The 254,704-nt window shown below is 42.7% G+C and overlaps 4 protein-coding genes across 23 annotated transcripts; all 4 read right to left on the bottom strand.

The window, feature by feature from the left end:
* Window positions 1-132: 132 nt before the first annotated feature.
* LOC146762668 (interleukin-1 receptor-like 2) lies at window positions 133-10,942 on the bottom strand. Its single transcript, XM_085533720.1, has 7 exons — window positions 10,809-10,942; window positions 10,626-10,712; window positions 7,542-8,630; window positions 6,224-6,404; window positions 5,693-5,830; window positions 4,281-4,347; window positions 133-607 (listed from the first exon to the last, which is right to left on the bottom strand). Exons 5-7 carry the CDS (start codon window positions 5,777-5,779, stop codon window positions 354-356), a joined length of 408 nt encoding a protein of 135 aa, XP_085389846.1. The 5' UTR covers window positions 5,780-5,830; window positions 6,224-6,404; window positions 7,542-8,630; window positions 10,626-10,712; window positions 10,809-10,942; the 3' UTR covers window positions 133-353.
* Window positions 10,943-10,962: 20 nt separating this feature from the next.
* On the bottom strand, window positions 10,963-32,167 carry LOC107306834 (interleukin-1 receptor type 1-like). Of its 11 annotated transcripts, none has more exons than XM_015850207.3 (14): window positions 31,876-32,167; window positions 31,685-31,767; window positions 30,786-30,860; window positions 28,344-28,427; window positions 27,053-27,119; window positions 25,222-25,453; window positions 23,085-23,274; window positions 21,994-22,168; window positions 20,928-20,993; window positions 17,830-17,950; window positions 16,854-16,999; window positions 15,840-15,983; window positions 14,922-15,086; window positions 10,963-14,020 (listed from the first exon to the last, which is right to left on the bottom strand). In XM_015850207.3, exons 4-14 carry the CDS (start codon window positions 28,344-28,346, stop codon window positions 13,662-13,664), a joined length of 1,668 nt encoding a protein of 555 aa, XP_015705693.2. In that variant the 5' UTR covers window positions 28,347-28,427; window positions 30,786-30,860; window positions 31,685-31,767; window positions 31,876-32,167; the 3' UTR covers window positions 10,963-13,661. The 11 variants fall into 11 exon arrangements, with proteins under 11 accessions (XP_015705693.2, XP_015705685.2, XP_085389804.1 ...); XM_015850199.3 differs by having other exon boundaries at window positions 32,090-32,167; XM_085533678.1 differs by lacking the exon at window positions 28,344-28,427.
* A 38,188-nt stretch (window positions 32,168-70,355) lies between these two features.
* Window positions 70,356-80,555, bottom strand: IL1R2 (interleukin 1 receptor type 2). The gene is made up of 9 exons (XM_015850259.3): window positions 80,406-80,555; window positions 79,211-79,338; window positions 78,853-79,111; window positions 77,326-77,500; window positions 76,452-76,626; window positions 75,783-75,848; window positions 74,309-74,444; window positions 73,131-73,276; window positions 70,356-71,851 (listed from the first exon to the last, which is right to left on the bottom strand). Exons 1-9 carry the CDS (start codon window positions 80,417-80,419, stop codon window positions 71,724-71,726), a joined length of 1,227 nt encoding a protein of 408 aa, XP_015705745.2. The 5' UTR covers window positions 80,420-80,555; the 3' UTR covers window positions 70,356-71,723.
* Window positions 80,556-97,717: 17,162 nt separating this feature from the next.
* On the bottom strand, window positions 97,718-235,186 carry MAP4K4 (mitogen-activated protein kinase kinase kinase kinase 4). 10 transcript variants are annotated; one of them, XM_032441812.2, is made up of 32 exons: window positions 234,978-235,186; window positions 234,531-234,596; window positions 179,252-179,308; window positions 155,179-155,304; window positions 154,291-154,401; window positions 151,524-151,614; window positions 149,872-150,002; window positions 147,550-147,604; window positions 145,232-145,310; window positions 142,842-143,017; window positions 142,084-142,156; window positions 141,395-141,605; window positions 134,310-134,471; window positions 132,135-132,221; window positions 131,253-131,480; window positions 128,016-128,177; window positions 125,792-126,022; window positions 124,780-124,886; window positions 123,713-123,864; window positions 122,943-123,040; window positions 121,452-121,627; window positions 120,816-120,936; window positions 119,473-119,664; window positions 116,986-117,103; window positions 116,547-116,717; window positions 112,009-112,152; window positions 107,068-107,202; window positions 103,957-104,057; window positions 103,058-103,207; window positions 102,302-102,461; window positions 100,201-100,340; window positions 97,718-99,579 (listed from the first exon to the last, which is right to left on the bottom strand). In XM_032441812.2, the coding sequence occupies exons 1-32, from the start codon at window positions 235,032-235,034 to the stop codon at window positions 99,496-99,498; spliced, it is 4,152 nt and encodes a 1,383-aa protein (XP_032297703.2). In that variant the 5' UTR covers window positions 235,035-235,186; the 3' UTR covers window positions 97,718-99,495. The 10 variants fall into 10 exon arrangements, with proteins under 10 accessions (XP_032297703.2, XP_085389742.1, XP_085389745.1 ...); XM_085533616.1 differs by having other exon boundaries at window positions 116,547-116,714; XM_085533619.1 differs by having other exon boundaries at window positions 125,792-126,016.
* Window positions 235,187-254,704: the final 19,518 nt, after the last annotated feature.

Genomic DNA, 254,704 nt, shown 5'->3' with positions numbered 1-254,704 from the left:
AAGGAGAAGGAGAAGGAGAAGGAGAAGGAGAAGGAGAAGAGAAGAGAGAGAGAAGAAGAGAAAAGAAAAGAAAAGAGAAAGGAGAGAAAAGAAAGGAAAAGAAAAGAAAAGAAAAGAAAAGAAAAGAAAAGAAAAGAAAAGAAAAGAAAAGAAAAGAAAAGAAAAGAAAAGAAAAGAAAAGAAAAGAAAAGAAAAGAAAAGAAAAGAAAAAAGACTTCCATTCCCCAGCATAAAGCTAGTTTTAGTGAACACGGTCTTTCAAACAGCATTTCTCTTGCCCCCAAATCCTACTTTCTTTCGAAAAGTTATTCTCTTTGCAACACATTTCTATAGCAATGTAATTTTTTTAACCTTCACCTTATGGCACATTCGTAATCTCCAGAGTCTTCTAATACTGCAGGAAGAAACCAAATTAAGCTCTTCTGTTGATGAACTCTAGAAAGTTTGTCTCTAGTCACAGCTGTTTGGTTACCAACTTTATACCACGTTAAGTTGCAGTCTCCACTTTTTAAACTAAAGCTTTTTTCCAGTGAACATTTAATAACAAGAGGCTGCCCATCAGGCACAAGACTGTGCTTGAACATCACATCATAGGCTCCACATTTCTCTAAAGGAAAGAGACAAACGTTAAAGACAATCTCAAACAGTGTGAAACAAAACACTCAACTTGCTTCTTGATTACACTTACAAAGTTCATTGAGTGTGCACCTTCATTCTTAGTTACCTAACACAACTGTTTCAATCTTGTGTCTTTGGAGTTCAAAGCATTATTCAATAATATACTGATATAGTTATGCCATTAAAATGAAATGCTGTTTTCTCAATACAGACTTTACGCTCATCATCTGTCTACTTTATTTCAAATGGAAGTTATTAGAGTACTTGTATTTCTCAAGGTTGTTCCAAGCACACACGCACGTGGATGCACAAATTTCACATTTAGTGTCTTTATTTATCACTTTCACTTCTCTATAGTCAAAGTAAATCCCGCAGTAGTCAGGTCTCCTAAGGGGACACAGAAAGTTAAAGTTCCAATTGAACAAATATTAAACTTCAAAAGAAAATTTCATCTCACCCCTTACTTCATGAGAAAGGAATTATTCATATGCTTAGCAATGAACTCATTTTATTTCCTTGAATCCAAGAAGATTCAGATGGGAAAAAGCAACACCAAAAGATTTTGTCAGAACAATGAAAACAGGCACAAACTCTGAATTTATCGGTCACATTCCAAAGTCAGTGCTCTATTTATTTAAAATAACTCATTTCATTACAATAAAAGAACAGCCACACACGGCCATCTAAGTTTTGTGCAGCCTAAAACTCTTACCTTGCAGTGTTTCTCCGGGAAACATGCATTTCTTATCATGAGAAATGGCAACGTAAACATTCCTTTATTTTCCTTCCCTACAGTACTCATTGTTTTTCAGACCTCTGTCAGATACTATACCTTTACCTCAAACGCCTCATTTATTTAATGACAACTCATGCTGAAGCCATCCACTTCAAAAAATATTGTCACTCATCTCTTTACTTTTTCTGACACAATCTTTCTGAGATGGAGGAAATCAGAATTGCAGAGTTTGATCGCTGCGCATTAATTATGGTGTTATACTGTAGCATAAAAAAGCTTCAATTTCTACTCTTTCTCAAGAATTCTGCTTTTCTGACCATCAGTAAAGAAGGAGCTAATGCTTCCAAAGGGTGTTCATACATATCAAAGTAGCATTTTCCTCAAGTACTTCTATCAGTACCTGAAGGGCTGGGGGGGGACTTTTTATAAGGTCATGTAGCAACAGGATGAAGGGAAATGGCTTTAAACTGGAAGAGGGTAGATTTACACTAGATATTAGGAAGGTATACTTTTCTGTGATGATGGTGAGAAGAAAAGAAGGCTATCAGGAAGAAAAGTAGGTTATCAGGAGTAGTCAGCATGAGTTCAGCAAGGGGAGGTCATGCTTGACCAACCTGGTAGCCTTCTATGACACTGTCACTGGCTGTGTGGATGGGGGGAGAACAGTGCATGTAGTCTACCTTGATTTCAACAAGGCATATGATACTGTCTCCCACTACATCCTTATAAAAAAGCTGAGGAAGCATGGGATAGATGAGTAGACAGTAAGATGGGTTGAGAACTGGTTGACTGGCAGAGCACAGAGGGTTGTTACTGGTGGTGCAGAGTCCAGTTGGAGACCTGTAACTAGCAGTGTTCCCCAGGGGTTAATGCTGGGTCTGGTCTTGTTCATCATCTTCATCAATGACCTTGACGAGGGGATAGTGGCCACCCTCAGCAAGTTTGCTGATGATACGAAGTTGGGGGGATTGGCTGACACACCTGAAGGCTGTGCTGCCATTCAGCGAGACCTGAGCAGGCTGGAGAGCTGGGCAATAAGAAACTGGATGAGGTTTAACAAAAGCAAGTGTAGAGTCTTGCACCTAGGGAGGAATAATTGCATGCACCAGTACAGGTTGGGGGAAGACCGGCTGGAGAGGAGCTCTGCAAAGAGGGATCTGGGTGTCCTGGTGGACAGGTTGGCCATGATCCAGAAGTGTGCCCTCGTGGCCAAAAAGGCCAATAGCATTCTGGGGTGCATTAAAAAGAGCGTGTCCAGCAGGTCGAGGGAGGTGTCCTCCGCGTCTACTCTGCCCTGGTGAGGCCTCATCTGGAGTACTGTGTCCAGTTCTGGGCTCCCCAGTACAGAAAGGACAGGGATCTCTTGGAAAGAGTCCAGCGGAGGGCCACAAAGATGGTGACGGGCCTGGAGCATCTCCCCTATGAAGAAAGGCTAAGCAAACTGGGTCTGTTTAGCCTTGGGAAAAGAAGACTGAGAGGGGACCTGATCCAGGTATGAGGTCCATATCTGAGTTGTGGTGGACAAAGTTTCGAGGCCAGGCTCTTTTCAGCAGTGTGTGGAGACAGGACAAGGGGAAACAGCCAGAAACTGGAGAATAGGAAGTTCCGCATGAATGTGCGCAAGAACTTTACGGTGAGGGTGACGGAGCACTGGAACAGGCTGCTCAGAGAGGTTGTGAAGTCTCCTTCTCTGGAAATATTCAAGACCCGCCTGGACATCTACCTGTGTGACCTGTTGTAGGGAACCTGCTTTGGCAGGGGGGTTGGACTCGATGATCTCTGGAGGTCCCTTCCAACCACTATGATTCTGTGATTCTGCGATCCTAAGACACTGAAACAGGTTGCCCAGTGAGGCTGTGGATGTCCCCTTCCTGGAAGCATTCAAAGTCAGGCTGGATGGGGCTGTGAGCAACCTGGCCTAGAGGGTGGTACCCCTGCCTATAGCAGGGGGTTAGAATTAGGTGATCTTAAAGGTCCCTCCCGATCCAAACCACTCTATGATTCTACAATTCCAAGAAAATTACAATTCCTTTAATCAGTTAATAATCAGAAGATTGTGTTGCCATTTAGAGGAATCTCAAAAGGTTGGAGAAATGGGCTAACAGGAACTTCATATAAGTTCAACAAAGGGAAATGTGAAGTCCTTCATATGGGGAGAAATCCCCCAGGAACCAGCACATACTGGAGGCTACCCAAGAAATCAGCTCTGCGAGGAAGGACCTTGGGGTCCTGGTGGGCAACATGCTGAGGGAGATGAATCTTACTTTATTCAGCACTGGTGAGACAAATCTGGGGTGGGACGTCCTAGTATAGCAGAGACATGGATTTACTGGAGCAAGTCCAGCTCAGGACCACCAAGATTATTAGGATAGTGGAAGTCTCTCACATGAAGGCAGGCTGAGAGAGCTGGGACTGGAGAAGATGAACAGTAGTGAGGCAGATCCTACCAGCGTGCAAATGTATACCACTGATGTGAGAGAATAAAGAAGAGGGAGCCAGATCCTTCACAGCAGTGCCCCCTGACAGGACAAGATACAAGGGGCCTACATTGTGAGATTCCATCTGAACACAAGAAAACTTTTTTTTTCCTCTATTTTTTCTTTTTTTTTTCCTTTTAACAGAGAAGTTGATCAAACACTACGGACAAACTGTTGTGGGTCACCATTGTTTGAGCAAGAAGGCTGAATTAAACGTTCTCAAGTGGTGTCTTCCAACTTAAGTGTTGCAGTCAGTACATAAAATGTCATATTTTATTTGTTTTATAGGTTTCTACTTTCAGAACTGTTTAAAAAACCTCATTAACATGCACATAAATTTGACTTTCACAGCCATTTGTACAAAAAAAAACAAAAAACCCACAACAATATTACTTGTGTGAAAAATTAAATTACAGAATAAGGCTTTCTATTGTCACCAATTAACTTACCTGCAATAATTAAAGAAAGAAAAGCTGTTGTGATCTTACAGGAAAATATTCTTGCTGTCATGTTTCCCTACAGAAAAGGAAATAAACCCTTAAATTAGTGGTTTCCAAGATAAACTTCTATAACTGAAAATCAACACGTGCATTGCAGTTTCTATTACCAATCTGGAGTCTTTTATAAGCTTTACTTTTCTTAAACAAGGTTTTCAACATGTGTTATATGCCTGTAGCATAGTAAAAGGAACTATCTGCCTTACAGGAAAACGAAACAACCTCCAGGACTAAAAAGTAATAATTACAGGGCCATCCCACAACAAAATGTATTTTCTTAGAACTGGAAGACTAACTTCTGACTGAACATAAAGGGGAAACATAGGTAAGAACGTCTGTGCCAACAAGATCAGAGGCCCCTCTTAAAGCAGTGTTTTGTTTCAAGTTGTGGCCAACAGCAGATGTCTTGAGAACAGAAGAACAAGGATATACAGACATCCTTATCAGTCTCCCTCACTTCATCAATTTATGACATTACAGTTAGTTTCTCAATAGCTGGTGGCCCTCAGTAGATTCCCTCACAGCACCCTCTGAACTCATAGAAACATCCTTTGGCAAAGAGCCCTTAAGTTCATATACTGACACAGAAAACACAGGAATTGCCTTCACTTATTCTGAGCATTTTACCTGCTCATCTCCCCTGACAGCCCCCATTTATTGTACTTGAGGAACAAAGCAAAAAAAAAAGAGTGAATATTTCCTATTGTGCACATCACGCACTTGGGATTTTGTACATCTCCAGTACACTCCTCTCCAGCTCTTGTTTCCCCAGGCTTATCAATTCTCTGTAACTGACCCTTAGATGGAATCAGATTTCACACTTGTGATCATCTTTAGCACTCTCTTCTGTATCTCCTTAGAGACCAGCAGAAGCCACCTGGATATGGGCCTAGACACCCTAATGTGGGCAGCCCTGATGAAGCAGAGTTTGGACGAGGTGCCCTCCAGAACTCCCTCCCCACCTCAACTATTTCCAGTTCTCCAGGTACGCCATGGCTTGTCTGAGAGGAAGAAGGGAGACCAAAATGACATCCAGTCATCAAAATATATGTGCACTACAGATCAGTAAAGTGAATACATGATGTATTCTATACTACTTCCTGATAATTTATCAACACTTTTGCTATTTCCATTTTCACAACAGTTTCTACACAGCTACCTGCTGCAGATACCTACTTTTTTACACAACTATAAAAGCAGAAATGCAGTCATTCACACTGAAGAACAATATGGATAATCCAATCCTGTTAAAAGTCTTTATCCTATCACCAGCTTATGCAAAAGCTAAAGATGACACTTCCAGCTGCCCTGTCTTTCTTCACCAAATTGACTTGGGAGCATGCCATGCATTGAGTCATACTCACTGCCTCTTGCAGTGCCTGCTTTCCTCCTTCCCCTTCTTTCCCTACCTCCTTGTTGCAAATTTCTGCTCTAATTACCAGGCACGTCATTTCTTGCACAGCTCATAAGGAGGAGTGTCTTCCCTCAAAAGAATGCTGAACCTAACAATAAACACATAGAGGTCCTAATCACTAGAGGGAGTTTATGTGTGTTTGTACAAAGGCTTCAACTTTCTTCATGAATTGCAATGAACAGACTAATTCTTAAGTTTTCTATACCTAAATTTTAAAGATGATGACAATACTTCAGTGGAAACAGCCGAAAGAGAAAACAGGACTGAATGAACTTTAGTAATGACCAGGTATTGTCTTAATAACTTTTGCATGATCAGCACTTCCTAAGCTCTGTTTATTACAGTGTTTCTTTATCATTTGTTCTCAAATTCTTTCCCAAGCAGTTTTTTGCCGCTACGAATAGATGAATACATGTCTTTGCATAACTCATGACGAAAAACTATGAATGACTGCAAACTCAAATGCAAATGTTTTGCTTACCACATTCTGCCATGACATAAATTTCTTCCTTTTCCCAGCCATTTTATCCACATCTTGATCTTGCAATTGAACTGCAGAGCTTTACCACTCAGGACCACAACCAGTTGGTGTTATCTTTGCCCATATTTTCTAGAGGGGAAAAAACTCCTTGTATCTGAGGCCATGTCCACAAAGTTTCAGCCTGGAAGAAAATAATCTCGTCAATTGAGGGAAAGAGAGGTAAACAAAGAGAGTGAAATAAAGGTTTTTGCTGATATGTGCAACTGAATTACAATGGCAGCATCCATGACAGCACATGTAAGGCAAAATTTTCATTAAAATCTGATCCTAAGTTAGTACAATCAGCTATTCCTCTGCTGTTTAGTCCTTTCAAAGTCGATTTGGTCAATTAAAAAGGGGGAAAAAATGAAACAAGACACCTAGCCTCGTCAGAACTTTGGCTCACAGGAATTACTGCACACCTAAGGTACTCTGACTGCCTTATTCAAACACAAGGATGGATTAAAATGCGCAACAGTCCACAGCCTCCCTGGGCAGCCTTTTCCAGTGCTCCATCACACTTACCACGAAGAAGTTCTTATGCACATTTGTGTGGAATTTGCCATGCTTCAGTTTGTGGTTGCTTCCCCTTTCCCTATCACCACACATGGCTGGAAAGAGTCTGGCCTCATCCCTTTGCTTCCCTCACCTTAGGTATTTATAGACATTGATCAGATCCCCACTGAGTCTTCTATTCTCAAGGCAGAATATACCCAGGTTACTTTCCTCACATGGGAGATGCTCTAGGCACTTTATCATCTTTGTGGCCCTCCACTGGACTCTCTCCAGGAGATCCGTGTCTTTTTTGTACTGGGGAGCCCAGAATTGGACACAGTACTCTACGTGAGGCCTGACCAGTAGAGAACTAACAGATATTTCTTTTACATAAATCATCCAATACATATACCTTAACCACTCCTACTGACTGCAAGGTATGCTATGAGTCATCATGAGAGCTTTATCAAGCCTCTCCTCTCTGATACAGGTAAAATGGTTGTGACAAACACTTGCGTTCCTTCCCCACTGTAGCACACACACACACACACACACGTACAAGAGCTGTGTCTGCACACATGTACGGGGCCACTTACAAAAGCGAGGGCCTCACCCCCATCTATTTTTAGCCGTTATTCTATGAACCACCGACTCCCCATTAGGACATGCGGGTCCCAGCTCAGGACGGCAGCCCCCTCCCTCCCAGTGCAGGGACGGACTCCCACCACAAAAAAGCCCTTGGCCACGGGCCGTCCTTGCCGGGGGAAGTCCCACCGCTGCCTACCTGTCGCTGGGCTCCCGGCCCGGCCGTGTAGGGCTGACGGAGGCGGAGAGGCTCCGTGTCGTGGCAGCAGTAATCGGCGAAGCTTCCCGCACCCAGCCTAAGCTGCTGAGGCGGCCTCACGTCAGCGCTGGGCTTCCCTCCCCTCCTCCCCTCCCAGCGTGTGGTTGCCTTAGCTGCAATCGCAACAGGCAGTCACTCGTTGGTTTGCTTTTCTTATTTATTTATTTATTTATTTATTTATTTCCCCCTTTTATTTATTTATTTCTTTATTCGGAGCTTAACTAAGCTTGTTGCTGCCCTGGTAGCACTGCACCAGTGTTCCTCGGTTCACTGCTTCACTCACATACCACTGCTGTGAACAGAATTACACAGGGTCATTCTAATGCCGTGTTGTTACTGACTGACTGACCCCAAAACACACAGCAAGGCATAGCAAAGATTCCTCCCAAAGCAAGCAGAAATCTGGGCTCTGTGGAACTGCCAAGACAGGTTCTCATCCTTGCTAAAAGTACAGTGTAAGCACGTTTGCTAAGCCAGCTACAAAGTTCTCTATGGAGAATAATCTTGTGCTGCCCCTCCCTCCCTGTTTTTCTGGTACTAAATTGCATTTACCAAATATAATCTAACCTGCCATCCTGCTCACCACATGATAACCACAGATAAGAGTTTACGCCCTGCTATGCCTGCACATGTCCTCCACCAAAGCAAGGGATGTGGTGATAGCTGGAGGCACACTGTGACATACACTGGATCAGTAGGCTGAAGCCAACTGTATTTTAACAGTGATAGAATGAGAAGGAATGGCCCCAAGTTGCTCAGAGTTCAGAGGAGGTTCAGGCTGGTTGTTAGGAGAATTTCCTTCTTAGAAAGAGCAGTGAGGCACTGGCACAGGTTGCCCAGGGAGGTAGTAGCATCACTGTCCCTTGAGATGCTCAAGAACGTGGCACTAAGAGACGTAGTTAGTGGGCACAATAGGAATGGGCTAATAGTTAGACAAGATGATCTGAGAGGCCTTTTCCAGCCTTAATGATTCTGTGATGCACATTAGAGGTTCTCCTGTATGAGGTACTCCTTTTTCTCATATCTTCACTGTAACACCAAGAATAGAAAAAATAAAATAAATAAATAAATAAATAAATTTGGTAAAAAAAGATGTTAATATTATCAGAATAATAGGTAAAATGAGAAATATTCAGTCATTCAACTTTTCAGGGACTGATATGAATCAGTATTCTGCTAAACTTCATTAGTAGTAAATCTGGAGGAACATCCATTCATGAGACAGCAAAGTCTGGGCATATGTTGTTCCTGAAATATAGAACACAGCTGATAAAAGATAAAAATGGCAGGGAATACCAGAGAAGTCCATTAGCTGACACTGACTGATGTACACATTGGTTGTAGTCACCAGGAGTACTTCCTAGCAGACCAAGAACAAGTATGGGTGGGAAGGAAGCTGCCTAACAATAACGTTGGGTGGACACCATGTCCTGAACACTAGCTGATTTACCCTGCAAAAATCAAGGTGATGCTTACTTGTATAGACCTAACCTAGGGTACTAGCACAAACCACTCTTGACCTGTGGGGCTTTTTTGGGTAGGGGAAGGTTTCTTTTACTTTGTTTTAGAACAAGTGGCACTGGCAAGCAAATGTAATTGCTACTTTTAAAAAGGAAATTATAGAATTCTATAGACTTGTGTGTTATCTGGTGCTGGTAAATGAAAAGAGACTGTAGTCACACAACGTCTCTGAGGCACCCAGAAGTGTTTTTAGCTACATAGTTTGTAGCCAATTGTAGTCAACTATCTCTTTCTCAAAAGAAAGTGAGCAGAGTAAATCTAAAGCTAGCATAATTTTAAAGCCCTTAATGTATATTTTTTCTGCAACTTTAACCTTTGCTAAAGACATTCAGAATATCCTTACACACATACTATACAACTTGCTGAGTCTACAGGAAAATACATCACAGAATGTTATTGCATGTAGTTATCTAGATACCATTAAAGCTAAAGGAAACAGGCTTTCTTAATATTGCTCATCCAAAGTCAGCTTACTAAGAATGTCAAGGCTGTCTAAATGTTCTTTCATTGCTGAGAATGTATAATTCTATTTTAATGAACAATTCCACTTTTGGTTTTAACAGTGAGCAACTGGTTTCAGCGTTTACATCCATTTTGTAGGAATATTTCTGAACCAACGGTGTGCTAATTTAAACATCTTGCAGTTACAAATTATTCACTAGTAGAGCATAGGAAGTCATCTGTACTTCTGTTAAGTACATATCTAGTTTCTAACAAAAGAGCTGGGGCTTTCTTTTATAGCCAAATCTGTCCTTTTCTTCCCCCTCACAGAAAGTGAGTTTCATCCTTTAACAAATTGTGAAGCTTGAAACTCACCTTGAGAAATCTGTTATGGCAACAAATATTTCAGAGTCAAGACTTGGAACTAACGAGACCCATTTTCAGGATCACAACCATGAGAAGTGACAAAAATAAGGCAGAGCTCAGATTCAAGGTAAATCAAAACATTGAATAAGACATTGTTTAGCTCTAAAAATGCCCAGTTAAATAGGTCTTCAGTGCAATCAGAATGAAAAAAGAATTACGTGTGGCCCCAAAGATCATTTCTACTGTTAAGTGACAGTGGGTCACTGTACTGTTAAGTGACCTGAGGGTGCTGCCTAAAGGTTTCTCCATTGCAATCAGTGTGGTAGGGTTATCCTGCTGCCATGAGATCCTTGTAGTACATCCAGCAGCTGAACAGTACAAGCAGCACAGCTCAGCCCTGTACCTACTCTCACCAGGTATTACGGGGATCACCAACTCCATCACACACACGTTTCTTAGCACCCTAACACCATTTAGGGTCTTAGCACACCTTCAGCTGAAATAACGTGTGCTGTCCCATCCAATATGATAACCACTTTGTGAAGACTTTTCACGGAGGAGGACTACTAGCGTACTAAGGAAAATGGAAAGTCTCAGCTAGCAATTAATATGTTAATGCTACATATTTCCAAGCTTCAAAATAAACAAATAATAATAAAATCAAATGAGATTCCCAAACAGGATGAGAAACTTAACTCTTTCATCAGGATGCAACATGTTAAATCACTGTGCTGCTCCCAGTATGTGATGCTACAGGCTTGGAGTTGATCGAGTCTCACTTCCCTGCAAGGAAAGCACAGGACATGGCAAAGCCAAGCTCTCAGCTCCTGGCTAACAAGACAGAGAGGTTGTTAGTTCTAATGTTGTACTGATGCTAACCAGATTATCCCAATGGTTACTGAGACTCTATCTCCCCGCATTCCTCATTGAATAAAATGAAAATTAAGCAGTCTTGTCCAAAACACTTCAAATTAAGACAGTTTGCTATTGTTCATTTTCAGCGTGGAGAAACAAGGAGAAAAATGCAATGCTGTAAGAAAAAATTAGGTAGTGTTTTATTGAATTAAAAACAACCTTTTTTCAAAGTGACTTTACATAACACACATGAAAACTTCAGTCTTACAAAAATATCAAAATAAACAAAACAAACAACTAAAAAATATAGTATTTTGGCTCAGTAAAATACCTTTCCACCAAAGGAAGGCATAACAAGTAGCAGTTTTTCATAAACAAGAAAATTCAAGAGGCCAGAGGTTGCTGGGACTCTGTTGGCTGGCTTGCAAACTGTCAAGGTGGAAACACAAAATCAATATTAGTCCTCCAAGTAAAAATAGGGTACTTCCAGTGTCTAGTCTTCACATTTGATATTGGGATCTTCTGACAAAAGACCAAACTGTACAGCTTCTGTCCCACTAAATTCTTTTTTCAATGTGAACCACACCAATTAGCACATTCACCTTGCCCAGATGAATTTCAGCAACTTGAGATGGATCTCAAGGCTGTTTTACCATGATGGACTATCACCAAACACTATACTGAGAAGCAGATTTAGTGCAACAGCTAAGTGAATGCGATGCCTCATGACCAGAAGTGTTTCTCCCAAGACAATTCTGTCTTGAATAAAACATAGAATGAGAACAGAAGATAAGCATGTGAATGTGTTTATACATACATGACATTCTTTGTTAAAACATTCCAGTACCAAAACAGTTGTAAATACCCTGACATTTCCCATTTCCTTCTTGTCCTGAAATAGAATCTCACTGCATTCTGGTCAGGTACACACTCAGCTCACAAAGCTCAGAAGGTAGAGTATCAAATTTCCAGCATACACCAAGGTAATCAAATAACTTAAGGTGGGAAGGGAAGCTGTTTCCATTGGCTTTGTCACCTGTGAGGCAGAACACAAAGGTCACACCATTATATGGCCACTGGGCAGTTCTGAGGAATGGCACCTCAGACCATCAGTTTCTTTTGGTCAAGGATGGAGGGAAGAAAAGAGCCATGACAGAAAACAAACAAACAAACAAAAAACAACACTACAGTGTCAAAATGAAGAAAGCCATTTTCAAAGAGCAGAAGGATTCTGAAGGATGCAGAACATAAGTTTTTCAGATGGAAAAAAAAAAAAAAAAAGTGGTATCAGAGATATCGAAGGTTCAATTCAAAGGAAAAAATTCTGCCTAATAAGGTATTAGTAGCAGTCTTTGAGAACAGCTTGGTAAGCAAAGGAATTTTACAAAGTAGTAAGCTGGTTGTTCAGCAGTATGCAATGAGATTTACCAAAATTTGAGTTAAGAAGCAAAAGGTTCTGCAAAACAGAAGTTAATGGGACGCAAACACAAATTCAGAATCACAAGCAGCAATTAAAGGCAGATCTGAAACTCATGTTGCAAATCAATCATCGCAGTCTGACCAGATGCCTTCTCTTGAAATTCGTTACCAGGACAATTATTAACACTAGAGCAAACAATCACAAAGGAGTTAGTGTACACAACTGCAGAGCTTGCTTTTTTTGCTTCCTTCACTCTCTCAACTCTCGCTCGATCTCTCTGCCTTATGTGTAACTACCTACCTATCTTGCATTGTTATGTAAGCCAGAACTTCACTTTATTAACCAGTCTTGTGCCTTTTCCCTACCCACACACCATTAGCAGAGCTGTCATACTTTTCCCTTGGAAACACAGGCAATTGGTCATCACACCTACATTTTAAAAAAGCACAAAACCAGGTCAATATTTATCTTCCCAAAACACTTTTTTCATTGTTTTTCAACAAGGAACTAATCAATCAAAAATCACCAGCAGCGAAAGCAAAACAGTGCTTGTGTACAACTTGAACCCATGGGGACAACCCAGTTTTGTAGTCTGTGCATTGAAGCACCTTTGGTTCTTGAGACGTCAGGGACAAAGCCAACAATTCTCAACTCTGCATGAGAGAATCTGTCATGAGCTCATAGCTCCGCATGGTAATAAAGGACAAATATAAGATAAAAATCCTCTAGACATTAAATCTTTTAAGACTAGGAACAGTACAACAATGATACTTTTAATGATGTCTGAACGGGATAAGGGGCCAAGAACCATGCAGTTCTTTAAATGCAAGATATATTAGGAAAGATACTCAACTCTTTGTCAAGTTGAATAGCATTCTGGGGAAGTTGGGATTGTTTCTTACCTTTTATCTTGGGTGATGCCACGCAGATGCACTAACAATGATGCAATTCTCTTTGAGCAAAATGAAGAAATAAACTTGTAACAAATAAGATTCATGTCATTTCATAAAACAATGAAAACAATCGCTGACCAGCATCAACCAAGTCCATTATATAACATCACAATTATAATTAATTTATACAGTTTCCTTCATACTCAAACTGCTAGAAAGTAGTTTTCTGGTGTTTTTGTTTGTTTGTTTGTTTTTTAATGTTTAAAAAAATTTAAAAACGTTCTAGAAAATCACAGTGCAATTCTTGGAAGAGTTTTTATGTACTTCCTAACCGTTTCCATGCCATCGCTGTGCTGTTGATGACATTCCAGGATGTTCTGCTTATGTAGTCAGAAGAAAATATGATTCACTTCTGTAGATAAAGTTGTAGTACCTTCAATCCAGAAAATATGGATGAGACTGTACAAAACATATCCATATGACCTTCGATCAATCCACCACTAATTACATAAAATTTGTCAGCCACTGTCATTTTTCTGTTGTTACTCAGGGAGGATTCAAGTCTTATGGTGACAAATGAAATCCCGATGAAGATCCTTGTTTTCTGGATGGCATGTGGTAACGAACTTTCTTCCAGAACCTCGTACTTGCTGAGTGTGACCTTTCTGAGAAGTCCCCTTTCCATCGGATAGCCCCATACTTCTGCTTAACATATTTGATGGATTCTGGCATGTTTGCATAATCTTCTATTTTTTCAAGTTCAATCAGAATTATTTTTATACCATCTTGGATAAGAGCATTATACACAGCAAGATGTTTTTCAGATGCATCTTCTAGAATACCATAGCATGATGGTTCTGGTACTAAGATAATTATTACTCTTCTACTTTGATGGATTTTTTCATCAGTAATACTGATCACGGCTGCAAAGAGAAAAAAAGTTGAGCAAAATGAATCATAGAATGGAACCATACAATCATAAAAAGGCCTGGGTTGCAAAGGACCACAATGAACATCCAGTTTCAACCCCCTGCTATGTGCAGGGTTGCCAACCACCAGACCAGGCTGCCCAGAGCCACATCCAGCCTGGCCTTGAATGCCTCCAGGGATGGGGCATCCACAGCCTCCTTGGGCAACCTGTTCCAGTGTGTCACCACCCTCTGAGTGAAAAACTTCCTCCTAATATCTAACACAAACTTCCCCCGCCTCAGTTTAAAACCCTTCCCCCTTGTCCTACCACTATCCATCCTCATAAACAGCCATTCCTCCTCCTGTTCATACACTCCTTCAAGTACTGGAAGGCCACAATGAGGTCTCCTCAGAGCCTTCTCTTTTTCAAGCTAAACAAGCCCAGTTCCCTCAACCTTTCCTCATAGTAGAGGTGCTCCAGCTATTAAGATGGCATGTTTTTATTTGCTGCTACCCATGCATTCCAACTGCTTTGTTTACTGTTTGATAACTTGAGACAACACACTTGAGCTCATAAACAGGGACAGGATAAGAGTGTGCAAGCAGTTACCACGTGTTAGCTGTCTAAGAGTAGATTTGGCCAATGCAACACAACCTGATCACATGAGAGCAGATGTTCAAAAGTGTGTTCTGCATAAAAAGAGCAACCAAAACCATAGACCAAGATAAAGCTATGACCTTTTCACATTAATAGCTTGTTCTGATATGCAAATTTTTGTTACATGCAAATAGAAGACAAAGCAAACAATGGTCCATGGAAAGACACTGAAAGAGACCTGTTCCTGAGTTATATTTGCAGCTTACTTCAGCCGCCTATAAGAAAACTTGAGTACTATTTGTTTTCAGACAGCTCACCTTCTCCTGCTAAATCATTCCTTCCAAATATAAAGAGTTTATATCCACATTGTCTTTCTAAGACTTCTGGTAGTATCTTCAGAGCAAAAATATCTGATGAGTACAAGCATCTCTCTCTGTTCTTTGGATATAGAACATAAGCATCATAGATCTTTCCATCTGAAACTAAAGAATGTGCAATGTAAGAATAATATACCTTAAAAATAGGATTCTAAAGAATTAAACAAAAAAGATATCGCTAAGTTCTGTTTCTTCTCCCACTCAAAACATTACTCTGGGTTCTAATCTTACTATTATCTAAGCATGAATAATTATACCAAGACTGATATATCATCAGAATTGAGACTCCAGAATTTACTGTGCTAGATCTGAATAGGCAAGAGATCTGTAAAATTAAATATATTTGAGTATTCTTATTCAACCCTAAATAAATAAAAAAAATACATTACCACTGAATTATCTAGAAAATAGCTGTTCCAGTAGGACAACTGAGTGCTTTAGAATTCCAGCAGCCATATAACTATTAGATCATTCTTGTAACCAAAACACACCACTTAGATACAAAAACAAAATACTTGGCAAACTTCGAGATCAGAAGGACATTAAGTAACATCAGAAAAAAAAAACTTCAGAAAGACCAGACATAAAAGACTTCACAGAAATCCCAATGAATATCAATACATCTAGTAGATATTTTCTGTTTCCCTACTGATGTGCCTTCTCTCAGATGTTTGGAAATGGCTTGTACTTCAGCATGCTACTCTTACAGACAGTACACCATTCAATGTTAGTCTGAATGCTAGGACATGACACAGAGAAAATGACATTCACAAAGACCAGTCACATTCCATGGAGACAATCTGCTCTGTGCAACACACAGCATTCTCAAAGTACGCTTGCACTGCTACATAAACATACCTTTTTCACCCAGCAAAGGATGGCAGGAGCTTCGATACCAAAGCACAATATCAATTTTAAAGACCTTGTAGATAATGAGTATAAGAAATAATAAAAATATCAAAGAAAATCCTCCTCCAATCAAGTAACCCTGAATGTTCTGAACTGCAGTAAAATGTGGAATAAAAGAAGAGAGAAAACAAACAAAAATAGAGTTATAAATGAGAAACAGAAAAAGTAAAGAGATGTTAAAACAATCTATCCTTTTTTTAAATGCTGTCTAGTCACTAAGGGATTAGAAAAAGTAGAAAATGGTTAACCGCTATCCTGACAATCTTAGTTTACAGTAAGCAAATAATTTGTTTATACTTCTGTAGCAAGCTAGAGCTCTGATTCACTTTCAGTCAGTCATTGTTTACAGTGTTGCCAGTTGGAAAATAACCTCTGCCAAAGGACTGGCTCACAGCTGGCAAAATCAGCTTTGTCACTCAGCAGACCAGAGAATCTTCCATAGCTAAACCAAAGAATAAAATAAGTGGTTGCTTTCTTAAATCTGGTGGTTTGCTTCTCTGTGTACCTGTTAACTACAAAGACTCAAATTCTTAAGTCTTGCATCTGTGGCTTCACAAGCTCATTTTACCTTTAGCGTAAGGTTTATATACTAAAAAGAAATATTTCAGACCAGCCAGAAGCAGATCAATCATATCCAGTCTCTGAGCCAAAGACAGGGCATGCAACATGCAGCTGGATGCTCCCAGTCAACATGCATGAGTCTATCTAGAAGGTGGTAACAAAGCACGTGCATCAGTAATCTTTCCAAACAAAAGAAAGCAAAGTACATTCCAAGTGATATTTCCTAAAAATTTATTGTGAAGAGGAATATGAGAAAAAGATGCCACAAAGGAAGATGCCCAATTGTACTGCCCACTTAGCTCAAAGGTACATTACAAAGTTTTAGCTTCAAGTAGCGTGGTGTCAAACTATTTGGGAAGTAATCATCAGTGAACTTAATTTTATCATGATGAAGCAGCTTACCTGGGTGTTCCAATTTGATGTATGATGTAAATTCTTGAGAATCATAAATGAAGTGACAGAAGAATTTATAAGCATAATCCTTTAATTTCACCTCGGAAATGTTAAATTTCGTTCCAGACACAGCAATCCCATGAGGCAGTCCCTCTCTTTCATTGGGAAAAAGAAAAAAGAAAAGAAGCATCAACAGAAACTGGAATCACAGAAAAGAAAAAAAAAAATCATCTTTAAAACAGTATCCAACATGACACTATCCAGTTTTCACACTGATGATGGAGGCAGCAATGCTTCTGCATGACTCTGAAACGGCCAGTTGAGAAATCCCCTCCATCCTTCTCTGCACTTAGTTTTAAGAATTATGGTTAGTGGCAGCGGTTGATGTGATGATAAAACAGATAGTATGCCCACAATTTGCTACGGTATAGATTAGTCACTCAGAAATACGATCCTTATCTTTTGGAAGAAATTACTACAACTTTCTGGTTTAATTTGCACTTACATTACTTAAATGATAAAATATATATAACCCTAAATATTATCCAACAAGAGCTTCTCCTCTGTGTACTTTGAAATCAATAGCCTACCAATTTAACAAATAAAAATAAACAGGGTGATTAATTTTTTTGGCCTTAAAACAATCTTTGCATCCCACATTAATGATAGAGGACAAGATGTAATCTATTAATAGAAGGGATGCATAAAAACAAATACATAAGTAAGCCTTACAAAATGATATATTTCATAACAACTTTCTAAAAGTCTGCATAAAGTTGCTTCTATCTATTTGTATCTTTAAGAAATTGCTTGTATTTTTTAAATCAAGCATGACGGATTTAATGTACCTGATGCAAACTTCTAATCCTTCTATGAATGACTCCGGCCATTAACCACTAGTCAACTGTACAGCAAATTCACTGCAAATTTCTACCAAATGCATCATGTAGAAACGTGCTTAAGTTCAATGTATAAGAACACTTACTCATAAAACTGTTCCCTGTAGGTGCTGTCAAAGCTATCAACATCTTCATCATTAACTTGCCAGTACGGAAGCAAGCCATACACACCACTTGATACATTGCATTCCATGACTACATGAGAGCCTACAAAGCAAAACAAAAAATTAAATACAGCAACTGAAAGAATTTGCAACAAAAACAGATTCAGGCATTATGGGGACAGCTAGAAAAAGAGGGGTAAGGAAAAACCCACTTACCTTACAAAAAGCAGAGTCCATAAAACTCATCCATTTCTACTCCACTGCTGGGTGTCTCCCATCTGGATGTGAATTCCACCCTAAACGTAGGTATCTGAATGTTCATGTCTACAGGTGAACTAAATGTCTAAGCTAGTAAAGGAGTTCACCTCCAATGGAATCTGCTACTGGAATGGATACGTGGGCCCTTTCATCTGAATGGCTCTTCAGACTCCTCTGACTAAAGATCTCCCAGGTTCAAATCAGTTGCCTGTACATAATACGGTAACATTTCAAAAACATCTGTATGGTGCAGGTAGATTCTCTAGATCTTCAGGAAACCTGCACAGCTAGTGTAGTCAGTTCATCCAAAACAGCACCAGACATCTATGTACAGGCAACTGAATTAAGCCCCTATTAATAAAGGCACAAGTTGAAGTCCTTATGTCACATGTAGGCACCCATGGGTAGGTACCTATGACCTAGAGCTGCATCCTATTCTCAGTGAAAGCACATCTACATCAGATCAGAGTCTTTTGGCCAACGTTGTCCACTGGAATGGTTTCTGATTACACTCACACTCTGCTTTCAGAACAAGTTCACCCATCTGTAAGATCCTTTGCCATCAAGAATCCAGATCTTACACTATGAGTATTATACAACATCATTAAGAAAGCAAGTCAAGTTGCAGAATGTATTTATCGACAGTGTACTTCAAACAGTTCCATTTACAATAATGGAAGCATCTTTCATGAAATCCTTTCCTTCTTAGTTTTACCAACAGAAGTTATGTAATGACCTCAAGGTTTCATTTCCTAGAAACACAGATCTAGATGCTTCCACCAAGGGATAGTCTCTATCCAAAGTATGCATGTGAACTAAAGGTTTATTCCAGAGTAATTACTAGAACAGAGTTTACACAGAAATCACAGATTCTCTTCAATCACCTCCTTCCACAATACAGTCTGCCTGAAGACGAGGTTTGGTCTATTGCATAGTTCTTCAAAAGGAAGAACATCCCACTAAGCAAAGGCCCTGCCTTTACATACATTTGTGAATGTACATTAAGTTTCTGCACAACCTTCTCATGTCATTCCTAATTCAAAAAGGATTTCACATTCTGCCCTGCAGCTAGGCATTTTAGCAGGAGCAATGATTTTCTTTTTCCAGTGTCCCATGAAATGTATTAGACAGAGAATATTACTTTTGAATAGCAATCTTAAAAACAAAACAAAACAAAAAACAAAAAAGGCAAAAAGAACACCCTTCCTTCTACCCAAGTACAGAGTGTTTTAGGTGACTGAAATAAAAAATTATTATTTAGCTGTATATCTTCAGAATGTCTGTATGTGCAAGAAGGAGGAATATTGACGCTGGAATTTTCACTCCTTTGTGAAGTACACCTTTTCTTTAGTCTTGAGAAAAGAAGGCTGAGAGGAGACTTGATCCAGGTTTATAAATACCTGAGGTGTGGGAGCCATAGTGGTGAGTCTGGTCTCTTTTCAGTAGTGTGTGGGGACAAGACTAGGGGTAATGGGATGAAACTACAGCATAGGAAGTTCCACACAAATGTGCGGAAGAACTTTACGGTGAGGGTGACGGAGCACTGGAACAGGCTGCCCAGGGAGGTGGTGGAGTCTCCTTCTCTGGAGATACTCAAGACCTGCCTGGATGCCTACCTGTGTGACGTGGTGTAGGGAGCCTGCTTTGGCAGAGGGGTTGGACTCGATCTCTAGAGGTCCCTTCCAACCCCTACAATTCTGTGATTCTGTATTTAAGAGCGATCCATAATTCTCTGGCCCTGGTTCCCATATGATTCTAGAGCCCCACCACAACCTTTCCTCTGGGCTTCTTTAATAAACTAACTGCTAGTAACTGCTTCCTCAAAACACTGCCAGACATCGTAGACCTCTCTGCACTAGGAAATTGAAACAGCCACTCACATTTCTCCAAGATCAGTTAAAGCCCTTTTTGTTTAAAGATTTTATTGGAAACAGTTCTACTTGGTACAAAATTATTTTAAAAAACAAACACAGTTCATGTAGTTTCAAAACTCATTTTTCTAGGCCAGATCAGTACAACACAATTAATACATATGGTGCAATCTAAACATGTATAGCTCTTCTTAGGAAAAGACTTGCATACTACACTCTTAGCTCACTGACTCACAGAATAACTGATGTTGGGCAAAACGTCAGTACGTTTCTAATCTTGTTTCCTGTTCAAAGCAGGACCAGCTATGAGAACAGCCAAGGCTACTTGAGAGCTTTATCCAGTCAGGTTTTGAAATCTCCAAGGACAGACAATGCACAGCTTCTTTGGGCAACTTCACTGCCTGGCTTCATTGGGAAAAAATTAGCCCTTTCATCCAGTCAGAATCAAAGTAACAGCACCTGGGATATCCATGAACTAAGATTTCAGTGCTTTACAAAAGATCAAAATCCAAAATCTTTTAATTCCCTAGAAGGGCATAAAATCCATTTTCAAGAGAGGGAAGAGAGATAGGAAACATACAGGAAGGGAAAAGCTACTGAAAATGGTAAATATCCTAACACGTCGCATACACATAAACATATTTCCAATGATTCTGAAGATATGCCAAGACACAGGCAGCAAGAAATGGTACAAAGGATAGATGGCCATCATCAAATATAGACCCATCCAACCTGACACTGCTGGTCAAGAGACTCCAATCTCAGGTGCACTCTGTTATTCTATCTGCAAACTATTTGCAGGAAATCATGTTCAGTCATCTACCTTCCTCAATGCACATCTACATACCAGTCTTGTAGAAATCAGCTGAACTGTTAATATGTTATTTCAGAAAGGTGGGGATTTTATCTGTTAACCAAATTTTAACAGTTTCTTACACAGTCACTACTTACCAAGTTCTACTTCAATTGTATTGTTGTTTGGATAAATAAATTCCGGTCTCATCTTCAGTGGACTTTCTGAAAGAAAATAAATAAGTAAGTAACACCTCTGGGCAATAGGAGTTTCTCAACTTACTTTAACTGAAAGTTTTGCAAAGCTTTTGTTTTACTGTATGATTCTATTGTAGCACCGTATCTACAGCCAGTTTCAAATTTCCAGTAGAAAATCTCTTAATGAGATTTGCTACACTCCAACTAAATTATTCTTTTAGCTTCCAAGACAGAATACTTCAGTTTACCTTAAAAACACTTTTTTTTTAGGTCTTAAATTCAGTAGAAATTTATATAGATATAATATAAAACCGCATAACAAAAACAAGATCAAAAATAATGCAGTGAACTTTGTCAGAGAGATAGATAAGGAAGAGAAAGAGGAATTATCACAATGACTCAATCTTCTAGGTTGGGCGAGTATCTATTCAAGTAAGAGTTAACACGCACACAAACTGGGCTAGAATTGTATCGCTTTGCACAATACAGAGACTCACTGATATTGTGCTACTGCTCCTGTATTGTCTATTTAATCTAAGAGTATTGACTCAGTCTAAGAAGATGGGACAATTCAGCTCTAGCCAGCTTTTCTCATAGGACTACTGTCATGGTAGAAATCAAAGTTACCTACAAAAACATATGGAACAACAGTGCCACCACAGGTTCTGCTGCTCTGATATCAATAAAAATTACTTGTTTAGTTTTGGTTTAATGGTTGTTAACATGTTTTTTGATTTTTTTTGTTTTGTTTTGTTGTTTTGGTTTGGTTTTTTTTGCAGAAACAAAACCACCACACCAGTAACCACTGCATCCTTCTATTCCTAACCCCAGATTTCTCATTTCCCTATTACAATTCTTTCTCAAAAGCCATGTTCAAGGGTAGCACTGTTGCATTCGATGAAAAAGTGATTTGTAGCTCTAATCCCACAGAGCTGAAAAGTGTCATACCCAATTGCTTATGCCTGTATACAAATAACTACAACAGAGCAAAAAAAAAAAAAGAAGAAGAAAACCTCTGTGTTCTTACCTTTAACCTCCAGATTCATGGTGCGTGAAACATTATATTGTTTTCCCATATATGTATATACCATACGACATGTGTAGTTTCCTTTGTCTTGTACAGTAACATTGAGGATCAAGATGGCATTTTCACCCTCTGCCAAAACAAGACGCTTGTCTTCAAGAAATCCAGACTTACACTCCTAAAAGTATCAAAAATGCTTGTGATGTAGGGGACTTATCATGTAAATAGACTAAAAGCCGTGACATCTGTAGCAGAAGTTAGAGAATAGGTGCCTATATTTCTAATTCACTGAGATGAAATTGAGCTTTTATAGCAATGACTTGTGATGTTGGGTGTACTATCACTTCTGTGGCAATGGTAAATGTAGTGAGAAATTCCTTTCTTTTCCCCAACCTACATGCAGTTTAGAATCACTTCATCTCAAAAGAACCATGATGCTGCACCTGTTCATCATATCTCATCTAGAACATACAGGCCCATACATATACTTGAAAGCCAGCATCAGAATTAAGAGTTGCTTTAGAATTTTACCTCAACATGAAAAAAGCCTCATACCTTTCCGAGCCTGCATAATCTACAGAATATTTTGCTAGATTCATAGCAAGAGGCATAAGGATAATATGCTATAATCAACATATTGGCAACCCTGCATATAGCAGGGGGGTTGAAACTAGATCATTTCTATGGTCCTTTTGAACCCAGGCCATTCTATGATTCTATGACATAGGACAAGCCTAATCTTCAGAGAAAGTGAAATAGCTTTGCAGAGCCTGGTATTTAAAGAAACACAAGTATTTAAAATCATCACCTCCACACTTTACCTACTGACTTATCACCCATGTCAACTGCATATTTCACGAATTAACAAACATAAGCAACACACATATAGGAAGGGCTCTGATAGAACTTACAACCTAGATGTTCACATATTGTCTCTTTAAATATGTATCTCCTGCTAACAGTGTGGCAAGATAGATGCCATGTTCAAACTGCAGCGTAAACATTTCCTTTAAAAAGCTTCAATTTACAGTTACTTCATAGCACACTTCAAAAAGAATATTTCCTTCTATATCTTAAATAGATACGCACAATACCTTATACCAGTGTATTTCAGGATTAATATTGTCTTCATCTTTAAAGTTTTCTAGATCAGGACATATAATCTTTCCAGAATTTGCACTCTTCACTATTTGGTCATACTTCATTTCTCCATTAAAACACGTATCATTATCATTCTTAAAAACTTTTAAATTTATTATTTTTTGTTTAGAGCGGTTCAGACTCCTGTAATGAGAAGAGCAAACAAATCAGGTCATTAACAACGCAGCCTCTGTTTCCAGCAAGTCAGGTAATTTATAGAGAAGATATATTAGGACTTAAAGGGACTTTAGCACCTTCACCAGCTGAGCCTGTATCATCATTGCTACAGTCTCTCTAGCTCTTAAACATCACCCTCAGTTCCTCCTTCATTTTCATCAAGAGAGATTGGAATAACCTCTCGTGTTGTGCTGTGAACGAAAGTGAAATCCGCTCTGGAAGTTCTACCAGAGGAGAATCCAGAACTTCTCACAGCTGACACTGTGGAGTCCAGAGCAGCAACCTTAGCCTTTTTGTTTTCAGCTCTATCTTTGCCCATATACATTAGTGCATGGTCACCCAAAGCATAACTGCACTCAAACGCTTTTGGTCTTAGCTAAACTCAAAGTAAACAGAAGTAGATGGGTTGACCTCACTGATGATAATCTTAGAAGGGACAATCGATAACTTCTAGCACGGAAGAACTTCTAACACAAGAGAGACAAAACATTTGAACATGACATACACCAAAGTACAATATCAACATGAAACCACTTCTGAGAGCTCACAGAACGCTGAGGAGAATTTGTGGTATCAAAGCTCTGCAGAAGATGTGCTACTACAAGACAGAAATCTAAGACAGAAATAAAGAAATAGCCATTATTAACTTCTGTTTGCTCTTCATTTCTTAATGGCATGCAAAGTGAGATGTTTTCAGAAGAGACAGGTACATATTTTCATGGACTTGGCTACAATTTATGTACGCTGCACCTTGGTAAGTTTTAAGATTAAATCTTAAATGCATGATGTGCAAAACATAGCCTACAGTAAAATTTACTACATGTTTTTTGGCATGCTGCTATTACACAAGCCAGACTTAGAAGGTATGATACCCAAGAAAACACAGAGCAAGTGTGACTAAGTGAAAACTATGTTTATTTTTTATCTACTTAGTTTTGAAATTGTTGCATTTCTTCCCTATTTCAATCTTAGATTCATTTCTGAATCTAAAGCAAGAAGCTGCAACAGCCTGTGACCTGTGCATACATTGAAACTTCTTCCTGGTCACTGTTACCACACTCACATCCCAAACCTCTTCAACAGAACTGGTGCACTGTATGTACAGCAGTACGTGTAATGATGCACTAGTAAAACAACACTTGGGTCACCTAAAAAGACTGCATTCGTTGTTCTTGTTGTGATGTGGCAAGACCACGACAAAATAAAACAACTTATTTCTGTGTGCCTTGCTGGCGTTAATTTCCTGCTCAGCACACAGTGTATTATTTCAGCACTGTAAGTAAGACTTGACTTGAAGTGGTCATTTCCAGTGCACTAATTGAAAGGAACCTATTTCTTCTCTTTCTTCTCCATGCACATAAATCTCTTTAACAATGCTGGGGACACAATATTCTCGCTATCCTTAAAGCTGTCTAGCACACCGCTTTGCTCCCCAAAATTGCAAAGCTATCCAGGAAGTCTGCATGCGTTGATAGGCTGTAACATACAGAGTTTGCTATTCATAGCTCCTTCTTCCATTCAACCACATTCAACGATGAAATTAAAGTATTATTCTGATCTGTCACTATCAAACAGCTATATGAACACAGAAAAAGCTGAAGGAATTAAGACTTTTTACAGTGACCTCACGCTTCATCCAAAACAAACAACGCAAACAAATAGAGAAATTAAAAACCCCACACCACTATCAATATTACTGCCCTTCAATGTAAGTTTCCCATACAAAACACTTCTGCAATGCCAAATTTAACACATTTGGAAGCAAAAAGGCAGCATGCCAAAAAGTGTGGTCAAGATATCGCTTTTAACTCATCTAAGATCACTTCCCCCCCAAAAAATCATCATCTGTACTTCGAATTCCCACAGACATTACTACACTGTAAGCATTAGTAATCCATTTGTTTCACTCCTTACCTTACTTCACATTCATAAAGTCCAGAATCTTCAAGTGTTGCAGGAATAAACCAAAGCAAGCCCTTTCTCTGATGGATCCTGGCACGTCTCTCTGTGGTTATCGGTGTGCTACTACCATTTTTATACCAAGTCAGATTGTAATCAGAGTGAAGCATTGGTAGTGTAATTATTGGGCAACTGATAGCTGTAGGTTCTCCAACAAGAACAAAGTAATTACAAATAACACATTCTTCTATTAAAAAAAAAAAGAGAGAGAGAGAAAGAAAACTTACTAATGCCTTTAATCTATACATACTATTAATATCCGTATACTCATTTCAATTTAAAATAATTACATTTTCCATAATTATTTACCATTACAACACTGTAGGACATCTGTTTTTATCTCTGTAGTACCTTCTGCCTGAGTAAACACATACTTTACAAAGCTTAGGTCAAAATTTCTCTCAGTTACCGTAGTCAGCAATAGTCACACAGCAAACCATGATATATGAGGATATGTGGGATTTGCCAGGCAATACAAACTTTACACCTTTTGTGTCCTTCCATTTCAGCATTATATCACTTATGCAGAATTATCAGACTCTTAGTAGACACTGTCTATCTACAAAAGACATGGACTCTATACACTACTCTGACCATTATGACTGTAGAGCCAAAAACAAATAAGAGGGGGAAAAGAAAAAAAGGAGAAAAAAAGAAGAAATAAATAAAAAGAGTCTGACCTGAAGCAGGTGACTATATGGAATTAGATCAAGATTTCCACATAAATAATATTAAATCTGTGAACCAACACATAATATAAACTAAACTTGAAGAGATGTGACTTTTAGATAAGGAAATCTTGACTACAACATTTTATTTCCTTGCTGTATTTGCCATTTCTCTCCTCTCTGTCTAAAGCAGCACCTTTATAATTATGCCTACGTAACAAGTTGACATTACACAATTGTGTGTCCTAATAAGGAGTTTCTAAACATCAGTTAAAAAAGAAATACAGGAGGAAAGAACGACAGATACTGCAAGAAGTCACAAAGAAGTCTATATGCTTAAATCGCTTAGAAAATACCCATTTCTCAGAGTCAGCCAGTTGGCCATGATGCACATTTTAAAAGCTTCCAAATATTTGCATATATATGCAATACTGAATTCTTAGGAAACTGAAAAGAAAAAAAAGAAGAAAAAGAAAAACTTGGCAATTAATTTTGCAAATCTTGCTGAATGAGGATGTAAATCCAAAGCTCATCTGATGAAGTCTTCAGTAATTTTCCTCCCTTAACAACATCTTGCCACCTAATTTAAGCATTTGAAATACTTTCCTACAGAGCTATTTCCCTTAATATTAGCCTGCTTATGCCAAGAACAGCAAGATAAACACCATTAAATTTATGTAGTCAAAACTCTACTGAGAACTTAGATCTACCATTAAAAATATTACTAATTAATTGCAAATTAATTAGTAATAGTAAACTACTAATTATTTGATCTCTACCAGTCTGTTTTCAGGACAAGAGATTCATCACACCTCATAAGGAAGGCATTTAAAAGCTAATGTTAATTCAAGGAGCTAGTCTTTTCACACTTTCTTTAAAGGAATTAGGGAGAGGCTACTCAAAGCCTCAGTACTCTAAATTTATGCCAGTGTGTCCTAACCACCCCCAGCACAATTTCAATCCAAGAAAAGGTATTTGGAATATTTTCAGTATGCTAAAGCAAAAACATACTAAATACAGTATTTTCTCTCAATAACTCCTCTCTACTACACATAGTCAACTTGTGTCTTTTAGGCTTTCTCTTTAAAAGAGTAATTTCAAAAACATGTCTAACTTACCAGCGCTGAACAAAGGCGTAAGTAGAATTAAATGACCAATAAGCAAAAATGTCGATGTCATCTTATGCTGTAAGGCAAAATTATTTTCCGTTAGTTTGGTGAAAGCATTCCAAGCTGCACCGTCATCTGCCCCCCACATTACTCCTTAAAAACTGAGGTCAAGCATTAGTCACCTTGGAGAGGGTAAAATGGGTTTGGCAGTTTAACCCCAGCCTTGGAAAATTTCAATGACAGGAATAGATGGTGCCTGCAAAGGCTGCTGAGTTTTCAGCTTTGCACTACAGCTTCCAATTTTTTACTGGAAAAACTCTTGTGTAGAAGTGCATTTTTCATTTGCTAGCAGGTTAAGGCCCCCCAAAAAACCTTTCACGCAAATGAATTTACACATGCATACAGCAATATAAGCTATTAATGTTTAATTTAGATAACAAGACAGACTAAGCTCTTCCTCTCTCCACACATTTACAAAAGACACAATTGCAGAGATACATAAAGTTTCAGTCTTCAAATTGAGCTTGTACAGTTGAGGCAGCACTACTTTTGACAGTAGGTGGATTTGCAGTTCTTTGCTGAAGAACAAACACACTGTAACTCCAAGGCAGGAACTTAAATTTATGTCTAAGAGTGACAGCATTACCAAATGTGTAAACCGTGGCTACCATGAATTGTTGTGGTCATTGAAAACAGCAAAACCTTCAAGGCATCTCAGGTCTCTGTTAGCTTCCCCTAACAAAGGCGTGACTGAATAGAAACCACAGCCCTTGTATCCCAGAACTGGCTTCCACGAAACCTTTATATCTTAACCAAGTTCCCTCTCTGATTTTTTCTTGGCAAGATGTCATCAGAGCCCTTCCCAAAACATCTACTCACAAACAGCTTGAAAACATTTAACCCCTTTCATTTACGACATAGTTTTTTGCAGGCTATATATTATAGCTGTTGTGTCTTTCCTACATGACTATCCTGCCAGATGGATAAATACATGTTTTCCCATGTAACAGGTATTACAACTTATAATGAACACAGATGCTGGTCTTCTACTCAGCTAGAACTGACTTGGAAGAAGAGAAGACATTCTCTGAAAAATAAACACTGCCCTAAATCACTTTTATACTCATTGTAGTTCATCATAAAAGCAAATAAGCCACACTAGCTACTTCTTTCAGAGCATTTCACATACAGATGCCCTGGGACAGTAGGATAGGTCATATGGAACAGAGGGCAGTGCTGGAATATAACCGCTCAAAGTATTTATTTGTTTCGGACAGCATGTCTGAAAAAGCACTCATACCATAGCCTTTATTTAGTTGCCTTGTATGTGGTTTTCTGGTAACTTGTCAAGGAGCTAATGGTAATTCTTGCAGCTTTAGTTTACCTGGTTAAAATGAGAAGGAAAAAAGAGGGATTGTATGAAACACATGATTTGGACAACAGTAAGCACATAAAGAGCCAGTCTTTTTCTACAGACATCCTAAATATAAAAGCAACTGCTTCACTGTGTCTGCACTGGAGACACAAAAGAGTGCCAACAAAACCAAAAGTAAAGACTGACCAATTGGAGAATACTGTTTTCTACCAAAAAATAAAGCATATGAGTCAACGTGAGCAACAAAGCCAGACATAACCAGCCACTATTTAAGTCTAATTTGACCACTAAAAGGAAATGATGCCTAAATTTGGGGTAAGAATAAACAAGTTACTATTACTTTATGCTAGAGATCAAGTCCTTAAGGTAGTTCTATTCTTTAGAAACACCCTCCCCACCAGTTCAAATGCTGCAAAAGTAAATCTTTGAAATTCTGAAAAGAAGCGAAGAAGACTACAGTTTATGCAGCTGAAATACCAAATTGTATACAGGGCTATTCTATTCTGACTAGCGCAGTTTCAAGTAACACACAAGGTTCTTAGAAACATTCCTTCTCAAGAATAACATACAGTGAAACATTGTCAAAAATCACTGATGTGAAATAGCGAACTTGATTTAAAAAAAAAACAGTTGTTTGTCCACATACCTATTGATTAACCCTGTACTGTCTTCTAACTCAGTCTCAGCAATAAGCGACGCTACTGTGGTAGGACTGCAGAGACTCCTACTCACGTAGAGAGAGCACCAGCTTTACCACCTACATACTTAGTTTGAAGTATTCCTTCAGTTCAAGACTTGCTGAGCTCAAAGGAAACATGTATGCATAGTCTTTAAGAAAAAAAGGGGGGAAAAAAACCACTCATCCACCAATCATGTTTGTGGTTTGATCTACTAAAAGAGATAAGTTTCGATTTCCGAGTTACTTTTCTATCTTCTCATAGATGACATACAACTTACTACTTCTCCTTCTATTTTCTAAAACTAGCATCTTGAAAACAGAAAATATGTGGACCTCATTTAGGATACTGACTTTCTGTTTTTATGGGACACCTCTCTTCACAGAGCCTACCATTTACTTAGGCACACTGCCAACTCTAAATGCAGTAAGAACAGCTTTTAAAGATATATTGAGCTCTTAAGTCTGCATGTAGCAAGATTAGCAAAATTGTCCTGCAGGAAGCTTTTCAAAAGGCATAACTGTATCTTTATTTTCCAAAGTTTAAAAAGATTTTCTTCTGAAGGCCAATACAATGACAAAACATTCAAAACAGCTTAGGAAGCATCTAATTCCTACAATTATTAGTGCGTTGCTATTAATTTAAGTGGCTTTCAATTCTGATCACTACCTGCAAGGACTTGTTACTGCCAGGGGGACCAAGAGTCTCTCAATCTATAAGTCATGAAGAAAAAAGGCAGAAATTGTGACTTAAGGCAACCAATCAGCATATCTGCAAACACTGCCTGAAGGCATAAAATGCCTCAATTTTGCAGCATATTTAAGGGAGTGAGCCTTTTAAGTAAGGCTTTTATTGAAGTTCAATTGAAACAGTGATGAGAAGGGAAAAAACAAACATTAATCAAAAAAACCTACGTATTTGATCCAAAGTACAGCCACCAAGACAAGACCAAACGCAGTACAAAAATTCTTACAAATCACACATTACTCTTTGGCATGTTTTCTCCCATCAGCTGGGCTTCGCTAAGCAAAGCAAGACAGATACTCTAGCAGCCAGTACCTCGTTACCTGGCTACTCTACCTGAGGTCCCAACTCCTTTGTCTAAGATGTTATATATGTAGAATGTAGTTGATCATTTTACAGGGGTGTGCATGAATAGGCACGCAGAAAGATGCACAAGCACCCTCTGAAAGAGGACCTGGATGGTCACTGTGGTAGTCTGGCTCTTTATAGTGATGACCACAAATGTTAGCCCTTCACTGCTTCCTTTTCAGGCTACAGAAAAGCGATACCTGTAAGTGTAAAACCATTGCTCAGCAGATTTTGTTTAATTCAAATGAAGTCACCCCAGTCAAAGAATGCCCACAAAGTGGTTTGCAGTGGTTACATTCCTATAAGCAAACTTCCTGTTTAGCTCTGAGAAAAGCACTAGGTAATGTAGATTTATATTCTAAGGAAGATATTCATTGCAAGTACTGCCTCACCTTTCACCACAACATGGGGAGAGAGAATGAGGAAAAAAAGATGGCTATCTGTAGATGTACAGAACCAACCATCAGTGGATCTGAGCACAACCAAAAGCTGCCTGCACACAGACTTCCACTGCACATTAAGTTAGAGTCAGAGAGAGCAGCCAAATCACCTTGAAGGAACCGACTTTATCAGTATTCAAAGAAACTGAAAACAGTACCTCCATTCAGCACCAAGTAGAAGGTGCTCATTTTGCAGTCACAGCTTCTAAGAGTTTTCTGTATCATTTCAGCTCCTGTCGATATAAAGTAATGCGACAATATTCTTATTTAAATCCAGAGTAAATTACGACCTTTTCACTATCGCTTTCAGAGAACAGTAATGAGCTATTTAAATGGCCCAGAAGGGCTCGCAGAGGTAAAAATATAAAAGGGATGCAGAATAATATAAAATTTTAATTTAATTATTAAAAAATGAACTCCATATTTTCTCTTTTAGGGACTGACTTAGAATTATCTAAATTAGGAATGGTGCTACAAAACAATTTCTGTGCAAAGTCTTATGTCAATTTCGCAGTTTTTAGTGCATTCTGATTTCACAATTGCTATGAAAGAAGAGTGTTCACTTAGCAACTCTAAGTTGCTTTTGAGAGCTCTACCTAAGCACGTACATGCGGTCCAAGTCAAACAAGCCCGAAGTTACCACGCTCAGGAAGAACAAAGCCAACAAACAGCACTTTCCAGAAGTCCCTGATGAAATACCCCAAATTTAAGAGCTGCTTCTGGAAAGAACCATAAAGGTTTCTTCTACTCAAGAGCTGATAACTCACTATGGGGCTGAGGGCAGCTGTTCTCAGGCTCTGCTGCAGAGTCCTGCAGGCTGCTCTGCCAGGGCACCGCTTTCACCCAGCAAAGCATGAAGGAGGCAAGAAGCTCTCGATTTAACATCAATAACAAATTATAAAAGCCTTTGTTTGATCACAGTTGTGCAATAAGCGCACATTTTTGCAGCGTTTTACCACGCCAAGATTTGCACCAAGCTTTGTCCTGCTTCCTGCTCTAAGAACTTGTAAAAGAAGTGTGGCTGAGCTCTGCGATCCCACGCTTTTTCTCTACGTACCGCACTTTCTACACGCATTTGTACAATCCCATACATAGCGAAGAAGCCGGAGGAAAATAACTCCTAAGAAAGCGTCACAAAACCTGGAAAACCAAATGTTGTGGGACTGGTCAAACACAGCGCAGCCGAACCCGCAGCACCCCTGAAAGCAGCAGACAGCTCTTCTGGAGGGCGCTCAGCGTTCAGCCTACCTGCCGAGGAGCCGATCCCCCATCGGGACCAGCCAGCCCCGCCTCCAACCCACGCCGCACAACGCGGGGCACACGGGAGACCCTCGGGAAGGAAAGGCCTTCCCGGCCCACGCAGCGCAATGTGGCGGCACGGCAAGCGGCCGTAGCCCCAGGCAGCCCGCGGCAACGCGCTTCCCTTCCCCGCACACACACACACACCGCAGCTCTTCCTCACCTCCATCCGTGCCCCGAGCATCGGCGGCCACCCCGGCCCCTGCCACACCGCGAGCGGGCAGCAGCCCCCGCCCCGCCTGGCTGCGCACCGGAGCTTCGCTCCGCCCAGGGGCCGCCTCTCGGCCGGCGGAGCCCCGCGGCGGGTGCGGGACCGGCTGCCCGCGGGGATGAGTGGTATTGCCGGCTTGACACTACCAGGACTGGAGCGGTTGGCTTCACACACACAGAATCACAGAATGACCCGGGTTGGAAGGGACCTCAAGGATCATGTAGTTCCAACCCCCCTGCCTGGCAGGGCCACCAAACATACACATTTACTAGATCAGGTTGCCCAGGGCCCCGTCCAACCCGGTCCTGAACACCTCCAAGGACGGGACATCCACAACCTCCTTGGGCAGCCTGTTCCAGGGCCTAACCACTCTCCTAGTGAAGAACTTCCCCCTAACATCCAACCTAAATCTTCCCTCTTTTAACTTAAAACCATTTCCCCGTGTCCTGCTATTGTCAGCCCTTTCAAAGAGTTTACTCCCCTCCTGGGAGTAAGTTCCCTTCAGGTATTGAAAGGCTGCAATGAGGTCACCCCGCAACCTTCTCTTCTCCAGGCTGAACAAACCCAACTCCCTCAGCCTGTCCTCATAGGGGAGGTGCTCCAGCCCCCTGATCATCTTTGTGGCCCTCCTCTGGACCCTTCCCAAAATCTCCATGTCTTTCTTGTACTGAGGGCTCCACACCTGGACACAGTACTCCAGATGGGGCCTCACAAGAGCCAAGTAGAGAGGGACAATCACCTCCCTATCCCTGCTGACCACCCCTCTCCTGATGGAGCCCAGGATCCCATTTGCTTTCCAGGCTGCCAGAGCGCACTGCTGGCTCATGTTGAGTCTTTCATCCATCAGGACCCCCAGGTCCTTCTCTGCCGAGCTGCTCTCAAGGACCACTCCTCCCAGCCTGTACAGGTGCCTGGGGTTCTTCCAGCCCAAGTGCAAAATCTTGCACTTTGCCGTGTTGAATCCATGGAGTGTTTTCCCTTGGGATGTCCACGGGGCTCATGGCAAGCTGTAACTCTTGCTAAGGCTTCTGACCTGCTCCAGGCACCGGTCCAGCTGCCCAACTGCGTCCATGAGTCCATGGTGAATAGGACACAGAGCTCATGAGAGCACGGACTTTCTGTCCGGGAATGTCATGAACTGTGGTGACCTGACGCAGCTCAACTTTGCTATTCAGAACTTGGTTTGCTCTCCGTCTGATGTCATCTTATTTGACCACCTGTCTCTACCACTGTGTTGGGGTGTCAGCTTCTCCAGTTCAAACAGTAGTTTCTTCCTTCTGGATTTAGGTGGTAAATTAACACTGACCTCATTCGGTGGTTTGATGATGACATTAAGCATATTCAAACATTATTTTAAATGTTTTTTGTTTTGTATTTTCTTCCTTGCCCAAACTCTCCAATTCAGTGCCCTCTCCTCCCTGAATTTGCTTTTGCCTCCTTCATTTCGATTCCAACCCTTGGCCACTCCTCAAAGATATGTTTGGTAGGAACTCGAAGTGGTTGATTATCCCCACCTCTTCTTTTATTCAGAACCTTCTGAAGATCCATAGGCATTAACTACATTTACATTCCAAATGAAGTGAGCATACTTTTTAATATGAATTACAAACAGGCAATGTAAGATGTAGCATCCCTTTGGGGTTTGAACAGTTCCCAAACCAGTGTTGAAGGGACTGTCATCATCTTGTAAAGGGTTTGGAAAAATGTGGGAAGGAATGTTTTTGCTTATTAAACAGAAGAGCGAATCCTCTTTCCCAGACATAGAGACTATCATTACTATTTCCATAGGGGGAAGCTTGGTTGTTTTTTGGTAGAAGCGCTAGTTTGCTTCTCTCTTGGTTTCATTAACACTAATTAGACAAAAAGAAGGGATTCTCCTACCAGATTTCTTCCATGTTGACAGTATTAGGATGAAGAACTTCCTTGAGCCACAGAATTCACAGAGAGAAAAGCTGAGAATCCAACTTACTGGATGAGAAACCCTTGTAAGCTGGATTTTCTATTCCTGCTGCCCTGCGTGCTTCAAAGTCTTTGCAAACTCTATTTTATCTGTGCCAGCTGAATACTTCTAACTGTTTTTCCTTTCACAGCTTTTGAGTGAAGAGTTGTGTTAAGGTAACTGGCTAACACTGGAACTCTCAATTTCACCAGTCCTGAGAAGAAACTTTTTGGAGTGCTGTGAGTACTTATTTGCACAATAACCAAAGGAACTCTTCCTATTTTTGAGAGTTGATAACAGGTGGGGTTTCAGAGAAGGAAATCTATCCTAGTAGTTGGCAGTAAGAGGGAAATAGAAATAAGGAGTGTGCTATAAACACACCTTCTCAGAGAAGGATGACACCTACCTATCTGAAATATGCAATCCTCCATACAAGTCAAAGATAAAATACTAATTTACAGAATCTGGCACACATCACTCTTTCCATAACTGTGATATCTCGTATCTGCTGCAACCACACTTTTCAAGTAAGGACTCAGAGCAGTGTGACATTCATTTTAGAGAAACTAATCATGAGGAACCAAAAGTTTAAAAGGACACACGCAAGCAAAAGCACTGCCAAATTTGTGACTCAGCAGCAAAGTATGCATCATTCTCAGAGCAGAGAGAATGTTTCTTAGGGTTTCTTAAGAGTTTTTTTACATGGATTTATCATGAAACATCTAATAGAAATCCAGTTAAAGAAGAATCATTTTGCTCATGTCTGTTCTCATCCCACCATAGAACTGTTTGCCCTAATGAGCTGAGCAACCCAGTCTGTTACTCCAGTTATACACTCAACTGTGTGAATGTACCATTTAGGAAAAGCCTGTTGTTGCTTCCAACTGCAGGCCTCTGGGGCATGTTTCAGGGCTCAGACCTCTGAGCAGATGGCAGGTTGCTGCTAGTAAGGCTGTGTAATTCAGAAGTCAGTCTGCATCAAGAAACTAGCTGGAGATTTGTCTCCTTCAGTATGCTGGAGTAGATGAGCAAAGTGAACTTCAGAGCAACACAATAATGTTTCTGTTGATCCTGAAAGTTATGGCACTTGACACATCCATCACTGTCATGCATCTACAGATGAACACACCTGTTTCAGCATCGGAACTTGTGTCTACCAGGATGCTCAGTCCAAGAAGTTATAGAATCATTTAATTGCTTGGGTTGGAAGAGTCCTTAAAGACCACCCCACACCCTGATGTGGGCAGAAACACCTCCCCAGCAGACCTGGTTACCCAAAGTCCCACCCAATCTGGCTTTCGAAGGCCTCTGGGGACAGGGCATCCATAGCATCTCTGGGCAACCTGTTCCATCAGCATCATAGTAAATAATTCCTTCCTAACAGTTAATCTAAATCTTCTCTCTTTCAGTCAAAGCCATTGCCCCTCATCCTTTCACTACATGCTCTTGTAAAAAGTCCCTTCCCATCTTTCATGTAGGCCCTAGATACTGGAAGGCCACTGTAAGTTCTTCCCAGAGCCTTCTTTTCCCTAGGCTAAATAATCCCAACTTTCTCAGACTGTCTTTATAGGAAACAACCCTCTGAACATTATAGAATCAGAGAATCACCACGGTTAGAAAAGATCTCTAAGATCATCCAGTCCAACTGTCCAGTTACCACAAATATTTCTGTACTAAACCATACTCCTCAGTACAACATCTAAACGTTTCTTGAACACCTCCAGGGACAGTGACTCAGCCACCTCCCTGAACAACCCATTCCCCTCCTCTGGACCTACTCTAAACTATTCTCATTTTTCTTGTGCTGGAGCCCTAGAGCTGAATACAGAGCAGAGGGAGACAATCACCTCCATCACCCTGCTGGTCACATTTCCTTTGATGTAGCCCACGATACAGTTGGCTTTCTGGGCTGCAAGTGCACATTACTGGCTCATGTAGAGTTTCTCAACATCCAGCACCTCCAAGTCATTCTCCTCAGGGTTTTCCTCAGTATATTCTTTGCAGTAATTGGAAGCACGTTTTCATGTGTTCAGGTTTGTTCTGACCCATTGTCCATCATTTCCACAGAAAGGAAATAGTTTCTATTTGACCAGGTGTATCTGTCAGCACTCGGAGCAAATTTATACAGATTGGAGCAAAATATCTCAAACTGTCATTTTAATTGAAAATCCTGAACACACCAGCTATCTCAAAAGACAGCTTTTAGTATTTGATATCTTGTTTAAAATAAAAATACATTTTTTTTTTCTTTAAAGCTGGGAGATTTTTTGTCAGTTCTACGTGTTCCCATGTGCAACTGCAGCTTTATTTATAAAATAAATAAATAATGTTTCATTGGATTCAAAATATGGATCAAGCTCCATATTTTATGCAGCTTTAAAGTGGGGGAGGTTTCAGCAGTTGTGTGACTGCTATTGCAGCTCTTAAACAGGAATGCAAGCAGTGCTGGGAGTGCCTTTCTCCTTCCATCCACCCAGATAAATGCATATCACTGTGGATTTATTTACAGAGTGACAGGATGCTTCGGATCTATCTTTTCTATCACTTTTATTTGCTTCCTGAGGGAAATGCTGACATTTGCTGGGGATTTTTCATTTTTGCCTTCAGCATGCAGAAGTTCTAAAGCCTTGTTCATTCCCTAATGTACATCAGTGTATGCAGTTTACATTGCAGTGTTTAACCCACCACTACTAGGAAGTCCTCCAAAACTCTGCTTTTTTGACTTTACCAATTGCTACTTAAGTAAATCAGCAGTGCTTGTATTACTAAGAGTTGTTCTGGTATGGACTGAAGCAGTTCTGAAGTCAGATGCCAGAATGACTTGCAGAGTTATTATGGATATCCTTAGGATTTCTTTGAGGCAGAGACTGTATGCTGGCACAATAAATTAAATTAATTAATTAATTAATAAGCATCAAAGCCAAAGAAAGTGATGGCTTCACTAGGCAATAGATAAGCACTGGAATGAAAACCAGGTTTCACAAGTTTATATCTCTTGATTGACACACAGTCACCTCAGATAAGATGTTATCCTACTTTGTGGGTTAGAGCTCTCAGAGTCAGTAAAAGTACAGCTGAAATGGCTGTAAGTAATTTGCTATGAAGTATTTTAGATGGATGCAGCAATTTAACCTTCATATCCAGCTACTGTTTAAAATGTCTGCATCTACAGTGACTCCAATCTGCCTGCTGTTATGAAGTAGCCGTCTAATTTCACAAGATCACAGAATGGTTTGAGTTGGAAAGGAACCTCAAAGTCCAGCCATCCCAAACCCCTGCCATGGGCAGGGCTGCCCCCAACCAGCTCAGGCTGCCCAAGACCCCATCTGACCTGGCCTTTAGCACCACATACCAGGGATGGGGCACCACAGCTTCTCTGGGCAGCTGTGCCAGCACTTCACTGCCTTGTGAGTAAAGAATTTCTTCCTAACATCTAACCTAAAATTCTCCTCTTTAAAGTATCTCTATCAGACTGTGTAAAAAGTCACTTCTGCATTTGGAATTTCCTATTTACAATAAGCATTCAAAAACAGCTCTTAAAAACCATGCAGTAAAGGACCACATGTTGAAAAGGAACCTAGAATAGTGAGCAGAGAGATCCTCAATTTAGTCTTTTCACCCAGCTAGAAAGAGACAACATACAACAGAGTCAGCACTATGCAAAAAAAAGGCTTCATGTCCATAATCAGATTATTTAGTTCCTTGCTAGAATACCACTAAAATTATGTGAACAAAAGCAATAAGTGAATGAGAGTGAAAATTTTCTCTAAATTGCAAGGAGGATGTGAAAAAGATGCACACAATGATAACAGATTCTGAAATATGATATTTGAATCTCTGGAAGCAGTAACTTGCAGTGGGTTGAGTATTGAAAATAAACCTCTGTCCCAGTAGCCAGTAGTGGTCGGGCACTTGAATAGCCTGCCCAGGGAAGTGGTGGAGTCTCCATCCCTGGCAGTGTTCAAGAAGTGTCTGGATAGGGAGCTAGGAGGTATGGTTTAGGGGTTTCCTGTAGGTATGGTAAAGGGAGAACAGTTGGACTAGATGATCTTATAGGTCCTTTCCAACCTTGTGATTCTATGATTCTATGATTCTAGACACTAAAAATTGTTGGTAATTTCTAGGTAGATAAGAAAGATGGATGTGTTGCCTCAGAAGAAGGTAGAAATGACAGTACTGTCATTTTCTCCTACCACCTATGAAAGCTGTGGCCTTGTGGCAGCATGAGACACTGGAAAAGAAAACTGAGCTATTTTTGCCTGAACTATGACATTTCTTGCTGGAATAAATAAATAAATAAAAAAGAAAAAAAGAAAAACCAGAAAAACAAAATTGGAGCTGTGTGAAAGATAATGCTCATGAGAAAATAGGTGAAAAAGATACTGTACAGCAATTTATTTCTCATGACTGGAGAATGAACCCATTGCTTTAGGAGTATAATTTACTGTATTTCATAGAGCTGAATTCAAACTGGCTGAACATAAATCACTATGCTAAATGCAGCCTTGGATGCTTCCAGACAGCTCAGCAGAATACTTGCCTTCTTTCTTATTTTTTGCCAACAAGCCAATTTTCTGTCTTTTCTATGCATTTCCAGATGTTGTCTGATGGCGCTGTCATTGAGCTATTTCAAAATCTTCCGTTCTTTTGTTTTCTCACCTTGCCAGTTGTTGTGGTTTAACCCTAGTAGAGAGCTCAGCGCCATACAGCTGCTTATTAATGCGTGGAATAGGGGAGAGAATCAGAAAGGTGAAAATGTGAGAAATCATGAGCTGAGGTAAGGACAGTTTTACATGTAATGCCCAAGTTGCATGCACAAGCAGAACAAAGTTTTTAACTGATTAGTCTGTAGAAGCTTTATGTACAGACTGAGTAGGGACCTAATGCCAGCCTAATTGCAAGAAACCCTTAGGAAAAGACCAAATAATCTAGAGTGGTGAATGCAGCTGGAATTAAAACATACCCCTTCACTTAAAAATTTGGTACTTTCAGGCTGCCTGGAAGAACGGTTCAGAAATTATGCTTATTGTTGGATTTGTACTTCTATCCTAATAACGTCTATCCACAATTCTTTAATGATTATTCTGAAATCCAAAATATAATAATTGACATAGAGGTTTTTCTTTTTAGACTACACTGTCTACTACTCACCCTACCATAAACCCAGACTGCAAAAAGAGAAGCCAAAGGCAAAGATGAAGGACAAGAATCAGATAAGAAGTGAAATTGGATTTCACTCATTTAGTAATAGCAGTACACATGGAAAGAAATTAACATGAACACTTTTGTAGTATAAGACCACTATGGTTGTGTGGTGCCATAGCTTTTGCTCAGTGCCAGAATATTAGCTGTAATTAAAACTGTTTCACCACAAAAACAAATTTAAAACCTATGAGGCACAATTTAACTGTAGTTCCCACACATAAACAAAGCTTAACTATGTTAGGGCCCTCCCTGTGGCATCCCTGTCATTCACTGTAGCACATCAGACAGGACACACCCATTGCCAGTAGACTTTTAGTCATCAGCAGCATTCATAACACATAACACTACCAATTGGTTTTGCTTCTTTCCTTTTCCTTCCACATGTCTGCCAAATACAAACATTAGCTCAGACCTTGTAACCTTGCTATTCTCTCTCACCTTAGCACAAGGAAACCAACTCATTGAAGCACAACAGTTTCTCCTAAATCTTGTCTCTGTCTCACAACACTCAGCAGAAATTAAAAACAATTTTCTCACTATCGAGGTGTCAGTGTTCCACTACCACACCCTTCTAACTTTTTGTTTTTCCTTCTACTTATTTCCCAGCAGTACAGAGCATATTCTTTCTTATAACCTCCCTTTCACAGCAAGCTCCTCAGGACTTCTGATCCCTACATCCCTCAGCTTTTCACAATTCGTGATTTGAACACTAAGGAGAGAGCTCATCTCAGCACAGGCTCCAGCTCAGGGCACCAAGAGCCACTTGAAAATGAGACAAACTGCACTCCAGTCACTAGGCATGAAGCCAAGAGACTGGCTGAGCAATAGACATCTACTTGCGCCCTGGTGTCTACATTAGAGGAGGCAATTCCAGTCCTCGGACACATCTGAACAGCCTACAGCATCTATAATACATTTTTGTCCATTTTAAATTAATTTTATTGTTATTTCTGTTACTGGATCATGTTATAGAAGAGAAAGAAGACAATTTCTTCCATGTGTTGCACTTCATCTTGAGCTAGTAACTTCTTGCTTCCAGTAGTGCTTGCAGTAGTTTGTTCTCCACTAAAACTTAATATCGCATGGAGAGCTGGCATTCTCCTCAACCAAAAGAAAGTAATCATGTGGAATATACAAGTAGTTTATGACGTGGTTTTCTGTCAGTTAAATATTTTAAAATGAGTTGGCAAATGAAGATTGTGGTGTTAAGCATTCCCAGCTCCCACTAGCATTATGCTTTCGCCTTTGGAGACATTCATTATGTGCACATACAGATATAAAAATCAGCTGGGCTATAGCCATTCGTTGGCACTTTGGAAATGGAAGGGGGAAAGAAATGTTATTCTCAACAGTCATAGAGCCATGGAGAGCTCTTGTGCTGTATTTTAATTAAAATTTAATAATTTTTCTATACTCAAGGGCTACCTTGGTATAGGAGTAGAAATAGTCATAGTCATAGATGGCCTGGGTTGAAAAGAACCACAGTGATCATCTGGTTTCAACCATCTGGTGGTTGCCAACCACGAGACAAGGCTGCCCAGATCCACATCCAGCCTGGCCTTGAATGCCTCAGGGGTGTTCCAGTGCATCACCACCCTCTGTGTGAAAAACTTCCTCCTAACATCTAACCTAAACCTCCCCTGTCTCAGTTTAGAACCATTCCTCCTTGTCCTATCACTATCCACCCTCGTAAACAGACATACCCCCTCCTGTTTATATGCTCCTTTCAAATACTGGAAGGCCACAATGAGGTCTCCCCGGAGCATCCTCTTCTCAAAGCTGAATAGTGTCTGTCTTTCTGCCCAAGTAGTCAGCTCTGTTTCCATGGTCCTGGCTTTCTCGTGTTAGCAGCTGACTTGTGAAATACAAGAAACAGTAGAATGCTGCTGCTATGTTTATTGAATTATTGGGCTATGGTTTATATTTTTCCTGTGCTGTTGTAATCATAACTAACTATCCGCCCACAATAAATAAACAGCAGATGGCACAGTAAACTGCCATGCTCCAATAAAAATTTTGTTTGCTTTGACATACTTTGAAATCAGTTTCTTTCCTTCTGTGGATTTCCATGTGTTCCCATCTCCTCTGTCTTTTCTCAAGACTGCATGTGAGTTATCTGTGTCTACAGAGGTGAATGTGCAGCCCAACTCTCAGAAATTCCATTTTGCCGTGTGGGGAAGTAGAACAAGAATAGAAGCACAACAAATGTAAAAGATGCATAGTCTGCACTAGGGAGATGAAATCATTAAGACTATTCAAAATTAGATCAGGGAATTGAGTATATGTAAAACCACATCTTGTGGTTCCTGCCAGGTCCATTCTCCAAGCCAGCTTCTCATCCCATAGAAACCATAACTATGTTAAGTGTGGTATCTTGCATGGATGAAGGACATCATCAGATGTTGTCAGATCGTCAGATGTTGTTCCCAATAACATTTTTTCAGAGTGGGGGATCAAAGTTCAGCTTAAGAACATACTTGATACTAAGTACTTTCATCTTTCTCTATGGTATCAAGACAATTTACAAGCCACTGAGAAATCATATACCAAGTTCATATACTGTTCAAACTTCAGAAGTGAAAGGGGTCCCCTTAATTATACGGGTTGCTGATTCTCCTGCCCTTTGCCTTTTTAACAGGGCTTTACCTTAATACATATTTTTATGATGATAATTTTCATGATATTGCATCCTACTCTTGTCCCATAATGGAAAGTACTGGGGCAAGCAACTGCAATATGCACCTTTGCCCAGGAAAGATGGAAAGCATTTAAAATTGAAAGCTGTTAAAAAGGAATGTTTATATAGGAGCACATGGATAATAATAGCAATAAATAAGGATTCTCTGTATGATCTTTCAAGAGAGGCAACACAATCTGTTCCAAAAGAACAATGTTTTCTGTTCTGAGAGAACAATGTGTTTGTATTTCAATAATTTTATTTATATAATAAGTATACGCCTACCTGTGTGACATGGTGTAGGGAGCCTGCTTTGGCAGGGGGGTTGGACTCGATGATCTCTAGAGGTCCCTTCCAACCCCTCCAATTCTGTGATTCTGTGATTCTGTGAGATGGTTAGGGAGCATACATGCTGCAGAGATGAGCAGAAAGGGAAAAGAGGACATCTTGTGACAAGTGAACAGTTTTATCTTTCCCTCTGAATGGAAAGTATAAATGAAAAGACCTCTGGAGTATGTGGTTCTTCTTCTCTTCTGAGAGCCAGGTACCCAGAAATATCAACAGTCCATGCAACTGGAGAATTAACTTTTCAATTCCCAGTGCACTAAATGATATTATGATCTGGAATACCAATAACAAAAATCATAAAACCATGACACAAAGCTTAGTGGACAATACTGATGGTAGGTGGATGGTAGGACTATATGATCTTAGAGGTCTTATCCAACCTTAATGATTCTATGATTCTATGATCCTTATAGGTCCCTTCCAACTCAGGATATTCTACGGTTCTAACTATTGAAGAGCAGTTAAATATTCAGGGAGTTGAGTAGGAGCAAATATTGAGAAACTAGACTTTATTTACAGATTCCAAAGTGGCTTAAAGGGCATCAAATCAATGATGCAGATTTGTCTGGAGTGAATTTTGTATTTCTTTTTGCAAAGAAAGCTTGGATAAAATTGTAACCTGGTAGGCTACCAGACAGCAGGTTGCTTTCCTTCACTGAAAGCTATATTTTGCTTTTATTATGGAATGAAACTTTTACTGATTAATCCTTTTCTATAAGTAATGGCCTAAGAGCCACCTGTGGCAGCAGTCATGCCATGTCTCTAGCTTGAAGAAGCTGTAACAAGATGAGAAAGGTCCAATTTGTGACACCAAACAATATAGCACGTTTAGGAGAACAACCAAACAGAAGGCACAAGTGACTTCAATACTTTCTCCTTTGGAACATTTTCTAAACCTGATGCTAATTCACCATCAGAGTGGATATAATCGCAATGTGGATGACCAGAGTGTCTGACGCAAGAGGATATATAGAATCTTGAGTAGGCAGTATCATTTAACCGGTAGTTCCTACTGTCTGGCCACATCTCTGCCTATTTTTTGGAGAGATAGGAAGGTGATATCATGGGAGACATCAATTTATTCCCTCCCTGGATCAAGTGGGAGGAGGAGTTCTGAGTTCTGAATTCTCCCAGCCTTCCTTATGCTGCAAGCTGCTGAGTGAGTTTCACTTCCTTCTGATTTCATCTTCTAGCTTTTCTTAAGAAATCTGAATGAGGGAAGAAGAATCAAACCACAACAATGTGCCTCTTTTTTCTTTATATTTTTTTTTTCTTTTTTTTTCTTTTTATTTTTTTCCTTTTCTTAAAAGGGACACACTGAGGGTGGAAATTCACATTATAGATGTAAGTACTCCAGGCTACGTGATTCAACAATAAGTGCTGTCCTTACCTCCCCACCCTTCATTTGCGTGGTGTTTGTACCATGTTACTCAGAAGTATTGCAGCAAATGATTTGAGAATGACTGTTTACTGGGGAGAAGGAGACCGTAAGGCAAAGGACACAAAAGAGGGAAGGAGAAAGATTAGAACCAAAGAAAGATACCAAATCAATACCATAGCTGAGCCGTGTTGTATATATTCTTTCTGATCAGACTTTTCTCTGTTTTCAGAAAGTAAAGCAGACAGGTCCAGCGGGTTACACAGCTGCTATTTTCCCATGTCATTGCACTTGGTAGAAATTCCTCGGAGTTTGTTTTTTCTTTCTTTGAGAGCAGCCTAATGCACGCCAATTATAACAGCTTAAAAGAAAACTGGCCAAAACACACTTTGTTCATAAACTTCCCACAGTTCATTTTTCATTTATTTGACAGCAGCTTTTCAAGGACATCTTTTAATGTAGTGAAAACATGACAAATCTGATCCATACTTTTCTGTTAGCTTGATCATGTTACTGCTTATCAATGCATACACAAGTGGTGTGAAGGGGAAGGAGCTTCGTTTGCGTGCTGGGCACCACATGGAGGAGGCCTCATGCCCATCCAGGGGATTCCATGTTTGGCAAGTTCCTCATTTTGACCACAGTGGGAACTTTTCAGGACATGCTAACTCTAAAGATGTTGGCATTAGAAAGCCCAAGTAGAGAAAGGGCAACAGGGTAAAAAAAGTATAACCAAAGCAGAGTTGTCTAGTAGCCTCAGCAGTCTGGCCTGCAGGACCTACAGCTTAGGACAGATTTCAGATGCAAGAAATTAGCCAATGGCCCAAGATGGCCCTGGGCAAAGCAATCACAAGCTGCTTTCTCACCTTTGTTACATTGATATCTACAATGATGAGGACTTAGATTTTTCTAGGTTTTCTGAAAAGGAGCATCAATGACATATAGTGGGAATGTTGCAGAAACATAACACTGCCTTTTTTGTATCACAGATACTGATCATCTGGTGCATAGACAGAAAAAAAAAAGGGCATCCTAAAAGAAAATTATTCAAAGGCCCAATCTTGTAATATTTAGCAAATATGAACATGCATGAGATGAAATACGTAGCAATTTATAAAATGGCCAAATCTGCCTAGTGCTTCACAGAAATGATAATGACTGCTTTCCTATTCCTAGCAATAAAAGCAGTAGAAACAGCATTTTTCACAGCCTAATGCACACCACTTATAACAGCTTAAAAGAAAACTGGTCAGAACACACTGTTTACAAATCAGATGCATATGAAAGACAGATGTATTTTCTGCATGTTGTCATTGTGGTGGCTAGTGGGAAACATTATTGGGAAAGCCTGCACTGAAGTAAGCCAGACAGCAATTTGGTTGCTTGAAAAACGGTTGCTATATCTTGATAATGCAAGAAGTTCACGGAGCCTACAGGAAAGACAGCTCCTCATTGTATATAGAAAAAAAATATCGCAGGATCACTGTAACACTCTCTGAATTCTCTTTTCAGCTGCAAGCAAAGTTACACAAAGGTAATATTATTTACTACATCAGATACAGAACACAGCAACTATTACTGAAGCACTGCAGCAACTCAGACTCTTTCTGGAACATCACTCCAATGGTACCAGCCCATTCTGCTTACAGTTCTGTGGCTTTCCAGGCTTCCTGCCTGTAACGCTCAATAAAGGAAGAGCTGTAATAGTGACAGAATAAAAGTAATGTCAGCACATGGCAGACATTGCAATTTCTTCCATTGAAAAAAATATTTTTTTTAATGTTGAAAATTATCTTATAGTTTCTTCTTTTCCACATTTTCAGATGCCTGATAATATTTGTCAGCCTGGATCAAAGATGTTGCTAATGTCCTGACTTTCTACAGTAGAAGCATATTAGTGCATAACTATACTTTTCCCTGGGGCAAGCTTGAGTCCAGCACACATGCACAACACGAAGATGACTCGTGGATGGAGTAGCATCTAGGACCCATGGGCAGATGCTTCTTTTCATTCTCAAAGTCATATTTCTTGCACATTCCCCATTTCGGTGGCTATTGCTTTTTTCACTGATTTCAATGCATCTCAAACTTGCTCAGCCTTTCCTAGTTTTTATTGTGCAAAACTAGATAGAAACAAAACCAAAGATAAATACATGTAGAAACAGATATTTTCTGAGCTAGGTTTGAGTTGGAGACAAGAAATAAGGCATGAGGATGTTCCTTTAGTTACAACTAGAATGGAATGGAATGGAATGGAATGGAATGGAATGGAATGGAATGGAATAGGATAGGATAGGATAGGATAGGATAGGGTAGGATAGGATAGGATAGGATAGGATAGAATAGAATAGAATAGAATAGAATAGAATAGAATAGAATAGAATAGAATAGAATAGAATCAATTAGAAGGAATCTAAAAAGACCACTGAATTCAACCACTGAAATCAGTCTGACTACTTCTTCAGGGCTAATCAAAACTTACAAACATGTTATTGAGGGCATAGTCCAAATGACTCTTGAACACTGACAGGCACAAGGCACCAACAATAGAAAACCTGTTCCAATGTTTGACCACTTTCACAGTAAAGTTGTTCCTAATGGCCAGCCTGACCCTCCTCTGCCTCAGCTCTATACTGTTTCCATCCTGCCACCAGTTCCCAGGAGCAGAGCCTGGTACTTCTCTCTTCTTCCATCCCCCTCAGTGCACAGCAGGGAGCAATGAGGTTGCCTCTCGGCCTCCTCCAGACTGGGGAAACTGAGTGTCCTCAGGCTCTCTTATTAGGGCATGCCTTCTAGCCCTGTCATCAGCTTTGTTGTCATCTTCTGAAGTATTAAAGTTCCTTAACACCTTGTGGTTTTTTGGGTTTTTTTTGTACTGTCGAGTTCAGAACCACACACAATACCTGAGAATTAAATACATTTCCAATTGAACCACACCAAAATTAACATATGAAAGATGAAGGGGAAGGAAAAAAAAAGAAAAAAAAAAGAAAACAAAAAAAAGGAATTTTTTATTAATATAATAGAAAAAGGGAAATAATTAAGACAAGGCAAAGAAAAGCAGAATAGAAGGAAGGTGATGGCTGTAAAAGGTACATAAATTATTCTGGAGTGTTTTAAAGTATTTCTGTAAAGTACATGGGCTGTAACTTTCTGAGAAGCCACCAAATGACATCTCTGAAGAGGAAGTGCAACATCTGCCCTTGTGGTTAGCTGACCCAATTAGTGATGGAAGTCAACCTGATTTGGTAAGCAGGAGATATTCTTTTGTGTATCATAGCCTATCTCAGCATATCTTTTAATATTATAGCCATTGTAATGACATAACTGTGCCTTCTTTGATGCTTGATGTGCTTTCTATTGAAAATAGCTTATTGGGACATTTTTCTTCTACATTGTGCTAAGCAAGTTGATATATTTACATGAGCTCTTCCATCACACAATTTCTATTACAAATAAAAGACTACTTTCATTATGTGAAACTCATTGTGAGCTCATTTTATGGACTGCCATGCCTTGTTGAGTAGGTCACTGGTGAATCAACAGCTGAGTCAATTTCAATATTTTTTATATCTTAAATTGTATTATTATATTTTTATTATATTTTCTTACCTTAATTTTACAAGAGATGGTTGTGGAAAATGGCATTATTTAGTCTGAACCTGGGAGGAGAGCAAAAGTCCTCTCAAAAAGCTTCAAAAGCTCTTGCTTTTTATAGCGGGGAGCATAAGATCAAAGTTGCATAATTACAGTATAAACTGTGACTATGATTTCAATCTAGAAATTTCTTCCAACATTGCAGCAAGCCACATTAGACAATAGTTTTAGCAAATTAAATGAGATCATTTTTATCCAAGATAAAATGCAGCTGTTCAGCAGAGAGGGACTTTGTCCAGATTATAACAGGTACTACTGAAATCATTAAGCAATATTGTCAATATGTAGTTAGTTTTGCCTAAATCTTGAAACATGTATTTTCTTTCATCATCCTGTCTCCAGTGCATTCTATACCTTCCCCACCTTATCTTTTTCGTCTCTCAATCATACCTTAGAGTTTATTAACCCATGCATAACTGATTATTTAGAAATATAGATCCCCTAGAAGTTGGAAATGGCCTATATAGGTGTATCAAATTGTGAGCAGTAAAATTATTTTCAGTTTTCCCAAGATAGTGTTGGATCTAACTCTTCATCCTATGCTCCCTCATATCCAGCTAAGTGAGAAAAATATATAACTAGAAAGGGATGTGCTGAAATTTCCTGTCTTATCTCCTTAGTTCAAGTATGACATGGAGGAAAGAGAACATGCTGCCAAATCGTCTTCCTCTGTTTTCAAGCTGTGTATATTTTTACATCTAAACAATAGCTTTTGACTTGAGGGCAGTTCCCAAGGGCGCTGACAAATTGTCTGTGGGCTTAAGTGTTCCCCAGATCCTCACAACGTTCACACCCCTTGTAGACATTTCATTAGTCTTCTTACAGCTTCAGAATCAGGAATGTGGCTTAGAGCTCCATGTCACCTTGCGCCCATGGCTCTGTGTTGATTCAAGGGGCTTGCCCCAAAATTGCCATCTGAGTGTGCTCTCATCGTTCCTTCTTAGTTCAACAGCCTTCACATGGGCATCGCTTTACCCTTTGCCAGAACCTGCTTCAGACTTTTGAGAGAAATTGAGGTCACCTTTGAAATACCTGACCTAATTGATGAGAATATTTCCTCCTCTTAGCAAGTGTTTGTGTACACACCCAACGAAACTGAGCAAAAACCTCTGCTGTGCCTTCATAGCCCAATACTGGTCAAGTTTACCACACCCTTAATTAAGGTGTACCTTAACACAGTCATCATGTGACTGCCTTAATGGACTATTCCAACTGAACTATTCTATTAGAATAATATAGATAATCCTAACCTTTATTAATGCTACAAAAGATAAACGTGCTGTACATAAGAGTGATGCAGATTGCATTTTATGGTAATCCTGGTTGATACTGTTCTTATTAACAGTGTGCTGATTAGGGGGTGGTTCTGTTTTTTTTTGGTTTTAGGTTTGGGTTGTTTTTTTTGCATTCCTACTTTGACATTACAGTTCTGTCCAACCTAAGGAGAATCACAGAATCATGTTGTAGGATTAAAAGCTGCATTTCTCATTCTTTGCCATGTTCTTGCCCTGTCCCTTCATCTTTTCTGCTGTGAGACATTACAGCTTTCACAACAAAATTGAGAAGTGTTCTATATACCTCATCCCACATTATACCATCGCAAATAAATGAATGAGCCAGAGAACAAGCTGTTTGGAATCTCTTTATATGCAGATAAATTAATGTTTTGCCCTCAAGGATGTCCTCAACTTCACTTTTGAACAGGAAAAATCCCTAGACACAGCCTGTCCCTGTACTAGAGCCAAGTGTTCCCCAGAGGGCACTGGCTGACATGAGGCAGAAGTGTGCCATGCAGCATTCAGGAGGAGGAGACACTTATGGCCCCTATGAGCCCCTTTCCTTCACAAGCATGTTACATGTGTAGACTCCCTACCTCAAAAAAGATTTTTTAACACCATCAAATAGTCTTTTAAACAAGGCCTTTTGTCTTAAGTGCTTCCATACACAAGAGAATGAAGAAGAAAGAGCAATAGCTGTGCTCTGCATTTTCAAGAAGTTTCTGGTTTTCTTTTTGAAGTTTGTTTTGCTCACGTCTGAAGGATGTTTGTAGGCTGATCATCTGAAGCTATGGCCATACCCTTGTAGCTATGGACAGCAATTATCCTCCGTGTTGCTACACTGGAGAAAGTCACAAACAGGAAAACTCAGTGAGTAGCACAAATTAAAATAATAGGTCCGGTGTGTTTCTTGAAGGAGCCAGGAGTCAGGTCACTGGCTGTTAAGCTGCCTGTTTATAAGTGGAGCAGGAAGGGAGTTACTTGGATGAATACAAAAATGTTAGGAAGTGATAAAACTCTTGACTTCTTTCTCATCCTTTTCCAAGACCTTTCTATGTCTTAAACAAGCACATCAGAGCATGAAAGAGACTTCTTTGTCAGGAGACTTCTTTGTTCAGGAGCCCTTCAGTAAAAGGAGTTTACAGAAAAACAATTATAAATTCACTTCCGCTTAATACAACAGATAATACTTTTGCTCTGCATGTGATGTTCTATTTCCAAGTGAGCTGATGCCTTCTTCATGACAACTGTGAAACAAAGCAAAGCAAAACAAACAAATCCCTTTCCCAAATGAATGGAAGAAATCCAGTTACCCCATCTGCTCCCTTAGCAGATAGAACAGTAGGCTTTGTTATTTTCATGGATTTGAAGAAGATGCCATGTAGAAAGCGACATCTGAGATACCAAGATTTTATTTGGCATGTGCGTGCAGCAGAAATAACAAACCTGTAGCAGAGGTGTTTAAGATTCTGGATATCAAACTTGATTTCCCCTGCTAGAGCCCAAAATAGCTCTCTGAAATGAGTCACAGGATTAACCCGACTTACTGTTTGAGATCACTAAGATTAATGGAAATTGGACAACTGAATCATCTTAGCAAAGGAGCAGTTTGAAAACAGAGTCAGAAAGGATAGATGAATTATTATTCTCTCCTGTTTTTACTTCAGTGAGTAAAACATTGGCAGTAGTAAACTGAAGGCTGCACATTAATCAGGTGAGCCATGGGATTGGGTTGGTTTCAGCACCTCCTCATCTGAGGGAACAGTGTCTGCCAGTTATCACTGTTCCTGGCTGTGCATTTTAATTTTTTCTTTTTAGAACCAATTTACATTAAAAAGAAATTCATATTGATGTGGAGTTAATATAAATTACAACGGTATTACAAATGCCATGTGAGAAGGTTTGAAGTTACATCACTGATATTCCTGAGAGAAAAATCTCAGGCATGACCAGGCTCAAGCCTCCTAGAACAGAGTGTGTGATCTCTATCTGCTTTTATTTTAGATATAGGCTAAATAGGCTTGGAATCTTCCTTGCCTAGAAAAGCCAACCCTTTTGGAAAGCGTCTCCAGGTAGCCCCTATATAAATATTCAGCATTTCTAATCAGCCTGAACTCAGACTGAGTTCAAGGTGCTTACACAATGCAGAACAATGTCTCTGGCTCCTCCAAATTCAGCCTGTTCTCTGGAGACCTCAGCCAAGCACGGTGCTGTAAACCAAGTTACTGTCAACATGGCCAAGTAGTGATTCTCTGCAAGTCTCCATAGTCTGAGCCAGAAATGCAATCTTCCCAAGAAGTTAGCTATTCCAGCAACATTCAAAGACTGATTTCTAGACCATATGTTACTTTGAACACTGCAGAGCAAACTCTCTAATAGGCATTTTTAATGAAAACTTATTATAGTACAAGCAGAATTGTATAAATTATATCAATAATATTTTTATTACATAGCTTGAATACTGAACTATATATGTCTAAACATAACCTAAGACAAACAGAGAAGACATGTTTAACAGAAATGGGTCATTTTAAGCATGTTTTTGTTAAAACCTCCCCCATTTATTCTGGTTTCTGTCACACTATGTTTCATCATTATTTAAAAGTTTCCTTGCTAAAGGTTAAAAATAACTCAAGGTGATGACTGGACTCCTTTCCCTTACGCAGTTAAGAGGGAAGCTCTGAAAGCACACAGGTGGGCAGGCAGCCTGCTGGAAGTCAGGAGAAAGCCGTAATCAACGAACAGGAGGTACAGAATGTGCAGACAGTTTGAGAACAGGCAGACAGGTTTTTCATCTCTTCCCACACATCTGTGCATCTAGGTAGGCAAACTGAGGAGCTAGTGAAACCCCAGACCAAATCCCTACCTAAACCAAGGTTCTTCATTTTTCATTTTGCAACTCTCCATCGCATGTATTTCATTTTGTGCCCTACTTACATTTAATAATTCATCTGATCTCTTCTGACCCAGAGATGTAGGGTTTTTCTTCTGAACAAACTATTGCATCCTTCAGGAAAAAAAAAAAAAAAAAAAAAAGTCGCCCCATAGAAGAGGTTGCTGAAGAATTTTTACTGTGTTACATTCAGCTTCTTTTCCTTCTGGAGTTGACCTTTGTGCGCATTTTTTTCCTAGCCAAAAACCTCATGATTTTAGTCTTTCCCTTCCCGAGCTGAGATTTGGAGCTTCCTGTTAGACAGCAAATGCTTGAGGTTCTCTGATTATTCATTGTTGGAACTCTTCCATCCTCTTTCACAATCCTGAGCCTGCAGCATATTAGCTGCTTGTGAAAATATATTCACAGCCCACACAGAGGGAGCACTCAATGCTTCAGAGCCCATAAGAACTTGTGGGGCACAGGCTGCTAAAAAGCAATCCATGCATGTACCCAAGTGGACACAGCGTCTGTCTGGAAAGGAAAACAATCCAATTTAGAAGTGTTTGAAGTCTACAGGCCGCTACAAACAAACGGACTCAGTATCCCTACTCTCATCTAATAATAGGAGAAATTCAAGCATGTAATGCTCAGTTTTCTGCTTTATGTTAAAAAACTATATATTGTTAGATGACAAACCATGGATTTTTTCCTGCTTTTCTGCAACACGGAACTGTTGGGCAGTCTCATTTCATAGAATCATAGAACCATTAAGGTTGTAAAACATCTCCAAGGTCATCCAGTCCAACCATGTGCCCACTGCCAATATTGCCCACTAACCTGTCCCTAGGGAACACATCTCCATGTTTCTTGAACACATCCAAGGACAATGACTCCGTCCCCTCCCTGTACAGTTTATTCCAGTGCCCGACAACTCTTTGGGAGTTTTCCACAGGCTTGTAAAAAATATTTTCCTATGCTGATGATATTTTCTGTGTTTTCACTTACCAAAAAACATGGTCAGTAGTAATGTTCAATCTAAAACTCTTCTTTCCTGCAAACTTCTCAAACGAAGATCAAATTTCTGCTAATTTTTAAGACGTTACATATAGCAGATACACAACACATAATTAAAAGTATGATCACATCTTAATCTATAATTTAATAATAAATCTAACCAACAATACAATCAAACTCAATGAAAGAGGACATGGATCCATGAGTGAAAATACAGTTTCCTACGCAAAGCTTTTCGTGGTCAGGAAGTAAAACTTTATGTGAAAAACTTGAACAAATAGAAGTACATCAAAGATATCTGAGTCCATCATAAATTTGTCCTCCAGTTAGAGACAACCCACAGGATGCTGAACTTTGGTTAACCAAGTAGGTCAAAAAAGCAACAGAAGTGGGAGATAACACAGGTTATTTTTGGAGTTTCAAGAGATAAGTGATCTTGAGTCCCCAAAATTGAGATGGGAAATGGATCTGAAAACCCCATGAGGTGGCTCAGGCACTGCTCATGAGTCTGTGTTTCACATTTCCTTGAGGATGGTAGCATTTCTTTCAACACAAAGGTCTTATAAGGTATAATTTACTAAGGCAAAGATATCACAGTAATGGAACCACATAAACCGCAGGAAAAGGTTGTTGTAGAAACAACTTCTTTTGTGAGGCATGGCAACCAAGAATTCGTCACAGCTCAAAGCCTTTAAGTTTTCTTGAACAGTGCAGACTGAATCTTGTGGGGAAGACCACAATTTGTGAAATGATTTTAAACAAGCTTCCAACTACTTTTGTCTCCCCCTTCCCTTCCATAATCACTTTCCATTTGCTTCTGGGAAAAGAGACTGATCATTCAACTTGCCTCTTGTTCTGAGCTTGTCCCCAAGGTGTTTGGGCCCAGGAACTGCAGGCCCCAATCATGTTTTGAACTCATGCCAGGGAGACACCTCAGAACATGGCAGGACCCCAACTCTCTTTTCTGTGGAAAATAAACCTCATATTTGAGGGTTAAAACAGTATCCTTTAGATTCACCACATGAGTACCTAGAAATCCAGAACTGGAGGGAGGGAGTGACATGGCTCATGCTTTCTTTGAGTGTATAAAGAGACTGAAAGGATTAGTTAATTAAGAGTTCAAGTATTCTGTCCAAATTCTGGTTATTATGCTGCAAGAAATGTCACACTTGCACACATACAGTGGAGTAATTTGATGGGGACTGAGAACCAGAATGCGAAGTTTTAATTGCTTATGAGTTTGAACTCTTCCCAGCAGTATCATGGAGTTGTTCTTTGTGTTTCAATACCACAGCTACAAGGTTATGCTATAATGACAATTTACAAACATGTCTATAGTTAAAACTAGCAGTAAATCAGAGTTGGCAGTAGAGGCTATGTGAACTCAAGCAGCCTTAAAGATCTGAACTGTTCCATGTGTGACTTGGTTTTTAACATTGCACTTTCAACATTAAACCTTGTCCAATAAGGCAGTTTCATGTGTTATGCACATTATTTTAAGTCAATTAGCTGTACGGTCCCCTTATAATGCTAGCACGAATGAGAAATCTCTACAAAATATAAGTCCGGCTGTATGTTTATATTTACTGCTTGCAGATCTGATCCCAAATCTATGGTCTATGATTAGAGGAGAACTCTATTGCCTTCCAAAGGCTTTGGTTTAGGTCCTAATAAGAGAGAATCACTAGAAAGCTTTTCAGTTTAGAAACACTCACAAAATGGCAAATGTTTGACTAACATTACCCAAAGCAAAGATCTTTTTCTCAAAAGCAGAGCAGGATCTCTATCTTCTCTTCACTGTTTCTTTCTTGGGTGACAGGTCCAACTTCGAGCAAAGCATGCACAGCTGTGGTTGGTCCTTTAAAGTCAGTTCTTGACTGAATTAATGACTAGAGCCCCTTTGTCTGGTAAAGATTAGAAGGTGCTGTGTACAAACTTGTGCAGTGGCCAGTATTGAAGCACACAAGCAGCACACTGTCTGGCTTTTTTAACTGCTAAGACTTATTGCTGTGTTTGGGAAAGAGCCAAAGCGGACGAGAGAGCACTGTGTGGGTGATAACTCCTTCATTATGCTGCATCATGGACTGCTTGTATCCTTTAGGAAATCCAAACAGGAAACTGAGGCAGTCGTGTTTCTATGAAGCAGCAGAACTGTTTTGTTGTGTTACAATAACCAGGAAGTGGCAGATTAGGTTGTTTTAACCTCATTCTCTCACTCGGCTGTGAATAACTGAACATGAGTCTGGTTTCAAGGCTTTGGTATTTGAAGTACATTTGAAACCTTCTCATATCTTCTCTCTGCTGTGCTGCCTTCCCGCTTCATGTTGACATGCAAAAGTTGGACATTATTTGATCTCATGCTGGTTTTATATCTATTTTCAATGAAGCTAATCCTCATTTTTCTAGCAGCTGCTGCTTAAAGTGAGTAGCTTGTGAGTGAACAAACCAGAAATGTTTAAAACCATCAGTTGCTAGAGCCAGTGTGACAGAGAACAGAAATATAAAACCATCCAGCCCCCAAGAAAATCTCATGTTGATGACTTTGTCCAGCTGCAGATACTTGTAAAAACATTTGCTGTTGTAGTTTCCAGTAATAGCTTTTCAGGCATCCTCTCTGTCAAAGGTCATATCCTGACTGTCACATTCAGCAGTGACTAATTCACTTTCCCTCTATCGTTCTGTCTAGAACCTTTCTAAACTTTTTATCTTTTCTTGCTTCCACATCATTCAGTAGATATGACTTGGACATTAATCACTAAGTACTAAAGACATACTGTGATTAAAGAGGAACACTCAGCTACCCTTTCTTTATCTGTCCCCTCTATAATTCAGTTAGGCACCCTGTGCTCTGCTTATGTAAGAAAGAGCAAATACACCTTCTGCCACTCACTTTCTCCTGTACTTTTCATGACTCAAAGGCATCTCTCATCATTTCCAAGTGAAAGAGCCGTATAACAAAGTCCCTACCACCATCATCTGAGACATTCTCCTCAGTGCTATATTTTGTTGGTGATGGAGGAACACAATACATATGCTCTTTCCAAGACATTGGGGTGCCTGATTTGATGCAACCACCTAACATTATTCAATGAGAGGTTGGAATTTAAATCTCTCATTTCATCAGATGGTTTTGTGAGCATATTTAGTGAGATGCTCCCATAGCTCTCCCAGTGCATTTCGATGAGTTTGAATAGCCTAAGTAACTGTAGCAGGTGAATAGCCTGTCATTTCCCAGCTGGTTGTGTTTCTTTTTGGAGAGCAACCTGTCTCACTTTCACCTGGAAGTCAGCAATATCACTTCTCAGATCCTGAAGGAAGCTCTTGCTGGACAGACAAAAGAAAGAGGTGAGATGAAATATCAGATGCATCACAGAAATTGCATTTCCATGGCACCTCTGGAGATCTGTGGCAGTTAAGCCATGCTGGTGTGAATTGCATCCATGTGCTGAATGACAGCTGATATGCATATAAGTGCCAGGCATGTACGCGTTTCACACTGATACACACTAGCCTGTTCCTTGTCATTAGTACTCCAGATATTAAAAGCTTGGTTTGAAAAGGCCAAATGAATTGTGAAAATGTTGCTTTTCCTGAGTGTGTTATCAGCACAGATTGGGAGGAAATGTAAAATGATCTTTGGGAAGCCACACTTTCCTAGCAGTTCCTTGAACCTCGACATGAGCTGGAAGAGCAGATACCAGATAATTGTCTGAATGTCTACAAAAGGTTTGTGGAGCATCATTCCAAGTTCCAGAGAATTTACAAGGAAACAAAAAACTTCCTTTTGCAGAAGATATCAACGAGCTTTCTCATTGGTATTTCTTTTCTTCGTATGTTGTCTTAAAGATGAAAAATTCATGAGTTTTTCACCAAGAAGCCTGAAGAATGTGTTATCTCCTGAAGAAAAGCCAAGATTTCGGGAGTGGGAGGAATTCAGACTCGTGATTTATCTACTTTGGAAGGAACTTGGTGACCTTCTGGGCAAAGTTCTTTCTGGAAATTAATTTGGACAATATGAATTAATTTTTATAATAAGTTCAAGTTTTAATAAATTGACATTTTCTCACAACTAAAGTTTTAACCATGAAAACTCTTTTCCCATACACTGGCTTCTCCCATAGTGAAAAAAAACTTGCCTTTTTTTTTTTTTTTTTTTTTTTTTTTGTATGAAGTTGCCTACTTAAGAACTTCCTTTCTCTCAACCATTTATAAAACACATACTGTCAGGACAGCACTGATTTGAGGCTGGCTGTGCTAGTGCTTACTCACTGCGTTACAGAATAACAGAGTAGCAGCAGTCCACTTCATGTGCCTTTGCAGAGCCTGCTAAAACAAACAAAGCAAAGTCCTCACTGTATTTTTACCGTCTACCTATTTTGACAGGGGCAAACAGAAGAGAAAGAATGTACTGAGGGCTGATTTGCTGCTTCCATTACGAATTACCAAGACCTCAAATGGGCCACAAGCAAAGCAAAGTTCTGACCACAGTAACATGCAAACTATACACAAGTCTGTGCTGAGACAGACTACCTTGAAGCAGCAGCCACCTGTTCTTCAGGAAGAAATCTTTCATCCTCTTGCTTAGCTACACAAATGTAGTAGCAACTTAAGAGTTTAGTATTTCAAGGGCTGGTAAGGTAAAAATGGGAAGCTTCCAAACCCACATTGTGGAAGCAGAAGTCAAGTGAAATCTTGCTTTTCTGCAATTTCACTGTCACATATCTCTTTCATATATATATCTGCTAATGGTGCAAATCTTATTGTGCTTACATATGCAGAATAAGAACCTGAAGATGATGGCAACTTTACTTTTGTTTCAAGTGCACATGGGATTGCACCCTACTGTATGCCACAAGTATTGTTCTCCCTTAAAATCTGTGTGACCTATCCAGGTTCAGTGTGCCATCGGTTCATGTGCCATCCCAGGAAACAGGAACAAGACTTATAGAACCATAGAATCATAGAGTGGCTTGGGTTGGAAGGAACCTCAAGAATCATCAAGCTCCAACCCCCTGCCACAGGCAGGGACACCAACCTCCACATTTAATACTAGACCAGGCTGCCCAGAGCCTAATCCAGCCTGGCTTTGAATGCTGCCAGGGATGGGGCATCCACAGCCTCTCTGAGCAGCCTGTTCCAGCACCTCACCACCACTCTTGCAGTAAAGAAACTGCCCCTGACATCCAACCTAAATCTTCCCTCCTTCAACTTAAAACCATTTGCCCTTGTTCCGCTATTATCCATCCTTTCAAAGAGCTGACTCCCCTCCTGTTTATAGGCTCCCTTTAGGTACTGGAAGGCTGCAATTAGGTCACCCCACAGCGTTCTCCATGCTGAACAAGCCCAGCTCCCTCAGCCTGTCTTCGTAGGGGAGGTGCTCCAGCCCTCTGATCATCTCTGCAACCCTCCTCTGGACCCTCTCCAACAGCTCTTTGTCTTTCTTGTACTGTGGATCCCACACCTGGATGCGGTACTCCATCTGGGGCCTCATGAGGGCAGAGTAGAAAGGAACAATCACCTCCCTGTCCATGCTGGTCTGGCTCTCTTTTGTGTTGCAGACTGCACATACTAACTATTGAGATCAACCTTGAGACCCCTTGTATGCAAGAACTACATTGGCAAGCTGTTCACCAACATGAGTTGTGTTTGCCCTGAGCCTTTTGAGCAAGAGCTTTGGTCAGATGGGTTTACTGGAAAAGAGAGCTCTCATGATTCTCAGAAACAGCCATTCAAAGTAATAGCAGTCGCAGGTCACAGCCAAGTGCTCTTTAGGAAAATTCTTCCCAAAGCCTAATTTGCTTTTTTTTTTTTAATTCACTTTTGAAAGCCAGGCTCACATCTCATCTCCTCTTCACATTGGAAGATGCTGTATGCCCCAGTGAGGCATGCATGGCTTCCACACTGCTGCCTCTGCTTACAGAGCAGAGCTGCTTCTATCTGACAGCACTGGAAAGGTTCCTATCACCTGCAGAGAGGTGCTGACAGAAAACCAGAGGATAATTAATGTTGTAGATAGGTTTCAAGATCCAGAAGAATGCATATTTCCATAAAGGAAAATCATTTTCCTTTGCTTCATACTCTGTAAAGAACTGAGGGCAGCCCTGATCCTGCCTGCTGTATTCACAGAAATAATATTAAACTGTGAGACTGCTCACACTTACCAGCAATTACAGATACTATCTAATACTGCAATTACTTGCATATACAGATACTGTATACATCACAGCCCACAACAGGAATCCAGGATTCTCTTGAGAATCCCAGGCTCCTCTGGGAGCACATTTTGGTCAGCAGAAAACAACAGATGGGATGAATTGGGGAGGTGACTGTAAGCACTTAGGAATAGATGCAAGTTATTTCTCTCCAGAAATGAAGAGAGTGTTTCTCATCTCAGCATGTTTCAGGTTTAAGCCAATTAGCCTCAGGCCAAATTACCTCAACAGCCAGTGTTATGTCAAATTAATACTGAAGAATTTTTCTGCATGATATCTTAGGTAATGGGTGCATTACCTTTTCTAGGAGAAAAGCTGATGAAAAACTCCGGGATCCTTCCCAGCACATTCCACTGCCATCTGCATCACTGAGTCAAAAGCTGTGTCATGCTCCCACACCTTGGCTCCTTCCATTGGGGCTGGTGGGAAGAACACAGCAACAATCTTGGCTGCCCATCACCAGAAAATTCACCGAGCCTTTGACTAACCCTGAGGGTCATTTCAGCCATGTATGGGTGCTGAGTCAACTGCTGAATCCATGATATGCTCAGCAAGGATATGCAGGAAAAAAAGCGTGTGTGTGGTAGGAGGCTCCATCTCCTGTTTTCCTCCCATGGAGCACTTCCAGAAAAGCATCTTTTGGCCCTTCAGTCCAATGTGCTGGTTGTAGGCACAGCATTTCACGTGGCTTATTCCCGCTGCAGCTTTACAGCCACTGGCCAGCCTTTGCCACTTAACCCTCCAGGAACAGTGGTGGAAAGCAGAGGAAGATTTATTCTTTCTAATGACATCACAGTTGTGCTTGTCCCTAATGTATAACTCAAGTTTCTTCTAGCAAAATGAATTTTATTAAAGGATTTTGCATTAAAATTAGCTTTTATTAAGTAAAGTTCCTGCAGAGTTCTGATTAGCAAAGATATTACTTATGATTGCATGACCATTACTTTGTGGCCTTGTAGTTCTGAACTAAGAATTCCAGATTTTTGTTTTGTTTTTTTTTTTAAAGCTTTAAACTGTTTTTCCTTCTCATTTCTTGCAAACAATATAAAATATTGGGACATTTACAGTGCCTGTAACTGAAAATGCAAATGAGTTTCTGTGAAACCTCATACAAAGTTACAGTAGGGAAAACAGCCTCCAAGTTCAGTAGGGAATCCTTGAGCAAGTTTACAGGCTGCTTGACTGCAAAAGTGTGAATGTCAATACCCTAAATTGTTTGTTAACTTGTTGCTGACGTCCAAACTTCTGTAGCCAAAATATCCAAACAATGAAGGGAAGAAACAGCAATGTTTTCCTGGTTTAAAACAAACAAACAAACACCACACATGCAAAAAGTTGAATAGATTTGAGTTTTGCAACTGTAAAACCACCAAGTTGGTTATATAACTACATATATTTAACTATACTGATTTTTGATCTGTGAACCTGAACTAACACTGAGTTAAATATTTACACATAATGTGTATCTACGTCTACAGATTTTCAGAAGTCCCATGCAGAAAAGGCAGTAGTATTGATTTTGTACATTTGTATTTGCAGATGTCATTTGAAGGTTCCTGAAGAACTGGATTTTAAGTCATGCTGTGATCAAACATTCAGCAGCAAACTGCAGTCTTAGATTGCTGAAAATGAGCAAGAAGTTTCTGCATAGAGATTTAACATACATCTATCCCTCGCCAGAACAAATGGGAAAACTGAGGCTGTTGAAAGGTACACAGCTCTGCCTTGCAGTGTTAGAATCATTTTAGCTCACTTAAAATTTTCTGTTTAAGGAGTGTTTCCAGCTCAGTAGGCAAACTCAGGTGGATTCCTAGGATAACAGGATAACAAAGAATCAAAATTATCTCTGTTCAGGTGCACCCAGAGAAAAGGTTTGCTTTAAATAAACTAGAACAACTCTGATAAAGGTGTTGTACCTACAGAAAGAAGCCTGTCAAAGAAGGAGTTGGTGTGTTAAACTCATGCACAGGTACTCTGCTGCCATTTACTTTACAAACCCTGCACGGGAACTTGGATGAAAATGTTGGGGTAGGACTTCATGAGGTTGTGTAGTTGATGTGTTCATCCTAAAGCAAAGCCACTACATCTGTAGCATCTTAAGGGATATTGAACTTTTCATAATGATGTCATAGTTGATGCACCATAGGGTCTTTCTTCACATATCTGAAAAAGCCCCCCACCAAATATGCTTCAGGAATACCTTTTATCCCTAAATGTTTATTTTCTGATGCTAAACTGAAGAGACTAATGTCCTAACCCAGTGAACATGGAAAATAACTGTGTATTATCTTCCTGCCATTTTTGAAGCATGTTATCAAGTCATCAACTTGACTTCAGTGTTCTCTTACATAAACAAATTTGGTTGTTTAAATTCACTACCAGTAGATCTTACATTCCATAGCAATTCATGGATCTCTGTTTTGGATTGTCTTCCATTCACATGCAAATTTCTAAAAGCATGATTCCAAAACTGGATTAAATTTGAATGTCAGATGAAGTCTTCCCACTAAGAATAGAATGGAATACTTCTCATGTTATATTAAAAAGAACATTGTTAGTACCTGCTAGTACAGATTGTCTGAGTTGCAACAGTAATGCTTTGCATTTCTGACCCATTTAGACTTACTCAACTTACTACTGAACTTAGTTTTCCATATGTCTTGTAAAGTTGCTATTGCTTCATCAGTTTCCCAGATACCACAAAATTGTTTCTTGGACTTATCAGTCTTGTACCATTACCCCACATACCAGTCAGCATAATTTTTACATTTTCTGCTTGACATCAATGTGCTTGCACTCTATCTTACCTTATCTGGCACATAAATTCATTAAGCTATCCTCTAGTCCACAAAATAAGGCAAAATAAAACCATTTACAACATTGCTTTGAATTCTGGCAGAAGTTCTTTGGTGATGATTCCACAAAACAGTTTTCCAACTAGCTGAGCATCAGTCTTATGTTACTGTCATTTTATCCACGTTTCTCTAGTTTATTTATGACAATCCTCAAAACTTTTATTAAATACAAAATGCATCCCAGCTGCTGTTTCCTTTTTAACATGGAGCCACTTATTCTCAAAAAAAAAAAAGGAAACTGAATTGATATGACATGACCTTATTTTTAGTCAGATTTTATCTCTTACTTGTGTTCTTTTTCCTTAGATATTCCTTGGAAGTTCTTCCAAAGACATGCTACCTGTCTGTCTTGCATTGAGTCAAGGCTTCCTTCCTTTATTTATGATGCTATTGTTTTATGGCCTCCTATCATTCAGATTACTGTCCAACCTCAGCCTGAACTTCAAACAGATTTAACTACTTTCCATTATCTATTAACTTCCTCTGTTTCTACAATAAAAATTTGCCACTAACACATTCCCAGAACTTGCTGGATCACCCGTATTCTCATCTGTTTCTTTCTCAAGAGATATTTGAAATGTCAGACCTCCTCTGCCAGCAAATCCTTATCTCTGCTTTTACTGTGAGACTGAATCCATTGTTTTCCCTTTTCACTTTTCCCTGAAAACACTGGACAAGTCTCTCTTCCATCTCTTTCTGGACTTCAGGAAGATCACTGACAACCTGAATGTGCAGACGTCTCCTGCTCCTGTCTCGGCCTCCCCTGTATCTTCATATATCAGCAATCCAGTGTAATGTAGCAATGTTATTAAGTGGCCACTTACACTGAGATATTTCACAGTATGATATTAAAAAGAATAGAGAATGAATTGTAGGAAAATGGAGCATGATGTAACAAAGAACATAGGATAAAACTATAAGGGAAAAATCACATCTTACATACATAAATATATATATATATATATATATATATATATAACAGAATGTGTATATTAAGTATATGTGTAATTGAACAAATAGAATAAGTTAAGAAGTAATCTATTTAAAATAATAGAACAGCAAATATTAGTTCAAAATAATATATTAACTACTTGAGTTTCTTAATATTTATTTTGGAAGACCTTTGTAATGTGGAACATATTTATCTCTCTGACACAATCTGTGAACAGGAAATCAACTAACACAAAACATATTTCTCACATTTCTTCTATTATTTTTTTTTCTCCTGATGGTGTCTTTATATATCAGGAATGACATAAATCAGCCCTGCAAACTGAAGGAAATTGAGAAACCTTTTTATCTGAAGAAAGCGATCATCCTTGTATCTGGAAGGAAATCCATACTTTTTCTGGATTGTGGCTCCTGACTCAAGTCTGAAAGGAGAATGGCAGATAGCCTTTGTCTTAAGTTGTGGTTGGGAGGGTGCGTTTCAAAGCTAAGTGCAGTCTCTGCTCTCTGTACCCTGATTCATCAGAGATGTGACAGTATGCACTGTTGAAGGATGCGAAAGGAGACATAAAACACTTCAGTGTTTCTGCAAAACTGCTTGAGAACCAAATGGCCCTCAACAGTAGCTTATGCCCTAAACCAAAAGTACAGGTTTGTTCTCAGTCAAGGAAGAAAAAGTACCTCGTTATGGGAACCGGGGAGATATCTTCCAGCTTAAGCAGTCATCAACTGGCAGATATTTGTGGAAAAGTTTTCCTTCTCAATTGAATCCAAGAAAGCAGCGGAGAGATACTGAGTGAGGACATATGGCATGATTTCATATTTTACCTCCTTATAGCCAAACTGCGAGGGAAAAAACTAGCCCAGTAACAGGAAAGTGAAAAATGTCTGGGAAGAGACTGTGCCTGAGTGTAGCCAGAGGGGACTGAGCCAGGGAGTCACAAACAACAGGGGAGGAGCTGGGGGAATTAAGAAGTAGTAGTCACGCAAGTGGTAAGCAGTAGAAATAGCCATAAACCACAAACAGCAATTTTGAAAGGTGTTATCCTTCTGTGTCCACCCACAATAAATGGTTGTCATGGTTCTGTAATTTTTGCTATTGGTTATTGCACATCATAACATCATGTGGAGCACAGAGAAGAACTACACGTCCCAGAGGACCTCATGGTCAGAGAGGAAAATACGTCATGGAAGTGACACTCTCTCTCTCACTGCCTGGCAGCAGATGTGGGTGTGCTTCCAAGCTGTGGCGCCTTCAACTTCAAAGTAGACTTCTCAGTCTTTGTAAAACTCTGTCTCTCACTTATTTTACTTGATTTATTAGCCTCAGTTTCAATTAGATTGTATTATATTGTGTTATCTTGCATTCCAATATCATAGTAATTTAAGTTTACAAATAACTCCTATTCATTTATTATTATTCTTATCCCGTAAACATGTATGAAACTGTCGAATAGTAAGTTGTGAAAGTCTAAAATACGTCAGAGGGAAGCATACATCCCCTAGACTAATGGCTCGCCAAGGTGTAAGATACAAGCTCTCCATTAATGTTTGGTTTTAGTCTATTTCTGTGCATAAAAACAGCTGTAATCAAAGCCAACAGATTTTGAACATGAAGAGGTCAAAAGGTGAGCAAACAACTTACATCTAGCAAAAAAACAAATGTACCAACTCTAAAACTGTCTCTTTTTCCAACAAAAATATACACATAGTCCTGAACGTACAAGTTCAGACTGAGTTAAATGAACTGCAATTATATTAGTCACTTCTTGACAACACACTGTGTTTCATGACAAATTTGGGATTTAACTACATACACAACCATGGTGTTTAAAATGACATGAGAAGTGTAAAAGTTTGAGAATACAGTACTATCAACAACTGTGTTTAAAAAGCAACAACAACAACACTTTAAATACACCTCAGCTCACAGTGTTCTGTAGTCATCCACAAATAATTTGTGGTTTCTGACCACATGCATTAAAGCTGCACTCAACTCACATGGAAAGGTTGAATGACAGGATATGGCCACAGGCAGCTGTGATTCAGTGACATGTTATGTTTTGTGTTGGAAAATTGAACTATGTGCCAATTCCACATTAGATAAACAGCAAGTTGAAGGCTCCCATCTCAAAACCCAACATGCACCGTCTCAGACCTGAGAAACATACCAGACCCTAGTACAGGCAGAAGCCAAACTGATTGCGTCTAAATACATATGTGCACAGAGCAGCAGCCAGACTTGGCATCACCTGGGACTTCAACTAAATAGAAAGAAAAGAATAAACGGCCCAAAGCGGAGATTACACTGGTAGACAAGCTGCTGCTATAACAAGGCTTTCTCCTGTCTGACAAAAGGAAATATGAGAGGCAGGGTATGGAGGGCAGGAAGGCTAGGCAACCTGGCCACTATGATTAGAATTCCCATTTTAAGAGAATAGGAGCTGGAGGAGTTGCACTTCTCCCTAAATAAAAACCTGTTTGTTTATTTCAGGCTACAATTACGTTTTGATTCACTAAACCTATGAAAGCAGGCCACTCTTTTAATGCTTTTTCTCCCCTTCCAGTATTCCTTTCAGTGATGGAACATATTGCTTTCATTTGAAGGCAAGAGTGCCCAGAAGCTCTCGACTGCTATCAAGCAAAGCTGCCAAATTTGGGACTCCTAGGTCCTGTTCTGCTGCACACTAAACACCAAGACCTGGAATCTCCACTCAGGTTGTTCTGTTTGATTTTCCCACATCCAGAAGGACGTGATAAGATGTCTTGGGAAGAGGGAAAGGAGAAAAAAATACTCCTTACAGAAGAGCTGCTCCAGGACAGGCCTCTTTGCTCTTCTGCCCCTTCTCCATGAGAGAGCATAAGTCCTGTTTGCATCTGTTGGGTGCCCTGAATGACTTCTCTCCGCTGGAAGGTGGGTTAATAGGGGTAGCATCCACTCAGAGGGATCCCTACACCTGCTGAGCTCACCTGTAAGAGGCCTGCACACACCTCACCATGTAAGGGTGGCGTCAGAACTGCAAGCAAGGCTTGATGAGCCCAAAGGGGAGATACATGTATTTGTAACACTGATGACGGTATACAGCTGGAGAGAATGAGCCTATTTCCTCATGTGCTTGGTCTCCTCACATCTTCTTTGCTGAAATACATGCTACAAAAATAACAGATGAAAGGAAGATGAAAAAGCGCAAGCACTGAAACTGGACCAGTTCCCTAGAGAGACATGACATGAAGGATAATCTCCATAGATTATGTTTTGCCTGTACAAATAAACTGTAACATGCTCAGACTTCCTCGAAGTGTTGCATAATAGCAATTGGGTTTTAAGAATAACATGACTAAAGTCCCATGATACACATATAGAAGTCATTTTAGAAGTAGGATGTAATTTGCTTTCTCAAGCAGAAGGAAATAAAAAGAATGCAAGTGTTAAATATTTCAAGAACTATACCTAACCTGCAAAACTGATGAGTGGTATACACATCAAGTCTCAGGCTTCTTCTGGATAGCCAGTGTGCTCTGTACTGAGTAGACTGATGATTACAGATTTGACTTAAGTAAGGGCCAGTGTTACATCTGTATAAATGAACATTCTGTTTTGTGATTCAATTTAAAAATAATATCTAGGCATAGGCAATAATCCCTTCACCATTCTTGTCTTCACCATTCACAGTCTGGATAGGGCACAGTGACAAGAGCTGAGAAACCATCTCTGTTTGCTGACTCTCTCCTCTGGAGAGCACTTGAGTTGACTGAAAACCAGTCATGGTAAGTCCTAGTCCAAAGGAAAAGATTGGTAGCAATGTTTTGAGGATACTTGTAATGATGCTCTCTGTTTACTCAGTTCATCTCTATCCCCAGACTGAAAACCACAAATTAGTAGAGAATTAGAATTTTTCTAAGTAAACTAACATGGTATCAACTATTTCCAGTCATAGTCTGGCCTGCCTAGCACTTACGACAAAGCGTATTTAGGAGGCAAAACAAGGATGATTCATTTAGCCCGCAGCTAAGCAGATGGATGAATCCTCAGTAACCAAGGCAAAATAAGACTGTCCTCAAAGAAACCAGGTCTATTAGACTTAAGTGCACAGATGTTACAGAAGTAAAGTTCTCACCGTGCTATGCATCAGATGACCAAACAGTAAGAACAGAGAGAAAAATAGAATGGAAAGAGAGGATTTGCACTTTTTATCAGGACTGAGAGTAAGAGGGCCTGATAGCACATTGCAAAAGAGCTCGTTGCCTGAAGCTATAATCAGATTTTGAGATAATTTCAGTTTGTGTAAAGACCCAACACTGGGAGGAGGGACACACAATCAAATGAACCAAACTATACTTCGCCATTAAGGATTCAGTAATGAGTGAATGTCCCAAGTTTTGATCTCTGTAAGGTTTTGAAAGTGTCCCCACTGTTGTTAGGCTTTCAGCTCTACCTTGAGGAACTTCAAGAAGACAGCAGTGTGTCCCTCCTGAAAAGTGACTTGTGCTATCTTTGATCTGTGTTATTGAACAGCTTGACACCACATATACCAGTTAATGTGTAAACTGCCATGGAGAATAAGCCCTTGGGCTGCCTGCCATCACACAGCAGACCTTCCAGTCCCAAGGAGACTCTAATTCTGCCCCCCACACACTGTGGCTCTTTCTTTTCTTCCTGTAATAGCTATGGCTGCTTTCCAGGCCATGGACCACTGTCCATGAGCCGCAAATATTTTTCCATCAACCAGGCATTTTCAGCCTGTTTTTTTTTTTTTCTGTTGGGTACATCTCTCTGTGCCTGCCTTCCAATTTCTTGTAGTATTTTTCTTTGGCATGAGCTCACGTTCTTGCTCTGCACAGGGATCTGCCAGCATTAGAGTCATTTCCAAAGAAAGTCCATCACCTTTGACTGCACGAAAGGGTGCTTAGATCTACTGTTTCTTTCAATAACCAACGTTAGGAGAGGACAGGGAGTTCTCAGCTACGAAATTAATCCCTTATTTTGTTTTGCTCTCCTGGGTTTCTTGTTTTGCAAACTGGAAATAATAATGAAACACTGTCTAGTTACTCTAGTATTTAAAGTCTAATTACTGTCAATGGTGGTTCACATTTCTTGTGCTTTCTCTCACTTACATCCCCTCTCCAGCTTGTGAAATTAACATTTGTGAACTTCTGGTCCTGATCTGCCACAACTGGCTTTGTGCACAGGCCTGATTTTTATTTCCACTGGCTCCCACGTTCATTCAAGGGCCTTGCCTGAGAACCAGCAGACCTCTTCGGTGCTCTCCAAATTCTGTTCATGTTGTTTTAGTTGCTACTTAGATGAAACAGAAGTTATACTTTCTATTTAAATGAACAGCTGGCTTCAAGGTACGGTGAGTAACACAAGAAAATTATTGTTAATTAAACTCTCTTTTCCTGAAAATAACAGGAAAAATAATTAATAACAGGAAAATAAATTTCCATGGGGATTTATGCTATCCTGGAAACTAACTCATGCGAAGGCTGCAGGCTTTTTGCCTCTATAGAGGTTGCTTTGAAATTGTTGCAGACAGCAGAGCTCTACTGACAAATGCTGCAGACCCACACAGTTCCATGAATGAGGTGGCCTCTCCCTTCTTGTATCACTGACTTTTCTGAAAAGAAATGTTGTGCCCCAGGTCCTGGAACTGAAGTGACTATCTCTTACAGTGTGTTTCTTTTCAATCTTTATTATAAGCTGGTGCAACTAAGTCCTCAGACTCAGTCTGCCTTGAGACTCAAGATATTTTCTTCTCGAAATATAAAATATATCAGATTTCATTAGACCAGGCATGTCCAACCTGAGGCCCAAGGGCCCAGCAACAACCACACGCTGGTGCAGCTGGCAATGTCTGAACTGAGATCAAGATGTGGGGAAGGCACAGTGCAGTGCTAACTCAAGAGACAGCAAAGAATGTTATGGATTACAATACATTGTTCACACACAGACCTGTGAACAGCAAAAAATATGCAGCTGTTCTTTCCACTGTGTTAAAGGCATATGAGAATAAGTCTCAAGATTTCAAAAAAAAAAATCTTTTTTTTTGGTTTTTTTTTTTTGTATATTTGCAACTCCATTTTCAGCTGACATAAATATATTACTTAAAAATCTTCAAAAGGAGTGTATAGAATTGCAATCAGATACTCAACTCAAAAATCTGATTGTGCTTTTCTGTGTGACTCTCTTTTTAAAGTCCTCACTTATAGACAAAGAAAGACATCCCTCCCTTCACAGTCACGCATTATTTGTGTCATCATTTTTTGGCAGTACATAGGTTTGTGAACAACCATTTTCATGGATGGAGCACAGGAAGAGCAAAAATGTCATCAAAAATTCTCTGGTGGGCACCTAAGAATTGCAATCACAGCCATCCAAGCAAATGGATCTGGTGTCTGACATAGAAGCGTGAATGGAGCAAAGATGCGTCACTGAATTTCTTCATGCAGAGAAAATTCAAGGCACTACTGAGTTACCACACGTCCCCATATGTCCAAATCTTATCTCACATTCATGTTTCCTTCTCCAGTTTGGAGAGTAGTCTGAGATATTAACTTTCTCTGGCACCAGCACTCTATATACCAAGTTCTACTTCTTTCTCACTACTGAATGAAATCCAACCTCTCTCCCACATACAGATGTGTCATCAAGCTACTCATAGAGCATACAGATGGATGGGAAGAGCAAACTACATTTTGAAAGGTTACATTTATTTACAAACCTAATTTGTTCTCTTGTTAGAGAAGAGCAGCTACTGAAAAAAGAGCATTCCTGATGTACCTAAAACCTTCTCTTTTCTTATAATCCTTCCATCAACGTTCAGTATTTTTCTTCCTTCAAAGAACAGACATGCAAGAGAACTAACATTTTCCAACACACTCAGCCACCTTTCTCACATCTGCCCATAAATCATGTGTATTCTTTCTCATCATTTTTAATATTCTTGGAAACTATAAATCCTGTGGTCTTGTCTGGTTGTCACTGACTCAGACTGTCAGCATCCCAACTCCTGTATTATCGCAGAAAATATTTAGGATACTTAAAGAGAAATTTTGGCTTGAATCTCATAAGCTGTGACAATTCCTGCTAATAGACTTAAGGATTTCTTAATTCAAGCCACATCCTTCCTTTGAAATGCTTCAAATATTTTTGGGGTGCAAAGTCAGAGCCAGCTCTGAGTGGTGGTGGAAGGCAGTTTGATCATGGTCTCTCCCAGATGAACGGGAGTAGTTCATCTCTGTAGACTGTGGGACTCCATGCAGTTCCAGAATTCTTACTTTACAAATTTGCTTATTTGGAGCCAACATTTTCCTGATCATTATTTTTTTTTCCTTAAAGTTTGAAAAGTGCCTGGGATGAATTACCAAAATAAATCTTTTTCTTCAGTGTCCATGAGGGGTGTCATTTATAGATCTGTAATGATTTTAAAGTTGGATCTCTTCCCCTCCTACGCAGATGAAAATAATGCGTATGATGGATCTACTTATCCAGTTGTGTTACTGCCTAGAAGAAAAAACAACCAGGTTCTGCTACTCATTTTGATTCTCAAAGTGCAATGTGGTTACTAATTATCTATTGCTCCCTTCTGTTTTTTACCAAGACTTGAATCCAGTTGGACAAAACTAAACAGGCAGTATTTTGCATCATGACTACATACTTCAAAGTAAAGGACGCATGGCTCTCAAAACTGCATCACTGGTGCAGACCCATTGTTTACAGGAATCTATTAATGACTTCTACATTTGTATTAGAGAGGAGGAGCAGGCCAGCAACAGAAGTTGGAAGACTGAAGAACAAGAATGTCCATTATTACTGATAATTTGCTCAATCACTTCCAGGAATAAAACTTTATTTGTATCAGTCAAGTGACTTTCCAAACTCTAAAGCATCATCCTAATTCTTTTCTTGGCAAAGATAACAACATTACAGCTGCTTATGAATCTCTGGTTATGAGATGTTGGTAGATGCAAGAGAACTGAATTCTCCAGTGTACACTATTATTACTCCATTACATGGAGTTAGTTATCCCTGGGAGAGGGATATTCTGAGAAAACCTATTAATGTAAAGAACAAACTGAATGGTAAAAAAAATATATATTTTTTATTTTCTCTGGAAAAGTTCATAGATTTACAGTTGACATGACAACTGCATTAGGCTCTGGAAAAAAGGAAAGCCTGGCTTTTTAAAACAAACATAAAGTGAGTTTGGGTGCAGAAGGAAACTGCATTTTCACACTGGTGCAGAAAATCCTTCTTAAAGAAAACTTTCCTATTGTTTCATAGAATCACAGTCATAGAATTGCTTGGGCTGGAAAAGATCTTAAGATCATTGAGTCCTACCCATACTACCCTAATTCTAATAACCCTTCGCTAAATCATGTCCCTGAGCACCACATCCAAATGGTTTTTAAGCACATCCAGGGATGGTGACTCAACCACCTCCCTGGGGAGCCTATTGCAGTGTTTAATTACCCTTTCTGTAAAGAAGTGTTTCCTAATGTCCAATCTAAACTTACCCTGGTGCAACTTGAGGCCATTTCCCCTCACCCTGTCACCTGTCACCAGTGAGAAGAAACCAGCCCTGCTCTCACTGTAAGCATCTTTCAGGTATTGGAAGAGAGCAATAAGGTCTCCCCTCAGCCTCCTCTAGCCCAGACTAAACAGCCCCAGTTCCTTTGTTTGCTCTTTGTAGGGCACATTCTCTAAGCCCTTCACAAGCCTTGCTGCCCTTCTTTGGACCTGCTCCAGTACCTCGGTGTCCTTTCTGTACTGAGGTGCCCAAAACTGAAACTGAACTGAACTTGGTTTTTTGTATGATTTTTTTTTTTTAAGGTTCTCAGCTTTTTCTACACCCCTTTTTTTCCCCCCAAAGGATAAAACTATTGGAATTACAAAGCAGAAGATCATCTAACTTTCCTTACCTGTCTCATAACAAGGGCATGTACATGGGACACTGTATTTCAAAATGCTGTAAGTCACAGTTTAGATGCAAAACAATAGAAGTAGGTTCCCTGTTTCTAAGCAGCGTTTTATACAAACATATTTCTAAAATCAAATCATGGAAGACACGGAGAAGAAGAAAAAGCTGATATACATTCATTTGCTGGGAAAGAAGTGTGTCTGGTCCAAAATGTCTCTGTCTCACATGAAAGATGTGAGCATGAATTTTTCACTGTTGGCAGCAGAGAATAAAGTCAATCTTAAACCTTTGCTATTGTGTATCCTTTATCAGCTCTCTGCTTCCAGCGCTTTTGTACGCATATTCCCATCAGGATGATGCAAGCCAATGTGACTGGAATCGTTGCAATGTACCAGGGCAAGCCAACAGCTGGAAAAGTAAAGAAATTATGTATTATCAGAAAACATAGTTCTCTATGCTCAAGGAGGAAGAGGAGAAGCTACTTTAAAAAGGATGTCTGCAAATTAACCTTTCAGCAGGGCTCACTGCTTCTGAAAGGAAGAGGTCTATGGATTCAGTGCTCTGGGATATGTGTTTACCAGGGTGGGAGGAAAGTATTGGAAAACAATGGAGGATGAGAATTTACAGTCCAGAGATTTTGTGTACAAATGGCTCTCCCGTGCTCAGGGTGGTTGTGTACTTTTCATCTTAATTTGGTGAAAGCAGTGACGCTTCAAGCAGGAAACAAAGGCACTGCATGGAAAGAGAGTACATGATAGCCAGTCCACTCTCAACCTCTGTAAACAGTTTTCTCATGCAGGGCACTTGAAAAATTAACTATCGAGGAAAGACTGTGAGCTTCTCCCCAAAATACACCTAATGTCTTCAGCTTTGTATTATGCAGGCCTACACTGCTTCATGAGTTGCCTTCTCTGTAGCAAACAATACTTGTGTAGTTCATGGAAGACCTGGGCAGCGCATCGTATAGATAAGTGAATGCAAATCCCTCATCATAAGATGCTGGCGTGAGTCATGAGATATAACTCATAATGAAGACTGTAATTGTTCATGTATCTTTCTAACATGGTGTGAGCAAGCTTTGGTGATTCATCAGTGTTATGCAAAGAAACAATAAGCATTGCTTCACACTGTTTTTACAGCTGGTACTTAGCCAACAGTCACAATGTGAACTGCACTGAGTTTAGAGCTTCTCTTTCTATCTCTAGGAACCAAAATAACAACAGCCACCATTATTTATATTTCTTGTTATTTTGGCAGCAGTTTGTATGAGGAAATGGAACTCTTTGATCTTTTTTTTCTGCAATTGTCTTTTTTTTTCCCTACTTGTTGAGGAACTGGGTGAGATTTGGCCCTGTTGCACCCAGCGAGAGTTTGCCAGTTGTCTCAATGGAGCCATCATTTCACAGAATGTATCTGCATTTGAGCCTCATCCAGTGAATAGATACACTAGAACAGATTTTTATGCCTGCGGAAAATGCCAACAAGTGACCTACAGAAAGTGTTCTTTATGAGCAGGCTATTCCAAAACACTGTGCATTTTCAGTCTATATGCGAGGCAACCAATGTTTCCCAAGTGATTACCACTGTAAGACTAAGTCAGAAAGCATAAAATACTTCAATTGTAATTTAGATTTAGAATAACAATTGCAGCCCATTTCTCTCCTAGATAAGTAGTTAAACTAGTTACCTTCCTGTTTGACACGTGTTGGCAGTACTTGGGATCCATACGTGTTCTGGGCCAGACACTTAAAATCTGTGTAAAAATCCACTTCTTCCACAGATTTAAAAATCAGTGGCACTTCAATGAAGTTTTCACCATTTTCTGTCATTTCTCTGGAAGAAAAAGGCAAAATAAATGTGAGATCCTTTTATCTAGATGCAAACATTATCTCCGGATATCTTTTAGTCACTGCTGGAGAATTTATCCAGCTGTTCTGTAATGATTTGTTCATGGGTTTGCTATGCACCACGACAATGGATTTGCCTGTGCACACATCCTGGGTCAGTACCACGGGAAGGCAGCAACTTGGCTGTGGGTGCTTTGACACAGACCCCTGTGAAGAATGTTTGGTTTCTTTTCCAGTGGTATTTGATTTGTTTTGACATAATGCCTCTTTGGAGGCACCCAGAAGAACTGAGGCTGCTTTATGCCATGAGTTCTGTGTGATCCCTAGCTGGCGTAGCCTCCCTCCTCATACAATTATGTAGTAGTGTATAATAGTTGCAGAAGCAGCAGCAGTAGTAGCAATAATAAAGGTCTAAGTAAGAAAGCATATGTGTTGTTCTATTCTAAATCCTGTAGACACACCTGCTGTTCCACTGTGTATTTTAAGGCATCTCACCATGAATTCAAGGCTTTCTCATTTATCCATGTAAACAACACTGTAAATTAATGTACTCAGTCAAGCTGTGAGGAATATCAAAGCACATAAAGGCTCAGATCCCCAGCTGTCAGTGTTACGTCTGGTTGTACTGTGCAATAAACTCAACATGGCCAGGTTGTTACATAGCCCTGAGGCTGAAAACAGACCACATCCATAAATATTAAACACTCTTGCCCCTGAAAACAGGGATGCCATATCCCCAGAGCTTGTTGTCAATGCCTCTTGAATCATGCTAGGTTCTAATCCCTAGGCAGGAGAGGTTTGGGAAGATCATACCTGGTGAGAGAACTGGTTTAACTGTTAACTGCATGGGCAAAATGTCAAAAGTCCTGAGGTATGCAGCTACGAGGCAACTCAGAGAATGGCTCGAGATAGGGAGAGACAATGGTCCATGGCAAGAGGATGTTTTCCCTCCCACCAGCATCCAGCTGAAAGCCCCTGTAGCACCACAACCACAAGAAAACACTTTTGCTTGACTTACTGTCGTTCCCCCTCCATAACTCTGTTTTGCTTGTAAACCACATCGATCGTGGTATCATTCGCTAACCATTCCACATCAGTATAGACGTTGCTGTTTGGTCCAGCAAATACTTTACACGGGAGAGTCATCTTGGAGCCTGTTGGCAGAGGGAGATTAAAAAAACATTCAGTTGCATATTAAGATCTACTCTTTCTCCTGGTGAACAGAACATCTCTGATGGGAGACTGAGTTACCACACATGTTGAGCGCTACTACACTGAAAGCTGATGTTATGCCCCAGATTGCATTTGCTCCCCTGTTCTTTGGCAGCAAGACCATTCATTTTGGCAGTCCTTTCCACTACTAAGCAAATTACTTTTCCATTCCATCAGTGATCAGTCCTTGTACAATAGATATTTCTCAGGAGGCAAAGCTGTGTTCCTACGCTCCTTCTGCTGTTTTACAGCTCAAAGGGCATGGTTGCTCCAGGGCAATTGCTTGAATCCACAGTGATGCGGGCAAGCACATTCAGTTCTAAATGAGACCTCCAGGGACAACATGACCATGCAAAAATTCAGAAATATTGCTTTAATTATTGCAACTCTGAGCTAAAGATAAGGAGCTCTCACACTAGTGGATATTTGTCTTATATGGAAAACACATGGCTTAATTACCGTACAGTACTGCTGAAGAGAATACAGTATGCTCCATGGGGCAGACAGACACATACAAATAAAGACTATGATAATAATAATCTGTGATTCTGTGATACAAATAAAGACAATGCTACACTCACAGAAAGAAAAGTGGCAGTGAAAACTAAGGCTCACAGCACATAGCTGTGTGTATAATACCCAAGTTAGGAGAGCTCAGTGTCAAATCTACACGTCATTCTCTCAAATGGGGGAAAGCAACAGAAACGCATCGTCACAACATCCTTGAAGACAAATTGAGGTTCTCACAAGATACATTCTAGTTAGCGATAACTGTCTGGTTCAAACATTAAGGAGCAATGAAAAATGTCTCCTCTCAAAAGAGCTGGGTGGTTCACTCAAAGCCACCCAACAACCGAGGGCTGACTGGGGGAGTGTTGAAAAGGGCATGTTCTTTATAAGGAGGGAACTCTGAGCAGCTGATCTAAGGATGCTAATATACTTTTCATGCTTTGTTGTTAAAATCTACAGCTATTTTGCTTTGGTTTCTACAAGGATAAATGTTTAGTGAGCACAGTGGTGATGGGCTGATGACTGGACTACATGACTTTAGTGGTCTTTTCTGACCTTGCTTGTTCTGTGATGTAAAGAAAATAGCTTCTCATCATAGACAATAAGAAGGAAAAACTACCATGAAAAACTACTACAGCACCAATGTGGTGTTAATATAATTGAGACCAAAAGAACCATAATAGTTTACGCCAACAAATTAGGGTACAAATCAGCAAACCTGCTCTAACTTTCTCCTTATTAGATGCTTCCAAAACAGTGCTGGTACTTACCCAGAGCAGCTGATGTTGTCTTCTGAGTTGGATACACAATTATGGGAGTAATTCTCTTCTCTTGTTCTGCACAGAGAGAGAACAGAGTCAGCGCTACCATTACAGACATTACCCATCCAGAGACCTGTGTTAGCGGGGAGAGACGGGCCCAAGCCGGCATCGTGACCCCGGGGGATGGATGAGGAAGGCGGGGATGGCGATGGGACCTAAGTGATACCCATCCCGAGGCTGCCACAGCCTCCTTCCGCCCCCTGGTGCCCGCCGGGCGCCCCGCAGCAGCAGCCGGGCCAGCGGCTCAAGCCGTGGGAAACAGCGGTTTTCCCCCAGCCCGAGGGCCAATGTTCGGTGTTTTATTTCCTAAGCCCTCTGAAGTCATTCGTAGAGACCTTCCTCCCCTTGAGAAATTAATTACTCGGTTTTACAACCGCAGGCAGTTGCGACAGCCAGTTCTGCCTCCTGCAACTGCGCTGCTGAATGCCAGGGCAAGCTCTGAGGTTAAGGTTAGTCAAATAGCCCTGCCAGCCACGCTGATGGAAACCCCCTGCATCAAAAGCCAGCATGTCCACTCCCCTGCTTGGCAGCACTAAATCTGAGCTCCTCTCCCCGAATTCAGCAGCAAACCCTCTGATGCAAAAGCTGCTTTAAGTGTTCTCAGTGGGTAGTATTTACCAACAGTCTGCAGCTCAATTGTTCTGGTGATTTCATATGTGACACCTTCATAGGGAAATGCCATCTTGCAGGTGTAGTAGCCGGAGTCTGTTGGTAATACAGAAGTGAAGAACAGAGAAGACGACTCTTTCAGAAATACAAATTTTTCACTGTCATCTTCCAAAAGCTGAGCATCCTGGAGAAAGGACAACTGACGTTACAGCTCATACAGGTGTGGTTAAACCCTGTGTAACCTCCAGACAATACTTTTCATCTTTGCCTCTCTGTTACAGAAAGTTTGCTGATCACCGTTGAACCTGGGCAGCTTCACTTTCCCACCATAAAGCAAGTGCTACAAACATGTTTTCCTCACCAAAAGGTTCTGAGGCACTATGTGAAGTACGAAGAACTGCTGCTTTAACATATCTTTCCAGTAAGCCTCATATTTTAAGATGGAAAAAATATACTAAGTTACTTCCTGAGTCCTCTTATGAGCAATCACATAAGGCATTATTCTAAGAAAAAAATAAATTATAGTCATCATAAAGGTTTTCACATTATTGTTTTCCATACATGACCTCATAAGAGCAATATTCAGAGGTTCTCTTCTAAAACAAAAACATTTCAGCCATCATGGAATCACCCAGCCCCAACCCCTGCAATGGGCAGGGCTGCCCCCCACCAGCTCAGCTGCCCAGGGCCCCATCCAACCTGGCCTTGAGCACCTCCAGGGATGGGGCACCACAGCTTCTCTGGGCAGCTGTGTCAGCACCTCACCAACCTCTGAGTAAACAATTTTCCCCTAACATCCAATCTTAATCTGCCCTCTTTAGTTTAACACCGTTCCCCTTGTCCTATCACAATCTAAAAAAATTCTTTTGTAAAAAAATTCTACCTTGTACCACTGGAGCTCCACATTTGTCCTGTTTGTTGTAAACTCCCACAGGTTGGGGCAAATGATCTTTCCAGAGGTGAAAGTGAAGAGGACTTGGGGATAGGCAATGTCCCGAGCAGCTGCCTTCTGCACGACCGTGAGGTGGATGGACACCTCGGCACAGTAGGAGTTGTTCCTGCAGACAGTGGGTAGACGTGAGCACCCAACAGTGGTCAGGGAGGGCTCGAGTGACACCCTTCAAACCTACAGCAGATGAACTTGAAAGCTGACAGCTACGTGCTCAAGCAGATTTGCAATCAGTACTAAATCTTAGATTGTTGGATTCCCTTCTAAGCTTGTCTTTCCACGCCTGAGAAAACCACCTGGCCTCACTTCCACAGCCAGGCCTCCTGATACTCAGCCTCTGTGCTGTGTAGAGGGATCCTGGAAAATCAATGGAACAAGTTTGGGGCACAGCCTACACATGTTGCTGATATTTGTCTGCCTCAGAGCTCCAGGCTTTCTTCTCTTCTGTAAACTAAGGTTGCTGTGCCACCTTAGACTAAGTCATGACTTTGATTTTACAAGGAGGGACAACACATCCATCTAAATACCAGCCAATATGTCACAAACCCTCCACTCTTCTTTGGAAATGGTCTTGACTGTGAAAACCCCAGTGATCGCAATGTAAGGGAGAAATAAAAAGCTTAAAGCATGTATTAAAATATGCCTGCAGTTGCTACTGCGCAGACAGCAGCTATTTCCTTGAGGACATATTTTGCACAGGGAAGAAGGTTTCAAAGTAATACAGTACATCTCTTTTTCTCCTGGTCCCAAGTGGCAATTGTTTCCAGCCACAAGAAGGATCAATACACACAAGTCACTTGGGGGACACTGGTGCTTGAGCTGTGTCCCCTTCCACTGCAATCCTCATTTCACAGCATGCTGAAGAAATGTTCTACTTCGATGATATGAGATGGATATAGGGTTTGTTTCTATTCTATCAATAATGGTAGCAGTGAAGCAATGTACTTGGCCTCTGCATACCTTTTCCAAATAGGTTTCCCAACTTTTTAGTACATCTGGAATCTATGGATGCATATGAATACTTTTAAATGTGGAGTGAGGTTCCCACTGCCAGGTAGTAGGAAGGAGGAGCTAGTGGGGACAAGGACTCTGTATCATATGGTTTTCAAACCCCAGTAGCACTGGTGGTTTTTGCCTTCCTCACTCCACCATAAGCACAGGTACCCATTCCTCTCTCAAAACTGTACAGCTGTCGGATTGTAAACATGCAGAAAACAATGATCTGAAAAGAGCCTTGGCTCACACTGCAACCCCCTGTAGTATCACAGGCCTGATCCCAGCCCCATAAATGCACACTGGGTCTCATGTGAGATCTTCCAGCAAAGCCAAGGCAATCCAATTCTAATTAAAAATGTGAAGTAGAAGAAAAGTAAAGTTCGGGAAAAAGGAACAGGGAAGAAGAAAGAAGCTCAGAATGCTGCCTGAATTGTTAATGAATTGAAGTTCCATTTAAACACCTACCTTCTGGTACAGATATATACTCCTGAGTCTTCTTGCCTTGCTGGCAAAAACCAGAGCGCATCTCCTTTTGCCCAGATTCTTGGATCTTCATCTCTTCCTAATATCATGGTTTTTGAATCATTTTTGTACCACGTGATATTATGTGTCAAGGCAGAAAAATCCACATGTTTATATCTGGGAGAAGGGCATTTCAGAACCACAGGTTCTCCGTGCAGTTCATAGTAGTATTGGAAAAACATGGTGTGATCTGGGCAGTTCTCTATATGAATCAGAGACATTTTGTCATTACTGTTGGCCGGGAATATTACAGAGAAGGAAAGGGAGTCAGGAAATAAAACAACCAAACCCATGCTCTTACCTGTACTTTTCCCTTGCTGGAGCTTGAAAGCAGAGGCACACACTGTGCATGTAACCAGGGCAAAGAAGAACCCATGCATTCTTTCCCAGAGAAAATGGGAAGAAGAGTGAGGGAAAATGTCTTGAAATCTGCAGGCAAGTTATTATGAGACAGAAGATTCAAACAAAATACTCAACATTAACTAAATAGTTAACTATTCTTTTCCTAACTGCGGACTTGGTAAGCTTTGATTCTTCTTCACTCCCAGTTGAAGGAAGATGATAATTTGTGGAACAAGAGCATCTGGCTTAGTGCAAACGTTTCTTGTCTGTCATCTTCCTGTCAGTCTGGGAGATGCAAACAACACACCACAAGATGCTGCTGTCCCCACGGTACAAGGGTAGAAAAATACAGCTCTGTGTATTTTGCAATAAGCTGCTACTGAGGCACGGGCCAGACACTTCAGCTTAGCTGTAGCATAGCTTGTTTGGATAAGCACAGGAGAAAAGATGCAGTAGAATCTCTTCAAGTCTCTGCTAAGACTCTATGCCCTCATGAATCCTCTGCCACATTATCTTCTCCATTGTGGCTACCAAAGTAGGCCAAGCAGCACATATCTGCAGGCAAATATATAGCCAGAGCCAAGCTCTCAGTGTTTCCAACACATTTATCTCCTGGGACAACAGCTTTGACTCCCATGATATGCACACCCACCTTGCTGTTGGGACACATGAGTTTCCTTATGTGAACAGCATAACGGTCTGTGCAAACAAATGATGACAAAAACCTTGAACAACATGTCCCAGGTATCTGGCACAGTGACCTCAGGGGAAAACAAAACTATCTGCTGCAAGTCTTTCATTAGCTGTTGTAGGACATGGGCACAACAGCTAGCACAGAGTCAATCTCTTACTTAATAATACAGCATTATAACACTGAGTCACCTCCCATAGTACAAGGTCTTCACTCATTTCCAGCACAGTGGCATGGAGCTTTATCTCTTCTCAGGGCTACACCTGGGTCTGCAACAGTCCCCAAGGTATGCATGGAAAATACTGTAGGAGGAGATTTTCTCTCTTTTTAGATCCTTAGCTTAATCAAAATACTGGGTTATTTAGTTCAGTCCCTTCAGTTTAATATCAGTCTCCATAAGCCCTACACAAACAGGGGTTTCTAGGGATAGATTTATTCCTAGATTTCCATAAGATTCACTTACCTGTGTTTCTGCATCCTTTCAACCGTTAGTTTCTCATGAAAAGATGTGAGAGTGAAATTGCCAGAATGGACCTTATATAGAGTTCAGCTCAAGGCACAGCGGAAATTTGTCCCCCCATTGCCCAATCAGATCTGTGTCAAAACCAAGTGACATTTTAGGTCTATTTTACTTTCCTTCCGTAGAGCAAGGATGAGAGAAATACAGGCCAAGAGAAAGAAAATATGCGTTTGGATTTCCCAAAAAAGGGGAAATGACTGCTAAATATATGACTAAATTTCCCTTTTTCTGACGAATGGTAGTTTGCTTACACTCATGTCTTCACATGACTTTTTTTTATACTCGTCCTTAAATAAAATTTCTCGTGGGTAACAAAAGGTGTCCTTCAGCACAGTCAGCAGCAAAATAACTGCAGTATTCACACAGGGTGTTATGCAAGTTTTTGTGTGGACAATACGGCAGGTTTTTCCTCTTCTATGATTTCTCAGATAGCTTGTGAATCATGAACGGGTTGATTCCTCTTTCTTTCCATGACACCCGTCTCAGTGTCTTACTTTGTATGGAAGGCTGTCTTCACAGTAGAATATGAAGAACTGACAGATTCATGGTCATGGTCTCAGTGCTCATCATTGGAATGGTAAGATAAGGGCTACTAACTGTGGTAATGTTGACATCCACCTTTCTAGAAGAGGGCAGTCAAGTGAAAGACCTCAGTCAGCAACAGTACCACAGGTCACTTTTGCCTTGTCCACACATGTGATGCCTCCTGTGGAGATTCAGTATTTCTCTCAGTCTTTTGGTCCTTGGCGGACTGGCTGTCATGCACTGCGTCACTGCTGGCAGTGTGTGGTGTCTGGCTGACCTCCCAGAGCTAGAGCTGGCACACAGATCCCTGCCCACAGACCTCAGACAAACCTCAGCTGAGCAGACCTGGCCCGGAGCACCAGGATCCTAGCTTGACATTAAGGCTTCCTCATGCTCTCACTATCCAAATAATGACTCAAAAATGAAAATAAAATAACCACTTGAGATCATACTGCCATATTCTACAAGAAGTACTACACAGCTGATGGCATCTATCAACATGCTTCAGAGATATGTCATAAATTTGGGTTGCACATTTTCTTTTCTTCAGGCAGTATCCACAACATTACTCTAAATTCAGGAAGCAAACTACAGGAAAAAGAAAGACGAAACTTCATATTTCAATCTGGGATGGTCTTATAGTTTCTATATTGAACCAATGGTCTTAGAGTTTCCATATCTTCCTGATCTACCTGACTTTCCCTCCACAAGGTAAAAATTTGGGTCTCCAATCTGTACATGCCATTAGTGACCAGTTTTCCTCATACATGTATAAATCCAGGTGATTTGAATATGCAGTGCCTTGGAAAATACAGATGAATTGGGCAACAAGATTCAAAGCGCATTTCTAGTGAAACAACTTATGCTGTCCTGCTTCTGAAAACTAAACCAAAACCAAATATCTACTGAGTAGTAGTGCAGTTCTTAGGTAACGTGATGTCCTCAGATTCAAGGATTCAGTTTTAACAAGGATTAACAATTTCAATCAACATCCTTTAGAAAAGATCTTAGCTGCCTTTTATCTCAGAAGATTTGTCATCTCACACATCCACATCAGGTCTTTAAGTCAAAATGCTCCATCTGGAAGCATGAAAGTCTAATTTAAAGTAGTTTAGCAAAAAAAGCTGAAAGATATGATAAGCATTTTTTTAGGACCTGACTGCTGAGAAGACCATCTCACTTTGCGGTCAATTATTATTTATAAACAGAAAAATGCAAGTGTAGCAGATATATAGAGAGACACTTTTAGGGAAGCTGGTGTCATTCTGTGGTTCTGCTCTGCAGATGATTCATTTATACTGCTAGAGATGATGGAGCATAGCTGTGAAATTCCTGACTCAAAGACCAGGCTATTCCCTATATGTCTCACTCCTTGCTCATCTCACCAAATAACCATTTCCCACAACGTGCAGCTGCCTTGAGGCGTTTGGGTAGATTTTTCTCCATAGTAAATTAACCAAAATCTCAAATGATATTTAACATTCTAGCAGTTTCTTCCAACCTGTGTTTCAAAAGACCACCACAAGCAAGGCACACCTGATCATTATCTGTAGTTCATGGAAATTCAGGCATCATGGAGCAGCAATAAGACTATCTGTGGTAAGGAAAGCTAAAGGCACCAGGTTTTTCTGGTGTCTCCCAAGTCCTGCTGTCTTTGATAGAGGAATTTGTCCAACTGCTTTTGCGGCTGATGCTATTTGGCATCCAGGAATTGCACTCACATGGATATTGCTATTTATTCCTGTTACCCGGCTTGGCTGAGTCAGCTCTACATGATTAAAAATAGGAGTGAATTGCTCTGGTTCACATGAGAATAAGGTGGTGAGGTATTAAGAAATATTACATGCTGAAAGCTGACTGGCAAGACGACACAAAATAAACCACAGCTATTGCACCAACACATGTTCTTGGTCTCACTGATATGAGCAAACCTGGTTTTAATAATTTATAATGTCCTTGTGCATAGTTCCCAGATGGGCTCTTGGGGAGCATTGAAATGGAGATGGAAGAAAAGTTGTCCAACTCCAAGAAACACCAAATAGATGGGACAGAAAGAGTAAGACTGAGCAGAGGGACTAGCCTGGTTTGTATCAGACGCCGAGAATACAAAAATTTGCCAGAGAAATAAGTGCTTTCATACACTAATCTTAAATGGTACATGAGAGAAACTGGGAGATGCAGGCCAAGAAACATACACTGTCATGGAGGGGTGCTTGTTTTGCAAGAGCAGTGACAGCTTGGTTGCAGGCTGCCTCCCTGCTGTCCCATGGCTCCTGAGTTTTCAACAGCTTCTTTCACTGCAAATGCAACCTGGCAGCCTGAGAAGACAGATTACACTGCAAGAGTTGGAAAGAGAAGGGAGAAAGGGGAGGAGGAGAAGGAGGAGGAGACCCTCATTCTAGAACTTAACAAGCAACAAGGGATTAAGGGGCTGGAAAGGTCCAGAGCCAGCAGCAACAAGACAGAAGGACTTCAAACAACGGAAGGCTGTGTTTATCCTCTCCAGTGCCTCCTCTGCCCTCAGACCAAACAGAGTCAGAGCTAACACAGGAGGCCTAGCTGAGGCTTTCCCTGTTCTGGCCATCCTTATCACTGCACACATCATACCTGGGTTTGTGGTTTCCTTCTGGGAAATGGAGAGGTCTTCTCCTGCCCAGTGGTGCTGTACGCAGGCCGCTGGCCTGGTCAAATCATCTGTACAGACACACAGTCATAGAGTGAGAATGATGGAATAAAGAAAAGATTGTTTAAAAAGTGGGGTTTGCTGGCTTTGGATTTAAGGGCACTCTCTATGTAACATATGATGCAATGTGGGCAAGGAGTGAAGGGGGATTGCTGAAAAGCAGAGTCCTGAAACCTGAAGAGGTAAAGTGTCTCTGTGCACTGAAATGGAAGGGGTAATCCAAGTTGCTGAGTAGTGATAGTCTCACCATCACTGTATCTGAATGTCTCTCTGTTATCCAAACAAACCTCCCTATCACAACTTAAGGCTGTTGTCCCTCATTCTATTACTGATATCTGGGAGAAGAGGCCAACCTCCACCTTGCCACAACCTCCTTTCAAATTGTTGTAGAGAGTAACCTGCATTGCTGCAGATGATGGTTGACAAGGCAAGTGGGCCACAAGCAGCAGCTCAGCTTGAGCAGTTCACTCATCTACCAGTCACCCTGCTGTTCGGCTGGAATAAGCCAACAGCATATATCATCTACCATGCTTTTGAGCAAGGCTTTAAGCACAGCTGAGCACAACCATGGTCACTCAGTGCATTGGGGATGACTAGTGGAGCAAACGACGCCAAGGAAAACAGCAAACAGACGCTTCCCACCTTTGTGGCATCTTCTCAGACCGCAGGCATTCAGTCAGAAGGGGACACGTGCTGAAAGACAGCAAAGCAAACCTGAGATTGCTGAGTAACTTTATTTCCCTCTTCTCCCAGAACTGTAGTGGTGCTTGCAATCATGAACCGTTTTTGATATATGATGCAACACAGTGTGCACCGTGGGCTTGCATGTGAAGAGTATATGGGAATTTAAAACCACAACAGAGATTATGAAAAGCCCATGGCAACAGCAGACAGGGAAGGAACTGTGTCCACATAAGGAGCGTGAGTTATGTGAGCCAGAACAATAGGAATAATGTAAGATTTTTAAACCTGTTACAGTAGATGGCTTAAGTGGTCAATCCAGAAAACAGAGAATTTCAGAAGCTGAGCAAAACAAAAAACAGAATTGTTGTTCACAATCAGCTCTTTCATCAGCTGAACTTGAATTCAATTGGGAAAAGTGATTTCTTAGCTCTGAGAAACAGTGACAAATAATATCTGTCCTGTGAATGTTGAAGAACTGACCTGGTATTGATCACGGATTGCTATAGGTGCACTGGGAGGGCAGCACTGACCTTGCATTGTTTTTTAGATGCCCCTGAATGAAACTTTTGTTTCATCCAAAAGATGAAGATATTTATTTGACACAGGCAGTAATTTTCTCATTTGTCTTAGTTTTTAATATCCCTTTTATAGCACTGTTCAGTAACTTTCTTTAAGAAGCAGGAGCTGACATGAACAGAGTGTGGAGGATTCTGTTGTGTTCATGACGGTTAACCACATAAGAGGAACACAAACACACAAGGGGCAGGAAAGCTAATCTTACAGTGGTTCGTACTTTACATGCACTGTGCTAAGGCCTTCTCCGGCACATGATGTTCTGTCCCAGATGAAAAGCAAACCCTTCATTTCAGCAACTGCTTTTTAAAGACTGTGTGAAGATTTTGCACGTGATGGAAAAAGTGACTTAGAGTTGTATTTTGTGTTACTGTTGTTGTTGTTTGTTTTTCCTCCAAGACATCCCTGTATTCAGAGCTCCCCAGGTTGGTTGGACTGCGTGATCTTGGAGGTCTTTTCCAACCCTGGATATTCTCTCATTCTAAAATGGAGACCCAGTTGGCCCTTCTGGCTGTCACTTACAGCAGCTGATATATCAGGGGCAGTTACTTCACCAGGACCCAGCAGACCCTGCATTTTCTTTAAGGACAGCTCATCTAACCCGACCTTCTCAGAAACATTGAACTTCACAGAAAGCTGGAAAATGTCAGGACCTCCAGTCACCATTTTGACTAATGTACAAGTTCTCATAAACAGTCTTTCCAGGGAGAGTGGTTTCCAGCAGAGTGTATGAATAACTGATACAGATCTTGGCTTGATACCATAGTCACAGAAACAAAACCAAAATGGGGAACTGAATTTAACCTTGTAACGCTACAACGGTATGGCAGCTCTGTTTGGAAACTTTGATCATGGTGGGATCTCTGAAAGTTGCAACAAGCAGCTATGAACGGCAAGGGCACAGCACTCATGGATCAAGATATCTTGCTAGTAATTTTTAAGTTAAGAATCTCACTTTCTCTCTATACATAGATCAGAAGAATGTGAGAGAAAAAATACTTAGAGAAATATACCTATCTGTCCATGGATAAATATAGAGACTGCCACCAGCTGTGAGGAAAGAGTTGCATTCCTAGTAAAAAAAGTCCTCAAAAGAGTGAAAACCAAAGCCCTGTGTGGTTTCTGTTCAGGGTTGCTGTCTTTTTGTACTGCACCTTGCAAGGCAGAGCAGCTAAAGGATTATGGCTTCGCATAGCAGGGGACTTTGGACAAGTCTGACCAAAATTGTTTGTTGTGAACTAGCAGATGTTTAGGGAAATTCCCAACTATTTGACAACCAAACAGCAGCCAGGAGGTTACTTACTGCAACACAACAGCATTTTAGTAATGTTTACAAATATAGTGAGAACCTCAGGACTGTACTGAAACGTATTTGATTTGCATAGTTCTGCAACAGTAAAAAAATTCAAAGGAAAAAATAGAACATCTTGGGTTGGAAAGGCCTTAAAGACCATCTAGTTCCAATCCCCCTGCCACAAGTAGGAATAAATTTCACCAGCTCAGATTGCCCAGGGCTCCATCTAACCTGGCCTTGAGCACCTCCAGGGATGGGGCACCACAGCTTCTCTGGGCAGCTGTGCCAGCACCTCACCAACCTCTGAGTGGAGAATTTCCTCCTAACATCTAATCTAAACCTATCTCCTTTCAGTTTCAAGCCACTCCCCTCTGCCCAGTCACTATGTGTCCTGACAAAGAGTCCGTCCTGTTGCAAACACAATGCAGTGTTTGCAAACCCTGTAGTATTTGATGACCATTATCAATCCCATTTAAGAAACAGATTTTCATAGACAGGGGACAGTGTCCCTGAAGCAAAGCAGATGTGTGGTCGTCTGCACCCTAAGCCAAGATCTGCTGTACCGCTAATGAAGGCTCTTGTCTGTGTCTCAGCCTGCTGCCCTTCATAGCTCTCACCTTTCTGTGTAGACTTTCTGTTTTATTGTCTGCATGTTTAACAAGTAAATAGTTAATTCTTTTGGCTGTAAAAGGCATTTTAGACCTTCCAGACAGAAGACTTACACAAACAAATATGGAGAAAAGCTCATTAAAAAACAAGGTGTTGGGAGACACCTTCAGATCTCCTAAGATGATTGTGACTCTTCACAGACCATCCAATAGCCACAGATTAGGACTTGAAACAATACAGAGAAATATCCATGCCAGCTGGGGTGTCTGAAACCATAGAAATACACAGTCAGTCATTGTTCATACTGGAGTTCCATGTGAACCACAATCTGATCTTGTCAGTAATGTGTAGTAGAAGATTAAGACATAAGAACACAGTAGGTCGAGTGTGACCTTCACCCTTGTATCTTGTGGCAACGAGCAATTTATGTCTTTTGGAGTTTCAAAAAAGGGCTGATCTCAATGCTATCTGGACTCCATGAATTTACTGAGTCCAAGAATATTTCCAGCCTCTTACCACACCCTGTGGCAATGAGTTTCACAGCTCCCGATGGAAGGATATTACTGTTTTCTGTGCATGTTTAGCTTACTTTCTGATAATTTCAAGGGATGCCATTAGATGCTGTTAGGATCAGCAACCACCTGCTCACCTCTCCATACTACCCCAGGCTTTCATCCCTAATCATGCCTTCCAGCTGCTGACTCTTCCCTGTGCTATCAAGTATTTAACTTTGCCATGGAGAGATTCAACTTCAGATCCTCTGTCATTTCTACTGCCTATTTGTGCACACTTTGTAATTCTGTGCCTCCCTGGAGATTGGATAGCTACAGCCACACATCCTTGTGCCCTCAGTCCTATTCCTACTTTTCAAACCCGGCCCAGATTTCCATACATGCCAAGTCATTAACAACTTCCCATTTACCTCTTAGTCTTAATACTGGGTGAAGTCATTTTATCATGGCATTGTACATCCCCTTGTCTTATATCATAATTATCTACCAAGTAGAATAGCAAACAACTGACAGTAACCCTGCCAAGTGTGAAGTCTATGTGCAGGGGTCCTTATGCTGGCAGGCCATTGCAGCAAGCTGCTCGTACAGCCAAGAAGCATTTGATGTAATGGAAGTCTTTCCCTGCCACTCCATCTGTCTGGCCCTTGGCACTGCCCCCCAAGCGTGCTGCCTGGACTTACTGATGGTTGGTCCTTCTCCAGAAGTAGGACTTGTGAATTGATTGCTTACAACTTTTCCACTACCTTCAGATTCAGCTGCTCACCAGTTCTCTCTCTTTGTTTGCCTGGCTGCAAAGACCACAAAGAACATCAAGGCTTTCTCCATGCAACAAGGCAGAATGTTTAAAAGAGCAGGAGCAATGGAGTTATAGGACCCAAGATGACCTGTGCTTCTCAGGGCTCTGTGCAGTAGGTCTGCATGTTTCCTGAAAGTATCCAGGACAGTTCTGGAGCAATGCATCATGAAATATTTGACCAGAACTCACAGCATTTACCAGCAATGAACATTCATGTGAGGTATATGTCGTGAAATGAAACCTATGGACAAAGATTGCAGAACAGAATGTACTGTACGTGCTCTACTCATACAACCGTATGGAGCTGCAGCACAAATTTGCAGCTGAAAATGCAGATATGCACATAAGGCTAACTTCATGTTGAAAATAATTCAGCCCCAGCATCCATTTTGAGCAAAACATGATGCTATTCATTCTGAGTCGTAAAGCTGTAGGTCTCGGGTTTTCTAGGTGTGCAAAGTAACATGCTTGGAGTATACTGAACAAAAAGTATCCTATTACTGCTAAGCAATAGGAAGAAATGCTTGCGAAATCAGACCCCGTGACTGTGTTTACTTAGGCAACATCTCTGTGCAAGTGTTCATTGATCTGCCTGCCAGGGGGCTGTCCCAGATTGCGTATAGCCTGCCTTGTTCCGTAAGAATTGCCACACACTGAGAGACTCGAACTCGCTTCCTCTTTATGAATCTGACTGGTAAGTTTGCTGCTCAGTTGGCAATGAGAAGCTCTCCCTGTTGGCAAGGTTCCATTTTCAACCAGTGTGAGTGAAAAACACTGAAGAACGAGATGACACGAAAGCACCTGAGAACCATTAGAATTTCATTCTGTAAATATGCCCTAAAAGACACCAGGCCAAACGGCCATTATGACTCACGTCTTAAAGTTTAAAGTGTCCTGTTGACGTACATGCTCATATTTTTTTATTCACTCTCTAGGGTAAGGGAGTTTGGAAATCTTGGTTCAAACTACTAAATAATTACATCCTGCAGGACATCTTCCTATGACTAGCACTACCTGCATACCTTTTTCCCCTAGCAAATATGACAAGGAACTCGTTCCGTACTGTAGGATGCTTCCAATTTTGGTGGATTTTGGAACTGCTTCTTTTTGATGACTTTGGTCATCATGGTGATCTGCAGTCAAACATTATAATGTTTGCTAAAATTATTGTCTGAGTTTTCTGTATAACATTTCCTCCCAGCAGCTGGAGTTGAAGGAATTACTTGTTCTCTAATGACTCCATCTGCTAAGGTTAAGAATATTGAGTGGATGTCCACAAGCATCTCACCAGTGCAAACATAACTGCATTATGGACTCCAGTACAGCAGGGAAAGAAGCTGCAGAGGCAGTTACTCGGAGTCATTTCAATATTGAACTTACCTTCCCTCTCAGCCCTTTTCTTAATTTGTATGTATATATTTTTGTTATCTCTCCACTTTATCAAGTTTGAATGTGTGACACAAAACTAATAGACTCTAATGGCTGGTCTTGAGCTTTTCTTTGATCCACTGCCAGTTATCTTCTCTTGAAAGATGTGATCCAAATTTCAACAAAAATAAACCGTGCATTGGTTTTGTCCGGCTCCAAAAATAACAACTCCCTTCTCCATCTGTGATACACAATAAATATTCATTTTATCATGCATCCAGAGGCTTTCCAACAGCCCTAGAAAGTGGCAGCTTACAACTGGAAATGATTTTCCATTTGAATTATTATTCAATTAATATCATTCTTCTTAATTAACAAAGCAACAACATGTACACCTTAAAGCAAATGTGGTCCTGATTATTTCAGGGGAAAAAAAAAAAACCAACACAAAAACGTATAGGCTTCATGAGGCTTCCTTACAGATCTTCCTTTGTATTCTCAGTTAGCAGTTAAAGGAGCTTCTCCTTCCCCAGTTCATGCAGTATATCTTGGTTTCTACCAGAAAGACAGCTGGAACCCATCTGCCTCCACATAACGCCACTTACACTGCTGACTAGACTAGCTCCTTTTTTAGATCCTTGTTCGTTCTTTCTTCTCATCACACACTGTGCACTTCAAGGATACCGTGTTTTCTTTAAATACATCTCTTTTTAAAAATATTGCCCTACAGTGAACAAGTAACGCAGTCTGAGTCCACTTAGTTTGAGTTTCAATGCACGAGCACAGGCTGAATGCAGAAAAATAGTCTATTCACCTATCCACATACTCACCATTAGGCAAAAAGGCTAAATGGAGACAACCCAAATGGACCCATTGAGCCTAAACGACCTCAAATCTGAGGACAAAATCCAAACCTGATGCTGCTCCAGAAAGACAAGTCTCAGCACCAGTCAGTGGGGCAAGTCTTGAACAAACAAGGCCAAAGCTTCTCAAGTCCAGTTGTCACGTGGCAAGTGGGCAAGAGCCCAGGTGCTATATTATGTTCTGAACAACATAGTGAGCCAATAGATCAAGAGCTTGCCTGTTTTCCTTATCAGAATTAGACACTATGCATGACAACAATGGGTTCAGCTCACGCTCAAGTCATACTCAGCTGAAGAAGTCTGAATCTTTGATGTTTGGTGAAGCGAGAGTTTTAATCTCTCAACAAAGAGATCACAATGGGTTCAGAACACATTTATGTGATACCACCTAGACAAAAGCCTTATGTTTTTTAAGTGTGTATCATTTCTGTGAGGACAGAAATAAAAATCACCAAAACAGGTTGCCCAAGGAGGTTGTGGATGCCCCATCCCTGGAGGCATTCAAGGCCAGGCTGGATGTAGCTCTGGGCAGCCTGGTCTGGTGGTTGGTGACCCTGCACATAGCAGGGGGTTGGAACCAGATGATCATTGTGGTCCTTTTCAACCCAGACCTTTCTATGATTCTACGATTAATTCTATGAGAAATCTAAAGGATAAATGTAAAGCATGTCTACAGCCTTCCCCAGTGCCTCCTTCAGCCTTACCTGGGTACACACATCTTTAAAGATCTCAGACATGTAACAAGGATACCGATAGATTCCATCTAAGGGAGTTAAGACTTTACATTCAAAATCCACTGTTTGTTCTAATGAGAAATGGACCGCTCCCTGCTCTCTGCTTCCACGAGTCTGCCTAAACTAATAATATAAGTAGCAGTACAGCAGAAGCCTCAATGGTCTTTCCAGGAAAAGCTCCTCTACCAAGGGAAAACCAGAACTGAAATCACAAGCGCTGTGTGTGAAACTGCAACAAACTGGGTGTTTTATTTTAAATCTGAAATGTGATCCTGTTTAGTCTGTGGCTTGAAGTTGACAACCTTAATGTCTACTGCCATTGCATAAAGCTCCCACAAGATCACATCCTCCATGCCAGTGAGAACATCCTTGCTGAGGAACACCACCAGCTCAGCACATATTTTACTGGAAGGAAAATGGATGTGCTTCTCTGATGGTCACATCTTAATTAGAATAGTGCTTGCTGGAGTGAGATTAGAACTTGCAAAACAACCTTGCTTAACACCACCCTATTTCAAATCCAAAGGGAACTCAGAGGTCTTCTCGTTCAGTGTTTGAGAAACATTAGCACAGGCAATGCTTTCCAGAGTAAGTAGTGAAAAGGATTGTTACAAAACTTTGTTAGTCAAACTTTAGAGTTACCACAGCCAACTGGAAACCAAGTCATGTACATGAAGTTATAGCACGTTCTGCTGCATATCACACAGAATGGCCCAAGTTGGAAGGGACCTTAACGATCATCAAGCTCCAACCCCACCACCACAGGCAGGGCCACCAACCTCCTCATTTAATACTAGACCTGGTTGCCCAGGGCCCCATCCAACCTGGCCTTGAACACCTCCAGGGATGGGGCATCCACAACCTCTCTGGGCAGCCTGTTTCAGTACCTCACCACTCTCATAGCAAAGAACTTCCCCCTTGCATGTTTCATGCAGAGCAGAAACATAACCCCAGTATCACACAGGTGTGCAGTCCCTGGCATCTCTCCTCCCTTCCCCACAGTCACTGAGAGTGGAAATTGTGCTCTCGTGTACTTGTACATGCAAACATCTCCCGACCACTGGGAGATGCAGGCAGCACTATTACCACAGAGGAAAGGTAGGAAGGCCTGGTAGCCAACTGTTCCAGCAGTGGAAATGAGAGCATAGTGCTCTCCCCGTGACTAGAGATAAAACTGAAACCAAAAGGGCAGCCTATTTATGGAAGGGTGATAAAAAGAAGTCAACAACTTCACTTTGACTGTTGTCATGACCTCATTCTCCTCTTCCTACTCTCCACTGGTGAGTTGCAAGAGCGAATGGGCTCCCTGGGGCACTGAGAGGCAAGTGAGAACGGGCTCCCTCCATCCCAGGCCACCACAGAAGTCCCATGTACAGAGACAACTACAACCCTGAGCAGGCTAACACCTCTCACAAGGAGGGCCTGCTGGTGTTGTGCCATGCCTGGCCAGCCCCATCAGAAGGGCTCATCACCTACCCCCACCGGTAGAAGGTTGCTCTTCATTGCCTACAACCTCACAACTTACCTGAGTCAACTCTCCTTGTTTTGAGTTACCTTGGACGCGGTTGACTTTAATGAGGAACAGAGATTTACACGTTTCTCCCAGTTCATGCTCCATCCAAGTTTCTACAGAATCCAGATTCGCACATTTCATTTCCAGAGACAGCATTTCTGATTGGGAAATAAGCCTAAGCGAATGCTTTATCTGCTAGTCACTCTCCAGACTGTCTATTCTGACGGGTCTTTTAGGAAGAAAAATTCTGCTGCAATGAATCTTAGCTGCAAAATGAGCTCAGGGGAGCAATATCTTGGATCGATCTCAGCTGAGAAACACAATTGTGAGGCATTCTCTGTGAAAGTGTGAACAGCAGTGCTGAATAATGCTGTGTGATTTGTAGCCTTGTACACATGTGCAATAAGGAGCAGAGGGGATCTGTTTTTTATGCCCACACGTTGCAGCGCGGAGGCTCGTGTCTGTGTCATGAATGGTGCAATGAATCTCTCTCTGAAAGCCCTTGGGCAACAAGAATGAGGGATGCTGTGAGGGATGTGTGGATAAAAATGATTTCATGCTGCCTTTACAAATACAAGACCATGGTACGTGCCTGCTACTTTAGGGCAGAAGACGCACTTTAAAGGCTGTCAATAAATCACCTACCATTGACAAGCTTGAGAAACAGACACTAGAAATCAGGCACCCACTGAAGACACTGACTTTATAGCTTAGAACAGTCAGCTCTTTTTTCTTTTTCAGCCTAAACCTTTCTTTGTTCTACTGGAAACATGTTTTCACTTAGGTAACACCCAGTTTATCTCCCCTCTAACAGCCATCCATCTATCACAAGCTCTCCTCCCTCTCTGAGCCATAGATGTGCCTGGCTGAACGCAGAAGTCTTGTTCTCTCCTTGTGTTTAGCATACCTGGAGAAATCCAAATCTTGGTTGTTCCAACAGAAGACATCACTTCTAGGCACCTACTCAAAACACACACAGCTGGCTACAGCTTCACACACAGGCTTTGGAGCCATTCCCATCTCTTCAGAGGCAGAAATGCAGCCTCATGTAATACGTTTCCTCCAAAGATGAACTTTGTGAACCAAACCGTGAGAGAAGCGCTTTGAAAAAGCCCAGCATTTAGGGGCGGTGGATGTAGGAAACAATGTGAAAATACCTTTAATAAAAAAATAGTGAACAATGAAAACAAAAACCAATAAAAAGGTGCTCGTAATGTTAACCCTCTCCTACCTTAAACGAATGCAGAGTAGTTCGTTACTACTGGGAAACTGCATTAAGCTGATACATCGCATGACAAAACAAGCACTTTGGATGACGCCAATTGAGATACACATAAGGCTCCCAAACTAATTAACAAGGAAAAAGAGTTTTTGAATCTTTATCCCTCCCATGAGGGCCATCTGTTGTAGGCTGAATATGACACTTCAGGAAACGTCTACAAACGTAATTAAATTTGGAGCAGTAGTAAAGGGGTCTGCGTTAGGTTTATCTTTGGAACACGAAACCCCAGTGTCTTTCAATTTTCAGCACTAACAAATCCTTTTCCTACAGATCCGTGTCGCAGTATCCCCTGGTTATATTGTGCAGGGTGGCACACAAAAACAGATGGCAAGTCCTGCAACGAAGATTTTGATCTCATGGATGATGTCTTAAAACCTGGCGGCCTGCTGACTTCTGGGCCCATCATTTGTAAGTTACAGCCACCCTAGGTCTCTGGCTCCATCAGCAGCACAACTAGCCTCCAGGGCAGCAGCTTGTGAGCCAGCTGTTACCTGCCAAGGGGCCTTTCAAGGCTAATGGCCATCAATGCTTGTTGCAATGCTGTAAACTGAAGCTTTTCCCAGGCTGATTTCCAGGTTCAGCTACCTGAGCATTGTAGATCGAACTAAGGACACCGTTAGCCACTCTCAGCCATATTGTCCTTGCTCTCAGAGACTGGAATTGCCAATTTACCAGATCACTCCATGTTAAGCATGTGAAGAACCCAACTGAAGCTGGCTTCTGGCCTACACACCTGACAGTGCGCATGAGTTAATGCACTTCACTGAGCCTTAGTTTGAACGATGCCACTGAAGACCGTGTGATGTGAAACAAATCACTTCATAATGGGAACCCGGTGCTTTCATTAGCAAAAAACCTGAGATTCCTCCACTGGCACATCTTGAAAATGCTTTTATTGGAATGGCAGACAGTGAGTGAATGCATGCCTAACCTGCATGACTCCATTTGAGAAAAATTAGCTTTTAAAAAAACCTATCATAGCAGCATAGTAATGATAATTGCAGCTTAATTACCCATAACTGATTCTTTATGGCCTGAAATAACTTATTCTCCTTTTAAACTTGTCTCTGATAACCATTGGAGTCATTACAACTGTGAGTCTATAATTACATACTTTGCATTTTAATGCTCTTTGCCAGCTCATGCTCTCTTCTTCTCTTTCAGTTAATTTCATTACTGAAACATGGAGAAAATTTCCACGTGGATTTTCCAGAATTTCTTGTGATTTGATCTGGGGAGGTCCGGGACTTCATGAACTTTGCATTCTCTGTTCCTCACTTGGGCCTGTCTAACCGCTGCCACCTACCCAAGCCTCACAGAGATCAGCTGCTCAAACACCCTCACCCTTAATCTCCATCTTCCTGCTGCATACTCCTTCACAGGAGCATGAAAGCGTTGCATACTATGGCCTGTGTCACCGAAAACCTCTAGGGCTGCTGGATCCAGATGCACACTGTTTGCTTTTGTGCTTGACCATCCAAAAAGTGTTCTAACTCAGTGAAGTATTCAGCTGGTGAAGGACAATGAAGGAAAGCTGGCAGCTGCAAGAGCGGCTTGCTGGCCCTGACAGCTCTCTCAGCTCAGCTGCTCTCGGTATCTGCTGTGCGCAGAAGCGGAAAGCTCAAGGGTTGCAGATACCTTTGTCTGCAGGAAGCAAAGGAAACCCTGGGATGTTTTTCAGCTCGCAACACCCCCTTGCCTTCAAGAGATGAAAGTGGGTGGGAAGGCTGGAGGCCGGGAACGCAAGTTGCCCCCTCCTCCAGCACAGAGCAGCTTATGCAGAAGGAAACATCTGCTGCTTATCTCCACTGAGGAAAGCAGACATGGTCCACGGTGGAAAACATGCACAAAGGCTAACGGGAATTCTGCTGGCACACGCAGCAGCCTTGTATCAAACCTGTCCAGTACTCACGGCTCGGTGCTCAGAAAGCCTGGCTAATTTCTTGGACCTGTGCTTTTAGACCATTGGAGAACCTGGGCCGGGTCTCCAGCTCATGGCACTCCCTTAGCAGTCAGTATCCCATCCCAGCCACCAATGCTGCTGGCTGGAGGGAGGTGGGACGGCATGTTCACAGCGCTTCCAGGCTGTCCTTTAAGCAACCATACCAACATTTCTAAGCTGCTTCTTTTTTTTCTTTTTTTTTTTCTTTAAAGGAAAACTCTAATTCTCAAAAGAGCAATTGCACCACAAAAACAGGGCTTTCTGCAAAAATAATAATAATAAAAAACAATTTAAAAAGCCTTCAAAAGCCTAAGTTTGTTGTCAAAGTCTCCAGCAAATTAAAGAGCTTTAACAATAAGGCTTTTGTTTGTATACACGCAATTGGGCAACATGCAGCTTGATTTCTGCAGCCAGCAGACATTCAAAATACTTTCCACATACGACAGGTGTCAATTTGACTTTATTTAAGGAAAAACGGGGAAAAAACAGTAATTTCCATAATACACAGAAGACAAGTTAGATAGCACTGCAAAAAAAAAAAAAAAAAGGCTGAGTGTTTTACTTGTCACCAGTCTGCTTTGCAGCTCTACGATTAGTAATTTTAATGCAGTTTGTCATGTTGTAGTTATCGTTTAGCATCTTTTATCATCAGCAGAACCTGGGGTTATAAATCACAAAAAGTGTACTACTACTACTATGAAAAACTAAAAAAAAAAACAAAACAAAAACCCACCAAAATCACTTTCAAATAAACCATAAATATGTGATGCACATTAGTGTAACAAAACCATTTTTGTAAACATTTTCTCCAACATAACATGTGCATAAGATAAAAAATAAAAACACTGCAGTCATACAAGTTAGGGTTACTTTGACTTAAAGATACAGAAAATTATTACTTATTAAAGCTTAAAACTAAAACCTAGGAGCTTTTCTTTTCTTCTTTGCTTACAAAAGCACTGTTTAGAGTTCGATGTCTGTATACGGAGTGGTTTTCTAATACTGGGTTTACCTTGCCATGTCGCCGTCCTGGCACTTCTACAGAGGGAGCTTCCCCCCAGGAGCCTCCCAATGCCAACAGCAGGCATCCATGACCCGGGAATCCCTAACAGCACTGGAACATCTTCCTCCGGGAGAACAGCATCAGCTTTCAAGGACTACATTGATTTTGGAGCACAGAGCACTGGAAGAGTTAAATCACGCAGACTGACATTGGGTCAAATCAGCTGGGGTAAGCTACACTACAGGGCTGATGTGCGATTACACCCACGTTGCTTCTCTGAGTCCCCTTTAGTTCGTGAGAGTACAAAAGGTTCATCGTTCCTCTGGCTGACCGCGCCAGGCAAGAAAAGAACACATCCTTCACCTTCAACGCTATCCAAAAGTCACACGGTTAAAAAAAATATTTCTAGGTACTCCTCTGCCAGCAAATGTAAGGCTTTCTTGAGTTTGAATTCTTTTGGTGTGTGGGGTGTGCGGGTGTGTGTACATGCACTCGTGGTACGTGTTTACCACTCACTCTTACACTGTCTGTGACGTTCGAAGGAGCCTTCAGCAGAAACGCTGCTTGGGTTTGAAGGATTTACAGCAGTCGGATTGATATCAAAAGAAAGTTGGCTGAGTCTCAGCTCCGCACAGCTCGTGCTCGCGGCTGGGTGCCGGCTGGCTGGAGCACATGTGCTGGAAAAGCCCTACCTGCCATGCCAGGAGAGAAAGTTCAACGCAGCAGAAGACAAAGCCCACGGAACACTGAGAGCCTGTTCACTGAATGAACAGCTTAAGGCAGCTGTCAACAAAGTACCCCACCAAAGGAATAATAATAATAATATTAATTATAATAATAATTAAGAAAAAGAAAAACAAAACGCAAATAAAAATGGCTGTATCATGACACTGTGCATTATTACATCACCAACGGATTATTGTACACTCAAGATTTTCTCAAGTAATGAACATGTAGCCATTAAACAAATTATTACTCTCAAGACATTTATTACAAATGTCAGAACTTATTCATAAAATAAAACTGACTTAAAAAAAAACAAACAAAAAACAAAAAAAAAGAAACAAGCCAGAGCTGGGATCTTACATCTAAACACAAGTATACGTTGTTTTTATGAATAAGCAGTATTAACTACATTCTTAAAAGAGTTTTAGTGCATTGCATTCTTAAAAAAGAAAAACATCACCGCCCCAAAACGTTTCCTACAACATTTAACAGTTTATAGAACTAGCCTAGTTATTTACCTGCCTGTTGCTAAGCCCACGTGTTAGAAGAGTGAAACCTCCAGTTTTAGGCTAAATTCAGACTTCTATTAAGGATGAAACTGGTTTAGAAAAACGCTTGCTTTCCAAATTTAGTCAGCAAATTACAATAATCAGCATCTCACTGCCATAACGCTACCGCTATTGCCCCAACGGCCCACTCTCTCCTCCTGCTGAAACTTGCTACACGATAACAGTCAGAAACCTTCCAATCTGGTAGTTTTGGTATTAAGATTAAATTAGACATTAATGGTTTTTTCATCTAAAAATGTATAAACTAAACCACCTCTTTTCTTTTACGCATTAAAAACAATGAGGTAGGCACAAAAAAATAAACATATGTAGTTTGGATTTTCTTTTTTTTTTTTCTTTTTTTTTCTTTTTTTTCTTTTAGTTCTGCAAGTGCAGACTGTGGTAAAACTGTTGTTGCACTTCTAGGTTTAAACAAAAATTAAACCTTTAACTGAGGCAGTGCTAATACTGTGACATAACCAAGTTCTGGCCTAACACAGAATTGTTATAGAAAAGGAACTTTTTTTTCTCTTTTTTTTTTCTTTTTTCTGTTTTTTTTTTTTTTTTTTTTACTTTTTTTTCTTTTTTCCTTTTACCTTTTTTGAACCATCTGCACATGTTTCAGGCAATACCTGGTACACAGAAAAATGACTAAAGTTATTGGCCAGGTCAAAGGAAAACTGCAGAAACAACAACAAAAAGAAAAACAACAACCAACCAAACCAAGAATTCCACCCCGAGCCCTTCCCACCCTCCCTGTCCCCAAGAAGAAGTTCTCCATCCTAGTCACTGCGTCTTTCACATTTTATAAATATTAACTTCTTAAAACCTGCACCTTCCTCTCTGTCCACATATTGTCACATTACAAAAAAAAAAAAAAAAAAAAAAGGAAATGTCAATTAAATACATTGTTAACGTTACTAGATAAGACTAGATCTGCCCTTCTGTTTCAGCCTTCCTGTCTCTCTACACCACTTCTCACCTTCTCTTGCCTGCCTCCTTTCCACTCAACAGCGTGTCCATGGTAAATCCATTTTGTTTTCCTGTTTTTTTTCCCCCCCTCTGTTTTAACACTAACAAACAGAGTCCTTCAAAGCCTAGGAATCCTGGAGCTGAAGGCAAAAATAGACCTGTAGCTTTCAAGCGTGATCCCAAACCTCAAAGACACTGTAGCACCTGATGGCAATATCTTTACAGCACCAGCTGCCTCGCAGCCTCAGTTGAAAAACAAAAAGAAACCTAACACCAGTGATGCCTGCACACACATTTACACAGAATGCTGTGTTAGTGCAGGTCTGTACTCCAGTTGAAAATAATTCCAAGTTATGAAGATCTCAGACTCTGGATGTCAGCAATTCCTCGCCAAAGCCCACTGCTTCTACCAGCTCAGAAGAGAAGTCCTGCCAAGGGTCATGAAATAAACTTGACTGCTTCCACCCGACCGTACGGAGGCAAAGAAAACCTGTGAAGAAAAGAGAGAGACATTCAACAGGTAAGGAAGCAGAGACTTTCCTTAGTCTGCTGCCTGTGACATCTGCAGTGCCATTACAGCTTTGTACTGTGTCTGGCTGAGGTGGAGCTGACTTTGTGCATAGCATCCTATATGGTTCTGAGCTCTGCACGCATGGCTAGAACAGCACTGCTGACACACTCGTGTTTTTGCTGCTTACAAATGGTGCTTGCACAGCATCAATGCTTTCTTTTACCAGGCTCCTCACCCCCAAAGGCTGGGAGAGGACAACACCTGGATGGAGGACCCCAGCTGACCAAAGAGATAGCCCATACTGTATGCTTGGCAAGAAAAGGTGACAGAAGGGAGGAGGAATGAGGACATCACTGTGATGGGAAGAAGCTGATTAATTCCTTATTACACTTGGCTTGCACAGCCAAGATTCCTTATTGAATTCCTTATTAAGCTGTCTTTATCTCGATCCATAAGTTCTTTCACACTCCTTTTATTTTCTCCCCGTTCCACACGAGAAAGGAGTGTTTGGCTGCTGGCTGGGGCCAACTCACTGCAAGCAACTGCTTAAAATACACATTTATCATCTCGGCAAGAACCAGGGATGGGGGTGGATTATACCTTGTCATTGCGTTCACATAAGAACTTGAGTCTTTGTGCCCTTTTGTGCATGAACACACCATCCAAGTGTCCAGTTTCTACCGAGCGTATTTCGATTGCTTTTTCTCCCCAGCCCATAATCTGGTTGGATCGAATATATGCTGTGGAGAGAAAACACAGTACAACACAGCCCGTAAGGACAGGTAGAGGGCAACACAGAGCAGCTTTTTAGAAAAGCAGAGAAATATATTTAAACTCTGTAATTAACAATGACCTGCCTGTGCTTACTGTAAAAACACACACATGCTTAGAGTTCTATTTCAGTCTTCAGCTTTTTCACAATGCCCCCAAAATACCTTTTTTTTTTTTCCTTTTATTACCACATGAGCTGTCCATGTTAGTAATGTATTATGTGCCTTAGCACTTAGGACACAATAGAAGCTTTCCAACCTTCAATTAAATGGAAGGAACAATGAGTTTTACAAAGATTTTTCCTCACAAGTTTGGCAACGAGACAGGTTAATTAGGTGTTGACAAGGAGAAAACAGAACCCAAAGTTTAAACAGACAAAGCCTATCCGCTCCGGAACATCCCCAGCACCATTTTGGTGTCTTACAGTGTCACTTCCTTGCTTTGAAGGAGTTTGTTGGCAAAAGAAAATGACACAGAATGGGAAAATTAGGAGCAAAAAAAATACATCAAGTTAGCCGCCTTTAATAGGAATAATGCTTCCAAAATCTGCTTTCCTTCCCAAGAAAGCCAGCTGGCCTGACAAGTGCTCTGCATATTTTAAAAGAGGTTCATATTAAGCTCTCCAAGTGGAATTACTCTTATTTGTCCTTCTGCTTTCCTTCGCACACAAATAAATTGAAAACGAGCATTTATTCCTCAGGGTATCACTGGGGGAAACAGATTAGTACTGGCATGAGGAAAAAAATCTGTTCCTGCTAGCATTAAAAACTGAATGAAGGAGAAAGGCACCAGAAAAGGTATATTCAAAAAGCAATTTGATGGATGGTCTTAGGAATGCTGCCAGAAATAACATATGGGAACTTGGCGAAGAATAAGCTGTTGCCTCTGATTTGTATGCACACTGAACAGAAAAAAAATAAAAAGCAGCACAACACTTCTTAACCAGGAAAATTTAAGATTTAATTTCATAATACTTCCCCATTTATGTTATCTTTTTTCACACTAATTTTCAGTGAAATTAAACCAAACTATCTGCTACAGTACAACACACGTCTATACCAACACATATACCGTCATGTCAGAATATTTTCACATATGTCACTAGTGATAACTGAGCCAAATGTTTTATTAGAATTGTCAGATGAGATATTCTGACGGTATCAACTGCCTCAGTGCCATTTACTTCACAGCCACTTCAGTCCCCAGGGCTCTACAATTTGCCAGTTGATATAATCTGCTTGCTTTCAGATCTAGTCAAGAGTTAAATGCAGCAGAGTGAACATGCCATGCACTAAACTTTAAAATTTCCTTCTCCGTTATTGCTCACGTTGCTCTAAAAGCAGCAGCAACCTGAGCAGTAACCTAAGTATACATACATACATCCCAAAACATACAAACTCAATGTGTTTGCACAACAAAACGAAGGTGTAACCACAGCCCATGCCATGCTTAGCACTGAAATAAGGCAGCATAGGCAGCAAGAGCACCCATACCAACAGGCGATTACACTATCATGCAAAGATAGATAAGCAATCCGCAGATGAATTAAAATAAACCCGTCAAATCAGATACTGTTATCAGCCTGTAATAATATTTTGTGTGCCACCTTACATATCTTTATACTTAATGGTTTTCATAGTTTCGTTGTTCTCTAAGAAAAATTCTGTAATGGTCTGCAAAGATCATGTTGTACGATAAAGGAGTTTTTTATTCCTGAAGTCCACAAGACTTTTGCTTGGATCTTGTTCTAAAAAACAACATGAAATGGATTCATGCAAATCCTCTGAACTTTGCACAGCTGTTTTTCAGCAATATTACAGCTTCGCTGCTTCTGAATCTGAGGTAAAACCTGATGCATTTTTCTTCTGCCCACTCCCTGCACTCCCACTCTCTTACAGCACATTACATTTGATTCTGTCAGGACACTTACCAACTGAAGTTGGCATTTCTCCCCACTGTAGAACCACATCCTTGGTGATCCTTCCATATGTGTTTACATAAACTCCTTCATCCTCATAGCAGACCAGTAGCTCCATTCCATCCGTATTTGGGAGAATTATGATTGCGTGCGGTTGGATACTGCTCTGGATCTGAAGAGACAGAAGTGAGGACAAAGTCATTTTTTAATACTGAAGAGTCCATGCTGGGAGAAAGGCCTAAGTGAATGCCAATGTTTGTCTGATAGCCAATCAAGGATGCACACTAGAAGCGCTAGCTCTCCCTCCAACTTAGACACCCTACACAGCAGCAACAACAGAAAACTTTAGAGAATGAATTCTTTCATCTTAAGGCAGACATCTATAAGACAGGAAAGATTAGCTTCTCTGTAGGAGTGCCCACAGGGAGAGATGAAGCCACGTGAACTTTGCCAAGCCTGCTGAATATTATCAGAGGGCAGTCATATCATTCATACTGCCACTTTCCTGCAGCTGACCATTTGCTATGCACTCAGACATCTACCTATCACCCTCGAAACCCACATCTGAGCAGGCAGCTCCTAGGCAAGGAGATACACTGACCCCGAGGACAGGACAGAGGACAAGGCCCAAGGCTCTAAGCCACATCTGACCCCTTCCACCAGTTCTCTCTGTCCACAGGGACAGCCTGACACATCTTTCATCTGAGAAGAAGGAGGGAGGGGAAAACCAGAAGGAAAGAAACTCCCCACCCAAGGAAGAACTCTTACATGTGTTGGTAGATAAATATCGTAGACTGATCCTGAATCCACGTCAACAGCATGGAAGCCAGCACAGGAGCCATAAATGACTTTTAGTCTCTGACCCTCTTCTACAGTTAGATCCACCAGCAATGGCTTATGTACCAGTTCACCAAATGACTGCAAGAAAACAATCAGTGAGATTTACTTTACTGTTTAGAAACTCGACGGGTCATATAAAAGCATGATGTTAATGCAAGGCTGATGAGTCTACTCCTCCAGCAAGTCTTTGGCCTCCTTCTACCATAGCAGTTAGAGGTTAACATCTTCCACAGACAAGGAGAGATCGCTCAGCACCATGCTTGCATTTCAATCACGTAGTATTATACACTCTTTTCCCTGGGGTTTATTTTCATCGGTCTGTTTGTTTTCACTAAGAACTGCCCTCAACTTTTGGGAAAGCAATTTGATACTCCTGTAGCGTTTACTTCAATCTGCACAGCCAGCAGTAACTGATTGTCTGCAAATCAGTTTGGTAATTACACCAACGCAGCTAAAATCATTCTTGCTGAATTCGAAGTACAACAAAGCTGAACATAATCTAATGACATCTTCTGCTTACATGAAGATGCTCAGACTCAGCTCACTTCTCTTTGCTTCATGTTTTATTTATAGCAAGGGTACAAACTACTGATTTTGTGTTGTTTTGAACATTCATTTATGCTTGGTTGCAATTCAGTATTCTAGGTACAAAGCCTCTCAGATCCAACCCTCCTGCATCCATAAATGAAAATACAATAGGAAATTCATGGCAGATTTACCAAAGAACCTGTACCACAACCATGACAAAACCTCAGACCACTTTTGTACAAGGGGCAACTGTAACTCAATATGTGAAAACCCAACAGATGGCTGAAATATACTGTTACCTTAAAGGCCATAAATTTGTGGTATGGCTTTGGCGCCCATGCATAGACTTCCACAGAGCTCTTCAATGCAATTACCAAGAATTTGATTCTTTCATATTTTACTGAAATTAAACCAAAACAAAAAATTAATTCAGTAAACAGAAAGCGACGCTATTTCCCCATGCTTATGTATGTTTGAAGGTTTTTAGTAATGCTTCATTTTAGAATTGCTAATTCTAAGCAGCTCAGTATTTTGACACATTCGTACCACAAAAATTATTACTCTTGTCAGTAACTGAACCTGACATCACGCTTCTAATTATCCAGCCAGGACACACTTATTTACACTTTTCTTTCCACATTAGACTGTGCTAGCTCATCAAGAAAACAGCTTTCAGGCAGGGATGTTTCCAATAAAAGAAGCCAAGGACAGTGGTGCTGTATTGGCGGTCACAATCACAGCACTGACAGTGGTATTTTATGCTGGTGGAAAAATTCCCCAGAGAAAAGGAGGGGAAAAAGAGAACTGAAGTGAAAAGTGGAGAAACGAGACCATTTCAAAAACAAAAGGCAACTTTTTTGTTCTAGTTTATTGTCCAAAAGAAAAACTGTTACCAAAAAACTTCACAGAAAATGACTAAGTGGCTGCCAAAAAGCTCTTCCTTGGGTGATAGTTTAAAGGAAACAGGTAGCTGACCGAATGCAAACAAGCTGTACTACCTGAGCTGTCTCCAACTGACCTTACCTCTAATTCTCAAGTAAAAAATGAGCTCAAGTCACCTTACTGACAATTCTGGTGACAAATTTTACCTTCTGCCTGAGGAATGGAAAAGTTGTTAGCGGTGTTAAGGAGTCAGGAGTTTCTCAGGGACAGTTCAGAACCAACAACATTTTGCAATCTTTTTTTCTCATTTGACAGACAAATGCAACAATTGTAGCATTTCAGACACAAAATGCTTCAAGGAAGTGCTACTTTTGTAGGAGGGAACTGAACATTTAGAAACTGCCATTCAGTTAGCGGGGCTGGATCTGCATTCACAGCTGCCATCTTCATTTGTGTAGGAAGAGATTGTGGGGACGTTCAGAATACTGAGGTTTGTTAACCTGTTTCTGGTGCTCTCTTTGGAGAAGGAGAATAAAAAAGGCATTATTTGGATGACATGTATCTAAGGAGGCTTTATCTATCTCTTCAAGTATTAGAGGAGTAGAATGCTTTTTGAAAACAATGAGTAAATCCCTACATCTCCACCTGCCATTATTATCTCCTAACCAAAATTGATTTTGAAACAGGGCTGGAGTGAAGAATCTCAGACTTGTGAGAAGAACATTTCTTCAGTATATACTATTCTAACGTATTTCAGATATCCTACCCACGGTAAACGCCTGTTGTTGCTATCTCTTAGTAGGCAGTATGGAGACAAAGCTTATTATTTGCTCCCCCTTTTATTCTGCAGGGAAACAAGAATACTGAGCTTTAAGTGTTAGAAGACTTGACACTTCAGCAAACAAAAAAAGCCTCTCAACCTCCACAGCTGTACCGATGGAAAAACAGAGCTTTTGTTCAGTCTTGTCTGGCTTGTGAGACTTCTTGGAATATTTTCTTGGGGAAGAAAGGGATATTGAACAAAACCACCTTATCTGTGAAAGGGAACCTTTGATAACCCTCACTGTTTGCTCTGGGTGCTATCTGGGAATTCACCCAAATCTTAAGTTTCAAAAGAGCAATTTATCACTGAGAGGAGCCAAAAGTTGCCTGAAGCAACTGAGATCCATAAATACCACTTCAGCTTGACGTCTGAAACACCACTGCATCAAAGAGACAAGGAAGCGATCAGTGCCAGCTGCCTCACTGGCAACCTCCAGAACAACTATTCACAGGGCTCATCCTTCTTGGGAACTGAGGCACAGCTGTCAAAGGGGCCTCTCACTACCTGAAGAAGTCTACTGTATGTTTTTGGTTCAGAGGGAAGTCCAGTGCCAGGCTGCAACAAATCACCCTTCATCTGGAAAAGAATGCTCTTTGTTTCTCATGCTTCCCTACTGGAAAGCCTCCTTTCAATAGCTGTTAATGTATTGTTAACAGGCCACTTCATTATGCTGCTGACACCCTGGGGTATGATACCAGAGAAGTACATTATTAATTGTTTTTGGGGTCAAGCTCAAGGTTCAGCAGTCACTTACTGCGATGGTTATTGATTGCGCTCTTCTGCAAGAGCGTGTGCATGACAGAAAGAAACAGCTCAGTCTGACTGCTGCTGCTCTGCACTGACTGATGTGAGCTGACTTTTAGGAGAAAACAAAACCAAATGCAACACCCAGTGTCCATTAAGATGCATCATGACACTGAAGCATAAGAAAGAGCTCTTAGTTCGTATCTCCACCTGCAGGGCAGCAGGCTCACTGCACATGGCCAAAACGCGGCATGTCTTTGACTAGCTGTGGTGGAAGCTTCTACAGCCAAATCCATTCAAGCAACCTAAGGGCACTCAAAAGGCGCCTGCCTAGTGAAAACACACTTCATCCTCGTAATCCCATAACTGTACTGCAGTGGATCTGAGACAGCATTAGGAAAGTTCATGAGCTAAAGGGAGTCAATGAATCATCCTGAAGTTAAACATATGCTTCTGTTCCCAGATGCCTCCCCAAAGCTCGTGCACTAGCTGGGCTTACTTTTTCCTCCTACGCTCTTTTTTTTTTCCTATCCCTGCTAGTCTTAAAAATCTACATTAAAAATGAGATGTTTCTCACTCCTCTCCAGAATTTGACTTCAGCATGGTAAAATAACAGGGAAACCTGCTGGTAGAGATAGCAGAAGCTAGTTGACAAGTGTCCCTCTGTCATCCCCAGGGTTTAACAGAGCTGGAGAAATGCCACCAGCCCCTACTGTCCCTATCAGCCTGGAAGTTGTATACGAGACAGGAAGAATAGGGATGGAGGATCTGTGCCTGCACCAGTTCACAGCCCAGCACCTCATGTTTGGTTTATCTCAATAGCTTGCCATCTATTCTGACGCTTCAAATGAAAAGTCTGTCCTCAGCCATACGGAAAATAGTCAGAAACAGATCTTGAACTGTCGTTCTCATTCTCAGCTAGATCTTATCCAACAATTTGATAAATTCATTTGTAACTTACCAACTTTATAGTGCACACAGCCTTCCAAGTCACCCACCGTTGTCCAACCCTGTTTCTTTTCCACTTCGGGATCATTGTGAAGGATTTTATTCCTCAACCAGGACAAATAGTAAACTCGCAACTTGTTCTTCTTACCTAGACACAAAAGGAGAAATAATGGTTTATCTCCAGAGAAAGATAAGTGCTAAAAACCCCTGCTCCGACAAACACAAAGCCCCACGGAACAATCCAAAAGAACAAAGCAGGATAAAACTGCTGCAACCACTGAGATTTCCCACAGTATTTATGAGCATGCCAGCTTTACTCCAGATTCCACCCAAAGATACACTTTCCTGATAACCAGTGACAGAGGTGCATGGTAATACCACATCAATACCCAAAATGATGAATTCCTTAGCTGCCTGGTTCTTAGGACAAAGCTTCTACTTGGACACTGTTATTATCCCACAACAAAAACACCAGATTCCTGCACTGAAATAACAGATGAGCCTCAGTAGTTCTTATCTGTACAAAACATAAGGAGAACAGCAAGTGATAATTTGAGGCTCCGAATAATCTGCACAAGCAGAAGAGAGTATGATTGGTTTGAAAGGAGGAAGCAACAGGAAAGAAGAATACTGTGAGGGAACGTATGTTACACCTTCTGCACAGGTAGCAACCTGGACATTTCCATCACTTACACCATCCCCAAATGCAAAGTGATCAAGTTTTTACTAAGGCTGTTTATCATTCAACTGGTGTAAAAGTACACCAAGAACAATGCTAAACCATTCCAGCATTTAACCACTTTACAACAGTACTGAACAGTACTGCACACAGCCTGGAATGTAACTCACAATAAGAGAAGGCCTCAAATGCAGAGCAAGGCTCACATCTGACTTTATCAACAGTTCTTTTTGATTCTGGGGACACCTCACTGCAGCCTTTCAGTACTTAAAGGGAGCTCATAGGCAGGAGGGAGAGCAACTTTTTACATGGTCTGATGGTAATAGGGCAAGGAAGAATGGCTTTAAATTAAAAGAGGGGAATACTAGCTTAAGTGTTCAGAAATAATTATTTCCTCAGAGGGCAGTGAGGGACTGCCGAGAGAGGCCAGATCAGATCAGGCCCTGGGCAGCCTGATCTAGTGAGTGGCAATTCTGCCCATGGCAAGGGGTTGGAACTGGATGGTGTTTAATGTCCCTTCCAACCCAAACCATTCTATGGTTCTTTGATTCTTTAATAATGAATAGCCAATACAGCACAGGCTGAACTGACAAGAAGGTGGCTCTAGTACAAATATTCAAAGCTTGTCCCCCCTTCTTCCTCCTTCAGCTGCTTTGCTGTCCAAAGACAGATGAAACTGGAGGCAAGGAAGAGAGATCATCCCTGCTTTGATGGAGAACCACTATGGAAGGCTCCATGAAGTCTCTGTATGAGGAAAAAAAATAAGGAATGCTCACAGAGCCCCAGCTTGTCAGTGGAGTAGCTCCATGCCAGTGCTCCGGCAGCTGATAAGGATGAGCACGTGGCATCAGTGGACACAGGTTACAGCAGGACAAGAAGTCTGAGCATTGAGAGCATCCTGCTGTGCTTGGCTGGATCCCAGAGCTGGCACCAAGCCCTTGCCCTGATGGCAGAGGACCCCTGACACAGCCAGGCTCCACAGGAAAAGCAGCTGGGAAGGCTGGGGCAGCACATGCAGATGCACAGCTTGCAAACAGGCTGTGCCATTGACTCCAGTTTTTCCCTTATAAAAGACACAGTCTGAAAAGTCTTCTTTGGGATTGCTTTGATGGGGAAGGACATGGGGAAAAGAAGAGGCAGTTATAAAAAGGAAAATCTGTTCACTGAGCCTAAAGAGGGATTGAAGACCTGTTTCTTTCCAACTACTGGATCTGCTCTGCTCCTTAATTTTCAAAGCCTTAAAAGCCTCTCTTGGTTTGATGGCACCCAACAGAATGTGAAGCAGTATCATGCTGACATTTGTTTATCCCCACTGCAAACATGATGGCCCACTTGGCAGTAAGGGAACATATGATTTATTGTCTGACTTCATATTTATCGGATTTAACAAAGTCCCACTGTTGTCACAGCTCTTAAAGATCTGGAAACAGGACCAGAACATTACTCCTACAAGTTCCACTTAGGACCAAAGTAAGGTCCTCCCAAGAAAACGCTGCAAATGACAGCTAAGGAGGTCCTTTTAAAAAAATTGGAATGGAAAACAAGATCAGATTTGATTCTTGATTCACTGTGCTTCTGGGCAAGGAAGAGTTCACAGGACACAACTATTACTAGTTCCAGTTGATGGGGAGAATAAATCATCTCCCAGTTATTTCTATGACTTTAGCTTCCTCGTAGCTTAGTAAATCCTTAAGACTCAGACCAAACAGTGCACAAGGGAATTTCCCAGCACGTGGCTATTTTCTTTTTTTTTCCAGCTCACATGATGAGCAGCAGGGCATTTCTCTCCAGCTGGAAACATTTTTCAAAACAACAACAGAAAAATATCTGAAGTGAGTTCCCATTGTGTTTTAGCGTCTAGACCACAAGGAAAGTCACAGGACAGGAAATTCCTCAGCCTGCCAGCAGGCTGACATAAAAAGAGCACAATTGGTCAGCTAAATAAACATAGTTGTGCATGTGTTTAGAGTTACACTGATTTTAATATTTATATTGGAGAGGAGAATTAGATCCTTTTGCTTGTAAATCTGTAACACTCAATTTTAGCAGCTTTCAAATATCTGCTTCTTTTTCCCCTTGACTAACTGTTATGGCTATAAAATAAGAAAGAAAACTCTGATCCAACCATCGTATCAGCTGATTATTGACTCTGAAAACTCCCAGCTCTGGTTCTCCCACAGACATCATTTCGAATGCAAAGCCTCCTCTCCTATATTGAGGTTTTGTTTTTACTGTTGCGTGGTTTTTAATTACCAAGCATGCAGATTCCAACCAGCTGTTCTACACTGTCATCCTTCCCTACATTCCCAAGAGCCAGTTGTGCTTACAAACACTCAGGGAGCCACAAACAGAGCATGTTCTGTATGCAGATCACTATTCTCTTTCAACACTTCTATGACTCTCAGCACAGTATATTATCTGAGAATCCAAAACTATTTGTTTTGCCTCCCAACGGTATGAGCTAAAGAACTGTCCTTCTACCCTGCTTTGACCCACAGTTTTCTTGCACCAGCTCTAGTAGCTCAGTACCAAAAGTTTCCTTGTCAAGGTAAGTTTTGAATTTGAGAACTATATTGCAGGAACAATATTTCATGTTTTCAAATATTTCATGTTTTCAAACTCAAAAGAGTATATGCTAAAAGCAAATTTTAGGTGACAATCCCCTCAAAACCCTAGTGCACCTCAACTTCTTACAGTGCGGTGTCATATCTTGAGTATTGCCACCATAAATATACACTGATTCCTGAAAAAGAGGAGGGAACATATGGCTGGGAGAGACGTAGACTGAGCAGAAATGCCTCCTTCCTGCCTTGTACTTCACTATTCTCCCATAAAATGCAGGATATGGGGCGGAGACAAAGCCATAAAACAAAGATCAGCCGGTTTCTTAAGGGTTAATGTAGCGTGTCTCAACAGAGGAAGCAATAGTTCTGAAGGAAACAAAGGAAACGGATGTGTCAGGGTTCTCAGATTGTGACTGACGCAAACATAAATAAACCTGAAACAATTACACACAAGATTTAATCGCAGACACTTCTGTTTGTGTAGGGTACGCTTTGAATCTACACGTTTTGCACAAGTTGGATTACACAATAGTTTGGTTTATGAGGTCGACTATAGAATAAACTATCAAATAATGCTTTTCAAGTAGCTTATGTTTTTAACACACTGTGGACACACAACAGGTTGCTTTTTTAAAACCTCCTTGACTCATCTTTTCCTTTTAAATGCTTCATGACACTGCTGGAGCTGAGAACTAAGTGTGACAACACCAGCATGGGCATGGCCCTTTTCAGTTGTATTAATGTAATACATCTAACACACAGTCTAGGTGCGTGTCCTTTTGTACAAGAGTTTGAAGAGACTCCAGCAGGGTAAGATGAGCTCGGAAGCATCAACAAAATTTTTAGTGGCTGCAATGAATAACACGGATCACTGTGCAAAACGTCATTTAACATTCTCTCTCTCAACTGCACAGCATAGCAAAGACTCATTTCCCAAACAAACAAAATCAAAAATAAAGTAAATGGCTGAACACCACCTGTGAAGAAAGATTAACAGTGCACCACATCAAGTAACTTAATGGCAGAATAACCTTATGCAATAACTCTTTGGAGCCAAGGAGTCTGGAACCTCGAGCTTTATAAAACACATTTTCCATCAGTGCACACAAAACAAACACAGCAATCACCACCGCCCTTCATCTCTTGTTGCTGAGTCGTCTGCAGTTGCATCCAGTGAGAGGCAAGGCCAAAAGCTGCTTCAAGCTGCCTCCTCACAATAGCAATTTCCACATTGCGCAAATACTGCACTCCCCACACCCCGTTAGACACGCGCATTCTCTCTCTCTCTCGTCATTCTTATCTACCTTGCAAGAGCATTTATGATTATACATTTTTATACACAGAAGATGCCTTTAAATTCCAGAAGCAAATAATATTTTGGTTATAAAGAGGCCAGGCTGCAAGTAACTGCAGCAGAAGGGTAGAATGTCACTTCTACAAACTTCACAAAACATTAACGTACAGAAAGTTTCCTCCAAACCTATAAAAACATTAGAAGGAGGAAGGACAGGGGGCAAGCATGCACAGGGTACTATGGGGAAAATGATTCATTCTTAGAAACAAATTGCAGATTCAAGAGAGGCAAAATGATGGAAAATCTACTGTCTTCATTCAAGTCAAGACTTTCCCCCTCAACACACAGACTGCCAAAAAAAGCTCTTTGCCATGCCATACCAGATGGAGGAAAGATCACACAGAAAATTAACATTACCAGAAATTGTCACCAAGACATTCAGCCCTTCAAGTACATCCATTTGCTGGAATCTTCTTCGATTGATGAGCGGATAAACCTTCCCCTGACCACTTCTGTCTAGCAGCATCAGACCACTTTCTGTGCCCACTAACAGGTTCACTCCTAGATGAAACAAAAAGAGATCCAAGTTAGTAGACAGATTTTCTACATGCTCTGATGAAATTATGCCTTTCCATAGCAACTGCCTTGTCTCAAGCAAGTCTAATCAATCTGAATGATCTCGACTTGCTGTACGTTACCTGCACTCAGAGACTGCTGACACCAAATTACAGTGTACAAGAGCATGAGAGACTGGGAGACTATGGGGAACTTCCTGGAACATCAGTTTCCAAACAAGAAGTCACACCAATACTGGAGATGGAGGGGTGAGGCACGACAGAGTACCCAAGATTATATATTCTGAAGGATGTGTTAGCTGTTGATTAGGGGGGCTGGTAACAGGATGATGTAGATAAGGACAAAAAAAGCACTGGCAGGAGTTTGGGCTCTACTGGGAGGACTAGATTGTAGTGCAGCCCTCCTGGTAAAGAGACAGGCATGGGGCTGGTCCTCATCTTCCCAACAACCTTTGCCATCTGAATGTTAAATCTAGAGAAATTAAATTGTGTTTCCAACCATCTCTCCTACAGGTTAAGTGATTATAAATGAAGAAGGTTAGCTTCTTTTTACAAAGGTCCACACATCCACTGGAAACCTTATTATGAGTAGATGGAACCTTAGAGCTCAAAGCCAATTGCATTCTGTATGTGTATGTGTATATGTATACACATATATCATACCAAAAGGCTAAAAAATTTGTTAATATGTAATTACATTTGTGCTTCATAAACACTTTCAATAATTATTATAGTGTTTCAGTCCACAAATGATGACGAGGTAGGTCAAATACAGTACAGGGAACAGAAAGCAAACCACATGCATGGGATGGTTTCCACTACACTTCTCTGTTGCAATCTTGGTGTAAAACTTGTTATCCTTAAGCACAGTGAAATAATGAAACAATGAAAGAGAAACTCACAGAAGATAGTCTTAATTATATCGCTTATTGCTTTACTCTCTAGACCAACAGTCCGCTGACAAAGCTATACAGGTGCAAATGGCCATTCACTAACTGAATCCTTCTTAATACAGTGTGTGACCCATGGATGTCCGCTACTGAGTATAGTCTGTGTCTATAGCGATTATTTGCCTTCTCAAAGCATGGAAGAAGCACATTACTCATTAAACTGCCCACCTCTAAGGAATGTGGGAAAGCTACCTAAACATCATCCTTACTATCACATGTTGGAGGAGCTGCAAAAAGGAGGGAACATTCACCCTATCCTATGGTGCACCATTTCCTAAGGCGGATGAGGTGTTATGGGGGAACAGAGCCACAGCCAGAAGGTGATGATGGTGCTGGGGCGCTCTCAAAAGCCTCTGGATGGAAGAAAGAGAGGAGTGACACATATTAACCATCTCCATTTTCCTCTCTCTTGTCTCTTCCAAATGTATCCTGGGCCATATCAAAAGACATGAGGCCAGAAGGGAGCAGGAGGTAATTGTCCTATATTCTGCTCTTGTGAGGCCCCATCTGGAGCACTGCATCCAGGCCTGGGACCACCAAAACAAGGACAGTCAGAGGGCTGGAGCACCTCTTCTGTGAATAAAGGCTGAAGGAGCTGAGCTTGTTCATTCTGGAGAAGAGAAAGCTGTGGGAAGACCCACTGTAGCCTTTCAGTACTTAAAGGGAGCTTATAAACACAGAAGAAGACCAACTTTTTGCATAGACAGATGGTGACAGGACAAGAGGGAATGGTGTTAAAATAAAGAGAGGAGGTTGACATTGGGTGTTAGGGAGAAACTGCTTACTCAGAGGGCAGTGAGACACTGGCTCAGGTTGCCCAGAGAAGCTGTGGTGGCCCACCCCTGGAGGCGCTCAAGGCCAGGTTGGATGAGGCCCTGGGCAGACTGAGCTGGGGGAAGGCAGCCCTGCCCACAGCAGGAGGGATGGAACTAGGCAGTCTTAATGGTCCCTTCCATCCCAAGCCATTCTATGATTTTTCTAAGTAAACTTCAGAGGGCCCAGCAGTCCCCAGAAACAATAACCTCTCCATGCTCAAACATGCTGCTCTGCTGTTTCTCTGCCCCCCCACCCCCAAGGTAGGAGAGCCTATGGACACAAGCAGCACAGAGCCTATCTCCACACTCTCCTTTAGCTACTGATGCTTTCACTGTCTCCTTCTCGCCCTCCTATGTAGCCCCTATGCAGGTCTGAAATTGCTGGCTCCCACTGCACACCCCCATGTGTATTACAAATCTCCCATCTCTCACATTAGGCCACATCCTCAAAACAGTAAGTGGAGGAAGGATACAGGAAGAGTAAGGCACAGGGTGAAGGGACACCAAACTGGTTAAGGAAGAGCCCACCTCTCAGCCTCTTTCCTGAAGCTCTAGGTCTGTTGCTTTGATACATATTTTTAACTCTTATTCACTGTGGCTTATAGTTAAAACAAAACCACACACAAAGTGCTGGCTCTCAGACCCTTCCCCTCTTTGCATATCTGCCTCCACCCTCACCTCTTCCTCTGCAGCCTTTGCATCACGGTTGTTTCTGCTCTGAGTTGACACGTGCGCCCATCCCTCACTCCTTCCCCCTTAGCTATATCAAGATGAAACTAAGGAGGTACCACGCTGGTGGCAAACAGAGCCTGTATTTTAAAATGCAGACACTGTCTTTATTCACAGCCAGTTGAGCTCTTCTTCTACCTCCACTCTATGATTAAACAGTTCTGATTTCTCAGACATGAAAATGTTTCCTGAAAAGGCACAGGGTCTCTGCAGAGGTTGGGTGTAAAAATCCATGTTGCTGCATCTGTATAATTAACTTCCACCACTCAGTGCCATTAGAAATAGTGCCACAGAACTGACACAACCAGAAACCTACCAGACACTGCCATTAACACTGGAAAAGGAAAACAAAGCAAAGCAAATTTTTTCTTTTCAAATAAGAAACATCACTATAAAATGACTTCATTTGCTTAAGGGAAAAGGAAGCTAAAACTCATCAAGAAATGAGCATGTGCACCAAGCTTGGACCACCATCAGCTCAGCAATAAATGTTTAACAAGGAAGTGCTTTGTCACAGCTGTAAAACATCTCAGATTTTACACCTACATTTTAAATCACCATAACAATCAGATATATAGATCAAAGAAATATTAAACCATTAACACAAATTGCTATTGGCAAAACAAGCCAGATCAGAGAAACTATGAGTCATCTTTACTGATCCTATATGACTTCTTTCTGCCTCTTAGAGTCTGAAAGCTAACACTTGCACAAGTTTCCTTGTTTTACCAGAAAATTATTCATAGGAATACATGCAGAAGTAGCATGGGGGTAAAAATTCTTACCATTAAACTATGAAAATAAAGGAAAACTCAGATAGGAAGAGGATATGGTATTTAGAAAAGCTATTTAACTGACATGGCTTTGCTGGCAACAGGGAAAGGTCAATAAAGCTGTTCTGAAAAACAAGAAATGCTGGAAATAACCTCAAAAGATAAGTGAAACTTTGCAAAGAGCTGTGAAAATGTAAAGAAAAGTGCCTTGTCCTACCTATACACACACCAAGTGACTCTGGGGATTGGCCACATCTCTTCTTCATAGTCTTTAAAATTACATGTGTATATATTTATAGCTTTAAGAATGCTATATAAACATCTGCATAACATATACAAGCATCACTTCTCAATGCCTAGGTAAAGAAAAACCTCAGGTGACCCCACAGAGATGTTACCCAGCAGAGAAAAGCTTTCAGCCTGGCACTGTAGCAGCAGTTTCACATAGTAGCAGGCAAGAAACACTGCCCTAAGCCTTTCATCAGCATAGGATACTGACTAACTGTCTGAAACTTAAAAGTTAGCCCTTGTGACAAGAAGGTCAGACATACTTGGTCAGCTGATACCCCAACACCCAGCTTCTCCATGCCACTAACCACCTTATGAGAGACAAAGCTAAGTCTCATGCTGCAAAGTGTTCCTCCTACACTTCTTTTCCAACATAAACTGATGACAGAGGTGGACAGTCATCTTACGAAACACGTCTTCATCAAGTGCTGTGGTGTCAGCATCAAGATGGTTATTTTTGAAATGGAATATCCTATGTATACCAGGTGTAATATGCAAAGATCATCACAGGCTCCTCAAAGCTCCCCAAGAGAGAGTAAGAAATGCAGTAGAAGGGGTTAGAGAGAGCTGAGCGAAGTCTTAACTTCCTTCCCACCATTGGAAGCATTTATACAGAAGTAAGAAATTGTATCAAAGCTGAAGCAGCACATTGTAAAACTGTAATAAAAACAACCAGATCTTGCAGCAAAAGACATACACAAGCATTGAAAAAATGCAAAGAAATAGCTAAGGTTTGAGAGGGAGATTCTCAAAGACCATAAGATCATAATAGCATGTCTGCACTTCAGCACTGCGGGAGGTAAGCAAGGAAGAGGTTTTCCTTACCCCATAAGGCAGCACACAGTATCTCAGAATTGAATCTCTTCTTGTATTTGCGGATCTCTGGGGTATCACTCTGTGGTCGTGTGTTTGTAGGATTCACGTTGACAACAGAGCCTTTCCGTGTAGGGTCTTGCCTTATTGCCTCTGACCTCATTGCTTCACTAGAAAATCCTACTGAAAAGAAGAAAGGTAAAGTGCGTGTAGTATCCCTTAAGTGATGGATTCTAGCCATATATTCTTCACATCAAACAACCCAAATTGATAAATGAGACTACTGAGCAAGCAATTTCTTTTTGTAAGAAATGTAAATGGAAAAAGAAAGAAACTATGCAATCCACTGCAAATCAAATAACAAGCATGATGGTAACACTCGCAGTACTTTAAAGAGCCACTGAAGTAACTGAACCCCTTTTTAATTGTCGTCTTCAGCTATTTTACTTACCCACAGAAGTCACAGTTGTCCCACTAGATGGAGAAATCTGTAGTAATCTGGGGTCTATAAAAGGTGTAAAGGAGGAGGAAGATTTGTGTTTCTGGAGTGTGTTACTAGCGGACTGAGTCTGCAATGTAAATTTCAACTTTATTAATATCAACGACAATAAAAAGCAAGGACAACAACAACCAACATTTTAAAGTCACTACAGAGCCTCCCCAAGCTTTTACACTTCCTTTACAGATACATAATGCACTGCAGGCACCACACCTGAACATGTACACACCGCACATGTTACAGCAAAATGCGAGTAGCTAAGTCTTCATCTCTGTCACTTCAGCTGCTAGCAAAGATTTGAGCGGCCCCTATGATAAGGCACAGAGTGAGGGAATGCCTCCTTTTGAAAAACCTGCTTAAATATATGTCCACTACCTGATCTTCAAGCTATCCGCTATACTCAACTCCAGTATTGATGAGGAATCTCCTAAGATGAGCTAGTTATGAAATAAGTTCTGAAATTCGATCCCTTGGCTTGTGCAACAAAATCAGAACCATACGCAATCAAGCATTCACTTCTGTGATGGTTTATGTTTCACTGTCCATTGCAATTTCTCTCCCTATTTTGCTTAACCTGAGCCTCTTGCCAGAAAGCTGCAGCAGGTTCTTCCACCTTTATTTGACAAAAGCAAAATATTAAACCTGTATCGAACAAAGGGGCTCATTAGTGTGGAAGGTGTAGCAAAAGGTGATATGGAGCTATGAATGTGTAGTGAACAAAATCACTGGTGCTTGCTGAGTTATATGGTCTAAACATGAAAAATAAAATAAACATAAAGAAAGGAAGAAGACAAGTGAAACAATGAACTGTTAAAAGTGGAAATGGAACAACTTAAAGACTCTTGCCAGTTTAGTATTATAGTGACAACATTGCACACTGAAGCAGAATGGGACAAGTAAAAATATATATGTATTATATACATAAAAGGTGTACATGTGGGTGAGTTATACCAAGCAGTACTAAGGTTTTTGCTCAGTCTTATGCAAGTATAGTTATAGACTTTATCATCAACAACTAATCTTCAACCTCTGATCCTTCTAAGCTTCTACTCTACAAAAAAAAATAGCAGTGGGTCTTATGAGCACATCACTCCCCTGCACAGCTAAATACCAAGAGACTCCTTCACCACCAGCCACTGCCACCGCCTCCACCTACCAGGCTGAGTTAACGAAACCCTGCATAGTTATTGCTCAGATCAAAGGAAGGAACAAGCATATCTGTGCATCCATCGCCTGATCTCTGTAACCTACAAGAGTGTGCTTTTACATAGATCAAAGATGGATGAAGCACAGCTGAAAATGAAATACTGCCCTAACTGAATTTCCAGGAGGAATCCCCCCCCCCCCCCCCCCCCCTCCAGTCATGGGGTTCAAAAGAATTTTTGAGTCCATGGTAAAAATGTGCAATGCCAAGGGCCCACCCAACTCACTGCAATCCATTACTCCCATCCCAGTACTTCCACACCTACAGGGTAGGATGGCTCTAGACTTAGAAGCAGCTCCACAAGTTTCCCTCCCCTTGTGCCACCTTTGTTTGCACACAGAGATTCTCCCTGAACGCCAGGCTGGCCATCCAGTGGGAGCAGAGCAGCCACAAGTGGGCTGACTGACAGACTGCTGGACATATTAAGTGGGGAACAGTGCCCTTTGTTCACATACTTGCATCTCCCCTGCTGCAAGGGACCATACACATGTGAAGGGCTGGGCTTGTCTAGCAGCGCCTGGTGACTGAGGGAAGGCACTGCTCCTCTCAGTGCCCTGGGGCTAGCCCAGAAGACCAGGAGGGAGCTTCCCCAGTAGGAAAACCTTGGTTCTCCAACAGACACAAGCAGGGCTGGTAGATGGCGCGTTTACACAGCCGCGTTTCAGAGCACAAACATTTTCCTCATTCATTATTTCAAAGCAATAATATATATGGATTTTAAAGGCTCCTGGCTAACACCTGATGTGTTCACCCCAGCCCACGTGCTAAGTTTTAAAAGTCCTTCCACGGTGGTTTCCTCTCCCAAAGGGTGAGTTTCCACAAGCAGTTTTATACGTGTACCATTATTAGCCCGGCCTCTATTGACAAAGGCAAAATGAACTGCTAATTTTTAAGAGGCACACTGCTCGCCATTAGCCTCCTCCCAGAATAAAAGAGAATTAAAAAATAAAGGAGATTGTCTAGAAAATACAGCAGTCAAGTTTAGATTAAAACAAACGCCATGCAATTAATGACTCACTAAGAGGAAGCAAAAATAGTAAACTGGCAAGTTTGGCGTGGGACTGCTCTAGAGTTAAGGGCTTCTTACAGAGAACTGAAATTTGTTATTTTGGGGGTGGGAATAAAGGTGACAGAAAAAAAAGCAGGGGAGATTGGCTGGAGTTCCTTTGCAAACTAGCTACTAGGCAATGCTGCTACAGCCCTACGAAAGCAGCCAGCTGTGGTGTAAGACATACCTCATTAGTAGTTAGCTTGTCCTGGGGTGTCTGTGGGGACATGGTGGGTGTCGGCTGGCTGGAGGATGGGGAAGAGGAGGTGGAGGAAGTGGAGGAGGAATGGCTTTGCTGTAAGAGATCTGGCAAGAGGTGAATGCGACCGGCAAAGCCATTGCTCTCATGATGGCTGGCACGCTTTTTGTCAACTGTACTCTGTAGAGAAAACAGGCACACTTGTCTTGCTCAAGTGCTGCTTAAAGGTCTATATCTCTAACAACCTCTCTCCTCTCCCTCACTCTTTCCTACCTTTTTACATTTTCTTTCTAAATAAGCTGACAATCTATGCCTTGATGTCTGGATTGAAGGGGAAAATGGGCAGCATCACTTCAATTCTGTAAATTCCCACTTTTTCTGGCAGCAGAAGTTTAGTTCATGTGGTGAACTTGCACAGGCAGTTCTAGAAACTAATGTGAAATGAACTGTGCCGGTAAGAATTCCACCACAATGCAGACAAGCACATTTTGGGGGGTGAGGATTTCTTCCCTTACTGTTTTGTTTAAAACTAACTTCAATCCTACAGAGACATGAACATCGACTGTCTGTCGAATGCCTTCACCTAACTATTTAAAACAATAAGCATGAAACCTTCATTTTCAAACCAGAGAACTAAATGGAGAAATTGGCATTCAGTTGTGAAATTCAGATAATGTGATTATTGGAGAAACTCGCATAAGCTCACACGCTCATTAACATAAGCTCATTTAAAAGCAGGGAACTGTTATCTTTCACAGGCACACGAATGCAATATTTTCACAATTAAAGGCAACACCACAGCGCTCTAACTCTGTCCACGCTCTCTGCCTCACCATCTTCTTGCTTTGCCATTCCCCCACATGAATTTGTGTGTGTGAGAGTGAGTGTGCTATCTAGGTGGTCTGTATTGCCCTCAACTACAGAAGAATTTCTTTTACAGCCCTGTATACTTCCCCTCCAGCCTCCCTCCCAGCCCCACTCCTGAAAGTCACATTTGCTTCCATAGTAAAACTAAACTAAACTAGATTTCTTGCTCCAGGTACCAGCTCCACACACCTATGGCTTTTCTACCATTCTCTCCCACAGACTTTGAGGTACTCTGCATGGTGCTGCCACGGGTGTCACTGGAAAGCATGCAAAACAGTAGCAAAGGGTGAAGGACTACGCTCTTCTTTGCATGCATCGAACACCTTGCTCATCTGAAATTGACTAGAGCTGTGTCTTGATAATACGAACAACGAATATAATGTAGAAACAGCATGGGTGAATGAGCGAGTGGGTTAATGAGCACAGAAAAGGTGCAACACTGCACAGAGAAGGAAAAGCAATACCTGTCGGACAATTAAGGTGCCCTCCTTAGAAGGAGTCAAGGCAGGTTCACTCTCCACATCATCATGGACAATCATAGTTTTTACAGACTCTGTTTCACCATTGCTCAAGTTCAGTGTTGACCTATTTGCCAGACAAAAAAAAAATAATCAGGATGAGCTAAGAGTATTTGTGTCCTAACTTCTACTCTCCACACCAAGGTACAGTCCAAATTAATTTGAGATTGTGACCAGAGTGGAATATTTACATAACCTGCCTACAAAAGCCTCTCTTTAAAAAAGAAAGAAGTTAGAAATCTGTTAAATGCTACTAAAACTATAAATCCGAACAGAGAAGAGGGAAAAGATATGATTTATAGGTACAAGTGCTGTCCAGCCTACTTCACTGTGGGCCCAAGGCACTTTCTTGAGGAGCTGCGAAACTGATTACCCACTTAGAGAAATGACTTAATGAGACTTATCTGTTAACTTGGCTCCCAAATGCCCAGCTTGATTTTGAAAAGATTTTTGAAGTTTGAGTGCACAAGGCCGCTATGACTTGTTCACAGGTTGCTGCAAGTTGACAGAACTAATGCACAAGCCAAAATGCCCACTTTCAACCCCCTAAGAGGAAAAACAGAAGCAAAACACAGAACTAACACTGCTCGGACATCATCTGGTCCAGAAGTAGATTCATCTGCTCCTTCTTGTTCCATATCATCATCTTCTTCATCTGTCGTCCCTGACTCCTCACTTGAGGATGAATAGTCAGTCACTTTATGTGGAGGTCGCACATCCTCTACTGCTCGCAGCTCCTTTGCCAATGCAGTTAAATCCTGACGGGAAAAGCAGGAAGAAAACCGTGTTGTAGTCAACAGAGAAGAGTTTGCAAGGCAGTCCCAATGAATTAGTTGCCTGAGTTCACTCACTCGTGTGTTTCCACAGCAGCACTGTTTCCTTTGATTTATTAATTCCTAACAGTCATCAAAGTGTACTTTCTGATAAATTAAAGCACCTAAAGAGTCAACCTAAGAAGGCCTTACAATATTATTAAAAAAAAATAATCATCATATAATCTGAGTCCAGACTATCCTGATCGTGACTTCAGTTTATCCCATTATATCATATGAAAGACTTACATAAGCACCCAGATCTACTCTGACTCTGTGGTTGACTGCTACAGTTCATTTTGAACTTTGCAGGCTAATAGCATCCACCAAGATACTCTTGGCAGTGAGACAGCAGAAGGAGTTTAAGAGTTACTGAGCCACCCAAGGCACAGCGTATCTGGTCAGCTGTATTGAGTTGATCACCTTGAAACCTTTATAGTCGTGTCTAGGTTCATGGATCTACCCTAAGTTCACCTGAGCAGTCAGATTCTTTAGCACTGACTCCATCACACACAACTGTCAAACAGTACAGGACATAAGCATCTTTTCTGTCAGCAGTTCAGGGTGTGGGTAAAACAGGTTTGCAGTCAGTGCACACTGCTCTTAACTGTGTAGCTATGATTTATTTAGACAAATACGGTTGATGGCAAATAGTTCACACAACATGCACCAGAAGTGAAGGAACCACCTCTGTGTTTCTTTAAAAGAGCAGCTCTAACTGTAAGATTTGGGTGCTAGTGCAGAATCATGACAGCAAGTGAAAAAAGTTACAGGGAAAGCTGGAAGTACTGCAAAAACCTCCTGTGAACCCCAGCACACATAGAACAGTAATTAACCATAGCAGCGACCAGATGAAGAAAACATCAGAAATTTTTCAGAGGGAATAGCAACATTTTAAGGTCTTACCACTTCTCCCTGCACCATTCAGCACAGCATTGGTACATTCAGGTCAAATGCATTATCAGTGGTCCAGTCACAGCAAGGAAACACAGGATTGAAAGAAAGAGAATGTGAAGGTTAGGAAGGAAGCAGATGAGAGAGCAGAAATCAATTCCCAAGGGAGAACAAATTCTATTGTTTAAGAAACTGTGATGTATAGAGGTAATTGCATAGGCAAGAATGTACTGCCAGGCCCACAGACATACAAACTCCAGCTCAGGCTGAAGTTCACACCCAATGACACCATGAATGGAGTATCACACAGCGTTTTGGAGGACTACTTAAGTGTGAGGGAGGACAGGAGAAAGCAGATGCAACTTACAGCAGGCTTGATAGGTCTGAAGACCTCCTTTTTCTCTTCAGGCTTTTTAGGTGCACTTTCATGACGCTGCGATGGTGAACCCTCTGATTTGGATGATGCTGCATGTTCCAAGAAGGAAAACAAGACAAAACGGGGGTTTCAACAAGAAGGTAAAATATGTTTTCTTATCCCGCTTTGGAGTGAAGAAGAGAGGTGTGAAAGCTATCAAGGCAGTGTGTGACAGCGATACATCAGTTTCACTAGTTCATTATCACATTTTCTCTGAAGGACTGTATAAAAAATTCTTCCTAAACTCTGATCTCTACAGGTGCAGCTGATCTATGACTGTAAATTGTCGCACAACTGTGAATCAAAGTAGTTGCAGATACCATCTCATTTGCACTAAGAATTGGGTTTGCAGGTGACTGAAACTCCATAATTTGACCGAAGCCAACGTGCATCAGCATCCAATATGCCCCTATCTGAGACCCATCCCTAGAGGACTGCACCCGTTCAACAAACACCAAGGTGACAGACAATATGCATCAAGAGACATAGCAGTAAATGAACACGTTGTCATGAAGGTGATTCGTCATTCCCCAACACATTTGTGTTGTCCACCTTTCCCAAGCAGGCATGCATAGACAAGAGGTGGGTTGAAAGCTAAGCTATCATCAGCACTGTACGTTCAAAGGCCTTTCCCAGTGATAGCTACAATCCTTCATTACTGAGCATTACATGGCTCAGTGAGTTTAAAAACCCTATGTTCTGATGGGTGAGAAAGGACTTACATCTCATCCGGAACCGTTCTCCAGACCCACTCTGAGAGCCAGGGTGGGAACCAGGCTGTGAGCCAGAGTTGCTTGAACCTGAAGAACTGCCACTGCCTGGTCTTGGTACGAGCTTCTCCACCCTTTCCCACAGCAGACGAGGCTCTATATTGCTGTATCAGAGAAGTGAGAAAAGTCTTGGTCATGCAGTTCAGATTCCTGTTTCTAAATTCAAACTTCATTCTTCCACAGTGTTCTGCTAATAACTGATCTATAAGAACACATAACACTGAGCTGAGAAAATCAACGACAGTTCACAACACAAGCAATGGCTCACTCTGAAATACAGACAGCCTTATTTAAAATGGCCCAAACCAAAATGTTTAGGCAGTTATAAGCTATTCATTTTATTAGGAATTGGCCACCTGGCATTCTTACATATCTAACCCAAAGCAACCGGATCTCTCAGGCTGGATGCAGCAGGTTTTAAACTGGCTCAGAAAGGCCACCCAAGCACAAGCCAGAAAGCTGGAAATTCCTGTCCCTCCTGGAATACCCTCCCCCACTACCAGCAAGTAAGTTTTGCTTTACTGAGATTTAGAAGCAATCCCTTTCTTTTCCCTCCTGACCTCCAGCATTCTGTGTTACAGTTTATGGTTGCTTCTGTCTCTCTTCAAGTCTGATTCTGGCTGAGAGGTTGGAAAGTTTCTCAGATCTCTTCAATTTACATCTTACAAACACTACTGCTGCCAGAAGACCCCACTGTAACCCAAGATAACCTGTTGTTCCAGAAGGCACGATGTTCACCAATAGCCACATTTTTCAGTAATAGTAAGGATGCTTGGAAATAGGCATAGGGCAGGCAACTCAAAGGAGAGGCAAGAGGAAATTTAGCCAGTGTTCATTGGCACGTGTGGAGTACCGATGGAAATTAACATTAATCATTACTGAAAAGGTGAAAAATAAAAACCTCTCCTCTTTTCACATCCAACAGATATGCCAAAAACTCTCCAAAAAAGATCCCAGCTTCTCATAAAACCTTTTCTTTCCAACACAGGAAAGGCATGGACATAGACAAGCTGACAAACCTCGTGGAGTTTCTTTGACCTGCTTGGTTATTTTGCTGCCCACTGCCCTGCAGTGGAGAATCACGACGGGACAGGACTGGTGATCGGGATGTTGTTCTCACAGGTACCTTGGGAGAAAAAAGTCTGAGTTAAATCCATGAAAAGGAGAGAAAGAAAAGGAAGACTAGACCTCTCCTGCTCCAGAATATATTACGATTTTAACACCATTTAGACTATGTTCAAATCAGCATCAACAACCAAAAGCAAACACCCACAAAACCAAAAGCCTTAATTGGGATGCTGTTCAGATTTTGAAGAGAACTCCAAAGTTTAATCATAATCTTAAGTAATGTTTAACAGCTACCACACAAACACATACACACCTCCCTACCTTCCAACTACTGAGACATTTGAAAAGAATACAGCACTTTGACTGAAGCAGGGGAGGCACAAAGCAATTTGCTGGAACAGCATGAGAATTAGGAGAATAAGCTTAGGGGAACCAAACAAATGCCCAGGAATGGATCAGCAGAAGGCAAAGACTGGTGGGGGAGCAGGAATATACTTAGAAGAAGCAAATCCCAGTGGACGGAAGGGGCTTTTGGGGAGCGGAGGAGGAAATATTGAATGTTTCCTTTTTGTTCAGTTCCATCTCAATTTTAAATATGCCTGTGATTCATAGTTTGGGTTGCTACCAGATGAAGAAGAAAATTAGCTCTGAGCAATAACCTCAGGGACATTTTAAATCCTTTCTGGAAGATGGCAATGATTGGTTAACTTTGCATAATCAACTGTCTCTCTGAAATAGCTGCATTCTATAAATAATTATCGACTTTATATGCAGCTTCAAGATTGTACTTCAGGTTCATTATTGTTAGCCCAGTGAATGAACACCTACATGATGATCTGCTTTCTAAAATGCTGTTACCGTGGTTATGAGGGCGTGGTCTTCCCAGTGCCCAGCCTATGACATCCTTTAAAAAAAAATCATTATCATCAAGAAATAGCATACATCTGTCTTTCTACTCCTTACCCTTGGAGGCACCTCGTCACTGTCTGATCTAGCCCAAGCCTTTTGGGTGGGGTCGGGTACCTCCGACTTAGAGTCAGAACTCTGATTTAGCACTTCACTGCGTGAAGGTGGATATGGGTCCTGGGAACGAAGATGGTGATGAGCAAATTTGGGAGAAGGGTCACTGAAGGAATGGGATCGCGAGACAGGGGAAACATTGTTCTTGAGAGATGCCAGATGGGACCACTGTACCTTACAAGAAAACAAAACATAAAACATTCAATGCGCTCAGAATAACCGGCTGTCCAATTAACACAGAATAAAGGCAGGTGGGGTGGGCAGAGACAAATTGTTATGGCATTAGGTAAGCGTGGGGTGGAATCAATGCACTTAAAAGCAAGGCAAGCGCCCAGAGAACGCAACAGACTGAAAATACAGCACATATGCATTTTTGCGAGCTACGCTCTCCACATACACATACACTAGTGCCCAAAAGAAAAGGGGACCTAACATCTGCGCCATGAGCATGGGGTCAAAGGCCACACAAGACAGGAGCCACCTTCTGCTCCCCAGTCCTCAGTGGGCTTTGGCCAGATCTCATGGTGGCACCAATGGGTTGGGAAAATTGAAGTGGTTATCCAATTGAAGAAATGTGCAAAATTAAAGAAGGCCATAAAGTGTGCAAACCAACAGACATTTATGTTATCTAAAAAAATTTGGAAACTAGATACAGTTCCAAACTTTTGGAGAATGACCATAACACAAAAGCCTTTATTCCTTTAGAGTCGTTGCAATATATATACAGAAACATAATATATATTGTATTATTGTATATAGTATACATATGGGCAATGCATATTATACATATGCCATATATGTACCATATACTGTACATATACACATATTCATAAACAAACTAAACACACACGTACACATGCACATATTCAATTACAGATATTGAGAAGGCACAGCAGTGACTCCAGAGGTAAAAACCCTTGGGGATTTTCCTTGAAATCTATACTGATCCTCCATTCCAGCCTACTCCCTCCTTGTGCATAAGCACACATTTCAAAGTTAATTTCTGAAGCCAAGGAGGAGAAAAGATCAAAACTGAAGAACACACTGCATCTGCACCTAGTAATTAATCGAAACTTCACTTTCAATGTCATTATCAGTAGGTTGGCTGTACGTATTTTTATATGGTTATTATTTCCTCAATTTTTATACACACAGCTGTTGAAGAGTCTGATTATTCTTAATGTGAGTGGAAGGCCAGACTTTAAAAGTAACTGGCACAGAGAGCACAAAAATACAAGTGCAGTACTTTGAAATAATCATGGAGGTTTGAATAAAAGCCAGGAATTAATGAGTCAGAATGAAGTTCTGTCCTGATTTCTCCCACTCTCTCGTCTGCTCAAATTCTCCTGTCACCCAAACGAGCTGCAATGCCTAGTCACAATCAGGAACAGGTTTAGCTTGCGCTGTCATCAACTGACTTATTTGGGAGAAAGAAATTCTGCATGGAAACAGACAAACTTAATATAGAAGCACACTTTTAATGTAGCATATCTCAACTGCTTGGGTTATTTATAAGTTTTAGACTTCAGATTATTTTTTAAATTCATACTGTAAGTCCTATGAGATATAGTTACCAAGTTCTGGAGGTTTTCATTAGCAAACAACAGGATGACAGCAGTCACATAGCTCAGTGGTTCCAACCTCTTTTTGATTTTCCAGGGGTGGTAACAGAGCTTTATTTAGCAAGTATAAGCCCACTGACAACAAACTTGCTTTTCTTAGTCGTGTTTTGTGGATTTCTTTAAAGCAATGCTTATTCTGTTAAAAAACATGTTTGTTTGGTTTTTTTGTTCCCCAAACAGCTTAGAAGACTAAATCAGCTCACTTCTTTCCTCAACATTCTTTTTGATAGCAAATACTATGCACAGATCAAATTCTGAACTGTAGAAGTGTACTGCACCTATGACCAATATTTAGCTGACTATTCCACTCTTGCACAGATAATAACAGAACAACAGTTTTCTTTAAAAACAAAGCAGAAATCTACCCGTTTATCAAATCAGTAAGCAAAAACATACAAAGTTAATCTACTAAATAAGCTATTTTGAGTGAGAATGTTACTCTTTAAGTAAGACTTTCTCTGTGCCAAGATCTGAAAAAATGAAGGAAACATGTTAGGACTTCTTGCACTTCCTCCAGGCTCACCAATATTTCCCTGGGCACTTACTTGGGGCTCCATTGGCCTCTGCAGGGCAGGCTGAGCAGGTTCTGAGTTTCCATTGGAAAAGGACTCTGATCTTGAAGGCACTGGTGGCTCCAACACTTTGCCCATCTGCTTAGACTGTGCTTCAGGGGAGCCCTGATTAGTTTTTCTAAATCTCTCCTCCACCTAAGAAAAAAATACCAAAAAAAACCCAGGTTATATCTGGAGTCAATAAAACCAACAGCAGTAGAAGTAAGAAGGTGACTACCCTCTTCTTTTGCCATAAAGAAATGAAATATATTTGAGGCCTGGCAGTGGTTTCATCCCTGCAGGTTTCACCAGCAATTTAAACACAATGAACTGCATCAAAATGTCAAGCATGCCAACATGGGAAATACATACTAGGAAAGAGCTTACAGTGGCCAGTATGCTGTGAAGTAATAGGAAAGACCTATCAGGGAGCTTCCTGCTGTCTAGACTAGTTAGCACCCATCAGCAGACATAGACAACAAAAGGGATATGTGAAAGTAGAAACAACTTTACAATTTCAAAATACTTTTCCCATTGTTAGTCCTTGCTACAAGTAGAAGCCCCACTAACCTAAAGGGAAGTATGTTATTCAGTTATATGTTTTCCTCTGTGTGTCCCTTTGGCAATGTGAGAAGAGATAGATGCATATGCTTCTCTATCTGGTAATACTTGAGGCAGTTCGGCTTTAGGTATGAAGCCGTAGGACTACTCAAACTCTCTCTTATCAGATGGTCCTGAAACAACATCAAAAAGCTGCACTCTGACCTCAGACTGCAGAGAACAGCCCCTGCAACTTACTTCTGGTTCTCAGAGACACACAGAAGTGACTGTACGCTAACCCAGAGAGTTTTGCGAAGGGAAGACTTTATCAGAAAGTGCTGAGCCCTCAAAAGAATATCAAGCAAGCTTCCCATGCAGAAATGTCACCTCTTTAAAGCCTGTTGGCATGATGAAAATATTTCTATATCAATGTCAGAAGACAGATGTGAGTCTCCAGGACTCCTTAACAAGGCTGCTTTACAAGCCCAACCTGCCTCTGCTTTCCAAAATTAGAGGACAATAACAGTTTGCCAATGGGAGCAACCAGACAAGCTTCTGCCAAGTCCATACAAAATACACCATGTCTAGAGAAATAAAGCAATAATGAAGTCAAGTATCTTCACCATACAGTCATTTTCAATATCATGTCAGTCTCACAGGCCAAACTCCTCTTATCAGTCTCCTTCTTAGGAACAGAATAAGGAAAAGCCCCAAGCCTTTCTGTCTGAAGGAACAGGCTTTCATGTCCCTAGCTGTAAATGACAGGAGGTTTCCTCCACAAAGAACATAAACTGCACAAGCCACGTGTTCTCAAAGACTGGCAAGACATGGGAAAGAGACAGTTCATCCCTGGATAGAAATAATCCCTGTTGCAGTCATCTGACTGTCTGGACCAGAAAACAGTATTAACTTTCATTTCTTGCTCTAAGCTTCCTTCTGTTTCCTAGAGCCAATTTTAGAAATCATCTTCCTTATATACTCATTGGAGCTGGAATAAGGAAAAATAAAGCCCTGGTCATCATTAGACATAGCCAGAACTCGAAAGTTAGCTAATGCTGGATTATCATCTTGATGGTCAGCATCTCAGTGGATGAAGACTTCCTCTGAACTGAAATCTTTGTGGAAGTATGAGGCACAGAATACTTGCTCCAAGTCAGTAATTCATGTTAAAAATTACATCAGCTGATGCTTGCTTTTAAGACTAACTGGTGTCACTCCCACTGCCAGACAACAAGGTATTATGGCTATACTCCTACTGTACGTTTTAAAAGAGAATATTACATAGCAGTCTCCAAGAAAATCTGACTACTAACACATTTTTTCCTTTGCCTTCACTTTATTCTTTCTACCTAGCACGATCATAATAGGAAAAGATTACATTAAAAGAGCTGAGTCAGCAGTTCTGTTAAAGGACTTGGAATCTTTAGTTCTTCTTCTTTTCAACTCTGAAAGGAAAAAGGCAGAGGAAGAATGGAGATGGTTCTCTGCCCCTCCAAAACCCTCCCTCTGGTGGGACAGGAGTGCTGGACCGGCACTACGCTTTCACCAAGGCAGGCCAGAAATGAGCACGAGGAAAAGAGGGCGGGTTCCACACCTGCACCACAACATGCTGGACGAGTCTGAACCTCTTCCAGGAGAAATGCGCATACCAAATACTTCAGCCAAGAGCAGATGAGATAGCAGACTGTGGTTTATGAAGAACTTGGACAATAGTATCTCTAAGAAAATGAGGTTTTGCTCATCAAGTCCCAGCAGCAATACTTCAAAGGCAGTGAAACACTAGTGGACACAGGTGGACTGAAAGCTATTTTGTAATGTTCAACAACCACAACTATTTAATTTTTTTTTTTGTTCTTGTTCCAAAATGTATTTACCTAATACCCACACACTGGTGATGAATGCCATTAAGAGTTTTGACCAGCGCTGCCCAATCTAGCAGCTTACAGGCAGCATGATGTCCAAGGGAAACATAAGAAAAGGACTGCTGAAAAAGCCAAGTATGCATCAAAGAGACAGTTACTTGCTTAGTGACGTTGACCATGGACCAGTGAAGCCAGGGGACCATTCACTGAGACAAACAGTACTCTGATGATTTCAGATGGATTTGTGAGTGCCTGAAGTTAAAGATGGAAGCACCACAGAGTTTCATAAAAGCAAGCTGTGATCTCAGCAGGTAAAACTCATCAGAAATGAAACCAACTCACTTCAGGCTTGTACTTATCTGAAGCAAATTTTCAAGACCGTGGGCTAAAGCATCTACAGGTGTTGTGTGCATTCATCCCTTATGGGTCTCCATTTTCCAATTCCCTCCAAATTTCCCCTTTTCAGTACCTGCCAGCAACACAGCCTGACGACTGCATTAGTACTTCCTGTGAAGACACCTGATAAAGTCCAGATGAGATTACCTCCCTGACTGGATTCTTCCAGTATCAGGTCCCCCTCAGTCTGCAGCACTTCAGAAATTCCTTCAACCTTTTACGTCTAAAAACAGTCACTTACAATGACAGCAGAAGTAACCAGAAGCATTCCTTGGGTTGGGAAACCAGAAACCAACACTTGAAAACATCCTTTCCCTCAATCACGACACCTTGGTCTCCATACATAGTGCAGTAGAGCCACAGCTACCACGATGCCAACAGGTGCAGGGACGGGGGAGCAAGTAGCATATTCCTCTCCATGAGCAGGACTTACCTCACGCGCTCTTTCAGCAGGTTCATAGTGGGATTTTGGCTCAGGGGCATGATAGCTTTGTTTATTTCTTTCCTGCTGCTGTTGCTGCTGCTGTTGTTGCTGCTGCTGCTGCTGCTGCTGCCGCCTGTGATCATGCTGCAGTGACAGGAGGTAGGCTTGCTCCTGCTGCAACTGGCGTTGGAGCCGCTCTGCCTGTCGATGCTCCTCCATCTCCCGCCATCTGTATTCCTTTGAGAGAATGTGTGAGTAATTCAAGACATGGCATGGAATATATGGTAGACATGTTCCTATCCATCCCATTAAAACTGGACATTTCTGGTTGCTGTTGCTTTATTTTTTTGATTTATTTCATTTTTAAAGTGTAACCAAAAGCTAAGCTGGATCAATATGACATGCGTCTCATGTTGGGAAAGCTGAGAATATACTGCTACGCTTCACATGATTGGAGAATTATGTCAAAACTGATTTTTGTTAAAAGAAAAAAGAACAAAGTTACTTATACTAGATTCAGTGTAAGTTCATAAAACAATGATTTAGAACAACACTAGGCCATTGTATCCTGGGGTGGATTTACATATCATGTGTGCTTTTGATCTGCAACACAAGCACTCTAGTTCTTCAAGGTCTGTTCAGAAACTCGACCGCCAAACCAGAACTGTTCCACTTTAACATAAAGCCTCCTCTTACAGCCCAGAAAGCAGTGTGACCACACAGCACTTCTCATATGTGCCTGTCAGCCCACGACGCTAGCATAAATGGCCTTTTAATCAAGCTCCTTTGTTGTCATACTGTCAGTGCAGCTGTGCCCGACTGAGGGAAGCCCAGGACTGGCCAGATAAATGGATCCTATAGCTACTGAACAAAACAGATACAGTGCTTTACCAGTAACATGGCCTGCTCCTGGAGCAGCTGCTGCTGTAGAATTTCCAAGTGCCGCTGCTCCTCTTCTAGCTGTCGCCTGATATACTCCTGTCACATAGAAATTACCCAGCAATGAATTTATTCAAAAGGAATGCATCAGAACCCCCTGGGTGGCACACCGCACGCTACTTCCCCAGTTCAGCTTTAACGAGAAACGCACTTCAGGGTGGATTAGTGCCTGCAGAACAATTTAGGAAGCCCTGTCTCCTGAGCATCGTATTTTGGCCCCTTCCATTCCGAAATTTGGATTCCTGCAAATGTTGCCAGCATGAGCCAGAGCTCATTTACATATTTTGGAAGTGATTTCAAGAAGCAGCACAATGCACTTGAAGGTTTTGGTAAAGTTAAAACACAGCAAGTCTGACTCAACACAGCCAACACAAAGTCACATGCAAGTTGGATTAAACATTAGTTTGTTGCACCGGTGCGATGAACTGTTAGCAACAGCTAGAGCCAGGCTTAGTGCGGGCAGAGCTGGTGCAAGCTCCCCACAAAGGGGCTCTGCCAAATGCAGTTCAGCCCTGCCCTGCCTTCTCCCCTGCCGCCCTCACCAGAAGCTTCTCCTGAGCAGACGCTGCCAGCCTTGCTGAATTATGCGATGAGTTATGACACAAACAAACATCCACCAGGAAACAGATATTAGAACAAACTCGCTCGCTCTTGCGATCTAGCCGTCTGTTCACCTGCAGCCTTCACAGCTCAAGACATTTACCTGCAGCTTTGCCTGACCCCCCTACCACAACTCAAAGTCTGAAGCACCAAACCCAAGCTGGTAACATCCTATCATGCAATTAATGGAGATACGTAACACATGCATGCACGCACACACACAAGCACGCACGCACACAAGCACGCATATGTATACAGTGTATGCATAAAGAAATTAATGGTTCAGAGATACAGTGATGGGAGCTATAGAAAGTCTTGCGACAGACTGATGACGTCCACTATATGGTCATTACGCACACTGGCTGAGCCGTCATTTAGAGGAACAAAAATTCTAAGAGAGGACACGTCTTCTCTCTTTTAAATAAAAAATAATTTGTAGTCGTTTGACCGCATCAATTAACCATTTGTCATTATTGGCACTGTGCGTAATTAGCATTTCAACGGTTTCAAAAGCAGCTGGGGGAATACCCGGTGTCTGCCCAAAAGCAAATTGCTGTGCTGTAATTAAAGATTTTCCATATTAATTCCTATCGGTTAGTCTTCTTTTGACTTAAAAAATCTTTAAAACACACATAAACACAATAAAATTCCCCAGTAACGTGATCATCAATGATCTCAATGACTTTATGTAAGAAAAATTAGGTATGTCAGGCCAAAACCAACACTCCTGAAGGTAATGGGAAAGTTAAAGATCAGACTCCAGGAGAGCAATTTTGGCTTTTTATTTGAGATCACAGTAATGCAGAGTAATTATTACCTTGATTATCAACCCGATTAGAGTTGTAAAGTAATTTTTAAAACACCAAGATTCCATGCATAAATTCAGCAGCTCAATTTCATATGGTTTCAAAGGTTTCTCACCTGTACTTTCAATGCATTAAGAGCACGCTGACAACTTAAGATATATTTGCTGCCTGAATCGGCATAGATTATTATACTTGATTTTAAATAAAGTAAGATTGCATATTTAACTGTATGAATTTTAGAAAGGAAAATCGTCTGCAGCTCAAAGGTTCCATCACAAATTCATAGAATTCAAAACTTATGAAGAAACTCTGACCCACTCTGGGTGCCAGAAATTGACGGGCAACAGAGCTCTCAGAGGCCTCTTGAACATAGGGCACGTCCTGCAAGAACCACAGATACAGCAAGACGAATCTATAAATGGTTTTCAGTTGGTGATAATTTTACCAGTTCTGATGGTTTTTAGTCAAGTCCAGAGACATGAGCTGAATTTAGAGTAACAACCATAACAAAAGGTCTTTTTTGAGGGAATATCGAGGCTGCAACAATTTTTCATAAAGCCCTACAATCTGTGTTAGTGTCTTTGCTGTCAAAGACAACAAAGATGAAAATGCCAGCATATGGCTGTCTCTAGACTGTTTTAACCTTATCACTTTTTAGAAAATAAGATTAGAATCCAGAAGAAACCAAGCTATTACATATATATCTGTATCATGGACTCACCTGCTCTCTTTCTACCCTCCTCTTTTCCTCCTCTGCTCTTCTTCTCTCTTCCTCTTCCTTACGTCTCCTCTCCATTTCTTCCAGACGTCTTTTTTCTTCCTGTTCCCTCCGCCTTTGCTCACGCTCTTGTTGCCTGCGAGCTTCCCGTTCTCTTCTTTGTTGCTACAAAAAGGGAAAAGAAACCACAAAGTTTTACTTTTGTTGTTATCAAAGAAAGAGGTGGGGTTGTTTTCTGCTGGGAAGAGAGGGATTTACCAGGACTGGCAAGCTCTGCAACTGAGTGACAAAACATCTTATGCAAGTGCTCCATCAAGAAACTAACTTATACCTAGCACAAAACTACCTCTAAAAGCATCACTTACTCCCATAGGTTCCTTATATACAAAGTCACATACTTTATTCTTGACAGTTGTGGTGTGGAAGCTCACCCCTGCTCATCAAAACAGAGACTCACACTGAAATCTCAATCTTTGAGGAGCTGTTGAACTTGAGTATAAAGCAGAGGGACAGTTTTCTGGGCTTCAACACATTACCTATAGCTGTTTCTAGAAGGAAACGATCAGCGCTACTGAAAGTCAAGTGAGAACCATCTGAGCTTTTGGTAAGCAGCTTCTCTTTCAAAGACTAGCGCATGGTCTGCTAAGAATCTGGTGGTGTTGGGTCAACAATCAAACTCAATTTAATGTACTGCCCAAAACTTTGCTCAACAGAGAATGAAGGCTGACCAACAGCACCTCAGCCCCTCCCAGAACATCAAAAGCACCTATATGTTGAAGACATAAAAGAGCTGAGTTCAGCTTTTGTGCTTCCACAGATAAGCTTCCACACATGACCCAAATGCAAACTGGTGCCCATAAGTCTGCTCGAGTCTGAAAAGAATTTGGAAAACAGTTCTAAAAAGCATGAAACAAGTCATTTACATCCAGATACAACCACGTATGACATTCAGAGAAGACATTTTAAATGTCCATACAGTCGTGACCAACTCTTCCAGCGCTTCTGCAGAAGCATCCAGTTCATCCACCTACCTCAAAATCCCAGGCAGCCTCCCACAACTGCCTGAGTGTCAAAAGGACCCAGCTGTCTCCTGTTCAACTATTTCTCTACTTCTTTTATTAAAGATTTCTACAGTACGCTAAAAAGCAGAGAATTCATTTAAAGAAAAAAAACACACTCAAATTTAATCCCAAATCCAACAGTAAAACCCTAAACCCACTGATTATTGCTTTTTACATTCAGATTAATACAATAACCACTTTTTTTTCACTGACACAAAGCTGCCACAGATTGACCAGTTTAAAGCACTCCACGCAGTCTCGCAAGAGCACTCTGATTAAGACTTTTTGGGGTTTCATAAATCCATCGTTATAGGTGTGTTTTCCACTGAACACGCTTTGCTCACTGAATGAGCAAAGGCCAAACTACACTCTTTGGGTTACTTGATGGAGTTGGGATGTGCTCTTGCACATCCTCTCCTAACTAAACATACCTACCAGTCTTTCCTCTCTTGTTTAAGGAAGCTCTCTTCAATGAAAATAGATACAGAAATAGTTGGAGTGCTGCAAGGCAGCTGTCAAACACAGTGCATTTCATAGGTTTCACTGCTCTCTCTCCTTCATTTCAATGTATAAGAGATTAAACAGGCACTTTTATTTCTGAGTATACACATCTGTGTCAAACAATTTCTATATTTAAGTCAACATATTCAAGTGCCTCTTGGCTAATCAAGTCTGACAGGCTCTTTGTTTAAGAAAACTAAGATACGAAGTGCAATAATTCTGTTGCCCTGCGGATGTGAGAGACAACACACTGCTGGCTGCTTAATATGCACATTTATCAACTCAAACACTTCTTAAACATATGAAGCCTGCCTAACAACATTGTGCTGATGTTGTCTAGTGGATACACTGCACATCTTGTGATGGCATCATTCTTCTTACAAGGAAAATGGGCAGAGTTTAGGTCTTTCAGACAACACAAATTCATCGCTTCTTGAACCAACAAAGGAACAGTCAACAATAAATAAACTGAACTTAGTGATATAAAAACAAGTTACAAATTAGACTAAGAGACAGCTTAGTCTCATTCCCCACGGCATCATGAAAACAATATCAATTGTTAAACTGATAAAATTAAATAAGATTTTTAAGCCACTCTTGAACAATACTGCTAACTTGGCAGCTGAATATTTATTATCCAGCAAAATGTGTTTTTTTTTGTTTTTTTTTTTAAAGGCAGATTTTCTTCCACCAATGTGAAATTAAGTCAGCTCCCCAAAATACAAACACGTTATCGTCTAGACACCTAGAAGCGCAGGGAGATGGCATTTCAGTGCATTGCTTCTGCCTTCCCTTCAGAAATCCCTTCAACCCAGTGCCATGCAGGTGGAAAGCAAGGACCTGGCACCACATGCACATTCATAAATATCCTACACCATCTGTTTACTCTCAATCCCAACTGTAGGAGAAAAATTCCCCTTTCTTTGAGCACTGTCTTGAAACCTGAGCACTGGAACAGTGACTGCTAACAAAGCAGAACTGACCTAACAACCACAGGAGAAGGAAATCCATGGTGACAAGCAACTGTTGGATCAAACTCTACATTTTGTCAAAAGTAATGGAAAAAGTGGTTCGTTGCAAGCTGTTTTTGACCCAAGATGGCTTCAGGAGCAGACCTTTAGGTGACTTCCTACCATGTTTCTGTTGGCACAACACCTGACTGCCTTCAGTAATCCTTCCACAAATATAAAGCCCTGGCCACTGAGTTCCTTTAGCTTGCCCCGAGGAAAGAAAAACCACTAAAATCTGTGGCCTGAGTTAAAACTAGTGTCAGTTCTGTTTCCAGAACTTGGACTTCTGACTTTAGTAACTGTGGTTCTTAGATGCTGTAATTTTTATCATACGCTACAGAAGCACTACACTACAGCGTTTCTAGTGCAAAACACTGTTCTTCTCCATACTGAATAGGTAACAAGTAAATATCACGATTCACTGAAATTATGGATGCATATGTCTTCTGTAGATGGATGTGGTATTACTGACTTTCCTACCCACATCAGATGAAAATTTTAATTTCAAAAAAGTAATCATTACCCCCATAAGGTAAGTATAGGAACTATTTAAAGGAATACCAAAGATGATGAAACAGACTTTCTATAGAACACATGCAACCCCAAAGTTTGGCACTAGAAACATGCAGAGACATAAACAACATACAGAAAACATAGTGTAAATGCTCTGGCTCTTTAGCTGGCTTTAGGGTGCATTTAAGATGATCTCATAGCGGTACCCTACACCTCCATGCTGCAAGACCATGTAGTAGAGTATGATTTACCAGGAGGGGGCAATGCAACTACATACGCAGTTGGTATTTACCAACAGATCTAGGACCCAGTTCATACTATGAAATGCCTAAGGTGTATACAGACCTCCTAATTTAATATTCATAGAATATTATTACACTGCCTTATTCACAGGTAAGGCTGAGAAATATATATGCTAATAATTTATTCCACAGAGAATTGGGAAGGCTGGTATCAGCTTAGGAAAAGGCTTATTAAGATTGATAGAGGGACTTTCGCTTTGCTCACACAACAGATAAGCTAGATGTAGAACTTTTTACTCAGTATCAGTCCAAAGTGCAGGCAATTCAAATGAAGTAGATATGAATAATCTCCTCTTATGTAAAAGAAACAAAGCTACGGCAAAAATCACCTGCGGGTATAAGTACATTAGCATCTTAGTTCAAATCAGGAGTGCTCTTTTGAAGTGCATCATCCAATCGTCTCCTCTTAGTAGGTTTTGTTTCATATTTTAAAGAGGTCTCAGTGCCAACCACTCCTTTTGGATGAAATTAAAAGGGCAAATGTGCTCCAACCACAAATAGGCAGGCAGTCTAGACCTCAGCTAATCCAAAGCAATTCCTCTTGTCTTCAAACACTGGTAGCAAAGTCTTTGGGTCCTTAGCACTCTAATTACCAAGCTTCACAAATCTGTTTCTACTGGAGCTATATCCTAACACCCCAAGAACATCCATCTTAGGTTCTCATAAGCAGGAATACCGTTTAATCTGGTTATCTTTACCTGTAGAGGTCCACACAGAATGGGATTCAGAACGGCTAATTCTGAATTTATCAAACCAAACTCAGTTCTGCAAAGTACAAACTCCAGTGCCTTTCTGTGTGCATCACACTGAGCACTGGTATCTCCATATTGATGAACAGAAGCATAGACACCTGTTAGAACAGCCTAGTACAACTCAGGTTTCTTGTTTTAACCATCCACGTACTCATTTGTCATATAGCTGATATTTATGCAATGATGCTTCATGCACATTATAAAGTGGGGTGAGGAGGAAGAAGAGCAATCCTCTTCTCAAAATGTTTCAAGTAATTTCCGGCACTTTGACTATGTATAATTTCTTCCTCCTAATATATAAGTGATAAAGTCCCTGCAACAGTGACTTTAAGTCACATTTATGCCATTTACAAAGCAAATCTTTTTCTCTTACACTACTGAGAATTACAGTTTTTAGTAGGTGTCCTCAGCATCATTTCTGTTGCAGTCTTAGTCAAAACCATTTAGGCTCTGTGTCAGCATTGTAAGAACAAGCCGTGAGTTTTAATTTAGGAAGAGGGAGACAAGTAACTAGGCCAGGGAGATTATCTAATGCATAGAATTCCTTCCAAAGAATGTCAAACAGGTATACCCAAAACATTTGCAGTACGCAACCAAAAATTACAAGAAAGCGGTGCTTAGTAATAATATCCAAAAATTTATACAAATCCAGAGATTCAATAACCAATGTTAATCATAACTCACATTACCAAGCTTCTCATTGTTTACTGGCTTCATCAAACACTGGGTGAGTTAAGGACAAAGTGACAACATTTCAGTATTTTGGCCTTCAATTGTGTCACAACACTGATGTTTATCTAAATATGTGTCTGCTACCCTTCCCCCATCTTAAAGAGCTTGTTTTGGCTGATGCTTTGTTAAGAATCACTGGGGAACATGCATTTTTTCCAACAGATGATCCAACAAACTAAGTGAGCTGGTATTTTTTTTTTTCTTTTTCCTAAGTTCTGAACCCATTTTTAATTCACTTTAAGAACTCCCCCACCATCACATATAAAAAGAAACCTTTAGAGCTCACCACTCATATTAATGACTTTAAGGGAACCAGGCAGATGTTACAGTCTCAATAAAAGGTAATAGCTTTTTTCTTTCAAACTCTACGTGGTTTCCTGTATAACCTTATTCAGTAATACATCAACCTACATTACATGATGTCTTGTGGTTGCTTAAGTTGTTAGTTCTGCCTTGTATTTTAAGAAGCAGCAAGACTGTTTTAAACATAACTTTGAGGTAATTGCCTTTGCTTTCAGATGCTCAGTAACTTATGATTTCTGCAACCCCCCAAGTAACATTCAGCCCTGTGCAGCAAACAGGCATATTGCTTTGTTTCTGTTATTAGCAGCTGCATTTCCTTTACTTTAAAATGAAATTCCAGATTTTAAAGTCTGTACTGATTACTAAAGTTAAATGGCCTAGGTAATTTAATTGCAATACCCCTCCTCAGCAAAGAACTACTCCCCAGAGAACCTTAGACATTAAAGAGGCATTTAAAAGAACTTACTGACTCCCAAACTAAGCTCAAGCTTCGAGCAGAAGTGGTATCTCTCACCCACACCTGATAATACACATTTTTTAAAGAATATTTTCATGTTGTCCCCTTGTTTTCTTTTTATAGTGCCTTTTTGTTATCTGCTCCCCTGCAAAACTGCTACACAGCCAAAGTCTAAAAACAGCTGGATGAGCAAAGATGTTTATCTTGGCAGTCTCAGAAGGGTGGGGAAGAAAGAGAGAAGAAATGGAGTTTATGTCTCCCCCTTCTCCCTCCTCCTGGCTCTATGTGTGACTGAGCATTTGCTACCAGTTCCTTCTTATAAAAGCACTGAACTCACTGGCACACTAAAAAGGAGGGATAAGGAGCATAGCGTGACCTGGAAAGCCATTTGGAATTTTCTGTTATTTGTTACATAAATACATCACATGAAATTTGAAGTCGGGATGCAAATTAACATTTGGTACTGGTTGCCTCCTTGTTAAGCATTACCAGGGTTTGGAAAAACAGACTGGGTGTAGTTTTTTCACCATTGCTAAGTGAACAGTAGAAATAGTGACTCAAATAAGAGGTCATTTAAGGACAACTGGAGTTTGATCCTGCATTTCCTGCAGAGCCATATGATTGGTTTAACTGCAGCTCTCATGCCCAGATTTAACTGAAGAGCTGTTTTGAAATCTTTTACCTGCGAAGCTCATGTTGACTACTCCATCCGTGTAGATATAGACACACAGAAGATCTTATGAGACTAAAAGTACAATGCAGCAATACTTTACATGTTCATTTTTTTTCCCCTAATCTCCAGGTTGCATATGCAAACTGCATACTTAATACTTGCCATATTACAGAAGCGTGGTTGAAGTATTAATAACTTTCGTACAATCGTAAATTTAGCATTGATTTTTAAATCATACTTATTAATCTGTGTCACTTTTAGTCACTATGCTACTATGTGTGAGGGAACGGTATATGAAAAAATGGGTTTCTACCTAACATGAATGAGTGTCAAACGCAGCTGCTTGAGAAAGTTTTCCAGTGAAATTCTAAGCCATCACGGCCTCCCAAAAATCATTTTGATGCACTGCCCAGTTTAAAAAAATAAATCTGCATGGTAATGATGTCTCTTGTTCTCTGCAGCTACCCTAAGTCTAGACACGTTGCCTCTTCTTTGGAACAGAGACCAAGGCCCAGCCTTCCCCAGATACTTTCAAACAACTAGGACTTTGACTCCTTTTGCTTTCACTGGAGCTCCTGGAAATTCAATACCTTGGAGTACTGCTCACACTCATGTAAGCAGACTTAGGTTTAAATCTTCTGTTCTACATTTGCCAGTGGATTTGTACATTTTCTTTCCTGAGATGTTCTGAGGCTACAGAGAACTACTTCTATATGGGCATGGGTATGGGAAACACAAGTGGAAGAGGGGCTCTTGCCCCCAGGCTCCAGTCTCCTGTTTCTACCTCTTCCAGCCGTCTCCTTTGCTCCTTCTGCTGCTCAATGCGTTTCTGTCTCTCTGCCAGTAGCTGCCTCTTGTACTCCTCCTGCTCACGGAGCTGCTGCTCCTGCAGCAGCTGCTGTCTCCGAAGGGCTTCGGATCGTTCCTTGTTTTCCTGCTGCAGCCTCAGGAAATCACGTCGGAGGGTTGACTCTCCAGGCACATTGACAATGGAACTGCAACAAAAGGAAGTTGAGGCCTCTCATACAAAAAAAAAAAAAGAAAAATCTGATGGGCCATTAAATACCTATTCCAAAGCAGGGAAACATTAATAAAATATATAATGATGTTAAATTTTAATCTCATTTCTTTCAAAACGACACTGGATGCACATCAAATACACTCTCTCAGTGGAAGGCGTGAAATGAGGCCAAGCGAAATATGGACCAACTCTGACATACTGGAGCCCCTGACCAATCACATTTGCCATAAAACTCCTTCCATACAGAGCTCTCTGGCTCTAAGCCATACAACAGGGAGCTTTAAAACCTTCAGCAGTCACAGAAGAGGCATTCAAACCCTTTGGGCGGTTTGTGTGGCTTGTGCATGCATTTAATAGAATACAGAAATGTAGCATGCTCCTGATTTACAGTCACAGGCATTTAGACTTGCTTAGCATGGACTGCTCAGAACCCTCTAAAGAGCAATCATTACCTTGGCTCTCCTTCTTGTTCAGGCACTTCCTCCTCTTCTTCCTCACTTCCACTATATTCATACTCTGTCTCATCTAAAGGAAAGAAACAATGACCTTTATAGTGCTTATCTTTAATTTCAGGATAGTGCAGACTTGAAACAGTGCCTTACTGAACCAGTTCCTAACGCCTTAAGTGAGAAGGTCCATCTCAGACCCCAGGATTCATTTACATGCATATACAAGCCCACCTTCCCACACAGGTAGCAGCAACACAGTACTTTGCAGTAAACTTCTGGCATGAAGTGTCTGAATGACACCAAGTTCTGCACATAAGACTAAACAGCTGGGGAATCTTGGCACCACCAGAACAAAGAGAATAGGCTGCCTGAGACATTTGCTTCATATGTCTCAAGATGCATCACTTCTTGAGTTTGAGTTATGGCATCATTCCAGAAATGAATCTAACACAGAACAAAAAAGGGAAAAGCATATATGCCAATATCCTCCTGAATGTTTTTTAATGTAAGAGGCAGCAGTTCATAAGGGAGTAAATGCAACTTCTCTGAAAACGAGATGGTTGCACCTGGTATTTTCTCAGTGTAGTGACAGAAAAAAACTCAAGAACTTGCTGAGAGTCAAGACATGAATTAAAAAAGAACCTCTCATGGGTATGGGGCTTTTTTTGAGCTTTTCTAGCGGTGAAAATTTCGACCAAAAAGCAAGACAAAAATACCTATTCTTACTAATTTGCAAGACCGGACTTTTAGAAGCTGCATACCTTTCTCTCCTCTCTTCTTCCTGGTCCTGTCTATATGGTCCTTAAGCTGGATTCGGACTTGTCTTTCATTCGGTTGGTCACGTATAAATGGATGTTTCAGTAGTTGCTCTGTAGAAGGTCGCTGCATGTAATTCTTCACTAGACAACCTTCTATAAAGCTGAAAAACTTTTTCGACCTGAGAAAGCAGGAAGGAGAAAAAAAAGCAAAACAAAATGAGATTACAGCTGCAACTCAGCTCAAACATCTTTTCCCATTCTTCCCCAAGGCCTAACTCCTTTCCTCAAAGAGCATCACATCCAAGAAGATGGTAAAAATGCCATCTGAAAGTGTGCCTCCAAAACAGAGCCAAGCATGCTCCAGCTGAACACTGGGCTGGGCGGACACAGGGCAATGCCAACATACCTGCAGTGCTTTGGCACAGCCTTGCAGAAATGTGCCCTCTTTCACAGGCATAATTGCCCTGAAATGCAGGCTATATTAGTGAAAGCAAATCATGCAAACCCAGCTCTGCTACTTCTGGAGCTGAAGCTGGCTTGCATCCAGCTTGCTTGGAGCACAGGCAGGGCAACTCTGGTGTGTCTCCACCTGCCCATGCTATCTAAGGGCATGTCTACTTCAGACAAGCCATGAGGAAAGCCGCAAGAGTTGCTGCCAACACTGCACTAATGCAAGCAGCACCATGCATGCTGCTGCTTTTACAGGCACCTGGGCTCACTGAAATGGGTCTATAATAGCTCAAACTTATTTATTTTCTACCCGAAGACCCACACAAAGCAGTTCTCACAGAACAACATGTGATACTGAACAATGCTGTCCATTCAACATCAGCACTTGGGGGCAGATTCTCACTGGCACAATTTAAGGGATATAAACTGAACTGAGTTCCTCCTGCACACTGCGTGACATGACAGGGAATGGATGTCTGTCAAGCTGGGGCACTGCCATTCTCAATCTGCACTTAATCTGAACTCTCAAAAGAAGATCTCTCCAGACAGAAGTCACCAAACAAGCTGCTCTGCAAAATGCCAGCAAGGAAAATGTTCACAACTGTATTTTTCACCATTTGGCCTATTTTCTCATAACCTGATATTGACTGCAGTAAATAACAGCAGTTGAGTCACAGCAGCCCTGGATTTGGCCAGATTCACTTCTTGATCGCATGGTGCTCCTGTGCTTGGGTGGCAAATACTTCTATTAACTGTTTAAATGCAAAATCAACAATGGTTTCCATCCATTGCTTCACTTTCCTAGTGCCACGTAGGAGGCTGAATTCAAGGTAACTTCACTTTTCTCTGTTATTACTCACACTTAGAATGTTATGACTCTGAATAGAAAGGAATGAAAAGGTTCATGAAACATTCGTACAAATACTTTAACACTTGCAGAAACCAGATTTGAAAGAGGGAGTGGGATACCCTGACAGCATAAGTGCATAAATAAGTCAACCCAGGCAAAGACCAAGTTCAGCAAGCGAACCAAGCTCATATTATGTCGATTTTGAATAGGCAGGCAAATCACTATTTTGACAGGATCACAGCATCCTGCGATCACATTCAATCTATACAAAACCTCTTTCCAGGGAGTATTTTCATTTCATACATGCCAGTTATAACCAGTAACTGTGAGGAAATCCTCCGATACTAATGGATTCTTCTCAGCTGGCAAGAAGTGTGCACTCAATTTCAATCGTTTACAATAATTACAATAAAAGCCTTCATTACTTTTAATAGCTCCTTTCAACTTAGCAACTAGTACGCCATAGTGCTGCTCTGCTTCTGTGTTTTGATACATCGGAGAAAACATAGTGCTTATTAAGAGTGCTGCAGGAGTTTATTTGTTAAAATACAGTTCTATTTGTCACTTTAATACTGATGCTGCTCTGTCGAGAAAAAAAAAAAACAAAAACACTTCATTCTTATTTTCACAAAATTTGGTACCATATCTCTGGGACAAACAGTACTAAACAAACAACGCATACTTTTTATTGTACGTGTTGATTCAATGGCATGGGAGACAGCAACAGAGTGATTTTAGGTAATAAAGTGCCTTATGGTTCTATGGAAGTAGTAACAGAATGGTAAGCACTGAGACAAAATACCATGGCTACAACAGAATCATAGAATCATAGAATTACCCAGGTTGGAAAAGACCTTGAAGATCATCAAGTCCAACCACAGCCTAACCATAGTATCCTAACTCTAACAACCCTCTGCTAAATCATATCCCTGAGCACCACATCCAAACGGCTCTTAAACACATCCAGGGATGGAGATTCAACCACCTCCCTGGGGAGCCTATTCCAGTACTTGACTACCCTTTCTGTAAAAAAGTGCTTCCTAAAGATACAAACATAGATAGAAGATACAAACAAGAGGCAACATATACATACCATTTCTTGGATTTTAACCGTGGCGGAGGGTTTCTGGGTATCAGAAAGAGTGCCCTCATGGGATGCATGTCACAGAGTGCTGGAGGACAGGAAACAAAACCAAACACGAACATGTAGGCATCTGCTTAGCTGCTCTTTGTCAATACTGTGGCTTCAGCTCCCAAAGACATTCCCACAATCCCCACCACACATGCAGGAATTGCAGATAGCAACCCAGCCAGATGGAATTTGACCAAAATAACAATTCTGCAGCTCAACGTGCTAAGGGCAGCCCAAGAAATCAAGGCACAGATTAACCTTTAGAATAAACCACAATGGGAACATTTGTGCACAGCCCTCCTCCATTTCCAAGATATCTAACTTAAGTTTTGCTCAAGAGAATACTAAAAGACAATGATAACAGAAAGGAAGTAAAACAGTTACTATTACATATAAATTCTTCAACTGCCCTCCTCTCCCATTACACAAACAATTAAAGCAGGATGCCCCATTTTCCCTCTCCAGACTTGAAGCTTTCCTGTGTTCCCAGACCTGCAGATTTTGAAACATGGAAGTGTCAATATAGGGAAAAAAAGTAAATAAATAGAAAATATTCCCTTCAGAACTGCAATGTAAACCTGAACTCCCTTAATTCAGAGGGAATGGAATCGGAGTCTGGAATTTCTGCTGGACAATATTTCCTGCTGCTCTGGAGCAAAAGTGCCATGGCAGAGCTGACAGAGCAGGGAAGGAGGCTGCCCAAGAAAGGAAACTGAAAGCAAATCCTCCATTTTGATTATCTTCCAATGGTTGACCGCTTGCACCACGAATTCCAGCTCCACTGATCACTACAGGAAGAGGTAATGTCTTCCACGCATTAGAAATTCAGGACAAACAGACCGACATGATAGGAATCCAGGTTTCTGAGACAAGAGGCCACAGTGCTGGTGGAGAAGGCTCTTGGATGCCTGTGGATTTTACTAGATCACCAAGTTTAAGGGCAGACTTTTCAGCTGCCTCTCGAGGAGCAGGAGGCAGACCCCACATACCAGTGGACAGTCCAAAGCAAGAGCTACTTAGCATTAACACAGGATTTTTGCTTACTTTCCAAATGTCCCTTTTCCGATTTTACATGAAGAGGGGGCCAAGCTCTGCTTCAGTGTGAAGATGGAAAAATATTCCTGCCCAATTCCAGGCTTACAAAACCCACTGAAACAGCTATTAATTGAGAGCCTCCCAGGCAACTCAACGCTCTGAACAAAAAGGTAGTGCAAAAAGGAGGTCAAGTGGTAGCTCAAATGCTGTTAACACAGGGCTGGATGAGGTGTCCTGGGAGCAGCTCTCATATGGGCATTCATGCAAACTCACCATCAGAAAGGAAAAAACAAAACCCAAACCATCAGACCTCCTACAACGTGAATCCAAACAAGAATGTCATGCTTCATTTTATGAATTTTACATTAACAACAGCAATGATCTGGCAGAGGCTGCAAATGAAATGACTGCTTTTTTTTCTGCTAGGAAAATGTCAATACTTCATTTCAATGCAGTCATTTCAGGTTTCAAGCTGGGATCTTGTGTGGTGGTGGCGTTTGTTTACACTTAAAAGGAAATTAATATTGTAGTTTACTCTTAAGTACTTTAGCCGGCTGCGTTTTTTAAATCCAGAGCCAAAGCTGGGAGTGGGGGTAAGAATATTTTCCTCTACACTAAGGATTTTTTCCAGGTTTCTCTCTCAAAAATCAACATCAACTCATGAGTGCTCTCAAGAAGTAAGAATAAATAAAGTTCAGCATTATGTGCTGAAGATGGATTTACAGCTTAAGTCATGTCACTTCCAAGGAAGATCAACACCGCCCACTGATGAGTTGAAACAAAAGGAGAAGCAACATTCTCCTTACCCAGCCTTATAGAAAGGCAACACAGAAAAGATTGCTACAGGTGCTTTTTGCATTACGGTCAGATTTCTCAAGGCTCCACTGTACCTCTCTCTAGCTGAGGTTCCAGTATCCCAGGCCAGACCATACACAAGCTGGGACATCCTTCCAAAAGACAGTATACTACCCGTAGGAAGGAAGCCTGATGTTTGATTAGCTTCCAAAGATTCCTGCTATAGAAATTAAATTACTGCAGTCTGTTCTGCAGTGCTTAAACACTGTATCAAAAGTGTTGCTATTTAGGGGATTTTATATTTATAGGGCAGGCAAAACCAAAGAGAATAGAAATAACATGAGGACATTTTGAGAAACCCCAAAACTAGGTTTAGATTACAACAAGCATCTCTTAAGTATACATTTCAGCTTTATTCAGCCCACTGGAAAAGCACACATATCACTTACGGGGAGCTCCTTCTGCCATTTCTATGGCTGTAATGCCGCAGGACCAGAGGTCACTCTGCATAAAGAGAGACAGACACCATATGTTAGGAGGTGGATTTACTCATTCAGACAGTAAGAGTGCTACTTGCAGAGGCCCTGTAGGAGAGGCTGTAAGGAAATAACACGGTTGTTTAAGTAATAAGCTTCTTTTTTCTTTAACGGTATCACAAAATGTTCCTTGCCATATCATACACATTTATACACAAACACATCTGCATATTCACACAGAGCATGCAAATGATCCTTCCTAATAGCACATGAATATATTCGCATTAGGACAAACAAAAATACATTTGCCCTAAGTCTAAGTCTACAAAACAACATAATTTTTCCTTGTTCCTTCCTTGTTTACAAAGGACTGAACACTTCCCTGTAATAAACTCACAGAATACACACTTGACATTCCCCCAAGCAGAAGACAAAGAAAACGAAGGACCAGAAAGGATGTGGAGCAGAACCCCAAAACACAGCAAGTCTTTTACATTGTCACAATAAGCAAATAAACGAGTACAGATTAGTGGAACATAGTCCTTCCTTGACTTATTTTCTAGTTATTGGAAACCAGATAGTAATATAAGCACATAATGTTACATAGAGGAATAGCCACTACTGCTAAAAAGAAGCCTCTGTTTGCCTCAATATTTGTGGCCAAAGCAAATGTTCCTTCCCTGTCACATCAGTTTTGCTTGAAACATAAAGAAGAATCCTTCAGTGAGAGTCTTTCAAGGCATCACCTCTGGAGAGTGCCCCTGGCTGGAAGCTAACTGCACTTGCTCCTGAATGAGACCCAGGAGGCTCAAATGTAGCTGGAAAAGTCCAGGCAAGGAATGAAATCAAGAGATTCCTTATGGGGAAAAACAGTGAAGGAGGTTTCTGAAAGGAGTACAGCCAGTCCCATGAAAGACCTGCTCTTATGAAAAGCAGTGTTTACTCCTGGCAACAATACTGATTTTGAACAAATGAGTGAAAACTGATGAGCAAACAAGCTCTTCTGTACTACAAGCAGAGAATTTCTAACGGTCTGGCAATTTCACTTTCAAGCCCAGCAGGAAAATCATTTCTCTTGGTGCAAACCTTCAATCTAAGCAAAACTGCACAGCCTCCTGGTCTTATGGAAGCTTCAACCATGAATTTTCTAAGGGAAGAATAAAATAAATAACTAAAAAGGACCCCTACAGGGTCCATCAAGAATGATACATGGGTGTGAAAGGAATCCCTTTTCACACTGCTGCTCTACTAACGACTTCAGCAGAGAGTTCTTCTCCTTTGCTAGATCATCTAATAATCCCATCTGTAAAGATCTACAGCACTGTTTTTATTTCAATGAGCTATTAGATGTAAAAAGTGATTAAATCAAGAGAAATACGATCAATGTGAGCAATTAATCAAAAGGCATAAAAACACCAAATCAAACCTCCTGTGTTTCATTTGTTCTTTTTAATAAGTCTACACATACCAGTATCTAACACTACATCAGTCTCAGCAAGTTGATATTCAGCCCCAATATTCAGTATAAGAGCCTAATTATTGCTTTTCCAATCTCTTCATTGTTTTTCTTGGTTAAAAGTTTGAACAATAGCATTAATCTAAGTGAAGATTTTTTAAAAACCTTATTTTCTCTTCTTTTTCATTCTTTCTGCTTTCATTAAAGCAAGCTGAGAAGTATCTTTAAGACTACAGGATGCTCTGACTGGAGAATTTTAAGCTCTGAATACATATATGTAATATTCTAAATACATATGTAATATATGTAATATTCTTAGGGGTAAAGCAAATACCATCAGGCCAATTAATGGTTTTGCAGTAATTAAATCTTTTATCAAGATGCATATGCATCTAGAAATCAGGAACAGACACAGTGTAAACACCTCCTCTTGCCTTTCACAAGCTCTCCAGACGGTGCATCTATTTAAGGCAACACCTAAAATGCATTGTTCTGGGTTATTACAATAACTGGGGCATATTCAAACACAGTTTATAGTAAAAGCATTTATACAAATTGAGAACACAAGCACCTTCAGTTAAACTCTTCTTTCTTTTCTGGCCTTCCCTGAGTACCTACTACACACTGAAGTCTATACCTTATGAAGTTAAGATAGTACAAGGCATAGCAATGAGCCATACCTTGTGCCCCCATAGCAAAAATGTACCTACACAAAACAAAATTACTCTTACAAAGCGTAAGTCACAAATACTGCTGGCATTCATGGATGTTCATAACGCAGTACTAAGCTATTGTGTATTCATTTCTGTATTATTTTTCTGTTAACATGACTCTCTTACTCTGTAATCATACGTAGCATCTGGATTTTCATCACAGGCAATAACTTCTGGAGCCATCCAGTATGGAGTTCCAATGAAAGTGTTTCTCCTGCCAACTGTCCTGTCCAGCTGAGCGCTCACACCGAAATCCACTGTGAGTGGGAAAAGATTAAAATCAAATCAGAAGGGAAAAATAATGCAGTGACGACTTTTGTATGATGATTTGGAAATAAAATCAGGTGGATATTCCACGTGGGAGGACCATGCTGAAGAGAAACATGATGATTCATACAAAGACAGCCGACTCCTTGTGTTTCACTTGCAATGTGCTCAGGCCAGAAGCTCTCTGGATCAGGACAGATCTCTCCAATCTGTCTGTGAAGCATCACATCCCCAGAAGGGAATGTATGGCTGAAAATATACCACCTTGGAGGCTGAGGAAGGACTATTCCCTTCCTAACTGGTGAAGCTAAGCACAAGGCTGTCTACACAGGCAGACTTGGCTTCCCAAGGTACCTTCCATGCTATGGGAAAACCACGTGTGAATGAGTCTCCTTTTTGGCTGTCCACCTTTTTTGCTCTGAAGCTGGACAGCAAAAATAATTTGTTGCTCAGTGAACTGCTCTCTGCTCCATAATGCACAGAGCAGATGCATCATAGGCAGGAAAGATGATGATTATTCTGGAGGTGATAACTTTGAGCACATCTGCACATGGGATGCTACAAAGACATTTATCTCATTGCAGGAGATTTTCTCTCCCTTCACTTCTCCTCACTCCTAGTTCCACTGGTGGGATCACATTCACAACAGTGATATATGCCTTTCCACACCAGAAAAACTGTCTCACTAGGAAGGCTGTAAACTTCACAGAATCCATCATTTGAGTGACACAAAGTGGTAGAGATGAGTTCTGTGGGAGCAATGGCTTAGGAGCTACAGTGCTCCACTTTGGACCAAAAGGAGGAAAGCTCTCCAGAGAACTTCCTCTTCCAGCAGCCAGGACATCTTTCTATGCCTCGTGCTGCAGGAAGGTGTAATGGAAAACAGAAGGGATGTGGGCTGGGTGGGAGGCCTACAGCATGGCTCTATATTTAACCAAAAAAAAGGTGGTGAATGCAGTGTGATGCAAACACAGGAGGTTAAAGTGTGCAGTAACTGGAAGAGGCAGATTAGAGAAAAAGAAAAAGGAGACTGTCCACTTGCAAAGGAGAAAAGAGCCATGGAATGAGCATGGTTTTCTCCAGGCATGGCAGAGGTGGAAATGTATTTTGAACTTCATGCCACTGCTCCCTCAAGAGCACCATCCAGGTCACATTCCTGTGCCCAGAATCTGAACAGCAGGTGCTAGTTTTAATTAAAACCAAATACAGGAGTGATTCCAATCACCTCCCGAGTCCAGGACGAAGGGAATCAGAATGAACCTGTGTCACACAAAACTTAATGTAGACACAAAACCATTCACTCGTTAATTCCGGTAGGAAGACCCTGAGTGAAATGCAACATCTTGCAGGAGAAAATATGTCCGGAGCCTCAATCCAAATGAGAGCAGTGGCAGAGTGTACATGCAAAAGAACACATTACAGGGCTCTTGAAGAATGAAATTAATTTGGGAACATCAGGAAGAACAACAAAGGCTAGATGAATCAGGAAGCAGTTGTGCTTGCCTACTTACCAAGTTTCACTTCTGCATTCTCTGTTAACAACACATTTTGCCCTTTGATATCCCTGTGAATCACATGGTGGGCATGAAGATGTGCCAGCCCCTGCAGTAGGGAAAAGAGAGGAAGCAGACAACATTCAGAGTTAGGCTCTTCGTCCAACAGCAGGCAATCCATGCCTGTAGCCTGTGCTTTGGTGCATGGCTTTGTGCTCAGCAGATACATGCAATGCAATCCACAGGAGCCTTGTAGCAGCACACCACCCGCTCAGCTCTCGATAATTGAGCAGGGAATAAGGCCCCAGGTTGTACCCACGCTGTGCATACACACAGCTCAGCATCTACACTGTGCAAACACTTTTCAGCTGTCACTTGGAGGAAGCTCAGCAACCAGAAAGTCTCAGTACAATTATGCTGTGATTGACAGTGGTGTCAGTGTAGTTGGTGACATCCAACATACATTGGATCACACTTAAAAGGAAGGAAAATTTAGTCCAAGAATGAGGCAGAAAGGAAAAAGGAGGAAGCAGCATGATGCAGGTATGTCTTCTGAGATGGAGGAGGGATGGCAATAGGCTGGCATTTATACTGGAGGGTGATGGAATACTGATGGAGAGGGTTTCTCTTATCTATCTTGACCTATCTTCCATAAATATGAAGGCAGATAATTGTTCCTTAAGAAAAAAAATAAATGGAAGAAAAACAAAACAAAAAACCAGAACAGCGAGCACTGTACTTTCCAAAGGAAACAAAACCTCCTGGCATACGGTGTTTTTTGTTGAGACAGCACCTGGATTCATGCCCCAAAGCGTTAGCCATGTGGAGGGAGGGTCGGAGAAGACATATGTTGCATTCTACTCCCTAATGTAATTGGTAAAACAATAGGCAACCCTCTTAGCAACTGCCTGTATTTTGGTTTCTCCTCGGCACTCTGCTTGGAAAACTGCAGTCTCTGGTGGGATCATCTTGCCTGTTTGCACTGCCCTCACAGCCTTCTAATGTTTTATGAAAAATAAAGCAATAGAACCTTTACAGCTGCAAAAGGTTAAGAGAGTAGTGCTTGCTGTAGAGAAATATTTTCTAACACATGTTCTTCATTAAGTGATCATTTATCAGTTTGCCTACATAACCATTGGGCTATTTTCTTTTTTTAAAATCACTTAATGAGCAGGACAAAAAATATACATCATCCACAGCTCCTCCCTGCTCATGTCACAAGGTAACAAAATGAACGGTTAATGTCCTTGGTACCATTCACTGGCTCTCAACACTAAGCGTGGCCTTAATTTTTGCAAGAATGAAGGCTTTTCTATGGCTTCGCACAGGATATTTTTCAAAGCCTTATGCTACGCTGCCTCAGCCAGGAAGATAATCATATGAATCATATGTTCTCTCTAGAGTACAATCTGATCTTACTGGAAAAATACATTCAGGCTCTTGAAGGGTTAGGATGTGACCAAGGGGCAACAGTTCGACCCTCCTGCAGTTCCCATGTAAGTTCTCTGAGGTCCCTCTGACTGCATAGGGAGGCATTCAGGAGGCTCTCTCCTGCATCTCAACCTGCACAAATCTTAGGCACTTTAACTCGTTCAGCTTTTTGTTACACAAGCTCTCTCTTTCATCACTGACAAATTCAACATCAAATCAGGTTTTGCAATGCCTGATTGCAATGTGAATTTTGCATTCCTTTTTTCCAGATAATCCAGTTCCTGCTAGTAAACAATTAAGGCCCCTTTTAGAAACGTCTCAATAGAGTGAGAGAACAGGTGTAACGCTTTTCTGAAGTAAAACCTTGTTTCACCTTCTCAGCGAGCATGATCCTACCACCTTAAGAAGATGAAGGCAATCTAACATGCAATACCTCCAGGGCTGCACAGCTGTACTCAAGTCAAGCACAAGACTGGTACTCTGTAATAAAGCAGTTAGTTTTCCTCACACTAAAGCATGCTATCCACTTGATAGGAAATATAACCATCAGCAGGTATTCACAACGGTGACTTTTATTCCTTCTAGTAAACAACTTAAAACGTGCCAGCCCAAGCTTCAACAGCCAAACTCTCTCCTAGCAGCTAGAGTTTGAGCAAGAGACCACAATCATATGTCTCCATCATTTAAAAATATTACCAAGACAGATTCAATGTGCAATACAAACAACAACGGCATTGATTTATGTGAGAGCTACTGGTGGTTTCCTTTAACATAAAGCCCTCGGAACTTCAGTTTTGATGAGGCAATTGAATAGACACACTGTGTAATGGAGTGGGTAGGAGGCCATTTGTTTTACAAAGAAGCAAGAGGAAATCATACCAGATTTACTTAGCACGGCAAACATGCCAATTCAAAAAACACTTCAACTGTACCAACTGGAAATCAAATATGAGGCGTAATTAGCTAAAAGCTTCAGTTTTAGAAGAACTGGTAAGTGGCATCCCTCTTTCTGAGGCACTTCTAAAAAGAGCGTCTTACAGGCACATGGGCACTGTTTCTCAGTTCCTACAGTAGATAAGGACTCTGGTTCTTATGCTGCCTTCTCACGCAGTGCTGCTCTTACAGTACAGCACAACTCACACAGTGCGTGAGCATTTGTAGTCTTGTCCTCACTGCCGGTGTAGGAGGTGGAAGTTAAACGATGCACAGCAGACATCCATCCACTCCTACATGCTCTTCAGACAATGACTTGGCTAACAGGACTGATAGGAACAGTTTCTTGCAGAACCACAAGCTAACTTACATCTGCAAGATTGCTTCCACGTTTCTGAGTGCAGTGAGCTATTTTCCTTACCCTGAGAATCTCTCTGGAGATGTATGCTATCCAGTCTTCTTTCAGAGTATTCCCTTTCGTGTTCTTCACAAGGTCTGTGATAGAGCCTGCTCCACAAAACTCCATAACAAGCTGCAAAAGAAATACCAGCATGCAATCAGCATTAAACACAGTTTCCAGCTGTCTAGCAAAGTAAAATAATCACGCTGCAGCACTGATTTGGGAAACCCTCGTGAAGCACAGAATATCATTTATTTTACCTCTCTGCCTTGAAAGTGGATCCAAAACAAATGTCTCCAGTGTGTGTCAGACAAACATGGAATATGTCTCACATTAGTTACCACATTTTCAAGGACTGATTTAATCACTGTAACTTAATACTGGGAATCTGGATATGCTCAGCTGTGCAAAATGCATTAGCAGTAGCAGAAGTAAGAGCACATCCAGTGCTGAAGGAATCAAGCTGACCACACCATTGCAACACATCTTAATCTATAATTCCCACTTATTTATGGGAGGCAAGAGCATGTACTTGCGTCTGTATGCTGCCGTTTCAAACCCAAACTTCAGTCCTCTAGAGGGAACAGATGAGATGGGATGAGAAACGGGTAGCAGCTTTACTTTTACAGCCACGCATTCCTACTGCTCAGCTCATCTGCCTTGTTCCCACGAAACATGTTACTATCCACTTTTGAGACAGGGAAAAGAAAAATTACTTAAAGAGCAAATACACTGCTAATAGCAAATCTAAGTTCAGCCATCACATTAGCCTACATTATTCAATTCCCTATCTGTTCAAGCAAGCACCAAATTCTATTAGGCGGCCTTTCCATAATGATATTTCTATCATCCTCAAATGATTTCCAAAAGGGAAAGGCTTATGAACATGCTCAAGAAACATCTGCTTACCCACAGTTGGTCATCATGTCCTGGAGGACTTTTCTTAATGAAAGCACCATAATACGTTGCAATGTTTCTATGATGAGAATATTTCTTAAGCATATTAATCTCCAGTTTGATTTCTTCTTCTTCATCCTTTGGAAAAACAAAAACAAAAAATGTATGTTTAATATACCACGTGCATAAGTTATGCTCTTTTTTCTTCTTTACAAATAGCTTTTAAAAAGCTGAATTTATATCAGCATCATATTGAATAAACAAATCCCATGTTCATGTCAGCAAAATACTTTTTATTGAGATTGCCTCTAATAGGCCAATACTTCTCTAACTTTACAGTAGTACAAGTGAAGGATCACAGAATCACAGGATGGCCTGGGTTGAAAAGGACCACAATGATCACCTGGTTCCAACCCCCTGCTATGTGCAGGGTCACCAACCACCAGACCAGGCTGCCCAGAGCCACATCCAGCCTGGCCTTGAATGCCTCCAGGGATGGGGCATCCACAACCTCCTTGGGCAACCTGTGCCAGTGCATCACCACCCTCTGGGTGAAAAACTTCCTCCTAAGATAAACTGGTTTTCATCCAAAACACAACTATAGTACCTGGAAAATCTGTTAATTTATTAGTAGTATTATTTGTTAATTAATAAGGTAATAAGGAGTATTATTTCTTTCTCCTTTTTTTTTTTTTTTTTTTGTTCATTTGTTTGTTTGACTGTGTTGATTTCACCTAATTCTATTTAAATACCACCAGACGGGCTCAGTGCAGCAGGAATTCCCCTCCCTGCACGAACAAGCCCTACGCCTCACATACAGGTTTCCTCCTCCTCCATCCGGCTCCACAGAGGAAAAGCAAGTGCATCAGGAAAAGAGGGCTGGGAGCCCAACCCGTAAACAGGATGCTGCAATACAAAGGCAGAGGAAGGACTTCCCCCTGCTCGCCCTTGTCAGAGTGGTGCCAAGCAGAGAGCAGCTCAGGTGAGAGGAGGCTGTCCTCGCCATACATGAGATCAGCGTTGGAACAAACCACACAGCTGTCTGGAAGGGGCAATGCTACACAACCACTTCTTAAAAGCACCAACAACATGCAACTTAAATAATAGCAAGGTGCATTACATGGAAGGATCCAGGCAGGAACAGTGCAACAGCAATGATGTACGTGCATGAAGACAGTAGACAGGGGAGAAGGAGGAACCACTCTTCCACCACCAATGCACTCCCCAGCCTTTCTTTAAGCACACTTAGATAGTGGGAGCCCTCACTTAGCCCAACTCAAGGCAACTAATTAAAAGAGAGCTGATTTCCCCATTTAGTCGGGGTGTGTATTTGCTCCACAACCTTCTAGCTTTGAATACCCAGGGGCCACCTTTCTACCTTTAAGTTGACTCCAGGAAGAAGCTGTTACCCCTGCTCCCTAGGGTGGCAGGCTGGCTAAGATGGCAGCAAGTGTTTTGATTATCCTGTATGTCAAAGCTGATTACATTTTAAGCTTTAAACTTCCTTGCAATTTGCAGCACGCTAGCAATCAAACATCCCATCCACAACAGACGCAGATGTTAATACTATGCGTTAACTATTTATGTGTGTCGGTACGCGTGGCTTTAGCGAAGGAAACCACCGCGTGCTGTAAAGGAAACAATTGTTTGAAATACACCAGCACTGGGATGCAGTGCTTACTCATACATTACTGTGAGAGAACTCCCAAAATGCACCAGGGATAAACTATCTTTAAATCTTCTCACGATGCTTCTTTAAAGTAAAATACTGCGCATTTCTGGAACGCTGAACAGAACGGTAATATTATCCAGTAAATCAAAGTTCCAAGCAAACAGCAGCCCTGGAGAGAAAGCATTATTATCAGCACGGCTTGTTGAGCCAAAAAGCTTAACTTGGGGCTTCCTCAGCTGTTTCTGCTGTCCCTGCTGTTGTGTGAGTTGTTTTTATTTAGTCCATATGCAAAATAAATAAATAGGAAATGCTAGAAGTATTCATGAGCACTGTTAGGAAGTGCCATTCTGAGCTTTGAACCTCGGCAAACAAAAAAATGCTGTATTGGGAGCTCTGTTAGGAATCAAGCAGACTGCAGGCTGTCACTGCTCTGTCCCTTTTCCCTTGTGGCCATGTCAAAGCATCTACATCACAGCCTGCGGCGACCCTTAGCTAAGATCAGGAATGGTGCTAAAGCGCTACTTGAGCTGTCACTGAGCATTTGTGCCCAGCACAAACGTCTCACCTACGGATTCAGTCCAGTCTGATTTCCAGCTTAAAGAATTAAATAGATTTGGTAACCCCTGCCAGTCTTTGCTGGACTCTGCTTACTTAGCGTGGATCCATAGCTCCCTAGCACCAAGTCCTGAAGACTTCGAGGCAGCAGACAAAAGTGAGGATTAATCAGTGTGGAGAATCACACAGGGACCTCTGGAGATCGTTGAGTCCAAACTCCCTGCTGCAGTACTGCTATAGGCCAGGAATTGGTATAACAAATAAAAAAGACACAAATTGCTGTGTTCCAGATTCAGGACCTTATTTTTTTTTTTTTCCAGGGTAGAATTGACTTCATTCCAACCTGGACATCTGAAAAGGCCAAACAATATGAACCCTGTGGGTGTTTACTTCTCCCCCTAACTACAAAAGGAGGATGAAGTCATCAGCAAAGATCCAGACACTGACTTTGCAGATGTCTTCGCTCGGGTGAGATGAGTCCCACCCAAAAATGTCACCGGATAAGAGCACTTCCGCACAGCTCCGCTCGCAGCCACGTGCAAGGCAAGGAGAGCAGCCTGCAGCCACCCCACAAGGAAAGCACCCACGGGGCCATCCCGGGACTCAGACACAGGGGCCAATGTGGGGGAAGGAAGCTCCCTCATCTCCGGCCTTCAAAGCCGTCCCTGCTGGTATAGCCTAGGATCACAAAGGGAAGAATTAAATCCGACTGAGGAGAGACTGCACTCTCACGAAGGGATACAAAACTGCATCTTTTTTTCCATTGGAGGCGAGAGGCAGCTGGTGAGCCCTTCCTAGTGATTTTATGCAGCTGGCATCAATTACCACTTTAAGCCATTATCTGCAGATACAAACTCCCATTGAAACATTCTTTGTCTGGGTCTGCGCTGGGGCTGGTGCGAGTGTTTTATACTTCTACATTCACTGTCTGTTTGTGACAGCATGTCTGATTACCAGCAATTTTTTTGCAGAAAGCTATACTTTTGCAGGAGTCACGTGGTTAAATCAGGCTTGGAGTGGATTTCCTCTCCTTTTCCATTTATTTCCTTTCCACAGTTCAATGGCCACACCAGCATAACACCATGGAATTTCTCAAAGCAAGGCTGCTTTTATCACAAGGCCCTCACCTGGCAGATTACAAACCACATGCACAGAAATCCACCACAGAGTGCGGGGCTCATTCCTGAACACCTGAATTACCACACCACAATTAGCAGCAGGCCAGCCACCCCTCACTGTGCCACCTACTGGCTCGCAGCCTGCTTGCTCCTGCAGCACCAGGACACTGCTCTCTAAGGATGCTGCTCATTCTTCCATCATCCCTCATTGCAACTACTCTACTCATTACTGCATGAAAATTCTGTTTATTAACACTAATCTTGCGAGAAAGAGAGATTCATAAGCACTTTACTGGACACCACAGTAGGGAGGCAAGAGATTGGAACAGAAACTCCAGAAAGAAACACAGAATCATAGACTAGCTTGGGTTGAAATGGACCTTCAAGATCACCTGGTTCCAACCTTCCTGCTATAGGCAGGGACACCTCCCTCTAGACCAGGTTGTTCAAAGTCCCATCCAACCTGGTCTTGAATGTCTCCAGGAAGGGGGCATCCACAACCTCTCTGGGCAACTTGTTCCATAATCAAACGTTTTGTCCAGGCACCTTGGGATATTAAAGAAGGCAGAGCCCCCGCCTGTTCCTGCTCCACAGCTGATGAGAGGCCACCAGCAGACTGAACCAGGAGAGACTGTCTTTCAGAAACAGACCTGGGGATGATGGGCAGCAGCACTGTTTTCCATTCTCTATAATACAAGGAGAGTATGTCAGGAGCTGGGAGGAAGGCAACAGTCTAAAGGTACAGCAAGGAAGTACCCCAATGTGGTCTTCCATTCATTCTCCCTTTGATAGAAGAGTTGCCTCTGTGGTTGCCTCAAAAAAGCAGCTTGTGGTGTTTGCCAGGCTTTACTTTTAATCTCAAGGGATGGCATAGGTAGGGGAGGAGAAACAGAAGAATTACAGAAAAATTTACCCTAGTGTAAGACAATGGGTAACACGAATGAAGAAACATAGCCAAGCAAGTTTACAGCAAAACAGTGCTTTGTGACAAAAGTAAAACCAAGTTTATCTAAGCTTCCAAGTAGTTTTCATACTGTCCTACTTAACTTTGCAGAGGAATACAAATGCATCCCTTCAGCAACTTTCTTTTTCAATTTAAGAAGAGACAATAAAAAAATCTCCCTTTACAAATGTCATGCAATAATGTCAAGCTATAAGCAAGTGTTTTAATTAATAACACTACCCAGCAGTGGAAACCTAAATATTCAGGCAAGGGGGGAAAGGAAGTCTCCAAACCTCTTTTTATTTGCTTTTTCCCATGCCACCACAAAGCTCTGCCAGCCATATCCAGGGGGCTGCACTGCCTGGAGAACAGCTGCTGGTTGCACTGTACTCAGGACTTCAGAATGAGCTCAGCTGGCAATGAACCACAAGTTCCAGCAGCAGCCTGTGGGCTTTGGGAATCTTTCAACTATCAGAGAATTCAGATGCACACGCAGGGAGGTATAGAGCAGCATCAGCCCAGCTTCTCTGGGAGAGAAGAAAAGGAGAACCATGGGCCCCAAGATGGTAGCAATTGTTTTGCCTTCAGCTGGCACCAGAGATGACAGCCCATCCTTTCTTTCACCAACTCACCACGATGTAAGAGATAAAACATAACAAAAAAAGGCAACAGGACAGGATAAATCACAACGCCAACTTTTGCAAACCACCATTCTGCTTGTGTGTCACATCCTCTCTCCTCCCCACACCCCTAGTCTGGCTTGCACCCATATGAAGAAGGATCTGTCCAGAACTGAGAGAATCTGAATAGTGCCTAGCACAATAGGTGACCTTTTCTGGTACTGGAATCCATAATATATACAGTCGTTAATAAAGCTTTACACACAAGAGGGAAGTTTTGGCATGAGGAGCTGGGGCAGTATTGCACACAGAGCAGTATTCAAACCAGGAGCTGTGGTACTGCCTTCAAGACGGGAAGGAGATCGCAATTTTGGGAGGGGAGGAATCTAACCACAACAGAAATGAGATTCCAAATGCTGGGCAAGTCCCTGCCAGAGCCTGCCAAGGTAGGAAGTTCATACAAAGAGAAAAGCAGAAGAGCTCGCAGTACTGAGAATGCTACGTGGAGTAACGCAATCCTTTCCAACCCCCAAACTGTGTCAGAATTGGGAATAAGATACAAAATAGTTCTTTTAAATAATAAAAAAAGCACTGGCTTCTTGGGAGGGGAAGCCTAAGCTGTTGAATAGAAAAGACTTTAATCAAGACATGCAATAAACATTTACAAGTCCATATGCAGTGCCTCCTAAATCTTAATATACAAAGAGCCTCCAACTTTGTTACTATGACTCTCTCTCCTAGAGCATTTTACAGAGCCTATGAGCTTTGCTACCCTCAAGGTAAAGACTTCGTGCAAGTTTGTTTGCCTTCTATCTCCCTCTTCTATTACTTTTTCACCCCCAGCACTCCCTGTGCCTGTCCCACCACATGCGCAAGGCCCTTCTTTCACAGACCCCTCACCCACAGGCTGTTTCCAGCTTGGAATCGCTGCCTTTCCTTTCTCTGCATCATCCTTCCAGTCTTTCCTAAACAAGCACTTCTCCAAAGCAGCAAGCTGTTTGTGCTTAAGAACAAGGGCTTGCCACACCACATGCTCAGCAATACCCCAGGAGCAATGAACATCCAGCAAGCAATAGTGGAGGTGGCGAGCACCCTCCCACCACCGCTGTCACATCGTCCCTTATTCACATGGGCAGCCCAAGTAGAGAAAGCCCTTTGTAGTCTTTGCTGGTTAGAAACCTCCCAGAGCCTACCCTGTTGCTGTGAGTTGCACACAAGCCTCCAAGCTGCCAGATGTAGCAGACTGGTAACACCTTGCTTGAGAATTGCAGTGGCTCTAGACACCTGGGTTGCTCTCCCAGGGGTCAAAAAAGCACTTCACAACCCACACCAAACAGTGCTTCATCTCCCCTTGGCACAACGCTCTCCCTACTGCATTCTAAAGGCATCATCTGAAACAAGAGAGAAAATGAGCCAAATTGTTTGCAACAGTGTCATCGCTGAGGATGCAGATATAAAGCAACAATAAAGTTAACTGGACAAAGAAGCACGAGGGATGGGTAGCTTTTCAGTTGGGTCCCAGCGCTGCCTGAAGGAGCCTGTGTAGCAGTATTGTGCAGGAGCACAAGAGGGAATCACGTGCAAAGGGGAAGGAGCCAAGAGCCACATGAAGACAATACTTGTCTGTTGTTTCCAGAGCCACCTCCTCTGCCAATCACAGTGACAACAATATTTCCTTTCTTGCCTGATGTGCCCCTGGTGACTTTGCTGGGCAATGAATGAGCTGTGCTAAAGACAGAGCGAAGGCGCTGCTGCTGACCTCCCCCAGCAGAACATCAAGGCACCAAAGGCTTTACAGAAGGCAGCCCAGAGAGAAACCTCCTAAGGGCAAAATCCTGCAAATATTTCCAGGGCTGGTCCCTTGATCCTTGGTCATTGTTCCCTAAGAGTTTTTTCTGCTCAGGCTGCATTCTCATATATCAATGTAGAATTGTCCATCCTCATCAAGTCTGAATTACTTAGAAGTTATGCAACAACCTGTCCTTGTACTTACATCACTAGAGCTCTCACCAAAAAGGGAAGGGTTAGTACCCTGCTTCTCCCAGTATAATTCATGCTAAAAAAGGCCTGTTGCCATACAATTCTACATCCAGTCTCAGATTTAAATCCTTGCTAGCGGGTATCAAAAATAAGTCTGTCTGCAAAGGAAACAAGTTAAAACATTCTGCTTTATGCAAAGGCCTAGGGCTCCGGGAAAGACAAGAAACATAGATGCCAGAGAGAAAGGTTTCACATGCAAAACAAAAAGGTTGCGTGGCTTTTCTGCTTCCCATCTCAGTGTATATTTGATGACAAGGAAAGCAGCATCTCTGGGGTGATGACGGAGCCATGGGAGGCTGCTGTCCCCCCACCCGGATTCAGACAGCCAGTCTCCTTCTGAAAGGGCAACAACACATGGGTCCTCCCCTGGGTGCGCAGTCCAGACACTGCTGGGGCACAGCTTGGACCTGGGAAAGGCTCCTGAGTCCCCCAGGTTTCATACAGTTAAAGAGACTCAATGATAAATGAAAGTTCTAGTTGGAAACTAGGTATTAACTTTGAAAAGAGTGAGCAAAAGGCAAACATCTGGGAGAGGAGAGAAAACAAAAGGCTGAAACAACTGAAAGTGCTTTTCTAATGTACAAAACACTAAAGAGAAGTTACATTAACAGAAATTTAAGATGGGAAGATAAACAGCACTTTTGGCATAACACAAATACACTTCTAGCAAGTACATCACAATAACCTACATTTTAATGCACACACTGATCTCCTTACTGAACAGATTCATTCAGTACACAGGATTTGGTCGTTACTAATATCAACTGTTTGCTGAAATGCCAGCAAACAGGTAATGGAACACTGTGAGGTTTATTGTTGACTGGCTTTTGAAACCAAATCAACTGGTAGGTGGAAGAACTTCATAGCACGCTGCTGATCTTTCAGCTGTCTGCATTCCCTAAGTCTTCCACGCTTTAATTAAGCAAACCCTCCTCATTAAAATGTTGCAAGTGCTGCAATTTTTCCTTCTAAATATTTAAAGCTCTGGGAGATACACTAAAAAGCCCTGCAATTTATCAGAAAATAAGTACTGAGGAGAGCCCTAATCAAAGAATTACTGCACGTTCTTTGTAGCCCACAAATCCACCTGTACAACACGAAACACTTCACTGAGCCCACGCTATAAAGAAATAGATAGGTCAATTCTTCCTTAAAGAAGCCTGATGTACACCTGTCAGACAAAACCTCATTGAATAGACTGCCATCACATATCTCCCAACATCAAAGGTCATGCATTGGCTTAGGAACACATCATACCCACAAAGGCTGCTGTACATGTCACCCTTAACCTAAGCTCTGTTTTACATCCAGAAAAGGAAAACTTCAAAATCTGGGCTACGGCACAGCCTCCAAAAATCTTCTTGTAAGCAAGGACTGGTGTGAGATCATGATCTGACATTTAACATAAGGTTTCTTTTGTGAGCCAGCCAAAATATGTAAATTACACAGGAATAAAATGAATCGTCCAATCTGTACATGTGTCTTACAAACCTGCTTGAATGACACAGTGAGAATTCACAAGCCTTCACAAGTCTTAATTTCAGGTAATCTTTGCCTGAAGGTTGAACACCTCAGTTCCCCTGGACCAGCATTAGTCATTGTTCAGCCTGCACAGGTAACACACGGCCTCCTCCTCTGCTCTACGTGTGGACAGGGCTGGCCATGATGAGTGACAGCAGAGGGCGGAGGACCTAGGCTGGCCAAGTGCCCCTTCTTCTCATAAGAGGAGGAGGCAGAGCGTGTGAAGCAGGCTGAGCAGGCACTGTGTGCCAGGAAGAGAAGGGATGCTGGGAAACCTGCCCAAGGTGACACTGGTAAAAAAACACTCTGGCAAGGCCAGGCTGGCACAGGGAAGGAAATGCATGGAGGGGATGAAGTGACCAGCAATTTATATCTGGGCTGAAAGCACGACCATACTTAGAGCAATAAAATTACGGAGATCAGATGTATGGGCCACAAATTCACCAAATCACTCTTTTATTTATTTACTTACTTTCTTTTTAAGCCTTGTCAAATTCCTCTCAGCACTGGTAAGGCCACAGTTGGAACACTGGATCCATTTCTGGGCCCTCAGTGCAAGTAGGAGATAGGCATACCAGAGAGAGTCCAAGAGGGCCACCACTATGATGAGCCTGGAGCACCTCTACTACGAGGAGAGGTTGAGAGGACTCTTCAGCCTGGTCACAAGGAGGCTCAGGGCAATCTCCACAAATACCCAATGGATGGGTGCACAGAGGACACAGCCAGGCTCCTTTCAGTGGTGTACACTGTCACAGTAAGAAGCCACGGATACAAACTGTCACACAGGATCTCCCTCTGATCACCAGGAGCACTTCTGTGCACAGGCTGCCCAGAGGCTGTGGGGTCTCCTCCTTGGGTGATCTCCAAAAGGATCCTGGACATGTGTCTGGGCACCCTGCTGTGGTGGCCCTGCTGGAACAGTGGTTAAGCAAGAGCCATCCAGTGATTCTACTAATTCCATTTTCCCCTTAAAAATGACTACAGAAAATACCCTTACCAGGTATGGAGGAGAAAAAAATAAAACAAACACTACAAGCAAAGACCACCTGGCAAGTTTTCTCCTCCTTTCTTCATCCCTATTTCCACTTTCCTTCACTCTCCCCTTGAGTAAGAACAGGTCACCCCAGAAATTTCAGCACAGAGGAGCAGGTCTGTAGCCATGAGACAGACAGCCCTAAGCACACATACACTGATCTGTTTGTAACTTGCTTGGTTACACAAGGAGGAGACTTCTAACCATCAAGGTTTTAAAGACAGGAGGGAATAAGGGTGTTAAAATTTTAACTCTAAAATATATTCGCACTCAGAAACACTGCTTTTCAAAAAGGAAATCCATTATAGAGTAATTTTCATCTGACTGACAAGATGATGATGATGACTCTGTAATTATTAGGTCCAATCACTCAAATTATAATTTACCAGCAGACACACAAACTACTCAATTCACAGCTAACGTTTCTTTTTTCTAAAACAAGAGAGGAGACAGACTATCTCTATCAGCAACAAATAAAGCAACCGCCGACAGAGGAATTCAGGGACATCTGCGAGGGGCACATTTCCCTTCATGCTCATGCCAAACCCTTCCAGAGGACAGATGACAACCAGGTCTGTCACCAAAAGGCTTTTCCTTTGTAATCGGACAAGAGCAGCTGCTAGGCAGGTACGGAGGTAGATCCGTGTCTGTGCACACTTGATAAGTGAGTTCTTTATAAAAACCAATTGCTGAGGTTTTGATTTTCTTTGGTTAGATTCATGCTGACTTACGCACGGTATTTAAAACCACCCTGCGCTGCCAAAGCGCTATAAAGGCTGTGCACTTTAGTGTACAAGTAAGTGCATTTGGCATGGCGCCGCTATGTACAAAATCATTTTCATGCAGCTGCCAGCAGAAGGGAACTATATTCTTGGACCAGATGTTTTGGTTGTCAGTGCTGCCAAGCACGCCTGGAAACCTCACAGCTGAGCGGTGCTGCAGGAGTGAATTAACAATGAACAGAGCCACAAGATGCTTGTGTCCATCTATCAGACAGGGCGGCGCAGCTCCTGATCTCCCCTCCTCCAGCAAGGAAGCTGCTGATAACCAGCTAATTATTACCTGCCTGAGAAGGATACTCCCTCTGCCTCCATTGGGATAAATAAAAGCAATAAATGCTGGCAGAAAATATCACACCTCAGCTGCATTTACCCTTAGCTGGGCAGGTGAAAAAGAGACCATGATTAAAAGCCAAGAAAATAGGATTGGAGCAAACATAGATGGGTCCTAATATTACAGTACGGGTTTGTTTTTGCTGCTGGGCTGCAAACAAGCTTGCGATTATTAAACAGTATTTCATCTCAAAAATCAGAGCTGCTACAGTATCTTTCTCTCCAGTTTAAAAACAAATATCCCTGATCCTAGCACAAGGCTCTCTCTTTTGAGCTGAGTTCCTGACAGCCCCAGCTTACAGCAGAGTTGGAAGACTGGAGCTCCCCATTCCAGCTCCTGCCACCAGCCCCTGCATCACCCTGCTGTTCCCTCCTATAAAACTAGAGCTGCCAACAGCTCTTGTCCCAAATCCCCCTCCTGAGGCTGGCTCTAAGTCATTCCCAGTGCCTCTAAAAGAAACTCTAAGTCTGGGGCACCCCATGCAGTAACAAAAAACCGCACCAAGAGGGGCTGTTCCTGTGGCAGAGGGAGCACTGCAAGTTGGGTGTTGTGTAGATGGATGGGTTGGTTGGTTGGTTATTCCATTTCCCAAGTGCTCCAGGTATTCAAAACAAAAGGCAGGCAGAAAGAGGCTGTGTGTGCAGCAGGTTTGCTGGAGCTTTGGTCTCTTCTCCCTATCCTTCAGGCAGCTAGGCCTTGCGCAGCCTGCTCCTTTACAGCATGCCCAGAAGCAAAGAGCATCCTCTTGACGGGCAAGCAACATGTCATGATGGCTTACAGCATGGCTGCCTGCTGGTCCTCACACCAGAAGAACACACGCACGTATCTGCTAAGCCACTTCCCAAGCAGGAAGCTTCACGCCCTCATTCCCAGCACTTGCAGCCTTCAGATGTAGTCACCAGCTCATTCCTCCTCCTCATCTCCACTGTAAAAAAGTGACACTCAGCAACTTGGCCACAAAAGAATGTGTTTCACTGAAATCTTTATCTACCAGAACAATCTGACATCCTTGGAAAGGCTATCACAGAATGGACTGGTTTGGAAGGAATCACAAAGCTCACCCAGCCCCAACCCCCTGCCCTAGGCAGGGCTGCCCCCCACCAGCTCAGGCTGCCCAGGGCCCCATTCAACCTGGCCTTGAGTGCCCCCATGGATGGGGCACCAAAGCTTCCCTGGGCAGCTGTGCCAGCGCCTCACCAACCTCTGAATAGTGAATTTCCTCCTAATACCTAATCAAAATCTCCCTTCTTTTAGATTAAACAATTCCCCCTTGTCCCATCACTATCAGACTGTGTAAAAAGTCAGTCTCCCTTCCTGTCTAGAAGCTCCCTTTATGTATTGGAAGGCTGCATCTCCTCAGCCCCCAGTGGCCACATCTCCAGTCTGCTGACATCTGCACAGGAGCCGTGCTCAAGGCTAGAGTCTGGAACAGACACAGAACAAATCTTAAAGTTTGCATGTTTAAAAAGAAACAAAAGCAGACGGCCTCTCTTGTCTGAATAAATGGCCTCCTTCTCAGGGACTTTTCCTTTAAAACAAAAGAAATGCTATCACCACAGGGTCTCATGGGAAGATGATTCATAAGCAGGAAAAGGACTGTAATTCTATGCTTGGGGTACTCACCCTAACAGATATTACAACTTTTTTACTATGCTAGTCCTGTAACATGATGAAGTGACAGTCTGAAAAATCTCTTTAATCACACTGATTTGAGATGGAACAAAGAGCAATTAGCCCAGCCAAAACGTTGGGGGGTGGGGAGGGAGCCATTTACATCTGAACAAGGAAACCTGGATTGTGTGCCGAGCCTAGAAATTCAGGAGGATGTGCTTTAAGGCACTGGATTTGCTCACAGCGGAGCTGTCTGACAATGAAGCCATGCACAAAGGGACCGACCACAGCAAACGTGCCAGCTCCAGCTCTGCCACCAAGGAACGGAGCCGCTAGTCGGGTTGGAAACATAACTAAGCATTACGGAAGGAGAAATCCCACACACAGCAATCACATCTTTCCAATAGCCGGGGAGAGGCAGCTAAGTGAAAGACCATGTGTTGTGGAGGTCAGCTTCTGCCAGACTACAGGCATCCAAACAAAGCCCGTCACGGCCAGGGACTCCTGTGATGTTGTCACTCCAACAGGAGCACGTAGAAATCCCAAAGCCCGATCAAAATGGAAAGCTTCATTCAAAGCATTGGTTAAACTGGTAAAGCTTGTCTTTGCCAGTTTATTACCAAATGGCACTCTGCTTGGAAAAGCTTTTGGTTGCACTCCGGCTAGCATGAAATGCCACAGTGAGGGGCAGGGGTGCAGAACAGGAAAAGGAAGAACAGGCAGGCTATTATGAAGCCAGCAAAATGGTACAAAAAAGGAGAATTTTGAAGGCTGTGGGTGCTTCTTTTTTTTCCCCTCCTTGTTTTGAAAAATCTTTCTCCCCAAATCAGCTCCATCTGCAGTCTCCAGGCAGCTGGAAGTTTCTGCCAAAGTGATCAGCAGCTAAGAGCTCACGCTTGGCTTTGAATTGCACCCATTATACGCTCCAAAGTTCACACACCACAGAGAGAGATCGAAGAAAGTCGGAACTCTCCTTGGGTGCACACTGAGTCTCCGATCCAAAGCGCGAGAGATGACGACAGTGCATGAGAGCTGCTTCAGCAAAAAACAAGGCGCTGCAGAAAAAAGGACATTGCCTCTTTTCATGACCCTATAAAACTTCCTCACTGAAAGTAGGCTGGGCTGAGGGCAACTCTCCAACTTACTGGCAAACATCTTCAAAGCAAGACATCCAGCTCGAGTTTTCTTTCACACAATACAGCCCTTATTCCCTCGCCCCTTTAGTTCACCATTTCCCCAGAAGCCGTACCTTGCTGCAGCATGTATAGCAAGGCAACAGTCACAACCCAGCTTCCAGCACCACCACACAATGTGTTTCTGCAGCACCAGCCTTCAGAGTAAGCACGTACCACACAGTAAGTGTGTACCACACTGACAACCTCCACAGCACGTCCTCTTCCTTTTGGGGAGGTTGTTCCTCTGCTGTTACCTAATCACAGTCCTACTTGCCGCACACATGGAAGGGCTGCTGAGGCCCTGTTTGATTATTCATGCTGTAAAGATGGTTAACGAACAAGGCTAAGAAGGGGGGGAAAAAGATTAAACTAGTTTATCTGAATAGAAGATGACAAAAACACCACTCAACACCAGTAAGCGTTAACTCAGAGGGGTCAGCACTGCATTGCTGTGTACCAGATTTCATAGGAAACTTCTGGCTTCTGTCATCATGGAAAAGCAAATCACTTTCTCAATCTGAAGCCCTCTAGTGATGGCCCAAAGTACAGCAGTCGCGCAGGCAATCGCTTTTGCTAAACAAGTACACAAATTTAGATAAACAAAAAGACTGCACAAGAAATCGCTTCTCTCCGGACAATTGAGATGGCCATTTCTCAAGGAGGACGCAACAGCTCATGAAGTCATGCTAAGCAGGGCATCAGAAACTGCCCATTCTCTAAGCAGTCACTTGCACTCTGAAGGCTACTGATATATGGGTATTTTCAGAACGATTATATGCAGCAATGTTAAAACAGGCCTTGTTTCCCACATTACAGTCTGCTCTATCTCAGGACGATCAAATAAATACATGATTTAAGTCATATCTATCTAACACCTGGAGGGAGAAAGAACAATGTCCAGTGCATTAGCAATGGTACTGCACAAGCATACACAGCAAAGGCAGCCTGGGCTTCTCATTTTGTCCTTAAAGTAAATGGGTGCCTTTCAGAGGTAGATCTGCTTTGGGTACCTGGCTCAAGCTGTTCCTGGGTCACTTTCTTTTGCCATTTGCCAGCAAAGGCACCATTAAACCCAGGATTAAGGAGATCCTTTGCTGGCAAATACAGAGCACTGGTTCACAAGGCCAGGCTCCTGTGAGTCACCAGCTCAGAGGCCACTGGCACACACACTGCCTCAATGCAGGTTTCAGGCTCTACCACTGAGTCAAACTCACCACCCTGCGACTTTTTGCTCCAACATTATCCTGAACACTGGAATTCAGAATCACAACGAACGTTATGGAAGTGGTCCAACACAAAAAAGTGAAGTAATTTCTGAAGCAGGCAAGCAGCCTAAAAATAGCTTGCTGCACAACAGAAAGAAACAGAGGGTGGGGGAATCCCTGCAGAAGATCTTGGCTCTTCTCTCCCAAACCCCCAGGTGCGCAGCACTGCAAACCCTCCCTCACAGCCATCGCAGGTGGCTGCGGAGGATGCAGTCAGGCCCTCAGGAAGACAGCACGACCAGCTTTCCTCCAGGCATCACAAAGCCATATAGCTGTGTGGGCACCCTGCTCTGGGTGGCCCTGCTGGAGCAGGCATTGGACCACAGGGGTCTCCGCCAGCTTCAGCCACCCAGTGGTTCTGCAAAGACCAAGCTATCTGAATATTTATAAATAGAAAACAAACTGTTCCTCCTTTCCTCCCTGAGAGTAGAAATCCTTTCATTCATTATACAGGGGTGTTTGTTTGTTTGTTTACATTGGTATGCATGGAGAAAGGGAAAGAGTTTGCAATTTATTTGCTGATTCCTCCATTTCTACCAGAACCGTGCAAATGGCAACACGCTAACAATTTGTGTTGCAAATCAAGGCTAGATACACTTCCCAGATTGGAAAACATCCAACCTTTATAGGGTAGAGAAAAGGCCACCAAAGTAAAATATGCCAAAGAAATCTTACCCTAGCGGAGCTGCCTGTGCTCACAGGGGGAGTCAAGCAGGCAGCCGGGGTGCTCACTCCTCCTCCTGCCCCGTGTCTGTTCTCCCGATTACATTTCCATTTGGTCAAAGGTTCCACATCAGAAAGCCATTTTCAACAATCACGGGCATTCTCTCATCTCGTTCTCACATGCTCATCCAAGGTGCTTTGCCAGGCTAGTAACAGTTATCTGAAGGTAAAGGGGCTGCTGCATTTACACTGGGATTTCCACTTAATTCTTACCAACTCACGTAAAACTTGAATCAAACACTGAAGCTCAGTTCAGGAAGAAAGAGCTATAGTGGAAAATATCCCTACTTTAACGACAAACTGCAAAAACACCTCATCCATCCACTGACATGCAAAAAATTGAAAGTTCATTTCTGGAACTGACCTTGACACTTGGCAGAGGGAAAGGCCTCCGTCATCCAGAAACACTCTGCGAAAGCAACCAGGCTGCTCAACTCTCACCATGCCTTTTGAATCAGTGCTGCTGGGTAGAGAAGCTAACGTTTTACCTTATGGGCACAATGCAAAATGCACAAGTGTTGTGCTCCCTACATAGGAACAGCAGCTCCTTCTGCAGCTTTCTCTCTGTTCTCAGAGGTATCTTTTTCAGACCAAAATATATGAGAAGAAAAGCCTGACACGGAAGAGATAACTGGGAGCCAGCATAAAAAGACGCAAAAAATTGGCCAGATTCCCACCATTTTATTCCTGTTTGAAGCAAGATCCTACAAAAAGAGAAAGCAAAGACAGGAGAGCAAAACTGAACTGCACGTGCTTATTATGAAGAAGCAATCTGCAATTTAATGGCAACACCTCTGTGGATTTATTTAGCAGTAGAAAATATTCTCCGTCAGAGAGACTACGCAAAGCACACTCTGGGCTTTAATCCCTTTTGGATTAAACCTATCCACAGGAATGTACACAAGCCCCTTACTAGAAAAGCTGTTTCTAGGCTCAGGAGACAAAGAGTAGATTCTAGAGCAATCAGCTAAACTATAGTTTGCGTAGTATCTTCATGGCTCTTTTAACACTTAGCTCAGCCATGTGCTTCCTATTGCATATTTAAGAGACTGGGCATCAGGGGAGAGAATTCTTTCCTCTCAGGCACGAGGGGGGTGTTAATCACGGTTACAAGCCAGCTTGGAGTACAACAAATTCCCATGTCCTTGCACATTAGCACTTTCTGCCATAATCTCCAGTTTTAGGAGCTGGGTTTTAAGACTGTATTTTGGCCAACAACTCCCTGCACATCACTCAAACTTTCTGTCTTGCAAAAGGAGTGCTGTCGAGAGACTCTGAGCAAACATTTCTCTCCCATTAAACATTAGAGAACAACATCGCTATTTTGTGGTTATATATACACACACACATGTTAAAAACAGAGCACAAGAGAGAAATCACATGGGATCATCTCAAATGTACAGTTTCTATTCGTAGGCCGGTAAACTAAAAACGGAATCAGAGGGAAATATTTAAATGCTTGAAAGCAATTTGCATGCGCTACCCTGCATGCATTCCTGTAGCTGCAGCATTCACTTGAAAGCCAAGCGTTAGAACTTTCTCTCTAAAATAAGCTATCTGCTTTCTCCTCCTGATTTACTACAGAACAGTGGCCAGCCATCTGATAATGGCCGGTGGCTGAGGTCTGCCTGCCATACCTGGCGCAAAGGATGTAAATTCCACCCGCTCTCCTCTCCGCGCCGCCTGCCAGCTTTCACATAACTCATCGGGATTTCATATCTTTGGAATTTCTCCCTCATTATGCTTGGCCAAAATTGGCCAGCAGACCTTAATAGCAGTGGGTGGAAAAGCAGGCAAGGAGGCACACGTGCTATCACCGAGAAGCCTCATTTCCTTCGGAAGTCAAGATAAAAACACGGAATGTCACAGCAGAAACAGGAGGAGCCCCCCAGGCAGGTGGGGTTGATGAAACTACAATTAAACACAGTCAGGAAAGATTACATTTCAAGGAGATATATCCCCTTTAACATAAACAGCAAATTAATTCTCCCGTCTTTGATCCTAATGCCAAAATGTAAAGCTCACCCCTAAAAGACGGGAGCTGGAGCTGTGCTCTCGCCCGCCTATGCAGGCAGTAGGAATCTGCTGCAGAGCTCGCTTCAGCCTGGGTACTTGCTAAAATTAAAGCACAGTGCTCTGTCACAGCTCTCATTGGGTTTTATTTCAGCCCAGACTGACAAGAGCACACATGTTCTAACAGTGCATTGACAGAGTTGTCTTGTTTTCCCTGAGCAGACAGTGTGTCTGATTCACCGGTGGTAAATTGAGCTGCTGTGCTGCGTATCTGACAGAAAATATTCCAAATGTAGCCCCGTGCTTTTTGCTGTTATCTGCACACAGAACAGTTCTGTTTCCCAATAGCAGCCGACCCTCCTCAGACAGCTCCAATATGCACTTGGTAACACAGACAGGTCAGCTCCCTCCTCAGCAAGGCCTGCATGCAGCAGTACTTAGCTTCATGTCAGCACAGGTGTGACCAGGAATTAGATGTTGTGGTAGTGAAAGCAGATGTATGCTGCCACACAGAGACTTCATCATGGTATATATCAGAGCCCAGGATTCCCTCCCACGGATGCTAACATTCGTTCCCTTCATACACAAGTGGAAGCCACTTCGCAGTGCTACAGTAAGGTGCTACCTGGTTCTCCTATGGCTGGGCAGGCAGGATTTGACAACATCTTCCCTAAGAGAGGAGATTCTTCTGCACTGCAAACTACAGCAGAGTTCCCTTTAGTGGACATAAACACAGCCAGGCCATCTTTATAATGTAAATTGTATACAATGTATGGGGCAGGAGCAAAGCATTTTCCGCTAGATAGGATGAGGCCTTGCATGTTAGACCATAAGCAGGAGGAGATGAGGGGAAGACAGAGTCAACATAGCTGTCTTTACATCCTCTTAATACAGCGATCCAATGGGAAAGCTACTGGATGCGCCACACTAAGTGCTCATATTCAGAGCTCTTTGGCTGTTAACAGGTAATAGATGCTTCAGCAATGGTGCCCTCAAGGATCTTTATAGCAGAAGGAAAACATCTGTTTCTTCCAGCCTTGAAACAGTCAGGTTCCAAAACAAGCACGTTAAAATATATAGAGGGAGATCCACCCGCAAGGACAGCTGGCAGCAGGCCATGCTTGCAAATAGTCTTTTGCTCAGGTGGAAATCTTGCGCTAAGAAACTATGTGCTGGAAAAAGCAAGTAGAGCAACACGCGTGTATGAACATTTCACATCTCTTTTCTTCTCCCCTGTTGCCAATTTTCCACCCAACCACACAGTACCACTGTAAAGTTGCTCATTACTGGAGCTGTCATGCTAGGTGCTAGCTCCCTCCAGTCAAATCACGTTGTATATGGTTTCCCAAACTGCTTAATAATACCCAGGGCTTCCTGCCCCACTTCAAGTATGTTCACAGCCTCCTTCTTGCAGCAGCAGCACCAACTCTTACATCTTCCCCCCCTTCCCAAATAAGCTTCTCCAGCCTGACAGTCTCATCTACCACTCCAGGACTTGGATAAGCAGAGTGAAAGTTTGCCCTCTCTACAACCTGATGCCAGCACTGCATCAGGAAAGTTTATTGGATTATGTCCAGAAATACTCTTTGCAGCTGCAAAGTGACTGCCCCACTGCCTGCAAGACTATCTTAGCTCTTCTCAACCTTCTTCCAATCCAAGTTATTACAGTTCAGCTTTGTTTTCCTCTGAAGCTGCTCTAGGCCAGGGAAATCAATGTGCTCTTGCCTCCATGCTCAAAAGGCAACCCACATTCAGCTTCCACAGTGGAAGTGGAATGGAGTAGTTGATGAGACTGGCTTGCCCTAGCTCCATTGCATGCTACCATGAAGATCCATACATTCATGGTCTTTTAGAGTGATGCATCAACTATTAGTTTTTTTCTCCATACTAAGAGATCAAAATCAGCTGACTATCTTTGCTTTTTCATTAAAAATAACAGAAGTTTGGGTAAACTTTTGATACTGTTTTTGTTTTCTCCTCATTTGATCTTCCTGCATGCACACATAACACTTATTTTCTGTAGTCTTTCCACAGACCACTTTTGGAGTGCCTTAAATACAAAGGGTAGATAGCCCGTAATGTCACAGTTCATACAACACTGTATGGACCATCAGACAGAGATAGACAAGACTCAAAGTGACTCACCTACCATAACAGAAAAGCCATTCAGCAGAGTTGGGAAGGCAACAATGAGTAATTCTGGTAACCTCTCCTGCCCAGGTTCAGGAGATGAGACATACTTCTGTGCAGGCCTGGAGGTTTTGGTTTGGGGTTTTTCATTGTTCTGTATCCCATGTACAGAAAGGGCAAGACAGGCAAGCACTAAAAGCAATGCAGCCTCTTTCATAAATCAGCCGGATACAGTACCCAGTTGTTTACTTAGCATAATCTTACACAGACTAGACTGGACAAGTCATGAAACACTGGGCACAAGAGCTGAGAAATGCTGCTATTAAAAAGGCATGCGGAAAACTTTCCCAGAGGATGCCAAGAGCATGTGTGGGAAGAGGTAGGAGGAAGAAGCAGCAGCGTCAGGGGTTATAACAAACAGTGAAAAAGCCATTTGTGTTTTTTTTTTCCTCAAAATTAGCTACTGAGGATTTCAAACAGAAAAGCATCTCTGGAAGTGGAACACAGGACTGACACTGGAAACAACCGTGCAGCTGCAAGTGAGGCCTCCAAAAGAGTGGAGCAGAGTCAAGCTGTGTGTTTAGGATAGAATGCTAACAAGATCAGATGCATACAGATTTGCCAAGTAAGCTTTGCTAAGATTGTAAACAGTTTAAGGTCTTTAGGTGTTTTTTTTTTGCTTCACAAAATAAAAGAATTCTTCTAACTAACCAGTGACTGCTGCCAAATCTCACAGCATTCTTGTGTAGCATCTGATAACATCAGTCACGGCTCACTTGATGTGCTACAGAGCTGAACAACGGTATGGAGCAAGCAGCCCATGGAAACCCAGCAGCACGGGCAGGGAGTAAAGGAACTCTGGGAAGGAGTCAACGCTCGCTCAACATGGACTTTTCCAAAACAATACCCCGTAAGGAACAGTCGCTTACATAAAAAGATTCAGGACAGACTGCAAGAATCTCTCAAATAAAGCTTCCCCACCAACATGCACACAGCCTGAGATTCAGCCTACAGATGTTCAGTGTGGAAAACAGTTTTTCAAGTGCGTGTATGCTTATAGTTCATCCAACAACAGAACAGTTTGCAATTGCTGAAGACTGGTGTTTTGCTGTTATTTGCTCTATGCTCCAGTGACATTTTTTCACCCTTACATGTGCTCCAGATTCATCCCCAAAAAGCACAGCATGATCTACATGAATGCCAGACTATAAGAAGGCTTGCAGACCTTTAGATCCTTTCAGTGCTTGCTTGAGTGCTGTAGATCTGTGCATTTATACAGACCTACACGATTTTACAGAGCTTTCCCTAATTTGTTTAGAAAAAAGTGGAAGAGACGGCAAATCTGCACGTCAACATCCCCCACCATTTCAGGCAGCAGTACTGACGAGTCATAATATATTCAAAGATCAAGCTGATATCTTCAGCCCACCTCCTCTTTTCTCATCCTTACCACCATTCTTCTCAAAATTAAAATCTGAATAGAAAACCACAAGAAAAGCTGGGAAGGATGAAGAGCATTTCCAAAACACCATGTACAGCTTGAGCTATAATGTTTCTTCCAGCGTTGCTAGTTGGAGGTTACACTACCTCATTTTCTTTGTGCCAACCAAAACTTTCTAAGGGAAGTCTTCACTTTGACTTGGACATTCCTTCTGTTCAGGTCATCAAAGCTTTACAGAGCTGATGTAACCTTGGTGATCATGAGCAGTGCAGGAACTGCAGAACCGGGCCTTGAAAATTGAAAATCTGAGGCGTGTCTACAGAGCTTGCCAACACATTAGGCTTTCTAATTTTTTAAGTGTTTGGCAAAGCAAGCACTGGATCAGAGGTACCTGAGAAAAAAGAAAGTCTTGTGTGTGTTCTCAGCACCAGTTAAACACAACAATCAGATATCATCCACAGCACCACTTAAGCATTAAGTACTGCCAGCAATACACGTACCAAGGCACGAATCATCTACAGCCTCAATAGCTGCTCATTAAAAAAAAAACATCACAATTTCAGTTTTTTAGGAGAGTGTCCATTCCAGTCTCTTTCCCCCATATATGCACAGATGATAGTTACCATTAGTTCACAAGAGCAGCTCATGAAAATACAGCTAGGAAAGCAAGTGGAGAAGATCCTTGTGTTGAGAAGGTCCTTACATTCTCTGCTCTTAACCATCTTGCTGTCAGCTAGAATGATGATGAAGCTGCTTTAAATGTGATTTGCCAGTAAAGGAGATGCTCAGAAAACCATTCCTTGAGGAAACCAAGCCATACCTGGATGGCAAGGCCATTTTTGGCAGCAATACCAACCTGAGCTCTTTCTTCCCCATGGTCATCAATGGCTCTTTCCCAGTCTCATGCCACTTTCATCACAGTAAAGACTACATGCTAAAATAGAGCAGCAAACTTATCCAGGTTATAAATAACCAGCAGGAAGAGAAAAGTGAGGGAATTTTTAGGGGAACTGAAGGCTGCTCACTGATCTGAGTCACTGCCTGGACCAAAGCCTTGATGCCAGCACAAATACGGGGATGCAGACAGGGAGCCAAGTACTGACTCCAGTAGGAGTGGACAGGAATATCCTATGGGAATATCATCCATGCCTGGTGTTAAAAAGTACAGTTGACTTAGCATGACTTGGAAGAATTTACACCGCATTTTTGGCCTCCAAAGGCTCATTACTTTGAAGTAAAAACACATGAGCTTCAACTGTAGGAACAGCAACGCTTTTACACTGTGTGGGGTTAACATCTCCCAATCCTCCCTCTGACTGCTATGCAGCCCCTAAGAAAGAATGAGCTTGTGAGGTAGAAGATGGTGCCAATACACAACTTTCAAAACCAGCCCAAATCTGCAGCAAGTTTCAAAACATAAACCATCTCCTGCAACACGAGCTCAGCCACGCTATACCCAGCATTATTCAATTGTTTGCCTTTTGCTGTGCAACCTCTCCATCACAACTGTTTGTGATTAATATATGCTATTAAAAACAGAGGGAAGTGTGCAATACAACCAAGCTTAGTGTTATAGAAGAAACCTTCACTGCTACAGTCCAGCAAGCTGCTCTACTTCACACTGCTGCATAAATGGAAACATTTGCTGAGCAAAGAGCATTCATTTTATGTCATCGCACCTTCATCCCTCTCTGTTTTGTCTACATATTAACTGCAGAAAAACAGCGCTGCCTCTTGAGAAGGCAACCTTTGAAAATTTCCAGCTGAACATCAGTTTTTATCAGGCCATCTTACAAAGCAAGAATGTCTAGCTCTTGGCAGACACAACTGCTTCAGTTAAGAGATCAGCAGTCACGCTGCTCATCGATCACAGGGAGATCAAGAGATAGGACCGAAGTACTATCAGTTGACCCATCCCTGCCTTCTTGTTTTCCTCCTTGTCCTGCCTGATCACCCATCACACCTCAGTTACTTGCCAGGCAGCTTCTGTCCATTTTGATCTGCCAGGGCCCACACACACAATATCAAAATAGAAAATATTTTGCAGCAATACCCTTGTAAGAGCTTTTTGCTTAATACAACCAGCTTGCCAAAGACCCCTGCTCTAATGCAATGTATGCACACATTAACCTGATTTTTCCCCTAACGTCTATGCAAAGCTGAGAAGTTTAGAAAATGAAGATGCTCAGTTTCAGGATGAACTTCAAACAGTGCAGTGTCAGTCAAGCATTGTGGATACTACACAAAAGGATCTAATTCGATTTTAAATCTCAAGCCGTTGCCGAGGCTGTAACTTGGTAAAACACAACTGGAATCAACAGGGAAAAGCCATGCTTTTTCTGGTCTGTTTTGAAGTCTTAATTTAAACTGATTGCTTTTTGAACAGTATAAACTACATGACAGCTCAGGATTCAAGCATGGATGTATATTTTTTATTTCTGTGGCTGGGTTAATTTCCCGTCTTTCTCATCTAAAGCTCCACAGTAAATCCCCTTGGGTCAGTTACAACTACTACTTTACACTGCTGAATTCTGCCAGCAATCTGCTCATCGTTCCTGCAGATGTTTCTGCTTTCAGGCTTCTGGGAACTTTATTGGACCCATTTCCTTTGAATAAATGTACGCCCTTTTTAGGCTGCAAATGTACCAAGGAAACTACTGTCAAGCAGCCTCCTCACCTTCTTTTTTTGGTAAGGCAGATGTATGATGATATATTTAAAAGAAAAAAAAAGTAGGAAGTGGGGAATGTTCCTTTCCTCCCCACTTCTGAGAAGTTTCAGGTAAGGGAGTGCTACACAGAATCAAAGAATTGTAGGAGTTGGAAGGGACCTCCAGTGATCATCGAGTCCAACCCCCTGCCAAAGCAGGTTTCCTACATGTGCTCCTGGGAACAGCCACGGCAATTTACGAAAGGCCAGAGGCCCCTCCACACAAGCACACAGACATCTCATAATGGGTAGACAGGCTCAAGAGGTCAGGCCCTGCAAACAGAAAGCAAATGTTCACTTGCAAGGACCGTGCCCTTCCACATAAACCTGAGGTAAACCGTATGCCGCCTCTTGCCGTCGAATTTTACTCACATTACTAACCAAGCAGAATGTTTCTCTACTCACCTCAGTAACGTCCATGACTTTGATGGCTGCCAACTGGCCCGTTTTGACATGTCGACCCTGAAAAGAGAGAGAAGCATCAGCACCAGCACTTCACCAATCCCTTGAGCACACACAGAGCAAAGCATTTGGAGATCTTCAGCTGCTGGGTTTTGCCCAGCTGTGCTGGACTCTTCCACTATTTCACTTGAAAAGCAACACATACACTAGCTAGCTAAAGGAGATTCCTTTTAAAATGTTCTTTAGAAATGTTAGGTCTTTATCTCCACATTAAGAGGATGATCATTAAGATTAAGCACAGACATTACGTTTGCTTCTTTTCTTTCTACTTCAGCAAAGCTCATAGTCAGTACGGATCATTTATTAACGCATCAGAATGTTCAACTCCATATAGCACGTATTTTATTTGTAAGCTTTGCTTTATTTACTGGGTAAATGCACACAAGCTGGGTGACCAAAAAAGTATGTTTGTCTTTGCTTTGGTCTTCACTGTTAGGTAAAACTAAAGATATAAAATGCTGGGGTTTCTTCAAGTGATGTACTGGACCTGAAGAGCTCTCTTTGTCTGTCTCTTGATGATGAAGAGGATGTCTCCCTTCAGCTACAGCACCATAAGGGTACGGCTCCTCTGTACAGCTTGAACTGAATTAATAGATCCCAGCTACTGCAGTGGGGAGCTCCTTCCCCTGCCTCCCTCCCTCCCTCCTCCTGTCACATATTTCTCCCATGAGCATCTAGCTCATTCTGGCACTCATCAGATCATATGATAAGCTGATTTAGATCACTGAAATGGCAGAAAGTTAACACAGAAAAAGCAAACTGCGGGGCAGGGAGGAGGAGGGATGCAGATCAGGAAATTAAATGGGCTTGCTCTGCAAGCAGAGCAGAACCAGAGCTGGCACAGGGCAGACCACGTGGCAGGGAGACAGAAGCACAACAGCCCCTTTCCAGCTCCGCTGAGCTGCGACTCAGCACAGCTGATTTGCGACAAAAAACCACTTTTCCCTGGTACATTTTTTGCAGAGGTTGGGGCCATATTGATTAACTCTACTTCTTTTTCTTCTAACGAGCCTTTAGCAATGGTTCCAGCCCTTCACATAACACTGAGTCTGCTTGAGGATGTCCAGCTCAACAGTCCAGCAGTGCTTTACATATTTAAGATCGGCACCCCAGAAGGACACCAAGGCAAACCACCAGTCCCTCTGGACAAATCTCAGCCCCCTCATACTTTGCCATGCCCTCTGCAGAGGTAATGTCCAGGTATTTCTGCTGCATGACAAAGGACTCAGATGAAATGCTGCAGAATTTACAGCCTCCAGCTTCTTTTACAACTTGCATTGCGCTGCACTCTCCCCTCATTAACCAATCCACATGTTTTCTATAAATAAATTACCGTACTCGGGATTCTGCCTGCTCTGTAAAGTCTTGTTATTACACACATTTCTTTTTACAGTTTGCTCTCAAGCTAGGCTGGATTTCGAAACAAAATTAGGATTATAACATATGTGCAATGGCCAAGACTGACCTCCCTTTGACCCTGCTACTTCTTGAGGCTTTCAGCAAGCCTTGGGGATCTGCAACTCCAACACCCCACCCTGGACCTCTGCCTAATGACAAAAGCCATGGTGGTCTTGTTGAGATTTACCGTGCTGCCAAGGGACGGGGGGAAAATGCCTTACAATGAGCTGGAAAGACGCCTCCTCTCCCAGCTCTGCCCTTGTTCTCTGCTACTCTGTGCAGAGAAATAAAAGGTCCAAGGATACAGGCAAGCACAGTTTGAGGTACAAAAAGAACACGCTAAAGCTAAGAGTGGAACAAGGACATCTCTGAGAAGGACTAAGGAAAAGGAAACTTTAAAAGAAAAACAGTGAAACATGGTTTGCCAGACTGCAAGAGTGGCACACAAGAAGGAAGGAGCAAGAAATCCTCAGGGTGTCGTTTATTTTATGAGGGAAAAGAAAAAAAAGTTTGCTTTATTTGTCATTTTAAACCTATGAATTACTGCTGGGCTTACCATTTCCAGACAGGAGCCTGAAACCTCCCAAGGCTCAGCTTCCCAGCTTTCTGCAGACAACATTCCACTCTGATGGGCCGTGCCCCAACCCCACCATCCCTCTCCCAGCTTCCTAACATCCCACCAGTGCCTCCACTCCTCCTTGAGAGTGAACCTAGAGCATGGCCATCACTCGTGCTTCACTTCACTGCCTCTGCAGCAGGGAGGGGAAAAGCCTCCCCATGGCCTCCTGAGGGACTGGAAAGCCGGGGAATTGCAGACTGTGGGAAACGTGGGCTTCTCAGTATCCCAGGCCAAATTTAAAGCCTGGTCATTTCAAAGCATCGTTAAAAATTACTCCATATACCCTTTTCACAACGTATGGAGCGTTCATACACTAAGCATCCACAACATAAACTGGGGGGCGGGGGGGTAGCATGACAAATTGATTTATATTTGAGAAGTAAAAGGACATTTTCAAGTCATATTCTTTCTATTAAAAACATTTGTAAAGAGAGAGGGGGGGAAAAAAGCATCACAGGCAAAACGTATAAGCAGGAGTAGAGCTTTTGTTTGTTTGTTTATCCGCTTAACAGCTCTGCTCAAGAACAGACTTGTCAAAACTATTTGCATGCTGGTATAATTTTGCTTGCAAGATAAAATGGCTAAGTAAGCTTGGTCTGGAAACTGGTATTCTGACATTCAGAGCTGGCTTTCGCTTTGGAAAACTCTTGTCTATGTTAATAACAAAAACAATAAATGAATTGCTAATTGGCTGAGTACACCAAAGAGGAGACACCCTCAGGACTCGATCTCCAGGGGTTAGAACTTACTCAAAGCCATCTCCTCAAGCACCTCACAGAGGTGGGAGGCACGAAGGCCCAGCCACGCATCATCTCAGTGACACAGCCAGCCGATCCAACAGCAGGACGCCATTTTGTGCTGTGCAACCCTGGCCCTAAAGCAGCCTAAATCCACATACCCCTCCATAGGGATGATGGAAGACATGGTTGGCAGCCCTGCGCATGACAGAGGGGATGATCTTTGAGGTCTCTTCCAATCCAAGCCATTCTATGTTGGCACTGCCAGCTGAGCCAGCCACCACCCTTACCGCTAGGAGCACACTGATGTATCTCCTTCATTCAGGCCATCTTAGAAAGTTTAATAGCCAGAATTTCCAAACTCCTTGCTGGTTGTTTTTGTGTGTATGTGTTTTTTTTATTGTTTTTGTTTTGTTTTTTAAGCACACCCTCCTCTCAGTCCCTTCCCTCTTTCCTTGACCATCTATTCATAATAAAGCACTTACTTATCCTCCCAAGGAAGGAATGTCAAGATATTTTTACAACTACTGCTCCCTTCTATTTATAAATGATCTGTTGGGCAAACACAGAACTGGGATGAGCAAGTCAATGGAGCTGAGTTTGCTGACCCCAAACCTTGTTCTGCATCTTCTCATGGGGTTGACAGGATTTTCATTTACACACAAAAGATTTTGAAATCCAGCTCTTCTCATCAGCAGTGCAACACTTAACTGGATGTTAGACTGGATCCATGCATGTTCCCAGCCACATTTGATAGCAATGTGCTGTTTATTTCTCATCTCAGTGGGCTTTCTGCGTGTTGAAAAGCAGAGGGGACAAGGGGAATCCTTGGTCAACTGCCAAGATCTGCAGAACATTATAAATTCCAAGCCTACCCACACTCTCCAAGTCAGTTCATACACCCACTTCTTGCCTCCACGCATTATTACTGTATTGTTTGTGAAAGATTCAAAGGGAAGTAGTATAATACGCTGCTATGGGTGTTTTTTTTTTCCCTCTCAGATGCCTTAATGTTATCAAAGAACTATGCAAATGAAATGCAAAGGAAATGCTATCAACTCATTTACTCTCTCTCCCCTCTAGTTAACCAAGACGCATATTCCACAGTAATGTAATTCTCCAATTAACACAATCTCTTGCCTGAGTATCAATGTGCCTTTTGGGGGACTGTTCCTGGAAATCTGCTCCCCAACTGAATGGCATGAAAGAAGAATATGGAGCAACATGACAAATTCAGGAAGGAAGACAGCATGCGTAACTCATAACTAGCAAACTTGGATATGATCCTGTGCACTACACAGCACTAGGTCTTTGGAAAACCCTTCCAGCCTCTCATTATTCTATGCTGACAAAGAGACAAGCAAGCTCTATGAAAAAAACCTTACTAATTCACATTTCAGTTGCTGTGATGTATGCATAAACAGCAGGCCAGATTTAGATATGTTAGCAAGTAAAAACATACTGCTCCACCACCTCTCAGTACAATGCCCCCACGCCAAAATTAACTTTTCAATTTGTTTCTCACTTGGTTGACTCTAAGCTCCTACCAGCCTGAGGCAATAGGCCATGGAGCAATGCTTTGCTATTAGGTTGCACACCCTGGTGCAGTAAATGATACCATGTTGTTCCAACACATGTTTACAACCAGCTCTTTTTGTCACTCGCCAGCATAGGCAGTTTCACAGCAACCAGTTCCGTGCTGTGAACACCCAGGCTCTGTCAGGCATTTCTTCCCACTCCCAAAAAACAACCAGATCTACCCTGTGAGAAGCAGCGAGAGCGGTGCTTGCAGAGAACACAGAGTGTGCATTTTAATGGGAGTAAAAAAAGCCAAAACAAAGTAAAAGCAAACTCCTCACTTAAAATAAATAAATAAAAATGAAACATCATTAAGCAAGAAGTCTACCTCATTGCATTGGTAGCCAAACTAATGCTGTTCTGATAAAGCCTTTTGCAACCTAAATAATGACAGGCTCCAGCTATGGAGATAAATCTGTGAAAAAGAGATAAAGTTTGTCTGGCATAGAAGCTCCTTCTGCAATTAAAATCAGCAAACAACCTCAGTACAGAGGCCTGGCACGTCACTACAGAAATTAGTACAAGCGTTAAAAAAAGGCCAAAATCAATGTTCCTTTTTCCTGTTAAGATGACTATTAAGCCCAAACCAACCAGAAGCTATTAAAGACTCCTACTGTTTAAGACAAAAGACAGGACAAGGTTCTGTGTTTTCCCTCCGTCTAGCACTCGACATCAAATGCCTGGAAATCAAAATAGAACACACCACCCCCTCTATCCCTCCTTAGATATATCCACAGGCTCCCTAGCAGTCTGTTGAAGAAATAATAATGACCATTTACTCGTGCATAGTACTGCATTCTACGAAGTATGAAAGACACAGTTGCTATCAGTTCTGTACTTCCAGGAACAGAGGGGGAAAATGCAACATACACACACACACAAAGAAGAGAGCCCTATACACTTTTTACTTCAATTACTAGTTTTGTGGCAGCTATCCCACCCCCAAAGCTGCTGGATGTACATTACCACAGGCACTTCCTTCTCCCAACAGCTCATTGCCTAAATAGGCAAAAAGGAAAGAAAAGAAGAAAACGGATGGTGGGAAAACCATGGCAGAAAGCCATCCTCCGACTTTCCCAGGATCGCAGCAGGTCAGAGGCAGAGATCAGAGTCACAATGCATCCCAGGACCCAGCAAGAAATACTCTGTAATATGCCCAAGGCTGACATTTATGCTTGTTTTAGTTCTTGGCCACTGAGACACCTACTAGCTGACCAGGCAATAGGTGAATAACACTTGAGTTTGCTCGCTTGAGGACACAACCTGGAAAACACCCTCTTGAAGAACAGTCTTACATTCCTTCCTCTCACAGCTACCACCAGGTTATACCTGGATTCAGTGACCTTCACCAAACAAGCTACCTCTCCTTTTCTCCTGCATCCCTCCATCCTCTCAGAAAAAAGAACTGCCATATGTTTGCTTCTCTGCCTCTAACCTTACTATTCCTTATTTTAAAACCTATCTCAGTAACTTAAGTTGGGTCAGTATCAAAAGACACCAATGAAACAAACAACAACAACAAAAACCCTAAAAACCCTCTAAAACAAATTAAAGAATGAAAATACAGAGCAGGGGAATACCTCCCACACAGACACAAGATGCTTCTATCCTAAGGGACCCACCAGGGTCTCCGTGTGGGCAAGGGGAGCTTCAGAACAAGGTGGACACCTTCACAGCTGAGAGATGGGGCAGACAGAAGGCAGAGCCTCCCAATCGCTTCTCCAGAGAGACAGCAGAATAAGCCTGAATGAGAAGAAAGAGCCCGAGGCCTCTTCTCTTTGTTTGTTTTTAAAATGAATTCATATCGACATTTAACTCGCCGCTGCTGGATGGGCAAATATGAGCTTTCTGACCGAAGGGAGCAATTTACACCTTGTGACTGAGGCCCCGTGCCGAGCCCGACAGGCCCAGGCCTGATTCACCCAGTGCACCATGATGGAGAAGCTGCTGAGGGAGCCCCTCAGGCGGTGCTGCGGGAGGTGACAGCCTCCCAGACAGCGCTCCCAAGTAGCACCAGAAATCTGTTGATTTCTATTTATGCTATGGATTTGCTATTGCTTGTTCAGCCTGCTCAACAAGGAGGTGCCCACTATATCCCTGTACCCAGTAACCCCACCAAGAGGCCTCTGCCCTACGTAAAATGCTACACACACTCTTTATAGATAGGATTTGAACGTGTAATTTTCCAGCTTAACATTAAAGAGGGGCAAGGGAAAGGAGAACTACTTTCATTTATACCACCCAGTGGAACAGTACAGCCAAACAGAGCAGGCAAGTTAAGACTCTGTAACAAGGTTTGTTTCAACACAGCTGAAGTTTAAAAAAAATAAAAGTCACATCCACAACATTTAAAAAATTCCAGAACATTAGTGTTAAAGGGGAAAAGCTAATCAACTCTTAAATATATAAAATACATATGTATAATGAAATTCCAGTCCAAGTGTCAATACTCCACCGCTGCCCCACAAGGCACAATAAAGAAGGGCTGGAAACTATGTTAGGACTTTCTGCATTTCATATTGGAAGCAGACTCGAGCTGGTATCTCCTTCGTTTTTAACCAGTCGTTACAAACCTAATCAGTGCCGCTTCCTGTTAGTCACATCTCCTAGTCTTAATGGAGCAGGGAGACATAATTCACCAAGCATCAAATGCTGGAGCTGAAGCGCAGTTTCCAGGGCACAAGATAGCTGGGGAAGCACAAAAGGAGGCTTTCTTGTAAAGCACCACACCAGCCAGTGTAGAAGCCATACAGACTCAGACTGTGCTTTATACTGTGACCCTTATGCACGAGCAAATGAAGAAATATTTCCACTACTTGTTTGCAAGATGCAAAACATATATTTAGCCTAAAGTCACAGGTATTTTAATTAAACAACGACTTATGTCGTAAGGCTCTTTCCAGAATTATTCTTTCTTATTAATTTTCTGATATCCTGCCAAGTACATCTGGGATTCTAAAGCAAAAAAAAACACCTTGTCCTTGAGAAGCTGGCGGGTAGCCAGAGCGATCTGTAAACAGCTTTCTGTCCACATGAACTATTTTCTGATACTCGCACAGTATTCTCAGGCCTCAAACTATTTCTGCTTTGTCAGCACTAGAGCCTGACTCAGAAACTCCAGCCTATACTAACAATCCTTCCTATACCAGACTTGGAAACAATAAAACCCCAACCTCAGAAAGACTCTGTTCCTATTATTTATTTATCTAGTGAAGGAGGGAGAGCGGATCGACAGGAACACAATTTCCTCTTGGTTGCTACCTGAGTAGTTTTTAAGTTGCGTTCCCAAAGCCTGTGGCCGTTGTGTTTATTATTTGAAAGGGCCACTCAACAGAAAAGCCATTATGCAACATATTCGGCTTACAGGTTAATCCACAGATGAGAACAGTATTCATTAAGTAAATGGAGCCTGCGCATTCTCCAATTATTACTTTTTACCAAGTGCTCAAGAACGCACCAAGTGCCTCGCAAAAAAAAAAAACTAGTCAAAACATGTTCAGTGCTCTGAAATAACACTGCATGGGCCTTAGCAGACCAAGCTGTGGCAAACAAAAAGGGAAAGAAATTCCTCTGAAGGACATAAAACAGGCACACCCCGACCACCCCTCACAGCGCACTTGTGCTGCAAATATAATGCAGATTAAGCAAAAGTCTTTCCTCAGTGCAAAAAATATGTGAGATTATAGCCACAAACGTAGTCACCTTCTGTAGCTGTAGGCAGACTTTTTTAGCCTAATAACAATTGCACTTGGGGAAAAACAAAATCTTTTCTCATGACACTGCACAAAAGTGGTATTCATCTCATGACCCAAAACCATCTGTTCCTGCAGACCGCAAGTTGCTAATCTGGAGCAGAACTGCCATTAGATGTAATACAAAAATTGTTAGTCAGAAAGGCCAAAGTTTTGGTTGCAAACCATTTAGCAAACTGGAACAAATAAGATGACACAGCATTGCCCCAAACTGCAAAAAAACAGTACCAAAATTCAACCGTGGAGGCCAATCAATATGTTTTGTAGTCAGCTGTGATCTATTACAGTGGAGCAGCCCATCCTGGCATTGCCATTTGTGAAGCCCTGGATGCACAATGTAAAGAAGCAAGCAATGGGCGACCCTCCCGAAAACCACAGCAAACTGATCGACTAGTTCATCTCAAGTAATTACAGGTAAGGAAAACAGGAGCCCCAAACCATTTCAGAATGTAGTCCCAGTCCCACAACAACAATCAAATTGCTCCAGACTGTCTCAGGAGTCCCCTACACACCCAAAGTTTCCATACTCAGCTGGGTGTTTTCCAAAGAAGTAATTGTGAAAGTTCTCACGTATCTGCCCATACCCTGGTGTTTCCAAGAGCAGGCAAGGCTGATGACGCAAGGGATGCGCCCAGCCACATCTGACTCTCAGGATATCTGTGAGCCTCACATGATCATCTCCTGTCACTTGGGTCTTTGCAAAATGACCTTTGCCAGCTCAGCTTGGAGATGCACGCAGAATAGGAACAACCAAGAAGTCTCCAGAAGAGAACAACTTCTGGTTTGGGACTCATTGGTTAAAGAAAAGAAATGGTTAATTACACTCAGAACGTAGCCTCAAGAGTTTCTACTTCTGTGAACACAGATGTCCTAAGTGCCACTGATTTAGCCACAAAATCTCTTACCATTACTTACCACTACTTCCAACCTCACAAAAAAGGAGTGGGAAGGGGAAGTGGAAATTTAAAATATAATAATTAAAGAAAAGAAAAAGAGCAGGAGCCATTCACTTGCTTTAAGGTATTTGTGCTATCACACCATCCCAGGAAGTATGCAAGCTTACTGAGAGAGGAACGCCTGTGGTTTGCTGCCATAAAAGCTACCTACCATTTACACAAATCACCATTTGAATCTGGAAAACAGTCATGTTAAACAATCAGGTAAGTCTGACCAAAAGCTCCAGCCATGACCTAAATACATCATGTGGTACGGTGGTGCAGAACAGCAGTTCCAAGAATTAAGCAATCTTTCAATTAAGTGCCACACACAGAAAACAAAATTAAATCAGCTGCGATGCTACCCTACAGCTTCTCCTCCCTTCTCCCCATGTCAGGGAAGCAAACCTAAACCCTTTCCATCCATCTGAATGCTGTAGCTGAGAGCTGCAGCACCAGCAGGACTGGATTTCTGAGGTTCTGGGGGGGAGTTCTCAAATTGTAGCACTCTGAAGAGAAAGAAATTACTTTAAAAACTGACATAAAATTGGATTTCTTTAAAGTTCTAATGCTTTTAAAGTTTGCCTTTAAAATTCACAGCCACTTGTCTAATAACTGAAAGAGCATCACAGTTTATTATAATCATGTGTCTGCACTCAAAACATCAATATAGCATGCTGGAATTGATTGCTCAATTACACAATGCTCAGCTATTGCAACTGCCATCGAAGTAGAATTCCTAACAAATCTGTGGGCTTGTCTTTCAAAACACAAACAAAAGTAATACTTAACACTTAAAGCAGTTTCATTGAACCATGGAGCTGCCAGGAGAAGCACACGCTAGGTGAGATTCTGCACAACGTGCTGTCAAACACGGGCTGTGTTTGCAGACACATGCAAGTGCGTACACGTGTATTACTGCCATGTGAGGTGCAGTCCCCCCAAACATACCATTGAATTCAGGGATGACACATATGGGATGGGCCTATTTTTTCCTGATTGGACTACAGCAATTATGCTTTCTAAACTTGGGCACCAGACACTTCTGCATCACCAACCCAAGATGACTGATGTCCTGAGAAAAGCCAGAGGCATATTCCTGCTGCTAGCCCAGGGTGCTCAGCCATATAGGGATGCTACCCGTGTCCAGAACCCATCTAGTACCAAGGGAAGGAGAGGGGCAGAAACATCAAGGCATAGCCCTGTGTGATCCCAGCAATCCCAGCTCTGACAAAGCTGTGCAGAGATGCTGCTCCACATCCACAAAAAGAGAAAAACATCCTAAAAGTTCTTGTTTTCTCCATCAGCACTCACCTCTGCTTGACTCTTCCTATGACAAGCTCTAACAATCAGCTCCTCCCAAAGGAAAGCACCTGCTCTCTGCAGCCACACAGCCTGACAGAGGACAGCCATGAACCAATAGGCACATGAGACCTATCCCAAAGGACTCACTCTAGACCAGGAGGATGCTTTAGTCAAAAATGAGAAAAAATAAGAGGATTCTTGTGCTACTTTTACTCCTCATATGGCTACAGCGTATCTCAAATAGAGATGCCTGGAAAGAAAACAAACAAAAACAAACCCAAAGCCTCCAATGAATTTCCACTCAGAAAACCTTAATTTGATATTGCGCTGGGCTTGAGTTCAAATAAACAAGAGAATTCAAAACTGGAAGCATAAAAGATGCCCGGTACTGAAAGAATGCAGGAAAAAACTCCTACTTCCCACAGGTGGAAAGCTACAGGGGCTTCCTGCTCCCATTTCTGCCACAAATTCTGAACTCATCCAAGAAAGGATGAAGGCAAAGGGAATCAGAGGTAAAACCATCCAACATGAACCAGAACGATTAAAACTGATCAACTCGAACTCCCAAGTTCACACAGGAAGCACAAAAGAAGGGTTCCTAAGTTGGCAAGCAAAGGGTTGGGACATAGAAAACAACCAAATGCAAATTACTGGCAAATGCTAACACTCTGTTCTAACAAAATTAGCAAGTGCTTAAATCAAGTCTGATTTCTTTTCGAGGAAATTAACTTTCAAAAGGAAGCCTTTAGGCTGCATTTCCCCAGGATGTCCCTTTGTAGACGGCAGAGGATGGGTGATCCCCAGCAAGGAACCAGGATGGAGGTCCACATGTCCCACCCAGAACAGCTTTTCCAGGGGAACAAGCTGCACTATGGTTTTGGAAGAGCTCAAGAGCATAGGGAGTAAAGACTGCAAACAAACGAAAGTATCTGAATGGTGGATGGGTCAATGGTAGCAGAGCTGGAAAGATGACATGTAGGAACAAGTACAGCCTTATCTTTCATCTCTTCCTCCTCATCAGACCTTAAGCACTCACACTGACAACACCTCTGGCTCTTCTCAGAAAGCAGGATCCTAACTGGAGAGAACTAATAACTTCAAGTATAGGTAGGGTTTCATTTCCCCCAGCTGGAATCACCTTGCAAATGATGAGCAAAGCCTTTCTTTCTTTAATCACGATTACCTGATACTGGATTGTGTGTGACATGCACAGGCCTGCTGCCATCTGGATCACCCAGTAGTGACAATCAACCAAAAACCTAGAAGGAATGTAACCAGAGCTTCCTTCTGAACATGAAACTCCTGACGCAGACAAAGAAATACATGTAGTGAATATACCATGATGCAGAGAAGTGCCATCCATTCCGGGAAGGTGGAAGGGGCAGCCAAAGAAAAAGAGAGAGGGGATCCCAAAGATGAGGAAAGAACAAGTTTTCACTTCAAAATTATCAGAAGCTTTAAAACCATCCAAGGAAGAAAAGCTCACAGGAAAATTGCTATCCTGGGGAAGCTGAGACACACAAAGGACACACACTGATCTGAGACGGCTGTCACCTCAGAACACTGGGAGGTGGGAAAATGCACGCAAAGAAAGGTCTGAAAGCAGATGACACATTTCCTCTGCAGCCACTAAATTCCCAGGCAATTCTAAACAAGTAAATCAATTTCCTATGCTCTTTATCTATAAAAATACTAACCGACTTCACAGTTGTTTTGTCAAGCATAATTAATTATGGTTTATTAAAAAAAAATTTTAAAAAATTAAAAAAAAAAAAAAAAAGCTTTTATATTCCTGGGTAAAAACTGCTACAGATAGATCACATATTAAGGAACAACTAAATATTACTAGGACCGGTGTCTAACACAAGTATTTGCTGTTCCTTGTACTGAACAACCATTTGAGACCAAGAAACATCAGCCAACATTTCCAGCAGAAGCACCAGGCACATACAGTGCTTTGCAAGATGGGCACAAGAGTAGCCAACACAACAGAAGCAAAGTAACAGGATCACGCGTGCTCAGGGAAAAGCAAGGAAATAGAGTCAGACTTCCCTTTCCTCCAGCGAGCAACTGAGACCGGACTGCCAGCATCCTGTAGCTCAGTTCACATGGCCTAAATATGGGTGACTGATGGCTGGTGGGACATCCCAGGGCAGAAAGAAAACAAGATTTATTACAAATCTGTGTCCTTGTGGTGCTGGTAGAATGCATTAGAAGAAAAACCAGTGCATTTGCCCAATCAAAGCAATTCCTTGTGACTCCAGCACTTCCATCCCCTTGAAAGGCAGCAGTAAGGAAGTCCACCATTTAGTGAAGACATCCCAAGCAGCTTCATGGTACGTTTCCACAGCCTCATGCAAGCAAGCTCCTCCTTGAAAGCCACACTTGGCTGAGAGGAGCAGAGACGACACGAGCAAGACACCACCAAGTGCCAGGTTCCATCCTATCACCCATGAAGTACCACTGCCAGGTAGCCTGATCTCAACAGCTCTCTCCCACCCAGGAGGAACATATGCATTACAGTTTTCAGCTTCCAGATATTAAGTGATTTCCATGTTAAATTTGGAAAAGCAGAAAGGATTTAGAGGAGGAATTACTGTTAATACTCCCCGTGCCCTTCGTTACAGCAAAAGCGAAAGAGCAGGTTAAGACAGTCTCTAGAGCAAGTAGGCATTTTATTAAAGAAAGATCTGTTGAATAAACATCAAGAGCATCATTTGGAAGTCTTCAAGAGACTGTAAATCCGAGATTTGCTGATGCAGAGGAAACGCAGATCTTTATCTGCAAGCCTGAAAGCAAAGCAAAATACAGTAATTTTGTGAATTCCCTCTCTGCAGCAGTATTTTGTCCTTCAGGACAGAACTCAGCTGCTTCAGCGCTGTCACTTCTGCACCTTGCTCCATTCAGAGCTGGAGCTGCTGGTGTACTTCCAAACCTAAGGTGTTCTCGTTTCCAAATTTAAAGAATCATGAACTCCTCCCAAGGCTCTGTGTTTCAGAGGTGGCGAGAAAAGACTGCCTTTAACATGGGCCAACTCCTCCCACACTCCTCCACTGATGGCTCACTCTATGCCAAATCATTTGAGAATCGTGCAAACCCAAGAAGGAAGGTTCCAGAAAGGAGCAGCAGCCCAGAGCCGTGTGGCACAGCTCCTAAGCTTAAGATCCATTCCTGCACCCCACAACCTGCCACAGGTTTAGAACTTCCCCCAGAAGGACGATCACTGCAGAGATCCAAGGATCTCCTCTGAAGTGAAGGATTCCCAAATCCCTCAGGCAGGACTGAACCAACATCATCACCAAGCCCTGCTGAGCACATCGGCCTGGATGACCACTCTGTGACCCTTCCGTGGCCAGCTTTCCTAGTCCTCTTCAGCTGTTCAGCTGCAAGAGTTGCACCTATTTAAAGGCAGAGCAGCACATTCAACACTTGTCACCATCCGCTGAGGCCTTGCAGCCGTCCTCCCTGCCTCCTCAAGCAGCGGCAGACATTCGGCGCGCCATTAATTAGGCCTTCAACTTACCCTCTGCTCGGTGCTTTGTGGGCCTCTGATTCATTAAAATATTACTAGGGCCCAATTCAGGATAATCACGCCCTTGGCAGGGCAGCTTACAAGATTACATATAACAAGTATCAGTTAAAGGGAAGTGCATAAGTGCAACATGAATTTAACAGAACATTATAAAAAGAGCAACGTTCCAATTATCTTCTCCCTACGCCAAGCTTCAAATAAAACTCTCTGCAAGGCAGCACTATAGCACAGTAGGGAGCAGCACAGTGGGCTGAAATTCTGTTATTCTTCTCTTTGTTGGGCAAGGACAACTAACAACTTGGATGCGGGGGCACTTAACTATCTGTGTGATTAGTCATTCAGCAGAGCAGCTGGGGTCACCACAGCACCAGCCAGAATAAGCACGTCCCTGACCTCACAGAGCAGAAGCAGGCCAAGTCCCAGTGCAGATCCTCTCCATGCTCCTCCCGAGGCTGGTCCTGATACCAACAGCTTGATTTAACTTATTTACCTTCAATAGCTGTGTCTCCTGCCTTTTGAAAGAAGACCTTTCCGAGGTTGCAGCAAGATGTGGAAGAGAACACAGAAGTTACACGTGTGGTATTTTTATATAGCTGTTGTAGAACCTGCAGGTTATCTGCTTGATATGAATATGTCTAAACATCAACGGCTACAACAAAGCAAGGGAAAAACTCATGGCAAAAGCAGAATCATAGAATGGCTTAGGTTGGAAGACACCTGAAAGATCATTCAGTTCCAAACCTTCTGCCCCAGGCCCCATCCAACCTGCTCTTGAGTGCCTCCAAGGATGGGGCACCACAGCTTCTCTGGGCAGCTGTGCCAGCACCTCACTGCCCTCTCAGTAAAGATTTCCTCCCAACATCCAACCTAAATCTCCTCCTTTTTAGCTTAAATCCATTTTGCCCTTGTCCTATCACTATCTTCTCATGTAAAAAGTCGGTCTCTCTCCTGCGTGTAAGCTCCTCCAAGTACTGAAAGGCCCAAATGAGGTCTTCCCTGAACTTTCTCTTCTGGAAAAATGAAACTGCTTTAAAACAAACAGATGAACAAAAAAAGGCACAGAGGTACTGCTTTGTGTTTGTCTTTTTGTTGTTTTAAGCAGAACAACACACAACTTTCAGCTTGACACAGTTCATTCTTCTTAGTTGAAGGATCAAAGTGGATTCAGAGGCTGAAAAAAAAGAAGAAAAAAAACACTAGGAAAAGGAGCAGAAGTTGAGAGAGAGCTTACCCTGGCTATCTAGGCGGAACTGTTAGGCTACCAGATCTACAGATAGACGGCTGCAGAATGCCAGAAATGAAATTAAGTCATCTAAGGGAGAGGCACAGATGGGAGGCACTTTGCAGCTGCTAGGGACAGTCTAAAGCACAAGTAAACGCATCCCTGCATGCAGATGTTCTGCAGGTTATTTTCAAGGTCCGAGTTATTAGGGGAATGCCAGGCTGTGTTTCTGTATCACCAAGTGTACATGTTGTGTCACTGGCTGGGGCAGGAGCACAATAATGCACACAGAAGCGTAGAGGGACTGAATGCAATGGGAACTCATGCTCTGGGAGCATGAAACAATCGAGGAGCTAAGGCTGCAAGGAAAACCTGTGGAGACACAGCTGCAGCCTCTCCATGGGCCACTGGCATGGCCTGATTCCTGCGGGATGCTTGCACCAAAGGCTAATTAGAGTCAGAACAACAACCCGTTGGGAATGGATTTACAGAGGCTCAGCGTGGGAGTGCAGCTCAGTGACAATTTATTTCTTATTTATGCTGCAGTACCACTTGGAGCCTCAAATCACAACCAAAGCATCATTGTATCAGATACCGTTCAACCGCCCCCACACACAAAGCACTTAGACCAGCTTACGCTCCTGATTCAGAAGAGTATGCGCACCCCAGCTAACAGAGCTAAATCCTGCCCTGATTTGTGCAGAAATGCCAGTCTGGAAACAACTGAGCAACTGTTGCAGTAAACTCAGCTCTTTCATCCTGGCTACATTCTAATGCTCAACACCTCTGAGTTGCCAATCACTCCTTAAGCTGGAAAGGAAAACCTCAGGCAGCTGCAAAGGTTCAGTCAAAACTTTTCTGAAGCGAAGGCAAAACTCAGCTATGGCATTCAAAAACAGGACACGGCATTTAAAAAACCTTTCCTAGAAGCATAGATAGAAACAATCCAGCTCTCATCCAGCTTTATGTCTTCCTCCCCACCTTTTAGGGCTCAGTTTTGAGCGCCCAACACTTTGACTACTGTCAAAGTTTGACTATGTATCTCCCCATGCATAGGATTTCATTCAGACCACCACTGTACCAACCCACGGTGGGTCTGTGCTACTATTTACACCCCTGGATTTTAAAAAGTACTGTGAGATTTTGGTGGAGGCAGTTTCTCATTCCTTAAACTGATGGACTGCTCGGAATACGTGAAAATTTCCACAACTCAAAGTTAAAATCTGCCCGTAGTTTAAAATGTTTTCTCTAGCCCACTGTGAAATAAAGGACAGAATTTAATCAGACAAGGGGAACTAATTCCTCCCATCACCCTCTTGATTTCAAAGGCCCTACCAAAATCACTTAGCACAAGCACTCCAAGCAGTCTTATGGGAAAATGTGCCAGATGCAAACCTTTGGCCAAAACAGGGGGGAAAAAAAATCAATTAGTTTGAGGGTCTCCAGTGCGAGGCTCATAACAGAAACTGTTTTACAACTTGAATTACAACTTACACTGGGAAGGCGAATTTATAGTATTTTCTTAGCCCTTGTATATATGCCTAAATCAAATCAATAATTAAGCTTTGGGCTTATAGGATTTATTTTGTTATAGCATCCTACTTGGCAGGGTGTTTTACGGCAGCAAGTTTACATAGCAGTTCATCATAACCATGATTTACTTCACTTTCATTAGCTTAAAGACTGAAATCAGAAGACATTTAATTCTTCTAATTTAATATTTATAAATTAAGGAAGTAGGATCATGAGTACGGGGTTGCTAAAAGCCACTTCCATGCCAACAAGTTCAACATGAAAAACTTACTGCTGCCAAGGACATCACTTTCAGCACAGCTTTGCAATTAACTACTGCTGTGCTATGTGACTGGAGCTGTGATCAACCCTGCCCAGGGAATAAAAATATCTGCCTTTCTCCAGACACTTTTCAGAGGGTATTCAGTAAAATACCAAGGAACGGAGAAGTAAATTGGAAGGGTTGAGGCAAAGCCTTGCTTCCGTGACTTTTGCTTCCGTCACTGCACTTAATGGTCTTCAAGGATGGATGGATGGATGGATGGCCAACCTCCTACCTCGGTAAGGAGGACCAGATCCATGTCACCAAGACAAGCAACCAGTTTAATTCACTGGCTGCTAATAAATACCAGGAGATTAACAACAAAGTGAAGTTACTCCAGCTGTTGTCCTTTTCTTGGAGGACTGCAATTAGCACCTCACCCCTTCACTGCACTCAGGCAATGGCAACGCCTCGTGCTAGCTAAGAACTAGCAAAGAAAAAAATAATAATAAAAAAAAAAAATCAGAAGAGTAAATAAAATAAAATGTTATCTCAGCTGCAGACAATTTTATTGCTCCTCTACTCCCCACATTTTTACTAAAAATAATGTCATTTAAAGAAATCCATTTGTTTTGCTCTCAGCTATGAAAACAAATCCTTGCTTTTGAGGACAATGTAAGAGTAACTTAAGCCTTCTGAAAACATGCCTCTCTGAAAGCAGGCTCTTTCACCCTAACCAGATCAACACAGGCCTTTTTCCTCCTAGCTTGACTTCATCCTTTATTCTAAAGCTGAGGAAATAAAAAGGTTGGTGCTGCTTATGGGAAGAGAGAGTCACCCTTGTTAATGTGTAAGGAAACAAGGGTCTCGTCTGCCATAAGTTAATCTCAAAACGTATAGGATCGCTCGCAAAGGATGTGTTTGATTTTACCAGCTGCAGTAATTAACAAAAGCAGATATAAAATAAAAAGTATCAAGGCGTCCCCCAGAGAGGAAAGCAACAGCGGTAACATTTTATCAGCTGGAAATCATGTGTATTTTCATAACTGGGGTTTGCAGCTGACCCATCTTACCTGGGAAAAGGAAAGAACAAGGCACAACTGCCTTAGAATGACCTACAGGAAAGAAATGACAATACAGGATGGTGCCACGTGCCCTATGCCTGAGGCCTGTGGTCCAAAATGTTGGCCTCTTCCATAAAGCCTGTTCAGGAATAAGGCAGTGAATCCTGACTTGTCTCATTCCCCATGGGGAAGAAGTGCCATTTCACACTCCCTTCTTGGCAGTGGGGCCGATGCTGCCAGCAGGGCCAAGGTGGCAACAGGGAGTGGGGAGTCACCAGCTTTCCTGAGGAAATGCCAGCACGATGGTATCATTGCATCCTTTGAGAACAGGGGACAGATAAGGCCACACTCTAGGAGATAATTACCCGGTTGCGCTACAAACACATTTTCTTTTACAATAGCCAGACTTTTACTCTTAAGCCACTGAGCGATCTGTGAGGAAGGTTAGATGGCTATTATAAGAAACACGGACAGAAAGTGTCTGCTAGAAGCCTGAGAGCTTGCAGAAATGCTACAGACTGAGGAACCCACAGAGAGAAACCTAAGAGAGAGACTAAAAGGTTTCAAAGCTAAGCACACACAAACCATGCTTACTTCAGTCGGCTTCCTTCACTCCTCTCTAAAAACAGTTATTTTAACTGGCACAAATTTGCTCTTCCCGTAACATGAAGAGAGCGGTGAAAAGAACGTGTTTAATAGAATTTACCCATAATGAAAGCCAAGGCCTCCTAAATGCTGGCTTGGAGCAGCCTGAGGCCGAGAAAATGCAGCTTGCTTCTACCTCCCTGGGTTTAGCCCTAAAAACTCGACCTTCCCAAGCCTCCCATGGACACAGCCGACCACACATGCCAAAATCTGCTGACCTCGGCAGTGCTGCGTGATGCAGTAATAGCTGGAGACTGAGCTGGGAGGGGGAAAGGACCACCAGGAGCTATTTCAAGCCCCACCACAGAGTCCCTGACACTTGCAGTTTGGGTAACAATTATAGAGCACCAAAAAAAAAATAATCATGTGTAATATTACATTTGTAACAACTGCCTCCAGGCCATACCGAGGTAAAAATTACATGGAGAATTTTCCCTCGGGACAGCACTTTCATACAACATCCAGGGTCAGCAGGCTGCTTCCCCCCAGAAAACAAACAGCTTCAGCTAAGAACTGCAGACGTTGAAAGCTTAAGTTGCAAGAAGTTTGACTTTAGTCTGAAAAGCTCTGAAAGAGGTCCCCCCACTTTAAAAGCTGCAGCAGCTGCAAGGATGTGTTGAACTATGTGAGCTCATGACCTTCTTGAAGCCCAGCTCCCCAGACAGAAGAGCTGAACATAATAACCCCACAGTTCCCCTACATAGTGGGGCAGTGAGCCTGGCTTGTATTTCTAGCCATTAAACTGTACTACCTCGCTAAATCCCCAAAAAACTTGGGGGCCAAAGCAGGAGGGGAAGGTGGTCAGACCTCCATTCTAGTAAAACGACAATAAATAGGAGCTTCACATAACTTTCTAGAAGTGACATAAAGCACGGGAAAGGCTAATCGCTGGTGTTTACTCTTTGTATTCAGTAAAACAAAGCAAAGATGTCTTAGAGAAAGGATTTAAACCAACACATACATAATGCAGAACATGCGTTTTTTCTCAGCTTTCCCCCCCCCTTTTTTTTTCTTAAATGCTGTAAACTCTGTAAATTACCAGCCAAAGCCTGAGCCAGGTGATGCCAAGATTCACGCTCCCTTCACATGCCAATTGTTCCCAGCCTCCAGAAGTTAAGAAGTTTCAGTGCCAACCTCCTCTCTTTTCCTGAAGCTCACGTAAGCAAAGCAAAAAAGAGACCCTGAACTAAGCAAGTGTTGTGCTTTACCTCCTATTCCCTTCATTAGGTACAGAGAGCACAGGTCAAGAATGTGCAGCAGTTCAGCTCCCTCTGTAAAGATTAATGACTGAGCCAAGGGAATTAATACTGGCTACACTTCTGAAATATGTGCAAAATCCTTCTGATAAGAGCAAAATACCAGAGCAAATTCAGGTCTGAATAAGCCCTGGAACTTCATTTCTGTGTTTGCCAGCTGGGAGTTAAACCTGAGCCTCAAAAGCAGGAGGACAGGGAGCGCTGAACACCCCAGGGAACAGCACGGCCTCAGCTTTCTGCTGCCAGTCCAAGGTGGTCAGCAAAGTGGCCAATAAAATTAGAAGCCAGCTGAGAGGATTTGTAACACAAAACCATCAGGCGCGATGCTGAAAATTTTCCTGTCTGCTGAGAGGGAGGGAAAAAAAAAAAAAAAACAGGCTGGAGAGGTCATTAAAGACAGATGGCTCGTGAATGGGGCTGGTAGGAGTGTGCTCTGCACCCCTGCGACACCTCCTCCAATATGGGGTGAGCATCGCTGGCAGGCAGCTGCTTGCAAAGGCTGATTCCTGATGGGTCCCTAGTGTGGCTGTGGCCAGAAGTGATTGCAGCATCCAGCCGAAGAGGGAAAATCCAGCCACCAACATCCTCTGCCTGCAGCAGGCTGGGACTGAGCACAGCTGGGCTGGAAAGGAGGAGAAGAGTGGTGAGACCTCGAATGAGTTTAGCACTGAGGTTTTCCTGGCCGAGTATCAGCAATTTGTCAGAAAAGGAAAAGCAAAGCCCTAACCAAAGCATCAGTTATGCTCATTAAAATACTAAAGATGTCTGGAGAACGGGGCTTTCTGCCGCATTAAGTCATGGCGAACCCCATCGTGGCTTCCCTGTCCTCCTGCCCCAGCCAAGGCTGCAGAAGACAGTGCTGGATTCCCACTCAGTCACAGAAGGAGCCAAGGGCCTGCAGCAGGGTGAGGAGATGGGGGGGAGGCACACGGATAAGGAAATCCTTTGCCTAGCACATGGCTTGTCGTTATTTATCCCCTTGCAGCGATCACGTGAAGCGAAACAGAGCCCACAGGCCAAACAAAAAGCCTTTGCTGGGAAGTCCACAAGGAGCCTTTTAAGGATTCCTGCACAGCATCTTCCCAATTAGTCTTTAAACTGTGACACTGAAATAAAAATCCTTTCAGGCCACAATGTTCCCCCTTCACCATTCAACAAGGAAGGTGCCAGCAGGCCTGGCTGGGATTGGCCCCCCTCCCGCTTATAAGCTCCCTTCAAGTACTGTAAGGCAGCACTGGGGTCTTTCCCACAGCCTTCTTTTCTCCATGCTGAACAAGCTAAAACACCCTCAGCCTGGGTGAGGTGCTCCAGCTCTCTGACCATCTTTGTGGCCCTCACCCGAATAAGCCACATGTCTCAAAAGTATAGAATGAGTCAAAATGTGCAGAATCAGGCTGAGATAGAAAATCAGCCTCTGCGCTTAACCACAGCAATCAGCTCCTGCCAGTTCTTTTTAATTGCTAGACTGACAGCCATGTGGTAAATCCAACGTGGCCAAGTACTTGTCATTTCATCAGTGCTGCCAATTCCCATCTTGCTGAGACAATGACACATCAAAAATAGCTTTCATCTGTTTATATTCTGCATGCTCTGTAAACTATGTCACCAAGTGCTGCTGCGGAAAAATAGGCTTTTTTAACATCCCCATCCCGAGGAAAAAACAACAACAACAACAAAAATGGATTATGTATTCTCCAAAAAAAATATGAAAAAAGCATTCCAATATTTATCACATGAAATCACAACAATTGATGCCCTTATGTACTAAGAAAGAGCAAAATAATATAAACAGAACAAAAATGTATTGGTATTGGTTTCCAAAGTGGCTGCGAGTATTCAGAAGGCAGATATCTGCAAGCATTTCTCCTTGTCTATTTTGCAGGTCTAAATACATGCCAAAAGCAACACGCACGAAAATTCACATTCTTCCTTCACATTTTCAGTTGGCCTCCCTGGAAGACAAACTGTGTGAGTCACATCCTTTTGTTCCTGTCTTCTTGGGTTATTCAAATTTGCTGAGCTATTTCTTAGTGGACAGCATAATTAGAACAAGTCCTGCTCCCTACTGATCCGATGCACATCTGAGTTTGAGTATGTAAGAAGACACTGTGAAATGTTTATTTGTGCAGCTTCTGCTTTGTTCTTCCCTCTCCCTAAATATAGCAAAGAGGGTAAAAAAAAAAAATGGTCTAAAGCACTGAACTTCACACATGAAATCCTGAATGCAGATCTATGAAACAAAACCCATAAAATTCACAGTAAAGTTGGGAAGGCCAAATTAGAAAATTATAGCAGCTCTACTCTCATGGGTTAAAGCCATAAGCTGGGACTGCTCTGCCTGGAGATGGAGGCTCAAGGGGGATCTCATCCACGTCCATAAATCCCTGAGGGGGAGGGTGCGCAGAGGACACAGCCAGGCTCTTTTCAGTGGTGCCCAGTGCCACAATAAGAGGCCATGGGCACAAAGAGGAAGCTCCCTCTGAACACCAGGAGCACAGAATCACAGAATCATAGGGGTTGGAAGGGACCTCTAGAGATCATCAAGTCCAACCCCCTGCCAAAGCAGGTTCCCTACACCACGTCACACAGGTAGGCGTCCAGGTGGGTCTTGAATATCTCCAGAGAAGGAGACTCCACCACCTCCCTGGGCAGCCTGTTCCAGTGCTCCGTCACCCTCACTGTAAAGAAGTTCTTAAGTTCTTCACTCTGTGCTGTGTGGGTGACGGAGCACTGACACAGGCTGCCCAAAGGCTGTCGGGTCTCCTCCTTGAAGAGCTGCCTGGCCATGGCCCTGGGCACCCCATTGTATGGGTGGCTCTGCTGGAACAGCAGCTGAGCTGATGAGCTCCAGGGTTCCTGCCACTGTCCTCAGCCAGTCTGTAGTTCTGAGATCACCTTACAGCTGAGAAGCTATATCCAACAGCAGCTATCACTATGTGGCCAGCAATGCGACTTGATTCTAAAGCAATGCCTAACACTTGATTTTACCCTTAATAAAAACCTCATCACATACTTGGTTCACAAGTGTGAAATTAACTGCAGAAATTCAGGATCAAGATCTCTTTCACAGCTAAAAAGAACACATTAAAAGCTGGAATAGCATTTGCTTGAGCCCCAAACTTCCTGTTAAGAGAGAAATTCTCATCAGAAGGATTCTCTCACAGCTTTCTGAAGGGAAAGAACCTGTTAACCCTACGTATATGCTACCGGACAGGCCTACAGCTCCAGAAGCGAAATGTGACACAAGGAGACAGCCCCAGAGAAGTGCAGGGGTAGACGTGCCATCTTTCCATGAGGCCACAGGATCAGTAATGCTAGGCATTGGCCAACTAAATTCACCCAGCAAAACCATGCTGCTGTGTTTCTGCCACTGTCTACCAGACAGCCTGTTTTGGCTGGCACATTCTCCCACAGCCAGACTCACAGCCACAGGATACCACCAAAGCTAAAGACAGAACCATGATGATACCATGACAGCTATGGATCATGTGAAACTGAGTGTGACCTTTGTCAGAAAAAACAAACACTCATCAAATATATACAGGCTATCAGCTGCCAGAAATGGTTATACACCATTGGGGACAGCTCTTCCTTTGTATTTAATTTTCTACCCTTTTCTCCATCACTGCCAACTATCCCAGACCTGAAGCCTGACCCCACAAAGAAGCTCACTGGCAAATCCAAATACATGTATTTTTTTTGTCTAGATGTTCTCTTGGAAACACAGTTCTACATCAAGAACAGCAGCTCACTGGTATCTTAAAAGGTCAGACCCAACACTAAGTGCAAATGAAAGGACGTTTTGCTGACAGAACCATAGAATGCATCACATTAAACTCGTATTCCAAAGTACTGTCAGCAAAAGACTGATGAGATCAAATGCAATACATTCAGTGCAATTGCTGGGTTAATGTGGGGTTTGTTTCTCCCTCCTCCACCCCCCATAAATATATTCTGTAAGAGTGAAGAGAATCCCAGACGGCTAAATGTTAATTTGGCTGGTAACATAAGCTACACACCACTATAAAAATTCTCACCAGAAGTTTCAATTCCATCACTACATGCTGTTATTCCCTTTCCATGATTACACATTCTGCGCCTCTATAAAGCTCCTCCTTCCACTTCAGACTGGATTGCAACTCTGAGATGCATTTAAATCAGCCTCTAAGAGAACTCGGTGAACCTTCTGAGCATGAAATCTACTAAATATAAGCCTGACTTTGTCGTCATACTTCAGCGACCTGTCACCACCTTCACCAAGCACCTAAAGGCAGCATTGTTCAAAACTGAGATAAGGCATAAGAATGCTGCAAAGAGAAGGTAAGTTCACACTCAGTTTTTTCTTAGGTTACCCTACAAGTAAAAGACTTGGAAACTTTTGCTTTTTTTTTTTTTTAATATCAAACTACAAATAGAAGGTTTTACAGAAAAAAAATCCTCAAACATCATGCACCCCAAGTGCAGCCTTCGAACTAAAACATGACGCTCTTAGCATAAAGATAAAGGCCTTCATGAGATGGTTTGGGTACGCTTTGCTTTATTCTCCAAATGCTAGAATAATTAAAATGTATTACATGCAAATGCTAGATGAGGTTAAGTCTGTGACTCAATTCTCCTGTCATCTCCCATCAAAGAGACAAATCTGCTCAAGAAGACATGTGAGATCTATGGGTAGAAAGACTTACTACTGCTAGCTCTAATTAATCCAAACCCAACTGTTCCTGATTCTCGGCTATGTAAAATTAACTGCATACGGGTTTCTCGCATTTGAGATGCATCTAATTCAAACAGGAAACTCTTCAAACCTCGGATTACAAAAACGTAATGAATAAATTGGAATAATTCGTCCCTTTAGGCCCCCAGTCAATGAAATGATTTGTAAAAGTAAACTCAAGAGCACGCCTGTAATTCCCCCACTATCAATACTCTGGTATAGCCAGCAAAAAAACAAGGATAACTCTTCAGACCGCGGCCTTCTACACACAGCCACCCAAAGGAGCAATCAAGCTGAACAAACATCAGGAGGAGAAATACAAGGCAGAAGGAAAAAGAGACTAAAATTGCCACTTTCAAGAGAGATTATAGCCTTTACTGAGCCGTGCCTGCTACAGGAAGGTGTTTCCACAGATGGGTAACATTGCGCATTCAGTTCCAAAGAATCCAGAACAGGATAAAAATATTTCTATTTTATTTTTAAGCTCCAAAAGCACCCCAAATAAAAGCCCTGACTAACAGCCTCAACCTGCAGCCATCAGTCTAGCTTAAAGCACTGTAAATAATCTCCAAGGGGAGCGATAATGTACATCCAGCCCCGAAACAGCGAGCAGGGGTCGGGGGGCAAGGAGCTTATGAATGCTAAGCACAGCATCTCAAAAGAGCAGCCCCAGCTCCCTCCAGCACCCAGCACGCTTGTGCATGACCCCTAACCTGCTGCTGAGTCCCAGTACGGGAGCTCTGATCCCACTAAATCTGGGAATTATTTGGGATTTGGCCAATACGGACAAGAGCAGAGCTGGATAGGAACCGAATGCTTGCCTTCAAAGCAAGATCAGCCTGAAGAATTATTATTGCTGAGTGGCCAGGAAAAAACAAAAGCGTCTAACAGTGATACTGAGAGACAGTGTTTCATCTCAAGGAATGCCAGAGCCATTTACTATTGCCAAAAAATAACAAAAAACCTCAACACCTCTTCCCTAGACCTATGGTAGGAACCATTCTCTGCACACCAGCAACTTCTCCATGCGACAGAGCAGGAGTTAAGTATGGGAAGCACAGTAATTTCACAGAATGACAGAATTGTAGGGGCTGGGAGGGACCTCTAGAGATCATCGAGTCCAACCCCCCTGCCAAAGCAGGCTCCCTACACCACGTCACACAGGTAGGCGTCCAGGCGGGTCTTGAATATCTCCAGAGAAGGAGACTCCACCACCTCCCTGGGCAGCCTGTTCCAGTGCTCTGTCACCCTCCCAGAACAGAAGGTACTGGCCACAGGATTCCTCTCTTGACTCCAGCATTGACAGGCTTGGTATTAAAACTAAAAGGAAGGCATCCCCATGGCAATCAGTCCAGTATCCACCTCCCTGGTGCCCCTGCAGCATTGCTGCTGCCAGCACCGCTGCCCGCTCCCTTACAGCCTGCATAACAGGGGCCACAGTCACCACCCTAATCCTCACCAGAGGTGGTGTTTGCAAAGCACTCACAGAAAAATGAAAAGCTGAGTAGATATAAAATAAATATTTGGCGTAGACCATTTCAGTTTATAGCTCGGAATGCTTATAAAGCCCGTGAAATCAGCTTTTCCTGGTTTTGTTTCATTAAAACACCCACTCGCACACTCAAGGAACAGCTCACAAGCATCACTCTTCCCTTTTTCACTCTGCCCCCACCCCTTTGCCACCAGCCTCAGAGCCAATAAATAACAAGAAAGTTTCCACTGAAAGTTTCGGTTTCTGACTTCACTTAACATTTCATCATCTTTGGGCTATTTCAAACATCCCTGTCCGGCTCACTGCTGCCAACGGCACCCAGACACCACTAGAAAATTAAGTGCTTAAACACCTCTCGCTTAGGTCAATGAAAATAAAACATCCAAATGTGAAATATTTGGCACCTCCTTTCTCCCCTGTGCTTCTGCAGCTCCTTGCTCTCACTGAGCCTGAGGGAGAGGCGGTGCCAATCAGTGCTCGCTGTCTGAGCCCACCCTGGTGCGAGCCCTTTGCCCCAATACACAGACACTGTGATGTTCCTCTGGGCTTCAGGGCTGTCTGTCACGTTATCAGGGCACCCAGGGCAAAGTGGCAGTCCCTGCTTTGATCTTCCTTGCTATCTGGCCTACCTGCCCAGACTCCTGCAGAAGTGGCTGCCCACAAGCTGAGGGCAAATGGTCCTGTTTGGGAAATCATTTACAGCTGTGCCTATGAGACGAATGGCTTCAGCACAATATCAAAATAAAAGCTGCCACCTCAGCAATGTGAAAATCACACGAATGCATGGAGCCTCTATAGGCAGGCACACGTGTTTGTCACTTGCTGAGTGAGAAGGGCATAGAGATACACTGCCCAGCTGCTCCATGACGAAACTGTGTAGGTTTGCCCACCAGCCATCTTCACCAAGACACCAAAAGAATATTAACATGTAAATACAAAGACCGAAAGCGCTAATGAGTATGAAAGCCATGTAATCATTCCTCCAGATTACACCCATCTGTCCAACAGAATCCATCTGTCCAAGCAGCTTATTAAGGCCGAAATAAGTCCTTTATTAGTTGGGTTACTCGCACCCAAGCTTTGTCTCTGAAGCCTCCCAGCCCCAATGCACGCAGCATCTCCAGCAGCTCCAGCTCCATGTGAGAAAAACAGGGCTGGGTGCCCCTTGTTCCTTTTTGATGGCTCTCTGCAATTACACTGAGACCTTTCAGGCTGAAAATCTATGCTCTGAATAAGACTCCTAGCCCAGAAAAAAAAACTGCCTCCAGCCACCATGGGGCCCAAGCTTCCAGCAGAGGCACAATCCTGTGCCTGTGCCTGGGGAGCTATGAAGAGAGCCTCTCAAACCCAAACCCAGGACAAAAGAAGGCAACTAATGTCTTCATCAGCCTGCCAGGGCACAGGACCCGCACCCCGTCTCACTTTGCCAACAGCGGACAAGTGGGAAGTGAACAGTGCCCCGTCAGTCTCTCCAGCCACTATTCAGAGCCTGGCAAGCCAGGAGATTGCTTCAAGTTCAGCTTTGTTTGCTGCCTGGCATGGCCAGGAGCCGGCACCAGGGGCACTGGAGGAGAAGGGTCCCCCAAACATAGCAACGAGGGGAGGGGTGTCTGGGCAGAGACATATTCCCACCACAGATGCCAGAAAAGAAAGGAAATGACCAGCCGGGGGAAAAAAAATAGCGCTCAAAGCAATTTAACTGAGGAAAGAAGGAAAAGGGCATGAGATCAGTTTAGTTTGGAAGGGAAATCGCAGCGAGAGCATTCACCAGGCTGTGATTTTTAATTTTCTAACAAAAGATATCCATCAACGATACACTACAATTGTACACAGAGCAGTACCTCTCCGCCCTTACAACAGAGGAGCATTAAGACAGCACAGACAGGTCTTAAGGGGATGATCTGTAACATACAAACAAGCCCTGGACAAAGAAGCTTTCTTTGAAACTCCACCTTGAACTCAGATGCACATCCAAAGAGAAAGGTGGGACCACCCTACCTGGCCCATTTCATCCCTACGACTGGGCTTATTTACTAGCGTATTTACAGCATTGAACACAATCAATGCATGCACAAAACCTACACTTCAATGAAGAAACAGCTCCTTATTGCCTAAGCGAGGGTAAGGACGTTTCTCAAAATCATGATGCTCTTTCAGCTTTTGGTTACATCATTTAGGCTGAAATTAGGCTGCTTTGGAGGACAAACACTTTTCCACACCCCATCCAGAGGTACTTTGCAGTTATACGTGATGCATGATCAGCTCTCCACCAGAAGTCACTCCTTCCTTCCCCACATCTACATGTACAGGGGACTCTTGGCCAGCCACGAAGATGACAAAGCCCCATTAAAATCTAATCTGCACTGAATCTAGTAGGAAAATGAAACGAATTTAAAAAAAGAATCTAAGCCAGAACTCCCAACAAGGACTTTTTTATCCTCAGCTGACTAAGGGCTTGTCTACATGGGAAAGTTCAGGGTGAAGGAAGCTACAGTGTGAATTTTCAGCACACTTTCTTTCAGCGGACTGAACCAGCTGGCGCAGTGGGCGCTCGCAGTGCACACTCAGCATCCACAGGGGCAGTCAGTGCAGAGCAGCTAGCGTGCTGTCAGCTCACACCCTAGCTTACCGCGCACTAACTTCCCCATGTAGACAAGCACCAAGCTGCTGAAGGCTTCCTTCACGTTTGTGTCCGTGTTTGGGTTTTTTTTCATCTCAATTCTGGAAACTTTAGGCTTTCACTATACCAAAAGAAAAAAATAAATAGCAGGATGAACACTTACTCCTCTGGTAAAGCAAATCACAATCACATACAAAAGTGCTTGAAACAGTACTCAGGCATGCTGAAGTGTTCTTGATTCGGTTTGTTTCCCCTGGGGCTCATCACAGCCCTAAAGCCCCTGTGGGCAAAAGTCACAAGGAGATCCTGTAGTCCAAAGATTGTTCTTCAGGTAAAAACCACTTTCTGAATTCTTCCCAGTTTTGCATGTTATGCCAATGAAGAAAACAAGATAAAAATAGAAAGTAGGAGAAAAAAGGCTTGCAACTCAATGCTGTGGAAGCAAGAGGAGACGCCCCAGCAACAGCAGAGTGGGGGCACTGACCTGTCCATGTCTGTGCCACAGATGCAGTTCTTCTCTCTGTTAATTAATGAGACCTTTCCCCCAGCCCTGGATGACTAGAGGCAAATTTGTCAGCCTTTCCGTCTTAATGGCTGCGACCAGTGCTCTATCACATAAACTTCCCCCTGCCCAGTTACAAAGCATAATCCTTATTAGTAAGCTAATGATTCAACACTGCTCCGACGCTGACATCCTGATATAACTGTTTCAGGAGCTGTCTGCACCCAGCAAGGATTTTCCTGCTCCAGACTTATCCCATCAGCGATTCACATAAAGCCATGGCAGCTCATCGACAACTCTGGTGAGAAGCACCTTGGCGGACAACCCAAGCAGTGACCGATTAACCAGGCCCTTCCCCAGGAGGACAAAGCAGCTTAGCAAACAACAGCTCTATCCCCTTGTCTGTCATTGTTTCTAACTGTGGATTTGGCTAAAGTCATCAGGCTTCAGACTTCTGAATCATTTACCCAGCACTTGTTTACCCGAAAGACCATTACGAGGTTAATATTGCACCGGGAGGCACAGAGATCATCACTCTAATTTGGCTCAGTTCTTACTTTTTTCTTTTGCCTTACACCAAGGAGCAAAAACATATGGTGTGGGTCTAAGGAGCTGCTATCTACAGCGTTGTGCGCCTCACCAGCAAGATGATCTGAACTCAGAAAGGAGCTGGTACTCTTGTCTTTGCTACCCTTGGACCTACACTATGGAGAATCATATAAGGAGATAGCAACAGAAAAGATGGAACTCTACATTGTTTTCTTCAGCTCTGAGACCCTGCCATGGTCTCAGTCCTGTCAGAACAATTCTAGTTGGGTCCTGCTAGGACAAGCTTGACGCTGCAGAACTAGAAGGATCACTGGTGGGCATGGGTTACAGTGCCTTCTATTTCTTAAATCTTAAAAAGAATTAAATTTTCTCTTCAAATAATCAAATATGAACAAGGAAGCGGGTCTCCTGAGTACAGTTTTATCTCTTCATTGACAGTGCAGTGACCTTTAGGACTGCAAAATCCCATCACGGCCTACTGCTGGCCTAATGGTCCCACATTAACACAATGTCTCAAAGGAGACAGCTTTCTACTCAGCAGAGCCTCCTTCTTTTAAGGCCAGTCAAACATTCCTGTATAATTACCTGCAATAAAGATATACCCGTATCCATAGACAGGGTTTTTTTCTGAGGCAACAGAAACTCTGCAGCATCTTCCCTGATGAACCAAAGCCATGGGGCTTCCAGCACCGCTGCTGACAGTGAGGTCAAACTCAAGGAAGAACATTCTCATCAAACCCAAGTACTGGAATTTTCACACGTTAGTCTGTCTTCTTCCATCCTGAAGAGGATATAAGGCTCTGGAATCACACAATGCTACTCACCAAAACATTATGGGGTGCTTTCCTTTGAAATTTGTAAGAGAAACTCCCATAACGCATTCCCCTGGATAAGCTTTAGGAAAATCAAAGCAAGTGATAAAAGCCCTGTTTTGCTGGCAGCCCTGTTGCCTTTTCCCCACACTACCCTTTGCACTCAATGACCTGCAAATTAACCAAAACAAGAAATGTGACCTCACATGTCTGCTCTGCAGTCACAGTCAGCCTGCCATAAGGTCCAAAGATGACAAAGAGGTTTCAAGTAAAGCTGTTTAAATACATCATGGTCTATTGCCATTACACTTTCCACAAATGCTGCTGTCCCACCTAAACGTGGCACATGCTGTTCAAACAGGGAGGGGACCGAGGCTGAGAAACACTCCCAGAATAAGCAACAGCATGGTGAAGCAGCCAGGGAAAACAAAGGATGGCTGAGTGGCTTCCAGGCACTTTGCAGCTCCTCTACCTCGAGCTATAATCAAGCTAATCAGATCAAAACTAAATCTGGTCACTGCATGAACAGAAACTGATAAGGACAATTGCTCGTGGCCGGTCTTGCTGGAGCTAATAAAAAATCCTGAAGGTCTGCAAGAGGGCCAGCAGGCACAGTGCTGTTGGAAGTACCTTGAAAACAAGCAGAAACATAAAATGGATGCAAAAACAAAACTACCAACCAGCATCTTGAACCATCAGTTTTTCCCATCTTGCATTTTCCAGGAGCAGACACGCATGTGTGGAACTAAAAGCAGATAACTGGGCTTTCATTTCTTTCACTCTCACAATTCTTGCTCTGGAAATTAGGGTCCCCATGGCTCTGTTACACTTCTTAGAGCCCACTTCTCCGTTACCAAAGGAAAAGGAAGGCTTCCAGGCGTATATGCAAGGTCACCAAGACAAGTCTTCCACTTACTTCCATACTTACAAAGGAAGGTGGGAGAGCTCTACCACAAGTATCTCCCTCCAACTTTTCTTTAGCAGCCTAAACCAGAAATGCTGACGTTCAATTGTAAATTAAAACCTCCCGGGAAATCAAGGTATGGGACATGAGGTTGAAATAGTAAGTGGGCAGCAAGCATTCCATTTGTTGTGGAAATATCCAAAAAATAAAACAACAAAAAAAAGGAGAAAATGTAAGCAAAACATAGGAGGAAGAAAGGAATATAAGCAACAATTGGAGTGTAGGAGTCTCATTTCTGGTTTGTTTTCTGTTTTAACTTTAAAACGCTTCCTTATGAAAGACTCGCAGATCACAGAGGCTAGTATTGTGAAGGCTACAATAAGAGCTCCTAAAATGCAAACAAGAGCAAGATTTTGTTTATGCTGACAGAGCAAATGGAGCAGACCAAAACCTATCTTCAAATATTTATTTTCACGTTGTGAATGTCAACATTCTTCTTGGTCTTCAGATCAAGTGAGTAAGGTACAGTAAATGCACAAACCAAGGTCAAACACATCCCCCTTCAAGGTTTAGTTTGGCTAGATACCACTGCAGGACTTATTTGTGCAAGCTTGGAGATATGTAATCGAGGAGGAGACTGTGTGGATTTCTGAGAATGTGGTGTGTTTGAGCAGCGTATTTATTAGTGTTTTGGATTATAAACGGGTGAAAGATTAATTGTTAAAACAACAAAGGAGCAGAAGCTGAGAGGAGGCCCACAGGTGCCAGTGCAGCGGGGGCTCCTTCCCCCAGAGCACACCCCACACACCTCCTGACCCCAGGCCCAAGGACAGAGGAGAGCTCTGTGCAATGGAAAGGCAAAATAAATATCTCAGGCATTTAGGCTGTATTTTTTCCTACTGTTATATATCCTCCACAACAGCAGAGTCCTGATCCTTACAGCCTGAGCCCAAGAGTTCAACATTTAAAGCTGCATCCGATACCAGGATCTTTTAGCAATGACTGCAATTAAATGCTGGCGTTGATAACCAGAGCATAAGCAGAAGTACAAGCAGACATGGGTGTAAAACACAAAGACATATAACTGCACACTGTGGGGCTCTTTTGCCTTTCTGTTTCTGACACATATATCTTATGTATCGCAACCGCCCCCCACGCACACTGATCATACTTGGAGGCGCAGCATTTTGAGATACCTCTAATTAAAGATTAGGTCAGGACTCAACAACTCCAAACACTGTTTTTTCCAAACGTTATCCCTTCCAGTGCTGCGCCTGGGGGAGTTACTAACAAACTTCCAGGCAGTTGTTTTAGCCAGTGCTTGCTTCAACCAGCCTCACCTTTAGCTGATCCTACACTGAAATGTTCCTGAGAGCCTCCAACCCCTTTTACAAAAGACTTTATTACTCATCGAAGTTCAACGCAGACTACTCTGGAAAACAAAAGCTATGCTTGCATTTATACTCTTCGTCCAGCATCTAAATCATTTTGGGGGCAACCTTGAAGCAGTGCACCTATATGCAAATATCATGTGTTCCAGCTAAAATGACAAGGTGCAGGTGACAAGCAGTGGGGGTGACAGTGTGGCAACCAGAAACTCCTAACAGATGCTTGGTCTCATCTCACTCTGAGTCACCCAGCACAGGGCTGCTGCCCTAAGCAAATCAAGAGTGATGCATAAGGGAAAGGGAACATTTCAAGACCTCTTCTGGGATTTCGGGGGGAATTTTTTCGCTCAGCTTTTTTTTTTCTGGTGCGTGTGTGACTGAGTGTTAATCACCTTATTTATGAGGAGTAGTCACTCCACCTCCAGACAAGACTAACACTGACTTTTCTCCTGCTATTACTCTCAGGCACATCTTTCAGCAGTACTCACTGACCCGTCATAAGAGACAGAAATCAGTAAGTCAGATAGGGGAGGTCAGCACTAACCAAATCCAGATTTGTGAAATTTCAAGTGGGAACTACACAATCAACCCTCACAAAGGTTGGTATCGGACGGACACACCACGTGGGTGCAAATCAGATACACAGCCATGTGCAGGAGCACATGCACAGCCACAGGGGACATACTGCAGGAGAGACCTCACTCAAAGGGTTTTCCTTTTTTTGATCATTTTCCTTTTGGCAGTATCACAGCTAAGTCCCTATCTGCAGTCACAGCATTGCGAAACAATCCATTCCAGAAGATACTGCTGAGAGAGACGAGGCAAAAGCGATGCCAGAAGTGCCTTGAAGTAACTAGGTACAACAAATCAGAAACCTGGACTTTAAATAAAACCAGGAAGGCTGTGTTTCTAGGAATGTAAATGAGACACCTGCACATCTAGCACAACGGAAACATTTCAAAAGCATCAAGAAAGAATGAAACTCACCCACTCAAATATCCAAGACAACATTCAATGAAATTGTAACCACTTGGTGAAAAACAAACTGTGGTTAAGGCCAGTTTGAATCCCTTGTGCTCCTTTCCATGAGCTATACAAGACCTTCAGGCACCATCTCAGTGCAATGCCAGATCCCAGATGCTTTTGTGTGGGGTCAAGCTGACAAACAGGACTGTTTTCATGTGTCCACAGAATATGGACTGTAGGGTTGCTGCCATTCTTTTTTTTAACTACAGATGAGAAGTCCCACCACTCAACCTGTGTACAAGGTTAAAAGCTGAGTTAAACTGCACGGTATTTATGAAACACAGTGGGGAAGAAAATCAATAGCATCACATTTAGAGCCATCGTTCATGGTTTCATACATAAAGCCTTCACCACAGCCAGGGTGTACAACTGTGCTTGTAGTTTCCATTTCTGCCTTGTGTCCCCCAAAACACAAATAGTCAAATTTAATCCTAGAAAAGCAAACTATGCATTTTTATATCCTCACATCTAGGCCATAGGACTCTTAACACTATTAGATGAATACTACATGATTCTTTTTGTAAGAGTCCAGTATTTGGCACTTGGCTAAGCTGAAGCTGACAGTAAAAAGAAAGAATACCTGAATAATTTGTGAAGTTTTTTCCCACACTATCAAAAACCACAACCCACATCTTTTCCTGCAACCCTCAATCTCACCTGTTTAGAACTTAATAACCAAAAGGTACGCAGCTCCCGGGCAGAGAAAAGGGCTGCAAGAAAAAAGACAAAACTCTATCTGCAGCATTCCTGTTTTGCTTTAACCTACAGCGATTACTCATCTCCACAGCAGGAATCCAGACTATTCATTTTCCTGCATGCACTTGTCCTTCTCTTGCCTTCAGTCTCATCCACCTGACGCTGGCTCAGCTGCGCACCTCAGGGATGTTCAGTTTGCATGGAGAAAAACAATAAATAGAAGGAGAGAGCATCTCCAGTTCACACAAATAAAAAGGGCTCCACAGTCAAAATACAATCTCAGTGAAAAACCTGTGAAGAAAGTCGCACACTCATGCTAGAGCCTTGGGGTAAAACTAAATTATATACCAGTTTTCTGATGTGGGTTTTACACGTTGATTTCATCTCCCACCAAGAAAACAACAACACTAACAACAAAATAAAAAGTGAATTTGGTATTGCACTGGCTGGTACGCTGGCTACCTCACAGACACAGGGCAAGACGGGAAGAAGCAGGGAGCAGATTTTCTTACTGCTCTTGAAAGGAGAAAGAGGCCTAAATGTTTACCGCCTTGGCCTACATGAAGGTGCAGGGACCTCCTTTACCCAGAGATAGTGAGGCCCTGGCAACAAACTGAGTGGGCTTTGAGGTCCCATCCAACACTAAGTGTCTTATGATTCTATGATTCTCCCTTCGGTCTGATGTTTTTAATCAAAGCTCTGCATATTTTCCAGTGCTCTATCTGGATAGTTTCAGCATTCAGCTGGCCCAGGCCTCAGCAGAAGGCAGCCAGGGCCACATCCACACAGAGTAACCAGCCAAAGGAGGCAAGTCTGTTATGCTCCCTAGAGGTAAGCAAGCTGGAGGGGTGAAGGCTCCCAGCAAGACCAATTCCACATAGCACATTAAACAGATAGACAAATAAATAGATATTAAATAGCCACAAATAGATTTGAACCTGCAGAGTGAGTTAGTACTGTGAGGTCTTAGTATTTCTGATTTGGTATAGAAAGGCCTTAAAACTAGCTTTCACAAACTGTCAATCTTCAACCACCCTTTCCCAAGTACTTGTTACAGCAACAGGGCCAAGCCCAGTGTCCCTCCTCCCTCGTGCCCGGGGCTGGTGCTTGCGGCTCAAACTTTGTAAAGGCAAAACCCCAGACGAAATAACAAATGTGAATCCGAGTGAAGTCAGCCTTATTTTGCAACGAAGATCTCACAAACCAAACCATCCTCCGCACTCTGCCCCTTTTCTAAGCTTGTTTAGATTGCCCTGATTTACAAGGCAAGTGGCAGCTCTCTTCCCCAGACACACCTCATCGGTGCTATGTAACTCACAGTGTGCTGCTTCTTAGGAATGCATTAATAGTTTGAGCCTTGCTAGATCACATCTGTAGCACTCCTTTATGATTTTTTCACGTTTGAAAACTTCAGCTCTTTTCAAGGAAGGGAAAGCTGGAACAACCGGAACATGAAGGGCAGGAAGCTGTGGACAGGCACGTAAGCTTTGAATGGAGTAGCTGATCACAGCAGAGGGCAATACTGCTTGTGAAATAACCACGGAATCTATTATTATAATTATACATGGAATTTATAATGTTGAAAACCCCGTACAGATAAACAAACACAATCTCATCATTAGGAGACCCAGACATCCATCTCTCCCAGCCAAATCAGAAGCAAGGGATTTGCATATCTAAGAAACAGCTGAATACTTGAGAGTCAGTATGGCACTGCATCTCTGACAGCCAGTCAGTCCGAAGTATCCAGTATGGGCACATATCCAGCATGGTGCCCTTTTACACCTCACCAAGCAGCTTTGAATGTGACTGGGCAGATTTCTTGATGCAGTCCATAGTGACCCTTCCTCCTCAACTGCACAAAGCCACCTGAGCTGATGACATTACAGGGCTGGAGGGAGGGACGGAGCACATCCATCCTAGCACAGGGCATCAAACTGCTCCTTTCAAGCAGCCACCTTCTGATCAGGGTCTGAGTCAGGTCAGGCCCTTTGGGGTGATTTGTTTATCCCTCTCTCTCAGCTCTAGGTGGAACAATGTCTGAGTAAAAAGATAAGCCTTAGGCAGGTTGCAGGTGCTCAATATTCAGAAATGAGGAGAATCTGTGCATAAGGGGCCAAAATTACACCACCATGCTTAGCAAAATAGGAATGAAAATGAGCTAAAGAATGAAAGATAGGGGAAAGTAAATCATTGGCTCCTCACAGGATAAAAATGCAAGTATAAATACATCACAAATATATGATCTATATAGGTCTTTAAAATTCCTTATGTTTCCATCTTTCTTTCTGCACTAAGTGCAAGAGCTTTGGGAAACTGCCAGATTTCACTGTAACTTCCACCAACAGTGCACACCTCTATGCTCAGCTCTGTTTCAGTGGGTCAACAATCTGTGTCCATTACTCCCATTAAAGCACTGAGCACATTACAAAAATAGCCACATTTAAATAAGCACAGTTGTGTAACATCATGCAGTAGAGCTCCAATATAACCTGGTTTGTTCTTGCTAGCCTGGGTAGAAGAGGCAGGCTATAATTACATTAAGAAACCCCTTCTTTAACCCTGAATATACCTGGGGAAGATAAGCCCTGTCAACATTTGTGCTTTCTACTGACAGTGGAAGCAAAACAGCAAAACAGAATAAAGGCAGAAACACATATTCACAGCACTTAAGCCAACCCATAATTCATGGCAGCTGATTAGTTCTGTTGTGTAATCAGGTCTCCTTGATGCAGCAGGGAACTGCTGTTCATGCAGTGGGAACTTGCTGTGCCACTTTCACCGTAAGCTGTATTAGAGAGGATCCTTTTTTACCTTCTATCAACCTGACTGAGCTTCACATAAAGCTACTGACTGAAACAGGGACCTAAAGACAAATAAATATACATACATATCCAAGCAACAGGGAGAGCATCCAATTGGAACTCCTGATTTTCAAGCAGCCTGCCAGAAGTCAGCATTACCTCTTTAATATGTTAACATGCATGATTTATATGATTCTGATGTGCAGAACACACACGGTTCTCTCACACACTGAAAAATTCATGTTAACTACACAGAGGAGACCAAGCAGCAATGCAGCAGCTCTTAGTCAGGAATTGCATGAAATGCCTGAATAGGAATATTTCACATTTGGCTTTAATTCCACATAGCAATTCAAACTCTTTACATGAGGTTCACCTTTCTGTTCTTTTTGCCTTCCTTTCGTTGCCTCACCTATTGTGGAGAGAGAAACTCTTGGTCAAAACCAGCACTTCACAGGACTACACCATTCAAACCATTTAAAGTCACTGCTGTGCACTTCTGTATTCTCATCATTGCCTCCTCTGAGGTGCAACGATTTAGAAGGAAAAAGGAAACAATGCGGCACTTCATCACTATATACACATAATAGGGCACACCCAATTCTTACCCAACTCAAAACACTTCTTAAGCTATTCCTGATAAGCCAGGTAAAGTAGACAACAGAAACACCACCTCAATGTAATTCTTCGGATGGGAAAGAAGAAAAGCATTAAGAGAAGTTACCATTGTCTTGTGAAAGGAAATTATTTGCTCTCAGTCGAGATATAAGACATGGTTTGGACTTATAAACCTCTGGGGACACGCAAGCCAGATAAAGGAGGCAAACAAGCTTTCTGTTCTCATCAAGCGTGGTATTTACAGAAGAATTCAACTCCCTTCTTCCTCAGTCCCTCACTGGGGGTAAAACTGGTACCAACCAACAGCAATTTCTCTGCTCAGCCAGGCCTCCTCTAGCTCCTGTTGGAACCCGGCTGAACACAAGTTTCACAGGCACTTCACTGGCCCATACACAGCTGTCTAATCATGCACGGTTAGTGCTAATAGTTCCAGAAGATAACAAGGTGCTGCCTAGAGTTTACTGGCAGTATAACCCAAAAATGGAGAGGATAGCAACTAATGTAACCAAAAGACAGGGGAAAGAACTCCAGAGTCTCACAATGGGGCTGACATTGCCCAAACACCGTCAAAAACAAACCACATTTTCTATGGTGGTTAGTAGAAAACTGCTACCTCTCTCATCATTAGAGGGACTTTTCTGCTACACAGTCAAGCACGGAACCCGTTCATGAGACACCAAACCACAGTTTGCCTTTCTTCTAACTGGAAATTCTACCTGGCCTTCCCATGCTTTCCGTGCACACAGCAGTAGCTAGTATACCCAGACAGAAATTGACTCTAATGAGCAAGACTCGCCAACAACCTACTTTCCAGTTCCCCTTTTTCAAACTGTATTTTCCAGCAGCGCTTCCACCAGCTCATTGCACACTTCAGAGTTCAAGATACCCATAGGACAAGCAGAATAGGACACAAGCAGGCAGCACGTTTCACAGCCCAGGCCTGGGCAGCACCCAGAAGGGCAAGTCATGCAGGAAGTCCTAGAAATTCAGCATCAAAGAGTCCACAGAGCAACAGCTATGACCTTTAAAAATGGATTTCATGAGTAATTCAGCCTTGACTAGCTGCACACTCATCCACAGGCTTGGCACAATGTGGTCAAAGTGGCTGCTGAATGACTGTTATCAAGATGGAATTGGCACCACTGAACTCTGCCTACAAGCAAGGGCAATAAGCAGCTCATAGGGGTGTGATTTACCACAGCCCTTACAGTCAGAAGCTAAACGCACCGGTCACAAAAACACAAACAGAAGATTTGCAAATCTTCCACTTACCTGCTAAAAGAGCTTGAATCGATGCATATATTTGAATTAGTATAAAGAAAAAGACAAACTGCGCAAACAACTGGACGCTGCACTCTAAAAGCATACTAGGAATGTGTAGTTAAACTGACATGGCCTCCTTAACAGGATGATGAGCTTGTAACAGGGGTACCCCTGTGAGGTTGGGTTGACATTGTCTTCTCAGAGTAAAGGAGAACATGCTTGAGCAATTTGCTTAATGCCGAATCTATTTTAAGAGCAGTGACCCAGATCTTTGTTTTGTCAGCAGATGACTTGTATAACAGAGATGAATTGACAAGGAGTTAAATCAGCATTGGGCAACGCCAAGGTGCTGACGAGCAGCAGCAGAGGCAGGTGATGGAGCTAGGTGGCACCACTAGGCTCTTTCAGCTCAGTTTAAGTTTCCAAACCTGCCGCCAGCCAGAGGGTCATCCGTGGCCAGCCTAAGCCCTGCTGTAGATGTCACCTTATCAGCTATGGGACTTCACCACAGAATCACAGAATGACCCGGGTTGGAAGGGACCTCAAGGATCATGTAGTTCCAACCCCCCTGCCTGGCAGGGCCACCAAACATACACCTTTACTAGATCAGGTTGCCCAGGACCCCGTCCAACCTGGTCTTGAACACCTCCAAGGACGGGGCATCCACAACCTCCCTGGGCAGCCTGTTCCAGGGCCTAACCACTCACCACAGTGACCCATACCACAGTGAGCATGGCTCCAGCCACCATCACAATTGGCAAGCCAAGGAGACATTCAGCCTGGATCATTAGGCCCTTGCCCGATGATCCTAAGCATGCTTTCTATTACAGCTGATGAATACATAACTGAGCTCTTGGCAAAGAGAAACGAGATGCTTTGCCCAGGCCGTAGGACACGGGGAAATGAGGGCTTTTAGCAGGCCAGGAAAGACAGGGCTGGTCAGGTGGCTTGTATTATATTTTCTGTCTGCTAAGGTCTTTTGGTTTAGCTGTCTCCAGCATTTCTTAAATACCTACAGCCTTATGGAAAACAGACCGAAGAAAGACAAATTTCCCACGTATCGGTTATTCCAAAGGACAGAGCATTCAAAGCCACTGTGGGAAATGGAATTACAGAAAACAACTCAAGGAAAGATCTTAAGAGGGTACCAAGAAGGATCTCTCAAGAAACAAATAACTACAGACCTGGTCAAAACGGAGAAACAGGGGAAGCACTGCCAAGTTAACCCCTGGCCTGCACCCCTAGCTGGCTGGAAATATATTTAGCAGCCCTGTGGTGCACAGGAACATGCTGATTCTTCACAACAAAACTTTCCATCCAGCACACCAATGCTTACAAAACGTGTTGCTTTGTTGTTTTTTTTTTTTTACCCTCTGCAGTCCAGAGTCTGCCGGACTAAAGCACGTGAGTGATAAAGCAGCAGCAAGAATAGACTAAATCAAACAGCTACAAGCAACTGCTTATGGTCGGGCTTTTTTTTCTCCTTGACCTCCCACTCGATTCAGGGCACTGGGAACGACTCTGTGCTGCTCATAGTTTACAACAGGACACAACACAGGGGGGCTGATGCAAAGGCTGGAAACAGGACTGCTCAGTGCCAAGCAGGTAAACGCTGCTGTGACCTTTGCTCGGCCGGCTGCCAGAAGAAAGCAAACAGGCACGACATCTACATGCAAACAACCTCCAACACAAAGAAAATATTTTCTGACAAGCAATGAAAAAAATTAACTATCAAAAAGCAGAGGGAGAGCAAACGCAACCCCACACACACTCTTCCCACCCCACCCTACCCCACCCCACCATCCTTCATGCTCTGACTGCTCAACACCACACAGCAAACTGCTGCCAAGAACAGAGAAAGAAACGGTTCGTTAGAAGCAAATACACACGCAGGCGCTTTTAATAATAGGTTTTTAATAAAATATAGGAAGTAGCAATAAAACCTGTGCTAACACAATACAGTTAATCAAATATTTCTGATGCAATAAATTTCGAGAGCGGCGCTTTCAGTGACATTGGACCTCCCTGAGTCAGAAATTCAACCTTAACACCAGCTCCACAGGGACTGCTCTGCCCATCGCCGGGACGTGACCATGTCCTATTATAACTGAGCGCTCGTTCCCAAGTGAAATGGGATCAGCGTGGGGGTGGGGGGCAGAAAAAAAGGCAAGATGAAGAAAAATGTCAGGATCTTGCAGGCTTAAAAATCAAAAGTAATTAAAGCCAAGCAGAAGTCAAGTCTACTACAGATTTATCACATATTTAATACAGAAAACCCTTAAGCATGCCACTGTCAACTGAGCTTGAGAGAAATTTGCTTCTTTCCCAGTATATGGCTTAATCTGTTCCCAGGATGCATCTCTTTGCTCGGTAATTTCAGTTTAAACAGAAATGAACTGTGGATGTATATTTTAGCTCAATGACTGCCTTCTTTAACCAGGTCCTGGGCAGAGGGGGGCATTAACCTCCTCTCCCCCCACCCAGCACCACTTATCAGCAACACGAAGCAGTCTGTTTCCAGAGCATGCCCTTTAATCCTCCTGGTGCCTGAACGTGAGGCTCCAACAGTGCAATGCCCCCCACACCCCATGCCCCCACTCCGATATGCAACCAGGCCCCACGCTGAGAACATGAAACACAGCAGGACAAACAGGATTCCTACCCAAGGGCAAAAGAGTCTCCCTTCAGAGTTTGCTCTGGCAATCCAAATACTAAAAGGGGCTGGGCTAGAAACGTGCTTATGGGCTTTTTTTATTTCAAATTTACACTTTTCCCAAGAATGTAACCCACCTTCAGCAATTCCTGCAAGGGCAGGACCCAGATCAGAGGAGGGAATTGATTCCCGAGAATTTAAGCACCAATATTACTACTGAATTTGCCATATCAACAATGATTTTTCTACTCAGTGCTTGCTGGCTAGCACCAGTCCCCCCTAGAAAAAAACAGATCTGCCTAACATTCCTGCTATTTCTCATCCATTTAATTCTACAAGAAACACAAAGTCCTACACTAGCCATATAGAGCCTATACCTTTCATGAGTCCTTTCTCAGCCTACAGTAAGGTCCATAAACGCACCGCATCTGAATGATTTTCCTCTGGGATCAGCTCAGCTCCTCAACAAATGAATCTCCGTGTCCAGATGGTGTTCTCCACAGAAACTCCTCTAAGTAACCCCCTAATACCTAAAAAACAGACTTGTCTCAATCCTCCCACAACTGTCACCTCCTTACAGAGCAATGGGGGGTGAGAGGGAAGGGACAAAGAGGTAATCTTAAAAAACACCTTGAGTAATACACACAATTTTGGTTTGGTTTTTTTTTTCTGAAATAAGGCTACGTGAATATGCTCCAAGTTACATTCATCCAAGTGGGGAGAGTCTTTCTGATTTGTTACTGGATGCTACCAGGAGGACACAGTGCCATACTACCCAGCATCTGAAGGACTGCATAAGAACACGGCAGCCCACAGTGCTGGAGAGGAGATGTACGCCAGCTTGTTCTTCATCCCCCAATGCTCGCAACATGGCACAAGGCCCTGGTGTACTTCTGCACACCCAAATTCATCCACAAGGCAAGGGAAATCTGAGCAGACAACACGTTTTACTTTACCTGGTAAAACACGCAGGTGCTGTTATAAGAATATGAAGCCAGGCATCTCCTGCAGTTCTGTCACCTGTTTAGCTCTGGAGGCCCTGCCTACATAAACGCCACTCACGTATCCCTTGCAGATCTACACATTGCCAATTGGGGCTCATGGAGCCACCAGGCCCCTCCTTCTACCCAAAGGAGCTGAGCATTGGTTTAAAACAGAGCAGTCAAAGCAGACCAGGGGAGCCTCGGTGCCCTCACAGAGCACAGCAGTGGTGAAGCACATGTGCTGCAGGAGGAAACAGCTTTAGAGAAGGTTATCCACAAGGAGCAGCGCTCCAATCTAAAGCAGGCCTCCCCTTTTTGTCTCCCTGACAGGCCTTTTTCACTTGCCACTCCCAGCCTCAGAACAAGTCAGCTGAGCCACAGCGGATCCAGCTCAGCAGCACTAACGTTCTCCTCTCCTGAATAAAATTAACAGCCACCTCCAGTTTAGACAGAGATGCCTTACACCAGCAGCTGCAGCACAACCAGCAGTGAGAAGCTTTCGCTTCAACCCACACCCGGGTCTGTGCTCAGCTCAGGGGGATCGGTGCTGCCTGCAAGATGAGCCATGCAGCAACATGGCAGTGTGCCTTTGTCCTGCACTGTGCTTTCCCTCCCTCCTCCCCCAAAATAAGAGAAACAAAGGGCAGCTCAAGATCTGGGGTCTGGTTTATGACATGCTTAATGGAGCACTCAATTGCTGGTGGTTACTGCCTGCTTTAACTGCTTTCGTTAAATGAGAAACATGAGTAAACAAGCGTGTGTCATGAAAAAGCCCCTATTCAAACAGGAGCTGACAAGAGAAAGGACATTCACATCTTACAGCTGCTCCTGAGCAGTTTGGAGTGCAGGCACCAGCTGAGATGGCAGTGAAGACAAATGCAAAGAAATCTTCACCTCGCCCACCTCCAGCACAGGGGCTCATCTCGCCCCAGATTTCAAGACATGAAGTAAGCATGCACTAAGCACTCCAGGCTTTAACTTAACAAAGGGAGAGCAGCCTGCTGTGTCTAGACAAAGGCTTTCAATGTCCTTCAGTCAGCATCCACAAACTTCCCACATCCAGCACTGGGCTGGAGCATCCTGCTAGCTCTGGACAAGGAAAGGTTATGAGGAAAGGTTGAACTGGGATCCTTTAGCTTGGAGAAGGCTCCAGGGAGACCTCAGTCCCTTCCAGTACTTGAAGGGAGCATATGAACAGGAGGGGGAATGGATGTTTACAAGGGTGGACAGTGATAGGACAAGGGGAATGGATTTAAATTAAGACAGGGGAGGTTTAGGTTAGAGATTAGGAGGAAGTTTTTCACACAGAGGGTGGTGATGCACTGGAACAGGTTGCCCAGAGAGGTTGTGGATGCCCCATCCCTGGAGGCATTCAAGGCCAGGCTGGATTTTCTTTCAAGTCCAATGAGAGAACTCCAGTCAAAACTGTGCAAGCCTTTGTCCATGGCTGCAACTTCAACCTGCAGAATCAGGCTGATACCAGTGCAATGTGCTTCTAGCTTTAGAAAAATACCCTAAATCAGACCAATAAACACTTAAACATTGCAAGAAACAGCTTTATTTTTACCATACTCCTATTCCATCACACCTCTTTTTCTCTCAAATGACATTTATGCCTCTTAAGTCACAGGCATAATCTCTTAAGGATATTATTTCCACAGGCCTAAGGCAGCAGAAGCATTCAAAACATTTCCCTCAAAAAACCTCAAATCATGAAATCAAGTTATTTGTTGAAGAGAAGGCTGGCCCAGGCCCTCAAAAGACTTTTCCTGCCATCACGCAGAGCCATTCCCAAAACTAGGTGTTTTTGCTGATGGATGTGATTCAGACGCAAGTCCCTAGTCATTGCAGCGTGTTGTTTTTATCATCCTTCAAAGCTGTTCGCAGTCACTATTAAAAGAAACCCACAGATTTCAGCCCAGCAATCTGTGCCCTGCAGAAAATCCCAGGGCTGAGCGTCCCTGGTAAATGCTCAGCACTGCTGTGAGATATCCAATCTGCACAGGAAAAGAGGAATAGCTTTTGAAGGCAGACAAGCTATTAAATTTTTACTAGGTGAAATGTTTACCAAAATAAATCTAGTCCTTTCCACTCTTAATTATTATCATAACACATATGGCAACTGACGTACAGTTAATGGAGCTTTAAACCAAGAACCCTTGGAGGGAAAACATCCTCTGGATGTTTCAGCCAGCCTTGACAGAAAGCCAGCTCCTGACAAGATTCAGAAGGCAAATGGCTTTAGGATGGCTACCTTGACAAGGAGCACAGGCTGCATGGTGCAGCAGTGAGGAGCTCCAGACCCCCAACACTCAGTGGTTTTGCAGGTCCACGGCTGCCCCCCGGCACATACCACATCTATCACGCCCATGTGCCATCCCAAACCAGCCAAGAGTTCAGACAACAGCACCCTGCAACAAGAGCTTCAGATCATTCTCTCCCACCTGCAACTGATATTAAGAGCGGTGCAACAGTTTTCCCACACGGCCCAGCGCAACCACACTATGGGCACAAAATATATTCCTTTGCAGCAACAGCACATGCTGACTACATGCTTTGTTATTAAGGAAGTAGGAAGTACACAGCAGCAAAAGAAGAGGACCAAAGTCACATCCCAGATGCTACCTTTAACACTTTGAGGACTCGATCTGAAGCAGCAGTGGTTTTGTTGCCCACTTCTCTTTCCCCATCTGAATGTCAAATATGAGGGCTACGACTATGCTTCACCCATGAGGAGGCATCTCCGAACTCAGCAACTTAACCAGAAAGAAGTCTGGTCAATAACTAAATAAGACTTCTATTCCTGAGGAGGAAACCAGAGCCCTCTTCCATTACCTCAGAGGAAACTTAAGGAAAGGTAGCATTACTCAGGACTGATTTACTGCCTCCAGCCATTCATAAAACCATAAAGCCGGTGACATATAAAACAAGCAACTCATTCACAAGAGCTCTTTGATCTTAAATACAAATAAAATTAGGTCAATATTAAAGATTTTCATTCCTTGCCATATAAGACTCCCACAAAGGCTAAGGAAAGCTTTTCCCATCCACCCCTTTTAACACTCAAGTTATTTAGAAACTCAAATTTCTTTCACATGACTTGAAACACATTCTTGATATTCACTTGTCATCACTCCAGAATTTAACTCTTGGTGCAAGGTAAGCTCAGGGTATAACAACACCTTGCATTTTCAGCTTAGCATGCGTGTCTGTCTTTTAGGCTGGCCTTCAGATTTTATCCATTTGCTCTCTAAATCAACCAAGAGCTCTCATACACAGCAGAAGGCCCCTGAAGCTATCACTGTAATGCTGTATCTGCTCATAAACATCAGTATACCAAGTATATTAAGGTATACCAAAGGTATTAACACTGTCATTTAGTCATGGTAAAATATCCTACTGCCTGCCCCACCCCCACTACAGACAGCGGCACAGTTAAACGTGAGCAATTCAGCTCAAGGTTTCCTGCAAATGTCATTTAAATATATATAAATCCCATCACCTTTACGGTAGCACATAGTAATTGTACTGCAAACCTAGGTTAAAAATGCAGGGGGACAACAAGATCTGCTTGTCCAGTGCCAAGAACCTGTAGGCCTTTCTCTGGGTGTTTTAAGAGACCAAAAGACCAACATACAGAGCATTCCCTCTCTTAGGCCAGGGCGAGTATTAAAGCAGACCATAGATATCATTAAGACAAAGAAGGGATCTTATGTGATTGAAGTATGTGCAACTTCATAGCCAGAGATTTGGTTCTTATCTCTGCTATGTATTTCCTGGGTGGCTTGCAGTAAGTTACACAGTTCCTGGCTGTACTTCCCTCCCACATCCTCATTCAGAAGCAAATCACAGTGGATGGTTTCAATATCAGAAAGGAAGCACCAGAGAGCACCACTTCCTTCTATGTTTATAACCAAGACTGCCATGCAATTGGTAGCTCAGTTTAACAAATGGTGCGGAATATGAAATTTCAAACAGCGCAGGAACGTCTGCTGTTCCATTCCACGAAGGAACATGACGTAGATTGCCTCCAAAAGAAAGTGTTAATTAGAGAGAAGATACTCAGATTTACAACAGATTGAGATTTAAAAATAAGATTTCACAACCAGATTGAATCCTACTAGCCAAGCTTACAGCCGAAGAGAAGAGAAGAGAAGAGAAGAGAAGAGAAGAGAAGAGAAGAGAAGAGAAGAGAAGAGAAGAGAAGAGAAGAGAAGAGAAGAGAAGAGAAGAGAAGAGAAGGAGAGAGAGCAACATGGGTGTCAGGCACGTAATTACAACCCTTACCAACATCATCAAAACAGTTAAAGGATTTCTGTAATTGCGTCCTGAAAAACAGTAACCTCTATAGCAATGTAATCCATCTGAAAAGATGCCAATGCTTACTGCTGAGGGCACAAAGAGACACAAGGCACTGCCCACTTCTCACCATGACTGCTCTTCCCAGCCAGATACATGAGAAGTTGTGCAGAATCAACCTTTTTCTTGCAGGCCTGAGACAGCAGCAATATCCCCGAATTCAGGTTCCTCAGCTTTGTATAGAAGTGGAGATGGATAGTGAGGGTAAACACACTCACTTCTTGGTTGACATATGCAAAAATGGGCCACTTACTTATGGGAAAAGGGATGCTTCCAGTGATGGAAAAGAGGGCTTTTACACCTCATTCACTTTCATGTATCCACTTAAAGGCATATTCACTCGTATACCCCTCAAAGATAGCAGAAAGAAGGAGCTACCACATGCATGGCACAGACAGGGGTTAATACATCCGACCTCAGACATACAGAAGATTTGTATCTGAGACATTCATCCTAGGCTCCCATTATAATTAACGGGCACAGGCAGCTTCATGTAAAGAGCAGTTTATCTCATCCTAAGGCACGTATCTCCAGGGACCACCATTCTGCTCTGCTTCTCTACTCTATGAGTGCTGGAGTTCACAGTTCAGCTTCAGGCATCAAAAAGACAGTAGGCAGCCCACCAACACAAGCACCTTTCAACAAAGAAACATTCCAATCCCAGTGCACAGAAGCAAGCTGTAAATTAAGAACAGGTCATGCGCATCTACAGCTCTCACTACAGAGTGCATTTTTTGCCCACGAGGCCGCCATAAAATAACTGGAGATACACAGCACTATCAGCTCCTGGAGAAGCACAAAAGAAATTCAATTAAATCTTCCACTCAGGAAATACCTCATCATTACATTCAGACACCACTATGCCAATACCCCTGTGAATTGGTTTGATGACTGCAGTTGCATAGGCTAGCAGCCCTATTGCCAAAGGCCTGTCAGCTTTTTCTCCTTCCTTTTTGTACCCCTACATGTTTATAACTCAGCTACAAGTATTTTCTCTTGACAACAGCCCTGCAATACCAGCACATCTGTGCCTCCCTTTTAGATATTCAATAGAGATTGCCTTGAGAAGCACAAAAAAAATTAAGAAAACTAATGAACTGCAATCACGATGGTGGGGTCCCAGACTTCTTAAGATACACAAAACCAAGCATCCACTGAAACTCAGAAACAGCCTGGTTCTCCTTGCAGTTCCCAACCCAGTGCGGGCCTCCCAAAGGATGCACACATCCACAGCCCATGCAACAGGTACCAACCCATGAGTCACCGTGATCCCTGCAGAGAGAAGCTCTTATCAACATGTAATGTGGCAGCTCCAAAGGGAGGTGACTGAAATACACCAGATAAGCTCTACAAGACCAGTAAAACTGCATCCACGTAAGGCGTTTTACCACATCAGTTGCTTTATTACTAGGGCTTGCTGGCACTTGCAGTGTCCTGTCTGAATGCCTACTGTGACAGCTACGGTGGCAGAGCAACCCAGGGAGGTGCGGCTTCATGGGAACCCAGCATTTCAACACCTTCAACCACCTCCTCAAAGGCATCTTTCCTTCTGGCACATGGACACAATGTAGTTACGTGGCATGAAAGAGGTTTGGTCGGTAGGAAAATATCTGCAAATAAAGCTTCACCACAGGTGCATAAGCCCAAAGCTTGGTAGGCTAGTGAAAGTAAAAGACCCTTGAATGACCAGAGGTAAAAGCTGATTTGCTTCTTAATATGGAAATGCACATAATTTTTAATGCCTTTCCACTGACAGTGAAGCCATCCTTTTTACTTATATTAACCACTTTCTTGACTCTACAGTACCTTTGTTTCCCAAGCTGTGAACTGCCTACTAATCCCACTCTCGACATTCAAGCCAGCATCTCCTTCAACACCCTCCAATTCCCTCTGTAAATTCACCTTTGCTAGGTTGCTTTTCTTTGAGCTGTCCCACTTGTCAGTAGGAGGCAAGATGAAGCAGGAGGAAAGTATGGGAAAACCCCAGGGAGAAGACAAACACCTTTCATGCCCACTCCCATGAGTTGCAAGGGGAACTTCAGATAGGCCTCAGTTGCACCAGCTTCTAAATGAAATGGAGAGAAACCAACTCATATCACAGAACAGCTTAGGTTAGAAGGGACCTTAAAGACCATCCAGTTCCAATTCCCTGCCATAAGCAGGGCTGCCCCCACCAGCTCAGGCTGCCCAGGGCCCCATCCAACCTGGCCTTGAGCAACTCCAGTGATGGGGCACCACAGCTGCTCCAACGTTCACCTGATCCCTACGCATGGTGAAAGTTCCAGTTCTCCACAGGAGTGGGCACCTCCAGTTCCCAGCTGCTGGGATTTCAGCTTTCTTCGGTGGTGATTTTCAAAGGCTTCCCAGTTAGCATCACATTAAATCCAATGCCACTGAAGCCAAATCACAGCTGTTATTCACATTCAGAAGAGCAGCTTTCATTTGGCTGCAGAACGATTGTGTTTCCAGCCTGCGTTGAGATGCAATGTCAAAATCTCCATGCTCCCTACATTGAGAGTTACCTCAAAATTCCCAAGCAGTTGCTTTTTCTTCCCTCCCCTTTCCTGTAGCTGATTACTTACAGAGACCGCGGTATCTTTTTTTTGAGCTTGTGCCAATCTGAGAAACAATCAGGGACCCACACTGCTATGAACCTAAGGCATTCGATAAGAAAACTGTGCAAAGCTACGAGATCCCCTCCCAAATCCAACTCTTGTTCAAGAGAACTGAATTCTTTCCACTAACTCCAGTGGGAGCTGGACAGGGATCTAAAATAATGCCATAGATAAGGATCTTACTGTAACTTTTGACTACAGTCAAGCTCGCATTGTGCAAGGCAACGCTATTGAGCTTAAATATCAATGTCAGCCAAAGGCAAACAGAAATACTTCTGAAGGACCCAGAGCATACAAAAAACACATAAAGGGATAAATAAAAATACCACTTTCCTCCACGGAAAATATATCTTGAGAAAGTAGGTACATAACCTACCAGGCTAAAGTAGAGCTTGCAAGGGAAGTACCAACTTGAAAAGAAAATGCCTGGAAAATAACATGGACTCGCAAACATACACCAGACCACACTAGAAAAATCTGCTAACCTTCTGGTCTGAAACTTTACATTAAAAAGTGTATACACTGAAGGCAGGGAAATGCAAAGGGTGAACAGCTCTTCTAACGCAGGATCTCTCTTAGGAACATTCCTCTATACTGTCCCCTAGGACAAAAGGCACAGACTTGTCATCACCTCGGAGGCAAATATGCATTTCTGCACACTGCCATGGAGGCCCCAGTGCCTGGAAGTTGATAACAGTTCACCAAAATTTCCATTACCAGCACAACCCCTACCTATCTCAATGGGGGTCAGCTGGGCAGCAGGAACAGCTCTGCCAGCAGCAGCTCAGCTGGTAAAAGGGAGAGTACACAAAGAAGAAAGGATGTGATGCAATTTCAGCTCTGCTATTATCCACTACAATTGAGGAATCTTCCAACAGCAAATTGGGAAGAAAAAAAAACAACCAAAAAACAAAAAAAAACCAACTTCTTATGGGTTAGAATAAGACTTTGGGCTGTGTATTATTAAATCCATCACCTTGAAGCGCTGCATACAACCATTTCCCAGAGAACTGGAACCTGGTCTAATTACGTTAATAGAGTCCCTGCCCCAAGAGCCTGCCATTGGATTTAAAGACAAGGTGCAAAAAAAAAAAAAAAAAAGCCATTTTGACAAAAAGACAGATGGGTTGGGGGAGGAAGAGCGAGAGGAACACACAGTTACCCGCAATTGGCAGGTTGCTTTCTTATCTCTTTTCCTTTTTATTTTAATAAAAAATAAGAATCAGTAATCCCCACTGGCCACCTGCCCGGCTTTTGTATATTTAATTAAGAAGGATTTGGGTGACGAAGAACTGGTCTAAAGTTCAGCCAGTTTGGAGGACGGTGGAGTTAGAGGCCTAAGGGCTGCATCTAACCATAGGATGCACAGAAATGCTGCGATTCAGCCTACTCTGGAGGCAGCCAACAGCAAATTCCCACTTTGCAACAGAATTCCACCCCCCCAGAAAAAAAATAAGGAAGGGGAGAAGTTCATAGTGAGCTGGTCTGGACCAGTTCCTGAAAGCCAGTGACCTCACTGCTCCTCAGCACAGCTTGTCTTTATAGCGATAAGGCTGGAATTGTATTCATGTTTAACAAAATCACTGCAATCCACAATGATGGCTGTTCAGCAGTGAAAGAAAGGGGAGAAGGGGGAAAAAAAAATTCAGACTTCATGCAGAATACCAACCGCTGTCCACTGCTCCTACCCCAACCTTCCAGCCACCTTATAGCACAGAAAGTCCACTAGGACAAAAATAGAGTATCCTTACCGTGGGAAAATATTTATCCGAGTTATAATTTCTTTTCGAATCAGCATTTAAACGATCACATCTTACATCATTTCCTTTTATGCGCCAGCAGTTAGACAATACGCATCATTTACATGCAGTTTTGGAAGGCTGCAACATAAATCAACAAAAGAAGCCTTCACTGAGAATTAACTATTACAAGGCTCTCAAGAGAGCCACACCAGCCTGCAAATCAGGAACATCACCCCTCATTCTGAGCTTTCTAGGGCACTTCTGCCACACGCCTCAAGAGCTCCCAAGGAGCCACCCTTCCCCCATCACTTCTGCTAAGGGAGAATTATGGTGTCTATCCACTGATAGCACACCCAGAACAGCTAATGAGAAGGGTCAGCTGACTTAAAAACATATACACACTAAAAAAGTAAATAAAGAGCGACTGAGCAAGTCAACATGGCTCGGTCTCAACAGCAACAGTAATAAGCCCTACACCTCTGTGAACAATGAGATGGTACAGATTTTGACGAGTGCAAAATATCAATCAATGCCTTTAATCCACATCTTTGCATGGAGAACAAGAAAAAATAACCAGTTCAAATTTTATCTCAAGGTAAAATTTGGGCGTGTTTTCGTTCTGTGTGAGCAGAACTTCAGATGAAGCTCGCTGCTGCGCGAGGAAAAATAAAATTCAACCACAGCAATGCTAAAAATGCCCCTTCTCTATTTGCAAAAGATGAAAAAAGGGTCCTTAAGAGAGTCAATCACTTGGCAAGCTGGCTGCAAGTTACAGTCATGCTGAAGTGCTGCGATAAAGCAGGAAGGACTTCATGACTGCCTGCACGGTCTTTGTTCTGCCAGACAGCAACAGGCACCAAAAGCCCAACTGCTGTTTTTCTGCACAATCCCCCATTGCTCGCAGTTCAGAGCTGTATATCGCAAGTCTCATCCCTCTGCTTGGAGGAGGGCTGCAAGGGGAATCCCTATGCAGCCAGCCCTGCCCAGGAGCACCCCACTGAGCTCTGACCAAGCGGAGTGAACAGTTCCAGCTAATATCAAAGCCTGACTCTTTACAGAAGCAAAGTTATCGGGGGTCTGTGGCCACTCGCTCGCTGCTGCAGCAACTCCAAGGTAAATTTGCTGCTTGCATCCCACACAACCGCTTGCTGTCTAACTTAAAATAAACACTGCTTTGAAAAACTTCCCTCTTCCCTTTGTGCTGTCATTCACGGATTCTGAACCAATTCCAAAAGGGCAAACCACTTCCAAGCTGCGTTTCCATTGCCCAGGATTTGCAAAGGCAAGCTGCAGGGCCCAGCTTTGCTCAGGGATGCATCAAGCATCCCTCCCACCCAAGGACTGACACTGCTCTATAGGCACACAGACCCTCAGCTCAGGGTAATAAATAGCTGAGCTATCAGCTTCAGTAGGCCCAGCAAAGGCACAGAAGGGAACAGCCTGCCCATGTATGGCCTTCCCCCCAGGTCAGGGCAGCCTCCCATCAGCCTGCAGGCCCCAGAGGGCTGGGTAATGCCAGTGCCAGCCTGGTGCCACATGGCCAGACAAAGAAATAACGTCACCACTGCCCCCATCATCCTTGGGTGGCAGGTTGCCAGCCAATCCTGCTGCCAGCACTTGTGACATCACAGCCATGCCAGTGATGCCAATGCCCACTGGTAACTGAGAAATCAGGCCGCGAGGGCTTGGAGTGGGGCTCCCAGCTTGAGGTGCGGGGAGGAAGAAAGGAACTGAGTATGAATCAGGAAGATTTTGTTTATGTGTTACCCTGCTATGTGTACATACCTCACACATACGTACAAAGCAAAGAAGTGGCTGTGCAAATCCAAACTTTCACACCTGAGCTTAGGAACATCTGGCAACTGCTGCAAGCATATCAGTATTAACCATTTCCCATATTCCTGATGCCCAGAATGCCGTGTCCTCAGTTACTAAGAAAGAGGAAACAGTCTCATTGCTTTCTAAACAGGGAGGGAGGAAATTCTTTAATCAGAGGGCTGTGAGGTGCTGGCACAGCTGCCCACAGAAGCTGTGGTGCCCCATCCCTGGATGCACTCAAGGCCAGGTTGGATGGGGACAGCCTGAGCTGGTGGGGGGCAGCCCTGCCCATGGCAGGGGTTGGGGCTGGATGGGCTTTGAGGTCCCTTTCCAACCCAAACCATTTAGTGATTCTATGGTTCTAAGGTCAGAGGAAATCTGGTCTGACTCATGCACAAATCATGGCAAGGACAGCAGCCGCCCGCTGCCTCTGCCACGGATGCCCATAGCACCTCTAGCTATTGGTCGCTCTTCCACAGCAACAAGCACACGTGCTGAGGGTGGTTCCTATAGTAACTTTACTGGGAGAGCTGTAGCACAGCTAAGAGAAACTAAATTCACAATTTCTAGGCTCAAGCCAGTTAAGTAACAAAGTCATGGCTGGTTCAAGTCACAGCAAACCGTGAAAACAAAGCACCGAATCGCAATCGTTAACAGAAGAGAATAAAGTCACACCTTTTGTGCCCCACTATTTTTTGCATAAGTGCTTCAGGTGACGCAAGCTCCGGAGCAGGAGGATTGCAGCAAAAAAAAACCCAGCCTGCCGAGAGCAGGCAGTGCCAGAGCACCGCCCCAACCCACTGCCCCTTCCTTCAGCCTGGAGATCCCAGCTTCTCGCCTGGAGCAGCAGCCCGGCCATCCCACCACTCACACGGCGCATGCTGTGCTCTGCCTGCTCCAGCACAAAGGCTGAGTGAGGTTCACGCCCTCAAAACAAACCAACGTGTGTTTCATTTTCAGCAGCATCTCGCCATCACGGATGCTTCAAAATTGCACTGCCTCATCCACAAGCAAGAAACCGACCCCAACACCCTTTCCCTCCCCCTTCCCCCCCCAAACAAAAACCCAAGCAGCTGGGCATGTTCGGCTTCTTCCAGTTATCTCGCCCTCCTTCTGCACATTCTGCCTGCATTTCTGCACTGCTGAAGGCGAGATCCTTCCACCTCCAGCCAAGTATTAAGACTGTGTGAATAATTAGTCATCCTGGTCGCTACCACTCACTGCAAAGTCATGCAATCTCGAGATTTGTTTGTTCCACTGACTGAACGGCAAAGGGGAAAATAAAATCAATAAAAGACACAAAGTAGGCTAGTTTCACACCCACATGGGCACTCTCCTATTTCTGTGTTTTAAAGGCATACACTTGTCAAACAGGTTCGGCTGGGAATCCGGATTGTCACAAAATAATGCTCCCCCCCCCCCCCCCCACATTTGATGGCCATTGTGTGCCCTCTGTCAGAGCAGCCCTCAGCACACCGGGCTACCCAGAAGGTTTCCCAACAAGGAACTGGGTGACAATTCCCACCAAGGGCAGAGCCTTTGTTTCCCGTCACGGCAGCAGCTGTAACTTCCACGAGGATCTGAGCAATTCTGAATGAGCACAAGGCTCGGACACAATGACAGCGGTTTGGTCTCTTCCTTGGGGGACATGAGGGGCTATTACACTGTTTCAGGATGGGTGTTCCTTTTGGAAAGCCAAGCCAAGAGGCCGGCAAACTTGTCACGGGCTGCAGCAGTGACAAGGAGAGCCTTTCTGTCACCTTAACCTCATCATCAGCCCAGCGGAGGGACCCGGCTCCGTCTGGACAAAACAGCAATACCGAGAGAAGAGAAATCCTGCCACCAACCTTGTAGACTTGCCCATACGTGCCATTGCCAACCACTTCCACCAGCTCAAAAATCCCGGCGGGGTCCTGCAGTGGGGAGGGGGGGGTAAGGGGGTCAGGAAATGGACAGAACAGAAGCGGGGTCACATTTTAGCCAGCCGATGGTTGTTGCCACAACCCTGCCAGCCCTCTCCAGAGCCAGCCAACGAGCCCATCAGCCGGCGGCGTGCAGCTGTTGCGCCCTGCTTTTCCACGCACATGCCAACGCATGCAAACAAAGGAAAGCGGCCCAGGGCCGCGCTCCCCCCCCCAGCCCACCCCCTTCCTCCGGGCGCCCCCCACGCGGCCGCCGCTCCCCGGCTCCCGCTTCCCCCCCAGCCCCGCTCCCCGCACCCGGCCCGGCCGCAACGCCGGGGAGCTCCGGCCCCCGCCCCGCCGACCCCGGGGGGCCCCCGCCCCATCGCTCACCCGCAGGGAGGAAAGGTCGATGTCCACCAGACTTTTTGCAGGAGAATCGTTCGCCATTTTCCAGTCTTTTTGTTTGTTTTTTTTTTCCTTTTGTTTTTGTTTTTTTTTTTGTCAAATAAGAGCGAGGCCGCCCGTTCCTCCCCCCCCTTCCTCGGGATCGATGCGAATGGCGCGGAGCTCCTCTCCTCCTTTTTGCCCTTCCCTTCTTCACTCCAGCCCCGGCGGGTTGAAACTCTTCAGCATTGGGAGGGGTTGGCGAGGGGGGGGGGATGATGGATGGATGGCTGCCGGGTGGGAGGAGGAGGGGGGGCGGGAGGTAAAGGCGGGCAGGGAGCAAGGGAGGGAGCGGGGGTGCTGCGGTCCGGCGGGCTCTCCGAGGAGGACGGCGGTGTCCCGGTCCCTCAGTCGGTCGGTCGTTGCCCGGACAGGCGCTCACACCATGTCACGGCGGCGGCGGCGGCAGGAGCGACGCCGGGGCCGGCAGGCTGTGGCAGCGTCGCGGTGCTCCCCGCGGCCGGGCATGGCACGGCTCGGCCCGGCACGGCTCACACCGGCAGCCGGTGGCAGCGGCGGGCGCGGCCCCGCTCTCGCATGGGGGGCTCACGCCCAGCGCCGCGATGGAGCTGCCGCCGCCTCCGAGCCGACCCCGCTGCGCTGCCCTGGCATGAAACGGCGGCGGGCACCGGGAGCGGGGTGCTGCGAGCCAGACAAAGATAGCCGGGGAGGAGGAGGAGGAGGAAGGAGGAGGAGGAGGAAGGAGGAGGAGAAAAGGGATACAAAATATACTGCGAGCGGAGGGAGAGAGAGAGAAAACAGCTCCCCCTTCCCTTCTCCAACAGGAAAAACCGGCGGAAACGCGCCCGCACCAAAGCACTTCTGGGTAAATTCGTGGAGAGAAAGAGAGAGGGCGAGGGCCGGGGCGGGGACGGCCCCGCAGCCCTACCCGGCCAGGAGCAGCCCTGCCCGGCCGAGAGCCGCCCCGCAGGCGATGAAGGCCGGACCCGGGCGGCCCGCGGGTGTCCACGGCGGGGACGTGGGCTGTACCGAGGAGCCGCGATCCTCGCTGTGTTCTCCGGGGACCTTTCCGAGCCCCCCGCCCAGCTCCTTGCTCCCAGCCGCCCTCGCTGGCAGGCGGTGCCGGCTCAGGCCTCGCTCCCTCCCAGGATCTCCTCCAGCTATAGCCGCATCACGTGTAAAACTCCCCGTAACCCCTCCCGAGCAGGCAGTCGCACGCAGGTGTAAAGCTTGGCAGGGTTCAGCTTCCCTTGAAGTTCTTTATCGCACTGATACGGCAAAAATGTTACCTGCCTGCGAGAGGTTGGGGCGTGTTTCCTGTGGGAACCAAGGTTTTCCTGTCTCTTCAGTTCTAACCACAGAATTACATATACATAGCTCTAACTATCACAGAAACGCGCTTTTAAAACAGAGCAAACCTGTTGAGCAGAAAGTGTGAGGTGAAATTACCGGAACGGTTTAATGGTGTGCTGTATTTTCACTGAGTGTCGTTACCAACATGATGGCAAACATAGGCCGAGGGCAGATGGCTGCTACCCCAGAAGCTGTCTCTGTGCACTCATGGATCCCAACCCCAATGTGTAACACCTCTCTCATGCTCCTGACAAGTATAGACTGAGTTTTGTGGAACTCAAATACATGTTTTCCCTCACATACATAGATCTCTCTGAAAGTAATGCCTCCTATTTATTTCCATGGAAACTAAAAGTTATACAAAGAGCTCAACAGCACTGTCTGATAGAGCAAAATCTCAGCTACGAAACACTATTTTTTAACATAACCACTGCTATTAGCTATGGATTTTCCCCTCACCTTCCTTTTCCTCCCTGCACAAGCTGAGGGATGAAAGGGCTGCTTTCTTGAGGAAGAAGTCTCTTTGGCCGTGTCCAGAACCACTTGGTTCACATGTCTATCATGCTCTTCACCAGCATGGTGAGGTTGCCCAGTTTAGAAAGCGTAAAGGTTAAATGAGGACCTGAAACCGATGGGAAGAAGATGAGCAGTCTGCTTTAGCTCTTGCTCACACAGTAAAACCAGGATCGCTGAAGGAGATAGGGATGGTGAGGGCTCTAGAGAGGAAGATGTGAACAGCAGCTGTGGCCCTTAGGTGTGCTCAGCACAGAGCAGAGGAGCTGATGGAGGCCTGATGGCGGCTGCAGCTCCTCACAGGGAGAGGAGGGGCAGCGCTGAGCTCTGCTCTTTGTGACAGCGACAGGGCCCGAGGGAACGGCAACATGGGATATTCTATGATTCTTTGAAGTAGCATGGCCATCAAAAACCACAATGGGGTTAAAATCCATGTCTAGAGCCTCCCAGTCCCTGGTCGTTCCTTCTTATCCTCTGGCACCTCATCCCTTGTGTCAGCATTCCTACAGCTGTGCACTGAGCTGGGGCTTACTCTTAGTGAAGCAAGGAAAGGAAATGGATTTTGATGTTAAGTGCCTGCTTGAGCAGCCACTGACAGGAGGGAGGGCAGTGAGGGGGCCAGAGCTGTGTGCAGGGGAGATCGCATTGCCTTGGGGAGGTCTCTGCGTCTGAAGGCAATGTGAACTCTCAACAGATCCATTGGGGTAGAGCTGGAGAAACTTCCTTCCTTTCTGGAAGAGGCACTGTGGGGTAATGGAAGCCCAACATTCATTTCTGGTCACAGAGCAAATTCCTTGCTTTTTTATTTGTTGGTTTTCTTTTTTTTTTTCCTCTCTAGTTCCTTAAAGTTGCCTTTGTTTTATTCTTTTCCACATCTTATACACTGGGGTCCTGATCTCTGGCCAGAGTTCTAGAGGTCACCAACTACATTAATATTCTAACAGTTTAATCATCAACAGTACTCAAGCAGATGAGTAAAGAGACAGGAAGTTCTGAATTTTCATTTGGTTTCCACTACTGATTCACCCTGTAGCCTTGGGGCATCTCATTTCCTGCCTCCCCTCCCTTTCACTATTTGGAAAATGGGAGTGATTTTGACCTGCTTGATACCATGAAGTGTTAGACTTGTGCCCCCTGTACTGTCTGGAGAAACGGCTCTCACCTCATTCGTACCTTCCTGTCCTCAACCCCTGCTGGGAACTACATCACTGCTGCTCTCTCAATTATGCCAGTGCAGATCCCCTCTGCTGTGGTCAGGTAGCTGAGTGATATGAGCTAAAAAAGAGGTTGCCATACCTCTTGTGAAGACCCTGCCTGGAAGGAATGGTGGGCAGCAAGGTGAAGCAGGACTTCTTCCAGTTGTTATCGCAAGAGACAGGTATTGTGAAGCTACATCCTAAAAGGTACTTTCAGGTGAAAGTGTTACCTCAAATGGCTTTGCAGCGTAGCCTGAGGAGGCGCAGTAACCTTAGCCCTGTAAAAATTGATATCTCATCTGTGCAGTGCTGGAGCACCCAGCAGCCCTGATTTTATCCTGATCATAAACGAGTATAGGACAATGTTCATATAAAAAAAAAACCAAAACCAGAGCACGTAATACAGTGTTTATAGCACCTTCATGCAGCCTGTGAAGATGGTATCTGATCCATCTAAATCTAAAGGACATCTATAGCTAGAGGTCCATCCAAGCTGTAGGACATGGGTGGCTGAAATGAAGTTTGTCAGGACAGCCGTGCTCCCAGATAAATCAATGAGCAGATCTGAACCAGCGGAGTGAAGTTTACCAATTTGCATCAAATAGCTGGGGCATTTTTGCATCTGGTTCTGAACATGCCCACACAGGATTTAAAGCCAGTGGAGCTGCAGCCTATATGAGGAGACTGCTCCCATCCCTCCAACAGAACAGGGCAAGGAAGGGCGATTCCAGTCCTGCAGCCAAGCTTTAAGCTGGCAACAATGCGTAAACTTGGCAGAAAAAATACTGTTGCGTGCTTGGGCTAATTAAGAAGGTCCTGGGTATATTTTCGGACACTACTCACTCGCTGAGTTTTAACCAGCCAGCTGTTTCTGATCCTGCTGTCCATCACACAAAGCATGCCAGTACTGAGCTTGGCTGGCTGAGTCAGGCTCTCTGTTTTTGCAGCCCGGCTGCCCCCTTGTTATCTCCCCATGACCCAGCTGTGGCACCTCACACCTCTCATACAGGGCCATGAGATGCTTTGACCAAACTTCCTCTCTCTGAGTCAGACCTCCTCAGGGAGCACTGTCACTCCTCACACTCATCCTGATGTCCCTTATCTCACTCAGGAGCACTTGGGGATGCTTACCAGAGCTGGAAATAGCCCCCTTTTTTTCCTGTTTTTGGTGATAGTATGAAGTGTTAGACATGTGCTTCCTGTACTGTTTGGAAGAATGGGTCTCACCTTATCCATGCCTGCCTTTCCCCAGCCCTTGCTGAGACACATCTCAGTTGTGCTCACATTGCGGTGGAAGACCAGATGGAGATGGCTGGATTGCTCTGTCATAATCCTGCACCTTATATAAATGTAGTTCAATTTGAGTTTGCAAGTCCACTAGGCTTTTGACGAGGTAGGCGGAGTTTCATTCTCATAAACTTAGGCCTTGTTCTGACGTGGGTCTGAATGCAGTCTTTATGTGCCATGTGCTGAGTCAGATGTGACGCAAAGCACTGAGCTCTACGGAGTTTGTGTCAATTCAAGTGTGAGTGAAGGACTCATTTAATCACATAACACCTTTAGTTGGAGCAGGTTCTGTCAGTTTCCCCGTAGCCAGTGTAAAACTGGTAAAAAAAGCTGAAAGCTGGCACAGGAGTATTTCTGTGTACTGGACTAACTGAAGAGAAAGAAGATTCTTGTATGCTTGCAGCTGCTCCAGAGCAAGTTGAGCTCATAAAGCTGACAGATCTGCTAATGACCATCCTGTCACCGTGACCTGAGCTGGTACAGAAGCCATTGCAACAGTAGATGAAGCTGATGCACTTCTGCCAGCAGCAGACTTCAGCAGGAAACCTGTGAGGGCATAAAGTCCCACAGTGCCCCTGCTCTGTGTATGGCTGCCTTTAATCCTACGAATTTATCCCTTCGCATAATTTCATGCATTGTATGAACTCCCTACGAATTCATGAATCTTTGAGGACTGTGCCCTAAGCAAGGTAAATTATAGAAATTAAAGTATAAAGAATGTATTTTAAACAAGAATTAAGGCAACTGAAATCTGCTCCTTGAAAGCTTTCTTCTTTGATTTCCAGGTGACATTTATCTGAATGCTGAAGAGATTTTTATTTAGTGCAATAAAACACAATGAGTAGGGAGCTACATTCTGAAAGTAACTCTAAAAATGAAGCCTGGATGATGTCCAAAATGCAAAAGAAAGGGAGGAACAAAAGAACAAATAGGTGAGAATGGGCTGTCCTCTCAAATGGAAAATTAAAAACCCAGAGCTGTTGAAAGAAACTTAAAACAAAAAAAATTATTGGCTTAGTTGGTTTATTTTCATTTGATACAGGACAAGGTTCACAGAGGCCACACTTTAATGAAACTCTGGCTTTGCGAGGGAAGCTGGCTTTAAACATTCCCTCTCATCCCTTCCCTGGTGCCTCATAGCTGGCTTCCCAGCACAGAGCACTGCCCTCTCCATGGGCATCTCCCATCTCCAGAGCAAGGTACGTGGCTCAGGGTTTTTAACCAGGTTGGAAATAAGGAAGCGATCTTTAGTGTGAATCATTTCTGATTTCTGGTACGGTCCCACAGAAAACTGTAGTGTCGTCACCAAAGGGACTGTGGAGGCAATGAGGAACATATGGGTGCTGAGAGACTGAGATGGCAAAATGGCACTGGAAAGTTTGTGAGCTACCTCTGATGTCAAAGGCAAGCTCTCACAACGCTACTGCTGACATATCAATAGAAATGTCAGGAAAAGGTCTGTGGGAAGAGAAAAAGCCTTCAGGCATCACCATGTGGCATGTAATTTAACAGAAGACACTCAGTGGTCATAATAGATGGTTGAAATGAAAGGTGTTAGTCACCCCTGGGATGGTGATTGACACAGGGTAATCCTCCAGGTATTATTTTCTTAAAAACAAAATGCTGTAATCAAAATAAAGCAAAAGGCTGGATGCTATGGGGCATTGTTGGGTTCTGAGTGAGGAATTTAGCTATAGTTTAGCCAGAAATGGCAATTTCTGTTCCTCTCCTTCTGGATCTTGTTGACTGACCTGGTGGCTCTTTTGTAAAACACATTTACCTTCTGTGATCTGGTTGTGAGAAAGTCGAATATCAGAGATGCTGTGACACAGAAATGCCTCATTATAACTGTTAGGACAAGAACTTTGCAATCAATGCAATCCTTTTGTCCTTTGAAATGTGGAGGCTTTAGGGGACCTTCTGATCACAAATGAAACACTATTTATTTATTATTGAATAAAGAAGGTTCACAAAGAACTACCGTCTCAGGACAAAACTTGTGTGATTCACCTGTCCACACATGGTAAGCATTTCGGATGTCTGTCTAAGCTGATTGCCTAAGCCACCTTTAACAGCTGACAGAAAGAAGTAAGTACTTCCAGGGCACAGATAAAGCAGGATAGAGGAATGGTGTCATAGCATTGACTACATGGAAGGGTCTGACATGGTGAGTCCACATGCTGAAGTCTGTGCTGAAAACAACTCAGGCTAGAGAGATCAATCCCTGCTCTTTCAATGCTAATTTTTAAGATTTTCAGCTGCAAGGTCCTGCATATTTGGGAATATTTGATAAATAACATTTACTTATTGGACTAGCAAAGTGAAGCCAATGAGTAAGATACTTATTTGCTGCAAATGAGTGTAGCTCTTCTTGTGAAATTCAATGGTAGTTCTGTTGATCAACTTCCCCCACTTAAGACTAGTGTATTTACTGCAAGTATTCACCACCAGAAGCAAGTGTGCCATTAGGCAGTGAATAGGCAATCTGCCCTCTGTTCAGTTTGCTTTGAAATGGAAAAAGCAGGAAAATTTATACAAAGAATAGAAAAACAGCACATGATTTCCCAACAGCACTTGGAAATTGCTTATGCTGCTTTGATTGTTCTTGTTCTCTGCCCTCACAAGCCCAGAGTGGAATAGTTACTCGAGGAAGGTGGAAGCACATAAGGACAAATGATGAGATGAAGATGTACATCGTAAGAGAAGGGTCCAGTTTAGAGGACAGCTTAAGCACCGGGGGCAGTGGGACGTTAATGGCATGCAAATACATGCTTCTGCATAAGGACATTTCCCTGTGTCATTTCCTAAGCACTTGGAAAGAGCATTGTGCAGAGTTCCCCAGGATACTGCCAGATGTACTTAAACTCTACCTGCTATTCTTTCCCTGATTGAGTCCTTGATTTCCTCCAGTAGACTAAGGACATGTTTTTACTACTGTCAAGATCTGAAATTCTTCTCATTGAGTCAGAGCGTGAGCTCTCTAAACTACTTTTCTCTTGCACCTGAACTTTATGATTCTATGATTCTGTGACCTTTAACAAGACTGGGGACAAAAACCCCTGTAGCTGTAACACTGTTGACCCCATGGAGTCATGCCAGCACTAGAACTGGCCCTTTGGTTTGCCAGGGTGGACACATGAGCAGCAGAGGGGGGGAAAAAAAAGAGGTGCAGCCTCGTCATTCATTCAGCTCTGCTGGGAAACAGCATGAAGATACATTTTCATACCATTAAACATTCAATACCAAATAGATGAAATTACAGTTTCACAAGGTTCCAGCACCCTAGAGTCAAGCATTCCAAGCATTTTTTCCAAGCCACTTTCCTCTCACCACCAAAATAGTGTAGGATGGAAATACTTTATAATTTTTCGATGATTAAATTTCACGCTGACAAGAAAATATTGCTCTATTTAGACATAAAATCTTTCCTTGCATCGCACAGCATTGTCCAACATGTTCACATACTCTATTTTACAGGACAATAGATAATATTTACGCTTGGTATCATCCAAATCTTATGTAGTTATCTGAGATCTCAAGCACTTTGGGGGAAAAAAAAAAAGATTGCTGTTGTATCCAAATGCAAAGAAACCACAGGTCACGATTTCTTTTAAACCAGGAGGGAGTTTTAGGTACCTAACTTGAGATTAACTGTTGCATTACACAGAATGACCCGGGTTGGAAGGGACCTCAAGGATCATGTAGTTCCAGCCCCCCATTCATGATGATGACTCTTTGTGTTATCACAGAATGGTTTGGGTTGGAAGAGACCTTTAAGATTATCTAGTTCCAACCCCGCTAATGCAATGCATACAGATCTCTAAAAGTTGTCACTTCCCTTGAAAAATCCTGGGGCAAACTGTCTTGCCCAAAGAGGACTTTGCCTAATGAAATCTGCAGCTATGCTGTCTTTTTACAGAACCCTTGCGGCAACTCTGACAGGCTAAGGCACCCAGGCTCACCCTACACACACACCCATCCACCACACTGCCACCTCAGCTTATGTATAGCACGCTTATTCATCTGGCTTCCTATAGAACGTGCAGGCATCATGCTGCATAGGCAAACTACTTCTGCCATGTTTGATCAGATTTCCATCGATGCTCTTCAGATAAGTGCCAGCGAGTGCAAAAAGCAGTTTTACGTTGTGCTGCCTCTACATACTTCAGTGCTGAGATAATACAGGCCACGCCATCTTGCAGTGCCCTTCAGTTACTTGAGACTCCAGAGTGGGCCTAACACTGCCGAGGATAAACATTACCTCCTTGCTGCTTGTTCTTGTAAGAAGTTCAGTCAACAACATGATGAGGTGAAGATCATCCGTCCTCATGAGATCCTTCCTGGTGCATGTATGCAAAGAAGCCTGAGCTAACAGTTGCAAAGGAGGAGCTAACATATCTCCATACTGAAACACCTTGCCTTGGCTGCAGTTTTCCACAGTTCTCTTCTGTTCACTTCAGAGATTGTAATATGGACTGAGCAACTAATGTGTTCCCTAAAATCCCACACATATCATACGATATAAAACAGGTCACACAAATCACCATCAAGAAATGCTTATTTCTCTGTACTGACTCTGAAGGGAGTTGAGATGCACAACTCACACGTAAATGCTTGTATTGTAAACACACAGTTAGATGGGATGAATCCCATGTGCTTAACACCCAATGGGAGGACTTCTTTTTTCTCGTCTACTCCTAAGCCAGGTGTGCATTTTCAACAACTCAGGTAACTCTAAGTATCTGCTGCAGAGGAGTTAATTTGTCACTTCCCCCAGGAGCGCCAAACACCACACCATCAAGATGGTTGAGGGATAATAAAGTAAAGGTAGATAGTAATAAAGTAATAAAAATAGTAATAAAGTAAAGGGATAAAGAGTAAAGGTAGAGGGACTTAACTGTAGGGCATGGAGATCAGCAAGCAGCATCACAGAACAGCTGAGGCTGGAAGGTGCCTCTAGGAATTGTTTAGTCTGACAAATTAATCACCCCATTGAGTATCTGTGCACGTGGATAAGATCCTCACTGAGTCTTCTCTTCTTCAGGCTGAACAGTACCAGCTCTCTCAGCCTCTCCCTCATGTGTCATGCTCTAGTCCCTTCGTCATCTTTATGGCTTGCTCCAGTACGTCTCTGTCTGTTGTACAGAATGAGAAGCCCAGAACTGGACCAACACTGCAGACATGTCTCACTAGGGCTGAACAGATGAAGATAATCACTTCCCCCGACCTGCTGGCAACCCTCTTCACAATGCAGCCCAGAGGGCTGCTGGCATCATTTTGAGCTATTGCAATAGACAAGGGCAGAGGGCAGCTGCCAGCATGACTTTAATTCAGTTCCCAGGAATGCCAGAAGCATGTCTTCTAGTTAAAGAGCTGCAGCCTTGAGGCAAGCCAAGTACAGCATGCTAGGAGGATGCTTCACAGGGAACTGTGTGGGAAGGCAGGTTGGAAGATCATAAGAAGGACCACTATTTTGGTACTAGAAGAGGGAGTATAGGGGCAAAGCACCATCTGGCTCTCCATGCTAAAGGAGGCTTGTCCTGTTGCTGACAGATGGGGAACAATATAGAAAAGAGGTAAATTTTCAGAGGGGGGAGGTAGAAAAATAAGGGTGGCTTGACAAAAACAGATGCATCCACAGGTATAAGGTCTCCTAAGGAGATAAGCCTCTAACATTGATGCAGATGTCATTGCACGTGGCTTTTCTTGCTGTGGAGCAACATTTATGGAGGCCGTTGCAAAGGCTGTTTGCAAGTTTCTGGAGAGTCCTGGAGAATTTTGTTAGAAACATGGAGCAAAAATGTGAGAGAAGATGGGCTTGCTATATGACAACCTCCAGCAGATCACTTTGTCTCCACTCGGGCCTCTGTCTTTCATCTCTCTCCAAAAGGTGTTGTGGAAGGGAACAAACAGCCAGCGAGCAGCATGGGTGGATGGAACAAGACCACTGCTCCATGTCAGCCCAAAGCCATGTAACTGCTTCCGAGCCACATTCAGCCCAGGCTCTATTGGAAACCAGTAGTACGTTTTTGTGGGGTGAGGGTGACAAAACATCTGTGGGGTGGGCCCTGGAGCACCAAGGCCTGGAGCAGAGAACATAGGCCAGAGCAGGGGAGGACTGGATGGTGGCAGTTCACAAGTAGCTTGGCTAAGGCTCCAGTGGGATGGGAGCTATCAAAACACAGACAAAACCCTTGTCCTGTTAGCTATGGGGGAGCATTTGGAAAGGCTTTATGCACCTGAATGAGTCACCAAAGAATGTTGCTGGGAATTTTTTATTTCTGGTTTGCCCAGTCTGCTGAAACGAGTCAGTTACAAGTGGAGATAACAGAAAGTATTCCCTGAAATACTAAATGCCAACATTCAGCAGGGTGGCAGCCCTGCTTGGTGCCTGCTGTAAAATTCCAGCAGGCAAGGACAGCCGCTTGGCTCTTGCTCAGAACCTGGCAGGAAACACCCTCACTACACTGTGATTCAACACGAAAGGAGAAAAATAAATCCATTCCTCTGTAACAGGGAGAGTGGGCATTGCTGGGTTAATAAAGCAACGCTGCCATGTCACATCTGGAAACCCAGCTTGGGTTAGGGGGGGGAAATATCCAATTAGTTCCAACTGTCCTTACTATAGTGGTCCTGAATCAGTCCCTAGAGAGCCATTGCATCAGATAACTGCATCCCACGATGAATGACTACATCCTCTACAACATTTGCCACAGATGGCAGCCACCAGACAGCAGAGAGAGGTGCCCATTAGTAAAGAGGCAGAACTCAGCTAGAAGTGCCTCCCCAACCTGGGAATGGAGAGAGACAGAGCTGCCTGCTAGCAGATTCCTCCTCCCATGCAGAAAAAAAGTTGCAGATCTAAATTAAACAATATATATATATATATATATATATATCTTGCAAAATATTCTGAAGTTTGGTTATTTGTTTGATTGCTTTTCCATTTATTCTTATTTTATTTTATTTTATTTTATTTTATTTTATTTTTTCCCTTTATAAAAACATCCAGGCAGAGCTTGCAGCCTTCCCTCATCCCAGGCGCTAAAGCTTGTTGCGTGCTGAAAAGCACCGTGAGAGACTGACTGGATTTTCTCAGTTAGCAGGTGTTGGGAGCCTGCAGGGATCTGCAGGTTAATTAATCCTGACTTACCAAAGCCGGGGAGGCTCATTAACTCCACCCTAAAAATGAGGAAGACAGGAGGAGCCCTCTGGGGAGAAGGCAAGCAGTGTTTGTGGGGACAGGGGCTAAAGGAGAGATGAATTTTTAGGTGGGGCTTTCAAATTCATTTCTCATCCATTTTTTTCATAATAAAAGCACAGTTCAGAAGAAGTATATTTTTACACTCTGAGATGAACATCTAATTTGTCAATAGTCAGCAGAAGCTCCTTTTGCAGAAACCAAAGCCTCCCCACGCTCAGCTGCAGACACAGGCAAGTACTTTCCCTGGTGTGCATTGGTGCTCCTTGCATTTCTTTCTGTGGCCCTAAATGGGGAATTCTCAAGCCCCATGAGAGGGGGAAAGGAGGGGATATTTGACTTGTTGTCAGAGCTTGTGAAAGTACATGCTTGACTTGATAGGGTTTCTGTGCTCGCCTGCCTGCATGTCACATGGTTGTTTTCTAATCAAATCCAAAACATCCAGGAGGGTATCATTGGCCAAAACCCTGTTGACTGTGGGGGAAGGAAAAGGGAATGGGAAAGCCAGAGCAGGGGGGTGGGCCAGCTGTTTAGCATGGCTTCAGATCCAAGCATCTCTGAAATTATTCATAGTTCAAACAACTGGCTGATGGCATCAGCTTGCACCTTCCTGCTCAACAATGCTTCCATCTCAGCTTTTCTCCTCCTCCTCCTCTTCATTGCCCCTGAGGTGCTGACACCTTAACAAACTCAGACTTGCCCCAAGCAACACTCCAAGCTGCAGCACCCCAAGTAGAAGGTGGGAGGGAGTGCTGGGAGATGCCCTGGCTGTCACCACCAAATGAAGCTTGCACCAAGCCAGATGATTGTTGCATGGACAAGTACCAGTGAGGGGACAGGGAAAGGGACACTGCCTTCCTGGGAAGTGGAACTGCACTGCCTGGGAGAGGAGAAAAACAAATGGGTGCAGTGTTACCTGGTACAGGAAATCACACAAAGTCCTACACACAAAGTGAAGGGCAACCCAGGGAGTGCTGTGGAAGAGAAGGAAACAGGAATGTGAGGAAATCAGAGCTTTGGGATGGAGAGAAGCAAGAAAATTGAGAGTTAGCAATACCTCCAGGGCATGCCTGGATAGAGGTCAGGAGGGTGTCAGTCATAAAAGCTTGTGGGGATCAGCCTTGTCATGTGGTGGGCCAGTGAAAGCTCTCTCCTCAGTCTGTTGGATAGACCTCTCATCAACTACGTGTTTTCAAGGCAAACTCAGGTCAAAGTAAAGCCCTTAATGATGGTAACAATTGCCTTTGGTGGAGCTTAAAAGAAAAGAAGAATACACACATCTTTTATCAGAAAAAAAAAGAAGAAAAAAAAAAGGAGTAACTGGTATTGTAGGGAGGACTACTAGGCTCCAGGCTATCCCTTGTCCCAATTCTCAAGGAATAAATCAAGAGAAAACTCCCCATTTCATTTCACGTGAGAAAGGAGAATGAGCTCGTTCCCATTTCATTCTTTTGCTGGGATGCCCCTTTCCCTCCTCCAGCATCTGCAACCGAGATCTGAAAATTACCGTAGCGATGAGGGTGGTGCTCATCGCCCAAGGATAATTCCTAAATTCCTCCCCCCCCCCCCCCAACCTCCCCGTACGTCCCACTGAAAGTTGTTGCCCGGAATGAATTCAGCATTGAGCCACCTAGTGGCATTTGGTAGGAAACAGGCAGGCAACATCAGGCCACAAAGCCCCCCAAAAGGCAGGAGATGGAAAAAAGTTTGTTGGCAGCGACATAGCCCTTCCATGCTCTGCTCGAATTGCATGGGAAAGTCCTTTTTGTTGCTAAGGCACCCACTGGGGCATGGAGCAAACACTGAGTATCAATGCAAGAGCAGCAAGCAGGGGGTGAAAGCTGCGCAACCCTTTCCTGGGACCCGGCTGCTGCTGGTTTCCTTGCCCAGAGCTGAAGATGCTCACATGTTGTGAATGCCTTAGATGAACACAGTCTTCTTGCCCATACAAAGGAGCCAGGGGACTGCGTAGCTGCCTTCATGTGGCTGCCAGCAAAGGAATTAAAAGGGAAAAAAAGGCTTATTGTCCAGCATCAGGGGAAAAGGAGTTCTGTCTGGTGCCATATCCCTCCAGGCACTGCTGTGTGGGAAGGGGAAGCCATGAAGAAATTGAGCAAAGGCAGCCCTGGGGTATTCCATAGGGTGATAGACTGCTGTGGAATGGACATCTGAGCCTGGAAGGAGCCAGCCCATATTACTAAATTAAATTGGTTGTTCTGGCCGCTCGCTTCTCATTACATCACATCAAGAAATATCTTGACTAATTATTTTTCCCTTCTGCTTTCTCAAGAGGGAAACCCAAAGCTGCAAAAACCCCTGATTCACTCCTCCTAAAATCAGCTTACACCCAAAAAAGCAGTTCTTCAAATTTACTTCTGATTTTTCAAGTTCTCTGGCTATGGATCCATGTACTGTTTACAGCATGCAATACTGAACAAAAGGATGCTAACATCCTCCCAGAGTCATTGAAGTCAGGGGTAATTAGAAGAACCAACTGTCACAAGATTTAGAGTAAAATCTTGTGGATTCACATTGTTAATATGTCACTTTGTCTTTAGGATTAGTTACAGCCTTCATCCCCCTCTCAATCTTTTTTTCTTTCTACAGAGCATAATCCAAAATATCAAAAAGCCAAGTGAGAGTCTGGCTTAAAGAGCAAGGCACACAATATGTAGAGACGAGGGTATGGCAAGAATGCTGTGATTGGACATATCAATCATTTCTATGGCAACAGGCGAGGATGTAACAATACTGTAGAACAGAGCAGAGAAGACTGCAAAAAAAGAAAATCATTATTATACACTACTAATAATTTCATTTACCCGTCGTAGAGATAGAATCAGGAATACAGAAAACCATAGACGAAATATTAGCAATTATTTATACTTCCACATTTCTTGTTTATATATGTATGTATGTATATATTCATTCTTCTTTTAGTCACCAAGGTTGGGATTTAGCTTGCCTAAATTTGAGTGCCTGGACCTGAGGTACTGCCTACACTGCCACAGCAGCCATGGGAGACTGTGCTCTTGGTTTAATGGAGCCAAGGTCTTCGGCTCTTCATGAAGTGAACCTCTAACCTTTGTCAGCCAAATTGCTCCGCAGGCTCCACTGATCTGGATCCTGGCCTAGATTCCTACTGACTGTAACAGGAGCTTAGACACTTAGCTACCATGCAAACTCTAGAGGCAAAATTCAGCTGCCTGCCAACAGGTGTCTGACACCATGTTACATCCCTTTGAGTAGCTGTCACATCTCCACAGGGCAGATGGAGGTCCTGTGAGAAACTTCTGGTGTGGCAGCTCAGAGCTAAGTAGGAGATCTTAAGTAAAATGGCGAATCTATCCCTTCTGTGGGGAATAGCAGGAGTGGAGCTGGATGTACAGCCAACGTGGAGAGCCTAGGAGCAAGTCAGGGTCAGCAGGGGATGGGGGGTACATCTACAGCATAGCTGGAGCAAGGACTGATGCCAGGATCGGAGCTCATGTGCAGCCCCTGAGGCTGGTCAAAGTGGTTACAACCTTTGCAGTATCCTAACATCCAGCAAATCAGAGCGAGGTGAATCTTCAACCTTGATGTTTATACAGCGCAGAGATCTGCACTTAAGCCTGCCACCCACACTTCCTTTCTAGTACCTGGAAAGAAGCAGAGACTGCCAGGAAGTTGTATTATCTGTTTGGAAGGTGTGCTATCAAAAAGAGAGATATCAGGCCCTGGAGATACCCGTATATCTCCTCTACCACAAGAAGGATCTCAGTATAAATTACTGTGCTGTAGAATGGGTCAGATGAACACTGCCTGATGCAACTATATGAGCCAGAATGAGAATGAGCACAAATGGAAAAAGCACACAGGGATGCAGACCCATAATGTGGAGTCTTCCTATCCGTTGATATCTCTATTGCCACACGCAAGTCAATATTAACATAATTTCTTAGATTGGATACTCATGAAAATATTTGATATCTGTCTGAGCCTTTAAAGTTTATTCTGCTTCCTGTCCAAAGCACACAGAGGTTTTTTGCTGCCTCTCATTGCTGTTTCCCTTGGGTCTCCTCTTGCTGCTATTTTTCTTAGATGATTCTGCATGGCAAGGCCATGTTGAAATATTTTTCACAGACTCCTACTACCCTGTATGTTATAACATAATAAACTACAAGCACACAAGTAACAGAGATGTGTATTGGAAGTGATATGACCCATGCTGACAGCTCTGTGCCAGAGACCTTCCTCTGCCAGATAGCTCAGGCACCCTCCCACTGTTCAAACAGCTTCCACACCTGTCCTCAAAGGAGGGCTGTACAGCCTTATACATATTCCTTTTCTCAAATAGGCAGTAATTAGTTTTACATGCAGTGGTAGCTTTCGTGATCCTGACAGCTCCATAACAGAACTAGGAATGAAAACATCAGCTCTTGCAGGGTTGTCTCTTCTCTTGGAGAAAGCTAGACGAGACTGTTTTGAATTAAGGTACTAACTAGCCACCCACGCAAGGCTAGACATGGTTCTGAAAGTCTCTCATACACCTACGTATAAACACATACACCACAAAATGGATCACCAAATAATTTGATTGGAGGTGGCCTGTTTAGTTGCCTATCATTCATCTGCTGTTCCTTCACTAAAACAGGGCTGTCTCAGATCAGGTTGCTCAGGGCTTTGTTTAGCTGTGTTATGAGCATCTCCAAGGACAGGCATTCCAGAGTCTAACCAATTAACCCGTTCCAGCACTTACCACCTTCCTTGTATGACCTGTTTTTCCATTTTTTTTCCGATTGGGATATTCTCTGTTGCAAAATGTGCCAGTTGCCTCTTGACTGGAACTCAGCCTTTATTGTAGTATCTCAAAGGATGCTTAGAGCCAAACTGCTGAACTGTCTGTCAGATGACTGGACTGTGATGTGGGTGGAAAGCTGGCTGGAGCACTGAGCTTAAAGGTTTGTGGTTGGAGGTAAAAATGCAGTAAGCAACTGGTTGCTAGTAGCCTCCCTTATGGTCAGTGCTGCATAACATCTCTGCTGGTGAGCATTGCTCTCCCCTTGTTCACAGACCCAATTATCTCACAGTAGGCAGTCAGGTTGGTAAGTTATGATTTGTCCTTTTCAGACCCATTGTTCTTCATGTCTAGTCATGGCTTCCAGAATTACTGTTTTTTCATGGATAGAGGTTAAGCTAACCAGCCTGCAGTTCCCTGCATCCTTCCTTGCCTCTCAGATTCATCATTTTCCTTTTTCCATTCATTGGAAACCTTCCCCATGACCATAGCCCTTCAAAGTTGGCAGAAAACAGCCTTGCAATGACTCCCTCAGCACACTCAGTTGCATCCTGAGTCCTGTGGACTTCTGTCCTGCCTGTCTTTGGCTAAGTGTTATATCATGCACATTTTATAATACTGGAATACTCTATCCACCTAACAAATTCATTCTGAACAGCCAGTGTCAGGAAATGCAATCTTCTAGCTCTGTTTTTCTAGAGAATCTTTCATATCTTTGTAGTTCTGTCATAGGAAATGAAATAGAAAACCACTGTGATCTCCGTGCTGCTGTTTTGCAACTAAAGAGAGATAGAAGTCAACCTTTTCTTTCCTAAAAAGGCTTCCAACCACCATCCACCCCACTCTTAGAAACTTCTCAGTCCTTATAGGAAAATTTAGATCCTCCTCCCTTATGAACATCTCCAAAAACAACATAACACTCCCTGCTGAATCAGGAACTGGAAAACAGGACTCGAAGGTCTGCTGTTTTACTTTCTTCATGCACTCTGCTACTGTAAATAAGCTAATTCTTGTAACAAACCCTGCTTCTTGCTCAGCCACAAAGGGTGGGAAGACCATGGCCAAGTGATTTGTAGGCTTCTACATCTGAGCACGTTACCTGGATCCCCTCACAGCTCATGGAGGCTTTCCTGGCATGCAGTTCCCTTCTTCATTACAGAGGGTTGGATGTTTCTCACATTTACCAGAGAGGATAGAGAGAACCAGCTCAGCTGTAGATGTCTACACTGTAGGAACATAATGTTAGCTGAGATGGAAGCTATCCGAAATGCATACAAAAAGTGGCACAGATATCAAAAAGCACCTTCCTGACTCCTATGCTAGTCTCCTAGCCAAACTCTTCATGGTGTGGATATAGTTCCATTTTGCAGAGGCCCACAGACAGCGCATGATAGAAGACAGTAAGGAATCCGAGCCCTTGCTCACAACAACCATGTTCAGAAGCTGAATGGAAGAGATTAGCCCAGATACTCCCAACAATATTGCATCAACATTGTGTTTGCATAGTTACTCCCAGTCCCAGAACAAACAGTAAGGAAATAGTGAATCAGACCACGGAGATTTCCAGAAACCTGAGCAGACAGACTGACTGAGGAGCTTGTGCAATGAACAAAAGTACTGTCACTTCTCCCCAGCCAAACTCATTCTGCAGCAATTGACTCAAAGCTACACGGCTGCGTGAAGCACCTGTAAATGTTCCAACAGTAGGATGTTTATCATTCTGTTAGAGGCGTGAAGTTGAGAAAATATCCTATCTAAATACACAGTATGTTCAAGAAGGACTTCAGCTTCAAGACAAATAATTCCAAGCTTAACTGAAACCTTTGTTTTCCTTAACGTGCTGAGCCATGTCTTCTTCCCTAATACACTGTAGGTCCACCTCTATTATCTGGATTTGGGCTGCCTACTAGACATAGGAAGGATTTCACTTGGGAAGGTATTGATGAAAGGAGCAGGTCTAGAACAAACTATACTAAATATTAAAGTGCTTGCTTTACTTCAAGCATTTTGAGGTAGATCAAAATTCTTTGAAAAGGGATTTAAAGATATATGAAAATATTGAAAACAAAACCATACATCTTTTTCTTTTAATCATGTGGAATTAATTACAATATCCTGATTTTGATGGACTATTTACAGGGGGCTATATTCTGTGCTGCACAAGTTTTCATTTACATATTTATTCTCTTATGGATCAAATGTACAGAATCTGAAGCTCCCATCCTGCCACTGACCAGGCTGAACTAATAGAGAATAAAGGCATTTGTAATCTCTGCTTTTCAGATATGAAACATTTCCTCTAAAACTAAAGAGAAAACAGAAAACAAATATAAAGAACCTGCTTTATCTCTATGCTGAGATATATTTATCTGTGAAGGTAACACGCATAATGAGAGAGGAAAGGATGCCAGGAGACAGGTGTGACCCAGCTTTCATTAGCTATACTTTTATCTAACTGGGTGGAGACAAAAGAAACAAAATCTTTCCATTTAGCTGTGTCATTACGGGGTGAGGCATGCTGGTTTTGGTGCACTGAAACTCTGACAGTGGGTACAGTCATGCTCTCCCACTAGCTTCCATTACTCCCTCTCTTTGCCAGCTTCTCAATATCCTCACTTTTCCTTGCTTTCCTCTTCTCTGGAAAGCGGCTGTGTCCCTAAAGGCATGTCCCTCCGTATCCTTCCAGCACACCAGTGTCTTTATGGTACCACGATTTAACATCTTTCACCACTTGGACCATCTGACAGTCTGTGCAGCATGACTCAACAGTATTCAGCTCTCAGATGTCCACTCACTGCTCCCACTGACCCCACAAGAGTTTGTACATGCATTACCCACTGAATAAAGGAATTCAACCATATGGCTCATCATGCAACACATACAAAACTATGGCTGTGACAGCGAATATGCCAACAAATAGTTCCAGAAAGAAGAGTTTAGCTTTTAGGCCTTTTCAAAGAGTAAGATATTTAGGTGCGCCGTGAATAAAACTACAATTTACTGCAGCTTGCAGGATAAACCACTATGTTATCTACCAGAGATTAGAAGCCATTCTGCAAAGGCTTTAGGAACTTACATGAATTATCTGCAGAAATGTCAAAAAAAGGAGCGCAGAGGTGCGCAATTCACCCTTTGCCGGCGGGGAAGTTTCAGCCCTGCCGTTGTGAAGCTTGTTGCTTAGCACTCCACATGAGCTGAGTGTCAAATCCAATAGCTTGCAGATATCAAATGTTTTGCAAACATCAAATGAAATACTTCATAAACAAGCCACGGTTTGAATATTGTTCCAAACTATTTGAGCAATACTTCGAAATACATCTATTCGAAGACAACTGGGAATTTTCAACATTTCACCAACTCAAACAGGCCGGCTTCATAAGAATTA

This window comes from Coturnix japonica, chromosome 1 (assembly GCF_054131305.1).
Source record: "Coturnix japonica strain WE chromosome 1, WE-NBRP24, whole genome shotgun sequence".
NCBI lineage: Eukaryota > Metazoa > Chordata > Aves > Galliformes > Phasianidae > Coturnix > Coturnix japonica.
This window is presented reverse-complemented; position numbering and strand designations above follow the sequence as displayed.

Bases quoted from the DNA above. Each gene is read 5' to 3' on its own strand.
- LOC146762668 (XM_085533720.1), bottom strand. From the start codon at position 5,779: ATGACGTGCCTGGTAATTAGAGCAGAAATTTGCAACAAGGAGGTAGGG. The intron at 4,348-5,692 runs GTGAGTATGACT...CCTTTTCTGTAG, and splicing joins AGCAGGCACTGCAAGAGGCA to GGAAACATGACAGCAAGAAT. The intron at 608-4,280 runs GTAAGTTAATTG...TCTTTCCTTTAG, and splicing joins TCTTTCTTTAATTATTGCAG to AGAAATGTGGAGCCTATGAT.
- LOC107306834 (XM_085533678.1), bottom strand. The intron at 17,000-17,829 runs GTAAGTGTTCTT...TCCCAATGAAAG, and splicing joins TACAGGGAACAGTTTTATGA to AGAGGGACTGCCTCATGGGA. The intron at 14,021-14,921 runs GTGAGCTGTCTG...TTCTCTTTGCAG, and splicing joins GAATGATTTAGCAGGAGAAG to CCGTGATCAGTATTACTGAT.
- IL1R2 (XM_015850259.3), bottom strand. The intron at 79,112-79,210 runs GTAAGAGCATGG...TGATTCATATAG, and splicing joins CCAGCAAGGGAAAAGTACAG to AGAACTGCCCAGATCACACC. The intron at 77,501-78,852 runs GTAGGTGTTTAA...CACTGTCTGCAG, and splicing joins GTATATATCTGTACCAGAAG to GAACAACTCCTACTGTGCCG.
- MAP4K4 (XM_032441812.2), bottom strand. From the start codon at position 235,034: ATGGCGAACGATTCTCCTGCAAAAAGTCTGGTGGACATCGACCTTTCC. The intron at 134,472-141,394 runs GTAGAAACAGGA...CCCTTTTTGTAG, and splicing joins AAAGGAGACGGCTGGAAGAG to CAACAAAGAAGAGAACGGGA. The intron at 120,937-121,451 runs GTTAGTTCTGTG...TCTGGCAAATAG, and splicing joins CCAGATGATGTCCGAGCAGT to GTCAACACTGAACTTGAGCA.